The sequence below is a fragment of the Stigmatopora nigra genome, chromosome 20 (assembly GCF_051989575.1).
Source record: "Stigmatopora nigra isolate UIUO_SnigA chromosome 20, RoL_Snig_1.1, whole genome shotgun sequence".
NCBI lineage: Eukaryota > Metazoa > Chordata > Actinopteri > Syngnathiformes > Syngnathidae > Stigmatopora > Stigmatopora nigra.
The window spans coordinates 8,005,720-8,209,907 of NC_135527.1; the positions used below are offsets into that span (position 1 = coordinate 8,005,720).

Below are 204,188 nucleotides of genomic sequence, written 5' to 3' on the forward strand. Positions count from 1 at the left end.
CGACAATGGGAGAGGAATCATCTTCCATTGGTCTGTCACTACATGGGGACCACCCAGCACAGATTGGCATCATTGTGCCATGGAGGCCATTTTAATTTGTTTGGGGGTCACTATATAGAGATAGCATTGCATTTGTCTGGGAAAGAAAACAGGCAATTCAAGTTAAGTCAACCAATCGGTTCAACTGCAGCAGAACAACATGATTCAAGTGCATATTTAGTAAAATACACCAATCCTGTGTGTTGGACTTCAGTTTTGTGCTGTTTTGAAGTACTTCTGTTTTTTTACTGGTCTTATTCCAACCACCAGTTGACTCTAGATCAAACGTGAGTAAACTACGGCCTGCGGGCCGCATCAGGCCCGTTAGGCTCTTTAATCCGGCCATCTGATGTTATACCCAAGATGGCGCCGTCAAGCCGAAGCCAGTGGCAGTAGCTGTGTCCACTTTTATTTGTTTTTATGTGTTTTAAAGCCCCTCTATCTTGACATTTTAATATTTCTTAATACATTCCATTACTTACTTGACTTTGTACTTTATACTTTTGACTTTAATGATGAGTATGTTAATACTTTAGTCCTTTTTTTCATATGTACTGTAAACGGATGCACTTTTTTATATGTATCGTATACATTTTAATATTTCTTAATACATTCCTTTACTTACTTTACTTTGTACTTTATACTTTTGACTTTAATGATGAGTAATGAGTATGTTAATACTTTAGTCCCTTTTTTTCTGTTTATGTTTCATATGTACTCAGAGCAGACTTCCCCAAAGTTGATCCTTCACGTTTCCGTTTTTGAAAAGCCACTCACGGCAGCATTTTCAAGGTGGCCGCCTAATGCCGACTCAAGGCCGTAAGTCACAACACCGTGCATTTATTCCTCGCCGCTTCGTTGAAGCCATCCCTCACCACTCGTGCTTCCTGTCATACATTCTTTATGATGCTCTGATAACCTGGCACGGGATTGGCCGGGAAAATTGGGCTTGGGGGGGGGGGGGGGGAGACAGACGTCGTCGATACATCACAAGTTGGCGGGGATAGATTTGACAACGGCGGTTTGAGTGAAACGGCGTTAAAGGGCGGCATTGCCTCAACCGCCAGATGAAATCTGTTCATTTTCTGACTCCTCCTTCGTTCTATAGTTGTAAAACTCTTCAGGGACACTAACCCTTAGTGAGAGTGACCCATGTTCACCTGTAAAAAATGTAAAACTGCAGTTTTTCCAGTGAGAGAAGAGGCCATGCTCAATATTCTGCAGTTGGCTGACCCTCAAATTGGGGCGCCACTGGCAAGGGTTTTGTTTTAGAGAATCCGCAACGGGGTCTTTGGGTGATAGCTCTCTGTGGATGGCTGCTACGTAGCAGCTATATGCTAATGTACCACCCTAAGGGTCAAGAAATGGCATCCAGGGTTGTGACCCTCTGCCGCAGCCATTTTAAATGCTTTTTAATATTACATTTTATCAAATATGTCCAATATTTATGTCTAAAATGTCTACTGTGTCTGTATTCTCACCCTCTTGCTACCCTAACAACCAAATTACCCGAATGCAAGACAAATAAAGTTATCCAATCCAATAATATTGTGGTACTCTGTGTTTTTTTATCCTATTTTGTTATGCATTTTATGGCTAGTTGACAAATATGTCCGTTTTTCTGGTAGGAGAAAGTTTGTCCACGTGTAGGGTAAAAAAACTTGGTCAGAACATCTCCCACGCGGAGATCTCGACCTGTTATGATATTCAAATGAGAACAGCTGCCGAACGTCACTTTGGGAAAGTCGCCGGCGGATCAGCCGCCGCTACGAGATTTTTCCGAGCGGTAATTAAGACGGAGAATTAGTCGCGTTTTTTCAGACCTTGACTCGCTATGGTGTGTCAATCATAAAGTCCCAAAGATGTAGATGACGTTGAGCTCGTTATTTTTTGACGGATTTATGCAAATTTTGAACAAATGCTGAGTCTTTAGAAGTCTGGCTTTTGTTTTTGCAGATTTTCTGTTTCATATGTACTGTTAACGGAGGCACTTTTCTATATGTATCATATACATTTTAATATTTCTTAATACATTCCTTTACTTACTTTACTTTGTACTTTATACTTTTGACTTTAATGATGAGTATGTTAACACTTATGTGCTTTTTTCTGTTTATATTTCATATGTACTGTTAACGGATGTACTTTTTTATATGTATTATATACATTTTAATATTTCTTAATATATTCCTTTACTTACTTGACTTTGTACTTTATACTTTTGACTTTAATGATGAGTAATGAGTATATTAATACTATAATCCTTATTTTCAGTTGATGTTTCATATGTACTGTCAACGGATGCACTTTTTTATATGTATCCTACCTTGTGCTGACCCCGCCCACCCTGCCAAATCGAATTTAGGAGTTCTAATGGTTATTTTCTGATATTAAACAATCTCTAATATTTTTCCAATGACAATTTCTGTCTAACAAAGATACTTTTTTCTTATTTTAGCTGGACTTTGGATGACCCCACCCTTAGGACACGCCTCCATTCCCCTCCAAGGTACTTTTGTCTTTCATACTTACAAGTTAAGGCCAAAATTGAGATATGAATCTCATATTTTTATCATCCTTGTATGTTGTCTAGCCGTGGTTTTAGCTTGACAGGTTGCACACATTAATCAGTCATGAAGGAGCTAAATATAAACAGTTTGAATTTGGAATGTTTGCCGGGGCGCCGTTCCCAATCATGCAATGCTTACATCTCCTTACGTAACAGAGACGTTCTACTTAATAAAGAAGTAGAAGAAGACTTTATTGATCTGCCTCGGGTAGATTCGCATTCACTTGTCATCCAAAAACACCAAAAAACTCAAAAGAAAACACATTTTTTGCTTCACTCGTCCGTAAAATCCGAATTGGCTTCGCTACGGGGCGGCACTTTTCAAAACGGAGCTCTAAATTAATAAAATGCTTGCAATTAAATCCTCTCCGTGCAAGTAGCCCGCAGTCTTTAGCACGCCGCGTGCTATCATCTTTACAATTAGTCATATCTAACCACGATCTGTGTACGTTTTGATGGAAACGGCGTTATTAGAGCGCGTTTTTTAATTTTAATGCCGGTTCTGTTCTGTAGCGTTGAACAGACATGACGGGCAGATTAAGAGTAATACTCCAAAGTATTCCCGTCCTCGGGCAAACAAGTGCACTCTGTCTGTCCCCGAAAAACAACAAGGGCGGCCATGCAACTTTTACAAGGTTTTGCTAATGTGTTTTCTGGCTAAAAAAGGCAGGGAAAGAAGATCTCTGATTGGTTCAACAATAAGTATTCCCAAATTCACTTTTTAATAACAAAGGCATCTGAAATTATATCTTTTTATCTTTTGCTAATATATTCATGAGATTTAAACAATATGTATTAGAGAAGTGAAGAGTATAGAATGTATATTAGATTTCCTGATTTTCACCCTTTTAAATCAATAATTGGAATGTTTTAATCAATTTTTTCTGTGTTTTTAGTTCATAAATCATTTGGTAAAATCTAAAAATATGTTAAAGAAAACCTAAAATAAATATTGATTTAGATCTATAAAAAACTGAATATTCAGGGAATTTAATCCAGTTCTTTTAATCCATTTATTAAAAATAATGCATATATTATATCTAAAATGGCTTTTAAATCAATAATTGTCATTTTTTAATCATTTTTTTTCTATTTTTAGTTCAAAAATCATTTTGTAAAACTAAAAATATATATATAAAAAAAGCTAAAATAAGCATTGTTTTAGATCTATAAAAATAACTGAATATTCAGGGCTTTTAATCCAGTTCTTTTAATCCATTTATAATAAAAAAAAATCAAATATTATATCTAAAACGGCTTTTAAATCAATAATTGTCATTTTTTAATCAATTTTTCCATTGTTTTCAGTTCAAAAAACATTATGTAAAATCCAAAATATATTAAACATTGTTTTCGATCAATAAAAAAACTGAATATTCAGGTCTTTTAATCCAGTTCTTTTAATCCATTTATTAAACAAAAAATCTTTATATTATATCTAAAATGGTCCAGCCCACAAGAAATCAAGTAGACCTTAAAGTGGTTAAACGTTAAACCAACCCGAGTCTAACACCTTTGCTGTAAATAATCATCCCCCCAATCCATTTGTAATGATGTCATAAATTGGTTAACATCTCCTTCTGCGTTGTAGCACTTTTCTAAAAGTAGGAGGCACTAGTGTGCGTGCTTTCAGTCCTTGTCTATTTTTACCGTCCCGTTCCCGGATCCGCTGCAGTGTAGAGCAAAATCACCGTTCTTTAAATGCGTAATTTAACGTTTTACGCGTAGGTCTGTGATAAATAGCGTGGCGGCTCCTGGGTCAGCATCCAAGCTGTCTTGCTGCATTTAGCTGTGGAATAGGATTAAGTTTATTGTGCTTGATTTTACTGCCTCCGCCCGACCTTAAGGACCCCACGCTTTGCTTTATGAATGCGCAAGGCGTCGCATTAGCATTTTATCCGGCGCGGGGAGATTATTATATGCCGGCCATGTGTTGTTTGCCTGTCGGAGAGAGTGTTTTACAAAGTACTTTCACGTCTGAGATGAAATAATTACCTCTGCTCGTCGGTGATACCTATGCAAAGTGACGGGATGGATTCGGTTCCGCCTGTTTGGGATCAGTCAAGAACCAATGAGAAGAGGGATTGTCAATTTTTTCGGTGATTACATTTGAGGACAGCGTGGCAGGACGTTTGGTCGCCCGTCTTTTGGTCGCTGTTCAAATATACTTGGATATTAAATGGTACTTGGATATTAAACAGTACTTAGATATTAAACAGTACTTATATATTAACCAGTACTTGGATATTAAACAGTACTTAGATATTAAAGATTATTTAGATATTAAACAGTACTTACATATTAAACAGTACTTACATATTAAACAGTACTTGGATATTAAACAGTACTTGGATATTAAGTAGTACTTGGATATTAAGCATTACTTAGATATTAAACATTACTTAGATATTAAACAGTACTTAGATATTAAACACTACTTGGATATTAAACAGTACTTAGATATTAAACAGTACTTAGATATTAAACAGTACTTGGATAATAAACGGTACTTGGATATTAAACAGTACTTAGATATTAAACAGTACTTAGATATTAAACAGTACTTACATATTAAACAGTACTTGGATATTAAACAGTACTTGGATATTAAACAGTACTTGGATATTAAACAGTACTTGGATATTAAACAGTACTTGGATATTAAACAGTACTTGGATATTTAACAGTAATTAGATATTTTTAACAAAATTAGGATATGAAACCGTACTTAGATATTTAACAGTAATTAGATATTTTTAACAGTACTTAGATATTAAACACTACTTAGATATTAAACACTAATTGGATATTTAACAGTACTTAGATATTAACCTGACCGTTCCAACTGAAATTTGCAGGGTGATAAAAACTGTCTGGGGGGTCAAACTACGTTCTCTCTATCCAATCAGATTTGGGACAAGATCTTTCAAAGTGATTCATTTGCACAATACACACAAAAGTTGCAAGATATGATGGTGCCTATAAATAAAGCTCAGGGCAATCTTCTACAAGCGGAGGATTTGTATGTCCTACATTGAAGCAAAAACACTTTCAAGTGAAGACATTTTTTGCTGCTGCAGTGACGTTGCGGTCTCATTAGCCAAAAACCACGTCAGTGAAATCCCATGTATTTTGCTTTTATCAGCAGAGCAAGACTTATTGGGAACTGCCTCACACTCGGGAAGGCATCATTATCAGTGTTTGTGTGCTCGTTTTATTTTATTTTTATTTTTTGGTCCCCCCTTCTTTCCTTGGGTCCACTGTCACATACCGAGATTTATTCGAATTTATTTTGCTACGTTTTCTTCCTTCCTGGAGGCTGGGTGCACTTATCTATTTGACAGTACGCTCGATGTAAACTTTTTCAATATGAGAATTCTGACTTAACTGATTGTGTTCCTACGTTTAACTTGTAAAATGGCTTCTTCGTCCCTTAGAAGGCTTTTAATTCGTGAAAGGTCTTTTGGTCCGGCCACATCCGGCCCGCTAGACCCTTTAATCTGGCCTGCCGACGTTGTCCAAATGTTTTTTTTTATTCCCCAAGATGGCGCCATCACAGGGAAGCCAGTGGCAGTAGCTCTGTCCACTCTTATTTGTTTTTTTGGTGTTTTACAACCCCTCTATTTTTTTAAATGACATTTATATATTTCTTAAGACATTCCTTTACTTACTTTACTTTATACTTATTACTTTAATGATGAGTGATGACTATGTTAATACACTTTAGTCCTTTTTTTACTGTTTATGTTTCATATATACTGTTAACGAATGCACTTTTTTTATATGTATCATATCTTGTGCTGACCCCGCCCATCTGTCACATTTGTAAAGTCAATGTAGCCCACCCCAGACCCAAAAAGTTTGCCCACCCCTGACTTAAATATCAAACAGTACTTAGATATTACACTCTCTCCCATGAATATAATTTTGAGAGCTGGTTTCAACAGTAAACTCTCTCTCACCATTTGACCGGCAACCAAACACTCGCGACCTAAAGACTGACAACCAAACGTCCGAGCCCCTTCTTAACTGCATCATAAACGACACTGACTCCCTCATCTAGCCATGTTTCCGATCTATAAGCCAATTCCATTCAGTAGTCTCTATCCACCATCCAATAGGTTACCCTAGCGAACCTGTCCACACTTTCCCATCCATTCCAAAATATCGGCGAAACCCTTTGAATACTAAAACCTAGATCTCCCTGTCCTGTGGTGGAACTACGCGACCGTGAGATCGCTGACAATTCCACTCTCTCCACGCCGGCATATTCCAACCTCCCCCTCCTCTCCCCCGACTTTCGTTTTTCCGCTCTCTTTGTTTTACTCCGCCCCCCCCCATACCACCCCTGTCTTTTCATTCTATCTCCAGGTCTGACTTTTCTCCCGCCTCGTTTCTTTTTCACACGACTGCGTGACATGGCCGCGGGATGTGTAAACACAAGGTTTGACAGATGCAGATGAGCGCATCACCCACCCGCCGTACCCATTTGTCAGGCCCTCAGAGTTCGGCTTCCTTTGACGCCGTCTCGCCCCAAAAAAACCTGTTTGGAGTTTATTTGCGGAGCCGCCAAGTCCTATACACCACAATTGTCCCCAAATAAAACAAAAAATGAAGGACTTCCCTCCATCCCCAGATAGACTTCACTCACAATTAGCCTTTGCTAGCATACCCACATCTTCTACCCTCTCCTAATTGGTTGAAATCCCTTTAAACCTCACTATAGTGCAACACTTCTTTGTACCAATCACATCAAATTACTCCCCCAACTCCAAAATAAGAAAAACCCAGTCGTAAACAAGGTCTCGCGTATGAGGTATTCATCCCGATAGAAGTATTCTTAAACAGACAGAAGCAAGGCATCAGAAGAACGTTGGCACCTCACAACCCCCCCACCTCTCGTCCTATGACAGGCGTCTCCATGGTACCCTTTTTAGATCAGGATTGCCACCCCCTTTTCTTCTTCTTCTTCTTCCCACGCGTTTCCATACATGAACATCCACGCTTTTCGCTAACAAACTTTGCCAACATCACTTCTCGCTTTCCTACGCGGCTCCCGGGCTAAAAAAGGACCCACCATACGGTCCGCACGGACCCCGAAAAGCTCCACTAAACTTTCAAGCGAGCATCTTAACCGGGTGTTGTCTTACCAACCATCAGACCTCCCAAAAGTCAAATTTTGACGGACATGGACATTAAATACTCTTGACCAGAAGGACTGGCATCGACTTGGACGTACGCCGACAACCTCCAGGGGGTTTCCGCTCAAACATGGAGTCAAAGGGTCGCCGATTTGACAAGTTTTAACCCAAAAAATAAAGCTTACATCATTCTAAGAGTTGCCATAGCAACAGCAGAACCACAATTCTCTTCATTGCGAGGATTGCGGACTTTCGTGACCTACATCAACTTCTACATTTCTTCTTGGCTGCTTTCCCAAGTATTCTCATCTTAAATCGGCCGTTTTCCAAAGACGTTTGCACGCCAAGCGTCTCATTTGCGAAAGGGCCTTCACTCGGCCAATCGCAGACCGACGTTTTTTCCCCCTCATAGTTCGCCGAGTAGCGTTCCCGAAGGGATCTATTAAGTCGCTGCAAGTCGGTGGGCCAGTGAGAAGAAAGAACTAGCTTCCGAATGGATTAGTCCGTCAATAAAACGCTGGGGAAGACATTCCTACATTCACTTAATCCCAAAGGGGTTTTTAATCATTATCCAGTAGCAGGTGGACTTGTGTTCCATTTATTTTTTGGGGCAATTTACACTTTTAAATCCCCCCCTTTTTAAAAATGACTAAGATTAGCTAACGGATCGGATGTCTATCGGGGAAAAGTTTCCATTCATTTGTTTTTCTGATGAGAAAAATGATTTAGTCCTCTGTTAGGTTTATTATTATTATTAATGAGCTTTAAATATAATCATTATGCTTGATATGAATAATTATTTGCCCTATTTTGGGTAATAAACATTACATATATGAATTTTTTTGCTTATTAGGAATGTTAGGTTCATCATTATTATAAATATGATAATAATACAAGGCGTTTTAATATATTTCTTGCAAAAGAAATGCTCTAAAGTTAACCAAAAGGTCAAGAGGACACTTGTCCTTGACACCTGGACTTCTGGAGACTATTTTTCACAGCAAGAGAACGATAAAATTGTTTTGGGAAGCATTGAAACTAGTGAAGATGGTTAAAAACAAGCTCTTGGCAACTGTGGATTTGTTTTGGGGAGGCGTGGCTTCTCAAGATGGTTGACATTAGAAACTCTATTGGAAAGATTGGACAGAACTACAATAGTTTGGAGAACTGAGACATATTTGTATGAGACTCTAAATCAGGGGTAGGGAACCTATAGCTCATGAGCCACATGTGGCTCTTAAGATTGGCGCATATAGTGCAATAGGTTGGAGAACTGAGACATTGTTATAAGACTATAAATAATGTTGTTTAAATATTATGAAGATATTAGCAAAAGGGACACCAGGGTCTTCAGAATTTGATTATTTTCTTGTAAGAATGAAATTATGTGATCTCAGATGCCTCCATTTTCAGTTCCGAAGGATTAGGCCGCCATTTTCCGGAGGATGTTGATCAGACATCCATTGTAGTCAATTGTCCGGAACCACTTAAATGTTTCTCAGTGTAAAATTGCAAAGAATAGTTTGATTATTATATTCTATGTTATGATTAAAAGATGATACGAATGCCCGGTGAGCGAGAAAGCGAGCGAGCGAGCGAGCGAGCGAGCGGCAAGGCCAAAAAACAACGTTGAATGGCCGTGTCCTTCATTCCCTCCGGCGCCACTTCATTAAAATGGTAAATGGAGATGACTTATGGAGCTTTTATCTGCACCGTTACAGTGGCCAAAAGTGCCTTACGGGTGCTCGTATTCAAACATTAAAGCAGCAAAGTAGAAACATTTGCGCGACTATGACCGTTTTCAAATGGTTTTTTTGGAGCAAATCGTGGCCGTCCCCAGGGCCAAAGAGGAAAAGGATCATCCGGATTGTTATCGGACCAAATTTAAGGGAAGAAATAGCAGGAGCTTTGATGAAAAGTGGTTAAAAATTGGGCATATTGTAACTTAAAATGAACACTGTAAGCTAAGAGTAATGTTGGGGGCTGGGACGTTTGGTCCCTGGTCTTTTGGTCGTTTTTGGTCGCCGGTATTTTGGTTGCCGGGCAAATTGTGACAGATAGTTTGTTGTTGAAATCAGCTCTCAAAATTATATTCATGGGAGAGTTTAATATCTAAGAGAGATAATTTAATATCCAAGTACTGTTTAATATTTAAGTACATTTGACTGGCCACCAAAAGACCGGCCACCAAAAGGGACCAAAAGACTGGCGACCAAAAGACTGGCGACCAAAAGACTGGCGACCAAAAGGGACCAAAAGACTGGCGACCAAAAGGGACAAAAAGACTGGCGACCAAAAGACCAGCAACCAAAAGATTGGCCACCAAAATGGACCAAAAGACAGGCAACAAAAAGACCGGCAACCAAAAGACAGGCAACGAAAAGACCGGCAACCAAAAGACCGGCCACCAAAAGACCGACCACCAAAAGACCGACCACCAAAAGACCGGCCACCAAAAGGGACCAAAAGACTGGCGACCAAAAGACTGGCCACCAAAAGACTGGCCACCAAAAGACTGGCCACCAAAAGGGACCAAAAGACCGGCCACCAAAAGACCGGCCACCAAAAGGGACAAAAAGACTAGCGACCAAAAGACCAGCAACCAAAAGACTGGCCACCAAAATGGACCAAAAGACTGGCGACCAAAAGACCGGCCGCCAAAAGGCTGGTCACCAAAAGAGACCAAAAGACTTGCGACCAAAAGACTTGCGACCAAAAGACTGGCCACCAAAAGACTGGCGACCAAAAGACCGGCCACCAAAAGGGACAAAAAGACAGGCGACCAAAAGACCGGCCACCAATATGGACCAAAAGACTGGTGACCAAAAGACCGGCAACCAAAAGACCGGCAACCAAAAGACCGGCAACCAAAAGACCGGCAACCAAAAGACCGACCACCAAAAGGGACCAAAAGATCGGCCACCAAAAGACTGGCGACCAAAAGACCGGCCACCAAAAGGGACCAAAAGACCGGCAACCAAATGTCTGGTCACGCTAATATTTCTATGTTAGGGCTATTTTGGAGTCTCCAATTAAAAAAGATATAGGTATAGTATGAAGAAATAAAAGTGTGTTCTCAGAACTCTCCAACAAAAGCGGGACTTTGAAATCCCCCCATCTGTCAGGCGTACTTTTTTTTTTGCTCTCTGTGGTGTCGCGATGACGCACGCCAAAGCATAGCCACCACAAATATTTGTATGCTAATGCCGCTGTTCATCTGCCGCTTGAATGAAAGGTGGCCATCTGACAAGTGCTTGCTTCTCAAACCAGTCAAAGAAAGTCAGGAAAATACAACGCTTTTTCCAGTCTTGATTGCTAAAAAAATTGCCTGTTATTTTGGACTCAATAGCTCTTTGTATCGACTTTGAAAGCTGACAAAATAGATTGGTCGCTTCTCCAAGTTTAAATGAATTGTTGTCAATGACAAACAATGAGATTCCCAACTAAAATTTGTGTATTTCGGTTTTTATTATCATTTTCTTTATCTTTTTTTGCTCAAAAACAATTTAAATGTTCTTTTAATATTTTAAAATGCTCATTTTCTGGTTCTGGGTGTCATTTAGAATCTGTAAATTGACTAAAATCAAGTATATTATCATTTTTCATATCAATATTTCATCAAATCTATCTAAGTCTACACAAGAATTGGTGCCGAAACCCGGGACTTTTTTTTGTTGCTCAACAACAATTTAAATGTCTTTTAATATTTAAAAATGATCATTTTCTGGTTCTGGTTGTCATTTAAAATCTGTAAATTGACTACAATCAAGTATATTACCATTTTTCATATTATTTCTATCAAATCTATCCAAATACACACAAGAATTGGTGCCGAAACCCGGGACTTTTTCCCCCTTTAAAATAATAACAACGTCGTAGTGTTTCTATAAAATAACACAGCGGAGAACATATTTTTTTATCCAATTTGCAGTCCACTCCATTTGTCTTTTTTATCCACTTGGGATAAAATATCAATAGCCGTCTTGGTACTAGCATGAATCGGACATCTTAGACATTTATAATTTAGTATAAGGTTAGAATTATGGATGATATTTTTAGCTACACATAAAATACACACTCTCATTGGGAAATCTGTTGATATTTGCACCCTCGGGTTCGATCCCGTCGAGCCCAGCGAGAGCTAAATATTACTCGGATCAAACGTGTAACAGAAAACGAAGACTGTTGTCGACTTTAAAAAAAAAATTCATCTTGGCTGGCGCGTTAGATCAATTTCTGCCAAGGACATTTTTTTGTACGCTTTGGGGTGATTATGCAACAAAACACGCTCTGCTTTTCGGTTTATTTCAGTGCGGACGATTCATTAAAATGGAAATAGCGCTTGTTTTTTAATTTTTTTAGTGATTTCAGAGTTCTACTTTAGTGTAGATGTAAGGGTCAAGGTTTGCAAACAAAAGCGGCTCGCGAGGCGGACGCTATGTCCACATTGCCGCGATCGACACTGTAAATTAGCAGACTGTCTGCGCTTTTCTCTCGGGGGATCGCTAATGTCAACACGCTAGGCATTGTTGTTTTGGTTGTTCGTTTTTAGATCGATAAACCAGCTCGTGGATAACTTTCAAACTTGAACAGATATCATTTTCTACTTGGCTTTTTCTTGTACTTACATTTTCCTTCAAAAAGACATACCGTATTTTCACGACTATAAGGCGCACTTAAGTCTTAAATTGTCTCCAAAATAGACAGTGCGCCTTATAATCCAGTGCGGACCAAATACTAAAATACTTATCACGATAAAATTAAATAAATCAGTCAATAGGGTACACATTCCTCTACAGCTCTCACAAATACCACTCTACTACTTTCCCATAGAAAAAGTACTGCGCAAAGTGACTGCTGGGATATATACCGTATTTTCACGACTATAAGGCGCACTTAAAAGTCTTAAATTTTCTCCCAAATAGACAGTGCGCCTTATAATACAGTGCACCTTATATATGGACCAAAACAGAACACCAAAAACCAAAAACCACCACTGTGGAATATTAAAAAAACACAAACACCTGTACTGAAACAATACTGTTAAATATGCAGATGCCATCTTAGTTTACAACATCTCCCATCATATAGCTCCTCCCCCACTGCCCAAAAAATCCAAAACATCAACAATGGCTGGCTCTAGAGGTGACTGTAAAGTAGTGAGTGCTTCATACCAGGAAGTCAATAGCAATTACCGTATTTTCACCACTATAAGGCGCACTTACAAGTCTTAAATTTTCTCCAAAATAGACAGTGCGCCTTATATATGGAAAAAATGTCATTCATTGAGGGTGCGCCTTATAATGCGATGCACCTTATAATCGTAAAAATACGGTAATTAAAAACCTTGAGCTTTTTGTCCTTGGAGCATCTTGTTGTTATTTTTGGGACTATATTCTTCTTGACAACCTCTTACACAATCAGACCAATGAATTTAGAGCATCTATCAGTAAATATGTTATTAATCTATTCCCCCTACTCCAGGACAAATAAACAAATCAGCAGTTCTGCCATCTTTAAAAAAACATTCCCATTCAATTCTACTGACGTACTTAATGAAGTATTTTTCTATATATATGTAACCTAGTCCAACTTTTTCCACACTCTGACCCATTTGGGATTAATTAGTAGCTAATCAAAGTGAAAAGATCATATTAGTACACATTTCTACTCTCTAACATCCATCCGTGTCGAGTTTTTCTTTTAATGATCTGAGAGGTTTTCTTCAGATCCTCCATTTCATTTTAAAAATTCACCTTCTTTGGTCTCACAAGCGTTTTGGTCCCCGTTCTAGATTGTGTCTCTCAGGACGGGTGTCCTTTTAAAAGCTAACGTAATGGTTTTTGACAGACCACTTGTCCGGGACATCATATACTTTTAAGAAGAGATTTACCGCATGTTTTTTAGCCACGCAATCTCCTGGTTTCTCTTTCTGGTTTTTGGTTTTGGCTGCAGGCAAGGTCTACTTAAGGTTATCTAAAGATAGCTTACATCCTATCCCGGACCTCCTACTCGGCTCGTGCTAAAGCTAACGCCGTTTATCGTTTGAACGCCGTCCGACTCAGATGATGTAACGGCTCGGGAAGTGGGTCGCGATACTTTGAGAAAAAATATCTCTCGTACTGAAATGAAAAATGACTCATACACCTTTTAATAGTTGTTTATTTTAGTAAAAAGTGTTTTTTTTGCGAGTAGGCGAAACCTAGGGAATTGTGACCATACCCTATTCTATCTAAATCAGGGGTGGGCAAACTTTTGGGCCTGGGGGTGGGCCACGTTGACTTAAAAAATTTGACAGATGGGCCGGGTCAGCACAAGATTTGATACACATAAAAAAGTGCATCCGTTAACAGTACATATTAAACATAAATATAAAAATAGGACTAAAGTATTAACATACTCATCACTCATCATTAAAATAAGAAGTATAGAGTAAAGTAAGTAAAGGAATGTATTAAGAACTATTAAAATGTCATTTAAAAAAGATAGAGGGGCTGTAAAACACAAAAAAACAAATAAGAGTGGACAGAGCTACTACCAATGGCTTCCTCTTGACGGCGCCATCTTGGGGACTAAAAAACATTATTTGGACAACATTGGCGGGCCAGATTAAAAGACCTAGCGGCCTGGATGTGGCCCACGGGCCGTAGTTTACCCCATATCTAATCTAAATTCAAACAAATCACCCTTAAGGCTTTTTGCTGATTATCTTACACCCCCCATTGGGTTCCCCGACTACAATTGGGCTTATTTTATACCATTTTTTTGCAGATTTGGCTACCACAAATTGGGATTGTCCCCTATTCAGTGTACATTAAAAAAACACTCAACTCCTAAGGCTAGGTTTACTTGGTCCTATATGTTTTGGGTCGATATAGCTCACAAAGCTTTAAAAAGATTATTAAGAAGTATTAGCTTACATAAATCCACATTTAAGGGTTGTAAGGTCAACCTGAAATATACCAATGCTTAGAATTCAGCTCCTTAAAAGGTCACGTTAACCCTTTACCTTCCAAAACTGTTCAAAAATGCATATCGGTGACATGCGTGAGTTCCGTAATTCATGTTATCGTCAGCCTCGGAGGACTTGGCGGACAGCTGTCGGCCAGCTCAGGGTTTTCGCTCGCAAATGGAACATTTTGCAACATTTATAGATGCCCGAGTACTTGGCCGGTAGCGGAAGGAGGCGGTAGCGGTACATGTTGCGCAACAGACCCCCTCCCCCACCCGACTTGGCGGCAAGTCGGTCTTGGATGGGATGTAGAAAATGTGCTGGCCGTTTTCTAGCTTGTCACGCAAAAAAGCGGGTCTGGAAGCTCTCGATATGTTGATTTCCAATGGACCGAGATCGCTAACCCAATTTGGCAGGGATGCAAAATAGCTTAGGTTGCTTGTGTGGTGTCATTAGGACTGTCTCCCACGCGGAATAAAACGAAAAAATGGGAAAAAATGTGATGAGAGGGCGAAGAAAAATGTCATAAGTCCAAATTTGAACATTTTATACAAAGGAATTGTATTGGATAGCTTTATCTATCTTGTATTTGGGACATTTTGTTGTCGCAGTAGCAAGAGGGTGAGAATACAGACACAGAAAAAGACATTTTAGACATAAATAGATAGGTAATATGTTCATAAATAAATACATGAATAAATATATGAGTAAATATTGCATATTTGGTATGCAATATGCATATTATTGCTTCGATTAGTTTGATATTTTACTTCAATGAACCATAGAAACATATTTAAGGCAAAAACTAATGTTATACCAAGTCAAAAAGATACATCGCTGCCCTCTACAGGCTATTTTCCATCATAAAAACTTGAAATTCACAGAATACCTATCTCAAATCCCTGAAAATAAACCTTCCCAAAATTAAAATTTATTTTATTTACCTCCAAATACTTTGATTCTAAAACAAACAAATTGCTAAGCTAGAAAATTCCTATTCTTAACAATTGTCCAACCCGTTTTTCCTAGGAAGGTCGGCACACTTGAAACAAATTAGCCGTCAAGTACCGTCAATGGCATCTATTGAGCTTAGTGCATCACTCTAGTTTGCCCTCCTGTGGCCAAAAAACAATCTGCGCTTCCTCTCTTGACATACACACACACTTAGCTTTCTCTCTCTCTTTCTCACTCTCTCTCTATTTCTCTCTCTCTCTTTCTCTCCCAGCTCAGAAGCCGGCGTAAATCGGACAGCGTGCAGCGGCAGCGTTTCCTCGGGAAAAGCATCTTTTTGCTCTCGACGCCGTAATCCCGAAGACCGGCACCAAAAAGAGAGCAGGTACCCACCCGCATTGAATTCCCAATCCTGCTCATCCCAGATGTTGGACTTTTAATAATGGCTAATGGACTTCTTCTTTTACAGTTAAAAAGGACATTTTTTTTGGAATAAGAAAGGCATTGCTGTTTTCGGACTTGGATGAAAGGGACTCCTCTGGAATTTCCGTGGGAAGCAAACCTCCCAGCCCTGGTAAGTCCACGTTTTGGATTATATTTAGTTTAAGATATTCCTTACCTTGATTGTACTCCATTTTTTTCTTTTAAAGACAGTCGGCAGGTGCTCTACCGTTCAACCCTTCCAGCGTACATAGTAAGTCAATACTTTTTTGTGTATATTATGAAGTTGAGATGTAGAATTTTCTCTTATTATCGATGAACCGTTTCTGCCATGCACCGTTGAGCAACTGTAACATTTTAATGGGGTGTAGTGGGAAGTTTTGGGGTGTATTTGAAGCTTCAGAAAGGCTGCGGTTGGGGGTCTGAAGACGAAACTAAAAGGGGAAAGTTGCCGCCGAGGCTAAATGTTGTGACAGGGTGCCGGTGAAGCGTAAACGGAGTGAAATTTCGTGCCGTTTGCGGCTTGGCAGCATCTAAAATTTGCAGGGTAATGTGTTTTTCGCAACTGCTCTACATATTGTTGGAGTGGTTATATAATTTGTTGGAAAAAAAACAAAAATGTGTTGGAAAAAATGCAAAAAGATGATAATTATTGAAACTAGATGATTTTTTTAAAGGGAATCCAATCAGGTTAGGGAATCAATCTCGAACAAATGGTAGATTTGCTGTTTAATAGTTGGATTTTTACTCTTTTTGGGTGTGGCTAATATAGGGTCCATCCTGGCATGAGACTCCGCCCACATTACGCCGTCTACTGGTTTAGGTCTTGTAGTTATAGATAGTTATTGTGTATTGATATATTATTTTTAAGCTAAATACTTTGCATTTTTACTGGCATATATATTTTTATGTGTTGTTGGCATATGGGTCGGTTTTATGCGGGTTAATGTGTTGGATTGGCATTGGATTTTTATGGAAAAGCTATTTCGTTACAGTTTAAAAACTTAATTTCATCTAAAAGCTAATGACGACATTGGTAGATCTTCTCATTCTTCTTATATGTGCGTCACAGTTTGCTTCTAAAGGAAGTCTTTCAACCAGTACAACAATTTTAGAGTACCTTGTTGTTATAGGATGGGAAGAACTTCCGATGACCTAGCAGTTTTAAACTCGTCTATCCGTACCGGATGGCTTGGAATCATATTTTCCAAGCCAAAGTAGTTGAGTGGATCTTGTAAAACAGACACGCCCACTTGAGTCAAACAGACCTGCAACTTCACTTTGCTGACTCCCTTTTTAATAATGAGATGATTAAATAAGACAGTCCAAATTACCGAATGACTCCGCACCCCGAAATCTGCTCGGCAACACGCTTCTATGTAAAATATTTTGTCCAAATTAGCTTTAAGAATGCGGGACAACATCTAAATAACTCTCAGGAAAAACCGGACAGGCATAAAAGGACAGACAGAACTTTAGTCAAGACAGATCAGGTGATATTGATCACCAAAACGTGTCCGTAGAAGTACTAAAGAAGGGTAATAAAAGCCCACCTTGTCTCCTTATCACCCTTGGCGTTCAATTCCTTTCCCCAAGCCGCCTTGTGACAAGACACACATTCAATTACGCCGTTCTTTTCATCCTCCGGGTTGTGAATTCACAAATACAGCGGTCCCTAGTGGACGTCCAATCCTTTTGAAGTCGTAGGGTGGCATGGAGGACACTCCAAAAAGCGCCACACCTGAACCGTTTAAGTTATACGGCCCCCAGCTCGTAAATCAGACCCTTGTTAAGCCGTGACAACGTTTGCCTTCCGTGCTATAGACGCCAACGCCATTAAAGCTTGATCTATGCCATCTGTCCGGCTGCCGACCGCTCCCCAATTAAAGCCCCTGCTTTCGAGTATTCCCGGCCAGAACGCCGCCATGTATAAATTTCAACGCCGCCGCCGTGGTGACGGCTATGAAGTCGGCGAGGGGTGAGGCGGCGAGTGGTTCGATGCCTGGAACTGAACAAGAGAAATCAATTAGACGCTACTCAGCTGGCTTCCCAGGGAATTCTAGCTAGGGAAAAAATGTTGTAGCCAATTGGGAGGGTTCTCTACATTTTTTGGTGGCTTTTAGACAAAATACATCAGCAAAAATGGAGAAATTTTGCACATAAGTGCGTCTAGTTTCACGTAAAAATGTCAGTTATGCAGTTATGTTTACCAAATGACCCCCATACTCTGTAGCAGGGGTCGGAAACAATTCATATTTTCTAATATTTTTCCTTGAGAGCCATTCTCTGACTTTAAAAGTCAAAATATATATAAATGGGTCCCTGTTTTTACTAATTTTACCCTAAAAACTACTTTTCAGTTGCTAATAAATACAAATATGCATTCCAGAAGAGACTAATCTAAAGAAAATGAAGATTAAAGCAGTTTTAAATGTAATAACTCAGTTCTGTCATCAGCAGTTTCCATATTTTAGCTAATAGGTTAGCAAAGAGCCAGATCCACCTATCCAAAGAGCCACATGTGGCTCCTGAGCCACATGTTCCCTACCCTGTAGGCTTCTTTGCGTAGCAGCACAACCTAAAAGCATTTATTCACTCATAATCTGGCAACATTATTCTATTATCAAAGTCAAATATTGTTATAAAAACAACTCTGCTTCCAATTGCTTAATTACTGCTAAACAATAAATAAAACAAATGGCCGAATCAGTCAAAACAATCATTTTAAACGTCCCTACAGTCACCAAATTTGCCAGGAATAAGTCATAAAATACAACAGAAACACAACAATAATTTCCCCCACAACCCAACACAACCTGGACGGCCATATTGAATCCACCAAACTTTTTCCCTTGACGCAAACTAACGTAAAATGTAAAGATTGGTCGTTGAGAGAGATGGAATTCTGGTTTCTTTAAGGCTTAGAACATTGAAATCCTTGTGTAATCCTGTGTGTACAATGATCTGAAAAGGACAACGCGTGTAAACACCACGCTGTCGCTTCTTTACCCGGAGTTTCCACGCTCGGCATCTTGGGAGAATAACAATGAGGGATCAGTCTCACCCTCTGCGGGCTGGTTTTTATCTCCAGACCTTGGTTAGTTTGGACAGAAGTGAGGAAGAGGAGGAAGAGGAGGAGGTCCCTGGCATCTTTAAAAACCCTCCCCTCTGTTCTTTCTTACATGGTGGGTCTTCTTCATGTTCCGACGAGGGGCAGACCGAGATCCGTCGAGTCCTTTTGAGTACACGGCTGTCTGAAATTGCTTGGTTTTGTCATCTCGCCGTCACGCCGCCGACTAAAAGCGCTCTTGGCCAAATGCTACAGGCATCTTGAAAGCTTTTATCCTGGAGTATTACTCCCATTTTGCTTCACCTTTGAATGTAAAGATTGAGCAGGTTCGCTTCACCCCCCGTCCCCCCCAAAAAACTAGACTAATCCAGTTTTACTACGACATGGCAGGGACGTGATTGTGTGTAAAAAATGATATGAAATGTTCCCCTATGCTGGGGTTTGTCACAGGGCATGGAGTAGTTAGGGTTTATTTGGAGGGACAATATGTCTGGCAATTTAGGCTGCCATGATTAATTTGCTCCTGTTGGAGTAGTATACGTGTCTTTTGATTGTTATTGTGGACCGGAAAATTCTACAAATGTTGTTTTTTTGAGTTTTCATACATATCTATATTTAATATTTAGTCAAAGATCAGAAATATGGTGATGCTTTTAATTTGGCTTGGACCAAGAGTGACTGGACGTTTGGTCGCCGGTGTTTTGGTCACTGGTAAAATGTACTTAGATATTAAACAGTACTTGGATATTAAACAGTACTTATATATTAAACTCTCACTCTTAGATATTAAACTCTCTCTCTTAGATATTAAACTCTCTTAGATTTTAAACAGTACTTAGATATTAAACAGTACTTAGATATTTAACAGTACTTGCATATTAAACAGTAATTACATATTAAACATTACTTAGATATTAAACATTACTTAGATATTAAACTCTCTCTTAAATATTAAATAGTACTTAGATATTAAACAGTACTTAGATATTAAACTCTCTCTTGGATATTAAACAGTACTTAGATATTAAACAGTACTTAGATATTAAACAGTACTTAGATATTAAATAGTACTGAGATATTAAATTCTCTCTCTTAGATATTAAGCAGTACTTAGATATTAAACCCTCTCTCTCTCTTAGATATTAAACAGTACTTAGATATTAAATTCTCTTCTAGATATTAAACCCTCTCCCTTAGATATTAAACTATCTCCATTAGATATTAAACTCTCACTCATGAATATAATTCTGAGAGCTGTTTTCAACAGTAAACTCTCTGTCACCATTTGACAGGCGACCAAACGTCCGAGCACCGGACCAAGCACCCAAATAAACTGGCAAATAAAACAAGGCCTTGGACAGAAGACTTAGGCTCAGCAGCGTATCTGTAGAAATAACTCCAATCGATGTTTAAATTAAATTTGACCCAAAGAGCCTGTAGGCAAAGTGCAATTCACATCTTTTTGCTTTCCATTGGGCTTGACGCCAGATAGACGGGCGACCGATCTATTGGGAATAGAATTTGGGGTCTCCGGGGGATAGGGGAACACCTTCCTTTCCCTCCTAATACGCCTCCCCTTCTTTGATTGGCTAATACAGTTAGCGCCAGGCGTCCCTTATTGGATCATATCAAAGGTCAGAAGAGTCCCGCAGACGAATCAATCTCCTCCGTCTGAGGAAGCGTGGAATTGAAGGCCCTAGCATCCATCTCGCCGGAATGAAAGCGGGTGAGGAGTGTGTAGGGGGGGAGGGTGGGGGGGTTGTGTAGGGGGGAGGGCCACTGAGGTGGGCGAGGGAGGCGAGATTGAGCTGTTGACTTGGGGGATGTGATATCTTCCGAGTCTGTGCTGTTATTTCTTACCACTCTGGGGAAGATCCAGCTTATTAATGTGGCAGCAGGCGGACATTATTTGTTAATTCCCTCCGAATTGGAACCCAGCAAAAAAAACCATCAAACTTTTAAGGGTAAAAAGCTGGCCCAAGTATTTGCTGTGTTTCCAAGTCAACACATTGCGCTTAATTGCTTTTAAAGGTTGTCTGAGGTATGTTGTGCTACCCAAAGGCATTTCTTGCTATTCTATACATTTTTTGATTGTTTTTGAACCCTCTACATCTTAAAGGGAAATATATTTGCAAAGTAGAACAAATCTTGCATTGAAGATAAGTCTATTTTTGCATAAAAATGTCAGTTATATAGATATTTTTATCAAACTAACCCGATTCTCTGTGGCAGAAGTAGGGAACCTATGGCTCAGGAGCCATATATGACTCTTTCCATGGGTGCATATGGCTCGAGAGCTATATATGGCTCTTTTCATGGGTGCATATGGCTCTTCACTAAGATGGGAGGTAAAATATGCAAATCACTGCGAAAACTGAGTCCCGAATGCACCAATAGTAGTAACACTGGCGTTTGACCTAGCTCTAGCACCCCTTTAATCATAATTTAGTTTTTCATTACTCTATTCATTGATACTGATTGATTAGCAACAGCATAACAATGTTGTCAAAAGAATTCGGAGACTTTTTGGACTTTAAAAGTGGTAAAATGTCCAAAATAATCACAAATTTTCATATATTTTGACTTTTCAATTCTGAAATTTGTTTTAAAGAAATAACATTATAAAATATGAATTGTTTATGGCTCTCTCTTTGTCAAAAAGGTTCCCTATAGGCTTCTTTGCGTAGCGGCGCCCAATCAAAAAGCATTTATTCATTCACAATCCACCAAAACATTATTCTATTGTCAAAGTAAAATAATGTTATAAACAACTCTGGCTTAATTACGGTTAAAAACTACACAAAACAAATGCCTAACTCGGTATAAACAATCTTTTTAAACCTCCCCTACAGGCACCAAAAAGTCACGAAATCCCCCCCCCAAAAAACATCCCAACAGAGTCATTAAAGGGCCGAGTACCACACGGTGACTAAATCAGGCGGCGAGCCGTTAAATACGGTCCCTCCGAGCACGCAATTAGTTCAATTAACGGCGACCCCTCAGGTCAACACGCGTTTCGATAAAAGCTACCGGCATATTTACTCCATTAAGATTAGAAGTCACCGATTTAACAACTCACCGGTGGCTTTCAACCCCCCCCCCCCGCCCCACGCAAACGGAAAAGCTTTAGCGTGAGCTAATGTTTGCTTAGGCCATGAGATCCGAGAGAGAGAGAGCGCCTCCTTTTGCCGACCATGAGTTTGCACTCCAATTGAAGATGATCAAAAGGTTTTTTTTCGAATTTAACATCCACTCGCACGCTCTAGGCGGCCGCGCTAATTGCAGGCAGTCGCGGAAACTGATCTCAGAACTAGAAGTAGCGGCGTTGGGGGGTGTTGGAGGGAGGGGGGTGTTGGAGCAAAGCCTGCAGTGGGAGTCAAAGCCGCCTTAGGCCCGAGCCAAAGTGTTTTAAATGGATTACACTAGCGTGTCATTGCGATTACACACCGCTCGCAGGGACCACCAAGACGTGGATTCGGATTTACGTTTGTGTCTTTGTCGTCGCCCCCGTACTCCGAAGAAAACCTGTTGGGTGCAGGTGGTATTGTGGGAGGTTGTGAGACTTGTTTGTGGTAGATAATAATGTCCTAGGTTTATATGAGAGGATTAGTTTTGGCCAGAATGATGACAAAAGAGAGTAGATGTACTCCATGTTTTTTCACTGTAGAGTGCTTAGTTGGTTCTTGGATGATTGGTCGCCAGTCTTTTCGTTGCCGGTCTTTTGGTTGCCGGTCTTTTGGTTGCCGGTTTTTGGTCCCTTTTGGTCACTGGTCTTTTGGTCACTGGTCTTTTGGTCACTGGTCTTTTGGTCACTGGTCTTTTGGTCACTGGTCTTTTGGTCCCTGGTCTTTTGGTCCCTGGTCTTTTGGTCCCTGGTCTTTTGGTCCCTGGTCTTTTGGTCCCTGGTCTTTTGGTCCCTGGTCTTTTGGTCCCTGGTCTTTTGGTCCCTGGTCTTTTGGTCCCTGGTCTTTTGGTCCCTTTTGGTCGCCAGTCTCTTGGTCCCCAGTCTTTTGGTCCCTGGTCTTTTGGTCCCCGGTCTTTTGGTCCCTGGTCTTTTGGTCCCTGGTCTTTTGGTCCCTGCTCTCTTGGTCCTTGGTCTTTTGGTCCCTTTTGGTCGCCAGTCTTTTGGTCCCCAGTCTTTGGTCCCTAGTCTTTTGTTCCTTTTTGGTCCCCGGTCTTTTGGTAGCCAGAGTTTACTATTGAAGCCAGCTCTCAAAATTATATTCATGAGAGAGAGTTTAATATCTAAGAGAGAGAGTTTAATATCTAAGTACTGTTGAATATCTACGTACATTTGACTAAAAGACCAGCGACCAAACGTCCGGTCACGTATGATATTGTCATATTTAAGACCCTTCGAGGTCTTACCAAAAACCAGGGTCTCCATCAGTGGATGGCAGCCAACCATTAATTCCGTCAAACCTTCCACTTCACATTTCCCCATCCCCAATTACAAAGAAGTACCTTTTGGCTGGTAGTGACATGAGCAATGGGAATATGTCCATCAGATGAATGTAATCTCTCTCTACTGGAATTACATTCCGAGTCCAATTGAAACATGAGACAACGTCATCCATATCTGCGCCTTTTACCAATCCCCCCCGTGCATGAATTCATTTCTTTCGGTCTGCAAGATAAATAGCGACTCCAGCCGGGACGGGAGCACAAATACATTGTCCCCCGCCTTGCCCACCAGCTGAGGCTAATTGGCGCTCAGCGCTCGTGGCCATTGTGTCAAGATCATATTCTCGCCGGCACCGGCGCGGCGATTAGCGCGCCGTTGGCCGATATCCAGACTCTGGAGACGACGTTGGCGCTATATGGGCCTTAGCCACTCGTTCATCCTTTTCATGTGCCGGTATTGTGCTCGTCAAGATGTCTGACCCGCGGCACCTTGGCTGGGAATGAATACCCAAACAGCAGTTCATTGTCAAGAGAGGCTTGAGAATGTCAGTTCATTCGGTAAAAAAAAAGATTAGATCGCTTTCGGGGTGTCTCTGCTAGACAACGTCAATGTGAGGGGAAAAAGGCATTAGGATGACTTGAAAGCTGCTGTCCTCAATGGCGGACAACCCAGAGTTGCTCAAAAAAGTTTGACTAAGACATTCGTTTTTAAGAGGAACGCAATTGGACGTCATTTGTTAAATCGTCTGTATTGGATTTGGAACAAAATGCACAAAAAAGACCCGCTTTGTTGCAAAACTCGGCATGTAGGCTGATCACGTTACCGGACATTTGGTCACCGTTGTTTTGGTCCCTTTTGGTCGCTGGTCAAATGTACTTGGATATTAAACAGTACGTAGATATTAAACAGTACTTAGATATTAAACACCACTTAGATATTAAACAGTACTTAGATATTAAACACTACTTAGATATTAAACACTAATTAGATATTAAACAGTACTTAGATATTAAACACTACTTAGATATTAAACACTACTTAGATATTAAACACTACTTAGATATTAAACACTACTTAGATATTAAACACTACTTAGATATTAAACACTACTTAGATATTAAACACTACTTAGATATTAAACACTACTCAGATATTAAACACTATTTAGACATTCAACACTACTTAGATATTAAACACTATTTAGATATTAAACACTACTTAGATATTAAACACTACTTAGATATTAAACACTACTTACATATTAAACTTTCTCTCTCATAAATACAATTTTGAGAGCTGGTTTCAGTAAACCGTAAACTCTCTGCCACCATTTGACCGGCAACCAAAAGACCGGCGGACAAAAGGGACCAAAAGACCAGCGCCCAAACGTATCTTAAACATAACAATATCACATGTTATTCTCGTTGACCGGTCTGCCGCTCCCCCCACCATAGCAGAAGGGTGTGAATCTTTCGCTACGTACCGGCGCTCTCCAAAGCGCCTCATTTGGCTGCGGCGTGGCGCTCTGAAGGGGCGGCAAAGTAACATCCGGCGTTTGAGTGCGCCGTTCATCCCGCCGGGCAAATGAATTTTTCATCAACCGGCCCCGAGGGCTTCATAAACATAGAGCGAGAATCAGCCAGGCGACCGGACGAGAGAGAGAGCGGCTGTTTTTGCGCCGACGAGGGTGCCGGCGCACCTGGTCGGCGAGCTGCCGCCCCAGTCTCGTTGGCGGCTGACCTCGCCGTCCACTTAGCCGTAGTTTATGATTACCATAAAAGGCGGATCGTCTTCAAAACAATATCGAAGTACTACAGGCTCGGCTTCCATTAGTGGCAGGTTTTTACTAAAAGGGGGCCAAGTGGTTCCCCTGGGGGAGGGCCGGAATACTTTGCTTTTGTCATCTGTGCTGAATTTTAGTTCGAGTAGAGGGAGGACATGGTTTTGGTGATTTTGTGTTCGAGTACTAGCTGTTCTCAGTCAAACTTTAAACTCAAGTGTTAGTTCTCCACAATATATTTTAACAAATACATTTTGGGCACCTCTATAAAATGTAGATTTTTAGAAAAATGCGCCCCAGAAGCCGCTTAGTCATTTCTTTGTTCGACTCAACAGAACACTTGTCACTTTAGCAAATAGGAACCTGGGGATCCAGCTTTTACTTTCGGGTATTTTTCATCATTTGTTATTGTCAAGACAATTTGACCAAGCTCCATGATGTGAAACTTGTCAGGTGTCATCTGGGAGTTTTAAGTCTCGCCGAGGCAGGAAGCATCTTTTTCTAGGGCAAGGGTAAGTAATCTATGGCTCAGGAGCCATATATGGCTCTTTCCATGAGTTCATATGGCTCTTTACAAACCTGAGAGGTAAAATATGCAAATAACTGGCGTCTGACCTACCTCTAGCACCCCTTTAATCCTATTTTTGTTGTTCCTTACTCTTCCGTATGCATAATCTCAGCATAACAATGTTGTCAAAAAAATTCGGACACTTTTTGTACTTTAAAAGTGGTAAAATGACCCAAAAAAATCACATATTTTCATATATTTTGACTTTTCTATTCTGAGAATGGCTCTCAAAATATACTTTTATAAAGTATGAATTGTTCATGGTTCTCTCTCGGTCAAAAAAGGTTCCCGACCCCTCGTTCTATGAGATTGGAGATTAGTTTTGTTTGTAGTAAGCGTCTCATTCCGCCGTAAATGTACTGTAAGTAGGTCCGACAGAATAAATTGCCGGCGATTGGCAAGCATCCTGATTAGCTGCCTTCAAGTGAGATTAGAATGTAAAATCTACTCCCACAGGCACTCCCAATGAAGGGTTGCGGAGGGGTGTCATACTAATGTACGCTGGATAAATCTATTACAAGCATTACTATGAGCAATCAATGTTACTACTTGATTCTCAGTCACGCTCTGAAAGCAATACTTTCATTAGCATGAAATAAATTGAAAAGGGCTTCACATTTTAGTGGTCACTCAAAATAAATGGAGGAAACACAACTCTATAGGATTTGGCCTATTTTATCCATTACTACTTTGACATTCTGGCTATGTCATTGGTGGGAATGGTACTCGCAGGATTTGGCAATAATTGCACTGCAGGGCGACAATAAATGAGAGCTAGCATCTGCGCTAATAGCCGTTTCTTAAAAAAAAATACACACAAAAATAGCTCAAATTGTTTGAAGCTACTCTTTCCGATTGGTTAAAAAAAGCAACGGGACAATGTTGTTTCTTCGGGTTTTGGTTTAGACTTTCCAGGTCGATATCCGTCTGCCAATGGCGACGTCTTTGTTCATGCCTCAAGCTGACTGCCGCTGCATTTTCCCACCTTCAATTCCCGTAGCCTAATTAGAGGAATGCTGCGCCAATAATGACTGACATGTTACTAAGCGGCGTTCAGAAACAAAGCAAATCGATTGGATGGGGATCAACATTATTTGGAAAGGGATTGAGGGGAAGTTTGGGGGAAGTCTTTTTTTTGGTTTACGAGGTTGTAGGGCTGCGGAATTCGATGCTCGGACGTTTGGTCGCCGGTCCTTTGGTGGCCGGTCAAATGGTGACAAAGTTTACTGTTGAAACCAGCTCTCAAAATTATATTCATGAGAGAGTTTAATATCTAAGAGAGAGAGTTTAATATCCAAGTACTGTTTAATATCCAAGTACTGTTTAATATCCAAATAATGTTTAATATCCAAGTAGTGTTTAATATCCAAGTAGTGTTTAATATCCCAGTAGTGTTTAATATGCAAGTACTGTTTAATATCCAAGTACTGTTTAATATCCCAGTACTCTTTAATATCCAAGTACTGTTTAATATCCAAGTAGTGTTTAATAGCCAAGTAGTGTTTAATATTCAAGTACTGTTTAATATCCAAGTACTGTTTAATATCCAAGTACTGTTTAATATTCAAGTACATTTTACCGGCGACCAAAAGGGCAGCCAGTCCTTCCCCTTTAAATTAATTGGACATCAGTGGGAGGGGATGAGTTAAATACTATAAAAAACAAGTGTTATGGACTATAGTTCTAGTTTTATTTATGTACATTTTATAAATAAACTGAGTGATGCATACAATTAATGCCTTTAAAATTCATTTAGCTAAACATTTATGGTTTTCCCTTTTTAGGGCGTGGCTAATGGTTCCAAGTGTAACATTTTTAGCTGACATTTGTTATTTTCAAAAAATACAGCATTGCATTTTGGTCATTAGTAAACTGTATAGTATTACATTTTTATTATAGTACTAGTTAATTTCTTGTATTTACTTCTGCCTATCGGGTTAAAAGAAGGACCCAAAAATACACCAGGTATCTAGAAATGATAATTATGTATCCCTTACTATACAACCTTGTGGGAATGACCCAATAGGAACACACCAAGTACTTTTATTTTTTCATTGAGCGAGTTTTAATTTAGCTTTGAAACGCCACGCAGAGTCAAATGAGATTTTGACCAAGAACGCCTCGGCGCTGATCGCACGCCGTCAGTTGTCAGTCGGCCCAAATTAAGCAGAAAGAGCCATTAGTGCAAAAAAAAAAACGCTAGCAAAGAGGAAGGAATATATTTCAGCCGCTTATGAATTATTCAGTTCTCTCTCCCAAGACGAGTATGCAAACACATTATTGATGCTTTTGTGCTTCTACGGTCTAGACACTTTTTGTTTCTCTTACATTTGCTAGATTATGAACTCTTGTTTGTGTTTTATTTGATTTTGCTTCGTTTTTTTGATGACCCGGATCCCAATGGTAGTAGCAAAAGGACAGTATGCAACTTTAATGGTTTTACTTAGCATTTAAAATGTGAACTCTTCTACGGGGGATTGCCGAGAGCGCTAAACGTACCTGAAATCAGGTTTCACCTTGACTTTTGCAGGTTTTGGAAGGGTTAGATTTAGATTTGAATGGATAGCAAAGTTCGGAAGGGAAATACAAACAATAACACTAAGAAAAATAGCTAAAAATGTGATGTTTCGTCCTTTTCTGCCACAGAATATCAATTTTTCCCCGATTTCAGCCGTATTTGAGGTTATTGCACCAGGAGAAAAGCCGGCGGAGCTTTAACGCCGCATCTCCCTGTTGAGCCCTGTGGGGTCCCAATTTCATCAGAGATATATTACACCCCCCATTACCTTCGGAAAAATGGTTAGATGGTTTTCCTTATGAACTCTTTTGGCCTTGAGCGTGGTGAATCCAATGCGTTTGTCTTTTTTTTTGTATTTTGGATACTTGGTCACTCTTGGTTATTTTAGTATTAATGGCTTATTTTATAAGCATGAATTAATGATGCTGTTTCGATTGCTGACATTTATTTTAAGGAAGGGTGCTTTAAAATGCCTTTAAAAATGAGCGGTGTGCAGATAGTCGTATTGATATCGGTCACAAAAATGATGTCAGGCGTCCAATCGTCTGGCGTCCAATCCTCTTTCTGTGGGGAATTGAAATTGCAGATAGTTGTATTGATATCAGTCACAAAAATGACGTCAGGCGTCCAATCGTCTGGTGTCCAATCATCTTACTGCTGTCAATTGAAATTGCAGATAGTTGTGTTGATATTGGTCACAAAAATGACGTCAGGCGTCCAATCGTCTGGCGTCCAATCATGTTTTGAAGTAAGTTTATCAGTAGTAGTCGGCAGATCCAATTCAGAAGCATAAGATTGATTGAAGAACTATTTATTTATTTATTTATTTATTTATTTATCCCGTATTCTGGAAATTTTGTTGTCAAAGTAGCTTGAAAGTGAGAATATAGACACAGAAAAATACATTTTAGACATAGATAGATAGGTATTAAGAAAGTTAATACATAAATACATGAAGAAATATATATATATATAAATAAGCCTGTTAGATAAAAGTTAGAATAAGAGTAATTATGATCATTTAAATGAATATGCAGTATTCAGATTCAAAGATATAGTTCATCATACAAGCTCACATTCAGTAGAACATATTAGTTGGCTTTTTCCAAGACCCCCCACCCCCATTTCTCCTGAAAACGATGGTGCTCTGCGGGTAGCGAGGGTAAAAAAAAGTGCTGAATAGACCGCCAGCTAATCCTAGCGCACTCCAACACGAACCGTTCACAGCGCACTCGCTCACGTCTCCTTCCCAGCGAGCCGCCAGGCGATCCACGCAAGCGCTACGGCAAAATACCCCTGCCTGGCCTCATTATGCATGCGGATTCTTGACGATCACTGGCTGGGATTAAGCGCACGTGTGACAGCCAAAGTGTGAGCTGGAAAAATTTGCAAGGTCCATGTCTACATATCTTGCCTTTTCCCATCTGGCTAACATAATACATTATGTATTAAACTTTAAGTACGATCACAGCTTAGGCGTGTTGTCGTCAGCGATAAAACCTTCGGGATTACGGATGGAAAATATTTGCCTACCAAGATTTTTCGGTGAGGTGAACGTGTCAGTCAGGAGTTGGTTTGAAATGTTAAGGTTAATCCATTGGGCTAGTGGAGGGGTCGGGAAGGTTTTGGACACAGAGAGAGACATAAACAATACATATTTTATAATGTTTTTTCTTGAGAGCCATTTTTAGAATAGAAAAGTACAGATATATGAAAATATGTATTTTTTTGGGTCATTTTACCACTTTTAAAGTACAAAAAGTGTCCGAATTCTTTTGACAACATTGTTTTGCTGTTGCTAATCAATCAGTATCAATGAGATTATGCATGTGGAAGAGTAATGAAAAACTAAATTAGGATTAAAGGGGTGCTAGAGCTAGGTCAAAGCCAGTGTTGCTACTTTTGGTGCGTTCGGGACTCAGTTTTCTCAGTGATTTGCATATTTTACCTCTCAGGTTAGTGGAGAGCCATATGCACCCATGGAAAGAGCCATATATAGCTCTCGAGCCATATGCACCCATGGAAAGAGCCATATATGGCTCTCGAGCCATATGCACCCATGGAAAGAGCCATATATATGACTCCCGAGCCATAAGTTCCCTACCCCTGTACTGAGTGATATGTCACTGACATTGATTCAACTCTTATTTAAAACGACTCAGTTGAACAACCACCACCAAGGTTCGTTCGGCTCCCCCGATGGCAGTCGATGTGTTAAATCTGAACATTTTGCCGTCAAGGGGTTAAGAAATGAAGCCATTGAAGGTTGTGGGCGATGATGGCGTGAGGGTAGACTCGCATGACAGGGCGTGAAGGAGATTCTTTGTCAAAGCGGAAAGATCCATTTTCAATGGCTCGTTTTCCTTTTAGCGGGGAGGACAGAGCAGCTGCGCTCGGCCCGCTAACGCCTCCGCTACCCTCTCTCTCTCTCGCTCACCCGGCCGGAATCGTCAAAGGCGCTTTCGCCTCGACTCCATCGCCGTCCGGCCGCGTTTTCCCTTGCCTGGCGGCCATCGGCGGCGCCGCCGCTTTGATGCTCCCAAAGCGAGCGACAATAGCAAAAAGTCTCGCTTTAGCGGCCATGAGTGTGTCATCTCGGCGACCCCTTTGCAAATTCCCTGTGCTGTGATCCAGAGAGGGCGTCCAATCAAGTTCTCCTGGACGGAAAAGTTTTCTGTAACTTAACAAGCGTGACCCTCCTGTTAGGTGTTGAGTGAAATTGTTTGAAAACTTTGTCAAGTGGATGAAATAAGGGGAATGTAACTCCTTCTCCTGACATTGTTAACTCACTTTCTGCCATTGACAAGGACAAATGGACCCAATTTATGCTAAAAATCAGCTCGTTTTAGAAGAATCGTACAGTAACTTTGGCATATTCTGGATTAGCAACCTTGCTAGTATCGTAACTGCTTAAAAACTCTGTTTCCTGACATTTTTAATTTACTTTCTGCCATTGACAAGGACAAATGGACCCAACGTATGCTAAAAATTAGCTCCTTTAACAAGGACTATAGAGTAATTTAGGTATATTCTGGATTAGCAACATTGCTACAGTCCTAACTGCTTTAAAACTCCTTCTCCTTACATTTTTAACTCACTTTCTGCCACTGAAGGACCCAAATTATGCTAAAAATTAGCTCTTTTTACAAGGACCATACAATAACTTTGGCATATTCCAGATTAGCAACCTTGCTACTATCCTAACCGCTTAAAAACTCCTTCTCCTGACATTTTTAACTCATTTTCTGCCATTAACAAGGACAAACGAACCCAAGTTATGCTAAAAAATAGCTCATTTTATAAGAATCGTACAGTAACTTCGGCATATTCCAAATCAGCAACCTTTCTACAGTCCTAACCGCTTTAAACCAGTTCCTAAATGAATCCTTGTTAACCACTAACGGCCGTCCAATCTATTTGAACTGGATTATCCTCAAAAAAGCCTTTATTTCTCCTTATACTAATCAAAAACCCAAAATATCTTTCATCCCTTGTACTAAACCCTATAGAGACATTTCCCAAGCTTTCTACCAGTCTTTCCTGATGCTAAAAATGAAGCACAGGCTTTCTGTGTAGCTCAGAAAAACCTCATACCACGGAATCCACTTAATAACGTGACCCCTCCGCTACACAGCGCAGCACCGGCGCCTCCGCCGCTGCCGCCGATCGATTCTATTTTTGTTCGATAGCTTGCTTTTTCTAACCTTCCTCCGAACACTGTTGAGACACCACGGCGCTCTGTTTGTATCCAGGACGAGATTCTCTCCATCCGACGTCCCACGCGGGGCGTCATGCATAATGCATTAATTGTTCCTCGCGTTCACGTGTAGCCGGCCGACCGGGTTCACTATTTATTCCCGTAGTCGCCATGTTAGGTTCATTTTTAGTTTTCTTTAATATAATATAAAGCAATACAAGGAGACATCGGGGACATCTTTGCAAGGTAGAATCTATTTTGACTTGGTCCTCGTCACAAATGATTCTGGAAAGCGGCAATTTCTCTTGCCCATTTAAGGCCATAAATCAAAATAATTACAAGGTTATTGATTAATCCAATTGGGTAAGCAAAAACAACAGCTGTAACAATCATGGCATATCAGGAATTCAATAATAACGATTAAGATCGGAACTAAAAAACAACTCTATTGGAAATGAAACAACTTAAGCGTCCTTCTAGGTCTGCATTCTGGGGTAAAGGTCAGTCCTATCGTCCAGTAAACAGGAAATAAAACAAACAAGCCTCCATTTGGCAGAAAAATTCCATAATCAAGCAATAAGAGCATCAAGATTTACGAAAATATGCAAGTAATCACGAAGGTTGTTGGTTAGCCATCACTCTGCATCTGCAACTTCTTAAACGTCCTTCCAGGTCTGCATTCTGGGGTAAAGGTCAGTCCTATCTTCCACTAAACAGTCCTCAGTGACATGTTCCAATCCCAAGCTCAAATTGAAGAAGTTCTCGTACAAAAATGATTAAATACACACATATATATAATAATATTACATAATAAATCCAGAAATACCGATGCCAGCGACCCCCTAACAGGTCCAATTGAGCCCAAACGGAAAAATAAGATGCCAAATGGTACAATGTAAAAACAATATGCAAGTAATCACGAAGGTTGCTGGAATCAAAACAATACAATAGTCCTTCACAGATTTCCCTTTCCAAACCCAGACCGACAGTCCTCATAGCCCGGGACTAGGTGAGATATCAGATCAATAGTCCTTGGAATAGGGCTAAAAAAATTTAAAATCCTCCGAGCCAGCTGCAGGGGGCAGTGTCCTTCGTTAACAGTTATACTGAGCGTTTATCTCCATTGCAAGCACATATTAATATATACATATAATCCTCACATTTATAATAGTATCCCAGAATAACCCTAACACGCTTCACGCCGGACGCTGATATTCCAATAATGTCTCCGGGCCCCTCGTGGTGTTTTACAACCCCGGCGAGCTCGAGGCCATCAACGGCGTGCCGCTGACGGCTCGTTGACAGGCGGCAAGACGGGCCCAATCTTGAGTGGGATGGAACCACGATTGGAGTCAAATACGTGCTGGCATCCACTTTGTGGCCACGTTCGCCCCGGGATGGCTGACGGGCGGGTTTTTTGGCCACTCTGATTTCCGAAAGGGGTGCCATCTCCTCCCTCTACGTCTTGGAAAATATATCAGCGTCTTTCCATCGACGCCGTCTCCCGTGCGGACGTCTGGGGTGATATTACTCCCCCGCCTAAGGGAGACTTTCCCTGTAATAACCGGGCTTTCGGCAAATGGCGTTTTATCCGGAGTGTCGCGACAGGTGTCTGAAAATCATTTTCAAGTAACATGGAATTTTTCCCCATTCACAGTTTTTATTATTACTCCACAATCGTGTTCTTGTGATCCAATTAGGGCTCAATAAAATTGGAATAATAACATTTTTTTCACCATCTTGCTCAAACTATCAACATCATTAATTCTCTTCTAACTACGTTATCACTGTAGGCTATACTACGGCTCGTTTACATTTTTGTACTCTACTATTCGACTCTCGTACTCTTTCACTGGATTATACTCCTTTTGTCTAGTGTGTATGAATTCTGTGGTATTGGTGTGTTGTTATTGTTGACAGTAGTAGAAGTCCAATCTGTGGGAGGTCTAGCAGGAAAGGATTTAATGTTCATTTGCTGCCACTTGAAATGGGTGCTCGGACGTTTGGTCGCTAAGATTTACACCCTTCTCCTACAGTGGGGGGAGGTCAGACTGGTCAAAGAGTATAACATGTGATATTGTTATGTTTAAGGTATGTTTGGTCGCTGGTCTTTTGGTCGCCAGCCTTTTGTCCCTTTTGGTCGCTCGTCTCTTGGTTGCCAGTCTTTTAGTTGCCAGTCTTTTGGTCCCTTTTGGTCGCCGGTCAAATGGTAACAGAGAGTTTACTGTTGAAACCAGCTCTCAAAATTCTATTCATGAGAGAGAGTTTAATATCTAAGAGAGAGAATTTAATATCCAAGAAAGAGAGTTTAATACCTAAGAGAGAGAGTTTAATATCTGAAAGAGAGAGTTTAATATCTAAGAGAGAGACTTTAATATCTAAGTACTGTTTAATATCTAAGAGAGAGAGAGTATAATATGTAAGTACTGTTTGATATGTAATTACTGTTTAATATCTAAGTAGTGTTTAATATCCAAATACTGTTTAATATCTAAGTAGTGTTTAATATCCAAATACTGTTTAATATCTAAGTAGTGTTTAATATGTAAGTAATGTTTAATATCTAAGTACATTTGACCGGCGACCAAAAGACCGGCCACCAAACGTCCGGACACGCTTGAAATGTGCACTATTTGTAAATTCCCGAGTCTTAATTCTACACATGCTCCCCTCTGCCCCCTTATGGACCGCATGAATAGTCCGGCCTCAACTCCAGAATAACTTCTGAAGCTCAATGAGTTGTGATGTGACACGGTGCAGTTTGAGTGACACCAATGACGTATTTAGATCGGGGGCTGTCAGACGGCTCCGCCGCTTCGGAGTTTTGACACAATGAAAGATGTTATATTTTCTTGTCAGTGCGGGTATTAGAGACGGGATGTCGTGATAGTCAACCGTTAAGAACAAGATGTGCAAAAGATACTCACTTGCTGCCATTTGCAGTGTGATGAGATTGACTATTTTGGGATCGATAATAATCCAGAGAATCCTGCTCATTTGAGGCTTTGTAGTCGCAATTTTACCTTTTTGTTCTCTGGAAATAATATGCTAAGATCTTTATCTGTCAGAATAGTGCTAAGTTTAGCCCCGGTTGTGACCTCTATGACTGTAGATACCCCGGTTTTCCTTCTCTGAACAGACGAACCGGCAAACTAGTTCCTGTCAACCAGAGTGTAATTAATTCGAACTAGTTTGAAGGCGTACCTCCAGCTGCTTGTTCTTCTAACCCTTCCGACTACAGCGTTTACGGTTTACCGCCAGTGTCCCCAGAGGGCGACTGTTCTGTCAGTCCCTCGTAACAACGTAACGAGACTCGTCACGGCGTTTACCGGTTAAAGACTGGTCGCGCAATATGTGTGCTCAGAAAACGCGTTCCCTTAACACCCCCAACTGTTCTGGGAGAGAACTTGAAACTCCTCTGAAGCTTCATTAAATTTTAAACTGTGGACTTGAAGTCAAAGCCCCAGTAGAGCCCGGGAAATCTCCGTAGGTTTTTTTGGGGGATTTATAAGACTACGTTCAAAGGGAAACTGTCAAAATCAGGGCAGATCTCCCAGTTCTAAAGGATTGGACGTCTATTGTCGTTAATGGTGGTCGACTAAGCTTATATGAATGGATCTTGGCTAACATGACAACTTAATTTAGCTATTGTATGCTGGAATTGTATGCCGTTTCTCACAGTTTGCAAGGAACTAAAAGAAAATTGACTTCATAGGTGATTAGTTCCACTTTTCCTGGTCTGTCTTTTTGTGCCGGTGCCTAATTTGACACTTGACAAAGTGCAGTGTAGTCTACGGATGGATGACTGTATCTATCGGGTTTGCTAGCACTGGTTTTGTTGAATCCCAACACACATAAAAATGTTGTTTTTCGTCTTATATTTCCAGCCTTTCTCCTGAAATATGGTTGACTGAAATTGTACGAATTCTAAGAGAGAGAAATTAATATCAAAGTACTGTTTAAATATCCAAGTGCTGTTTAATATCTAAGTGCTGTTTAAGATGTAAGTGCTGTTTAATATCCAAGTACTGTTTATTATCCAAGTACTGTTTAATATCCAAGTACTGTTTAATATCCAAGTACAGTTTAATATCCAAGTACAATTTAATATCCAAGTGCTGTTTAATATGTAAGTGCTGTTTAATATCTAAGTAGTGTTTAATATCCAAGTAGTGTTTAATATCCAAGTAGTGTGTAATATTTAAGTAGTGTCTAATATCTAAGTACTGCTGAAAATAGCTCTCAAAATGATATTCATGAGAGAGAGTTTAATATCTCAGTACTGTTTATTATTTAATTACATTTGACTGTCGACCAAACGTCCGGCGACCAATCGTTCGGTCACTATTGCCATCGTGTATTTGTACAAAACCCAATTCTTCCAAGCAAGATGTGATTCTGGGCTGAAAACAAAGTTGCCATGGACCTAATGGTTTCCCCCCTCTGAGCATTGTGTATTCTAACCTGCTCATCTGGCAACTCTCGGTGCCACCTGTTGACGAATGAATCTGTGTGTGTTCACGGCTCATTTACCAGCGCATGATAATGCGGGGCTTCTTGTCGTCCATAATGTGACAAGTGTAAAGCGAATTCTACAAATACAGCTTGTAGCACTAACGGAGTTCATGACCTCTTGCCATCTGTCTTGATACTCCAGACTGCAAGAGTTAGCGGAGCGACCTTTTTATAGATCATCATCACCTAGACTGAAGGAAAGCACAAGTATTTTAGCTTAGAACAAAATTTACGACATAGGGAGCCTTATTTTATGGGTAGCAAACTACGGCCTGCGGGCCACATTTGTCCCACTGGGCCTTTTAATCCGGCCCGCCGACATTGTCCAAATAATGTATTTTTTTACCCCAAGATGGCGCCATCACGTGGAAGCCAGTGGCAGTAGCTCTGTCCACTCATTTATTTTTTGGTGTTTTAAAGCCCCTCTATCTTTTTAAATGACATTTTGATATTTCTTAATATATTCCTTTAGTTACTTCACTTGGTACTTTATATTTTTGACTTTAATGATGAGTATGTTAATACTTTAGTCCTATTTTTCAATTTGTTTCGTAATCACAGTTAACGGATGCACTTTTTTATATGTATCATATACATTTTAATATTTTTTAATACATTCCTTCACTTACTTCACTTGGTACTTTATACTTTAATGATAAGTGATGAGTAAGTGATTACTTTTTTCTGTTTATGTTTCATATGTACTGTTAACGGATGCATGTATCGTATCTTGTACTAACCCAGCCCATCTGTCAAATTTTTAAAGTCAATATAGCCCCCCCCTGGGCCCAAAAGTTAGCCCACCCCTGTGTTAGCCCTCCCTCTGAAGGCAACCCTAACTACAGCAACAAATTCAATGTGAGACCTTTTCTACGTAGACATTCATAAACCTCATCTGACAACAATCTGTCACAAATAAAACCCTGACAAGCTGCGGTCAGGTGACCCCCCCGCCCCCTCCCACCCATCCCCCCGCCCCTCCCCCTTGCTTGCAATAACCAGAGGTGTAAGTGTGTCAATTTTCTTCCTCTGCCTGAAAGAAAGCAATCAATAGAGCGTTGTTGGCACCCAAAAAGGTTGTTATTCCATAATGGCTGTCGTCCCGACAAGCCCTGGCGGGTAACGGGTCAGATATATACCGACGCCATGGCTTCATAAACGGGAGAGCTCCCATCCCAGCAGCAAGAAATTAAGATTTTAATAACTCCTTGGCTTTAATTCTACGGGAAATGCGCTGTGAGAGCTAGGCTGTCTGCGGAAATAACTCTCACATAAATCTTGCTCAGCCCACTTCAAGTGTCGGGAGTTATAAAGTGCCTCCTCAGCTCAACTGCTATGCCGAGAACTTGATCAAAAACGGCGTGGCATGGCGCATTGTCTTACCTGAGCTGTCGCTATTTTTGGGGTTGCATTTTTTTGCAGTGTGACACTTTACTTCAGGTTCTGCGGTAATATTGAAATATTGCTTTTGGAATGTATACTGACAAGAGTATGGTGGTCAATGGCTTCCAGTCAAGTGACCAAGTCCAAGTGGCATATTGTCAAAGCGGTATATGGAGACGATGCAATTTCAGGGTGTTTCACTCTTGCTAATAAGGGGTGCCGTCTTCTTCATGTGTGAGGGATCTGTGATCGCCATTCTCCGTCTGCATCCTCTACGGGGGGAGATGGATGTGTCAGTCAACGCCATCTTGTCTCATCTTGGAGCAAAGTAGCTAAAATGTTTACTGTTGTGGAAGTGAGATTTAGCCTCGAGGTTTGTAGACCAACTTAGATTTAGGCAAAGTTTCCAGTTATATCATTCTGTAGAGGATAGTGTACCCTAACAACTGATTTACTTTATTTTATTGTGATGAGTATGTTAGTATTTGGTCCATATATAAGGCGCACTGGATTATTAAATGCCCTGTCTATTTTGGAGAACATTTAAGACTTTTATGTGCGCCTTATAGTCGTAAAAATACGGTATATATACCAGCAGTCACTTTGCGCAGTACTTTTTCTATGAGAAAGTAGTAGAGTTGTATTTGTGAGAGCTGGTAGAGGATAGTGTACCCTATTTACTGATTTATTTTACTTTATTGTGATACGTATTTTAGTATTTGGTCCATATATAAGGCACACTGGATTATAAGTCTATTTTGGAGAAAATTTAAGACTTATATGTGCGCATTATAGTCCCGAAAATACGGTAATTGTCGTCCTGTGAGGGAAACAAATGGAAACACTTTGCCTTTTACACACTGATCACATGAAATCACAGGTGGTGGTACTACCTCTTAACATTCATAGTAGCTATTCCCTAATGAATTGACCTTCCATTTTGTGGTATCATCGCACGACCAGTCTCAATGGAATGGTAGATTTATGATTGTCAATTCTAGTTGCAAAGTTTTTGGGTACTTTTGCAGAAAAACGTCATTCTTTGAATTCAGGTCAGAACGCTCGCGCAATCACAGGCAGAACGATGAAGTGATCCCACTTAATACAGCCTCGCCTAGAGTGGCCTACGGATCTACTAAGGAGTTAGCGAGCTGAACGCCGTATGGTCTGGCGGCTAAACCAAGCCTACGCGTTCCTAAAGAGCGCCTCACAATAAGAAGACAAAGACGACCCATCTGCTCATCTCATTTTTCCACTCACATTTGGGTTGCCATAATCAAGCCGTTCCACTGCCTTTGTACTTCATTTAATTGGCCGGGCCTTCATCACACGGCATAATTCAGGACTTTGTGTTCAAAGTAGGCCGGTTTTTAACTTTGTACGACTGTCAATCTACAGTCGACGTCAACCAAAGTGAAATCAGGTGTCTCGAACTGTCCCCTAGGTCATGTCTTTGTGTATATAGTGCCTGGAAAGAGATTTTGGCTTGATTCCAATCGATTCATAGCACCCCCTTCGGAAGATTGAGGGTAAAAACAAATGCATTTGTCATCATCCTTCACACCCACACCTGCCCGACTTGTTTTTAGTCTCCTCCTCCTCCTGCCTGGCTATATATAGACAGCATTTGATTAAACGCCGAGGCTGTTGCCGGCTGAGAGGCGAGCAAAAAAAATAACAGTTAAACGTCGCATCAAACACCTTGAACACATGCTCGCTGGATGGAAAGGGGGGAGGGGGAGGGTTGGGTTGAGGTGGCGGGGAAGTGAGATGCTACGCGGCGTGGCGGTTGCGAAGCAGATGTTTGGGTACGGGGGCACCTGGCAGGTACAGATCACCCGGGACTTGATTGCGGTACTGTCACTTGGTTGGCCTCATTTATTTCTCTCCTCCTACTTTTTCTAGTCCAGACATGGCTTTGTGTAATTCGTCAATCTGGACTCAAACTGGTTTTGAAAATGATGACTTTTAATCTTTTCTTGATGGGGATATTCATTGGGAATGTTAAGGATGTGTGGCTACCGAGCGAATACGTTGTTGGATGATGGAATGTAAAATTAGGGCGTGTGATTAAGTTAGAAATTGAAAAAAATAGGAATAATTTGAGAGTTGAAGTTTTTAAAAAGGTAGGGTAAACGAAAAATTGAAGTTTGGGTAGAAACGTTTATTTAAAGGGAATGAGAGGATTCTTCCATTGATACTGAATGAAGTAGAATAGGTAAAAATACTTCGAGAAACCACCCCTAAGCGTTCATTTAAAGGGAATGAGAGAACTCTGCCATTGATACCAAATGAAGTACTATAGGTAAAAATACTTTTCTAAAAAAACCACCCCGAAATGATCATTTAAAGGGAATGAGAGAACTCTTCTATTGATACCGAATGAAGTAGCCTAGGTAAAAATACTTCTCTACAAAACCACCCCTAAACATTCATTTAAAGGGAATAAGAGGACTCTGCCATTGATACCGAATAAAGTAGGTAAAAATACCTTTCTAGAAACCACCCCTATTCTGATTACTTATTTATTACCACAAGTTAAAGGGCCAAAGTCCCTAATACCGCCGCTTCTCACTCGACAATTAGCAGAGTGGTGGCAGATGTTTGGCATCGCCTTGGGAGAATGGAGAAGCTCAACGGCATGTTGGCGGATCACAGGCGGCTTCAGATACAGCCCCCCCAAACAATCTGGCCCGTTCCTATTACCCCCATACACACGGTGGCAGACGCTCCGATGACGAGCGCTTAGTCGAACCCTCCCACGCGCTACGGGCTCGAATCCAGATCAACGTTGTCGGATATACTCGACCAGTGACTTTTTCGCCTGAAAATCTAGACGCAAGAACGTGTTTTTTCAGCTCCGGCCAATCAAAACTCCCCCCTTTTGTCTGTAAGGAAACGCAAAGTAGTGAAAATCCACTATATTTTTAAAAATAAACTCCCTGAAAGGCGACTGATTTGATTTATTATTGTAATGTGAGTCACAGAGCAATGACTTAACAACTGTAATTACTCAGTCGTCGCCTGCGTTTAATTACAGGCGTATTCTACAAAAAAATAATCCTTCACTCGCACGGAATGAGGATTTGGTGAGTGGAGATGTGATTACCCCCTGTAAATCTATAGCAGTAAAATTGGGGTGGGGTAGGGGTGCAATTATGTCGCAAATGGCTTGTTGAACAAACCTCCAATTGCATGCATAATTTTACACTTCATTACTGAAGCTCATTAGAGTACTAGAGGTGCTTTTAGGAATCAACGCTGATTGTATCGGGTCCTTTTTTGTCTCTTTCCCCGCCTACAAAACAATCCAAACGACATATCCGGCGATGTCAAACCAGGCCACGCTAATTGAGGGAGAGTCGTTTTGCTGACGTTGACGTCTTAAGCAAAGATAATGCAGTCATTCCCCCGCAATACCGTATTTTCCCCGACTATTAAGGGCATCGTATTTTTAGCCGCAATGTCAATAACTAGTGCGATTTCTATAGGCATGGCATATAAATATCTTTGAATGCTTTGTTGATGCCAAGATCTAGAGCAGGGGTAGGGAAACTATGGCTCTGGAGCCACATGTGGCTCTTTTGATGAGTGTATCTGGTAAAATATGGAAATTGCTGGTGACATAACTGAGATATTATATCTAGAACTGCTTTAATCTTCATTTTTTTTGCAGTATACTCTTCTGGAACAAATTTTTGCATTGATTAGCAACAGCATATAAGAATATTTTTAAAGATATTCATGTTTTTCCACTTTGAAAGTGCTGAAATTACAAAAAAAATTATAGGGAATAGTAGAGTCGTAGTTGTGAGAGCTGGAGAGGTTAGTGTACCCTATCCACTGATTTATTTTATTTTATCATGCTAAGTATTTCAGTATTTGGGCCATATATAAGGCGCACTGGATTATAAGACATCCTGTCTATTTTGGAGACAATTTAAGAGTTTTATATGCGCCTTATAGTCACAAAAATACGGTTATCATCGTCCCACAAATGGAAACGCTGATCCTGTGACATCACAAGTGGCGTTGCTACCTCGATGTGGCTAACGCCAGCGGCTTGTGACCCAAACACCGACCTTGTAATACACCCGCCTCGTAGGTCGTGATGGCCGAGCAATGGCCGTAACTTGTCCGACAGAGTCGACATATACCAAGACAAAACACCTCAGGCAAAATAAGAGTTAGACGGTCAAGCGAGAGAATTTCAGATACAACAACAAACTCGCCTCCAAGTTTTTCTGTCTGACAGCTACTGCCATGAAAAATTGATACAACACTTACTTAAAACACTGCCTAGCCGTTCTTTTACACATTATTTAGAAATACAACAATGTTTAGCAATAAAAATACTATTTCTGGAGGAGTTTTGGCCTTTAGTGACTTTCTGTTGATTTTTTTAGAGCATTTCTGGCTTCTAAATCATTTTTATGACCCTCACATGCCCTATAAAGCCGACTTAAACTATTCTAACAACATGTTTTGATTTCTCAAACCTGTTTTTTCATGTATACTCCGATAGACTGTGATGCCAATTGAGTATAACTAGCTTCTACAGGAATATGAAGATATCATACAGCTTTAAGAAGTATGCATACACATTAAATAGCCATTTTGGAAGTGAGAGCTCTAAAAAATAGGCTGAAATGAGAAGCTCGCGTCATGAATCCACATTGCAGTCCACCGCCGGTCATTTGTCTTCCATCAAACTTGCCGTTGATGCCGGCTTTCCTGTTCTTATCGCACTTGGCAGGCCGTCTGATGTTTATATGCCGTTTTTTTTACTTAGTTTTACTGCAAAGCGCCCCCAAGGAGGGCGGCAAACATTCCAGCTGCCCTTTTTTTCACTCGTACATTGAAGGGAGAACTTGGCGTTGAAGCATCTTTATGATAATGAGGCGTTACTTGGCTGTAGTTGCCGCGGCGACCTTGGACTATGTCGCTGTCTTGTAGTATAGTGCCATTTTGGATTGGCTTTCCAAATGATAAACTCATTTCAGTTTTGAGGCGTCCATCCGTACTGATTGGTTATTGGACACTCGTTTAAGAACTCATTCAGTTTCTCCTGAAATAGCATTGTCTAGTTAATTTAATGCTATTAAAATAATGATAAATGATATAGTTGTAATGAAATCGGGTTAAGTTATTTTTGTTAGGCACTTGTCTTGTAAAGCTTGGAGAAACAATTCAACTAAATTAATGGAAATTTAACGTTTTGGTATGTTATTTTTATTTAAAAAAAAACAAAAATTGGTGAGGGTGAGAATACAGACACAGTAAAAGACATTTTAGAGATAAATAGATAGGTAATAAGTAAGTTAATAGATAAATACATGAATTAATATATAAAAAAATAAGCGTGTTGCTGAAATGTACATATATATATACACACATATTCCTACAAATACATATATACATACACATACACATATACACATACATATTTGAACCATTACTGCAGTTTTCTTTTGAAATAACTCAATTGACGTCATGTGGCGCCTCCTACTGTGAATTTAGCAATTGTCATTGGAACTGAGAGCCCGGCAGCCAATCAACACAAGACAGAAAACTAGCAGTTGATATTACAGTAGGTAAGGAAGGGAAAAACTTGTTTTAATATATAGGTCAGAGAAGATAGTGGTAAGAAATGCATTGACTAAAGACTCCCGGTTACCTACGCTCAATTATTCATAACAAGACGACTACCCGCGGCGAATTCAAGGGGTAGGAGTGCACATTACGTGTCTTCCGAGCCATTTCCTGTTCTTAAAAGGAAACCCTCCCGGCCCCGGACGCATTCCATGGAATCGATGCTCTCTGGCTGTGCTCCTCTCGCCTGATCTGCCGGTGATTGGCAATTAAGAGCCAGTAGTCGTTTTGCGGAAGTCAAAGAGGTGTAAGGATCTTTGAGCAAGAGTGCTCAACGCTAGTTCGTCTCCTAAATGGAGTCCGGGCGGAGAAAATCGAACAATCGGTTATGTTACAGGTGGGCGTGGGTGTTTATTTTGAATCTGTTCGACGTCGGTGGCAGCCAATGACTTCATTTGCGATTATATATATATATAAATATATACATGTTTTGCTAGTACAACAAATAGGCTTTTGCAAAATATCAATACTCAAACATTGTATAGGATTTAAACTATTTTATTCCGGACCTACCTTATATATGCATGTACATCTATGTGTATGTATATGTGCTTATATATGTATTGGTATGTATATATGTGCTTATATATGTTTGTGTATGTATATATGTGCTTATATATGTATGTCTACGTATATATGTGCTTATATATGTATGTATATGTATAGGTATAGGTATAGGTATAGGGTTAGGAATAGGTATAGGTATAGGTATATGTATATGTACATGTATTTCAGCAACACACTTTAGATATTTATTTATGTATTTATCTATTAACTTACTTATTAACTATCTATTTATGTCTAGAATGTATTTTTCTGTGTCTATATTCTCACCTGTATGTTATCTATGTGTGTCACCCATAGAGTGAATATTATATATCCGTATTTTCCAATGTATGCCTGTTTTTATACGTAAAACTGCATCATTCGTAGTTGAGATTATTTCAAATGTAATCTACATTCCATTATTGCAACATGCAGGCTTTGGGCGTACTTTGCCAAAACAACAACAACAGCTACAGCAACAAAAAGCTAATAACAAAGATGCTATCATAACCCCCCCCCCCCTACACCCGTCTTTTTGCTAGGCAGGTTAGTCGAGGGTTAAAGACTAGCACGCCAGTGAGGATTTACTGTCGCTTACAAAGCAACCGCGGAAGGCAAATAATTGTCTCAAGGTGGATAACAATAGGATGTGATACTGTCAATGTGACTTTAATCCCAGCCAAATCAGTTTCTTTATTTTACCCGCATACCCGCATTTCATTTACAAGATCCTTTCCTCTGTCAAGCCTGGCTTTATATTCATAGAAAATACGTGTTTTTTGCGACGTTGGCGAGGAAATGAAATGGCTTACGGGACTACTAAGATCATGACGACTGTAGACGTTTAACATTTTATGGTAGGAAATCCTTCTGGATCTCTGGTTTCATATAAATAGGGTGTAACGATATAACTACTGTATCTGTGCGCTCGTCTGAGTGTGTGCTTGGGGGGGGGTTTAATTCATTCTTATACTAATATTGTTTTACAAATAGCAGAAACTATTCTTATTTTCATTACATTGACTATTTTTGTTCCTTGTTCATGACTTCTCGACTCTGAAACTATCATTTTTTGATGTAGCGTATTTTCACGATTTTGTTGTTGGGTGCCGGGTTTCGGCACCAAAAGTATGAGAGTCCCGGGTTTCGGCACCAAAAGTATGATAGAGATGAAATAGAACTTTTAGGAGAAGGGTAAGAAAGAGTGAGATTTATTTGCCGTATTTTCACGACTATAAGGAGCACCGCATTTTAAGGCGCACCCTCAATGAATGACATTTTTCCATATGTAAGGCGCACTGGATTATAAGGCGCACTGTCTATTTTGGAGAAAAATTTAAGACTTATAAGTGCGCCTTATAGTGGTGAAAATACGGTAATCGGTATTGACTTCCAGGCATGAAGCACTCACTACTTTACAGTCACCTCTAGAGCCAGCCATTGTTGATGTTTTGGATTTTTTTGTATGTGGGGGAGGAGCTATATAATGGAAGATGTTGTAAACTAAGATGGCTGATCTGCATATTTAACAGTATTGTTTCAGTTCAGGCATTTGTGTTTTTTAAATATTCTACAGTGGTGGTTTTTAATTTTATTTTTCTGTTTTTTCCATATATAAGGCGCACCGTCTATTTTGGAGAAAATTTAAGACTTTTAAGTGCGCCTTATAGTCATGAAAATACAGTAGTTGTTCACTTTTTGTGAAATTGGCTAAATTAGACTTTACACCAAAGTCCAATGTTCTCAATCAATAAAGTTAGATTTAATCCTAGATTATTTTCTCTGCTATTTTGCCCAATTGCTAATGATCTTGTATTTCCTCAAGTGAGCGCTAATTACAGCACGTAGCCATTCTTTTGGGAAAAGGATTAAGCCAAGCATACTAAAGGTAAAAAAAAAAAAAAATCAAACTAGATTAAACCTCTCATTACAAGACAATCCCACATTGACTTTCCGCCCTCTGCTCCAGTTTTACCGCCGTAAAAAACAGTCAATTGAAGAAAATTGCAATTTAAATATGCATAAATCTGATTGTCTTGCACCATAGCGCTCCTATTCCATAGTGGATTTTTTTGGCTATAATTGTAAGCCATTCACGTTTTCAGTCACGCCTGTCGCCCTATCCTAGACGCCCTTGCCACCTTAACGTAATTAGGAGGTCGCCAGGGTATATCAACAGATGGGAACGCAGTACTAGACGGAAACGTTACGGTATTCTTGAAGTAGAGCGTGCAATGCTAGGAGATGATTACATTGTGTAATTGGATGTCGGCCTTGGGCCAAATGAGCTTTTCTCTTGTATTTTTTTTTAAATATTATGAATATTTTCTAAAATTTAACCCTTAAAAGCCACTAGGTGATTAGAATCTCTCTTTACTAGCTAAAAAATGCATTTGAACCTTCCCTTATTTGTATTCTTGCTTCATTTGCATCCACAGCTGACTTGGGTTGCCAGTTAGGGACCACAAAGACCCTCTCAGTACCTCAGAGTCGTATTTCCTGTCAGGGTAGCAGTGAATGTAGTGAATCTGGACCTCAAGTCCTTCACAAACGCAGTATTACCATCTCCATGAAGTCGTTATATCCTGTAAAATGCGTTTAAATCGTTTTTTTACTGTGAAAAAATCAGTTCTGGAAAATATTCCTGCAGAGAGAGATGAGAATCCCTGGAGTTTTTTCACCTTGGCTTGGCCGCGTTGATTATTTTTTATTTTTTTTTGCATTGTCGGGGTGTTTCATTTCAAAGACGTGTTCCAGTTCGGTCCTCCAAAACTTGCCTGACCTTTTTCGCTAAAACCCAGGCGCCAAATTGATATTGTAGAGCCAAGAAAAAGCTTATTATTGCCCTCTCCGACTCTATGACTTGACACATGTGTCTGTTCCTTTTTTTTAGTTTTTAAAAGCCAGTTGGTGCACTTACACAAAATGGATTGTCTCCCCAATCTAAAAAATGCGACGCTCTATTTATCTTAGCGGCAATAAGTGCTGAGTCGGGAGTCCGCCGAGCATTTCCAGTCAATTATTTTGAACAATAACGGGAGGGGCGGCAAGTAGAAGAAAAAATAACAAATAGAATCCCGTGGATTCGGCCAAATTGTCTACTTCAAAGACTTTTTTGCTCGCCATTGTTCCTCCAAGTACGATTGGAGTAATTAAGTGTAATCCTACGAGGGGGGGGTGCAGGTAGCATGGCCGGTGTTTGATTAAACATTGAACAAAAGCGTGAGGGAGATATGGAAGTGGCTAGGTGGTTTTGAAAAGCTAGCAAGAGGGCTTTCAGTCTGGCAGATCATCCGCAGTCTTCCAGAACAGTGCTGACGGTAATTAGAAATTAAGCCCTATCGGGGTCGCTTCTCGGACATTAAATTGGACTACGGGGATCTCACGTTCGATTCTGATGGCCTGGATGGGTGTTTGCCAAATTTTAAGGCAAATTTGAGGGCTGTTTTTGTAGATTTGAGACGCAAGTTGACTGTATTTGGGAGTATTGGAGTGTAGAAGTCCTCATGTAGCAATTTTACCAGGGTGATTGAGCCAGGTTGATTATGGTGCTTGGCGGCTTGCGCTAACCCCTTCGCCACCGCGACCTGACAATGTCTTCATGAGTTGAGTGGAACGCTGGCCATCAAGGCTTTCCAGCTCATCAAATGCTCAAATCTAGACTAAAGAAACTCCGATTAGAAAGAAATTGAAGAGCTGGCCAGGCTAAGGCAAGATTTGTTGTGGTGGAGAGAGTAGGGAAAAATACTCATGCCCATGAGTTAAAAGGATTATAAAAAGCATATTTAATTTTCGTTGGTTTATTGGATTGGATTGGATAACTTTATTCATCCCGGGAAATTTTGTTGTCACAGTAGCAAGAGGGTGAGAATACAGACACAGTAAAATACATTTCAGACATTAATAGATAGGTAATAAGTAAGGAAATAAATAAATACATGAATAATATATAAATAAATAAGCGTGTTATGTATATACATGTATATATATACATATGTTTACATATATATACAAATATATACATATATATACATATAACTTGCATATATACACTTATATATACACATAACTTACATATATATACAAATATATACATATATATACATATAACTTACATATATATACTTATATATACACATAACTTACATATATATACATATAACTTACATATATATACTTATATATACTTATAACATGCATATATATACTTATATATACATATAACTTACATATATACTTATATATACATATAACTTACATATATATATTTATATATACATATAACTTACATATATACTTAGATATACATATAACTTACATATATATACTTATATATACATATAACTTACACATATATACTTATATATACACATAACTTACATATATATACATATAACTTACATATATATACTTATATATACATATAACATGCATATATATACTTATATATACATATAACTTACATATATACTTATATATACATATAACTTACATATATATATTTATATATACATATAACTTACATATATACTTATATATACATATAACTTACATATATATACTTATATATACATATAACTTACACATATATACTTATATATACATATAACTTGCATATATATATATATATATTATATATATATCTATACATATAACTTACATATATATATATATACTTATATGTACATATAACTTACAACTTTATAACAGCAACATTAAGTTATGATAATACCGAATGTTTTCATTTGAAATCCAAAAGGGGAATAAAAAAATATATATATTTTCTCGTTAGACCGCCAACTAACCTAGACTCCCCCTAGCAAACACCATGCATTACCCATAAGCCCCTTGCCTCATCAGCAAGCCCGCATTTTCTAATCACACTCTAATGTGACAATTTGGGACGAATGGCGTCGCTATCGGGCGTACCTCTCCCCCACCTACTTTTGTCGGTGCAAACATGCGACTAAATAGGCCGAGTGACTGATGCGATCTTATCACGGCCGGGGACTCGCAGCGTCTGTTTGGGAAGGGCTTGGCAGTAATGGCGCTCTCCTCTATTAGATAGCATGATGTAATCCATCTTGTGGCTAATTAGCAACAGGGGAATAGAATAGAATACAATAGAATAGCCTGTACTAGTACTGGAGTACTTTTTTGCTGCGGGGGTTTTACACCAGGATGCCGTTCTTTGTCTAAAAACTAAAAGAACACATTTCCTACCAGTTTTCTTGTTTAGGATAGCCCACATGGAAAATAACAGCAATCATTCCGATACATTCACAGTACAGCCAAAAGAAAGCCTATCTGTATTTTACCCATATTTATCCCGTGCGCCATTTATTCCGTGAGCCTTTTGTCCAAAGCGGTCGGAAATATTTATACAAAGAAGATAACTAGTAACTTGTACGTTTTTGACTCTGTTTTGGTGGCAAGAGTTTGGGTAAAAAGGGTGACGTATTGTGAAAGTAATCGGAAACGAGGACAAGTTGATTTTCTCGGCAAAGTACTGAAAAAAAATGCTATTTTTTGAATCCTGCTTCAAAGGCGAACCAAGATCTTTTAATGTTAGCGGCGGTGACAACAATGAGCTCCCGACTGTTTTTAATGACGTGAAGCCGCTACGTTTTTGTTGCTCTCGACTGAACGCGAACAGCCGTGAAAAAGTATTATTTGATATACAAAAGGAAACAATGTCTCATTTTTTTTGAATTTCGTTTCACCAGTAACATAAAATAACGCCAGATGTGCCCCCAGGCTGTATTTTTTATAAAGTACTCTTGATATGACTATAATATTTAGTCATAGGTATAAAAATGTATCTGTTGACCAGTTTAAAAACAGCTCCAAAAGCGCTGTGGAATTCTAAACGTATGGTAGACCAAGTCGTCTTTCAAAGTGATGTGATCATTAAGAAAACGCCAGCCGCATCCCAATTGTTGAGGCGTCTCCGGAAAAGCGGCAACGTCGGCGGCGTCTGCCCAAGCGCCGCCGTCGTGTTTGTCAGTCACTGTGGGAGCGACTCATCCATCTCCCGACACCTGAGCAGACGGCGCAATCCGTCAGAGAGCTGACGAGACTGTGGAATCTTCAGCGCTTCGTAAGTCGCATGCCAGATGGCCCCCGTGTACAGTATGCTAATAGCACAAAGTCTCGGCAAAGAGATTTAATAGAGCGCCTCCTTAAATCTGCCTTACATTAAATGTTAACGCCGTCAAACTGAGACCTAGTCCGTATCCTCTTTTTATTTTCAGAATGTTGGAAAAATATACAGTTTTTGACCCGTGACCGGACGTTTGGTGGCCGGTCTTCAGTCCCTTTTGGTCGCCGGTCAAATGTAATTGGATACTAAACAGTACTTAGATATTAAACAGTACTTAGATATTAAACAGTGCTTAGATATTAAACACTACTTAGATATTAAACACTACTTACATATTAAACACTACTTACATATTAAACACTACTTAGATATTCAACACTACTTAGCTATTCAACACTACTTACATATTAAACACTACTTACATAATAAACACTACTTACATATTAAACACTACTTACATATTAAACAGTACTTGAATATTAAACAGTACTTAGATATTAAAGACTACTTGGATATTAAACACTACTTGGATATTAAACACTACTTGGGTATTAAACACTACTTACATATTAAACACTACTTACATATTAAACACTACTTAGATATTAAACACTACTTAGATATTAAAGACTACTTAGATATTAAAGACTACTTAGATATTAAACACTACTTACATATTAAACACTACTTACATATTAAACACTACTTACATATTAAACACTCCTTACATATTAAACACTACTTAGATATTAAACACTACTTGGATATTAAACAGTATACTTACATATTAAACAGTACTTAGATATTAAACACTACTTAGATATTAAACACTACTTAGATATTAAACACTCTCTCATGCATATAATTTTCAGAACTGTTTTCAACAGTAAACTCTCTGTCACCATTTTATCGGCGATCAAAATGGGGCCAAAAGACCGGCAACTAAAATACCAGTGACCAAACGTCCGAGCACCCCTTGAACAATTCTACAATTATTAGTCTCGCAACCTTAGTTTTGCCATCACGATTGTCCCGACTTTGTAATCGACTCCGTCTCTCCTCCGCCAGAAAAACAGGGGACGTCCTTGCCAATGAATTTTCATGATAGCTTCATCATTTGATAGCGCCCCGCCACAATCCTCTTGACCTTTGCCTGCCAGATTTCAGCGTCTGTGATCACACTTGCTATAAAATCCCAAAGCTGCGCCGGCTGACCGCAAGGCCATCGGCGTCCTCGGAGACGGACGACTAATTCCTTCACCTTCTGCCGTGCCTCCCGATTACAGACGGAGCGCGCCATTCCAAAAATCTGAAAATAACCAACGCTAACCTCTGAAAATATCACAAGAACTCTCGTTTTTTGGTAGAGATCTTAAACTCTACCAGTTTAAAAATAATACAGTCAACTAAATGAGGTCTAAATACGCAAAATCCTTTAGATTGAATCTGTAACTACCTTTGAGTGGAATTACATAGTTGTACACATACTATAGATATATTTATATAGATATATCTACACAGAGACAAATAGAAGAGATAGATATATCTATAGCTAGAACCATGAGGTTAATTAGGTGCCAAACGTTAAACTGGCCTTCTGATTATTTGCTGCTATTTGCTAATTAGCCAGCATAGGCGGGGGTCCTTAGCCAGGGGAAATGTCTGTTGGTTATGTGAGCTTTTGTAACCAATCAATGGCTATAATTAAGACACTAGGGTTATATAGACACCCTGCTTGTTTACCCGGACATTGAATTCAATGACATTTTCTAGAGCGGTTTAAACTACAACTATTATTTGCCTGAAAACTCAGATTTTTACTGTTTTATATCTAAGTACTGTCTAATATCTAAGTACTGTCTAATATCTAAGTACTGTTTAATATCCAAGCACTGTTTAACATCTAAATAATGGTTAATATCTAAGTACTGTTTAATATCTAAGTAGTGTTTAATATCTAAGTAGTGTTTAATATCTAAGTACTGTTTAATATCTAAGTACTGTTTAATATCCAAGTACTGTTTAATATCAAAGTAGTGTTAAATATCTAAGTAGTGTCTAATATCTAAGTACTGTTTAATATCTAAGTACTGTCTAATATCTAAGTACTGTCTAATATCTAAGTAGTGTTCAATATCTAAGTACTTTTTAATATCCAAGTGCTGCTTAATATCCAAGTGCTGTTTAATATCCAAGCACTGTTTAACATCTAAATAATGGTTAATATCTAAGTACTGTTAAATATAAAAGTACATTTGACTGGCGACCAAAAGGCCGGCGACCAAAAGACCAGCGACCAAACATCCGTCCTCGCCCGTGACAAAATCCAGCCGCCATTGCCAAAATTGTTTCTCCCACTACTACCCTTTGACCCCAGCCATTTCTCAATAGATAAATGAAGCATTTTATTCCCGCGCTGGCCCCACGCCGTGCGTCATTTTCAGCTTCCTGCCGCTGATGTGATTAGCCGTCATTAGCCAGGCTCAGCTCTCGAAGCTCACCCGTGAATCAGCAGGGGGGGAGAAGATCGCCATATCGATTGGCTCTCTTTCCAAGACCTCACCCACCAAATTTCCCACCATGTTTCACCCCTACAAAACCACCATGGCGCCAGTTAAACAGACTATGAATGATACGCTACACCCTTGTTTTCTCTGTTGGACTCTAAAGTTCACTTAAAAATAGTGAAGTAAATAAAATGCCTAATATTAATGTCATATTTATAATCACGATGACCCTAACATTTCTAATAAGTAAAGCATTCATATATATAAAGAATAATACCCGAAATAATGCAGTTTTCTTCATTGTACGCACATATATATGATTATATCTCAAGCTAATTTATAATAATGATAAACCTAACATTCCCCCCTGTTTTTACATATTTGTACGCAATCCCATAATCATTTTTACATGAGTTGCTACAGGCTAAAGGAAGATGTGGGTATTCTATGCAGGACCTTTACAAACATGGCTATGTTTATACGCGTTATTACTTTTCATTAAAAATAGCTTTATGCGGGGCTGTTTTTTGTATGAGTTTTATTATCATCCGGCTCCACTGACAGGTAAAAAAAACAAAAAACAAATATAAAATAATGCACGCTGTAATTGGGGAAGGTATTGACGTAATTTTTAAAACTTTATGTGAATACTTTAGCGCGATTTTCCCTGTTATTCCTGACTTACTCTGTTTTAAATCGTATTCTCCTCAATTTGTGTCCTGGGACTGTCCAATAAATGTCCGTTTTGGTAATAGATGATGTGAATCCTTTGTAGATGGTAGGATTAAAATGTACTGGCTGATGGTATTCGGGTTAATTTGACGGATGTGCTTTTACAGCAAGCCATTTTGGAAGATACCGTCAGAGAGTCGTCAACAATACCCAAAGAGCTTCGTTGTACTATTTGGTTTGGCCCGGCCACTTTATCCAATGGCCTGTAGTATAAAAAAAATAAATAAAAAACAGCAGTTGGCGGTTGCAAGCACCCCCAGGGCAGCGCTTTGACGCTGAGCAGCAGCTTAACGGGCTTATAGTGGAGTCAATCACTTGCCATTGAGTGGCCGTCATGGGAGACTCTCGCTCTGCTTTCCATTGACGGTGATAGACGTTGAATACGATAGAGATGCCTTGCTGAACCTTGGGTAGTTCGCCATGTTTTCAAAGTATTGGATTTGAAAGGTGCAGGGACGTTTGGTCGCTGGTCTTTTGGTGGCCGGTCAAATGGTGACAGAGAGTTTAATGTTGAAGCCAGTTCTCAAAATGATATTAATGAGAGAGAGTTTCATATCTAAGAGAGAGAGTTTAATATCTAAGAGAGAGAGTTTAATATCTAAGAGAGTTTAATATCTAAGTACTGTTTAATATCAAAGTACCTTTGAAACCATCTCTCAAAATTATATTCATGAGATTAAGTTTAATATCTAAGATAGAGTATAATATCTAAGTAGTGTTGAATATCTAAGTAGTGTTTAATATCTAAGTAGTGTTCAATATCTAAGTAGTGTTCAATATCTAAGTAGTGTTGAATATCTAAGTAGGGTTGAATATCTAAGTAGGGTTGAATATCTAAGTAGGGTTGAATATCTAAGTAGCATTTAATATCTAAGTAGTGTTGAATATCCAAGTAGCATTTAATATCTAGGTAGTGTTTAATATCTAAGTACTATTGAATCCAGCTCTGAAAATTATATTCATGAGAGAGAGAGAGTTTAATATTTAAGAGAGAAAGTTTAATATCCAAGTACTGTCTAATATCTAAGTACATTTGACCGGCGACCTAAAGGGACCAAAAGACCGGTGTCCAAACATCCGGTCACTGAATTCGACTAGTATAGTGATAAACTTGTGGCTGGAGTTTGAAAAGAGTTAGTTGTAAATTGCGATATTTTCTGCCACTAATATATTTTCCTGCCTTGTGCTTAAATCCCCAGCACATCTGGTGTTGCTCAATGTGTGTTTTTGCCAAAACAGCTAAGAACATTCTTGCCCTGGAGGTTTTGACATCCTGTTTTGACAAGTCTGCATTCGGGAGGGTCAACAAGCCAGAGACGATTGGATGGACAATGTCATGAACTTTTAAAGACAAGAACTGATTTTGTCCAAAAAAAATTGGCTATTAGAAGACACGTACAAGTTTACAGTATAGTCAAGTGTTTTTTTTAGGGGTGTGAGCGTTACCTTAGGGAGATTAGCGCTAATGCATAATACATGGCGTCGTATTTCCGACTCTTAACGTGCTGAGTTGATGAAGAGGAGATCAGGTGGCGGCGAAAAGTGATTACGGGGCATAAACATGGCGGCTGCTATTGCTTTATTGTCAGCGGGAGAAAAAATGGCAGCTCCGTGACAGTCGCCGCAGACGAGTGTCGGCATCAATGTTAATCGGGGACGCTGATTGTCGGCGCCGGTGACCGCAAATCAAAACGCGCGCCGATTAATTCAGCTCACCTCTCGGAAATGATGATTCCGCGCAAAAAACGTTAAGAGGCGGTTCGTTTTTTTAATGGAAAACCTCACACTTGGTGTCGGTTGTAATGAGATTAGCATATAGCAGTGGAACGTGTTTGTTTTGACCTTTACTTTTTATTAGAACCAAACAAAAAAATGAAGATCTAGTACCATATTTTCACCACTAAAGGCGCACTTAAATTTTTCTCCAAAATAGACAGTGCGCCTTATAATCCAGTGCGCCTTATATATGGAAAAAACAGGAAAAACACCACTGTGGGATATTAAAAAAAACACAAACACCTGAACTGAAACAATACTGTTAAATATGCAGATCAGCCATCTTAGTTTCCAACATTTCCCATCATATAGCTCCTCCCCCACATACAAAAAACTCCAAAATATCAACAATGGCTGGCTCTAGAGGTGACTGTAAAGTTGTGAGTGCTTCATACCTGGAAGTCAATAGCAATTACCGTATTTTCACCACTATAAGGCGCACTTAAGTCTTAAATTTTCTCCCAAATAGACAGACAGTGCGCCTTATAATACACTGCGTCTTATATATGGAAGAAATGTCATTCATTGAGGGTGCTTGCGCCTCATAGTCGTGAAAATACGGTAGATACATACATTGAATAGTCCAGTAGGAGGAGCAGATTGAAGACTTCTGAAGAAGCGATTGGCCGAGAAAACATGAGAGGAAGTCTTTGACTTCAACTTTGATGCTGACATATTTTGTTGGCAAGCGCTGTTTTGCCACGAAACTCCCACTTCAATAAGCCCGGCTTCACAAGATCGCGTCTTCCGCGTTGGAATTATTAATGTGTCAGATTTCACCAGCGTTAGATTCCAGCACTCTTCAGTTCTTGTCAAGTGTTTGCTATTCCGCTGGTAATTGCGTTGCAGCTCCACACCATAAAAAAAATGTTTATTGCATTTTAATTAGACCTCTAAGGGGTTTTTTGCTTTTTTTCGCGGTTCGGTTAAAGTCGACCTCACACTTTGGATTTGTCTGACAAATTTGAAGTAAAGTCCAATCTCGGTTTGTAGGTCGTCTTATTTGGAGTCTTTTCACCATATGTCTTCACCGTGACCGGACGTTTGGTCACTGGTCTTTTGGTCGCTGGTCAAATGTACTTAGATATTAAACAGTACTTAGTTATTAAACAGTACTTAGATATTCAACACTACTTAGATATTAAACACTACTTAGATATTCAACACTACTTAGATATTCAACACTACTTAGATATTAAAATCTACTTAGATATTCAACACTACTTAGATATTAAAATCTACTTAGATATTAAACACTACTTAGATATTCAACACTACTTAGATATTCAACACTACTTACATATTAAACACTACTTACATATTAAACACTACTTACATATTAAACACTACTTAGATATTCAACACTACTTACATATTAAACACTACTTAGATATTCAACACTACTTAGATATTCAAAACTACTTACATATAAAACACTACTTAGATATTCAACACTACTTAGATATTAAACACTATTTAGATATTCAACACTACTTACATATTAAACACTACTTACATATTAAACACTACTTACATATTAAACACTACTTAGATATTCAACACTACTTACATATTAAACACTACTTAGATATTAAACACTACTTGGATATTAAACACTACTTGGATATTAAACGCTACTTAGATATTAAACACTACTTACATATTAAACACTACTTAGATATTAAATACTACTTACATATTCAACACTACTTGGATATTAAACCCTACTTAGATATTAAACACTACTTAGTTATTAAACACGACTTAGATATTAAACTCTCTCTCTTAGAAATTAAACTCTCTCTTATATACTAAACTCTCTCTCTTATATATTAAACTCTTTCTCATGAATATAATTTGGAGAGATAGTTTCAACAGTACTTAGATATTAAACAGTCTCTTAATTTGTCGTCCGAGTCGATGTTAAACAAGTCCGTTCACTCACATTTCCTGGTTTGTCTGAGGAACCTGCATTGATTTTCCCGCGAGCTCACGTACAAGCACCCCTCGCGCCATTCCGCCTGCCCTACGGCGACGGCCGCACCCGGCCGAGTCCCCGTCGTTTGGCTATCTTCTGCGCTGTTTACCCATCACGGCGCAACAACTACTTGAGTATTCAAACCAGTCGTCAAAAGACAGCCCTCGATTTTCTGTAGCGAATATTTAAAAAGGTAAATTGCATGCATCGGGTGTCAATGTCACCATTGCCGTAAAAGCCCGGAGCGACAACTCTTATCGTGCTCCACCTCTTTATATTTTTCTCATGGTCGTCCTCAGGCCTTTCACAGATTGGTCTCCCAATTTTCACCATCTTATTTAATTCCTCTCAAGGCCAGCCAGGCTTGACGAAACCGAACCCCCCCGCTCGAAACTGCCGTTTGATCTTCTTGCTTGTGATCACTAGTCTGGAGGAGTGAGTACCCAAAGATGGCCGTTTGTGCAAAAAGCCACTCTCCACTCGTTATCGCGGGGGTAGGGAAGCTATGGCTCAGGAGCCACATATGGCTCTTTGGATAAGTTCATCTGGCTCTTTGCTAACCTGTGAGCTAAAATATGGAAATCCCTAGTGACAGAACTGAGATATTACTTCTAGAACTGCTTTAATATTCATTTTTTCGTAGTAGACTCTTCTGGAATGCATCTTCATTGATTATCAACAGCATAAGAATCTTTTAATATTAAAATATTCATTTTTTTCACTTTAAAAGTGGTGAAATTACAAAAAAATAATGATAAGGCACTGGTTTACATGTATGTATTTTGACTTTTAAATCCATAGTATGGCTCACAAGGAATAACATTGGAAAATATGAATTGTTTGTGGCTCTCTTTGTCAAAACCTATGGCTCCTGAGCCACATGTGGGTCTTTCAATGAGTCTTTGCTAACCTTTGAGCTAAAATATGGAAACCACTAATGACAGAACTAAGATATTACATCTAGAACCTAGCAAATACAAAGGAACGATACCTTTGACCCTATCCAGGTTTATTTTGCACAACATGGCTCACCCTCAGTGAGTAAGTCATAAAATCCACCGCTCCCTAAAGTTTGCCGACCGATCTGTCTCATCCGACTGGTGTAAACTTGCGGTAGCGCGGCAGGCTGTGCCATCCCGTGCCATCTGTAGCCTCTGTCAGAGCTTCCTCTAATTCCTCACAGCTCAGATGGAGGAACGAGAGCTCTACACAACTCCTTCCCTTCTCCATTTTCAACATCCTGGACATTCCCATTGCCTACCACCATCCCCATTTCACCGCCCAACTTCAACAAACCCAAATTGACCCACAGTTACCCCTTCTTTCTTACCATCGCGTTAGTAATAACTGATTTCTCTGGTTCTGTGCTTCCATCTTGGAAATAAACAGAAACATGTGCAAACCCAGATGGTCTGGAAATCAATAGCAATTACCGTATTTTCACCACTATAAGGCGCACTTACAAGTCTTAAATCTTCTCCCAAATAGACAGTGCGCCTTATAATACAGTGCGCCTTAAATATGGAAAAAATGTCATTCATTGAGGGTGCGCCTTATAATGCCGTGCCCCTTATAGTCGTGAAAATACACTACACAGTTTTGCAGTTTTTTCCGGTTTTCCATCCTAGCATGGTTAGCGCTCGCGGTACAAACCCAGGTATTTTCAGCACCTCTTGAAGTGGGATACGAGTCCCCGCCGCCGCCGACCTCCCCCGGGTCCAATTTTCCCCGGCACTGAGCTTGGAAGACCCCCGAGCTGAGCTTCGTGTTTAGTTACATGACAGCAGCGGGTGTGTGTGTCCAAGCTGAATGGTAATGAGTGAAGACTGAAGCCCTTGCTGTGCTGAAAATAGATTTGTTTGGATCTAGTCGCGGTGTACAGATATTGTAATCACCCCCCCCCCCCCACACACACACACCCTATTCCAGATCGGGGGGCCTCGGGGGGATTTCACGGGTAGATGGCAGAAATGCAAATGAACGGCGTGCGGCGATGTTGCGTACGCGGCGAAGAAGACGGCGGCGAGCCACTTTTCCCTTTGCAAAACTCCTGTGGGATATTTTTAGAACGGGTTGCAAAAGATTTAACGCTTTTGCTCATTTAACTAACTGCCGGCTATATGATTATGTGATGGATTTAGTCTGTTTTATTCTTTAAAAATTGTAAATAGAGTCATTATTAAGCATGGAAAGACAATAGATGGGATTTACATGCTCTGAAAACTCACTAAAATAGTGTAGTGGTCTACAAAACTAACTTAATTCCATAAAAAAAAGAATATTTAATAGTTTTGATTTAAATTGAAAAGCATGTAAAGACAATAGATGGGCTTTACATGCTTTTCAATTTAAATTGAAACTATTAAATGTTCTTTTTTATGGAATTATGTTATGTTTGTGGACCAGTTTGCTATTTTAGTAACATAATTCCACAAAAAAGAACATTAAATAGTTCTAATTTCAATTGAAAAGCATGTAAAGACCATTTATTGTCTTTCCATGCTTTTCAATTGAAATTGAAACTATTAAATGTTCTTTTTTATGGAATTATGTGAGTTTTGTAGACCAGTATGGTATTTTAGTAACATAATTCCACAAAAAACAAACATTTAATAGTTCCAATTTCAATTGAAAAGCATGTAAAGTCCATTTATTGTCTTTACATGCTTTTCAATTGAAATTGGAACTATTAAATGTTATTTTTTGTAGAATTATGTTAGTTTTGTAGATCAATATGGTATTTTTGTAACATAATTCCACAAAAAACAAACATTTAATAGTTCCAATTTCAATTGAAAAGCACGGAAAGACAATAAATGGTCTTTACATGCTTTTCAATTTAAATTGGAACTATTAAATGTTCTTTTTTATGGAAGTATGTGAGTTTTGTGGACCAGTATGCTATTTTCGTAACATAATTCCACAAAAAACGAACATTAAATAATTCTAATTTAAATTGAAAAGCATGTAAAGTCCATTTATTGTCTTTCCATGCTTTTCAATTCAAATTAAAACTATTAATTGTTCTTTTTTTGTGGAATTTTGCTAGTTTGGTACACCACTACGCTATTTTAATGAGTTTTCTGTATTACGTTGTTTTTACCATGTGATGATACGTAAGACCAGGACTAAAGTATCTTCCCCCTGCAAATACCTTGACAAATATTAATGCAAGTTGTGCAAACTTTGTGTCCCCGGAGGACGCCGAAGAAGACATTTCTTGTCCTCCTTATTAATAAAAAATGATACAGCGCCAGTGGTTGAATTGGGCTATTTTTAACTAGCGCTGTACGCCATAGTGGGACACTGTCATTTATCTCGTGGAACTTTTTGCAGGCGTGCAACTTTGCTGACATTTCTTTTTCTCTCTTTGTCTTGCAGATGTGAGCGAGCATTCTGCGCCAGGTAAGAGGCATTTCGGTTTTTTATTGGTCTCTAGAGTTCATGTGTGTAAAGGGTGGAATGTAGGGGTAGGGAAGCTGTGGTTCGGGAGACATTTGGGGGTATTTTGATGGGTTTATATGGGTCTATGCCTTTTTAAATCATATTTTTTTCTTCATTAGACTCTTTTGAATGCATTCTCTCATTGATACTCATTGATTAGCAACAGTGGGAGCCATATGTGGCTATTTTGAGGGGTGTATATGGCTCTACGCTTTTTAAATTATATTTTATCATCATTAGACTCTTTTGAATGCCTTTTCTCATTGATACTCATTGATTAGCAACAGTGAATTAATGTTCTCAAAAGAATTCAGAGACTTTTAGTACTTTAAAAGTGATAAAATGACAAAGAAATACACATTTTCATATATTTTGACGTATTAATTCCGGAATATGGCTCTCAAGGAACAATATTTGAAAAAATGAATTGTTTATGGCTCTTTTTGTCAAAAACGATCCCGCCTCCTTATCTATGTGTATGTATTTATGTGCTTATATATTATTATATAGCCCCGCCCCCTGGTGTAAAGGCTCCGTGTGCTTTTGCGTCTTGTTTGAGTTGTGCTTGTCAAATGTAGTTTAAAGGGTCTTAATTAAAGAAATAAGGGATAGCAGGGGATACGATGGGATAGATTGGAGTGTTGGGGAAATCTTGGGGGCGGAGCCATTGGCAACTACACCCGGGAAAGGTCGTGGCTAGGCTAGCGGGCTCTGAACGAGGGCGGTCAAGCGGTCATTTTATCCCCCCGTGTCAACAAACTAGTCCGTAGGCGTTATTCTTTGCGCCGCCCTTAAATAAATCTTTTCGGGTAGCTCAAAGACTGCGGGGTAATTGAAAAACAGGCGGCCATTGGGGCTCCACCGCTCGGTAAAAGAAGAGAAGAAGAACCCGGAATAATAATAAGTGCCCATGGGAATCCGCCAGATGGACGTTGACTGCGAGCCGAGTGGGGGGGGGGGGGCTGTCAAGTGCGTAACCCGTTGACGGACGTCCAATCACGGAGATCTTTTCGGACGATTGGATTGAATTGGTCACCTGTAAACGGCGGATGCAAACGTATTGGACGGATGTCGCCTTTTAGAGCCGCTTTCATTCGTTAACAAGATGCCGAGACCAAACGGCGACCAATCGCTCAGGAAATAGTGGTCTAAAGTTAGATGCTGTGTTTTTTTAATGCTAGCAAGTGAAAACCGGAGATTTTTTTCGTTAAATCTAGTTATATATTCTTAAATAATCGAGGTTTTCTGTCAGAGAATACAGAAAATCGTCATTATGAAAATATGGCTTTGTTTTTTCGCACTTCCATTGAGTCAAGACCATTAGCTTAGCTCAAGGGTAGGGAACCTATGGCTCGTGAGCCATATGTGGCTGTTTTGATGAGTGCATATGGCTGTTTGCTAACCTGTGAGCTAAAATATGGAAATTGCTGGTGATAGAACTGAGATATTACATATAAAACTGCTTTAATTGTCATTTTTTTGCAGTAGAATGCATTCTCTCATTGATTAGCAACATTATATGAGAATATTTTTAATAATATTCATGTTTTTCCACTTTAAAAGTGGTGAAATTACAGAAAATTTAAGGAATAAGGCACTGGTTTACATGTATGTATTTTGACTTTGAAATTCGTAGTATGGCTCACAAGGAATAATATTTAAAAATATGAATTGTTTACGGCTCGTTAATGTGACGCACAAAATTGTGAGTCACGTTGTTTGGCAAATATTTTTGAGGTGCATGAAAAGAAAATTGGATTTAGCGTCCACTCGGAGGAACACAAGTACTTCACCCCCCAGGGAGCGTGGCATATGGCGGAGGCACATTGAGGTGTCCTTACTGCGTCTGACCGTCGCGAAGCCAAGCGTCAGATGCTCACTTCACAGGACCACCACGCGCTTTGAGGTGCGGCGAACGTCCGCCAGAGACACTCGGCTTCCAACACGCTTCCTCCACCCCCCCCCCCCACCACGCTCGCTATTATTAGCCCCGCGTTTCCGCTTTTGTGATAGCTTGCCGATCTGGCCCGAGATGCCAGCTGAGGTGTTGGCGTTGAAGCCCGAGGGGCGGTAGCCGGGAATCCGTGACTGGACGTTTGGTCGCCGGTCTTTTAGTACTGTTGAAACCAGCTCTCAAAATTATATTTATGAGAGAGATTTTAATATATAAGAGAGAGAGTTTAATATCTAAGTACTGTTTAATATCGAAGTACTGTTGAAAACAGTGGATATTTAGATATTGAACTCTCTTGAATATAAATTTGAGAGCTGATTTCAACAGTTCTTAGATATTAAAAAGTACTTAGATATTAAACAGTACTTAGATATTCAACAGAACTTGGATATTCAACAATACTTAGATATTCAACAGTACTAGGATATTAAACAGTACTTGCATATTAAACAGTACTTGCATATTCAACAGTACTTGCATATTAAACAGTACTTGCATATTAAACAGTACTTGCATATTAAACAGTACTTGCATATTAAACAGTACTTGCATATTAAACAGTACTTGCATATTAAACAGTACTTGCATATTAAACAGTACTTGCATATTAAACAGTACTTGCATATTAAACAGCACTTGCATATTAAACAGTACTTGCATATTAAACAGTACTTGCATATTAAACAGTACTTAGATATTAAATTCTCTCTCATGAACATAATTTTGAGAGCTGGTTTCAATGGTACTTAGATATCAAACAGTACTTAAATATTCAACAGTACTTAGATTTTAAACAGTACTTCAATATTAAGCTCTCTCATGAATCAACAGTAGATATTTCGATATTAAACTCTCTCATGAATATATTTTTGAGAGCTGTTTTCAACAGTAAACTCTCTCTCACCATTTGACCAAAAGACCCGGCAACCAAACGTCCGGCGACCAATTGTCCGAGTACCTTAGGACTTGGACTTGGTTTGCTAGGGACCAACTCATCTATCATTTGCGATGACTACTGGTCCATTGTTTGAATGTCTCTAAAAATGAGTACGGCGACGCCATATTTCTTGTTCTAATTGACAGCTCCTTTGCCTCTTCAAGCACCGTCATCCCTTTCAAGTACAGCCGTTCGCCCCCCCCTCCCCGCCGAATCCCTCAAGGCGCTTCTTTCCCTTTTTTTGTTTCCCCGTCAACGCATTTCAAATGAGCGCCACTAATTAGTCAAAACATCAGCATTTCCCATTTTTTTACCGTCAGACAACCAAAGTGACGCGATTGGCCGAGCCAATTGACACTAATTACAGTAGGAATTTGTCCAAATGTCCTGATAAGTGGACAAAACGGGATATTTCCGAGTGTAGCGAAGGTGCCATTTTTTTCCCGGTAATGACCCCTGTCAGAAAAAAAACCCAGAGTGGCGCCATTTTCCTTAGAGATGACATCTGGCCTAAAATGTCCTGCCCGAGGAGAGCTCGATGGCGATGATGAAGAACGGCGAAATGGGCGGTCCCGTTTCTAGGAAGGTCGGAGTTTGCCGGACCATCTGCCATGTTGGCACTCGACTTAGCCAGGGCGCTAATGGCGATTTGTCTTTCAATGTTCCCTCTAACTTCTTAGCGCAATTGCACAGTACTTCGTCTTCTCTGCGCAGTAAATAAAATCCAAATACATATATATATTTTTTTTTTTTACCTCTTTCCCTATAATGGCAACTTTAAAGCATCCCGACATGGGCAAACTATGGTCTTTTAATTTGGCTTGCCGACATTGTCAAAACAATGTTTTATTTGTTTTCCCCAAGATGGCGCCATCTTGTGGAAGCCAGTGGCAGTAGCTGTGTCCACTCTTATTTGTTTTTCGTGTTTTACAGCCCTTCTATCTTTTTTTAAATGACATTTTTATATTTTTTAAGACATTCCTTTACTTACTTTACATTATACTTTATACTTTAATGATGAGTATGTTAATACTTTAGTCCTTATTTCAGTTTATGATTCATATGTACTGTTAACGGATGCACTTTTTTATATGTATCATATATATTTTAATATTTCTTAATACATTCCTTTACTTACTTTACTCTATACTTCTTATTTTAGTGAGGAGTATGTATACTTTAGTCCTCTTTATGTGTCATATGTACTGTTAACGGATGCACTTTTTTATATGTATCCTATAGCGCTGTCAACTCTTCCTAGTTTTTCATGTTTTACAGCATGTTTTACATGAAAAATTAGCAGGAACATTAACATGCACCTGCTTATGGCAGGTGTTATACTAGTGTACCCATAGCGACCAATCATGTCACTCACACTGGTACTGAGTGCGCTCAGGGAGGTTGTCTTTCTGCCCAGACCAACCAAAAATTAGAGGGAATATTAGCCAAAAGTAGCTCGAAACCAGAGTTGTCAGGGAAAATGTCATATTTTTTTCGTTATTGACTCCATTTTCAACTCTTACCCTGCTGTTTAATCATTGGCTTGACCGGACAGTTCATTTGCATACAGTTTTATCTCTTGTTTATTTTTTCGCGCCTGCCAAATTCATTCTCGGGGGCCGTAAAAACACATTCTTTGGAAAGTGCTCGCTATTATAACTCAAAACAAGAGTGGGAAGAATTGCCTTGTTGTTTTTTTTCGACAGTTAAAAGCTCAGAAAACATTTTAAATGACAATTCTTGAATGCGGAATGTTTAAAGTCCTTTAAATCTATTGATAAAATAACCAGGTATGTTTTTTTGTTAAAAAAGCTTGACCTTGTGAAGAAATTTGTTAATATAATGGTAGAATAATGAAAATAGAATGTATTTTTTGAGCTTTTTTAGACTTTTAAATCCTTTAAATACTGTTTAGATGCATTATAATGATTCGTGCCACCTGTTTGGCTTTTGACAAGATTTTGATGGTGTCAAAAATCACAATTTGGTGGTCTATAAGCCTGGGAAAAAAACATAAAAATACTTTAGTGGATGCAATGTGTAAAAGAGAGAAGAGACACTCGCTTTCCTCGAACCGAAAGGTTGTTAATTGGCGTTCGTGGCACTTTGCAACGGCGTCATTCACCCCTCTAAATTTAAATATTTCGCGGAAGGTGTTAAAGAAGTCGGCGAGGAAAAGTTCGGTTCTATCTGACACCTTTTTTTTAACGTTGCAGTTGCCATACACGGTGAGAAAGATGCAATAGGTGCCGGGGGAGGGGGGGGTGGCTGGCGTTACTTATTTGGGAAAAGATATGCAAAAATACGCCGCTTGAAAAATGGAAAGTGGCTGATTCACCGACTCTCGCGGCGCCGGTAAATTCCGCCGACAGAGTTATTGCTTTGGGCTTCGTTTGCTTGTCAGTGGACTGAGTTGGTTAATCGTCGACTCTTGTGATTTAAAAGTGGGGATTTTGTCATTTTTGGGGGGGTTTTAAGCGTTTATTTTGGAGTTGGGGTTAAGAAAATGATGGCTGAATTGAGGGGATGGCTTATATGAGCAGAAATTAGATTTGACGTGCATGAAATGGCAAGATAAAATGACATAAGACAAGAGAATGGGGTTATTTGTTTTAATATAGAGGAAAGATAAATAGGTAGAATGGTTAAGGACGTTTATTTTGATGTCTATGACGGGAATTCAAGAAAAAAATGAACCCTAACTTGCATAAAACATGAAAAAATGCACTTGTACCTTCTCTTGCTCGCTGAGGGTGCCGTCATCTTACCTAGGGATGACAAACAATAATTTTTCGATTCATAAAGTATCTCAGAAATATCATATGCGATTAATTTTCTCAAGATTTGCCCTTCAAAGTAACACTTGTGTACTTTCTATTTATGTTTCATATGTACTGTTAACGGATGCACTTTTTTATATGTATCTTCTACATTTTATTATTTCTTAAGACATTCCTTTACCTACTTTACTTTGTACTTTATACTTGAATGATGAGTAACGAGTATGTTAATAATTTAGTCCTATTTTTCAGTTTATGTGTCATATGTACTGTTAACGGATGCACTTTTCTATATGTATCCTATCTTGTGGCTGAACCCGCCCATCTGTCCCATTTTTAAAGTCAATATGGCCTCTGCCCGGGCCCAAAAGTTTGCCCACCCCTTAGTTAACATCTACCATCGTGCTTATCGAAAAAAATAGGACTTATTTGAGTTTCATCACCAAGAATTGTGCATTTTGGTGCGATATTAGCCACAGTCTTGCATAAGTGGGCTTAGCCTGTGCTGTGTTTTGGCCTCAGGCTGCAGATGCGCTTCCCTACAGGGTCTCGGGAGAACTTCAACCCGGACCACGGCGTATCACAAACGTGGACGTACGGAAAAGGTCGTTCTGCGAAACTACGAAAACTCCCGTGGCTGGGATAGCTTTTTTTTGTTGCAGGCACGTTTGTTTCAACGAATGGCAAAACATAAGCATCAATTATCCCGGTAAACAAGTTTGGCCGTGTAGAACATTCAATTAGGAATTAAACATTAATAGCTGGGGCGTAATTCGCCCATCCATTAGATCGCGTTAAACACGGACACTCAATCTTCTTAATAGAGCGTGAGTGACTTGGGACCATTTTTTTTTCTTGTTCGTTTTTTTCCTAAGCATGAATTTAATCAGAGAATAATAATGGCGTGATCGGGTGACAGTTTGTTCCGCAGAGGCTTTGAATCACGATACTAATGGCCAGTAAATGGAATCGAGCAAAGAAAGGCGACCGATTAAAATCAAAGTATGACGATGAATGGCGTATAGTTGGTGTTCAACTGGCGGCATGGGGCCAGAACTCGGCCCTGGTCTGTCATTTTAAGTATAAAAAGATGGCACTGTCATACATAGATCGAATACAGACTCAATTATAAACTAATATCTAAGAGAGTTTAATATCTAAGAGAGAGAGAGTATAATATCCAAGTACTGTCTAATATCTAAGTACTGTCTAATATTTAAGTACTGTCTAATATCTAAGTACTGTCTAATATTTAAGTACTGTCTAATATCTAAGTACTGTCTAATTTCTAAGTACTGTCTAATATCTAAGTACTGTCTAATATCTAAGAGAGAGATAAATATGTAAGTACTGTTTAATTTGTCAGTACTGTTTAATATGTAAGTACTGTTTAATATGTAAGTAGTTTAATATGTAAGCACAGTTTAATATGTAAGTACTGTTTAATATCTAAGTAGTGTCTAATATCTAAGTAGTGTTTAATATCGAAGTAGTGTTTAATATCTAAGTAGTGTTTAATATCTAAGTAGTGTTTAATATCTAAGTAGTGTTTAATATCTAAGTAGACAAATCTAAGTACTATTTAATATCCAAGTGCTGTTTAATATGTAAGTGCTGTTTAATATCTAAGTGCTGTTTAATATCCAAGTACATTTGACTGGCGACTAAAAGACCGGCGACCAAAAGACCGACAATCAAAAGACCGGTCACGCAAATCAACAGAACTCTACTATGAGACACAATGGCAGCCTATGGGTTAAATTTAAAGAAAAGACAAACAAAGTGTAAAAGGATTGGACATCCGGGCGACCAAATAACTTGAACGGGTCGAACCTGACGGGTGTTTTTTTTTTACTCCCGCCCAGCAGGACACAATTACGGCGCAAACAGGCGAGGCCCGAGCGAATGAATTCCCAGCATTATTATCTCAGCCTCGGCAAAGCCCCCGCGGGGTGTCGGGGTCGAGCTCGCGCAAGCGGCGTCGACTCGCGCTTTCGCCAGCCTCCGGAAATAACAACAACAAAGGGGGGGAGTGCTTGAATTAATTGGAGATTACTGTTTATTCGTAGCCTTATTGTTAAAGAGACGCATTATTAACGAGAAGCATAATTAAGCCTTTACAAACGTATTACAGAAAATGAGGTTTTGCACGGCAGCCATTTTTATCCGGCTTCTCAAATGAATGCCAAACCATTTTTTTGTTTAGGACGGGAAAAACATCCGACAATGAAGTTTACCGCTAACGACGAATCCCAGGGGCCAATCGAAACAGGGCGTCGATTGTTATGTAAGAAATGCGAGAAATATGTTGTGAAGGCTCATTATTTTTTCCTTTGCATTTGTTTACAACATCGAAGTAAGAGACATTGATCAAATTTGGACGCAAAAGTGTATTAGCTTGGATGTTAGCCACCTCTGGGGTGGGCAAACTTTTGGGCCTGGGGGCCAAATTGACTTTAAAAATGTGACAGATGGGCGGGGTCAGCACAAGATAGGATACATATAGAAAAGTGCATCCGTTAACAGTACATATGAAACATAAAGAGAAATATCGGACTAAAGTATTAACGTATTAATCATTAAAGTAAAAAGTATAAAGTACAATGTAAAGTAAGTAAAGGTATGTATTAAGAAATATTAAAATATATAAGATACATATAAAAAAGTGCATCCGTTAACAGTACATATGAAACAAAATGAAAAATAGGAGTAAAATATTAACATACTCATCAATAAAGTCAAAAGTATAAAGTACAAAGTAAAGTAAGTAAAGGAATGTATCCAGAAACATTAAAATATATAAGATACATATAGAAAAGTACATCCGTTATCAGTACATATGAAACAAACAGGAAAAATGGACTAAAGTATTAACATACTCAACATTAAAGTATAAAGTATTAAGTACAAAGTAAAGTAAGTAAAGGTATGTATTAAGAAATATTAAAATATATAAGATACATATAAAAAAGTGCATCCGTTAACAGTACATATTAAACAAACTGGAAAATAGGAGTAAAGTATTAACATACTCATCAATAAAGTCAAAAGTATAAAGTACAAAGTAAAGTAAGTAAAGGAATGTATCCAGAAACATTAAAATATATAAGATACATATAAAAAAGTGCATCCGTTAACAGTACATATTAAACAAACTGGAAAATAGGAGTAAAGTATTAACATACTCATCAATAAAGTCAAAAGTATAAAGTACAAAGTAAAGTAAGTAAAGGAATGTATCCAGAAACATTAAAATATATAAGATACATATAAAAAAGTGCATCCGTTAACAGTACATATGAAACAAACTGAAAAATATCAACATACTCATCAATAAAGTCAAAAGTATAAAGTACAAAGTAAAGTAAGTAAAGGAATGTATTCAGAAACATTGAAATGTATACGATACAATTTCCCGCATATAAATAAAAGCTAACCTAAAACAAATTCTCAAAAGAAAACTTAATCGTACCTATTTTACAACCCTAAACAATTTCTTGTTGTTTTTCATTGTTAATCCATTTTAAACGTAGCAAAAAAATCAATACCCATTCTATTTTTATTCCTATTTCTATAAAAAAGACTGCTATATTCCTCTAATTTATCATTGGATCATAGCTGCTATCGTCGCTAATGTTAGCCTAGTGCTTTAACGCATTGGACGACAACTAAGCATTTTTTTGGGGGGCGTTCCTAATGACCCGGTTTTTGAGTCGCTCTCATGCTATGCTACACATTCGCTAATTGATTTATATAATCTAGCGCTTCCCCCGGTCCTGGCCATTGAGCAAGGCCTTCTTCCCAGGTGGTTCGCATTTAGTTTGAACTTCCTGGCGGCTTGAAGCTGATGAATAGCTTTTATTGAACGGGAATACATTTAAGGATGAGGTCAGTCAGCACTTTCTGTCTCTCTCTCTCTCTTTCTGGACATCCCGATTCGCCGGAGGCTGTGCTCAGCATCTTAAAAAAAAAAGAAAAAAATCAAAGGAAACAAAGATGATAGCGCTGTCAACTAAATTTGCTGCTTTCCGCGTCTATTAATGAAGGGATTTTGATCCTTGTTCAGCAATGGAGACTTGTTTGAAATGGGAATATGTTGCGGTCATGGGGTAGTGGGACATGGTGGTCTTTTCTGACCTCCTGTCATGTCTTGTCTTGGACGGAAGTTTGTGTTTTGGACTTGTGAATGGACAATTTGGTCGCCGGTCTTATGGTCTCTTTTGGTCGCTGGTCTTTTGGTCGCTGGTCTTTTGGTCCCTGGTCTTTTGGTCCCTGGTCTTTTGGTCCCTTTTGGTCACCGGTCTTTTGGTCACCGGTCTTTTGGTCACCGGTCTTTTTGTCCATGGTCTTTTGGTCCCTAGTATTTTGGTCCCTTTTGGTCCCTGGTCTTTTGGTCCCTGTTCTTTTGGTCCCTGTTCTTTTGGTCCCTGGTCTTTTGGTCCCTGGTCTTTTGGTCCCTGGTCTTTTGGTCCCTGGTCTTTTGGTCCCTGGTCTTTTGGTCCTTGGTCTTTTGGTCCCTGGTCTTTTGGTCCCTGGTCTTTTGGTCCTTGGTCTTTTGGTCCCTGGTCTTTTGGTCCCTGGTCTTTTGGTTCCTGGTCTTTTGGTCCCTTTTGGTCACCGGTCTTTTGGTCACCGGTCTTTTTGTCCATGGTCTTTTGGTCCCTAGTATTTTGGTCCCTTTTGGTCCCTGGTCTTTTGGTCCCTGTTCTTTTGGTCCCTGTTCTTTTGGTCCCTGGTCTTTTGGTCCCTGGTCTTTTGGTCCCTGGTCTTTTGGTCCCTGGTCTTTTGGTCCCTGGTCTTTTGGTCCTTGGTCTTTTGGTCCTTGGTCTTTTGGTCCCTGGTCTTTTGGTCCCTGGTCTTTTGGTCCCTGGTCTTTTGGTCCCTTTTGGTCGCCGGTCTTTTGGTCCCTGGTGTGTTGGTCCCTGGTCTTTTGGTTCCTGGTCTTTTGGTTCCTGGTCTTTTGGTTCCTGGTCTTTTGGTTCCTGGTCTTTTGGTTCCTGGTCTTTTGGTCCCCGGTCTTTTGGTCACTTTGGTCTTTTGGGCCTTTTTGTGACCTTTTTAGAACAAAAATCTGGTAAAGTTCTACCTTGTTCTGGTATAAACCCATCCTGAATCGCCAAACTTTGAATGGTCATCATGTGTGGGCGGAATCCGTCTCTAACTTGCGTAGCGGCCAATCACTGAGAGCTCACGTTGAAGGCATACGTCTGCCTGATCAGGACCTTATTTTTTTCAGTTGATGTACGGCAGTAGACTTTAGGTGAAGGTTGGCGTTTGCGGTGGGCCATCTAAGAAGCTCTGGCTAAATAAAGCTTCAGTAGGGAAGGAGGCGCACGGGGACTGCCAGCTTGTCCAGCTTTTCTTTTGAAGGCCAGCTCGTATCCTCTTCCTCACGCCGCGCACACAATGCCGCCAATTAGTTAATGGGGAGGGGGAGGGACGGCAGCGAGGCGAGCCGTCTCCTTGCGCGAGTTTGCCGCAACTCGGAGCTTCAAAGAGAAGCGCTTAACAAGCCCGCCGCACATACTGGACGCCGCCGTTTGATGGCCGAGGGAGTGGAGGTGGACGACGGTAACGCCGGAACTTTAAAGTCAGTCGAGCGCTTGATTGACGGGAACAGAGAGACGAATCGTTTTTGCATCGATGCGCTTGACAAGGAGGAAAATGCCTTGTTATTAGACTTTTTTGTCTTTGCCATTCCAAACTGCCATTCCACTACAAATGTCAAATACAACACCGCTCACTGATTGGCTGCCAATCCAAAATGGATTGGTCCAAATGGATTGCTGTAGTAAATAAAAAACTTTAATATTTCAGCTCTCTTACTAGCAGTTTCCATATTTTAGCTCACAGGTTAGCATAGAGCCAGATGCGCCCATCAAAAGAGCCATATATGGCTCCTGAGCCATAGCTTCCCTTGCTCTAGTCCTTAACATTTAAAAATAGCAACAACTATGAATTTACATGCCACCATTTGTATTTGACAGACATTTTAGTTCAACTCACATTGTGAAAATAGAAGTTTTATCCATTTTAGAGAGTCTTTTACATTTGAGACCCCTCAGAAAGCTTCTATTAGTATATTTAACCTGCACAAGCTTAACTTTTTGGGCCTCAAGCCCCCCCACATAATGAACACAAGACCACATTTGCGGTCCAAAATCGATAACACCCTCCCTCCCTCCTTTCCACTTGCTGTCTTATAGCAGCCAAGAATACATTAAAGCCGCTAACTACCATAGAGTGGGAGGAATACGAATGTAGCGCATACTAGCCGCCAGCTTGCCCGCCTGTTATTTATCGCCCTTATCAGCCACCAGTCTTTCAAAATGTTTTTTTTAGGGGTGATCAATAAACCCAGACCGGATTTAGAAGTCAAAATTGAAATGTTACAAGGATTTCATGCAATTTAGTTGCTGGTTCGTATAATAATCGGAGATAGTTATCATCATTGACTCAATAAACAACAACAAAAGCTTAATTGTCATCATACCCAGAAACTGTGTATGACAAAATTGGTAGTACTTCTCCATAAAATGCGTTTTCTCGGAAATAGACTCAAATAAGTGAGCATTTCAGACTCGTAATTCGTCATTTTGCCGTTATGGATAGATCACATCACCCCCGAGTGGATCTCTTATTTCTCACTGTCTTTTATTTACCTTTAGTCAGCCACTAGGAGGCGTATCACCGCCAAATGTCTTTACATATTACCTCACCCCAAAGTTATTACACAGAAGGGACCATGTGTCATGCTACCGAAAGTTTAGAGTCCTGATAAATGTAGGAAAAACTGTCCTAAAGTCTATTTGTCCGTACTTTGTGGGTTTATCTACGATGTCCACGTACTAGCGATGTACTGTGAATATCCAAAAGTAAATTGCAATAACCCTGACAGAAATGATTTCAAATCTCGAACCCTGTTAGTCTAGCGTCGTGGGAAGATAATTTGTTGGACACGGCCAAATAAAATTCCACCGTAAATCAAATGCAGATGGAATCGGCGCCATTCTCCCGCTAAGACGAGAATCCAATCTGCTGTCATGTTTCTTTATGCGTTGCCCGTTTTTTTTGATGCATATTCATGAGGATGTATTATCTTATGGCGGGCTACCGTAATTAAAGGGTGGGGGGGGGGGGTTTCAATGATGAGTTGGTGGTACGCAGATGGGGCTTTCCGAAAAAGACGGAATCGATACTTCATTACAACCCGCCGTCCATGTTTTGTCACTGTTTGGTTCATCAATAAGTATACTTTAATATAATTACATAACAATACAGGGGGTTATCTGATTCAATTATATATATTTTATTAAATTAGCATGTTTGATGATATTTTTGCAAGTGAGAATCCATAAAAAAGCGGGAGTTTAAGCCCATTTAGGGCCATAAATCCAAAGAATTACAAGGTTATGGATTAATCTAATTGCATAAGCAGAAACAACAGCTGTAACAATCATGGCATATCAGGGATTGAATAATAACGATTAAGATCGGGACTCAAAAACAACTCCATTGGAAATAAAACTACTAAAGCGTCCTTCTAGGTCTGCATTTTGGGGTAAAGGTCAGTCCTATCTTCCAGTAAACATGTTACGATCCCAAGCTCAAATTGAAGGACCTCTCATACAAAAAAAACACTAAATCCACTCATATATTTATAATAATATCACAGAATAAGTCCAACAATCACTTTTGGCATTTTTGAATGGTACCCTATGCCTTGCCGACCACGCCTCGCTCTTCCCCGGCATATTTTTAGATAGACGGAAGAGTTGGAATCGTGGCTCCGCCTAGAGATAACGTGGGGTGAGCCTCGGGCGTCGAGGGCTGCCATTCCTCCTGTCACTTTCGATAAGAGGATGGAAATGGGAACGTTTGTCGAGGGAGCGGTTAAGTGCTCGCCGCTGTCCCTTTTTTTGCGCCACCTGTCTCCGTTTCATCGCTTCGGTTCCAAATTGAGGTTCAGGTGCCGGGTCGGTGGAGTACGCCGTGTGCTCGGCAAATATCACGGGATATTCCTGTGGCAGCCCAAGCGTGTTATTTCACAAACACCTACTATACAAACCGCCAGGGGGCGTTCCCAAATGGCCTCCCGGTGGTTCTGTTTGGAAATGTCGGCGACCCCATCAGAGATTGAATTGACGATCGTGTTTTAGGTTCGAACGGCATCGGTGTCCAATCGTGAGCTGATGTTTGGTCGCCGGTCTTTTGGTCACCGGTCTTTTGGTCGCCGGTCTTTTGGTCGCCGATCAAATGTACTCAGTACTTAGATATTAACAGTACTTGGATATCAAACAGTACTTAGATATTAAACAGTACTTGGATATTAAACCCTACTTAGATATTAAACACTACTTAGATATTAAACTGTACTTGGATATTAAAGAGTACTAGGATATTAAAGAGGTCTTGGATATTAAACAGTACTTAGTTATTAAACAGTACTTAGATATTAAACAATACTTAGATATTAAACAGTATTTAGATATTAAACAGTACTTTGATATGAAACACTACTTAGATATTAAACACTACTTTTCAACAGTAAACTCTCTGTCACCATTTGACCGGTGACCAAAAGACCGGCGACCAAACGTCCAAGCACCGCGTCCAATCAGTCTGTCGCTAGAAAACGAAGGAACGTTTAGCATTCGCTTCTGTTTCAGCACCGCTCTTTCCATCATTTCTTTTTAACAGGAGTTATGCCGGCTGCTCCATAAATATTTTCACCTACGTTTAGCCGATTGGGGTTGCCGTGGCAACCACCGAGCCACATAGTTGATCTTATCTCGATTATTTATGTATTTTTTGTCGGAACGTGCCGGATTTAGACTCGGGATGGTCCGAAGGGGATTTTTGATAGGGCGCCTGGAATACAAAAATAAGGGAAAAGAACGATTTGAGGTACGAAATAATGATTAATGTCCGCTGCAGTGAGTGAAATATTCAAGATGATTAAAAAGTGTATGTCGTTGAAGTCCAAACCTGCTGTAAAATCCAAAGCAATAATGTTTCTCGTCGTCGCCATGTTTGATCCTCAACTCGAGGACATTTGTCACGGCGTTGCGCCTTTTCCGTGGCCCCATGACGGCGGGATATTTGTTCTTATTTGCCGCTGACAGCTCAATGCGGACGCCGATGTGGAACAGAGTCGTAAAAAAGATACGCGCAAATTTATTTGGCCCCGGCTGTCAGGTTTTCTTGGTGTAAAACCTTCCGACCAAATCGGGACGAGCCGTGGGATGGCACTTTTGTACATCCGTCTTCTCTCTTCCCTCGCCACTGGCGTCCAATAGCGTGGCTCTGTGAACACTAGACATCCAGTCAACAAACGATTGACCAGAAATTTGAACCCGAGCTTTTCCAAATTTAGGAATAAACTACAGACTCCAGACACTTTCATTCAAGAAAAGATATAGTTTGTATTTAATATCTAATTACTGTTGAATATCTAAGTACTGTTGAATATCTAAGTACCGTTGAATATCTAAGTACTGTTGAATATCTAAGTAGTGTTTAATATCTAAGTAGTGTTTAATATCTAAGTAGTGTTTAATATCTAAGTACTGTCTAATATCTAAGTACTGCTAATATCTAAGTACTGTCTAATATCTAAGTACTGTTTAATATCTAAGTACTGTTGAATATCTAAGTACTGTTTAATATCTAAGTATACTGTTTAATATCTAAGTACTGTTGAATATCTAAGTAGTGTTTAATATCTGAGTACTGTTGAATATCTAAGTACTGTTTAATATCTAAGTAGTGTTTAATATCTAAGTAGTGTTTAATATCTAAGTACTGTTTAATATCCAAGTACTGTTTAATATGTAAGTACTGTTGAATATCTAAGTAGTGTTTAATATCTAAGTAGTGTTGAATATCTAAGTAGTGTTTAATATCTAAGTAGTGTTAAATATCTAAGTACTGTTGAAAACAGTAGATATTTGTATATTAAACTCTCTCTTGAATATAATTTAGAGAGCTGGTTTCAACAGTACTTAGATATTAAACAGTACTTGGATATTAAACAGTACCAGGGACCAAAAGTCCAGGGACCAAAAGACCAGGGACCAAAAGACACCAAAAGACTGGTGACCAAAAGACCAGTGACCAAAAGACCAGTGACCAAAAGACCAGGGACCAAAAGACACAAAAAGACCGGTGACCAAAAGACCAGCGACCAAATGACCAGCAACCAAAAGGGACCAAAAGACCGGCGACCAAACGTCCGAGCACCGAGCGAACTTATCAAATCCCCAAAATTGCCGAGGGCAACTCCTTCTCCCGATTACCTTTCCGGCCGTTCTTTAATTAAATCCACTCCGTCTCCCAATATTAAGGCGGACTCCTCCGAGACGGCTCGGGCCCGCGAAGTGAAAATGAAACGGGCGAGATGGATGGCGGCGCGCTCCTCCCGAGACGCCCTCCTCTCTGCTCGCCTTGCCTTCAAAGTGCTTCCTGTTGGCTTTTTCGGCGTCGGGCTTCCTCTCGCTGCCCACTCAGCAAACAAACGGGGCAGCGGGATGACCCATTGGCTCCCCAACTCCTTCGAAACGTTCCTTTCTAATTAACAATGCGGGCCGACACCGGTGAGGAGGGGAAAGTGGGTCAGCTGGTACTCGGGGATTGTTTGGATGTGGCGGAGCAATAGCACCAACTAGTGGGGAATATGAAGAAGTGCACCCCTTTCTGGAGATGGGTTTAAACTTTCAATTTTTAAATGTTTTTATTTCACGACTCAAACCCAGTTGGTAGTACGATTCTAAAAGAAGGAAATGGTTCTAGTCCAGGCATGGGCAAACTACGGCCCGTGGGCCATATGTGGACCAGTAGGCTTCCTCATCCGGCCCGCCGACATTAGCGTTGTCCACTCTTATTTGTTTTTTTTTGTTTTACAGCCCCTCCCTCTTTTTTAAATGACATTTTAATATTTCTTAATACATTCTTTTACTTACTTTACTTTGTACTTTATACTTTTTACTTGAGTGATAAGTATGTTAATACTTTAGTCCCTTTTTTTTCTCTTTATGTTTCATATGTACTGTTAACGGATGCACTTTTTTATATGTATCGAATACATTTTAATATTTCTTAATACATTCCTTTTTACTTGACTTTGTAATTTATACTTTTGACTTTAATGATGAGTGAAGAGTATGTTAATACTTTAGTCCTTTATTTCTCTTTATATTTCATATGTACTGTTAACGGATGCACTTTTTTATATGTATCCTATCTTATGTCCCGACCCGTCCCATCTGTCACATTTTTAAAGTCAATATGGCCCCCACCCAGTCCCAAAAGTTTGCCCACCCCTCATCTAATCCCTCTAGATAAAATATTTAATTTCGATTACTCGTCACGGGAAAAAAACGAGGTGTGAGAGCGCCCTTTTCTCCATTCATCCGATCTGCGAAGTCCGTCAGAAATCGATCCCACAAAAGCTTTTAAGGCCGTTTATTGTAGCGAGCGCTTGTATATTTAAGATGATATTTTCCAGTGGGTGTGGGAGCCGATGGGGGACGGAGTATGGGGGCTTCAGGTTTCCACAAAGTGGCGCTGGTCTCCCTAATGTGTTTTCCCTTCTCCACTTCCACCCTCCATCAGCCTATTATCCTCTAACGTCTCTGGGTATGAAAGAGAAGCTACGGCACCCTTTTTAGACACCCAACAGTCATATACATCACAATCTAGACATTTGACAAGCGTTCCAATTTTATAGCCCACTGTCAAAAGTTAATTTCTAATGTAAAGCCCTTAGAAAGTGTTTATTTTCAGAAGTTTTCCTCTAAATGAGTCCTCCAGGTAGCCAGAGGGCGCTAGTGTTAACTAAGTCTTGAGAATACACCTGTAGTCAGTTAATTTAAACTATTTAAGCATTCTATTTGACTTATTTCTTCCAAAAAACGTCAAAATGGAAGCAGTAACTAAACTTTTTTACGCCAACTTTGTCTCCATTCATAAAATGGCTACTTGAACCTAAAATGGCTGCCTTCCTTAGTCTTCTGGGCCACAGTTTCCTTGTCTTTTTTTCTGTGTCGAGCAAATCCCATGTAAACAGGCCCTTGAAATGTATCCTTTCAATTTGCCTAAGTCGACTTTCAGCAAATGAATATTCTAGCGGCGGTGGGAACAAGGGAAGGAAAGAGCGGGAACACGAGCGCCGCCGCCATCGCCGCTACCGCCGCGTTTGTGTTCATTTTTAGCTGCTTCGTTTGAGCCTGACGTGCCGAGTGCAGACTTTTTCGACACAATGGTGTCAAACTCCAAAGAGTACTGCCATATCGGAGCAGCTGGCTTGCACAAAAAAGCCGCCACCGCACCTGCCGGATGCGCCCTGCCGCAATCCGGCAGGGGACTGACTCGCTGATGGTTCAAATCTGCCCTGTTTTCTACAAAAAAATGACATGTATGTAATGGGAAAATACATGTTAAACTAAATAAAATGTGTTTTTTGTCTTCGCAGGGAAGTTCAGAGGAGTTTTGTTGTCCTTCATTCTCGTCCGAAGCAGCAATAGCGACTCTTATTCCAAATAGGTAAGACCTCCACTCATAATTGTTTATTTTCATGCACAACCAACGGTATTTTGTGTCAAGTAGAGCTTTAGCGACCTCTAGTGGACCTCAATGTTTAATGCTTATCTAACTTTGCTTGTTTGTCTCTGTTAGTGATTAAATTTGGATTGGATAACTTTGTGTATCCCATATTTGGTAAATTTTGTTGTTACAGTAGCAAAAGAGTGAGAATACAGACACAGTAAAAGACATTTTAGACATAAATAGATAGGTAATAAGTAAGTTAATACATAAATACATGAATATATATATATATAAACAAACAAGCTAGTTGCTGAAATATACATATATACATATACATACAAATACACATATATAAGCACATATATCAGACTTTTAATTGTATAGTAGTTGGGGAAGAGTACGAGTCAATGAGAGTCAAATATGAATAATAAAGAAATATGTATTGTCTTCCAGGTGGGCTGGCGGGTGGGGTAGCGTTTTATTGGTTCTCCACCCGCGGCATTTGGACAGCATGTTGGCACCTGTGTGACCACAGCCTTGATTTTCGGTAAGTCAGCTCATTTTATATTAAATATACTGTCCTTATACTTATATTTGACATATTTATTGGATTGGCAATTTGCATTTATCCTATAAGAGGTTATCACATGACAAAAAATGCTGGAAAAGGTCTCAAATGAAGCCTGTGGTGCAGTAAGTCATATTAACCATTAGGTGGCGCTCTTTGCTCATGAAATAATAGCAGACAGTACACAAAATGGGTATTTGTTGGGTTTGGGAAAACAAAAGCACTTTAAAACTGAATAATTTGATCACTAGTCATTTATTATGAACTCAAGTTATTTTTGTACTATAATTCATTTTAAATTAGAAAAATAGTTCATTAAATTCGAATGTCTTGCATTCTGACAGTCCCCACTAGATGGCACTCTCCTAAAAACAACAAATCTTTCCCTCGGCCACTGGAATTGTCTTTAACGAAGTATTTCTTGTCTTTGGTTTTAGGCCTTAACGCATCTGCAGCGTTTCTTTGCCATCTGTTTGCGCCGTGGCCCGTATCTCTTAGTTGGCAGCGTTTGCAATCCCGAGCGTCTGCACCCGCGTTCCCCGCTGTGCTTTTGTCACCCTTCTTTTTTACGGCAGCTTCGAGTGTTCACTCGGGGGCAGCCAAACTTCCTTTCCCCTCTGAAAGCTGCTTGAATACAAAAAAAAAACATTATGCAAACAAGTTCAGAGCTAAAATATAATCCAAAATACAAAATAGATATATTTATACTTCCCAAAAAGCTCAGAAGGTGCTCGGACGTTTGGTCTCCGGTCTGTTGGTACGGTTTAATATCCAAGCACTTTTTAATATCCAAGTACTGTTTAATATCCAAGTGCCATTTAATATCCAAGTACTGTTTAATATCCAAGTCCTGTTCAATATCCAAGTACTGTTTAATATCCAAGTCCTGTTTAATATCCAAGTACTGTTTAATATCCAAGTCCTATTTAATATCCAAGTACTATTTAACCGGCGACCAAAAGGGACCAAAAAACCTGGCGACCAAATGTCCAGTCACACATTTAAAGGGTCTAAAATACCCTTTGTCTTCCCAGATTTCGGATTGGTCTCTGGGTCCTTCGCTATATTGACTCCCAAGCTAAAAAGACCAATAAATACAAAATATAATTAAGTACAGTAGACAGGACTTCTTTCTTGGAAGACCCTGGCTCATTAACACATGATGCTATCTAACAGCTACCAGCTAATTCCACAAAATGTCTTCTCTAGCCTAACAGGTCCTCAATATTCCATAATAATGGGAATATATGGGTACCATAACCATTTTACCATTAAAGAACCACGTCAACAACCTCTTGAAATGCCATAAAGTAACTCATTGGGTGCCAGAAACGGGGATAAAGGTCCAATCCATTTGGAATGGGAGGTCTGACCAATCATTCCAGGCCCCAAATCAACAAAAAGACCCCAGAATTGTCCCCAAATCAACAAAAACTACGACTTTAGCAACCAGTTTTGCAGAGGATACTTCTGTAAAAAAGGCCTTTTCTAACATACGCTACGTTATTAATTTATAGGTTTCATATAGTTACGTTCCCGTGGCTGAGCGACAAGTGTATTTATTTACCCAGAGTTTTTTTTCTTTTTGCTTTAAAGTGAGACATTTGCGCTGTACTTTTCTCCTAACTGCTTTCAAAGGCACATGTCAAAGAATGTGAAAGGGAACAAACGCAAAGAGTAACGCTCTCTTATTATTATTATGATTAATACAGTGGGCTTGAAGCCTCCTGCTGATGGCTGCCATTTCTTATCACGCCGCCTCAAGGAAGCACTTTTAGAGGCGGCGAAAATGGAAGGCGTCGCTGTTCAAATGACTTAAGCTGCCGACCGAGGAAAAAATAGCAAAGTGCGGAAAAGTTCATCTCCCTTCCAAATGCGTACTTGGTCGAGTATAACCTCTCTGCCCCATTTTGATAGGCCAGTAGCAAATTCTGAAAAAAATATCATTGAGTTGAATGAGGCTTGCATAGGATGCTTCAACTCAGCCTACTTGGCAATGCCCAGCTTTACCATTAGAGGGAGCTTGTTGTTCAAACGGTGTCTCTACGGGTGAAAATTGACAATATGTACGATTTTGGTAAATTTTTAATGCATTTTCTTTGTTCTTCTGAGCCGCGACTGGTCTTTTGGTCGCCAGTCAAATGTATTTAGATATTAAACAGTACTTAGATATTAAACAGTACTTGGATATTAAACAGTACTTAGATTTTAAACTCTCTCACTTGGATATTAAACAGTACTTAGATATTAAACAATACTTAGATATTAAACAGTACTTAGATATTAAACGGTACTTAAATATTAAACACTACTTAGATATTAAACACTACTTAGATATTAAACAGTACTTGGATACTAAACAGTACTTAGATATTACACAGTACTTGGATATTAAACAGTACTTAGATATTAAACACTACTTAGATATTAAACTGTACTTAGATATTAAACTGTACTTAGATATTAAACTGTACTTAGATATTAAACTGTACTTAGAAAATAAACACTACTTACATATTAAACACTACTTACATATTAAACACTACTTAGATATTAAACACTACTTAGATATTAAACTGTACTTAGATATTAAACTGTACTTAGATATTAAACTGTACTTAGAAAATAAACACTACTTACATATTAAACACTACTTACATATTAAACACTACTTAGATATTAAACCCTCTCTCTTAGATATTAAACACTACTTACATATTAAACAGTACTTACATACTAGTGTATTAGGGGTTTGGAAGTATAAATCATCAACCAGTTCAAACTCTGGGGGGTCGGTTATTTCCTGTTTTTAACCTGTAAAGCGCCATTTTTAAAAAGAATTCCACTGCCGCCTTCCCCTTCTGCGCACCGGCGCAATCATTCACCAACCATTGATTGTCGGTAGCGATAATATAATTGTGCGCCATAGCCCGACAAGGCTGGGCAAGCCGATAGATCAGCGTTTCCGACAGCGGCGCTCTCCGCAGGTCATAAAGCCTCACCTTCCCAACGTGACCTCGCATCAATTTGCTCCTCCCCCTCCCCCTCATCCCCGCCACCAATGCAAATAACCCCGCATTTTTTTGGGCCGACACGTTTACGGTTATCTGCGCATCTGCGGCCGTGCCGAGGGGCTAATGGCGGTGGGCTGGTGGCGCCTCCTCGCCCTCCGTCCCAGTCACTTGTGTATGCATTGAACTGATAAGTACCGCGCTTCATTTTCCCCATGGCGAGGCACAGTAAAAAAATGGGGAGTAATAATTGCTTCGGGGGGGAGGGCCGCCAATACGCGGGTGAGAGAGGACGGCGGCTAAATATGCTTGATTGCCGCCTAAGCTTCAACGCCATGTCATGAAATATGGCTGCCGTAGACCCGGGGACATCAGTACACTGCTTAATCCTTGTGTATGTACGTATTAGCGCTTTGGCTATTTGTTTTTTTTCGTGTACTAGGGATCCCTGTGAGTATTTTATGATAAACTCCTGTAGAGTATTGATGAGTTCATCTTTGCTATCAGTCTCTGCTGGGTTTTGATTTTTTTTTTAACGTAAAGTACTTCTTTTATTCAGCGGTGGTCCGAGACCATCCATTTGGCTCCTGTGGAGAATCGCCTACTATCGTTTTGACTGATGTTTAGGGTTAATTTGGGTGTCAAAGTGGTGGTTGGGGGGCCAAATATGGGCAGAAGAATCATTTGTGTGGTCCAGGAATGTAAATTAGGACTGCTGACTTTCTGTTTTAGGATCAAATTAAAATCAAGAGTATAGATGTATGTTAAATTTCTAGATTTTCCCCCCTTTCAAATCAATAATTGTCATTTTTTAATCATTTTTTTCTGTGTTTTTAGTCCAAAAATCATTTTGTAAAATCTAGAAATATATTTTAAAAAGCTAAAATAATTAGATCTATAAAAATGTAATGTTTAGAGCTTTTAATCCAGTTCTTTTAATCCTTTTATTAAAAATAAATCTAAATAATATATCTAAAATGGTTCAGCTCACAAGAAATCGAGTTGAGTTCTGTTTTAGGGTCAAATTAAAATGAAGAGTATTCATATATATTAAATTTCATAATTTTCCCCTTTTAAAATCAATAATTGTCATTTTTTTAATCATTTTTTTCTGTATTTTTAGTCCAAAAATCATTTTGTAAAATCTAAAAATATATATAAAAAATCTCAAGTAAACATTGTTTTAAATCTATAAAAACTGAATATTCAGGGATTTTAATCCAGTTATTTTAATTAATTTATTAAAAAAAAAAATCAAAAATGGTCAATTAAATACAAAATATGAATATTTGGCATCTGTATCACTCCAAATATTCTTGAATTAAATGAAGAATTGCAAAAAATAATAGTTCTGAATGCTTTTATTGTAGTATAGATTAAAACCTCCACCACAAAGTGCGCATATAACAATAACACAAACAAACAGACAAAAATCAATAAACAAATGAAAGTAGTCCACAAAACATGGATTAACCTCCAAGTTATCGTCAATAAATTCTCCTACTTTTGATATTCCTTCTCAAACTAGTTTCCCGTTGATCCAAAAGTCCGAACTTGTAACGAAAAAACTTAATATTCAGCAAGCTAGCCTTTATTATTATAATTTTTCTTTCCCGGCTCACATTTTTTTCCATCAGCAGAGAACATTCACACGGCAAATTGACTGGGAATTAACACTTTGGCCCGGGAATACTCAAATCACCACGTTCCTAATCATCTCATTTGAATGTGCGGTTTAAAAATAAAAAAAACAACATTTCAGACAATGGAGGAGGCAAATTAAAGCTCGGCCCGTGTGGATTAAAAAGCAAACAACATATTTATACTGGCTTCAATCAATGATTTAGCGGCCGCAGCAATTCTTTTTTTTTGTCCGTGGCCGACTTTGCTAATCGTTGGCGACGAGATGAGGGAAAGAAAAACAATGTAATCACCCAAAGCGAGGCCATAAATTGTCAACTTATTCGCCTGCCGTTAATGGAGGAACTGGGGATGTTCCTATCGCCTGATTGGGTGGATTTAGCGAAACCCAGTCCTGATCCCATATCGTAGAAATGTATTAAATAGGGGAAATGTCTAATAAATACTGGTGTAAATATAATATATAGTAAAAAGACCAGTGTAAATATAATACATAGTAAAAATACTGGAGTAAATGTAATATATAATAAAAATACTGGAGTAAATGTAATATATAATAAAAATACTGGAGTAAATGTAATATATCATAAAAATACTGGAGTAAATGTAATACATAATAAAAATACTCGAGTAAATGTAATATATAGTTGAAATACTGGAGTTAATATAATATATAGTTGAAATACTGGAGTAAATATAATATATATTAAAGAAAAATACTGTAGTAAATATAATATATAATAAAAAATACTGTAGAAAATATAACATAATAAAATACTGTAGTAAATATAATATATAATAAAAATACTGGAGTAAATATAATATGTAATAAAAATACTGGAGTAAATATAATATATCATAGAAATACTGGAGTATATATAACATGTAATAAAAATACTGGAGTAAATATAATATGTAATAGAAATATTGGAGTAAATATAATATATAATAAAAATACTGGAGTAAATATAATATGTAATAGAAATACTGGAGTGAATATAATATGTAATAAAAATACTGGAGTAAATATAATATATAATAAAAATACTTGAGTAAATGTAGTATATCATAAAAATACTGGAGTAAATGTAATACATAATAAAAATACTCGAGTAAATGTAATATGTAGTTGAAATACTGGAGTAAATATAATATATAATAAAACGAATACTGTAGTAAATATAATATGTAATAAAAATACTGGAGTAAATATAATATGTAATAAAAATACTGGAGGAAATATAATATATCATAGAAATACTGGAGTAAATATAACATGTAATAACAATACTGGAGTAAATATAATATACAATAAAAATACTGGAGTAAATATAATATGTAATAAAAATACTGGAGTAAATATAATATACAATAAAAATACTGGAGTAAATTTGGGAAATAATATATAGTATAGTCCTGTATATGTATTATTTTTTGGAATATTATGGCAGAATATTTGCAGTTATGTAAGAAATAACGGAATATGTTCAATCTTGATCGTGATTTACTTGACTTGATTCATATTATAACTGTTTTGTTCTAACAAATGGTTCAAATACATCTGTAATATAGCATAAATTCATATATTTTCACTGTATTGCCATTTTAAGAAGATGCTAAAGATTGTACGGGTACTCCACACGGGTCCGTCTACGTCCTGATGAAGCGATTCACCTCCACGCTCTTCTTCTCTGTCTCTCTCGTTTACGCAGTTCTCTTTCCTGAGACGTCGGCGGCGGCGTCGGCGGCGGCGACGACACGAGGCCCCCGCGGCAGGTAAGGACGCCGTCGCTTCGATTTCACGCCACGTGGGACGAAGGGGCCACGGGAAAAATGTCCACTGATATCAAATCCAGCCCGTCTGGACTCAAATCGGAGTGGGAGAAGAGTTATTTAAAAATGTTTTTATACTAGACTACATCTGGCTAAGGGGACGGGAGACAGACAGACTGGCACTGATCAGACCAGAACGGGAGTAGGCGGGACTCTTATTGATAGAAGATGATGAGACTGTCCCCCAGATAGGACAGGTTACAAACGGTACATATTTAGATATTAAACTCTCTCTCTTGAATACAATTTTGAGAGCTGGTTTTAACAGAACTTATATATTAAACAGTTCTTAGATATTAAACAGTACTTGGATATTAAACAGTACTTGGATATTATACAGTACTTTGATATTAAAACCTACGTAGATATTAAACGCTACTTAGATATTAAACAGTATACTTGTATATTAATCAGTATACTTAGATATTAAACAGTACTTAGATATTAAACAGTATACTTGTATATTAAACAGTATACTTAGATATTAAACCCTACTTAGATATTAAACAGTAAACTTGGATATTAAACAGTATACTTAGATATTAAACCCTACTTAGATATTAAACAGTACTTAGAAATTAAACCCTACTTAGATATTAAACAGTATACTTGGATATTAAACAGTACTTGGATATTAAACAGTACTTAGATATTAAACCCTTTTTAGATATTAAACCCTACTTAGATATTAGGGGGTATACTTGGATATTAAACAGCATACTTAGATATTAAACCCTACTTAGATATTAAACAGTATACTTGGATATTAAACGGTATACTTAGATATTAAACCCTACTTAGATATTAAACAGTACTTAGCCATGTGACACGGATGACACTACAAACTTTTTTAGCATATCAGGACCTTGGAGATTCCAATCGTGGCTAATTCCGTAAACGATAAATGGTTCTATGTCCGCCATAGGTCGTCTAGCGCTGGCGAATTTTGACATTTTCCCGTGCTCGTCCTTGCCCAATGACCAAAGGACTCAACCAGGTGAAATGGGCAATTTCCATTCAGGGACGGAAAATGCGGCGTGCCAAATGGCTGCTCGCTTTTGGCGCTCGGATGATCTTTTCCCCTCAGTGCCTACGCGCTTCGCATTTGCCACGCCCGATGACGGCGAGACAAAACAGCCGCACGTTTTGCAAGATAGGAAGTAGTCGCTCCAGAAAATGGAAGCTCATCCTGGCCTGCCATTATTAGAGTTTCAAACAAGTATACTCCGGTTCCCGACAGCCATCTTTTATAGACTTAGCACAGTACTTCTGTCCTGTATCGTCATCCTTTTGACCCAAAACACATTATATGATATCTTTCTTGGCTGTATTGACTGAAATACGATGGTTCAACGCCCGCCATTCTTCTTACCTTCACCTCATTCCTTCTGTTCGACGCGATCATCTTGGCGCTCAGTCCAACATTGCGGCCGTCCCTCCCCTCGGCGCCCAATCGGCGGCACAGCCATCCATCCAGACTCGCCGACCATGAAATTAGGTTAAGACGTGAGGCTGTGAATGACACAGGTGCGGATACAAATGAGAACATCCCAATGAAAAAGCGCCACTGCGAGACAGCCCAGTTCGCCGCCCCTTCCGGGGCTCCCAGAATAGTATTTTACAGCGTTTGGTCGTATTGTCAAAACCGTTTCCTCGCCATCGTTGATTCGGCATCCAGGAGAACCAATTCAGGTCTTCCCACTACTCGTTTGTCCCGTCTTGGACTCAAATTGGTCCTCAAAATGGACTAGACTAGGGGTCAGGAACCTTTTTTGACGAAAAGAGCCACAAAAAAGTCATTTTTTCCAATGTTATTCCTTGTGAGCCATACTACGAATTTCAAAGTCAAAATACATACATGTAAACTAGTGCCTTATCCTTAATTTTTTGTAATTTCATCTCTTTTAAAGTGGAAAAACATCAACATCTTTAAAAATATTCTTAAATGCTGTTGCTAATTAATGAGAAAATGCGTTCCAGAAGAATCTACTACAAAAAAATGACAATTAAAGCAGTTGTAGATGTAATATCTCAGTTCTATCACCAGCAATTTCCATATTTTAGCTCACAGGTTAGCAAAAAGCCAAATGCATCCATCAAAAGAGCCACAAGTGGCTCCCGAGCCATAGGTTCCCTACCCTTAGACTAGACCAAGGGCTGGTGGCCATGTCCCAGTCCTCCAGAGCCCCTACCCAGTCTGTTTTCCATATCTCCCTCCTCTACCACACCTGAATTAAATGATCAACTCATCACCAATCTGTCCAGAAGCTTCAAATCAATCCAGATTATTTGATTCAGGTGTATTTATGGAAAGAAACATGCAAAACAGACTAGATTGAGGCTCTCGAGTACATCAGTTGGCCATCCATGGACTAGACATAATATAAGTATACATAACTAGATACGTGAATAGATTATGGGTCAAGCAGCCAATCAGTGACGCCCATCTGGGCTCTGGCGACACTCGGATTGATTTAAAAAACACTCCAGTTCTCGATTTGGTTTTACGATCACGTCTTTGTTGCAGTGAGATGGACGTGGCTATTATTTGGGCAGGTGACACCACGGTAGTCCTTGTTTTGCTCCCCGCACTTCACCCGCGTTTAACAGCTGTTATTACGCGTCTACCGAGACAGCATCGACTTTCTCCGGGCGAGCGTTTCAAATTTTTCCTCCACTTGACGTCCAAGCGCTCTCACTCTCGGCCACTTATTCCGATTGTAATGCTTGAAAGGGAGAAAAAGACGCCAACGCTTGTCTTTTACAGTCGCTAACGCTTTGTCCTCGCTCGGGGGAAAATGGACACTGGGTTTTTGGAATGTTTACATGGTGTCACTTGGTGTTTTTTTGACAAAATGGCTGTCATTTGAGGCTACACAAAAATCCCAACATGAATCTGTGGACTATTCCTGATTATTTTAATGGAATATGTCTTAATTGGGGTTTCCTGCTGTAAAAGTGCTAGCTAGCTAGCTAGCCTGATTCTCAAAGTTTTCCCCTCGCTATTGACAGGCGGCAGATGTTTGAGGCATTATGGGGCATGTGGAGAATTAATCAAAGTGATGATTGAATCATTTTCTCAAGCGCAATTCATTAAACATGCCAATGAACTCATCTTGAGCAGCTGTCTCGGTTCTCGCCGCTTAATCGCCGCCGAGAACCGGACGGATGCCGAGCACGTGCCGTAATCTCGCCTATGCAATGGCGTTGTTTACAAACAGTAATTAATAACGAGAAGAAGTGCCTGGAGTGCATTCGCCAAAGTGCCGGGAAAGACTCGGGTCGCTCGCCACGGCTTGTTAACGACCGAGACGGAGTGCCCAACGTTAAAATAGGACCGTCGTTTAGGATAATATTCGTTATGTTATTTAAACTATTCGACCAGACTGCCCCAATCTGTGACCGGATGTTTGGTCTCCGGTCTTTTGGTGGCCGGTCAAATAGTGACAGAGAGTTTACTGTTGAAACCAGTACTGTTTAATATCTAAGTAGTGTCTAATATCTAAGTACTGTTTACTATCTAAGTAGTGTTTAATATCTAAGTATACTGTTTAATATCTAAGTAGTGTTGAATATGTAAGTAGTGTTGAATATGTAAGTAGCGTTGAATATGTAAGTAGTGTTGAATATGTAAGTAGTGTTGACTATGTAAGTAGTGTTGAATATGTAAGTAGTGTTGAATATCTAAGTAGTGTTGAATATCTAAGTAGTGTTGAATATCTAAGTAGTGCTTAATATCTAAGTAGTGTTGAATATCCAAGTAGTGTTGAATATCTAAGTAGTGTTTAATATCTAAGTAATGTTTAATATCCAAGTACTGTTTAATATCCAAGTACTGTTTAATATCCAAGTACTGTTTAATATCCAAGTGCTGTTTAATATCCAAGTACTGTTTAATATCCAAGTACATTTGACTGGCGACCAAAAGACAGGAGACCAAAAGGGACCAAAAGACCAGCGACCAAACGTCCAGCCATGAAAATAATGCAACAAGCGGACGGCCATGCTTCATTAAGACCACCATATGGTATGCCATTGACCAAAAAGGACCAAAAACTGCTACTAGCTACTATTCTTTACTTTGAAAACCTTCACAAATTTAAGTATCTTTTCTTATCAAGTGAAAGCCAACATTCTCTGTCAGTCCTCCCCATCATAACCAATTGGACAAAGTGAAAAGTAAACAAAAAAATCCCAAGTCCGCCGACACAGGGACAAGATCTAGCCGCGTTTTGGAGTATTAGAAATGTCGTCAGGAGTGCCTTAGCGCTGACATGTTGAGTTGAGCGATCCCGCCCCCCCTCCAACTCCGTCTCCGACGCCCCCTCAGAGTACGCGACGGCAAGTGGCAAACATCTAACGCAAGCCAAGTCGAGGCGAAATCATTTGTGAGAGATCTTGTCAAACAGATTAATCCCCCACCCTGAGCCTCGGGGGTTTCTGGACGTTTTTTTTTCTGTCATGCTGCTTTGCCAGGCTCTCTCTTGATAATACCCCAAAGATAAAATTAATTGTGCAGGGAGATGTGGAAAAGGGATGGGGAGTATCCAAAAGGACCTTGAGCAACAACGCCAAGAAACCAACTACCGTATTTTCACAACTATAAGGCGCACCGCATTATAAGGCAAACCCTCAATGAATGACATTTTTTCCATATATAAGGCACACTGTATTATAAGGCGCACTGTCTATTTTGGAGGAAATTTAGGACTTGTAAGTGCGCCTTATAGTGGTGAAAATAGGGTAATTGCTATTGACTTCCAGGTATGAAGCACTCACTACTTTATAGTCACTTCTAGAGCCAGCCATTGTTGATGTTTGGGATTTTTTGGTATAAAATCTTACAGTGGGGGAGGAGCTATATGATAGAAGATGTTGTAAACTGCATTTTTAACAGTATTGTTTCAGTTCAGGTGTTTGTTTGTTTTTTAATATCCGACAGTGGTGGTTTTTCGTTTTTGGTTTTCTGTTTTGGTCCATATATAAGGCGCACTGGATTATAAGGCGCACTGTCTATTTTGAACACAAATTAAGACTTTTAAGTGCGCCTTATAGTTGTGAAAATACATTAAAAACGTCACTACGCCGGGATTAAGCACCCTCCCCTTTTGGTTATTTAAGTCCATTCAAAAATGGACGACCCTGGGGGTGTGTACTAGACCACCCTTTGTCAAATCTACGGTCCGGGGGCGGAGTCTGAGCCACTAAAGTGGACAATGTTAAGGTCAAATGGCGTATTGCCAATTTGTAGTGGATTGAAAATCAAAGCAAGCCGGACCAGAGCCTGTCTTTCCGTCCCCCAACCAAAAAAAAAAAATGGATGCCAAGGCGCCAGTGTGTCACCAAGCCAGCCAGCCAGCCAGCTAGCAGGCCGTTGCAATCAGCCAGACACAGCTGGCTACCTGCATCACTGTAGATTAGTTCCTGCATTGCCTTTTTCAATTAACTCCAGCCAACATTATCAGAACGCCGCATCGTGATTGTGAATAACTTCCACGGGGGGAAAATCGCCCCTTTTTTTGTAAATAAAGTGACACTACTCATTAATGTGATGAATGGCCCTCACTCGGAGCCTCCCTCCCGCGGGCTCCTTCTCGGGGAAAAGAAAAGGGCGAGCGTTTCAAAGTGCTGACGCTAGCGAGGCCGCCAGCCAAAACGCCGCCGCCGCTTTTCAACTGGTGACGCTCCCAAGGACCCGTCACGCACTTAACATCAAATCATTAACTTCGCCCCGGCAGCGGCGGACGTTCGCCAATGGGGAGGGGAATGCTAGCTAGCGTACCGGTAAAAAAAAAAGGTCATAGGCAGTCACGGAGGCTAAATAAGCGGGATTATGGGAGCGGGCGTGGGACTGGCAACCAAATGTCAAAGCTGGCTAACTTTGCTGCTTTTACGGACTCTCCCGACACTCTGCTGTGGACCAAATAGATTGGACGCCTATTGTATAAAGGGGTGTTTTGGATTGGATCACTTTATTCATCCCGTATTCGGGAAATTTCACAGTACTACATACACATACATAGATGTATACTACATACACATACATACATATATACTACATACACATACATATATATATTCTACATACATATACATATATATATATATACTACATACACATACATATATATATACTACATACACATACATATATATACTGCATACACATACATATATATACTCCATACACATACATATATATACACATACATGTACATATATATATATACTACATACACATACATATATATATACTACATATACAGACATATATATACACTACATACACATACATGTATATATACTACATACAAATACATATATATACATACAACATACACATACATATATATACATACAACATACACATACATATATACTACATACACATACATAAATATATATACACCTAGACATACATATATACACTACATACACAAACATATATATACTACATACACATACATATATATACTACATACACACATATATATACTACATACATAAATATAAGCACATAGATGTACATGCATACAGTAGGTCTTAACACTCAGCCATTTGTTTTGTTAAAGAGAAATTGTTGACTTTTTACTCTTTTACCACTACAGTACTCACTATACGACTCAGTTTTAGCCCTCTACTGTCATTAATGATTATTTTCAAACTACTGCCTTACTAACTTGACTTATTTGCTAATTCCTAAAGCACCTACCCAAAGACTTACCGTAACGGCACAACTCAAAGTTAGCGAAACAAACAACTATGGGATGCATTTAGCACCAAATCTGATTTATTTAAGCTTTTAAAAACAAAATAACTCAGAGCGCCAGAACAACAAAGTCGACCAAGGATTCCAGATCTGATTTAAAGCTCGATAGACTGACGAATGGCACAACAGGGCCAGTCACTATTTATTTAGCCGGCCTAATTGGAAATGTCCGTCACGGGGCAGCAAAGCGCGTCTTCTCTCTCGCCTTTGTCCCGCCGCCGCCGCCTCCATCCCTTGCAGGTATTTCACCCTGACTGATACACAACCAGTCCAGGACAGCTTTTAAAAACCCGTCCCGAGAAACTCCAAAACCGCCAAGTACCTTACGTTAATCAGTTTTTATTTTCGTACTCACTAAAACCACTATAGTTCCAACGTCCATGTTTGACACGGTCCTAACGGCACCCCCGGAACTTCTACCTGGTCTTCATACCTCAATTCCAAAGCCGTCTTGAGAAATAGAGAAAAAAAAACAAAGATACAGGTTTTGAGTAGTTCTATTTGCGCCTATGTAAGAACAAGTGTAGTTGCCATGACGACTAATGGCGGCGCTACACAGAAAGTCATTTGCAAATGTCGGACTGCTAAAACCTGATCTCACGCAGGGGTGTCAATCCCTTCTATGACTGTACACGTAGAAATCCTGAAAAACGGATTGGACGTCCAGTCTTGTTAATATTACAAGATTTTTTTGGGGTGTTTTTGGAGTTTTATCCAATATTTTGAGTGCAAATATTCAATTTTATAAGTAAAAAATCAACTAGCAATGCTTATTTAATCAAAACAAACAAACTAAAGCAGTTTTTCAAGCAATTTATTTGACTATTTTATTTATTTTTTATCAACCTCGAAGTATTATCAGGAAAACCATTTGTTTTAATAGAGTGAAACATTTTTTCCTCCATTTTTAATTGCATTTATCGTCAAATTATATATTAAAAAATGATTACCTGTGATTGGCATTGACTGTGATAACTAAATGCTAAAAAACAATTGGCAAAATGACTCCTAATACTTTCCACTTGTAGCTTTGTAGCGGATTTGAAAACTGGTCTCGGTTGTTAGTAACTCGGACAAACTGGGATTTACCGTGCCCCCCCTGCCAATTTACTGAAGGGGTCCCTAGAGTCCTTGTCTTGATTACGGGAGTTCCTCATTGATCAATCACTGTCAAAGAAGGCTGCTCTGTAATTGCTTCGTTTTCGTAATCAGGAGTGACACCCTTTCTCCCTTTTCTGCTTTAGGTCTCAGGAGAGAGAATGTTCCTTGACTTTCACACCATCCACCTCAAGGTAGGCCTTTTTTTTTTTAAATTACCTACCGCATTTCCGTGCTAGATCCGGCCCCCGGGCCACGACTTTGACACCAGTGTATTAGGGAAATCAACATATCTAAGAAAATAGCGTCAGCGTTAATCCGGCGGCGTTGAATAAAACAATCGTGTCGAGGCGACCTTCCTCTTCGTTGCCCTGTGGGAGGAGTAAGGGAAAAACATTGTGGCTGTCGAGGGGGTGACGTGGGTCTTATAATTATGATGGGATGGACATTGCGTTGGTCAAGATTGGGCGAGTTAAGGATGGGAAAATAGCACTGTTGCAATTAGCTTTAAGATATGCTCATTTGTAGGTCACTAATTTATTCGTTGGACCTTTCGGGTCAAATCAGTGCTCCGATGATTGGTCGCCGGCCTTTTAGTCACGGGTCGAATGGTGACAGATAGTTTACTGTTGAAGCCAGCTCTCAAAATTAAATTCATGAGAGTTTAATATCTAAGTACTGTTAAATATCTAAGTGCTGTTTAATATCCAAGTGCTGTTTAATATCCAAGTGCTGTTTAATATCCAAGTGCTGTTTAATATCCAAGTGCTGTTTAATATCCAAGTAGTGTTTAATATCCAAGTAGTGTTTACTATCCAAGTACTCTTTAATATCCAAGTACTCTTTAATATCCAAGTACTCTTTAATATCCAAGTGCTGTTTAATATCCAAGTACTGTTTAATATCTAATTACTGTTTAATATCCAAGTACTGTTTAATATCCAAGTACTGTTTAATATCCAAGTACTGTTTAATATCCAAGTACTGTTTAATATCTAAGTACATTTGACCGGCAACCAAAAAAACGGCGACCAAAAGACCAGCGACCAAACGTCCAAGCCCCCCTCGACCACCACCGGCCGTCACACTCTCCGGACATTGACGTTTTCCAAAGTGCGGGGACTCCATGGACACTACGACTCCATTAGGCGTCCTCCGCTCCGATGGCTCCCAATGTTGACTAATCATTTGAATCATTAAGCCTGTGAGTCGATTGCCTGGCCTGCACTGTCAGCAGTGCTTATCGAAAAAGACAATTACCTTGAATACGAGCAGGACGGACCATCAAGTACGCTTCCTATTCATGCTCGCCGGTGAATAGAGTCAAAAGTTCATTTGCGCTGGTCCACCACCTGAAAATTTTCGCCCGCTTCATAAAACATGGCGTCTCCGCCCAAATGACGATTTTTTTTCCCAAATTGTGCCGATGTTAATCAAAGTGGAGGCTTAATCTGGGGGACCGATAAGACGCTCCCTCTTTTAACGGGGCCGTTTAAGCACTGGGGGGAGGGGGGGGGGTGAAGCGGCGAGATCAGGTGAAATGAAGAGGAACTGATTGCTTATGGTGATTAGACTGATTACATTTTAAATTTAAAAACTTTGCCCCCCACCTCCCACCTCGCAGAACATAATCCTTTCTAGTTACACCAAAAATGACTTTGGGGCAGGACTGTCAAGATCGTCAAGTTTATCACGCTTTATCTCGGAAATGAACAACTCGCTCAGATACGATTTGACCTGTGACCGGACATTTGGTCGCCGGTCTTTTGGTCGCCAGTCTTTTGGTCGCCAGTCTTTTGGTCGCCAGTCAAATGTACTTAGATATTAAACAGTACTTAGATATTAAACAAGTATACTTAGATATTAACAGTCCTTAGATATTAAACAGTATACTTAGATATTAAACAGTCCTTAGATATTAAACAGTACTGACATATTAAACAGTACTTAGAAATTAAACTCTCTCCCTTAGATATTAAACTCTCTCTGATGAATATAATTTTGAGAGCTGCTTTCAACAGTAAACTCCCTGTCACCATTTGACCGGCCACCAAAAGACCGGAGACCAAAAGACCGGCGACCAAACGTCCGGGTCAGGTAGTGGAGGGGCTTTTTTTGCTTTTCGGAAGTGCTTGAAGTAGCGCTGGAACCAAAGTAGGGCTAAGTTGAATAAGTTGATGGGCATAAAGGGGATTTAGGAGCGTGCCGGCTCAAATTGAAATCGATGGGACGCATTGCTGGATGGAGACGGTGTTTGTGGCCACTTGTTTAAAGGCAGCACTTTGCCTATTGACGTTGTCGCTCAATCAGCAAGCCCGGAGCTCATTCTTCTCGTGCCCGACTCATTGATCAGCAAATGGCGTGCTTACTTTGTGCTTTCGCACCGCCAGCCTCGCATTCATTACACCGCCGGCGTTTGCCAAAAGACATTAAGCCGCAGAAAACTACAACGCTTCATGTGATGGCAAGAGGCCAGGAATGAGAAAATACTGGACTTTTAATTCCTTCACTGCTACTGAATATAAAAGTCCATTTGAATTTGGACAGCTGGCATTGAATCACGTTTCACCACCACTGCAATAGAGGTCCGATCCGTTAGAACTGGCAGGGCCGGCCGGCAGTGATCCGTCTACCTGGCCGGCTGGAACCGCCTACCAATACTGGCGGAAGTCATTAAAAATGAAGATTTAAGGCAGTTTTCACCTGGTTAAACTGATGCATTGGCTAGAATCTTTAGGTATTGCTGGTGCTCGGACGTTTGGTCGCCGGTCTTTTGGTCCCTGGTCTTTTGGTCCCTTTTGGTCGCTAGTCTTAGGGTCGCCAGTCTTTTGGTCCCCAGTCTTTTGGTCCCCAGTCTTTTGGTCCCCAGTCTTTTGGTCCTCAGTCTTTAGGTCCCCAGTCTTTTGGTCTCTTTTGGTCGCCAGTCCTATGGTTGCCAGTCTTTTGGTCCCTTTTTGTCGCCGGTCTTTTGGTGGCCGGTCTTTTGGTGACAGAAAGTTTACTGTTGAAACCAGCTCTCAAAATTATATCTATGAGAGAGAGATTAATATCTAAGAGAGAAAGTTTAATATCTAAGAGAGAGAGTTTAATATCTAAGAGAGAAAGTTTAATATCTAAGAGAGAGAGTTTAATATCTAAGTACTGTTTATGATCTAAGTACTGTTTATGATCTAAGTACTGTTTATGATCTAAGTACTGTTTATGATCTAAGTACTGTTTAATATCTAAGAACAGTTTAATATCTAAGTACATTTCACCGGCGACCAAAAGACCGGCGACCAAACATCCGGTCACGGGTTTGAAATCCCCCTCCCCGCCCCTAAACTGTTTTCCCTCAAAGCCAGAAAGCAAACATTGCAATCCACCCTCCGCCGAACAGAAGCGTGTCGGACTAATCTGCCCACCATTGGTTTTGAACCAAAGACCTTTTTTCGAAAGCGCCCCAGCTCCGACAGGCGCGCAAACTCCCGAAATGACAAGCGATTATCAAAGCGCCCTCCGGCTTGAGACGGCGTAATCCCCACATGTCTTTCGTCCACGCAAGTCCGAATGAGAACCCCCCCCCCCCCCCCGAACAATGTCGGCTTGTCTACGCTAGTTAAACCCCGAGCATTTTATTCTGAAAATGAAGTTGACCCTGTCACAAAGCTTAAGGACGTAGCACAAAGCCCTTCAGTCCATCTTCTCGGTGTAATGAGTTCCTATTCGCGACAAAACCGCGGGGGCTAATAAGGCTTTTATCTACTTTGGATATTAGATATTAACACCTCATCAACATTAAGCCACTCGTCTGTCTGTCTTATTTGCATTAGCCCAACAATGTCTGCCATAGAAATCTTCAAATTAAAGCCTCGACCAATCGCCGGAAGGATACGGCTACCCGTCAATCAACTCTGTAGCTTTTGCAAATCAGTGTGATCTTTTTTTGCTAAAATGGATCATGGCAATCTTAGCTTTTTTGAAGCGCCGCTATGATAAACTACGTCGCTAACGCCGGAGGCTAACACAGTGGGTCTGACTGACATAATCAGGATTTAGCTGGTTGGGGAATCTATATATAGGAACTTTAGTCAGGACATTTTCTTGATCTTCTACGTGGAGGGTTGCGTTTTTGTGCAAAATGTAATGTTTTATTGTTGTTAGCATTGCTAACGAGTGTTTATTTTTGTTTTTTGAAATGGAGAGAAAAAGCTAAAAGGTTTCAGACTTCTTATCGTACCTTGTGGCATCTTTTTGTCAGGTGCTATGAGAAGAAGGAGAAAAAAAAGGAAATATTAACTGGGAAATATAGCTGGGAGAAATAGAAAATAAATGGCTTTGCTGTGGCAAAAAGAGGAGAAGGAAGACGGTGAGATTTATCAAGGCCAGATGGAAATGTCTGCCGAGTCTCTGTTGAAAAATTAAAGGGAGTTTTTTCGGACTTGTGACCTGGAAGTCTTAGCACGGTCAATATTTGATTTTACGGAAAAGGGAGAATTTCAATTAGAGTTTTCGGTGTATGGAAATTGTATAAAAAAGAAACAGACTTTGTTAGGTTTCTTTAAAAAAAGCTACCCCTAGCAAAACAGTAGTCTCGTCACTCGTATGACATGTTACAATCCCGAGCTCTAAAACCCTGATTTGGTTATTTTCAGACTCTGAAACATGTCCATAATTCAACAATGCAAATAGAAGATTCCTACTTGTCCCATAAAATACATAATTTTAATAGCCTCATTACATTTTCACTGCACAGTTTCATTGCCGCTCTGATTTACGCCGCTGCCATTTTTTAGCGCCGGGTACCGTTCGGCAAATATCAAGGGGTCAAGCTCTTCTACGCCACCTTTAACTCTGGCCGTGAATTGCATCAAGGTGAGCAAAAAAAACCCTTTACCTCCATCGTTAATTTAGCCTAGTGAAAGCTAGGTCGCTGACCCATTAAATGAGCAAAGATAATACTGACCTTAACATGGTCTTGTGCTCACGGCGGTAATTACCCAAACTCTGGGATCAATCAATATTGACTCTTTTGTTTTGTTTAATTTCAACGAGATTCTCTCATACGTAGCCGTCCACTTCAACGCGTAAAAACGACTTCGGAAAGTCTAAAACTTCTATAGCATGGAGGTGAGGGATCCTATGGCTCAGGGGGAGCCACATGTGGCTCTTTTGATGGGTGTATCTGGCTCTTTGCTAACCTGTGAGCTAAAATATGGAAACCGCTAATAACAGAACTGAGATATTACATTTATAACTGCTTTAATCTTCAATTTTTTTGAAGTAGACTTTTCTGGAATGCATCTTCTCGTTGATTAGCAACAGCAAATAAGAATATTTAACAAAAAGTCCATTTTTCCACTTTAAGAGTAGTGAAATTACAAAAATTTAAGGATAAGGCACTGGTTTACATGTATTTTGACTTTTAAATTCGTAGTATGGCTCACAAGGACTAACATTAGAAAATATGGATTGTTTGTGACCCCTGTGCTAGACGCTAGCGCTAACTTGTAGCAAGGCACTAACTTGTAGCAAAGCGCTAGCTTCTTTGCCCTTGTTTCCTTCCCCATTAGCGCTAGTGACAGTTCAAGTTTGTCCACTGAGCGTCCCACAGTTAGTCTTATCGCCTCACCTCACCTGCCGGGATGTGACACCGTCCCGTAGTCGTCTGAGGGATGTCTAACCCCGCCAGCCCGCCCGCCAAAGCCCGGGTGACCCCGTAAGCAAGACTGACAACACAATAATACTCCGGGTGCCCTAATCTTTCATTGGCGGATTATCAGATTAGAAGCCTGGCTTGTTTATGGGCTGCTCGGAGACTATCGAAAAAGTTGATCTGTCAAGTTTATCGTACACTTGTCACATTAAGACGGTTTCTGGGCCGCACAGTTGGCTGCGGGTGGTAGATAAGAACAGGCCAGATGCGCTTGAATAGAACTCGCGGAAGACTAGAAACAAAATCAGTCGCTTGTTTGATTCCCGCAACCTTTGCGGAGGAAAGTTAGCTCCGGAGAGGATGTAATCCATCCTTTAAGTACTGTTTAATATCTAAGTACTGTTTAATATCTAAGTACTGTTTAATATCTCAGTACTGTTTAATATTTAAGTACTGTTTAATATCCAAGTAGTGTTTAACATCCAAGTGTTGTTTAATATCCAAGTAGCATTTAATATCTAAGTACTGTTTAATATCTAAGTACTGTTTAATATCTAAGTACTGTTTAATATCTAAGTACTGTTTAATATCTAAGTACTCTTTATATTTATACAACTTTTGTATATACTACAAATACTACAATACTACAAATTTTAAAGAAAAATTATATTTTTTTATACAATGCAGCTTTCTTCCCCGGGCCGTACCAAACCACCAGACGGGCCAGATCCGGCCCGCGGGCCCTATGTTTGACACCCCTGCTTTATAGCTTAATATTTCCTCTCCACCCGTTGTTTTGACAAAACTGGACTCTACCTGTGCGCTAGTTCGGCTTCTGGGTAGCCATTTTGAAGGTCATGGCCCCCTACAGAGGGTATCTGGGAATTACACAAGCCGATATTATCGTTATCCTTATAAATCAAGTCTTATCGTGTAGGTGAGGCGGGCTTGTTTTGAGGTAGGAATTTAAATGTTGCAATTACTCCAGCGCCTCAGCAAAAATGATTGACTTTCCGCTTGTACCGTTATAAAGACATCCACCTAGTCTTGTTTACGATACCCATAACGTCATGATGGTCCCATTGCTCACATGCCGGGAGCTTTATTCTCGCAAATGTAGCCATGGAATGTTTCGAGTTTTTTTTTGGTTCCGAGGGATCTGGCAATTTCCCCAAATGCTTTTCCTCCCGTTTTGTCTTCCGATGCCGAGCGTCAGACAAATGTGTCGGAATCGTAAAAGTGACACGCGAGGCCTCGTCGCTGGTACGAGCGGCCGACTGTACGGCGTAATCATGCAGATGAAATCCTCGGAGTGGAAATTAAAACCCCGTTAAGGTCACGTCTGGCCGCCGCGTGCGACTGTGAACCGCCGTCCTTGAAGGATTGTTGTGTTTTACATGGTTTGATTTGCATAAGGTCAAAGAAAATGTTAGGCAGCGCAGTCTGCTGTGAAACTATCTATTGGAACTCTGCTTAAGAACACAGTATTTAATGAAGGTCGGTCTCGTTCCAGTGAAAAAACATACTTGTTAGCCGTGAACTGTACTTTTAACATCCAATCAGACTGAAGTTGCTTGACTTTTCGATGGCTACCCTTGAACGGAAATTTAGATGGGTATTATGTAAGGACACAATCTGTACTTTGTCCTACATTTTGTCTCTTCTGAATTATTTGCTGTTTAGAGGCCACTGGTGTTTTTGCGTTTTTGGTCGCGGGTCTTTTGGTCACCAGTCAAAAGTACTCAGATACCAAACAGTACTCGGATACCAAACAGTACTCAAATATTAAACAGTACTTAGATATATAACAGTACTTGGATATCAAACAGTACTTAGAAATATAACAGTACTTAGATATTAATCAGTACTTAGATATTAAATAGTACTTAGATGTCAAACAGTACTTAGATACCAAACAGTACTTAGATACCAAACAGTACTTAGAAATATAACAGTACTTAGATATATAACAGTACTTAGATATCCAACAGTACTTAGATATCCAACAGTACTTAGATATCCAACAGTACTTAGATACCAAACAGTACTTAGATACCAAACAGTACTTAGATACCAAACAGTACTTGTATACCAAACAGTACTTAGATACCAAACAGTACTTAGATACCAAACAGTACTTATATACCAAACAGTACTTAGATACCAAACAGTACTTAGATACCAAACAGTACTTAGATATCAAACTCTCTCTCTTAGATATTAAACTCTCTCTCATGAATATAGTTTTGAGAGCTAGTTTCAACAGTAAACTATATGTCACCAAAAGACAGGCGACCAAACGTCTAAGCACCGTGTTTGTAGAATGAATTTTGGCATACCAGCTGCCATACGTTGAGAGAGCTAGCTGGACAGTCGTAGTACCGAAAACATTTGCTCAGTCGTCAATGGCATCCGACGAGAAAGGGTTAACGAGCTCTAAGTGATTGTTTTGTTGTCTCGTTAGTGATGGGGGGTTCAACACGTCAATTGTGGATCCTCTTTGGGTTGCGGTAAATCTTTTCGTGGCCACTTTGGCAGACTTTTTAACATTCCATCTCTTAGCCACAACGAACCAGAGCCACCGAGGTCTAAAAATGTCCAACGATGAGCCGGATCTGTCGTCAGGGAGCCACTCGACACCCACGAACAGATTGAGCAGGCCCACTAGATGAATCTGTCGACACTCTATTCTGCATATCTCTATTTAATGATATTATATGTCATTTCCCCTGCAAAGAAAACACCATTAGCCAAAGCGGTGAGTCGTAGCGAAGCATTCTGCGACGGCTCCCGAGCCTCCTCGCTGCTGCTATAATTGAAATAATCCAAGTATCATTGTATTCTTTTTAATAGGATTCTTCTGCTTCAGGTCGGCTTGAAAAATTTGATTGCCCCGCTAACTAGCTAACCCACAAAAGAACTACATTGTCAAAGAGTTATGATTTTTAAGGGGTAAAGGACAACCAGGTCAGCTAAAGTGGAGTAAGTGCTCCTCCGGCGACCAGTCTAACACAGAAGAGAGCAGAGGAAATTGATTTCCGCTTTATACCCACTCAAAACAATGACTGTGCTAGCGGGTGGGTGACCTAATGATGGACCTGACCGATACTTTAAATCATTTGGGGGGTACCGACTGTGACAAAAGGGTAGTTTTCGTTATTTCCGCTTGTTGGTTGACTCCCATAAAAGGATTTTTGTTTATACGCTATTTATTAGCATAAGGACAACAGTGGAGGTTAGCATTTGTACCGTGAGTCCGCACTGCGGACCTTTTGGGGGGTTGCTGCGGGCTGCCAAAACTGCAGTCGCCCACAGAGTACTACAGAGTACTTTGTGCCATGTTCTGGACCATATGGAGTGCCAGGGTCACGCAGATTCTCCAGCTTAACGCATGCTTACAAAATGAGCCAAATGTTCTGGTTACTGTCTGCTAGCCTTGGCAGGCAGGCGAGTTCTCTCTCTCTATGCCAGCCAAGAACACTTTTATTAGCTCTAGCGGCTAAATCGTAGAGGCTTTCAAAGGAATGGACGCGTGTGATGGCATTATTGGTGTGTGAAGGAATTTGGGGGGAACAGGTAGTGTGGTTTTGGGAATGGAAATAGTAGAATGGGGTTTTTGGATCATGAGAAGGATTGCTGGACAGGGGAATTATGCTAATGATGGATAGGGTGCTTGGACGTTTGGTCGCTGGTCTTTTGGTGGACCGGTCTTTTGGTCGCCATTCTTTTGGTCGCCGGTCAAATGGTGAGTTTACTGTTTAGGCCAGCTCTCAAAATTATATGCATGAGATAGAGTTTAATATCTGAGAGAGAGAGTATAATATCTAAGAGAGAGTATAATTTCTAAGAGAGTATAATATCTAAGGGGGAGTATAATATCTAAGTAGTATTTAATATCTAAGTAGTGTTTATTATCTAAGTAGGGTTTGATATCCAAGTAGTGTTGAATATGTAAGTAGTATTTAATATGTAAGTAGTGTTTAATATGTAAGTAGTGTTTAATATCTAAGTAGTGTTTAATATGTAAGTAGTGTTTAATATCCGAGTAGTGTTTAATATCCAAGTAGTGTTTAATATCTAAATACTGTTTAATATCTAAATACTGTTTAATATCCAAGTAGTGTTTAATATCCAAGTAGTGTTTAATATCCAAGTGCTGTTTAATATCCAAGTAGTGTTTAATATGCAAGCACTGTTTAATATGCAAGCCCTGTTTAATATGCAAGTACTGTTTAATATGCAAGTACTCTTTAATATCTAAGTACATTTGACCAGCAACCAAAAGACCGGCGACCAAACGTCCGGTCACGAATGGATAGCACATTGGAATGTTGTGAGATTGAAGCCACTTGCAGTCCACCCTGGTTCGAACCCGTCTTGGTGTCATCATAACTTGTCCTTATTTAATCACCATATTAAGCTAGCCATCACGCCGCCCTAATGACACCGCCGCCGGACGATTTATCTCCCGATTTGATTTAGGGTTCCATTTGTCATAAGCGACGTTTTCACGATGCAATCAATACGTCCCTTTCAGCGCGTCGGACACCGAAGACCTTAAGAGTTACGCAGTCATGTAGCGAAAGCTTGTTGTGATAAAGTAAACGCTTGGCCAGGCCAAAGAGGCGACGCATCGATCAAGAGGCGTCTCGCAAATCCCCTCGGGTTCTGTCCCGAGACGACGGTTACTCATAGTCCGTGGCGTGGCGGGCTACCTATTCAAAAAAAAAACCTTCTTCAAGTCTGCTTGGAAACTTGATGAATTACAAGGCCATTATCCGGCTTTTTCTTTGCTTGCCAAGTGGCACGAAGCGGTTATGCCAGCACACCTCCACGATATACCCGTGACGCTCCGTTGAGCAGATGTGGGGTGGGGTGTGGGGGGCTTCTTTTCTTCGCTTCGGGGGAAAAGGAAACAGCTGTGCAGCAGACAGCTGCTGGCAGAGAGGATAAGGGAACAACGGGTCTGTTTCGAGCTCAGGAAAAAGAGGAGGTGGATGCTAGCTTTGCTGCCTGTCAGTCAAATGAGCAAGTTTCTCCAAGAACCGGGATGCAATTATTACATTTTCTTTGTTAGCGTCTCCAAACTATTTTAGAGCCATTGCCCAAGGACTTGGTGACAAATTCTGAACTTTTCAAGGTGGGACTTTTTTCAATGACTGCCCCAAAGAGCTTTAAATCCTATAGAATTGGTGCTTGGACGTTTGTCTTGGACGTCTTCTGGTTGCCGGTCTTTTGGTCGCCGGTCTAAAGGTGACAGAGAGTTTTCTGTTGGAACCAGCTCTCAAAATTAGATTCATGAGAGAGAGTTTAATATCTAAGTACTGTTTAATATCTAAGTAGTGTTTAATATCTAAGTAGTGTTTAATATGTAAGTACTGTTTAATATGTAAGTACTGTTTAATATGTAAATACTGGTTAATATCTAAGAGAGAGTTTAATATCTAAGTACTGTTTAATATCTAAGTACTGTTTACTATGTAAGAACTGTTTAATATGTAAGTAGTGTTTAATATCCAAGTACTGTTTAATATCTAAGTACTGTTTAATATCCAAGTACTGTTTAATATCTAAGTACTGTTTAATATCCAAGTACTGTTTAATATGTAAGTACTGTTTAATATCTAAGCACTGTTTAATATCTAAGTAGTGCTTAATATCTAAGTAGTGTTTAATATGTAAGTAGTGTTTAATATCTAAGTAGTGTTTAATATCTAAGTAGTGTTTAATATCTAAGTAGTGTTTAATATCTAAGTAGTGTTGAATATCTAAGTAGTGTTGAATATCTAAGTAGTGTTGAATATCCAAGTAGTGTTTAATATCTAAGTACTATTTAATATCTACGTACTGTTTAATATCTAAGTACATTTGACCGGCGACCAAAAGACTAGCGACCAAACATCCGGTCACGTTGCCAGATAAGACCGGCCATTGACAAATTTCAGTTCTAAAACCAGAAGCCCTTTTTGAAAGTGCTTTGGTTATTGTTAAAGCCATTCTTATATTTTGGTTTCAAATAAACACAGCAGCGAATCAAGTTCAAATTTATTTATATATATTTTTTAGCATTTGTTGCCCTGTCCAATCATTTTTAGGGTGCCATTTAACAAACTTTATTCCAACGTCAGCATCTCTTCATTCTAGTTTATGTGGAATACATCCCTTTGTTGCAGATCCTCCCAAGAACTTGAGCGCAAAATAGCGGCGAGTGATTTTAAGAAGCAGTCATGATTGCAGAGGCAATAATCCTTCACACAAATGAGCATAATCACAGCATAAGCAATTTTAATTGCACCTCCATTTCATTCCCAGAAAAAAAACAACGATTGGCAGGAGGTTTCCGGCAAGAAAAAGACTGAGTGGGAGTGCCCGTAATTACTAGTTGTCGTTACTCCTAAATAGCTGAAAATAAAGCAGGATTTACCGTATTTTCACGACTATGAGGCGCACCCTCAGTGAATGACATTTTTTTCCATATATAAGGCGCACTGTATTATAAGGCGCACTGTCTATTTTGGAGAAAATTCAAGACTTTTAAGTGCGCCTTATAGTGGTGAAAATATGCTACTAATTGCTATTGACTTCCAGGTATGAAGCACTCACTACTTTATAGTCACCTCTAGAGCCAGCCATTTTGGATATTTTGGATGTTTTGGTATAAAATCTTGCAGTAGGGGAGGAGCTATATGATGGAAGATGTTGTAAACTAAGATGGCTGATCTGCATATTTAACAGTATAGTTTCAGTTCAGGCGTTTGTGTTTTTTAATATCCGACAGTGGTGGTTTTTCCTTTTTGGTTGTCTGTTTTGGTCCATATATAAGGCGCACTGTATTATAAGGCGCACTGTCTATTTTGGAGAACATTTAAGACTTAAGTGCGCCTTATAGTCGTTAAAATACGGTAATTGCTATTGACTTCCAGGTTATGAAGCTCTCACTACTTTACAGTCACCTCTAGAGCCAGCCATTTTGGATATTTTGTATAAAATCTTGCAGTGGGGGAGGAGCTATATGATGGAAGATGTTGTAAACTAAAATGGCTGATCTGCATATTTAACAGTATTGTTTCAGTTCAGGCGTTTGTGTTTTTTTAACATCAGACAGTGGTGCTTTTTCCTTTTTGGTTGTCTGTTTTGGTCCATATATAAGGCGCACTGTATTATAAGGCGCACTGTCTATTTTGGAGAACATTTAAGACTTAAGTGCGCCTTATAGTCGTTAAAATACGGTAATTGCTATTGACTTCCAGGTTATGAAGCTCTCACTACTTTACAGTCACCTCTAGAGCCAGCCATTTTGGATATTTTGTATAAAATCTTGCAGTGGGGGAGGAGCTATATGATGGAAGATGTTGTAAACTAAAATGGCTGATCTGCATATTTAACAGTATTGTTTCAGTTCAGGCGTTTGTGTTTTTTTAACATCAGACAGTGGTGCTTTTTCCTTTTTGGTTGTCTGTTTTGGTCCATATATAAGGCGCACTGTATTATAAGGCGCACTGTCTATTTTGGAGAACATTTAAGACTTTTAAGTGCGCCTTATAGTCGTGAAAATACGGTACATGGATCGTGGAGGGCAAATTTTGGAGAGCAAAGTTACAAATATGATTGGTAGGAAGGCCTTTGTCGTCCATCTTCAAGTCAAATTAAAATGGTATTGGCTCTAAAAATAGAGGAGCATTTTTCTTTTTCGTTCTCCCCCTCCTGCGGGGAGGCAAGACGGAGCTTTGTCGCAAACACCCGAGGAACATATGCCGCCGCCTCTCCTTTGCCGAAGCAGATTGTGGCGGCCTCAGATGTTTCTTAACAGTTCATTTCCTCAAATCTTCCTTCGTTTTTTTGCCCTTTTGCGTTAATTGTTCTTTTTTGGCACGTTACGCTCAAGTGATTCCTTTTATTTTCCCTTTCAGAGTAATGGAAGCCCCCTAAGGAGCTTTCTTTTAAAATATATATTTTTATACCTTTATAGTACTTCTTAGGAGATCTGGTGATGTTTTAACTTGTGTTAGAAGTTATAAATCGTCAATTACAGTTGATGGATCTTTTCGAGGGATTGGGATTTGTTCAGAAGTTTGTCTTTTGGGATTATAAACATTTATTGGGATTGAAAAACGGGACATATTCTCTAGTTTAGACATACATTTTGTTTTAGCAACATTTTTCACGAATAGAGCCGCAAAAAATAGATATTTTCCAATGTTAGTCCTTGTGAGCCATACTACGAATCTAAAAGTCAAAATACATACATGTTTTTTGTAATTTCACTACTTTTAAAGTGGAAAAAACATGAATATTTCTTTTAAATATTCTTATGCTGTTGCTAATCAATGAGAGAATGCATTCTACTGCAAAAAATGAAGATTAAAGTACTTCTAGATGTAATATCTCAGTTCTATCACTAAAGATTTCCATATTTTAGCTCACAGGTTAGCAAAGAGCCAGATGCACCCTTCAAAAGAGCCATATGTGGCTCCCGAGCCATAGATTCCCTACCCCTGTTCTAGACAATAGACTTCCCCAGGCCAGAATCTTCCCCTGGGTCTTCAATTTTGAACCCCATGTTCTAACACAGCCCAATTAAAGCTGACCATTCCAACTCAAGTTGCAGAACAAGTGAGATCATCTTGAAGTACTTCTCTCTAAAAAAAAATACATAAAAGCACATTTTTCCACATGCCAAAATGTGTCTTTCTTCCCCCAACGCCAAGGTCAGTCGGCCTCAAAACCACCAATTCCAGTTGCAATTAGCGCCAGGAGGTTGTGCATCATCCCGCCCGGGTTGAGTCATAAGTTACCCGCCGGTTCTGCGCATCCGTCTCAGTTACAATTTTTATTTGGATGGCTAGTCGACGGCCCAAGGCGGAGTCATTAAGCTTCTATGTAAATACAAGGGCTGGCCGTAGAGTTCACCTTGCCGTGGCGCTTTTGGACCAACCAAAGGGTCTTGTTATTGCCCTGTTTGGATGAGAGAACCCATGGATACTCTATTCGGGATTTCAAAAGGATTGGATCTATGTGAAAATGTCAAAAAAAACCTTTTGGTCCGTTTTGGTCAGTTTTGGTCGCCGGTCAATTGTACTTAGATATTAAACTGTACTTGGATATTAAACAGTACTTGCATATTAAACAGTACTTGCATATTAAACAGTACTTGGATATTAAACAGTACTTAGATATTAAACACTACTTAGATGTTAAACAGTACTTAGATATTGAACTTTCTCTTAGATATAAAACTATTAAATAATAAACTATCTCTTAGATATTAAACACTACTTAGATATTAAACAGTACTTAGATATTAAACAGTACTTAGATATTAAACTCTCTCTTAGATATAAAACTATCTCTTAAATAATAAACTATCTCTTAAATAATGAACTATCTCTTAGATATTAAACTCTTAGATATTAAATTCTCTCTTTTAGATATTAAACTCTGTCTCTTAGATATTAAACTCTTAGATATTAAATTATCTTTCTTAGATATTAAACACTCTCACTCATGAATATAATTTTGAGAGGTGGTTTCAACAGTAAACTCTGTCACCAAAAGACCGGTGACCAAAAGACCAGCGACCAAACGTCCAAGCACAATCTGGCAACCCCGGACATCAGACATTTTACACCGGCATTGAATAAAAAAATCAATGAGTCTCTTTGCGCTACACGTGTCCCCCCTCGGGGCTGACTTCCATTACTCCGTGATTTAAATGTCGGATTCTACGGCCCAATTTGACGTTACTACGACCAACTGGAGTTAATGGATAAGACAAGCGGCTTGCATTATTAATTAAGGAGATTGATTTCCGTCTTTGAAGCCTTTCCTCACGCACGCCGCCGGAAGGGCTTGAGCAAGGCGCTAAATCGGAACAATCCCGAGAAATCGGCCTGAAATTCCCTTGTTTTTTTAGCTCGGATCAACAGTTAGATGGCCGAGTCCTGGCGGTTATTATGCCAAGGTCAAATGTCCCTTGAGCCATTTGTTTTCATGGCGGTAGGGTCTTGGAAACGTGGACCACGTCTGCACTTTTCTTGGCACAGTGTGACGCCCAGTGAGACGCTAAAGTGTGCGGCGGCGTGGCTTGTCACGCCGCATTTTCCGCCCTTACCTTTCCTCGCTCTCGGGCGCCAGGCCGTGAAAATCTGCCCATGTCTCTTCACTTTGCGCAAGGAGCTGTAGCCAAATGTTTCACTCGCCCGTTTTGATTGGCTCTCCTGTTGACGTTCGATCTCTTTGAATTGAGAGGCTCGGGAGTGAATGACCGCATTTTTGGTGCTTGGACGTTTGGTCGCCGGTCTTTTTGATCGCCAGTCAAATGATGACAGAGAGTTTACTGTTGAAACCAGCTCTTAAATTTCTATTCATGAGAGAGAGTTTAATATCTAAGAAAGAGAGTTTAATATCTAAGAGAGAGAGTTTAATATCCAAGTACTGTTTAATATCTAAGTATACTGTTTAATATCTAAGAGAGAGAGTTTAATATTGAAGTACTGTTTAATATCTAAGAGAGAGAGTTTAATATTGAAGTACTGTTTAATATCTAAGAGAGAGAGTTTAATATTGAAGTACTGTTTAATATCTAAGAGAGAGAGTTTAATATTGAAGTACTGTTTAATATCTAAGTATACTGTTTAATATCTAAGTATACTGTTTAATATCTAAGTATTCTGTTTAATATCCAAGTGCTGTTTAATATCCAAGTCCTGTTTAATATCTAAGAGAGAGAGTTTAATATCTAAGTAGCGTTTAATATCCAAGTAGCGTTTCATATCCAAGTACTGTTTAACATCCAAGTAGTGTTTAATATCTAAGTGCTGTTTAATATCTAATTACATTTGACAAGGGACCAAAAGACCGGCGACCAAATGTCCGGTCACGGTAGGATACAAAGGAGCATATTTTGTGGGGTTTACCAAGGAAAAACGCCACGGTTTCCGATCCGAACGCATGCACAATTTTCCAAATTGTTTACAATGTGAGCAAATATTTTTGGCCTCTCTGAATGATCATCTTTCGATACGAGTCCAATCTGTTTGGGTTCGATCGCTGGCAAGCCTCCAGATAAGATGCCTATAGTTGTCAAGACTTTAATTAAAATAATCTAAGACCAGGGATAAACCTAATAGAACATTTGATCTATTAGCTCTATCAAGGTGATAAAATGGGCAAAGTACTGACTATGTGAATTTCTTGGAATTGCCCGAGTTTATAAGCCTTAAATTGATCAAGATCAGACAGATGTCTATTGGGGGGTCAGCGTCCATTCACTAGTATTTCTTATGGCTTTCGAAATCCCCCCCCCCCCCCCCCCCCCGACAACTGGCCGTCAAGCCGTAGGCAATTTAAAAAGCCTGCCAGTCTACGGGGCCGCCTATTAGCCTAGCTGCCATAGCGCCACTGAGCTCTGAACGTCAGCTAGACCGCGTAAAAATTCCGAGTTAGGCAAATGACAGAACGCGTTGGTGTCAGCGTGGCGTTTTTTTCTTCCTTTACGCCCGAAGGGCGCACGTGTTCTTCTCGACAACCCAGCAAAAAGCCCCCAGTCGTCCCCGCCGTATGTCTGTCAGAAATATTCATTGGATGCCAGTTTGGGAAAAGAGAATCAGTCCCCAGTTGGCAAGATTCTTTGCAGATTGACATGGAACGGAACAACTGACCTACCGTTGCATGGAAAGATGGCCCATCTGGTGTCTAATCGTCATTTAGCAAGGACAAGAATAGCTGTCTACTTTTTTCTACTCTCTCAATGGTAAATATGTTCTTTGGTTATCTTTTGGTCGCCAGTCAAATGTACTTCGATATTAAACAGTACTTAGATATTGAACAGTACTTAGATATTAAACATTACTTACATATTAAACAGTAATTGGATATTAAAATGTACTTGGATATTAAACAGTACTTGGATATTAAACGCTACTTGGCTATTAAACGCTACTTGGATATTAAACGCTACTTGGATATTAAACAGTATACTTCGATATTAAACAGTACTTAGATATTGAACAGTACTTAGATATTAAACATTACTTACATATTAAACAGTAATTGGATATTAAAATGTACTTGGATATTAAACAGTACTTGGATATTAAACGCTACTTGGCTATTAAACGCTACTTGGATATTAAACGCTACTTGGATATTAAACAGTATACTTAGATATTAAACAGTATACTCAGATATTAAGCAGTATACTTAGATATTAAACAGTACTTAGATACTAAACTCTTTCTTTTAGATATTAAACTCTCTCTCACGAATATAATTTTCAACAATGTTTTTAACAGTAAACTCTCTGTCACCATTTTACCGGCGACCAAAAGACAGGAGACCAAAAGACCAACTACCAAAAGACCAGCAACCAAACGTCCAAGCACCTTATATTATGGACCAAAAGAACTAGTTAAGACAGGATGATAACTGAAGCCTTTGAGCTCTAGTTACAGTTTCAATGGCCGCCAAAGATGGTCCTTTCCCCTAATTAATCACAAGAAGATGTCCAATCCCTTTAGAAGTGATGGACATCATTCCCTTCTCTAAAAACTCACCAGATCAGAGGCCAAATTCCATGAAAGGCAACCTACGAGTTAACATAAACAATTAAAAAAAACGCAACTCAGTCCAGCCGTTAGTTGAACTTATTTATCAGCCTGACGCGCTCCAGCAAATTGCCGTATTTTCACCAAGCGCTTGCGGACAGACGCTAGCTTCTTGTTCAGGTCGACAAAGCCTTTAGTTTACGGTCGAGTCGCAACAGCGGCGCTGGCGGCTCTTTTACCGGCAGCCGCCAGAGCAAATGGAACAAAAGCCACAGTTGGCTGGGTCACGCTATGATTTACCTGAAGGCTGTTTTTTGCATGGACCCACCGCCGAACACTCATTTTGCTCTCCATTAGCATGTAAGGGAAAGAACGCCGTGCCCCCCACATGGAGGGAACAACATTGCCCGAGGTGGTCCGACATTATGGGGACGCATCTCGTCCCCGATCCCATTCAGGCCGGAATGCTAATGGAGTCAAAGTGGGTCGTCTGGAGTTAAAATGAAGACGCCAAATGGAAAAAGCTTTGAAGTAACCACCATTAAGCTATTGCTGTAGTACTATACGCAAAGTCCAAAGTGTGCCATCGCACAGGAACGGTGACTTCAACGGGTATAAGTCAACCGTAAACATCAGACGGCGACAAAAACTAAAGACAAGCCAGTTAAAAATGCCATACGAGATTTCTTAGGTTGTCCTTAATGGTCCTATCGTCCTTCCTCTGTCCTTTACCTTGCTGCAAAATGTCATTAACAAAAGGGTTAAAAGACGGCCCGGTCGGCCATACGTTTCTGTAATTACGGATGGCGGCAGAACACTTTGCGCTAAAACGTGGCGGCGTTTCAATTACGTTGCCTCTTGTTTTTATCCGCCCGGCGAACATTGGTGACAAAAGGTGCAGATGTTATCGTGGCGAGGGCGCTAGCAAGGGGGGCGCCGTATCACATAGGAGAGGCGTCCCCAGTATTCCATGCTCTGAATTACGTGTGTTGGTTTTGAGGCGTAAAAAGAACTTGTGGGAGGACTTGATGGTGCTGTGACTGGACGTTTGGTCGCTGGTCTTTTGGTCCCTTTTGGTTGCCGGTCAAATGTACTTAGATATTAAACACTACTTGGATATTAAACAGTACTTAGATATTAAACAGTACTTAGATATTCAACACTACTTAGATGTTAAACACTACTTAGATATTAAACACTACTTAGATATTAAACACTACTTACATATTAAACACTACTTACATATTAAACACTACTTACATATTAAACACTACTTACATATTAAACACTACTTACATATTAAACAATACTTAGATATTAAACACTACTTACATATTAAACAGTACTTACATATTAAACACTACTTACATATTAAACACTACTTAGATATTCAACACTATTTAGATATTCAACACTACTTACATATTCAACACTACTTACATATTCAACACTACTTACATATTCAACACTACTTAGATATTCAACACTACTTACATATTAAACACTACTTAGATATTAAGCATTACTTAGATATTAAACACTACATAGATATTCTCTATATACTCTCTCTCATGAATATAATTTTGAGAGCTGTTTTCAACAGTAAATGCCATTTGACCGGCGACCAAACGTCCGAGCACCGTATATCCTACTATCTGATCCTGTGTGGACTCGCACGTAGCCAAGTGGCTTTCCTACAAGCCATTTATGAGCCATAAATCTATGTAAGGCAGCATAAAGGCAGACAGGTGGCTACCTCATGACCCGCAGATAAGTCTTAAGAATACGGGTTAATCATTTGCACCACTCCTCAGACGCACTTGTTTTGAATCGGAGCAATTAACTTCCGCTCGGCCATAAAATCTCACCCAAAGAACGTCACGTTGCGCAGATAAGCCGACCCGTCGACACATTTCCAGTCGCCGATAATTACATGGAGATGATTTTGAAATTGTAAAGGATTTGTCACGTCCGAGCAACAGTCGTCTCAGCAATTCCACGATATGCCTAGCGTATGGACTCGGAATAAATCCAGCAACCACCCCTCCCTTCAGATTTTTTTTTGACGGGAGCTATTCACACGCTTAGCGCTCCGGCACCGCCTGCCAGAATCAATTGCGGCGGCCGCCGACTATTGCCATGCGTGAATTTTTATCTCACAGCGGGAAAACAAGGGTTGGGGGCACGGTTGCCGAGACATGCCGGCCATCAATCACATGATTAATTCTCCCTCGTCGCTTTTTGAAAGTCTCGGCTTGAAATTCATCTACAAGACCTCGAATGGTGACATGCTAACCCCCCCTCGACTCTCTAGCTTAACCTTTTCACCGGCGTTGTACCTAAATGGAAACTACGTGGAGTTATTAGTACACGCTAGAGAGTGTTTCGGTGTCTAACCTTGTCAAATATAATCAGTTTATAAAGAATTTTTGGACTTAGATGGTCTTTAATGATGTCTTTTGTTGTTTTTTTGCAGCTCTCAAAGTCTTGGCAAGTCTGCTTGAGTACTAAAAGGTATGTTTGATTGTTTTTAGTCATTGAAATCACCTGAAAAATACAGAAAAGTAGGATTTACTGTCACAAACTTGTATGGGATGGTTTCAACTGTTTTGGACAAATCAGTGAAGCGCTGTTTTCCGCCCGGTAACACAAAAACAAGGACTTGTTTCCCTCTGGTTCGTTGCAATTAGATCCGCATTTGTACGCTGTCTGGGCAGTGTGAATCATTTTCTGGGTTCTCGTTTGGAGAAATATTCATTTAGATGGCTAGGGAAGTAAATCAGCACACCGAGGGTGACGTGGTATAATTAGCGCCTGGCCCGGATGTGAATTGAAGTGAAGTTTGGAGAAATTTATTGGTTTTCTACAGGGTTCGGGAAGCTTTTTTACGAAAAGAGACAAAAAACAAACCCCGCCCCCTCCTGCGTTCACCTGCATCCTCATTTGAGGCCGGCCGTGGCTAACGGTGGCGACTGTCTGCTCGCGTCAAGATGATGGTTTGCGCTCGCCACAGAGGGGCTCAGGTGTGCGCCCCGAGCTGTTCTTCGGGCCGTCTTGCGCCGTAGCACATGGCACCTCGGCTGGCGTGCTTCTGCTCTGACATGGCGGCGTGTCTAGCGTGTGGAAAAGGAAGGATTTTAAACTTGAAATGTCAGATTACGGCCAATCTTGTGGCTCTTTTTGTAGCCGTCCTAGCTATTTCTTTTTCTGGATTGGATTGGATAACTTTGGGAAATTTTGCTGTCACGGTAGCTAGAGAGTGAGAATATAGACACGGTAAAATACATTTTAGACATAGATAGGTAATAAGTACGTTTATAAGTAGGTACAGGAATAAATATATGAATAAATAAGGGTGTAAGCTGAAATGTATATACATATACATACACATAAGCACATACTTCCATACACATACATATATGAGCACATATATTCATATTCATACATATATAAGCACATATATTCATACTCATACATATATAAGCACATATATACATACACATATATACATATACATACTTATACAAATATATAAGCACATATACATATACATACATATATAAGCACATATATACATATACATACATATATAAGCACATATATACATATACATACATATATAAGCACATATATACATATACATACATATATAAGCACCTATATACATACACATATACATATATAAGCACATATATACATACACATACATATATAAGCACATATATACATACACACATATATAAGCACATATATACATACACATAGATGTACATGCATGCATACAGTAGGTCCACAGCCATTTTTTTATTAAAGAGCCTGACAGCTGATGGGAGGAAGGATGCAGCAGTCTATTGCTGAAAGAGCTTTGGAGGGCCTCCACAGACTCATGCAGGGAGTGTGAGGTGCTGTCCATGATGGACATCATCCTGGTTAGCATCTTCTGCCCTCCTACTCCCTCCACAGAGTCCAAAGGACAGCCCAGAACAGACCTGGTCCTCCTGACCAGTTTATTCCGCCTGTTCCTGTCCCTCTATGTGCATTTCGTTTTGGGAACGGGGGTTGACGTCCAGTCCAAATGGATTGGACGTCTTATTCCTCAGAACTGGAATAAGGTCACGTCTTTCCGTGGAAGGTTAGCGTTGCGTTTCTAGGTTTTTTTGCTCCGGTAGGAATTTTGACAAGACTATTATTTCACAAGTGCAAAAGTGGCAATTTCACTGACGTGTTTTACTTACCTATTGAACAACGCAGCATTTTTCTCCGAGTAGACGGAGAAAGAAGTATTGAATCTGGTTGTGGCGGCTAATTGTGCAGCTCAATGAGTTTGTGGAGGGTTTGTTCTTTGCGCTGAATAAATAGATATATTTTTCCAATCGTGAAAGCATGTTTGCTGGTGAAGATAAAACGGATTCTTAGGAAAAGTGGTCTTGTCAGCCAATATGCAATTTGGGCATCAGTAAAAATGGTGTTTGGGGGATTTTGAGGCAAGTTAGCTTTGAAGAAAAGACATTTTTATGTTTATTTAGATCATTTTTTCAGATTTTTTTATTACTGGTTTAGAAAGTTGCAAGATAAAGATTGAAAAGAATACTTTATTGAATTTTTAACCCATACCGAATCGCTATTGACAGTAATTGACATTAAATCCATTGGTTCTGGAGGTCTTTGGTCCAGTACAGTCAATCTAAAGGGACTGGACTTCCAACTAGCTAGAAATATGAAGATGTCATAATTAATTTGGTTAGAAAAAATGGTTATCTTTCATAAATACATTGTAAAAAAAAGCAGTACTGTATTTTCACCACTATAAGGTGCACTTAAAAGTCTTAAATTTTCTCCAAAATAGACAGTGCGCCTTATAATCCAGTGCGCCTTATATATGGAATAAAAAACAGAAAACGAAAAACCACCACTGTCTGATATTAAAAAAAAAAAAACACAAACACCTGAACTGAAACAATACTGATAAATATGCAGATCAGCCATCTTTGTTTATAACAGCTTCCATCATATAGCTCCTCCCCCACTGCAAGATTTTATACAAAAACATCAACAATGGCTGGCTCTAGAGGTCACTGTGTAGTCAGTGAGTACTTCATACCTGGAAGTCAATAGCAATTACCGTATTTTCACCACTATAAGGCGCACTTACAAGTCTTACATTCCCTCCAAAATAGACAGGGCGCCTTGTAATACAGTGTGCCTTATATAAGGAAACATGTCATTCATTGAGGGTGCGCCTTATAGTCGTGAAAATACGGTATATAAAAGAATATTACGCGTTCTTATTCCCTGACAAACAAATCCCGCATTTTATCCGCTTTAGGGCGCAAAATAAAAGTGTAGGTCCTTTTCTCCGATTGTCATCTTCATCCAGCCGGGCGGCAACATGCTTTTCTTGATGAAAAAAATGACAATCTTATCCCTTTCCCTATCGTAGCTTAATCTCCTTGGAAAGCATTCAGCTAGTCTTCTCTTCCCTTCGGTTATCCCCTTTTCAAAAGGCCCAGTAATTAAAAATGTTCTTCAAGTTGACTTGCCGTAACTTGGCCCAAAAGCCTCGGCCGGGGTTATCGGCGTCAGGGGTTAAAGCAATCTCACGTCGCCCCCTTTTTTCCCACTAGGTCGGTTAAAAACCCGCCACAATCCCGCGAATCTCAGGCTGAGGCCAAAGCTCACCCTGCTGGACAAAAGACCTCTGCCTAGGCGCCGCCATATTGCAATATGGTGGTCCATTTGTCCATGTTTGCTAGCTGGCTACTACAAATAACGGAAAAATAAAGGATTTGGAGGGAAAAAAGCTACGTTATGGCTAGTTTTTATGTAAAACATAGCTTGTAAACAAAGGTTTTACCTCTTTTCATGGGTCAAATTAACCTAAATAACATTATTACGACTTTGGGTGTAACATAATTTAAACTAAGTCCTATTAATTGCAATATAGTGGTCCATTTGTCCACGTTTGCTAGCTAGCTACTGCAAATAACAGAAAAATAAAGGATTTGGAGGGAAAAAAGCTACGTTATGGCTAGCTTTTATGTAAAAAATAGCTTGAAAACAAAGGTTTTACGTCTTTTCATGGGTCAAATTGACCGAAATAACATTATTACGGCTTTGGGTGTAACAAAATGTATACTAAGTCCAATTAATTGCGATATAGTGGTCCATTTGTCCACGTTTGCTAGCTAGCTACTACAAATAATGAAAAAATAATGCATTTAGGGGGAAAAATGTTATGCTATGGCTAGTTTTGATGTAAAAAATGGCTTATAAATGAAAGTTTTACGTCTTTTAACAGGTCAAATTGACCTAAATAACATTATTACGGCTTTAGGAATAACAGAATTTATACTAAGTCCAATTAATTTAAGGTTTATACAAATAAAATAGCGTTGCCCAGATTTTTTACATCCCAGTTAGTACTTGATGAGCTTATTGGCTACTGTAGAAGGTGATAATGTCCAATTTATTCAGAGTAGGAAGGCTATAAAAGTGTCCTCCCTATCCACACTTGGTATTATTTGGCGGATGTAAATAGAGTATTGTAGTAGCCAAGTACATGTTGAGGTAGTTATGTTAGGAAAGTAAAGTTTGGAGTAGTTCTTGTTAGCTTGTAGGCTTTCTTAATACTGCATCAGAGGACTAAGATGAGTACTTTGAAGTGTACACAGGAACAGACGGATACACCTGATATTCCAATTTCAAACTTTTTCCAGTTTTAGGATCAATAGAATATTTGTTGTTAAGTTTGTCGCTGCGGCGCGGGAACAAAACTCCCAGGTGACTACTAACTACTAAAGTTAACGAAATTGAAGTACTTTTTCCACTTTTTAGCCAAGTTTTCGTCTTTGCTTTGGTTAGGCGACAGCTTAACTCCACCATTTATTTATTTTCTTTTTTTAATTGGCGATCTAAAGCAGGCTTGGGCAAACTACGGCCCACGGGCCACATCCGGCTCGCGGACATTGTCCAAATAATGTCCCCCCCCCCTAGATGGCGCCAGTGGCAGTAGCTCTGTCCACTCTTATTTGTTTTTTTGTGTTTTACAGCCCCTCCCTCTTTTTTAAATGACATTTTAATATTTCTTAATACATTCCTTTACTTACTTTACTCTATACTTTATACTTTAATGATGAGTGATAAGTAAGTTAATACTTTAGTCATTTTTTTTCTCTTTATGTTTCATATGTACTGTTAACGGATGCACTTTTTTATATGTATCTTCTACATTTTAATATTTCTTAATATATTCCTTTACTTACTTTACTTTGTACTTTATACTTTAATGATGAGTGATGAGTATGTTAATACTTTAGTCCTTTTCTTCCCTTTACGTTTCATATGTACTGTTAACGGATGCACTTTTTTATATGTATCCTATCTTGTCCTGACCCTGCCCATCTGTCAAATTTTTAAAGTCAAAGTAGCCCACCCCAGGCCCAAAACTTTGCCCACCCCTGATCTAAACCTCACTACAAGACACTTCAGTTCGGTAGTATGTAGTGTAGTCATATTCAGGGATATATCACAGAAGGCGCCACTCACCAAAATCAAGACATACCGTTTTTACGCTCCGGTTCAGTCCCGCCATCTCCAAAAAATCCAGCTGCGGGTCAGCGATTTAATTGAAATCAGCGCCAAGAATTCCCCAGTCTTCGCCGGAGGACGCCATTTTTTGACGGCGTTCGGACGGCGGGGTTTTATGTTGACGATAATCACCCCGTCCGCCCCTGCCACGGAACCACTTTGCAACATGTAATGCGGCGTAATTGCCTTCTCGAGTCGCCCGGTGGGGCCTTCGTTTCGTAGACGGTCTTTTTTTTTCAGCGCGGGAGCCGAGCGGAGGGTGTCGAGTTAACCGCGGCTAAATGGAAACGCTGATATCCATTCAGACTGAGAATTGTGTTTAAAAGAGCCTCGCAGAGGGGAAGAATAATTGGGAACTGTGTGATTATTCTTGGAGACGTTTGACATACGTATTTGCTAGCGAAAATAACTTTAGCGCTGTGTTTTATTTTGGAGATAGACGGCCAAGAAATATACAAATACCCACAGGATAGTTTTGTCCGTGAGCGCAAACCGGGACGAAAATGGATTCTTGAAATCCGATTGGTCGACAGCTAACAACAACAAGATCTTCCATCGGAGCCGTGGCAAGTCGAGGGACCATTTAGGATAAGCCAGAGGGTGGACGAGAGCAAACTAATTTGCGTTTGCGTTTTTTTACGAGCATTTAATTTGATACAATTAAGATATTACGGCGCCACATATTCACAACAGGAGAATGACGGCCGGGAGGCATCCCATAAACTTGGGAGCTGGTGAACGAGGTACCTTTGCGAAAATACCACCATTCCAACCATGCAAATTTGACTCTTGCTTACCTCCAGTCAGCCAGTAGGAGGCAGATCACTGCCCAACATCTTTTCATATTACATCACCCCAAAGTTATTGGATTGGATTGAATTGGATAACTTTATTCATCCCCAATTTGGGAAATTACATTGAATTATTTTATTATTATTATTTTATATTCACTCTCACTCTCTCACTCTCTCACTCTCACTCTCTCACACTCTCCCTCTCACACTCTCACTCTCTCACTCTCTCACTCTCTCACTCTCTCACTCTCTCACTCTCTCACTCTCTCACTCTCACATACTTTCTCACTCTCACACTCTCACCCCATCTCCCTCTCCCTCTCCCTCTCACTCCCTCTCACTCCCTCTCACTCCCTCACACTCTCACTCTCTCACTCTCTCACACTCTTTCTCACTCTCTCACTCTCACCCACTCTCTCACTCTCACACTCTCACTCCCTCTCCCTCTCACTCTCACTCCCTCTCACTCCCTCTCACTCCCTCTCACTCCCTCTCACTCCCTCTCACTCCCTCTCACTCCCTCTCACTCCCTCTCACTCCCTCTCACTCCCTCTCACTCTCTCTCACTCCCTCTCACTCCCTCTCACTTCCTCTCACTTCCTCTCACTCTCTCTCTCTCACTCTCTCTCTCACTCTCTCTCACTCACTCTCTTACTCTCTCTCACTCCCTCTCCCCCTCTCACTCTCTCCCACTATCACTCCCTCTCACTCTCTCCCACTCTCTCTCACTCTCTCTCACTCTCTCCCACTCTCTCTCACTCTCTCTCACTCTCTCTCACTCTCTCTCACTCTCTCTCACTCTCTCTCACTCTCTCTCACTCTCTCTCACTCTCTCCCACTCTCTCCCACTCTCTCCCACTCACTCTCTCTCTCACTCTCTCACTCTCTCTCTATCTATCAAAGCTAGCTAGCAAAGAGCTTCTTGTCATGAACAGCCACCCCAGAAAGTACAACAGGACTGTATCAGTTCCGGAATAGCGCAGAACTTGTAACTGGCTAAAGCTTTGTGACTTTTTCCCCCGCTCTTAAAGTGCAGTGATCTCATTTATTTGTTTACGATGAGCAAATTCTCCTAATCTTCCTGTTTTAACTGCCCGCAGAACCTTCAACCCGCCCGCCATATTAAATAAGTTGACGACCACATTTGTTGTTCATTAATTTTCCGACAACCGCTGGCATAATTAGCGTGATTTAAGTGCGCGTAACGCTCGTTTAATCGCGGGAGACGCCAGGAAAGCCATGCTGACTTTTCGTATGAACGCTCATGTCAAAATACTGTCATCCTCGACGCTACGATTGGTTAGAATGGTCGCTAGACTTGGAGTGAATTAGCCACGTCATTGGACGCCAACAAACCTTAGAATTTAGAGTATAAATCAATCAAAAAACCTTCTCAATTGAAATCATTGTCTTCCGAACTTGTTTTTCGTCAAAAAATCTGAATACGTTTGTCAAATTTAGACGTCCAATCAATTTGAAATGGCCTTGGAGTGAATAAGCTACGTCATTGGACGCCAACAAACCATGGAATTTGGAAAATACTCTCAATTGAAGTCTTCCGAACTTGTTTTTCGTCAAAAAATATGAATATATTCGTCAATTATGGACGTCCAATCAATTTAAAATGACTGTCTTTTTACAGCCACCAATTTGAAATGATCCTTCACCCCCAGGGAGCGTATTTTTGGTCTTCTGTGTGATTTACGATCTGACATAAAGCCAAGTGGCATGTGGCCAAGCCATAAAGCACATCTTCCCTATCACCTACATAATAACACTAATCCATCTTTACAATAATTTTCATCATAAAAACGGCGCATTCTCTTCAACGCCGCAAACTCCCGAGACCTCAAATTATGGCGGAGCGTTAATTGCTCCAGAAAGCCAGCGACCGCTCGTCTATCACCCTTGACAGATTCCCAGATGAGAACGTCTCGGCCAAGGACCGCCGCGGACTTGCGCGTCTTTTATGACGGCCCAAAAAACAACATCACCTTGGTGCCGGAGACCCCTTCCTCGCCCGCTCTTGACTCGCCGGAGCTCGCCGCCGTAAACAAGTCATTCTCCCGAAACGGCGGGGTTAGATTTATCCGCTCGGGAACGTTGGTTATCGCGGGGGAGGCTCGGCGAGGGAATTAATTTGACGATAGCTCGTTTATTCGAAACGGTTAGGGTGATGTTCCAATCCGATCTCGGCCAGTTTAATCCGACGAGGCGGCTCTCTGAATTTTACAATTACCCCCGATTGGAATTTTGGACTTTTGGTCGCCGGTCTTTTGGTCCCCGGTCAAATGTACTTAGATATTAAACAGTACTTGGATATTAAACAGTATTTGGATATTAAACAGTACTTAGATATTAAACAGTATTTGGATATTAAACAGAACTTGGATATGAAACAGTACTTAGATATTTAACAGTACTTAGATATTAAACAGTACTTAGATATTAAACAGTACTTAGATATTAAACAGTACTTGAATATTAAACAGTACTTGGATATTAAAGTGTACTTGGATATTAAACAGTACTTGGATATTAAACAGTACTTGGATATTAAAGTGTACTTGGATATTAAACAGTACTTGGATATTAAACAGTACTTGGATATTAAACAGTACTTGGATATTCAACAATACTTAGATATTCAACAGTAATTAGATATTAAACAGTACTTAGATATTAAACAGTACTTAAATATTAAACAGTACTTAGATATTAAACTCTCTTAGATATTAAACAGTACTTAGATATTAAACCCTCTCTTAGATATTAAACCCTCTCTTAGATATTAAACCCTCTCTTAGATATTAAACCCTCTCTTAGATATTAAACAGTACTTAGATATTAAACCCTCTCTTAGATATTAAACCCTCTCTTAGATATTACACAGTACTTAGATATTAAACCCTCTTAGATATTACACAGTACTTAGATATTATACCCTCTTAGATATTACACAGTACTTAGATATCAAACTCTGTCTCTTAGATATTAAACTCTGTCTTTTAGATATAAAACTCTCTCTTATATATTAAGCCGTTTGGCGTCCAATCCATTTATACTGGGAATGAGCCAACATCCCAGTCAAAATGGATTGTATACCTCACTTTAAACACAATATTTCCAATTAGATGTACTTTTCCATACGCCATTTCCAATAATTTCTTACTAATGAAAACAAATGCAATGGCAAACCAATAGAAAAAAGGGCATTCCTTTAGGGATTCCATTTTTACACACATGGACAAACACTTCCATGTCGCTCCCTACAGTGAGAGAGAGAGGGTGAGCGAGGCAAGAGAGAGAGAGAGAAATAGAGAGAGAGCGAAGCTGAGACGTGAGCAGCGCTTCTCGCAAGCCACAGTCTCGCCACCCCTTCACGCCAATGGAGAGCGGAACATAGACGGAACCCACAAAACCAGAGCTTGTTCCCACTGTAAATACCGCCTTAGTACCGAGAAGGATTCTTGCTTTTCTTTCCACGTCACCCCCCCCTTCTCTCACCTTAATTTCGTCCCCCTCTGCCGGACTGCCGTTGCTGGATTAAAAACAAAAACCAAAAAAATAGAAAAAGCTAGAAATAGCCATTGCTTTTTGCTCCAAAGACGGGTTCGAAAGTGATCGCAACAATGCTCTTAAGGTAAGAGTCCGAGGACGGGTGTTGTGGTGGTAGTGGTGGTGGGGGGGTACCGGCAAGGGGCTGCCGCAGTGATTTCAGGTGTGCTTGGCTGTCAAACGCCAAAAAACACCCCCCGCGGGAGGGCTCAGGGTACCCGGCCTGGGTTTGTTGTTTTTTCGTAATTCACATCCAAGGTCTTCTACACAATTATGACGGTTCAGAAATGAATCATTGACAACCCGTGGTAAAGTATTTGAACTTTAAACAGCCACGGGTTGTACTTTAAATGATAAAAAGTGATCAAATAGACCGAGAACTTTGTTTAAAATGTTTTTTTTGGCAAGGAAGGGTCAAATGTCGACTCGGTGTAACTATTTTTGACAAGTTGACAGTTCTCCAGAGATGTTTGTGTTATTCTTAGTGTAGCGGCTCGGCTATTTTCAACTCTTTTATTGCCTGTGATGATGACGGATGGGAATCGAAACTAGTTTCGTTGGAGGAGACGTCTAATTTTGTCCAAATTGGACATCTATGGATGTTAAAGGAGTTAAAATGCTTCTAATCTCGGGTTAAGAAGGGGAAATGGGATTTTTCGTCACCACCAGGGGGCGATTCTGTGACGCTGTGGTATGGTATGACGTAAAAAAAACCAAGAAACACGTTTATGAAGAACTGGTGAGCTCACGTGGTGTCTGGAGAGAGTGATAGAGGAATGTTGGACGCCGTTTTTATGTCTTTCAGATGTCTTTTTTAGTTTATTATTATTTTTGTTTAATCCGCCATGACACATGTGGTTTAAATGTTGAGATGGCAGAAGACACACGGCGGTTTCGGCGGCGTGGAGAGATCACACTCCAATTTTCTGTCACGTATGCCATCGTTTGATTTAGAACGGACGCCGTTATGAAAATTTAGTGCACGGAAAAATTCATGATTCATTCTTGAATGGGTGGAATATCTTTGGGTGTGACTGGAAACCAGTTTGGGCTGGTAGAACTGATCTGACCTCTAAAATTGGACGTTAAAAATATAGTTTTAGGGATCATTTGTGCTTATTTTGTGCTTAAATTCCATTTGTTTATACTTTAAATTTGGGAAATAGAATTGGAAAGGCTGTATTTTTGAAGTATTAATAGAAAATGCTCATTTTTTGCCATCAGCGGGTTTGTTTTTTGTGTAGGATTGAATTTGGTTGATTAGTTAAGGTTAGACAATAAGAGGGAGGAGCTTAAATTGGGCGTCTACCATTTGTTTTGGTGTTTTTTGGTAAGGTTGTTTTGTAGTTAATGTAAAGACATTTTTTAAAGATAATTCTGGTAGCAGTTTTTATTAGGAGTGTATTTTTTACTTGCTTATGAATTCTCAAATTTTATTTCCCCTAATAATTGGAGGGAGGAGCTTAGATTGGGCGTCTACTATTTGTTTTGGTGTTGTTTTTGGCAAGGTTATTTTGTAGTTAATGTAAAGACATTTTTTAAAAGATAATTCTGGCCGCAATTTTAGTACATAGTGTATTTTTGCAGGCTTATTATTTCTCTAATTTCATTATTCTTGACACTAATCACTTGTTTTTGCGTCTTATTTTTCTTTTTTTGTTAAAAAAATGTCTCCAATACGGTCAAAAAATATAAGAAGTTTTCCGTACTACATCAGAAATTGCGGGTACTACAAAACAGGACTCTTGTAGGCATTCCACAAATGTAGCGTCCCCGAGAAAAGCCCCGATGTTACGTCCACGTCTCCCACGGGGTCTCGCAGCTGTCCCCCACGCTCGGGTTTCACTGCGTTTGATGGCGAGCTCGTAGACGGTCGTACGTCGAGACAAAATAAATTCAACGGAGACCGTCCATCATTTACGTCGTCCCTCCCGTTTGATCTGTAATAATAGCAAGCTTTGAAGAAGCCAAAGCGGAACTAAAATTGTCTTTTTGTGTCCGGTAGATGCGAGAATGTAGCGGTAGAAGGGGGACAGGGCAGGGGGGGACAGTTGAAAAGATCAGGTCACCTCCAAATGTATTGGGACGCCTCTGGGAGCCGCAAAAAATAAACAATGAATATGGATTTCGGACTGCAAGGTTAGAAGGATTAAATGGAAGAACTGGAATAGACTAAATATGCAGTTGTTCCCTTTATGAACACGAAAGCTTAGTGAGACTATATTTGTGTTTTTTTTATATATCTGAGCCCAGACTTGGGCAAACTACGGCCCGCGGGCCACATACGGCCCACTATGCCTTTTAATTCGGAAGCCAGTGGCAGTAGCTTTGTCCACTCTTATTATTATTTGGTGTTTTACAGCCCTTCTATCTTTTTTAAATGACATTTTAATATTTCTTAATACATTCCCTTTACTTACTTTACTTTGTACTTTATACTTTAATGATGAGCGATGAGTATGTTAATACTTTAGTCCGTTTTTTACTGTTTATGTTTCATATGTACTGTTAACGGATGCACTTTTTTATATGCATCGTATACATTTTAATATTTCTTAATACATTCCTTTACTTACTTTACCTTGTACTTTATACTTTTGACTTTAATGATGAGTATGTTAATACTTTACTCCTTTTTTCTATTTATGTTTCATATGTACTGTTAACGGATGCACTTTTTATATGTATTGTATACATTTTAATACTTCCTAATACATTCCTTTACTTACTTTACTTTGTACTTTATACTTTTGACTTTAATGATGAGTATATTAATACTTTAGTCCTTTTTTCCTATTTATGTTTCATATGTACTGTTAACGAATGCACTTTTTTATATGTATCCTATCTTATGCTGACCCCGCCCATCTGTCCCATTTTTAAAGCCAATATCGCCCACGCCAGGCCCAAAAGTTTGCCCACCCCTGTTCTAACCCTTCACTTACCTTCTTAAGGTCACATGTTACCCTTCTCTGAACCCTAACTTTGAATTCCACCCCATTTTTCCCCACAACAACGTCCTCCATGTAGTCTCTCAAGGCCATCAATGCTCATCAATTATTTGGGCCAACCGGGCGGGGGTCCAATCCCAGGAATTTCGCTCATTTATTTGGCAAGGGCTGTGCATTTGCCCCCCCCAACCCCCCAGGAGACGCTCCCCAAAGCTCTGTTTATGAAAGAAATGAGCGACTAATAGACGTTAATTCGACTAGCCCTGTTTGAGCTTCCCTAGAATTGGACTACAGCCCTGTTTTGGAACGGAGTCATTACCAGTTGAAATGGGGGTGTCGGAGTATGCTTTTTAGCAGAAATGTTCGCCTTAAAATGCCACTATGATGTTTTCTCCCTTCGTTTATATTTTAGGAGGCATTTCGTCAGGTTGCATCACGTCCAGACGACACCATTTTAAATTTAGTCCTCCATTCGTTGTATTTATAGGATGGCGGAGTGTCATTTTAGCTTTCCGAAGGACAGTCTTGTTGAATTATTTGGCCTTTTGCGAGGAACTATATTAAGGGACTACTCCAGGATGACAACGGTTAAAGATAGAGCCGAGTTTTTTCCACTTACGCTTGGGTTACTTATCGGTAAAGCTTCGGGTTATCTTCTGAGGTCATGTGATATAAAGAGGAGGTTTTGAGGTGGTGCCGATCTTGTTCTGGCGAGTTTGGATGGCGGAAGATTCCGTGCGTGCCGTGGAAATCGGACACCGGAATGGCAGGCTGCCCGATTGACGCTAAGGCCCTTTCAAAATAAGGTCGAGGACCCCAACTAGAAAGACTTAAATGTTAGCTTGCAATTTTACTACTAACACGGTTTTGCATAGCAATATTTGGCTACTATTTAAGCATTAATATTGGACAAGACAACTTTGGAATGGACTGGTTGTCCCTCAGAGTTAAATGACTTGTCAAAGCGGCGGTTTGGGGGCCAAATCTGGCCCTGTGCATCATTTTGTGTGGCCCGGGTTTTAGGATCAAATTCAAATGAAGAGTATAGATGTATATTATATTTCCAGATTTTCCCCCTTTTTAAATCAATAATTGTAGTTTTTAATCCATTATTTTCTGTGTTTTTACTTCAAAAACTATTTTGTAAAATCTAAAAATATATTTAAAAAAATCTAAAATATTTTTTGTTTTAAATCTATAAAAAAACAGAATATTCAGGGCTTTTAATCCAGTTCTTTTAATCCATTTATAAAAAAAATAAATCTAAATATTATATCTAAAATGGTCCACAAAGTCTGACACCCTTGAGTTAAAGCACCCCCACTCCCCATTGGCTTTGTAACATCACCAAGTCAAAACAAGAGTTTTTTTACATGGAAATTCACACTCGCATTCACGTCTGATGCCTTGCCTCGGGGCAGAAAGATGGAAATTGCCTGGGTTTATTTTAAAATATGAACTCCTGTTGTTAAGTGTTATAGATCACGCAAAAAAAAACGCGCCTCCACCTTTGTCATTGCCGCTTTACTTTTCCGCGTGAGACCGTTTTTTTAGTGCAAAAACATTCCGTTTAAAAAGCAATGTTTCATCCCGTTTTATAAAGCCGCCGCAGTCATTTGGAAAAATGTCTAACGGGACGGGCCAAGTTGTTCTTTTTCTTCTCTTCCTGTTCCTTTTTTTGGGGGTGTTATTGTAGCCGCCATCTGTAGCAACCGCATGATACCGTAGCTACTGTGTCGTCATCACTGTTGGGGTTGGATATCGCTTTTTAAAATGATATTATGTCAGACTCGGGTTGGTTTACGGGCCGCTTTAATGTCATGTGGGCCGGACCATTTTAGATATAATATTTAGATTTTTTAATTTAATAAATGGATTAAAAGAACTGGATTAAAAGCCCTGAATATTCCGTTTTTTAGAGATTTAAAACAAAAAATATTTTAGATTTTTTTAAAGATATTTTTAGATTTTACAAAATGATTTTTCAACTAAAAACCCAGAAAATAATGGATTAAAAAATGACAATTATTGATTTAAAAAGGGGGAATATCAGGAAATTTAATATACATCTATACTTGTCGGCTGGACTATTTTAGATGTAATATTTCGATTTTTTTAATGAATTAAAATCCCTGAATATTCATTTTTTATAGATCTAATAAGTGTTTTTTAAGCTTTTTTCTTTGTAAGGGAACATATTTTTTAATCATTGTTCCATCCTAAAATTTAAAACAAAATATTTTTATATATTTTTAGATTTAAAAACTATATTTTTGAACTAACTCCGCCCCAAAAAAATTGATTAAAAAAATACAATTATTGATTTAAAAAGGGAGAAAATCAGGAAATTTAATATGCATCTATACTCTTCATTTTAATTTGATCCTAAATCATATTATCTAATCTCCATTAATTAGTTCTATCAGTCCAAATTTCTATCAAAATAAAAATAATTGAACTAATATCTAGGATATCTTCCTCCCACCTATCAATTTTAGTGTAGCGACCCCTCAAATTGTTTCCCCCAATTGTCCTAATTACGATTTTACAGCCATAATTCTCCCGCTTTTCTCCCTCCGCCTAAAACAAACGCTAATTTCTCCCGTCGTTAAATTCCCTGAAAAGACGACGACATCCCAAAAAGTAACTCGGCGGGAAAAGACGATTATCTTCCCCCGAAATGAAGTCAGTCATTTAAAGCGGAGATGCAGATGCCGCCGTTCAATGCCAGCCTATTATTCCAAACGACTCTCATTAAGGCGTCGTGAAATAAAGCAAGCTGGGGGAAGCGGCGAAATAAAATCTTTAGAGCGGCTGTGCGGAACTCGCTAACGACGCCGTCTTCATTAACGCCGCCATTGACGTCAGGGAGCCACGCGTTCCCGAATCGGTGAAAGGGAAACTTGTGGAAAAGCTCTTGAAAAGGGGTGATGGAGTATTTGCTTTTCCCAACCGAGGACGCGAACAATACAGTCTGATCTTAATGATCGGGTCTATTAAAATACTTAAAATGGGAAAGGATGAGTCAGAGTGGCTGTGTCATTTCAATCCGTGAATCGAACTGTGCATAACGGAGTTAAATTGCTCTTGTCAATCTGTTTTTACTGATAGGGATGTTGACTTTAGCCCGGTTTTTATTGGTCTAACTGTGAGGAATTATTGCAGTTTTTTGATCGATAATTCGTAGTAGTAACACTCGAACGTATGAATGTTGGTATGAAATAATTATAATAATAAAATGTGACATAGGACATATAAAGTGAAATAGGACATAGGACATAGAACATATGGAGTGACATTAAAGGACATAGGACATATGAAGTGAGATAGGACATAGGACATGAGTGACATTAAAGGACATAGGACATATGAAGTGACATAGGACATAGGACATGAGTGACATTAAAGGACATAGGACAAATGAAGTGACATAGGACATATGAAGTGACATAGGACATATGAAGTGACATAGGACATAGGACAGTTGGAGTGACATTAAAGGAAATAGGACAAATGAAGTGACATAGGACATATGGGGTGACATTAATGGACATAGGACATATGAAGTGAGATCGGTCATAGGACATAGGAAATATCGAGTGACATTAAAGGACATAGGACATATGAAGTGAAATGTGAAGTGACATAGGACATATGGAGTGACATTAAAGGACATAGGACATATGGAGTGACATTAAAGGACTTAGGACATATGAAGTGACATGGGACATAGGGCATAGGACATTTGGGGTGACATTAAAGGACATAGGACATATGAAATGACATGTGAAGTGACATATTAAGTGACATATCATAATATAACACTTACCTTCAGTTAGCCAATAGGAGGCCCCAAAGTTATTACACAGAAGGGACCATATGTCTTGCTACCGAAAGTTTAGAGTCCCGACGGATGTAAATCATTGAAATACCTATTAAATATAGCGTATTTTACGGTGGTACTTTACTTATACTCATGTTGTGTAAAGTCAGCCAAAAAAACTGCTATATTCTCAAGTCAGTTTTGAATAGTTTCGTCCAGTAAATTCCATAAAAAACGTTTGGCAATCATTTACTAGGTCTCAAAGCAATGTTTTCTTAAAAAAAGAAAACAAGGTACAAATACACAGAAAGCCAAGTCAATGCAGCTTAAGAAAATGGGATTTACAACCAGAAAAAACACTACAGTACACTGAAAAAAAATAAACAATTGTGGACTGTGAACAACTGGCTCAAACGGGATTTGCATTGGCTCAATCCCTTAACGCTACTACGAAAAAAAATGGTCGCCACGCACGTCAGGATTGACATAATTCTGATTCCCACGACTCGATTTACTCGTAAACTCCCGATAAGCTAAAAAAAAATGAGCCAGTTACTGCAATATGTAGCGTTTTTCAAGTGTGGGCCATTTTATTAGCGCCATATGATAACCTCTCCACTTTCATATGCTGTTTGGCCACCGCCTGAAACATCTACTTGCCAGTGATGGAACGTCTACATTAAAATTCCATCTCCCGCATCAGTACATTCAGTACCAGCCTGGACGGCCCCGCTATAAATTGCCGGCCATTATTTTCGATTAACCAAGCGCTGACACGGGGGCGCCCATCACATTTCAGCCCATTTTTACCCACCCGCCATCCCTGAATGATAACACGGCCCGGTAAAAAATAGCAGGTGCGCCCCGGGGTCTTTTATGAATGCCGCCATGGTAGATGGCATTCGTATGCTGGTATCTGTGGGTTTTTTGGGGGGGAAATGGGGGTGTAGGTAAAGTTGGGGGGGGATTAGGGAGTATATCTAAGAGTGTAATGTGGGTAGGGAGGCCAATAAGGGTAGAGATGGGTTGTAGGGCGATAAAAATTGATACAAAATGTACGGATATGATGGGAAATTGATGTATATAGTTTGTTTTGGTAGGAAACGGTGTTTTTGGGGTGGAAAAGGGGGGTTTAGGTAAAGTTTGGGGGGCATTAGGGAGTATATCTAAGAGTCTAATGTGGGTAGGGAGGCCAATAAGGGTAGAGATGGGTTGTAGGGCGATAAAAATTGATACAAAATGTACGGATATGAGGGGAATTGATGTATATAGTTTGTTTTGGTAGGAAAGGGTGTTTTTTGGGTGAAAATGGGGGTGTAGGTAAAGTTTGGGGGGGATTAGGGAGTATATCTAAGAGTGTAATGTGGGTAGGGAGTTCAATAAGGGTAGAGACGTGTTGTAGGTAGATAAAAATTGATACAAAATGTACGGATATGATGGGAATTGATGTATATAGTTTGTTTTGGTAGGAAAGGGTGTTTTTTGGGTGGAAAAGGGGGGTTTAGGTAAAGTTTGGGGGGATTAGGGAGTATATCTAAGAGTCTAATGTGGGTAGGGAGTGCAATAAGGGTAGAGACGTGTTGTAGATAGATAAAAATTGATACAAAATGTACGGATATGAGGGGAATTGATGTATATAGTTTGTTTTGGTAGGAAAGGGTGTTTTTTTTGGGTGAAAAAGGGGGGTTTAGGTAAAGTTTGGGGGGATTTGGGGGTATATCTAAGAGTCTAATGTGGGTAGGGAGGCCAATAAGGGTAGAGACGTGTTGTAGGTAGATAAAAATTGATACAAAATGTACGGATATGATGGGAATAGATGTATATAGTTTGTTTTGGTAGGAAAGGGTGTTTTTTGGGTGGAAAATGGGGGTGTAGGTAAAGTTTGGGAGGGATTAGGGAGTATATCTAAGAGTCTAATGTGGGTAGGGAGGCCAATAAGGGTAGAGAAGTGTTGTAGGTAGATAAAAATTGATACAAAATGTACGGATATGAGGGGAATTGATGTATATAGTTTGTTTTGGTAGGAAAGGGTGTTTTTTTGGGTGGAAAAGGGGGGTTTAAGTAAAGTTTAGGGGGATTAGGGAGTATATCTAAGAGTCTGATGTGGGTATGGAGGCCAATAAGGGTAGAGACGTGTTGTAGGTAGATAAAAATTGATACAAAATGTACGGATATGAGGGGAATAGATGTATATAGTTTGTTTTGGGAGTATAGGGTGTTTTATAGAATGTTTTTTTAATGTTTTGGTGTTGGGGAGGATTTCAAGGCAGATTTTATTGAGGTTGCTAGTACAAGTTCAACTAGAAGTAATATAATATGGCTGATAAAAGTATTGTACAGGCTGGACCATTTTAGATATAATCTTTTGATTATTTTTTTAATAAATGGATTAAATGAACTGGGATAAAAAGCCATAAATATTCAGTTTTTTATGGATCTAAAACAATGTTTAATTTAGATTTTTTTTGCATATATTTTTAGATTTTTTGCACCAAAAATAACGAAAAAACAGAATAGAAAAGTGCAATTATTGATTTAAAACGGGAAAACAGGACTTTTAATATACATCTATACTTTTAATTTTAATTTGATCTAAAACAGAAAATCAGCACTCATGATTGACTTTCCCGGGCCACATAAAATGATGCAGTGGGCCAGATTTGGCCCCCAAACCGCCACTTTAACTCCTGTAGATTGTATTCCCTCAAAAATGCAAAATACCAGACTCCTAGATTTTGGTATGCAGAACTTTGTTGCCTCTCATAAGAGAATTTGGGATGCAAAGTCATCTTTCCACCATTGAGCCAATCAGCAGGGAGGGACTGAGCCGGATGCGACCATTCATTCAAGCTCACACCGAGGGTGCCGGACACTAGTCGTCTTTCCAATCCATTTGCCCGGAAACGGGATTCCAACTGCTTTTTGTTGTCATGTTCTACACAGTTTAGCTGTTTTGACACGGACTGAAAACGGCTAAAAAACTTGGGCTAGCTGCCAAAAACTAGTCAAGCGTGTCAGCTTACTAAAGCACACTGTATTGATTAGCTATTTGCTAAGTTAGCCATTATTTGTTTGGGACGTAGGGCGCGAGTTCTTTGGAAAATGATTTTGATTTTTTTGTGCCGTTCAGACCGCAAAATAAATGTCCTGACAGATCGTCAATTTTTTCTGAGTATGATGGTAAATGGTCCTAAATCGATCTTCCCTATTTTTTTCTGATCTGCTGAACAATTCTACTTAAAAAAAACAGAACCCGGCACCCCCACGTATTGAATTTATGTTTGTCCTTTTATCAGAATTGTGAAAATAAGTATTTATAGTTGAGCCAATCCACAAGACGAATGAAGACGAACTCAATTATATCCATCACGTGGCTTTATATCACCCCCGCGCTCCTTTTTAAAAAAAGGCAGTTTGTTTACCGCCTTCTTAATAAATGGCCGAGGACCCGCTGTCACTCACAGATGGCGTTTCCATCGAGGGGAGGGGTGAAAAAGCCGAGCCAGTGGCGCGTTATAACGCGTTGGCAAGTCGGCGGCCATTTTGCACGAGCTCCGGAGGCACTGATCGTCACAGAGAGGCGCGAGCTTCGTCTTGGCAGCTCGCGAACCCCCCGGCTCGGGCTAGTAAGCGATAGCCGAGTTGGAGCTCGTCACGCCAGATGCTTATCGCTGTTGACATCTGTCTACGCCGTCAAAACTCCGCCCTCCCCTCTCTCTCTCTTGTACGGACAAGTGTGACCTTTATTTTTTTTTGCTGGCTTTCAAGTCCGTCTTTCATTAGGAGTATTTTTGCGCCCAGTTTAAAGTCGTTCACCGTTCCGCACCCGGCAAAGGGTTGTCAAACTCTTACTTAGACGTACAGAGACGCTCCCCTACATACGAACTTTCAACTTACGAATAAACGGTATATACGAATGTCTGTAAACTGTGTTTTTGTCCAAAAATGTTGGTAAAATGTATTTTGTATTGCATATATCGACGCCTGGCGCTGTGAGAACTCATTTCACCCAGCATTTACCTTCCTCTACCCAGTTCGTTGAAGTAGGCATATGTAGTATATGTATGTAGGCATATGTAGTATATGTATGTAGCCCTATGTAGTATATGTATGTAGCCCTATGTAGTATATGTATGTAGGCATATGTAGTATATGTAGCCCTATGTAGTATATGTATGTAGCCCTATGTAGTATATGTATGTAGCCCTATGTAGTATATGTATGTAGCCCTATGTAGTATATGTATGTAGCCCTATGTAGTATATGTATGTAGCCCTATGTAGTATATGTATGTAGGCCTATGTAGAATATGTATGTAGGCCTATGTAGTATATGTATGTAGCCCTATGTAGTATATGTATGTAGGCCTATGTAGTATATGTATGTAGGCATATGTAGTATATGTATGTAGCCCTATGTAGTATATGTATGTAGCTATATGTAGTATATGTATGTAGGCCTATGTAGTATATGTATGTAGCCCTATGTAGTATATGTATGTAGCCCTATGTAGTATATGTATGTAGGCCTATGTAGTATATGTATGTAGGCTGATGAAGTATATGTATGTAGGCCTATGTAGTATATGTATGTAGCTATATGTAGTATATGTATGTAGGCCTATGTAGTATATGTATGTAGGCCTATGTAGTGTATGTATGTAGCCCTATGTAGAATATGTATGTAGGCCTATGTAGTATATGTATGTAGCCCTATGTAGTATATGTATGTAGGCCTATGTAGTATATGTATGTAGGCCTATGTAGTATATGTATGTAGGCATATGTAGTATATGTATGTAGCCCTATGTAGTATATGTATGTAGCCCTATGTAGTATATGTATGTAGGCCTATGTAGTATATGTATGTAGGCCTATGTAGTATATGTATGTAGGCTTATGTAGTATATGTATGTAGGCCTATGTAGTATATGTATGTAGGCCTATGTAGTATATGTATGTAGGCCTATGTAGTATATGTATGTAGGCCTATGTAGAATATGTATGTAGGCCTATGTAGAATATGTATGTAGCCCTATGTAGTATATGTATGTAGCCCTATTTAGTATATGTATGTAGGCTTATGTAGTATATGTATGTAGCCCAATGCTGGTTACTTATACAAGCCTTAAACATACAAATGCACTTATATAAACCTTCAATATACTTATATAGGCCTTAAACATATATTTAAATACAAAATATAGCACTGAATCAACTTCAATTTGAACTATTTCAACTTATGAACAAGCGCTTGGAACCTAACTTGTTCATAAGTCAGGTAGCGTCTGTAAATTGTCCGCCATCGACTGCTCCGATTCAGTGGAACGCTCCTCCCGTCAGGCCAGTTTGATTCCATAGCCGAGTTGAGGTGATCGAATAGTAAAAAAATGCCACGCTAACGACACAAAGAAGACGTTCCGGCGATTTCCCCGGCTCTAGCCACACAACTGAATCACTCCCACGTCGTCTTTTTGAATTCTGAGTCACCACTTGATTCTGAATCAACAATTTGGTTCCATTTAGCGCGCCAATTTACATAACGCCCACTTTCTCGGCCTCCTCCCGGCTATACTCCGAATCCTTCGTTTAGCTGTCGGCAAGAGGTCGGGGCAGAGGTTCCGTCTCTGGGAAAAACAGCAGCCTGGGGGGCGGGGGTGCCGTAGTTGTGTCTAATTAAGTGCGTTAGCCTCACTGGGGATTGGCCAGCTGGGAGCATCTGGGCTCATCTTTTACACACATACACTCACGTTTTGAAAATATATCTAGCGTTATGATAAAGGAGCGTAGGTCAGGCGTGACGGGGTCATACGTTGAGCTATTTTAGTCCCGCACATTCCCATAATTGCTCCCTACATTCCTCGGCATTTGAAGCTAACAGTTGCTACGTTTATGTTAATAAAATAACTAAGTTCCACTCATAACGTTGTCCAGATATTTGTCTTGAAGAAACCTTGTTATTTTGCTTCTATGCTAATTTGTAGTCCTTTTTAAACATCCTGAATATCTTAAATAGTGACCAATCGGTAGTCTTGATTTGTTTCCATCTTCCCAAATAGATTGGACGTCTACTAGCAAATGACTCAGACATTGTATCATCTTCTAACCACTTAAATAACTTTTTTTAGGGTTTTGGAACAGACCAGGGCCTTCCCCGACCATTTCCCACAAAATTAAAGCCATTGAAAATGACCAAAAGAATTTACCAGGACCTACGCCAAACCTGAGAAAAAATACAGACCTCAAAAATCCAGGCATTTTACATAAAACCCGTCATTTCAACAATATTTTTTAGTCAAAACAAATGAATAAAACACCAAGGGACTCTTGGTATCTATTTGCCGATTAAGCCTCCACACTTGTAACACTTTGTACCCCGCAAATTTACCCCAGTTCTCCCCCTACGCCATCTTTAGAGTCAGAAAACTTCCACGGAGAAGGATTACAGAGGCCCAGCTGTTGGCAGTCAAGAGCCACTGCTTTTATTAGCCGCCGGTGCGCCGACCCCACTGGGCCGAAGAAGGGAAGAAAGAGTGGGTGGCGTAAGGGGGAGTGCGAGGGCAGTACGGGGGCGCAGATTTCCCAGCTGTTAGTCTGCATGCTTTGGCCTCATGTCAACGAGGCGGTGAATCCCAGCGAGACTGGAGCGAGAAAATCAAGTACGCTGTTGTAGGGCGGATAAACCGCAAGTTAGCAAGTACGCGCTTCTGTAACATTCCTACAAATCCTCTTCTTTAGCTTCCTTTTTATTTTCCCAAATGCCCCACACGGCTTCTGAGCCGGTGGCGAATTATTTTACAAGAGAAATGAGATTTTAAACAGTAAGACCATGTTTTCTTATTTGTTTTTTTTTAGCTTTAATCACCACTAGGGCTAATTTGATAGGTTGTTTCCTTATAAATACCGTATTTTCACGACTGTAAGGCGCACTTAAAAGTCTTAAATTTTCTCCAAAATAGACAGTGCGCCTTATGATCCAGTGCGCCTTATATATGGACCAAAACTGAAAACCAAAAACGAAAAACCACCACTGTCTGATATTAAAAAAACGCAAACGCCTGAACTGAAACAATACTGTTAGCCATCTTAGTTTACAAAATATTCCATCATATAGCTCCTCCCCCACTGCAAGATTTTATACAAAAAAATCCAAAACATCAACAATGGCTGGCCCTAGAGGTGACTGTGTAGTAGTGAGTGCTTCATACCTGGAAGTCAATAGCAATTACCGTATTTTCACGACTATAAGTCGCACTTAAGGCTTACATTTTCTCCAAAATAGACAGTGTGCCTTAGAATACAGTGCGCCTTATATATGGAAAAAATGTCATTCATTGAGGGTGCGCCTTATAATCCGGTGCACCTTATAGTCGTGAAAATACGGTAGTCTTAAAATTGGGATAAAGTCAAAATTCTGGCGGATATTCACGTTAGGTTTAATAAACAAGGTGCCAGTATGGACTTTATTACGAAGTACTCGAGACTGGTGTAGCTCAGAAGGCCCAGACAAGTAATTAAAGTTCACACCCAAGCCCGACTTTAAAATATAGTCATTATCCTGGCAAGAAAAAAAGAAAAAAACAACCTTTCCAGGTCACTTCATTCTGTTTGCAGCTGTAAAACAAGTTTATTCCTGTCCCGGGCCATCAATATAGTAGCCTGGATCCACTCGCCGGCATTTTATGGAGCGCAGAGCAATCGGGGGCGACTGAGAGATTCCATAAAATTGTGCTATCACAATTGGCTCGACACAAGATAACTTGTGTGAGCGTGACAATTTGGCCTTGGAATCTCTGCTTGATTATACCTTCTATCATTTGAAATTCCCAGGCATGTACGGCGTCTTTTTTTTACAAGCCAAACAATGGCATCCCGTTTTTTGCGGGCCCCGTTAGAGCTAATCAGGAACGGTGCAGAGTTTATATCAAGGAAAACCTAAAGTTTCGAGTTCTAGGGGCGGGATAGGGTGGTTGAGAGCCGGCAGAGTCCATCTAGGTGATCCGGATGGACAAAAATAGCCCGTTTTGGACAGAAAACGTTCAATCATGAGGACAGAGTGAGTTTCTTCGGTTTTGAAAGCGATCATAGACGTCAATAACTCTTTTAGCGCTGTTTGCCGCCCTTCTCCCTTAGTAGGGGGAGGAACGGACTAAAATAGCTTCAGTTTTGGATGGCAGAAGTTCAATTATGAGGACATTTTTGAGGACATAGTGAGCTTCCTCGGTTTTGAAGGCGATCATAGATGTCAATAACTATTTTAGCGCTGTTGACAAATAATTTGGATGGAAATCGACATAACACTTGTTTGTCACCCTTCTTCCATAGTAGGGGGAGGAACAGACTAAAATAGCCTCTGTCTTTGATAGCAGAAGTTCAATTATGAGGACATTTTTGAGGATATAGTGAGCTACCTCGGTTTTGAAGGCGATCATAGACGTCAATAACTGCGACACAACACTTGTTTGCCGCCCTTCTCCCTTAGTAGGGGGAGTAACGGACATAAATAGCCCGTTTTTGATGGCAAATGTTCAATTATGAGGGACGTTTTTGAGGACATAGTGAGTTTTTGAGTTCCCTCGGTTTTGAAGGCGATTCTAGATGTCAATAACTCTTTTGACAAAGAATTTGGAAGGAAAATGAGCCGCCGACACAACTCTTGTTTGCTGCCCTTCTCCCTTAGTAGGGGGAGCAATGAGTAAGGGGGCGTACAAGATTAATGACGGAGCTAACCGGGTATTTATCATCGGGTTTGAGAGTTATGCGACACTTTTCTAATCTGAATATATTTCATTGGGCTGTTATGGCACTCGGGTCTCATATGGGTTTTGTGTGCGTCGCCGTGTGAATGTTAATCATCGCTTGGGTGTGTGCGAGCCGGAGGATGCTCGTAAAGTGGATGACGACCAGGCCGCAATAAACACCCGGCCATCCGGCTTGGCGTAACGGCCCCTGAGATAATTACACAAAGATGAAGTTCTTCTATGTGGCAGGCAGAGGCCACTCCCCTTTATCTCGTCTCCATCCCTCTTCTGTTGTCCTTTTGTTTTTTGGTCATGGTTCCACCAAGAACTTGAAACAAATTAGCCGTTGGTTCGAGGCTAAACTGGTTGGTTGATTAGTTGCTGCTTGCGACCTTGAGAGTAGCCATTTTTTTCTGATCCTAAATGGTTTGGTGTCATGTGATATCTGGTGTCATTGTAGCCTTTAGCAATTTGCGCGTTCCAGGGCGGAGTGTTAGGATGATTTCACCCCAAGGGCTGTAGAGTTTATCTGGGGCAGATAGCAGCTGGTGTCTGGCCAACAGCTGCCCCCTGGAGAAAGGGAGGCCACTTTGCGCACTGGTATTTTAGAGAAATATGGCCGATATCCCTGACCATCCTCTGTATGGGTTAGGTTTAAGGTTAGGGTTAGGGTTAAGGTTATGGTTAGGGTAAGGGTTAGGGTTAGGGTTAGGGTCAGGGTCAGGGTAAGGGTAGGGGTTAGAGTAAGGGTTAGGGTAAGGGTAAAGGCTAGGGTTAGGGATAGGGGGTTAGGGTCAGGGTAGGGGTTAAGGTTAAGGTTAGGGTTAGGGTAAGTGTTAGGCTTTTGGTTAGTTTATGTGTGATATGTTCATGTGTGTTAGGGTTTGGGGGGTTACCCCTAACTTGTGGGCGGGATTTGGGACACGTTTGCTCATCGGGAAGCTATCTAGAGTCATCATTCTGCTCTAGTTGTCGTCTCCATTCAAAAATTCAGTGACAAAAGACCACCCGGGCCCCTAGTGTCACATGGAGTCCACTTTTATGTCTCTGTTAGTCGCAGACTTCACCTGTTGTGGCTTACAAGCTGTTGGGTGAATCTTTCCGATTTGTTTGCTTTTCTAATCCTCAAGCGGCTACCAAAAGCCTCCACGTTGAACCTCCCGCGGTGCGGCACCGTTCGTAGCTGCTTGTCCGTGTTTTTAGACAGATGGGAGGCCATACTGTCAAACGGCTGCCGTCGAGGTATAAAAGCTGCTTAAAAATCCAGATCGGTGGGCAAACTGTCTCACCTGACGATCATGTCGCAGATTCATAAGCTCCATAGGACGAAAATTGCCAATTCCAAAGCATTTGATTTGAATTTAACCAACAGCCAATCAGTTCGTCATCCCTTTAGGTGCTTTGTAACTACAACTCCGCCCCCAAAACGTACCTGATAATGTTTCCCAAGCTCCACTACGTATATACTCTTCCTCCAAATAGCCTAAATGCCCATTTAGGAGCTTTTTAGCTAATTATGAAGTAGCTCCTCCCCTTATTTAGACCTTAACCACTGTCAACACCCTTGTGGTGGATTTTGGGCGCCATAGGAGGTAGTCGGTTCCACTCTGTGTCACCGATAAACACGCTAAAATCTGACAAATCATCTTTGCTGTAATTTATGGCATTTATCTGCGAGTAGGAAAATCAAATCTCCTTAAAATGTCAAACAGGGCGCGTTAAATGCTTTTCATTTGCTGTTCTGACATCTGTTTGGGCGATGGCATTTGAAATTTCACTCACTAACCTAGACAAGATCCTTCTTGGCGTGGCTGTAGCTTCCGGGAATTTGCCTGCAGGGTTGGCGCTTTAAAATCACTGGCTACACACGACGGGTTATCTACTCCCGGAGTTGATTTAGCCCTGACAAGTGTTAAAACGTTTTCAAGGGCAGCCCAAATATCTTTTAATCAGCAATTCGGGCGGCTGCAAAAAGAATTCTTTAGCACTTAATATTTAAAGGACTTTAAAAGCTACCGTCTAACCCACCAAGGTGTCCTCTAACGTTCTTATCGTGATGGAAAGAAGGACAACAACAAGAACAACAACAACAAAAATGTACCCACATCTGTGTAGTCAGCAAATAAGCATCTCATATCTGTTATCATATTTTCATCCCGTCGCCCTGGCTGATTTATTCCCATGCAAAAAAAGCCTTGTGTTCTTATCACTCTACAAAAAAACACGGAACACTCCACTGGGAAGCCATTTTTGATGGATTTGGACCCATCCAAGCAGGGACCAAGTCCTCCTATATTAAACCATCTTGGCAGCAGATGTACTACAACAACAGCGGCTATGTACTACTACATTTTGACACTGTTGTCCAACAGTACATCACTTTGGACACATTGTACCGCTTTGTGTGATTTAAGGGAACTCCAAGTACGCCTTAATGTGGCATAACTTTCAGCCAAGCAAATTAGCATTTAGATAATAGGAGACACTTGGCATTTTGATGATTTTGCTGCCCTCTGAATGTAGCATTCAGGCCCCCCCCGAGTCACCTCCGCGCCTCTTTTGGCGTCCTCCACTGTAGCGCATTTACATAGCAAACGGCTTGGCGGCGCTTCAAGAAGAACTCAAATGTCAACAGCCTCGCGTTCTATTGTTTACCCCCAAAAAATGTTTTTAATCCTAATCATTTAGTTGTTCTAAACGCTGCAGCACCCTCCGAGTCTCATCTTTCATCTCAGCACAGAGCCTCTGTGTTTGGGGTGGGGGTGGAACCTGTGTATGCTGTTAATTCTGGGCTCGGGAGCCATATATGGCTCTTTCCATGGGTAAATATGGCTCTTTACGGACCTGAGAGGTAAAATATGCAGATTACTGGTGAGAGAATGGAGTCAGGGGTAGGGAACCTATGGCTTGGGAGCAAAATATGGCTCTTTCCATGAGTGCATATGGCTCAGGAGCCATATATGGCTCTTTCCATGGGTGCCTATGGCTCTCCATTAACCTGAGAGTTAAAATATGCAAATTATTGGTGAGAAGTGAGTCCCAAATGCACGAATAGTGCAAAACTGGCTTTGACCTAGCTCTAGCACCCCTTTAATCCTAATTTTGTTTTTCATTACACTTCCACGTGCATAATCTCATTAATATTAATTTATTAGCAACAGCATAACAATGTTTTCAAAAGAATTCAGCGACTTATTGTACTTTAAAAGTGGTAAAATGACCAAAAAAATCACTCATTTTCATATATTTTTACTTTTCTATTCTAAAAAAGGCTCTAAAAATATAACATATATAAAACATGTATTGTTTATGACTCTCTCTGTCAAAAAGGGTCCCTTCCCCTGTACAGTTAACCCATTGTCTCCCATTGACAATACATAACGGACCTTCAAAAATAATATAGCCATCAGTAAAATAAGCATGAATGTTTCTTTCCCTTTATGAGTTGCTTCCCTTCCCTAGCTTGTTCCACTTAGCCATTTAATCCGCGCCGCTTCCCTCTAACGCGACGGAACCGGAACCGCCACCGAATTCCCGCAGCGTAAATTTAATCGGAGCCTTCGCGGGTCGACCGCCGCCACGCCTCGCATTTCTCTCACCCGTGCCCAATCCCGACACACAATAGACTCTTCTGGCAGCTGCCCTGTTTGCATGATAACACTATTTTCTTTAGCCAGCGCTAATGCTAACACGCAAGGTCGAGCGTGACCCTATACGACGCCATAACATAACCGACAATCATTCACCACGGCCGTTGAAAAGACGTTAACCGCCACCATTACAAAGCCAAACAAGGTCGGCGCGTGTAGACAAAGATGAAATACTCCGACAAATGGCGTCAACCGAGGCTCGCCGTAACCTTGCGCGAGACATCATCAGTCAATCCGCCGTAGGTCGGGGTCTTGCACTTTTGGTGACCGTCCATCTGAAGCCGACAGCTGTTGGGGAACCGAAATAAAGTCTGGGGAGGGGGGAGGAGTCAAGGATAGGTTGGAGAAATAAACAAAAACAAACAAACCGAGGCTACTTTGTGAAAAAACGGTAGAACGGCGCCGTTTCTGCCTGGAAATTAGCTTTAATTAGCTTATCATGTTAGCCTTTTAAAACAAAACTTATTTTTGTTATCATCACCTGCTCTAAAGGGAGAAGGAATCATACAAAAATAAAAAAATAAATAATAACGAGTTGATATGTTGCTGCATTCCTGCACTCGCAATACCAGCAGGTGCCTCCGGAGCAATTATCAAACGAGCAAAGGTCATTAGACCCAATTAGCTTCTTGTGTTGGATCCCACGGGAGGAATGATAAGGGATGAGTTGTTGACAATATCAGTTTATCATAAAAGAAGCCTTCTTTGCGAGTGTGTGGAGGCCCCCTTGGAAGCAAATAAGCCCCGTAAATCAACTCCCTGTCCCGCACCTGTCAGCAGCATCTCCACTTTTGACGGCCGTAGCTTACTAGAACGCTGAGAAAAATTGTCCTGGAGAGATATTTAATGGAGGGAAAATGTTCTTGTCGTTTGTGATGATGGCAAAAGCCAAATGCTGATATGTTCCCCCTTTTTATTGTCTTCTTCTATTCGTAACCGGTCGTTTGGTCGCCGGTCTTTTGGTCGCCGGTCAAATGTACTTAGATATTAAACAGTACTTAGATATTAAACAGTACTTAGATATTGACCAGTACTTAGATATTGAACAGTACTTAGATATTAAACAGCACTTAGAGATTAAACAGTATACTTAGATATTAAACAGTATACTTAGATATTAAACAGTACCTAGATATTAAACAGTATACTTGGATATTAAACAGTACTTAGATATTAAACACTACTTAGATATTAAACACTACTTAGATATTAAACAATACTTAGATATGAAACCCTACTTAGATATTAAACAGTACTTAGATATTAAACACTACTTAGATATTAAACTGTACTTAGATATTAAACACTACTTAGATATTAAACACTACTTGGATATTAAACACTACTTAGATATTAAACACTACTTGGATATTAAACACTACTTGGATATTAAACACTACTTAGATATTAAACACTAATTACATATTAAACACTACTTGGATATTAAACACTACTTAGATATTAAACACTAATTACATATTAAACACTACTTGGATATTAAACACTACTTAGATATTAAACTCTCTCTCTCTTAGATATTAAACCTCCTCTATTAAGTCAACTGGGAATCTGGTCTTGGCCAAGATCTACTAGTCTCAAATATGTTTCTCGCTAGTACACCAAGGGATAAGACAGTTAGAACCAACTGGGGTACATGGCAAACGCGGGGCGGTCTTTAAAAAGTGAGCTTTGCACGGAACATTGATGACAATACAGAGAAAGATGGAGAAAAACAAGGCGTCCACACAATGCCGTCTTTCTTCCCCTCCGTGTTGTTATTGTGTTTCTATTCATTGCTGCCTCTATTCAAAAAGGATGATAGCCATCGTGCGTTATTAAACAAAGCCAGACAACATGCGCGCCGTTAATTAGAAAAGGGTGGAGTGCGTGCCAGACTGATACTTATCGCCCAAAAGACGAGAGAGGGGAGGATTGCTGATGTTTTCCAAAAGGCCTCGCGTCACATTTTCGCCCGCCAACCGACCGACTGCTGATGAGCTGGCTTGGCCAATGGCGTGCTTGCGGTCCGCCATTTTGGACCCAAACCTCCGCTTAGTTGTTGAGAATAAACGAGAAACAGAGAGGGCGTGGCCAAAGGAAAGAATTGAGAATGTTCCTTCACCGTTTGAGGAATGCCTTGTGAGCTAAAGTATTCCAAAATGGTGGGATCGAACCCGTTTTTAATGGGTAATCTTGTCAGAGTCCATGTAATCAGAGCTACTGTTTTTACCTGTTGTTCCTGTAATTCTTATAGTTCTTTGTATATTTGTTTTCTAAAAGGATGAGCTTTATTTTCATTGACTTCTTCTTCTATGTTTTTTTTTTTGGTGTAGGCTGTGACTACGTTTGTTGCATCTGAGAAATCAGAACGGACTGACTCACGGGGCTCTGTGAGCCAGCGCCACCAAGGCTGCCAAAGCATGCCGGTGCCAAGCTGCTGTCCCGCCGTGGGCCGAGCCAGGCCAGCGCTCTTGCTTCTCAGCCTGGGTCTGCTTCTCCACCTCGCTGACGCTCAAAGTAAGTTTTTTTTCATGGAATGTACTGCTTGTGAGAAGTCGGGAAGGTTTTATTGGCATGATAGATTAGTACATGGGACGGGGAACACTGAGGGGGCTTAGACTACCAAAGTGTTTGGACTGGGATTAGGGAAATCCACCTAGTTGTGCTAGCCTAGTGGCCGTTGTTGGTTAGCCAAGTAATGCTAACCCTTGGTTGGAGTGCGGTTCAAAATGTGGGTGTAATTTAACTCATTTTGAAAGCTACTAAAGTTTGTCAATTGGATTGGATTGGATAACTTTATGCATCCTGTATTTGGGAAATTTCAATGTCACAGTAGGGTGAGAATACAGACACAGTAAAAGACATTTTAGATATAAACAGATAGGTAATAAGTAAGTTAATAAATAAATACATGAATAAATATATAAAAAATAGGTGTGTTGCTGAAATTTGAATATATATACATATACATACACACTATTATAAGCACATATACATACATATACATCTATATAAGCACATATATACATACACATACATATATAAGCACATATATACATACACATACATATATAAGCACATATATACATACACATACACATATATAAGCACATATATACATACACATACATAAAAGCAGATATCTACATATACATACATATAGTTATGCACCTATATACATACACATACATATAGTTATGCACCTATATACATACACATACATATAGTTATGCACCTATTTACATACACATACATAGATAAGCACATATATACATACATACATACATATAGATGTACATGCAATGAGTCACAATACAGAGTACCACCACTTGGCGGCTGGACCCAAACACTAGCATTGTCCTGTCCTGGCATAAATGAAATAGCTTCATTTCCTCAATGGATGGCCGTAAGGGAGCTCCCTCTAGTCTCCAGTAGTCTCCATTTCCCCCCCTCGACGCGTGGCCTAAACGAAACGATCAGGTGAAGCACAGAAGTGCCGAGCCTGGGCCGGTCGGCCAGCCGGGGAATGTCATGATGAGAAGTGTCGGGAATGGAACTGGGCGACATCAGGCACCTGCCCGTCGATGTGTGACAAGAGCTTTCAGAGCTCATTGAGCTCTGGCCCTGTGACGCAACCCCCCCACCCCCCCGGCGGGCCGCATCCATGAATCATTAGCTTCGGGAGGCACAGCGGGATGAATAAAAGTTTTATCGCTCCCTCTACACCCGCTGAAATCCCGCCTCAGTGTGAATATCAGTGAATTGGAGGAGCCCCATTCAGCCAAGGTCACCAAACGCCAAGCCAAATCATTTTTCTAACCTCCTGTCATGCCACAAAAAATATTCACTGTTTACTGAACTAACAGGGAGTTAAACTCTCCGGAAACGTGAAAAAAAAACCACAACCAGTCTTCCCAGTTGACGTCTACTGGAAATATCAACAATAGAATCTTGGCAGGAGTTTATTTTTAACCTTATTATTACTTACTGGAACATTTTAGTCTTATAAAATAAAAGGAAATGTTCAAGATGAACAGTTTATCAAGTCCAAGCTTTTCCGTTTTGCTTTGGATGAAAAATAAAAGTGCCAAGCCATTTCTGTGCAAGCCAAAAAATGACTAAACGGTCTGTTTCTCCGACTAAAAAAGCCATTTTTCCTGTTGATCTAATATTTACATAAGAAAAGACATTTTTGATTGGCTTAATTCGCCCTTCACGGGTTGCAAATTTGCTTCCCGATCTTCCTGGTCCATTCACAGGATTGGACGAGTGACAAACGAGTTTAAATTCACAGTAAAAGGCTGTGATTGGACGTCTATCTTTGTCCAAAAGCTACGTTCTTGATAGTGGAGTAGCAGCAGTCATTTTTTGTCCAAGGGCTAATTATTGAGAAGCTAAAAGCCGCCTGTTTGAAATTACCCCCCTCGTGACAAGCTATTGTAGCCCTCAAGGTATAATTATCTACCTTTTCTGTCACGTGGACTCAAATTCGCCCGCCTTGATGGAGCGCTTCGTGTATTTTAGTGTGTATTTGTGGGTTAGTGGGAGTATTGCCCTCTGTCGGTACTTTGGTTCTTTCGGTTCTGTCGTGGATGAGGCACGTGGGAGCACAAAATGGCTGAGTCGGGTCCGTTCAACAGATGGCGCCGCTCGGTGGATGCCGCGGTACCCGATCTACAATCGCTGCAAAGGGTAATGGGAAATTTCATGAGCAAAATGGGAAGCGTGGCATGGAATGTAGTGTTTCTCTTATCGTTTTTGGGCTTGAAAGAGTATTTTTTGGAAGGTTTTTGTTGGCAAAACATTGAGGAATGACGGTGGGGGAGAATGGGATTTTTGCTAGAGGAGAGGGGTCAAAGTGAAGGCCCGGGGGCTAGGTCTGGGTCGTTGCTTCATTTTGTGTGGCCCGGGAAAGTCGATCATTTCTGTTTTAGGATCAAATTAAAATGAAGTGTATAGATGTTTTAGATCATTAATTGTCATTTTTAAGCATTTTTTTCGTTATTAGTGCAAAAATCATTTTGTGAAATCTAAAAATATATATAGAATAAAAACTAAAATAAACATTGTTTTAAATCTATAAAAAATGAATATTCAGGGGTTTTTAATCCATGTGTCATAGTGGTGGGCTGGGGGCCAAATCTGGCCCGTTGCTTCTTTTTGTGTGGCCCGAAAAAGTAAATCATGAGTGCCAAATTTCTGTTTTAGGATCAAATTAAAATAGAGTATAGATTTATAATAATTTTCTGGATTTTCCCCCCTTTTAAATCAATATTTGTCATTTTTAATCAATTTTTTCGTTGTTTTCGGTGCAAAAATCATTTCATAAAATCTAAAAATATATAAAAATATTTTCTGTTTTCCATTTTAATACGGAAAATAATTATTAAAAGATTTTCCCTTACTGAAAATATTGATCTATATTAAATTCCCTGTTTTTCCCCTTTTTAAAACAATAATTGTAATTTTTTAATCCATTTTTTCTGTATTTTTAGTTCAAAAATCATTTTGTAAAATCTAAAAATATATACAAAAAAATCTAAATTAAACATTGTTTTAAATCTATGAAAAACTAAATATTCAGAGCTTTAAATCCATTTCTTTCAATCCATTTATTTAAAAAAAAATCTAAATATTCTATCTAAAATGGTCTATCCCACATGAACCCAAGTTGACATTAACGTGGCTCGCTTACCAACCCGAGTTTGACACCCTTGCGCTACCACAAACGTCCCGAAAAATGACAAAGTATCTCAACGGAGTGGCGGGATTTACCCTGACGCGTAGTTGACCCGCCATCTCATCCTCTCTTCGGGGCTTAATGTCATTAAGTCGGCAAGTATCAAAACGCGTGTTTCGTGTATGCACACTACTCTTAAGACAGTCTTAACGTTGGGTTGGAAAAGGCAATACACTCAAATCAAATTAGCATGCGGGCAAATTAAGCAGAGGGATTTAATTTGAGCTGTTGTAAAAATGCTAATTTTGCTATAGCCCTGGAGCTCATATGCAAATACAACACTACTTTACAATAATTCAAATTAGGCTATGCATGCATAAAACACACACATTACACACCGACATCATCTGGGGGATAGAGGATCGTTAGCCCTCGGACTTAGCCGGCAGGTTAGCCTGCCGTGCTAATATATCACCTTTGCTATTAGCCTTAAATTGAACACAAAAGTTGATAAAATTCCTCCAAAGTATCGGAAACATGGCCGAGTTAAGAGAAATTTGGCGTTTTTGAAAGTAGAAGATAAGTACTGGTAGCAGCTCCCTTGGTAACGGACGAAAAATTTAGCGCTAAACGCCCCGCGGAGGCTACGCGGAAACCCATCGATGGCAATTGACGGCTCGGAGAGAAGCGAGCGGCCGTGGGAATCAATTAAAACACTTTTCAGGCGGCGTTCTGACAGCCGAACACAGCGTGTAGCCACATCACTTCTTGTAATTGTACGTCCTTCCAAAGGGGACGGTGTAAAAATGTCTGGCCTTAAAAGCTTGGAGTGGGTTTCATGTGGGAAACGACCGTTACTTCAAATTTTGAGCTAGCTTGACTTCATGGAAGTTTTACAGAGTCAAGGAACAAAAAACACTTTGGCGATAATATCTAAGAACTTTTAATATCTAAGTACTGTTTAATATTTAAGTAGTGTTTAATATCCAAGTAGTGTTTAATATCCAAGTAGTGTTTAATATCCAAGTACTGTTTAATATCTAAGTACAGTTTAATATCTAAGTACTGTTTAACATCTAAGTACTGTTTGATATCCAGGTACTGTTTAACATCCAAGAGAGAGTTTAATATCCAAGTACTGTTTAATATCCAAGTACTGTTTAATATCCAAGTACTAATTAATATCCAAGTAGCGTTTAAAATCTAAGTAGTGTTTAATATCCAAGTAGCGTTTAATATCTAAGTAGCGTTTAATATCTAAGTAGCGTTTAATATCTAAGTACTGTTTAATATCTAAGTAGCATTTAATATCTAAGTACTCTTTAATATCTAAGTACTGTTTAATATACAAGTACTGTTTAATATACAAGTACTGTTTAATATCTATCTGCTGTTTAATATCCAAGTACTCTTTAATTTCTAAGTACATTTGACCGGTGACCAAAAGACCGGCGACCAAACGTCCAGTCACGGAATTCTCCGGCTCCAGATGAATTAGCCTCCATTTTGCGGTCATCTTTGGCTTTTTTTTCCCCCCATCTCCCTGGCCGGTCCTCCCGGGGACCCCGGCGTGATTTATCACGTCACCATCTCGACAGCCTCGGTTCCGACTCCTCCGGCCGCCGGGCCATTAGCCTATCTCTCCGTTGCGCCTGTGCGCAACATTCATCATCTTTTGTTCCAACTTTTTATCTCGCCCCGTGCCCTGTTGGGAGTCCCGAGCGCGGCCGGGCGCCGTAATGAAGCGCCGGGAGGTTAGTCGCAACAAAATAAGCTAATTAAAGCTAGCAAACAAAAGGAAATGAAAGGGGTGCGGGGGGGCTTTGTGAAAATGCCAGAGAAGGAGAGCTCACAGATGGCGGCGAGGAAGCCGAAGCGGTGATGTGGCAAAACGCCCTAGCAGAAGACTTCTCCTTTTCGTATTTTTAGGCAAAATAGGATAGGGACCATTTGGAGATTGCTATATCATCTCAAAATATTTCATTGACTATTGAAATAGCTGTCAATTGCTTTTTGGGTGCTCGGACGTTTGGTCGCCAGTCTTTTGGTCGCCAGCTCTCAAAATTATATTAATGAGAGATTTTAATATCTGAGAGAGAGAGAGTTTAATATCTAAGTAGTGTTTAATATCTAAGTATTGTTTAATATCTAAGTAGTGTTTAATATCTAAGTGGTAATTAATATCTAAGTAGTGTTTAATATCTAAGTAGCTTTTAATATGTAAGTAGTGTTTAATATGTAAGTAGTGTTTAATATCTAAGTAGTGTTGAATATCCAAGTAGTGTTTAATATCTAAGTAGTGTTTAATATCTAAGTAGTGTTTAATATCTAAGTAGTGTTTAATATCTAAGTAGTGTTGCATATCTAAGTAGTGTTGCATATCTAAGTAGGGTTGAATATCTAATTAGGGTTGAATATCTAAGTAGTGTTTAATATCTAAGTAGTGTTTAATATCCAAGTACTGTTTAATATCTAAGTACTTTTTATTATTGAAGTACTGTTGAAACTAGCTCTCAAAATTATATTCATGGAGAGAGAGTTTAATATCTAAATATCGACTGTTTTCAACAGTACAAAGATATTAAACAGTACTTGGATATTAAACACTCTCTCTCTTAGATATTAAACTCTCTCTCATGAACGTAATTTTCAGAGCTGGTTTCAACAGTAAACTCTCTGTCACCAAAAGACTGGCGACCAAACGTCCGGTCCCGTTTTTCGGCTCAAAGATTAGCTGTCGATGAATAGTCGCGTCCTTACCTTGGACAGCACTATCCGTCTTATCGCCACTTCGCCATATCGAGTGGATGCGGCAAAATGTCAGAGCAGCAGCGCATTAGCCGGCCGATTATTAATCCATATTTAGCCGAGTAGACAATTTAATTATAGCCTAATCGATAATTCTCCATCTTCGCCATGCAGAGTGGTCACTTGCCATGTTTGGCTGAAATTTACTCTTACAAGTACCACGTCATGGTACCATTACCTAATTATTATTTTATTTTATACGAGGTAAAGTAGCACGCCGTGGCGTGGGCACAAATCCAGGCGGCGTCGCCTGGCGACACCCGGCAAGGAGAGAAGGGGGGGGGGGGATTAAAACGGCGCTGCGTGGACGGATCGTCAAACACGGGAGGAAAAGTTTGTGATTAAATATGTCAGACGGCTTGTTTGCTATCATAAGAGATTAACGATTCAAAGGGGTTCCAAATCCGTCAGAGGACACCGTGCAAAATAGGGGATGCCAGTTAGACTAAGTGGGTGGGGCTAGAATTTGATTCGGTGTTCTTTCGGCGCCATTGACGGTGATTTACGTCCAATCGTGTGGCGTCCAGGAGTCTTTTATTGGTAAATATAAGTTATTTTAAGGTAAATAATGTCTATATAATATGAAATGATCTTTATAGTTGTTATTTTTGCTGATTTATGGCAATAGGCGCAGTTAAAAGACAGAATGTGTTGAATAGTTGTCATGTAAAGTGACAGTAAGGTGCACTTGTCGTCCTCCAGCCCAGCAGGGGGCAGATAAACCTAAATCAGTCAAAATTTTCTGTTACACTTCCTGTAAAAGGCCAACAAATGTGAATTTGTTTGAAACAATCAAAACTGTACACCAGAAAGGTGGAAATCACCAATTGACGAGAAAAACTACTAAAAAACCCTAAAAGGTAGGAAATGAACTTGGATACTACTTGGATACTACTTGGTTAATGCGTAGTTTGTTTCATTTAAGCTACAAGAAGTATTTTTTTGTGTTTTTCTGCACTTTAGAAGGACTTATCAATCTTAGGTTCATAGAAGCAAACTTTTGTTATTCAATTAGTGAAGTATTTCAACCACTAACCACTAATAAAGTACAAAAAACTGTAAAAAACGAGGAATATCTTGAGATTTTCATGCATTTGAAAGACCAATATGTTAAATTTTACCTTAATTTGACCAATAAGGTTACTAAATTAGAACCGATTGTCAATAATACCATTTGATTAGAAAGTGCGAATAAAAATTGTGTTTTTTTCTGCTAGATACTTTATGTCACTGGCGATAAAAGTCACCATGTTTGTAGATGTCTATTTCTTCTTTTTAGAGCCTGACGAGCACTTAGAAAATCTGGCAGGGATTCAAATGAAAACATCGGTGGCGTGAGAGCTTTTTCACCTCTCGCTTGAAGGCTTTCAACTAAGCAATAAACCATAATAAATACGCCTAGACCTCCCAAAAAAACGTCAACGCCGAGTGAAGAGAGAGAAAAAGCTCTTAACGAAAGATGGCGGCTAGTGATGAAGTCAGATAAAACACATTGATGAACATAAGGCTCTTTCCCAAAGACGATTTTTCAAAGATTCCCAATGGCGGCCACTTCTCGCTAAACCCCCGTAGGGGCGGCGCCACTTCCTCGGCAAGTCCCCAGGCGGCATACGTGGAAAATAATGGCTTACACCATTAACTCCACCCCCACGGTAGCGCCGAGATCGCTGCAATCTCCGGACACCCAGAGTGAAAGCAAAGCGGTAGCCTCGGGCCAAGCGACACCACCACGGCACCCTTCTTTCACAAGGCGCCATTTTGGCTCACTGTATATTCCCAGAGTTGTTGGATTGAAATTTTGCGTCATGTTGTTACACCATAGGTGGTTTTGAAGAATATTTGTGGGTAAAATGGCCATCGGCGTCAATTTTTTGGGGGTAAATGGGGAGTGGGTTGACATCTGTTCTCCTCAGGGGGGCGCCATTCTTGTTGGATCGATTGATTTGGTGGGATGATGGTGTGAGAAGGTTGTGGGGGTTTATTTATTTGTTTTTTAACAGATATGCTAGCTAACAATGTAGCATATGAGAGCATAGAAACGTTATGGGGTCTTTTTAAGGCTAGCTTCCTGCCTGTAGTTGAATTGGATTGGCTCCAGCACCCCTTTGTTCGCGGGTCTACTCCGTTTTTGTGTGGGCCAGACCTTTTTAGACGTAATATTTAGATTTTTTTTATATAAATGGATTAAAAGAACTCTATTAAAAGCCCTGAATATTCAGTTTTTGATATATCTAAAACAATGTTTATTTTAGATTTTTTTAAATATATTTTTAGATTTGACAAAATGATTTTTTAACTTAAAAACACAGAAAAATGGATTAAATAATTATAATTATTGATTTAAAAGGAGGAAAATCATTAAATTTAATATGCATCTATACTCTTCATTTTAATTTGATCCTAAAACAGAAAGTTAGCCCTCATAATTGACTTTCCCAGGCCAGATTTGGCCCCCGGGCCACCACTTTGACACCTGTGGACTATAGTAAGAATAGACAGAACTATAATGTGTCATGTTTACCGAAAACAAACTGACAAACACAACTCGCAACATGCCTTAAGCTAACCTTATCCCTACCCTCAACCACACCCCCTACTCTCACCTTAACCACGCCCCCATTGTAGAAACAACCCCCACATTTTGTCTTCCAGGCTACAGACAGAAGCGCAAAACTGGCACTATACTAAAATCCACTTTCCTCAGAGCCATTCAAATCCTTTTGACTGACATGTTTAATTTCATTTTTCATGAAAGAGGACCCATTTCCTCTCTGAATATTTAACGGGCAGGGTGAGGTAGGGGGGGGTGGCGCCTGGACGATAATTAATCCCGCCACACGGCGCACAATAACCGCCACACACCCCCAAGTCGAAGAAAAGAACGTTTAGGCGATGCCATTAACCTCCGTTGACACCCTTTAGCCACTTTAGCGTATCGGGTGGGCTATTTTGATGAAGTTTCAGCAAACGGCTAAAAAGCTACACTATGACCTCGCCGTTACAAATACGAGAAAACAAACAGCGGCGGAATAAATCGGGAAGAACAAACGTTTTCTTGAGGGCTCCCCTCCGCCGCCGCCGCTCGCTATCTGCGCCATTGTGATAAAAAATGTCTTTTGTGACGCCGGGTGAAACAAACTCGGCATTGTGAGGGAATACAAAGGCGGGTTTAGAGGCGCAAGAAAAGGAGAAGAACGCCGGATTAATTAGAATCGTTGGTTGACTGGCGTGGCATGTTAGGCGGCGATCCTCACCGGAAATACGAATGCTAATTCCAATTAGCTACGACTTGAAAAGGAACCCTTTACCCGCCTTGACGATTGTTCATTAGCGAGCCTCTGTCATTTACCTGCTTCGAAATCATCATGTGACATGTGGAATTCAAAGGGTTTTTAGTTCAAAACCAGGGTGTTATTATTCGGAATAATAGAATGGCTTTTGAAGATTTGGGGTGGAAATCTTGGTATAGTTGGACAAGTTTGATGGGTTTTAATGTGTTTGTTAGGGTTGTGTTAGGAAGAGTTTGGGGGGGTTTGTTGGTTTGTTTGGTTGTTTTGCCTCTTGTGAACCTCCTGGTTCCTTACCTATTGTGACTAGCTGCTTGGGCTGAGTAATTAACCCTTGTCTGTCTATTTAAAGACCTGGGTTTGTTAGTTTATCTGCTTTGTTTTGGTGGTGGTCGGATGTTTGGTCGATGGTCTTTTGGTCGATGGTCTTTTGGTCGATGGTCTTTTGGTCGCTGGTCTTTTGGTCGCTGGTCTTTTGGTGCCAGTTGGTTGCCAGTCTTTTGGTGTCTTTTGGTCACCGGTCTTTTGGTCACCGGTCTTTTGGTCATCGGTCTTTTGGTCCCCAGTCTTTTGGTCCCTTCTGGTCACCGGTCTTTTGGTCACTGGTCTTTTGGTTGCCGGTCTTTTGGTTGTCGGTCTTTTGGTCGCCAGTCTTTTGGTCCCTTTTGTTTGCCAGTCTTTTGGTCGCCGGTCTTTTGGTCGCCGGTCTTTTGGTCGCCGGTCAAATGGTCACAGAGAGTTTACTGTTGAAGCCAGCTCTCAAAATTATATTCATGAGAGATAGTTTAATATCTAAGTACCTTTGACCGGGACCAAATGTCCGAGCACCCTAAGTTATCAACCCTTGTCTGTCTATTTAAACCCCGTGTTTGTAAGTCACTGTCAGATCACCTGCTTTGTTTTGCTTCATGTCACATTGCCATGTTCCATTTCATTTTGTAATTTAGTCCTTGTTATTTCTTAAAGATTCCTACCTTAAATAATTACATTTTTTCCGACTACTCAACCGCACTCGTCCCCAAAGACATAACAGTTTGTCATATTGACCCATTGACATTTGCCAGTTTTTTTCAGTTCTTAGCTTAAGGAGTCCTGTGAAGAACTAGTTCTTAACTGGTTCAAAAAGAACCACACATTCCAGGATGAGAGAAAAAGCTGTCTTTCCATGCCGGCAAAAAGTGTCAGCGCCCTCCCCCGTCTTCATCACAAACTCCCGCGGGGCACATTAGCGCGCTAGTGGGATCCAGTTTGTCACTTAATAAAATGGCCCACTCAAACAGATGGCTTTAAAAGCTTGCTAGGAGACGTGAAAAAAGAGGACTCGTCTTCCTCCCGTGACGGCGGAACATAAATATTGAACGGCGTCACAGTTTGGCGCCGGACCAGATCGAGCGTTCCCGAACACGGACGCCAAACGTAGACCCGTATTTTGCCGGGAAAAGCTCGGAGGAAAATAAGAGGAGTCGGTAGAGGCCACTTGGTAGTCAGCACAGCGAAAAACGGAAAGAAAAAGTTAATTATCTGATAGGATAGGCAGAGGCAGCTCGGAACACGGCTAAGTCATTTGTGTTCATTTTGTTATCCAATGTTAGGCAATGGAACGATTCATTAAATGGCGCTCGCGCTTCAGCAGAAACGCCATCGTGCCACAGCTGCATACGCTTGGTTAGAAGTGTGTACTGTATATATATAAATATATATATATCGGTTTTTGCAGTCAACGCTTTACACGTAGGTATTTTTGGAAAACAAGGTTTTACATTTTTATGATAAGCTGACAATTACTCAAGTGGAAAATAGTGAATTAATGTGTTCATTATTTTGCAAGTGGAGTAGAATTTGTGTTTTTTATTTGTAGAAAAACCTTAGTCACAAACTTCAAAGGCAAAATAAAACAATGTATGAGTACAGTGGTATGAAATTTTCTGATTTACTGATACTAGTATTTCTGTTGATTTTAGTAGTAGTTTTAAATAGTCTGTGTAGACCTGTGTCATTTTTAATGGGAAGTGACTTGTTTATATATTATTTATATATCTATATATGTATGTGTATGTGTGTACATGGGTGTACATGGGTGTACATGGGTGTACATGGGTGTACATGGGTGTACATGTGTGTACCCGTGTGTACCCGTGTGTACCCGTATGTACCCGTGTGTACCCGTGTGTACCCGTGTGTACATGTGTGTACATGTGTGTACGTGGGTGTACGTGGGTGTAAGTGGGTGTACATGGGTGTACATGGGTGTACATGGGTGTACATGGGTGTACATGCGTGTACATGGGTGTACATGGGTGTACATGGGTGTACATGGGTGTACATGGGTGTACATGGGTGTACATGGGTGTACATGGGTGTACATGGGTGTACTTGGGTGTACATGGGTGTACATGGGTGTACATGGGTGTACATGGGTGTACATGGGTGTACATGGGTGTACATGTGTGTACATGTGTGTACATGTGTGTACATGTGTGTACATGTGTGTACATGTGTGTACATGTGTGTACATGGGTGTACATGTGTGTACATGTGTGTACATGTGTGATTATGTGTGTATATGTGTATATATGTGTATATGTGTGTATATATTTCAGCAACACTAATGTATTTAAATATTTATTGTATTTATTAATTAACTTACTTATTACCAATCTATTTCCGTCTAAATTATCTTTTACTGTGTCTGTATTCTCTTGCTACTGTAACAACGAAATTTCCCGAATACAGGATTAATAAAGTTACCCAATCCAATTCAATAATTTAACGAACAAAACCGCATAAAGACAATATATACATATTTATGGACATAATGATGAATGCAGAAATTTGAATCCCCTTTGATTGGCAGGAACGAAAGAGCATTGAATTGGACATTTAGCGACGTACCCTGTCACGATGAAAACAGGGGCGGAGTGTGTTGGGGGGGGGGGGTCATGATTTGCCCTGTTGGAAATGGGCCCTCCTCGCGCCCCCTCGTCAACAACATACTGCGCAATTATGTCTAAATGCCGAGCGTGGCCTGTTATTAACTCGCTGAATGCCGACCTCTTTGCCAAGTGTATTATTTAAGGCCATTTGGCGTGGCGTATAGATCGCTGTGGCTCCCGCCAAAGAATGGCACAAAAGGTGGGCAATTTGGCCGCCCACTTTAAAGCAAGCCAATCATCAGCAATAATACTGACCTGTTGTGCAAAAAGCCGATGTAATTAAAGTGTGCTGCAAATAACTCTTCATTTTCAGGGCGCACTTAAAACTGCGTCAATTCCGCTATCGTGTGGCGTTGATGGGTATTAGTAGGGTTGTCGTTTTCTGACTTTTGGTGTACCTAATGATAGACATGTAGTACTTTAGAGGCTCTAGGATTGGATTTATGTAGTTTAGCTTGTTAGCGTCAAGGTTAGTGTTTAGTTCGTTTTTAGTTATGTTTAATATATTATAAAACAATACAAGGAGACATATTTTAATTTGTACATCAATTAATTTCACTTCTAGGGTTGTTAATTGCATTTAAGAATCCATTTTGACATGGTAATCGTCACAAATGATTCTGGAAAGCGGGAATTTAAGCCCATTTTAGGCCAAAAATCCAAATAATAACAAGTTTTTTGATTAATCTGATTGCGTAAGCATAAACAACAGCTGTAAAAATCATGGCATATCAGGTATTTAATAATAACAATTAAGGTGGGAACTTAAAAACAACTCCATTGGAAATAAAACTACTAAAGCGTCCTTCTAGGTCTGCATTCTGGGGTAAAGGTCAGTCCTATCTTCCACTAAACAGCCCTCAGTGACATGTTACTCAAATTGAAGAAGCTCTCATACAAAAATGATTAAATACACACATATATACACATAATAGTATCACAAAATAACTCCAACTTTCCCGGGAAAGCAACTTTATGTACAGAAAATGCATTTTATCATTTGTACAAATGGTAATGAAGGCATTTGTTTCTTTTGTGTATTTCTCGCAGCGCCACCCAAGTTCTTACGAACGCCCAATGACCAAACGGGCGTCCAAGGGGGCGTGGCCTCTTTCATCTGCCAGGCCACGGGCGACCCTCGCCCCAAGATCGTTTGGAACAAGAAAGGGAAGAAAGTGAGCAACCAGCGATTCGAGGTATTAGGTCTATTGTTCTGATGTAAAATGCTCGCTGACCATCACTTGCACGGCTTGGCGGCTGCCGCACTCGTTAGCATCCATCGCGGAAAAGCTGCCGCTGGGCCAGAGACGGAAAAATAAACACAAAAGCATCTTTTTCAGCTTCAAATATTTCAATCGATTGAAATCATTCATGCTAAGACCCAAAAAAAGCAAACAATTTGCTCCTTGGAATAAGCATTTGAAAAAATATGGACTTATCAAACTGACAATTTTGCTTTGTGGCAGCTTACTGCAAAAGTACATTACATGGACATACTTTACCAAAATGGAGTCCCTTCCATTTATGCTACTATTGATAAAAATGTCCATCTAGCGTACTTTATACCTGCGCCCCCTTATTTTAGATGAAACTTGAATGCATCCCTTACCCCATACCCCATGAAGTACATACTAGTTTCTCGCATCAGCAGAACTTTTAACATTCATATGCTTGTTATACCGCATGCAGACGTCCATTTTTAAGCACTAACGCTTCCCTTCGCCCTCCGCCACCTGGCAAGCATGGCCCAAGAATTGTATTCAATGATTATTATATCCAATGAGACTGTCCGTTTTTGACGTGTGGGTGTGTGCGGGTGTGGGGTGCTGGGACGTTTGGTCGCCGGTCTTTTGGTCGCTGGTCATATGGTGACAGATAGTTTACTCTAGAAAACAGCTCTCAAAATTATATTCATCAGAGAGAATTTAATATGTAAATACTGTTTAATATGTAAGTGCTGTTTAATATCTAAGTACTGTTTAATATCTAAGTACTGTTTAATATCTAAGTACTGTTTAATATGTAAGTAGTGTTTAATATGTAAGTAGTGTTTAATATGTAAGTAGTGTTTAATATGTAAGTAGTGTTTAATATGTAAGTAGTGTTTAATATGTAAGTAGTGTTTAATATGCAAGTAGTGTTTAATATGCAAGTAGTGTTTAATATGCAAGTAGTGTTTAATATGCAAGTAGTGTTTAATATGCAAGTAGTGTTTAATATGCAAGTAGTGTTTAATATCCAAGTACTGTTTAATATCCAAGTACATTTGACCGGCGACCAAAAGACCGGTCATGGGGTGTGGACGCCACTCTCAAAAAGTTTTTCAGTTTTTTGTGACTTGACATCACTATTACCCTTTTACTTGAATTATACTCTATATTCCTTCCAATAGATGACATCTTATTTTTTAATCCTGTCCAATCTATTGTTGACTACTGCAACGTGTTACTTGAATTCAGAGGACGATTGGACTTTGTCAGTTTTCATGTCAAAGCTTTTTGGGAGTTGTGTAGGTATGAATGCGTCTCCGCAGAAGTTTTGTCTTGTTCAAACCCAAGTTTTGAATTGTAAAACAGGGATTTCTAGAACTCAGTGAGTACCCAACGCGGAGCATGACTGCGCTCTACTCAACACCGTCTCGTTTGACTTTTGTTCTCTTTGTTGTGCACATTTTCTATGTATTCTAATCGATTGGTCAGTGTTGGTTTGTCAACCAAACTGTTGTTTAGGCCACTGTTGACTGTCTGTGCTTTGTTTTGTGTACGTCAACCAGTTTGAGAGCCACAGGGAAAAGGCCATATCAGTCTCAGGACGTTTTTTGGCAAATTCTTAAAATTCTAAGACGTTTGTAGTATTGGAGAAGTAATTTTTCGGAGATAAGGATTTATATCTTAATATTATCTTATTTAGTTTGTTTAATCATCAGTTTTTGGGTTAAAATATCACTGTCTCTTTAAATATTCCTGATCCGTATTAACTTTTTGATTAAAATAAGATTTAAAAAGAGAATTGTCAGTATTTTATAACCAGAAATGGCACAAATCCAAGAATATTAACTTCCAGATGCCAAATTATTATAAAAAAATGACTTTTCTTGCAAATTTCCACTTTTTTTAATGTCTTTTCAATGTGGCTCTTCCTCTTTTGTCCCATTGACGCACTCCTCCAGTCTGATGCATCGTTTCAGGGTCGATCCACTTTAAGCTTTAAGAGTGTGGGATATCTTGTCTTTCAACCTTCATACTACATATTAAAAAGTACCCATTCTTAAAGTTATACCCACAATAAACTCATTGGCTTCCATTGACGTTAGAACGATTGGTCTTTCATCATCAATGGCGCCAAATAAGTTCATCTGATTTACTTTTATTCAGTTTTTATTGTTTAAATATCTTTTTAGTCCAGTTCTCGACTTAATGGAAACACTTCTAGACTGTCGCCATCATTGTCCAAACTGTGTTCCATATGTGGGCGGCGGTTTCGCATTTGTTATGCCCCACCCCCCAGAAATATTCTCCTTTAACACACCGCGTCTCTCGCACCTGCAGGTGATCGAGTTCGATGACGGATCCGGCTCGGTTCTGCGTATTCAACCACTACGTACGCCAAGAGACGAAGCCATCTATGAGTGTGTGGCATCCAATAATGTTGGAGAGATCAGCGCCACCACCAGGCTCACCGTTTTACGAGGTATGTCCCGAAAAAACTCACATGGAAAAGATTCCTTCACTGAGGAATGAATGCATATTTGTTTTTAAAGCGTTTACTATGCAAAATTGCATTTGAGATTATTTTTCGTAGCTTGACATAAACTGGTAAAATGTACCGTATTTTCATGACTATAAGGCGCACCGCATTATAAGGCGCACCCTCAATGAAGGACATTTTTCCATATATAAGGTGCACTGTATTTTAAGGCGCACTGTCTATTTTGGAGAAAATTTAAGACTTAATTGCGCCTTATAGTGGTGAAAATACGGTAATTGCTATTGACTTCCAGGTTATGAAGTACTCACTAATTTACAGTCACCTCTAGAGCCAGCCATTTTGGATATTTTGTATAAAATCTTGCAATGGGGGAGGAGCTATATGATAGAAGATGTTGTAAACTAAGATGGCTGATCTGCATATTTAACAGTATTGTTTCAGTTCAGGTGTTTGTGTTTTTTAATATCTGACAGTGGTGGTTTTCCGTTTTTGGTTTTCTGTTTTTTCCTCATATATAAGGCGCACTGGATTATAAGGCGCACTGTCTATTTTGAAGAAAATGTAAGACTTTTAAGTGCGCCTTATAGTCTTGAAAATACGCTAAGCGCTATTGTTGGTATAGCACATTTGCAAACATCTGTTTCACGCATTACTCAAAGATGATGAATAAATTAGTCAAATTTATTCCCGACGCATTATTGGTTCACCAGCGCAAAATCCGAATCCAATTCGTCTGGCCCGAAATGTACATAATGAAGTGGCAAGTCCATTAGCCTGTTTAGCCAACTAAGTTTTATTCTAAATTTCAAATCATTGGCATACAGCTGAACATCAGAATGAAGATGCCAGTTACATTATGCAAATATTCGTCTGTTCTTTAGCCGTCGGCGCTTTTCAACGCTTTCAAATGAGCTTTTCCGTGACTTGACCGAGCCAAAAGTAGCGCTTTTATGTGTTGAAATGATAAAAATCCCAGCAGCTAGTTTTTTATCGTTCCTTGGATGTCCAATCCTTCTCATCCGGCCGGCCGGCAGCGAATGAACATGGCTGCCGTCTCTCCCCTTGCTCGAATGGATTGACCTTACGTTACCGTTGATAAATTTATCAGCGGGAGGCGGAACGAGGAAAATGTGTTCACGTCAGCCATTTTGTTTAAATTGGAAAGACGAGTGGAGTGGAGGGAGAGAACCCTAGTGAAGTGCTGCTCCATTTTGTGCCGTGATTATGCACGGACTCAAATGAGCGACCATTGAGAGGACGCTATATTCTCGCTGTCGCCGTCTTATCGCCGCGGCGAGGCGACAAAAGACCAAGCAAGGGAGAGAAAGGTTGTCCTATAGTGTGCACTCTGTCAAACAAAGTATTATCAGGCATTGTAGCTTCTCTGTTTCCTGCTAGCATTAGCATTTGTTGCTTCCTAAATTTTCCTATTGCCTAAAATACAAGAAATAATCACAATAGTGATTAGTTGTTGTCCTCAATCCAACTATTACTGTAATTAGCACACAAAAAACATAGTATACAATTACACCCATATTTATATATACATATATATGGGTGTAATTGTATACAATGTATTTTGTGTTGTTATTAATAACAATTTAGAACCCAAAATATAATGTACAATTACACTCATTCCATAAACGGTTATAACTTGTGTTACTTACTGTTTTTACAACTTCAAGTGCTAGTATTAGCATGTTTTGTCCCCTACATTTTTATATTGCATAAAACACAAGCAGAAATAATAATAACAGTGATTACCGTATTTTCACGACTATAAGTCTTAAAAGTCTTATATTTTCCCCAAAATAGATAGTGCGCCTTATAATACAGTGAGCCTTATAATACAGTGCGCCTTATAATACAGTGCATCTTATAATACAGTGCATCTTATAATACAGTGCATCTTATAATACAGTGCGCCTTATATATGGAAAAAAAATGTCATTCAATGAGGGTGCGCCTTATAATATGGTGCGCCCTATAGTCGGGAAAATACGGTAGTTGTTTTCCTCAATCCAACTTTTACTTTAATCATCACACAAATAACACGATACAATTTCACCCCTACATATATATACACATATATATTAACAACACTTTAGAATCCAAAATATAACATACAATTACACTCTTTCCTTAAACAGTCATAACTTGTATTACATTCTTATTGCCATCATCCAAAGTATCAATAAATTTAAAACCCCAACAAGCGTTTCTTTCAGTAAATGTTGGACTTTATGATTCCAGCATGATAAAGTATTTCTATTGTATCTTTGTACCCCCATTATGCTGTCAACAGCACCCCCCTTTACACACAAAAAGCAACAAACTTGCGCTATTGTGTACAAATCGACAACAAGAGCAGAAAATGAGAACTTGCTCTCCTGTGACGGAAAAACAGAAATCATCAAATCCATTTTACCGGTAAAGGGTGAGGTTAGGGGGGAGGGGGCTTTAGCATGGACTGTCAACTCCCCCCCTAGAGAAAAGATACGTTTGTTACCAGGAAATGTGAACTTTTGTGGAAAAATAGAACAAAAACATGCTTTCCCATAGCTATACGCATCTGGAGTCGTTTGTCACCAAAAGGGACGAGTTAGTCATTACCGTAATTAAAAAGATGGAGGTCTGCTGTCACTGTGGGAATTGATCTCCTCACTGGCGGAAAACTGGAAGGTGGGGGGAGGTTAGAGGGGGGGGGTCCTGAATACCTCTTTGAATATTACATGGTAAATCAAAGGAGACCAATCAGAATCTGTAAACTGCATTGAGTGAATTAAGACTAAGCGACTTTGATGCTAAAATTTTCAGTTTCTGGTCAAAAAGATACAAAAATATCCACCAGAGGCCTTTGGGCAAGGCATCAGATCACAATTTGACGAGATTTAGTTATACAGATAGCAATATTTTTGTTTCAAATGCTAAATCGGGAACAAATTCATCCCAGTTGTCAAGTAAAGAATGGGAAAGCCGTCAGTAAATAACGCCGCGAGGTACGAACATAAGCCAGTGCCGTTTGGTTACACATGTTGTCCAGCCGAGAATCAGATTAAAGCGCTTCTGCACCCCCGAATGGGACCCCTGGGGGACCGACTCTGGGAAGAAGCCGCTTAAGTAATCGAATAAGAGGGAACAAAATGCTCAGCGCTGCGTTTTAATAAAGAACAGGCGACCGTGTCGACTATTCAACCTTGGACTGTGTTAAAGGGGGCGGGGATTTTGCGAGCTGTTTTTCCATTGGTAGGCGCTGTGAGTCAACAGGTGTAAAAGTTCCTAATGAGAATTGCTGGGCTCAGCCAGCTAATTCCAATTTGCCATAATCGAGTGTTAGCAGGGTTTGCTCTCAGCCTAAGTGCTATTATGCTATAGGGAGCTTAGCGCATGCTAAAAGCTACTTTGGCTAGTTCCCTAACAGGTATGTTATTTTTTGGAGGGTGGGATAACCAGGGTATTGTATTTTAACGGCTATAAGGTGCACCGCATTATAAGGTGCACCCTCAATGAATGGCCTTTTTTTTGCATATATAAGGCGTACTGTATTATAAGGCGCACTGTCTATTTGGGAGAAAATGTAAGACTTTTAAGTGCGCCTTATGGTGGTGAAAATAGGGTAATTGCTATTGACTTCCAGGTATGAACTACACAGTCACCTCTAGAGCCAGCCATTGTTGATGTTTTGGATTTTTTTGTATGTGGGGGAGGAGCTATATGATGGGAAATTTTGTAAACTAAGATGGCTGATCTGCATATTTAACAGTATTGTTTCAGTTCAGGTGTTTGTGTTTTTTTTAATATGCGACAGTGGTGGTTTTTCGTTTTTGGTTTTCTGTTTTTACCATATATAAGGCGCACTGGATTATAAGGCGCACTGTCTATTTTGGAGAAAATTCAAGACTTTTAAGTGCACCTTATAGTCGTGAAAATACGGTATATATCCCAGCAGTCACTTTGCGCAGTACTTTATCTATGGGAAAGTAGTAGAGTGGTATTTGCGAGAGCTGTAGAGGATAGTGTACCCTATTGACTGATTTTATTTTATTTTATTGTGATAAGTATTATAGTATTTGTCCATATATAAGGTGCTCTGGATTATAAGGCGCACTGTCTATTTTGGAGAAAATTTCAGACTTTTAAGTGCGCCTTATAGTCGTGAAAATACGGTACTTGGACTAAGAAGTGATGTCATCCTCTGGAACCGTTAGTTCAACTCTGTAGCTGGCGTATGAGCCATTTGTCGATATAATCTTCTAATGGCTTGAAGTTTATGTCCGGTGGCCTTCTGTCATCAGCGGAATCTGCTCGCTAAGGTACTTTCGGCGCCAACGTCCCTTTCACACTTGGCGCCGTGTACTCGTTCGGCCCCCATCGCAATGTCGCTAGCTAATGTGTGCAAATTGTCATTGGGGGTCTTTTTTTTGTTCCTAGCGAGTACCAACGCTCAGCACTTTTCTAGAAGGTGACTTCAGCATTTCTTTACCTTCCATCTCATTTGGTACAAGGGGGGACCCATTGTTGAATATACAGTATATGGACAGATGTGTAAAGTAGTACTTGTCCTTGTCTTAGACTCTACTGTCCTTGAAAATGTAATACTCAGCGACAAGAAGGCGGGAGTCCTTTCACGGTTAATTTCCCATTCGCCTAACGATTTTCTGTTCCACGGCCATTCTGCGCATGAATTTTAGAGCCACGGGCTTACGGCTCGGAGTCCAAAACGGGGAAAAAAATGATGCCATTGGATTCAATTTTAGCAACTCGGGGGAAACTGTGACGTTCTCGGCTAATCACGACGTTTAATTTCCCGTCCGGTGTTCGTAGTCGCCATGGTAATTCACTTTGTGGAAGGATTGCGGACTGCATTGCGTGAGTTTCTATCGTTCCTGAGCCTGATGTCACCGTTTTTGTGGCTTTAAATGAGGTTCTCGGAGACAAGGCTATCACCATTTGTGGCAGATCATTGGGTAGTGTGGAGGGAGGTCTATCAACGTTGCGCTTAGGGGGAAAAATCGGGAAAAATGGAGGTAATGAACAAGCTCTGGTGAGATTGTTGTTTAATCACAGGCGGCCTCCACTGGGAGGTTGTGGGAGTGTCTTGAAATGCACTACCGGTCGCCCCTGTTCCAATTGATTGGACGTCTAGGGGTAATAAACAAAGTGGGGTAAGGAAAGCTCATAGTGGAAGAAAACAAATTTTTTTGGGGTTCACTCTGAAGTCACTTGAACGCATTTTTACTTCAGATTTATCTGTAGCGCTGTTTCGCTATGCCAAGTACCCGAAAGCATTGTTGGAGGGCGGCCATGATTGTCATTTGGCGGCGTGCAAGCACTGGGATGGCATCTCTGTGAAAAAAGCTTTCCAAATGGACAAAAAAACCTGTAAAATGGTGCCAAATAAGGAGCGTGGAACTGAAATTCGTGGGATGCATAGAACATTTGACAAGTTAACTCATGTAACGATTGAAGTGAATTGGAAAAACATTGTTTTTTGTTGTCGTTTGTCTCATTTTACAAGGTTTGTTCTTTAATTTCTTTGTCCTCTGTCCTCCTTTTTAGAGGACCAGTTACCTCCTGGTTTCCCCACCATAGACATGGGCCCTCAGCTCAAAGTAGTGGAGCGGACTCGAACCGCCACCATGCTGTGCGCCGCCAGTGGTAACCCCGACCCGGATATCTCATGGTTTAAAGACTTCCTCCCTGTCAATACCACCAACAACAATGGCCGCATCAAACAACTCCGATCAGGTTTGTCCCTACAATCTTCTCCAAGTTTTCTTTGACCCTATTCTTTATAGGTAGCCATTTTCAGCTAAAGTATCCCCCAACGTGTCCCCCCTGTTTGTCTTTTTGGGATTTGTCAACCCCCTTGTGTCCCCCAGGACCGGTTTTCTGTTTCCCAATGGCTTTTTGTGACTCCTTTGACTTTCCGTTGATAACCATGGCTAAATCGTTTTTTGGGATTGATAGGATTATTTATTATTATTTTTTTTGTCTTTGGTATATGGACCTTTATTGGGAATCGGATGTTTTGAAAGAATAACGGTCTATATAGCAGCTGTGTGTTGTTATTTTATTTGAATTTCGCATCTATGACACTCTCAGAAAAAGCTTCTTTAGGGGTACGGCAACTTGTTGCCTTCACCTGGCATTTTTGGGGGTGTTTGAACCCTTTTTGACCTGTGAAATTGACACCAAATGAGTAAGTAAAAACGAATAGTTTTGTAGCCCCAAAATACTTCAATATCCTGGAGGGTTATACTCCAAACTACCAGATTTTCGGGTACTTCAAACCTTTATAGGGCACTTTTAGGGAGTTTAATCCTACTAGAAATTCTTCTAAACCAGCAAATGACGCCGAAAATGTTCTAAAAACATTAATAACATAAATATGGAGTCCCCAAGACTAACTAGGTGTCCAAGATCAGCAAAAAGTGACCTCTAATAGACAAGAAGAGACCCAAAATGTACCTACAGTAACAATAAACCCAAAAATCACCCAAAATCAGCAACGTGTCACCCAATTAGACCAAAAATCACAACGTGTCACCCAAATCGACCAAAAATCAGCAACATGTCACCCAAATAAACCCAAAATTGCAACCTATACCCCAAATAAACCCCAAATTTCACCCAAATAAACCAAAAATCAGCAACATGTTACCCAAATAAACCAAAAATCAGCAGTGTCACCCAAATAAACCAAAAATCAGCATCCAGTCACCCAAATAAACCAAAAATCAGCAACATGTCACCCAAATAACCCAAAAATCCCTCAAAAACAAGAAAAATACCCCTTAATTTCCCCACAAATCTCAAATTTCTACTAAATTCCATTTCTGTTCTCTATAATCTACAAAAAACCTCTTTAGTGCCCTATAAAGGTTCAATGAAGTTCCTTAGCAACCTTTCTTTTGGTTATACTAAACAACCCCAACTTACAACCCAATGAACATTTAAACAGCAAGTCATAACCTCCCTGTAGTACCCCTATTTCTGACAGTGTACACCCCTTTTAACTTATGTCCCTGCAGCTTCTCCGTCTTTGACCACCTTGTCCTTTTCGTTCCGAGACAACTCACTAATCCCTCGCCATGACGATGAAAAAGCATTTAACTCTTTCAGTGCCATTGGCGACGATAGACATCCAAAAACTTGGCGTCCGCTCCCTCCAAATCGGGAATCCCGGAGTTTGCGATACGCGAACAAACCGGCACTCCCGTTTTTCGAAGGAAGGACACGAGACGTCTATCGCCACCAATGTCCGACGGACTCAAGAATTTCTGATATTCTTACGCATATGTCTTTCTTCTCTCTATATGTTTTTGTTTTATTTTAATCTACAGAATCCTTTGGTAAGTGATTAGCTCCAAAGCGTACATCACCTTCCCACTAATTACCACATTTCCAACAACTGTTAAAATGCATGGCATGCATTTTACTAACAGAAATAGGCTCACTACTGCTATTACTACTACTACTACTACCACTACTACTTCTATTATTGCTACTTGACTATTTTTAGAGACACTTTCTCACACAAAAATATGTTGACGTCACATACAGGGTTAGCAAAAAGTTTTCTCCTTGACTAGATGGTCTTCTGAAGCTCCTCCATTTTGAAAGTTCCTGTGATATGGCTGACTCCTGCTCCGATCTTCTTCATCCTCGTTCTCTCTCTCTCTATCTTTCTCTCTCTGGCTTTTCCTGTCTCTTTCCTCCCAAATATCTTCAATTTACTGTATAAAATTTTCTCTCGCCCCCCTACCGACCCTCCCACTCCCTTCCCCCTTTTTTTAGCCTCTACCTACACGTACTAATGCTTCTTCTTTCTAATCTTATTTGCATTCATATTATCCACCCAGGTGGTACGCCAATAAGAGGTAAGCGTGCTGAACTGACGCCCGCAGAATGACAAACAATCAAAAGTTCATTCTTGATGCCATTCATTTCCCATGTTTGTCCTGTTTGGCCTTTTTCTGAGTTGTCCTGTTTCAGTTAACCTGATTCCATCCATTAGCTCCTCCCCCTTTCCCCATCCATTGACTCCTCCCACCACAACCACCACCAACCACTACCACCAAATCCAAGCTCACTTATGATATGCTTACCCGGACAATTTTAAACCCAAAAGCATATCCAATGACAATATTTTTTTGTCAAAAAATCACTTTTATTTATCATATAGCAAATCATGCGTCCCACTTTTTTATCCAACTAAAACAACCAAGCATTTTTCCCCCCTTAGCTGTTCTCGATGTGGAGTCAACGCCCCCCCTACCCAACCCCCAACACTCCCTTAAAAAACCCACCAAAAAACCTATTTTTTCCCCATTTCTTCTACTTACTCTCCTCTCCTGTACTTCTACAAAAAAGCCCAAACAACCACTTTTTTGATAAAGTTTCTACGGTGCTTTTTTACTTCTTTCACAACTATTTTTCTCACTTTTCTTGCCTCTTTGGAGCTTTTGACTTTTTTTGTATTTTTTTGTCTTCAGGCTTTGGGAAAAACTGTAGAGTCGGACGGAGGGAAGCGGATTCATTGGCTCAATTTTTGACCCCACCCCCCTGCGGGGGTGACGCAGCAGTTTGTTTTTGTCTGGTCAAATGTGACACCATACTGCTAATCCCATAGTGGATTTTTTATGGGTGTCTTTTGAAGCCTTAAAACTTAAAACCAAAAAAACAACAACAAAAAAAGCAATGCTTGTTTCTTGTTGACTCTGAGGCCCCGCCCTCATTTTGAATTTTCTCCTCTAATACACTTGTATTTTATTTTTCAGCTAAGGGTTGTCGCAAGGTTGTAAGTTGCGCTGACATGCAATTTCTTGCCAAGATTTGCATGTCAACAAAAAAAACTACAAGTTTCGTTCTTAGATGGTTATGTGTTGGATTTTCTCTGAAATTGCTCTTTTTTGCAGCAATTGTACTTTTTTCTTTTTTTTTTGGACAATGCTGCTTATTTGGGATACGATTTATGATTGAATATGCTAAAAAAAACCAAACGTCTTTCTTCCAATTGTCTTTTCTTGTTCTGCTGCTTTGTTCGACTGTAAACCTCTTTTGTTTGATCCATGTCTCCCTAAAGCAGTACCACTCATTCCCCCATATTGACCCGTCAATGTTGTACACTGGAAAAAAACATATTTATATGCGTTAGCATTAGGACCAGTGTTATCTTTTAGCCATGTTTTGCCGATGTTGTATTTTTGCTTGTAGCTAACCTCCAAAGTCAAAAACCTCAACTCTTTCAGGGACAAAGTTTTTAACCAAAAAGTTGGACAGCAATTCAAAATTTAACACTTTAGATCAAGGGTTTGCGAGCCGCTTTAATGTTAACTTGATTTCATGTGGGCAGGACCATTTTAGATGTAATATTTAGATTTATTTTTTTATAAATGGATTAAAATAACTGGTTTAAAAGTCCTGAATATTTAGTTTTTTATAGATTTAAATCAATGTTTATTTTAGAATTTTTTGTATATATTTTTAGATTTTACAACATGATTTTTGACTTAAAAACATAGAAAAAATGGATGAAATAATTTTAATTATTGATTTAAAAGGGGAAAAAGCAGGAAATTTAATATACATCTATACTCTTCATTTTAATTTGATCCTAAAACAGAAATTCAGCACTCGAATTACTTTAGTGGGCCGCACAAAATGATGTGTTGGGCCAGATTTGGCCCCCGGGCCGCCTTTTTGACACCAATGCTTTAGACTTTGATAGGGCGTGGCACATTTTGCAAATAAAATAATAATAATAGCAAATACTTCAATGTGAAGGCAATACAAAATAGATTTTTTTAGTAGTATTTATTCAATAGACACCAGAAATAAACTGTCTATGAATGCCCATATTTGGGTGTTCCTTCCCACCTCCTTATCAAAGTAGATTAGACACCTGGTATTGTCAGTGTCAGCCAATGAGTTTAGAGAACCAAAATAGTCCTTCCTCTGGCCAAAATGGAGTAAGTATGCAGACATTTAGATTAAATAGAGTGAATGAGGGTAAAAAATAGTACTGTATTGGGTACAGTGGGTAATACTAATAGTAAATCTGAAGTTTTAGAGCAATTGTTTTCAGCTGGGTAGATATTAAAAGATAGTGTTGGACCTTGGAGGTTTTGCTGCCGGTGGATCAAACAAATGATTCAATCTGATTGGTCTTTAGTCATTTTGGAGCCTTGATGAAAATGTCTTCCAAGAGTTCTGCTTTTAATTCTTTTTTGCTGTACTTTCTGTCCTTGCCAAATAGGAGCACTCCAGATTGAGCAAAGCGAGGAATCGGACCAAGGAAAGTACGAGTGTGTTGCCACCAACAATGACGGGACGCGCTATTCGGCGCCAGCCAATCTTTACGTTCGAGGTACGATTCGTGGTTTTTCCTGCTATTTAATTCGTAACTCTTAAATGGATTTTTGTCTCGATCTTTTGGAATTTGACCCGCAACTATGTATTAACCCATAGAAGAAGGGTGTCCAAACTAGGGCCCAGTTTTGAAAGGCTAGTAGTACATTTGGATGATATCATTCAATATGGCCCACGCAATAAGCTGTTATTAGGACTGTACTTTTCGGTTTTAACACTAGATGGAGATAGTTACTTTACCGATGCATGGGTTCAAGGTGCTCGGACGTTTGGTCGCCGGTCAAATGGTGACAGAGAGTTTACTGTTGAAACCAGCTCTCAAAATTATATTAATAAGAGAGAGTTTAATATCAAAGAGACAGTTTAATATCCAAGTACTGCTTAATATCCAAGTACTGTATAATATCCAAGTACTGTTTAATATCCAAATACTGTTTAATATCCAAGTACTGTTTAATATCCAAGTACTGTTTAATATCCAAGTACTGTTTAATATCCAAGTACTGTATAATATCCAAGTACTGTATAATATCCAAGTACTGTATAATATCCAAGTGCTATTTAATATCCAAGTGCTATTTAATATCCAAGTGCTGTTTAATATCCAAGTGCTGTTTAATATCCGAGTAGTGTTTAATATCCGAGTAGTGTTTAATATCCGAGTAGTGTTTAATATCCGAGTAGTGTTTAATATCCGAGTAGTGTTTAATATCCGAGTAGTGTTTAATATCCGAGTAGTGTTTAATATCCGAGTACTGTTTAATATCCAAGTACATTTGACCAAACGTCCGGTCACGGGGCTTAAGGGTCAAAACTTCTCGAACATTTCTAAATGTGGGCCCTCAGATAAAAAAGTTTGGACACCCTCTGTGTAGAGTATCCTCCGCACTGCCCTTTTCCGGCCTTCCTTGTCCCTAGCCTGCTTGGCAAGGCTTCATTTTTGTTCTTCTTGCCCGTTCAGTAAAATTGGGAAGGACATGAACAAGATTGGTAGTTTAATTCAAATTTATAAATGCCGAAGTTATTGTTATGTATTTTTCATACTTAAAGTCTGAGTATAAGTCGCCCTAAGCAAAGAATATACTAAAGAGACTTAAAAACTGGAAATAACTGTGATTATATACATTTTTTAGTTCAGTAAAAAGCCAAATCAGGAAAATATCTGCTAAAAAAACAGTTTTCATTCTAAGAGAGCCTTTTTTTCGATTAAGAAACGGATTGTCTCAATATTTTTGTCTCATATTCAGTGCAAAGGAAAAAGTGCCTGTCAACACTTTGGAATGCAGTTTTTCATTTGTGGACCGATTGGTCGTCTGGCCAACGGTCTGCGTTTCATCGAGACCCCCAAAAAATAAACCAAAAGAGTCTGTAACAGTTTAAAAGACGACCAATGGGAGCTTTTTTTCCAAAGGGTTCATGCACTTTTCCCTTCCTACTGTAATGTGTTTTTTTTCTGATGCTATTGACGTACGTCATGCTAGCTAACCACTGAAACCACAAAGTCCTTCGACTTGTTTAATCTGGACACCTGTTTACTCTCCCTCCTGTTTTTTCTCCTATTTTTTGGGTTCATTTTTGTTGTACAAACCCCTCCCCCTTTTCCCCCATCAGAGCTCCGAGAAGGTTGGTGTGTTTTCTCATTTTTTTCAACGAAAATACCCACGAAAAAACACTATTTTTCGTCATATAATTCCATTTTTTTACTGGATCCACATAGACAATATTTGCATCTCATTTGCATGTTTTTTAATGTTCCTACTTAGTTTTTCTATCGCCAAATCTACGTCCAATCATTGGAGAAACGTATATTGGCTGCCATCTTTCCTATTTCTGAGGGATTGGTCGTCTGTTAGTGATAAATTTGTTTGAATCCGTGGGTAGAATATTATGAGAATAATTATAATGCTAATTTAGCCCCTCGAGTGGTTTTGGAAGAAGGTTGCTGGAAAGAATACGGGCTTATTATAACCAGCCTTCGTAAATATAGAAATGAGAGGGATAGTATTACGTCCGCAGGGACCAATTGGATATTAATTACTTCTGGAGTATTTAATCATGAGCTGGAATTTGTGATTGAACGTGGGAAGAAGATTAAATGCAGGATGAGTAGTAACACTTTATTTAATGTAAAGTAGAGAAATGTTTTTTTTTTGTGGGTAAACTGCTATTGAAATTTCGGCCATTTTTTTAAGCAACTGTGGGGAAAATGTCCTGATTTTTTCCCCTTTTTAAATCCATAATTGTCATTTTTTAATCCATTTTTTCGGTGTTTTTAGTTCTAAAATAATTTTGTAAAATTTTAAAACATATATATAAAAAAAGCTAAAATAAATATTGTTTTAGATCTATAAAAAACGGAATATTTCGGGTTTTTAATCCATTTATTAAAAAGAAAATTTAAATATTTAATCTAAAATGGTCCTGGGTAATTGAATGGTTTTTACATGAATAATAAATATTGTTTTAAAAAAAATACATTATTTCAATCAGTTTTAATAACTAAAAATGGACCAAACATCTGGCAGCCAATGATAGGGTTCGGAAAATATCATTATTGCATGATTAATTATTTCGTGAATGTATTTTAAGTAAGTTTAAACATATACACATGTTTAAATATTGATTATTTTCATTTCACGATTACCGATGATGCGCTCAAGTCGTATTTTATCGGTTTTTATGGTCCAAAATCTTTTTGTAATTGTTTTTTGTTGATGTAAGTGTCATCATCACCTCAGGTTCGTGTACGTACTTTGCCGTACTTTGTATACTTTGTGTACCGTTCCACATGCATGTCACCATCTTGCGTCAATCGGGGGGTTCGTCGAGGGTCCGTTGAGCGATCTAATTGTTTTTTCTGATCCCGTGGCAGTGCGAAGGGTGCCGCCACGCTTCTCCATCCCGCCCACCGACAACGAGATCATGCCGGGTGGCAGCGTCAACATCACATGCGTGGCGGTGGGTTCGCCCATGCCGTACGTCAAGTGGATGCTGGGCGCCGAGGACCTGACGCCCGAAGACGACATGCCCATTGGGCGCAATGTGCTGGAGCTGACCGATGTACGCCAGTCGGCTAATTACACATGCGTGGCTATGTCCACGCTGGGTGTCATTGAGGCTGTGGCGCAGATTACAGTTAAAGGTAATGGTTTTTGTTAAGTTTGTGGTGGCAGGTGCTGGGACGATTGGTCGCCGGTCTTTTGGTTGTTGGTCACATGGTGACAGAGAGTTTACTGTTGAAACCAGCTCTGAAAATTATATTCATGAGAGAGAGTTTAATATCTAAGAGACAGAGTTGAATATCTAAGTACTGTCTAATATCCAAGTACTGTCTAATATCCAAGTACTGTCTAATATCCAAGTACTGTCTAATATCCAAGTACTTTCTAATATCTAAGTCTGTACTGTCTAATATCTAATTCTGTACTGTCTAATATCTAAGTACTGTCAAATATGCAAGTACTGTCTAATATCAAGGTACTGTCTAATATCCAAGTACTTTCTAATATCTAAGTCTGTACTGTCAAATATCTAAGTCTGTACTGTCTAATATCTAATTCTGTACTGTCTAATATCTAAGTACTGTCTAATATCCAAGTACTGTCTAATATCCAAGTACTGTCTAATATCCAAGTACTGTCTAATATCCAAGTACTGTCTAATATCCAAGTACTGTCTAATATCCAAGTACTGTCTAATATCCAAGTACTGTCTAATATCCAAGTACTGTCTAATATCCAAGTACTGTTCAATATCTAAGTCCGTACTGTCTAATATCTAAGTACTGTCTAATATCTAAGTACTGTCTGATATCTGTCTAATATTTAAGTACTGTGGAAAACATTATATATTTAGATATTAAACTCATAGTTATATAATTATGATATTAATATAATTTTGATAGCTGGTTTCAACAGTACTTAGATATTAAACTTCTCTCTTAGATATTAAACTTCGCTCTTAGATATTAATCTTCTTTTATAATATAATTTTGAGAGCTGGTTTCAACAGTAAACTCTCTGTCACCAAAGTAACCAAGTATTTGTGATTTTTCATCAGCCCCCTGTGTATTCAAACCCCGTGTTTTTCTAATGTCTATTGTTCCCTTTCTACAGGACTAATTTTTGCGTCTTTGTCCATGTACGTCTCCCCTGTTTAGTTTTTATAGAATAGAGTTAGGGTCTTATCTTACATTGAAGCCTTTTGGTGTCCCCCTCGGGCCCACCTGCCGCTTTTTATCTGTGAGCAAGGGCGAAGGCGAGACGGCGTACGGGCGTCGCCGCACGCGCGGGACTAGCTTTTCTTATTCCAGAGACATAACAGCGATATTAGTCACAATATAACAGCCTGACAGAGGGGGGCCCCCATAGCGTACTTCACATTCGCGTGTAAAGACAATCTATTGCTATTCGCTTCTACAACGTACGGAATTAAAGTCATAAATTCTACCGCTAAATTATTCAAGTGATAAGCAGCCCCGGAGATGGGAAAACACCGTTTTGGTGGCCGCGGTTGTTGATTTAAACGGTTGTACCGCGTTGCGATTGTCAGGTTAAAATAACACGTTGTCAAATGTCAAGAAAGTGTCTTGTGTTGACATGCTGAAAACGAGTAGTGCTTTCGATCGGGTGTGAGCGGTAATGTGGAATGTTTACTACACTCAAAGGGCAATTACAGCTGAGAAAGTACTATAAACTAGGGAGTGTGTCATACTGGAGAAATGATGGTACTCGTATGTGGCTTTATCTCCGACTTTGCAGTTTATTTCGCCATAAAAACAGTCTCCGATCTTTTCACAGCTTTGCCGAGGACACCCGGCCTCCCGGTGGTCACTGAACGCACCGCCACTAGCATCACCCTAACCTGGGACTCGGGTAATCCCGAACCGGTGACCTACTACGTCATCCAGCACAAGTCCAAGTACTCTGAGGACTCGTATAAGGAGATTGACGGTGTGGCTACAACGCGCTACAGCGTAGGCGGACTCAGCCCTTACTCGGACTACGAATTCCGCGTTCTGGCTGTTAACAACATCGGCCGGGGTCCGCCCAGTGACGCCGTGGAGGCCAAGACGGCCGAGCAGGCGCCCAGTACCTCGCCACGTCGCGTTCGAGGACAAATGCTGAGTGGTACTACGGCTGTTATCAACTGGGAGGAACCGGAGGAAGCCAATGGGCAGATTATGGGCTATAGAGTCTACTTTACCGTGGATTCTACGCTACATGTCAACCTATGGGAGAAGCAAATTGTCCGGGGGGTGAATTTCATCACTATACAGGGACTCGTACCCAATAAGACGTACTACATCAAGGTACTGGCTTTTACCTCGGTTGGAGATGGACCTCTTTCTCCGGATCTGCAGATTATTACAAAGACGGGAGGTGAGTGAACCACCATTGCGGAAAGTTGTTGTTTCCGGTGCTTATCTGTACACTGGCTTAACCATGTAACAATGTTTAACAATGTTTCCTTCTTTTTCGCAGTTCCATCCCAGCCTACCGACTTTAAGGGCGAGGCCAAGTCCGAAACTAGTATTCTGTTGTCTTGGGTGGCGCCGGTCCAGACAGGACAGGAAAACCTAATCACGGGTTATGATCTGTTGTACAAGAAAAATGATGATAAAGACGAGGTAAAATCTTAATTACTCCTCCTAATGGTGCTCGGATGTTTGGTCGACGGTCTTTTAGTCGCCGGTCAAATTGTGAGAGAGAGAGTTACATATCTAAGTGAGAGAGCTAAATATCTAAGAGAGGGATAGTTAAATATCTAAAAGAGGGAGAGAGTTCATTATCTAAGAGAGAGATAGTTAAATATCTAAGAGAGAGATAGTTAAATATCTAAGAGAGAGATAGTTAAATATCTAAGAGAGAGATAGTTAAATATCTAAGAGAAAGAGTTCAATATCTAAGAGAGAGAGTTCTATATCTAAGAGAGAGAGAGAGAGTTCAATATCTAAGAGAGAGACTTTAATATCTAAGAGAGAGACTTTAATATCTAAGAGAGAGACTAATATCTAAGAGAGAGAGAGTTTAATATCTAAGAGAGTTAATTGTCTAAGAGAGTTCAATATCTCTAAGAGAGTTAATTGTCTAAGAGAGAGTTCAATATCTAAGAGAGTTTAATATCAAAGTACTGTTTAATATCTAAGTACATTTGACCAGGGACCAAAAGACTGGCGACCAAACGTCCAATCACCCTCCGAACAAACCCTCAGACTTGACACCTCTCCTTTTGCAGAGGCGAATCAGCTTTGAGCCCACTTCCACGTACCTCATGAAGGACTTGAAGCCCTTCACCACCTACACTTTCCGCCTGGCGGCTCGCAGCAGGCACGGCGTGGGCGCCTACACCAGCGAGATCTCCGCCGAGACTCCGCAAACACGTAGGTCTTCCCCCGCATCCGTGGCGCCGTCAAAATCTACAACACTGGGCAAATTAGATGAGACCGTCGGCTAATAGGCGTCCAATCATAGCACTCAGTTTATCTGGATGATACATCCATCCATTTGAACCAGTATAAAAACCAGTAAAACCATTAAGCAGGCGAATGTCAATGTTCCCTCTAATTTTTTATGTAAAACATGCTGTAAAACACTAAAAACTTAAGAGTGGGCGGAGCTACTGCCACTGGCTGTAACGTAAATGGTACCATTATAAGAAAAAGGGTAAAAAATGTTTTTAAACAGTTTGGATTTTGTTTACTGCACGCTAAATAATTGCTACTACGCAAAGAAGACCAGATTAGCTTAGAGGGAACATTGCTTTTGACAATGCATGCCAAAAAACTACACCCTACTCTTTGTATGGAGCCATTTTTGTAGTTTCCGATGGTTTTTCTAAGCTCGATTTCAACAAGTCTATCTAGTTTGAGCCAAAACGGTGTCACGAAAAGCCCGGTTTTAACAGTTTGCGACCAGTTAGCGGCTAGCGGCTATCAGGTAGGTATCCAAGATGTTATTATGTACTCCCATGTACTAGTACCTACTAAACAAAGTCATGTCTCCCTTGGGAAGCTTCTCTGTCGTACAATCAGGCTTTTACCACAAACCAACAGGCTTCGGAAAGGTTGGTGACAAATGCAGTTTTCTCCTTTACAAACCCATTGAACGCATCAACCTTTATGTTTTTGGATTGCTGGTAACTGCTTGGCAAATTGGAATTAACCAAGAAATAATACTTAAGGGATGAATTAAATGTATATTCCGTTAGCTGGCAGTCAGCTGTCCTCTTTCCAACCAACACCCTTCCATTCATCACCATTTTTTTTCTTTCACGTTGTGTTTATTTACTTTATTTCCATTTTTTCATTGTGCTATGTCCTCATTATATTTTTCTTTACTCCTCCCCCTCATTATATATTTCTACAATCATCACCACAATCGAAACCAAACCCCAAAAAACAAATAAACGAAAAATACAACGAATCAACGGACTACCCAAACAACAACAACAACTGGAACTAAACAGAACCTTCAGGCCCGCCCACTGAAGTCAGGTGTTCTAGTCCTACATCCACCAGTATCCTCGTCACTTGGCGGGCACCCAGTACGGAATCCCAGAACGGGGTTTTAACCCGATACAGTATCCAGTACAACCCTACGGAAGGAGAGGACACTACAGAGCGATTGATCGCCGACATACCGCCGGAAAGCTCACGCTATCTTTTGGAACACTTGGAAAAATGGACCTTGTACCATGTGACGGTCACCGCACACACGGACGCCGGACCTGGACCGGAAAGTACACCGCAACTGATCCGCACAGATGAGGATGGTATGTTCTAATTCCAAAGGCTAAATTAATCTTCTAACAAGACCATTTTTTGGATTTTTGAAGGACTTTTTAACCCTATTTTTAACTCAATTTCAACACATGGTAAGGCCTCCTAACTCTGTCATTTTTGAAGCTTTGGACGGAGCTGTTTTTCTTCTTTTTTTAACCAAAAAAAGGCCTATTTTTTAATTTTTTTGGTCAAAATGTGATGTAGTAGTATCATTTTGATTCTCATATTTTTTTGCTTGCTTCATAGCCAAAAAGTCTTGCTAGGCTTCAAGCTTCCATTGACTTGAAGCCAACTTTTTTTGGCTCCACATGTTTTTCCCACTACCCATTTTTAATGTTTTCCAAGATCAGATCGGTTGCCAGACCGAATTTTTTGTCCTATCCCCCTCCCCCTTTCTCCCCTTACACCCTCTTTTACCATTGTTGAAATATCTTAGCTGAAATTTTGTGATTTTTCACATTTTTTTGCGGGGAAAAGGGCACTAACGGAAGAAGATTGGCAAAACGTGAGCTCTGGGGTTGACTTTTGTTAAGTTTTTTCTTCATGGTGTCCCTCCCTTCAGTTCCTAGTGGACCACCTCGTAAAGTTGAGGTGGAAGCTGTCAACTCGTCATCAATTAAGGTCATCTGGCGTTCACCCATGCCCACCAAACAGCACGGGCAGATCCGGGGGTACCAGGTACACTATGTACGGATGCAAAATGGAGAACCAATGGGACAACCGGTCATCAAGGACATCCTGATCGATGATGCCCAGGTACAACCATACTAAGCCTCTCTAGTTTCTATTCTTTTATATTTTAGAGCTTTAACATATAGCCAAAAAGTTTTAAACCAACTTAACTCAGATAAATGCTTATTAGCTCTGTCTGTTGTCTTTTTTTTAAACCTAATCAGTGGGAATTTGATGATACAACCGATCATGTGAGTAGTTCAACCGGTATTCAATTTTGCAATGCTTTCCTATGCATGAATGGCATGTTTTTGTCTGTTAATGAAGTCATCGACTGCCAGGTGGCGCTGATAAACGTTCAAATCCATTTGAAGTACCGTATTTTCACGACTATAAGGCGCACCCTCAATGAATGAATTTTTTTCTATATATAAGGCGCACTGGATTATAAGGCGCACCCTCAATGAATGGCACATTTTATTTTTTTACATATATAAGGCGCACTGGATTATAAGGCGCACTGTCTATTTTGGAGAAAAATCTAAGATTTAAGTGCGCCTTATAGTCGTGAAAATACAGTATGGTTTTTATTTTTTAGGATTTTTTTGTTTTTATTCTGTGTGGAGGCCACTATTGGTTGAAGTACTATTGTTTATTCAATATATTTTTTTGCATTTGTCAGTGTCAGTACAGATTTTGTTGTTTTCTAGACTTATTCTGTTTCAAACTGGACTGTAGAAGCTAAATACCGTATTTTCCATATATAAGGCGCACCATATTATAAAGCACACCCTCAATGAATGGCACATTTTATTTTTTTACCCATATATAAGGCGCACTGGATTATAAAACTCCAGTTGTAGACTTGGATTTCTAGTTTTTTGTTATATGTACACATTTTTAACCTCCATTAACTCATTGACCCTCTACTAGTGCTGACATTGTAGTACAACGCTACACTATGAACGTCTATCCCCGCCAATGGCCCTTAAAGAGTCAATCAGCTTTCCCTATCCTCCAAAAAATGCCCCTATTCTACCTGTACACCTCAATAAAAACCACAAATACTCATTAAAGTCCTCCATCTTGACAGGAAATGATCATCCCAGAGCTGTTGGCTGAAACCACGTATTCCGTCACCGTGGGCGCCTACACTACCAAGGGCGATGGTGCACGTAGCAAGCCCAAACTGGTCACTACCACTGGCGCAGGTACAATGGGAAAAATCGCCAAAAATGACATTTTTCTTGTATTTTAATTACTTAAATTATGCTCTAAACTTATTCTCTTCTGTCTTAGTTCCCGAAAAACCTCGTCTAATGGTCAGTACCACCAACATGGGCACAGCTCTCCTCCAATGGCACCCCCCAGCGGTCACCCACGGTCCCCTCCAAGGTTACCGCCTCCGTTTCGGCCGTAAAGATCTTGAACCGTTGACCGTCATCGAATTCCCCGAACGCGACAACCACTACACTACCAGAGAAATCCACAAGGGCGCTTCGTACACCTTCCGACTCTCTGCACGTAACAAGGTGGGCTTCGGAGAAGAGACGGTCAAGGAGGTGACCACCAATGAGGACGTCCCAAGCGGTTACCCTCGTAGAATCGCGGCCGAGGCCGCTACCGCTAGCACCATTCAGGTCAGCTGGCAAGAGCTGCTCCTCGCCGAGCGTAACGGCGCCATCGTCAAGTACGCCCTGCAATATAAGGACATCAACAGCCCTCGAAGTCCATCGGAACTCTTCATCACCGCCCCCGAGTCCTCGGTGGCTTTGGACGGCCTTAAGGCGGACACTACTTACGATATTAAAATGTGTGCCTTCACCAGCAAGGGTTCTGGTCCCTATAGCCCGAGTGTCCAAATCAGGACACAGCCTTTGGATCAAGGTATGACTAGCCGCAAGTGTCGAAACCCAAGGCCCAGGGGCCGGTCTTGGACCCTTACGTCCTCTCAGTGGGTCGTCCATCGACTTTAAGTGGTTTTACGCCAAAATCTAATTATTTTAGCCCAAATCTAAACATTAGAGTACTACAGAAATTAGTATATATACACAGTAAACCACTTTTTAACTTATTAACAGTCTTAAACATCAAATTTATCGTCATTTCGTTTAAAAACAACAAGCTACAGTACATCCCTTAAAAAATCTGAATTTAAAACCCTCCCTTAGTCAAGCCCCTCCCATTTTTTGTTTGTTTTTTTCAATTTTTTCTTTTCACAATTCAGTCAATACATGTCAAACTCGGTGTTAAGGTAAGAGGACGTAAAGTAGTCTGCTTATTTGAGGGTGTTTTTCAAGGTAAGTCTTAACATGGGCAGAAAGGAATAATTAACGTGTCTAAATCGGCTCCTCCCCCTTTCTTTTAGCAGTGTTTGCAAAAAATTTCCACGTGAGAGCTGCCACCAAGACGTCGGTGTTGCTGACGTGGGAGATTCCCGACGCCTACAACGCCGCTCAGCCTTTCACGGTGAATAATGACTTCCTCTCGGGCGACAGTTCATAGCCGCTTATTTTATTTTGTTTGTCTTTTTTGTTCAGATCTTGTACGACAGTGGACAAAGCGTGGAAGTGGACGGCAAGTTGACACAGAAGCTGATTACTGGACTCCGACCAGAGACACAATACTCCTTCCTATTGACCAACCGCGGGAACAGCGCCGGCGGTCTGCAGCATCGAGTCGCCGCTGCCACGGCGCCGGATATCCTACGCACCAAGCCCTACTTGATTGGCAAAACTAACTCGGACGGCATGATGACGGTGGAGTTGCCTTTGGTCCAGACACCGGAAAAAGTGAGGTGAGTCGACTCCGGTTTTCTGAGGGACGCCATTCCATCCCACAGCTGTTTTGGCGAATCTATGGTTGAAATTCTTCTGGTGACTCAGTCGGAATGTGTTGTCTTATTCCCTTTAACTTTTGGAAGTTCGTTTTTCTGTAGGAATTGCAGTCTTTGCTGCTCTCTGGGTTTATCAATGATTATACTTTAGTATAATTATTAAACAATACAGGGGGACAGCTGATTTAATTATATATATTTAATTAAATAGGCATCTCTGATGATATTCTTGCAAGGAGAATTATATTCTGGCAATTTGTCCTGCCCATTTAAGGCCAAAAATCCAAATAATAACAAGCTTATTGATTAATCCAATTGCGTAAGCAAAAACAACAGCTGTAACATTGGAAATTAATTGGAAATTAAACAAAAAAGTCTCCATTTGGCAGAACAATTCCATAATCAAGCCAAAAGAGCATCAAAATTTACAAAAATCTGCGAGTAATCACAAAGGTTGTTAGATAGCATCACGCTGCATCAGCAATTTCTTAAGCGTCCTTCCAGGTCTGCATTCTGGGGTAAAGGTCACTCCTATCTTCCAGTAAACAGCCCTCGGTGACATGTTACTCAAATTGAAGAAGCTCTCATACAAAAATGATTAAATACACATATATAATAGTATTTCAGAACTAATCCAACATTCTGTCCTTTTTTCAGAGCTTATTACATCGTAGTTGTCCCGTTAAAGAAGCAGCGAAGCGGCAAGTTCGTCAAATCATGGGACAACCCTGACGAGATGAACTTAGAAGAGGTGGGTAGTTTTTATTTCCATTCAAATGCGTCCTATTACCAAATGTTAGCTTCTATATTTAGCCTCTATTTGGACAACCTGCCCAGCATACATATATATATCGGTGTTGGCTTTTTTACTGCCCCGGCCTCGGGGCCCCCCTCGGCGTCTGAAACCTTGACCGATTGCCCAAAAAAAAGTGGCGTCGCTTGTCAGAATTTATTTGTTTGTCAATACTGGCACTCACCTTTTCACAACTTCTCCCAAGGGCAACTAGATTCGCTAGCTGTCGACAGCGGAGATGATTGAAGACATTATCGCATGGCGGCAACAGCCCCGCGGCCAAAAACAGCGAAAAACACAGTCTAATGTGAATGACAGGCGCACAGATCGTGCACACATACACGTGCACGGCGATGATCCGCAGATGTGACGCCGCAAGGCGACGGACGGGCGCGATTAGCATAATTGTCCTCACGCCGAGTTAATGGACTTGAGCGCAAGGGCAAACTTCAGGCAGAAATTAAGTCCAAATGTTGGGAAAAAAACGCTGACAGCTTTTTTTTGGGTGTTGTTAGTGTTTGGTATTTGGGAAAGTGGGCGGAGCTAATGGAAATTAGGGCATAGTCCAAACCAATTGGACGTTTTATGCTGTCAATGTCAAAGATTTGTCAGATTAACCGAATTTGTAAGAATTGGAATTTGTCTAATTATTGTTTTGAGGTAAATTAATGATTTGGAAAATTATTGGTGCCTGTGTTGCCTATTTTAGCACAGGTTGTGTGTCAAAATAACTGAATTTTTAAGAATTGAATTCTTCTGCTTTTCGTTTTAAGGCAAATTAATGATTTCCAAAATTATTGTTGTCTATATTAGCATAAAATGTGCATAGCCTTTAGCTTGTAATATGCCATAACACAATTATCCTATTTATATCAGTGCAGAATACTAAAAAAAACATAAAAAACCCAAATAACGATTTACTAAACCCAATTAGAAAACTGCGCAAAAAACCCAAATAACAATCTACTAAACCCAATTAGAAATCAGTGCGCAATCTTTTACTTCACTCTTTCACCAAAATTCATATCATAATAGATGCAAACTTCAATCAAAATGAAAAATGGAGGCTCAACAATCACCCCAATTTACAAAACTCCCAACTACAATTTGAATTTTGTCACAGTCGATATTGCCATGCTATTTCATATGCTTATATGTCTCATTTTTTTTAACCAAAAGAAAAGCGATAAGACCGTTCTTACAATCCTCTGCTTTCCACTATCGGTGTTTTCAGCTTGTGCACAAGAAAGGGTGTGTGTGTGTATATGTGTGTGTGTCAGTGTGTGGTGAAATCTTGACAGGCAGATACGGTTTGTTGTGGTTTTCACGTGTTTGCCGCTCCGGCATCTTATCGTACGCCTCTTTTTTGCTCCCACGCTGTAGCTGCTGAAGGAGATAAACCGCACCAGCCGAGGCCTCCGGCTTCGGAGACAGGCGGAGCCTTCGGCCTACATCGCCGCCTACTTCCCGGACTTACCCAGAGAATTCACGCTGGGTGATGGCAAGTTCTACGGCGACTTCTTAAACAAGCAACTGCAGAATGGACAGGAGTATGTCTTCTTTGTGCTCGCCGCTCTGGAGACGCCTGATAATGTGAGGTTAACTTCTTATTTTTGGGTGCTTGGATGTTTGGTCGCAGGTCTTTTGGTCACCTGGTCTTTTGGTCACCTGGTCTTTTGGTCACTGGGTCTTTTGGTCCCCAGTCTTTTAATCCATTTAGGTCCTGGTCAAATGGTGACAGAGAGTTTACTGTTGAAACCAGCTCTCAAAATTATATTCATGAGAGAGAGTTTCATATTTAAGTACTGTTTAATATCTAAGTCAGGGTTCCGGAAACTTTTTGACGAAAATAGCCACAAACAATTGATTTTTTCCAATGTTATTCCTTGTGAGCCATACTACGAATTTAATAGGCAAAATACGTACATGTAAACCAGTACCTTATCCATTTTTTCTAATTTCAGCACTTTTAAAGTGAAAAAAAATGAATATTTTGTTAAATATTCTTAAATGCTGTTGCTAATCAATGCAAAAATGCGTTCCAGAAGAGTCTACTGCAAAAAAAATGACGATTAAAGCAGTTCTAGATGTAAAATCTCAGTTCTGTCACCAGCCATTTCCATATTTTAGCTCACAGGTTAGCAAAGAGCCAGATCCACCTACCAAAATAGCCACATGTGGCTCCAAAGCCATACGTTCCCTTCCCCTGATCTAAGTACTGTTTAATATCTAAGTGCATTTGACCAGCGACCAAAAAAGACCAAAAGACCAGCCACTCTTACTTCTGGTGTGAATTTCAAGGACTTTAACACAGGTGGGCGCCAATCCAGATAAGAGATCCATCAAAAAATAATTGTAAAATTGTATACTGTACATATTGGGTCTAAGAGAATCCAGGTTTTCTTTACTCTGGATCAGACATGTTCATTGGAGCCCCCCTCTAAGATTTGCAAAAGCAGAGAATCCCCCTCAAGACCAAAGCTGATTACAAGACCCCGTCGATAACAGGGCGTCTCTTTAATTACGCCCCGTGCGCCTTATCTTCTCCGCCGCAGCATCCAACGCTAGCGTCTGCGGGTAAATGAAAAGCGGCGTGATTAAGTAGGTAAAAGGTATATATTTGCTGCCTCTTTATTCACTCACCTTAAATGCGGGTGAAATCCCAAAAAACTACAGGCTAAAGAACCCATTCGCCATTTGACCAATGAACAATGGCTGCCAAATAGTGATCCCCTCGAAATTCATATCAGAAGGATGAAAATACCTTAAAATAGAAGTATGATAAATAACCCATGTTTTTGCAGTTAATGTACGCCACCAGCCCGTATTCCGACCCGGTGGTGTCGGCCGACATCGACCCTCAGCCAATCATCGACGAGGAGGAGGGTCTTATCTGGGTGGTGGGTCCGGTCCTCGCTGTTGTCTTCATCATATGCATCGTCATTGCCATTTTGCTGTACAAGAGGTGAGTGCGAAACTTTGATTCATCCTTAGTGATTTTAGTTGGGGTGGTTTTTTGGAGGGTACTGCAGTTTTTTCATGGGTTGGGCCAGTAAAAATGGTGACCGGACGTTTGGTTGCCGGTCTTTTGGTCGCCGGTTAGATGTACTGAGATATTAAACAGTACTTGGATATTAAACAGTACTTGGATAATAAACAGCACTTGGATATTAAACAGTACTTGGATATTAAACAGTACTTGGATATTAAACAGTACTTGGATATTAAACAGTACTTAGATATTAAGCACAACTTAGATATTAAACACTACTTAGATATATTAAACAGTACTTAGATATTAAACACTACTTGCATATTAAACACTACTTGCGTATTAAACACTACTTGCATATTAAACAGTAGTTGGATATTAAACAGTACTTGGATATTAAACAGTACTTGGATATTAAAGAGTACTTGCATATTAAAGAGTACTTGCATATTAAAGAGTACTTGCATATTAAAGAGTACTTGCATATTAAAGAGTACTTGCATATTAAAGAGTACTTGCATATTAAAGAGTACTTGGATATTAAACAGTACTTGGATATTAAAGAGTACTTGGATATTAAAGAGTACTTGGATATTAAACAGTACTTGGATATTAAACAGTACTTGGATATTAAACAGTACTTGGATATTAAACAGTACTTGGATATTAAATAGTACTTAGATATTAAACTCTCTCTCTTAGATATTAAACTCTCTCTTATGAATATAATTTTGAGAGCTGGTTTCACCAAAAGACCGGTGACCAAACGTCCGAGCACCAAAAACTACAGACCCCAAGCCGTAAAACAGCTTACAGGGCTTGAATTTGATGTAAAAGATCAAAACCCCACAACAAAACAAAAGATACTTCTGATATAATGTAGTCTATGTTGTCTGCAGGTGATTTAATGTTGATGAAAATCAAAGACTCCCATTGGATTCCAAAGAAAAGGCCTAAGGGTCCTATTTCGACCCACTTACGTATATAGAAGCGCGTCGGCTCGATTCCCTCGCGCATCTTCGGGGCTAAGATGGATCAATAGTATATTTTAAATAACTTAAGACTTGGTTTAGCTTCCCTAAAGTTAAGTTGTGTAATTACGATGGCATATACAGCGATCCGGTGTTGTGTTGTAAAGACAAAAAGGCCAATTAGAAGCTTGTTATGACTTTTATGCTTGAACAAGAAGCAATCAACTCGAATATTTCAATCCGGTTGCACCTGGCGCTCTCTGTAGAGGGTTCAAAAACCCTGTAAAGGCTGTAAAAACCAAGCACGATCTCTGAAACGAGCCATAACTGACAAAAATACTTCTATTAAAGCAAAACTCTTGCTGGCTAATGTTTGTTTTTTGTGGATATTTCTCTTTCTCGCTGGCCAATGGAAAAAAACAGCAAACCGGACAGGTAAGACGGCCAAAAACTTGAATAAAAATGTGCTTTTGTTAGTTGAGAAATGAAGCTAAGAGTCCAATCAAAGTAATCTTTGAGTAGGGCGACCTAAAGACAACTTTGTTGGTTTTGTTTGAATAAAAATGGACAATTTTGGCTACAGGAAACGGGCTGAATCAGAGGCCAGGAAAGGAAGTCTACCCAACAGCAAGGAGATGCCCTTGCATCACCCTACCGACCCTGTTGAGCTTCGGCGCCTCAATTTCCAGACGCCTGGTAAGTCCTCGTCCGATTAAAAAATCTCCTGATCCATTTTGAAACAAAAAAACGTTAAATAATACGTACAAAATGATGACAAAATTAGATTAACTGCGTATAGAATCAACGATTCCGCCAAGACACGAGTCCGAGTCCATTTGCTAGTGTAGGTATGGGCAAACTACGGCCCGTGGGCCATATCCTGGTCGTTAGGCTTTTTAATTCGGCCCACCAAGATGGCGCCGTCATGCGGAAGCCAGTGGCAGTAGCTCTGTCCACTTTTATTTGTTTTTATGTGTTTTAAAGCCCCTCTATCTCTTTTTAAATGACATTTTAATAATTCTTGATAGATTCCTTTACTTACTTTACTTTGTACTTTATACTTTATTGGTGAGTGATTAGTATGTTAATACTTTAGTCCTTTTTTCTGTTTCTGTTTCATATGTACTGTTAACGGAGGCCCTTTTTTATATGTATCATATACATTTTAATTTTCCTTAATACATTCCTTTACTTACTTTACTTTGTACTTTATACTTTTTACTCTAATGATGAGGGATGAGTCTGTTAATCCTTTTGTCTTTTTTTTCTGTTTATGTTTCATATGTACTGTTAACGAATGCACTTTTTTACATGTATAATAACTTGTGCCGCGGCCTATCTGTAAAATTTTTAAAGTCAATATGTCCCCCACCGGGCCCGAAATTTTGCCCACCCCTTTGCTAGCATCTGATCATAATTTGAATCCAAACTCCCTGTTTTCCCTATAAACTATCCTCTGAAGTTTCTGACAAGTTACCAAACTTTGACAAGCTAATCGTCGACTACAGCGTCCTACATTCCTAGCACGATCCCTACTGGAAAAGTGCACTTGAACGTCTTGGCCAATGTTGTGTGACACGATCCCCCTCCTCGACTTCATTCGAGTCGCCGGTACAAGTGGGCATTAGCTAATGGAACCAGTGCCTCATTTTCCCATCCACTCTCCCATCTCTCTCTCTGAAAGGGTGTTTCCATCACAGCTTGCTACTTAAAATCCATTTCCAGCAAGGGGGTAAAAACACGCCATTTCTAGCCCGCTATTCCAAGATGAGAACGTCCAATGAGGGGTGTCGGCAAGAAGGAAAGAGTCCGCCATAGAAATATACCCTATACTATTTCGAAAATGTCCAGAAGGAGACTTGAACAGAATTGGACAAAAAATGTAATGGTCTGAAAAGAGCTTTCATAAATATGTATCATCTTTTATTTCCAAAATGGGCCTGTGGGGATAATCCATCACGCTTTCATACAAGCTGACCTGGAAGATGGCACTTTGATAAAGCTACATTATTGGCCATGGCCCACGTGTCCCTGAGCAAGAGAAAGACTTCTCGTTTGATAAATGGACGCCGCGTCCGAGCCAAAACACCTGGCGCCGCCAGAGATCTCGGCATCAAATTTGCATTGGACGTAATTTGGCTCAATTTCCTAAATTTCCCAGACCACCACCACCAATACACCACCGCCCCAGGCAGGTGCAGGGGGGAGGAGCCTATCACCAAAGCCACAGAACAACCTGTCAAGTTTCTACCTCACCAAGTCCAAAACTGCGATAACACCGTTCTTTCTAACAAACATGGAGACAAAAGAAGCCCCTCCCATCCCAAATCCTTCAAGCGTCCACTCCAAGCTACCACGCCCCGGCGACCACTCCCCCTCCAGTCATTTGTATCCCCAAACTTATTGCGTAGCATGAAAAATATTAGGAAATTATCAACGTTTTTCAGTTTTTCGCTCCTTTCGAATCCACACAGTTTACCTTAAACATTTTATCAATGCTCCTCATGCTAACCTAGCCTAGCATGATGTCACTAATAATAATTAACCCATTGAGAAGTTGCCATTCATTCCACGCTATCACCCGCCTTTCCGCCAAACGGCTACATGTAAACAAAGCCGTTTTGGTCGGCCATTTTTAATGACCGTTTCCTCCACAGGTGCGCGCTCATCCGGTCAAGCGAGTAGTCTCCGTTTGTCAAGTTAGTTGGCCTCAATTACACATTTACCACGAATGATATTTCCCTTTTCCCGCCTAGCGTCCTATCCCCATCTAATCCGCTTTGGTGTGAACGCCGTGTCATGGCGGGGGAGGCGGGGGAACATCAGTCATCCTTCTGAAGTCGAATTTTCTCTTAACATCTTTCCCTTCTTTATGCTAACTCGCTTTTTCCATGTTCTGGGAATAACAAACCCTTTGTGTATGGGTACGCCTTTCAAGCATGGCGGACTTGCACAAACTTGCCTTAACTCCATCCAATCTTCCATCTTCATGCTTTTCTAATCAATCAGCTTGTGCTTGGATCCGCCATTTTGAGTCTGTTCTCTTTGTGAAATCCCCTTTTTGAGGAATGGCGTCTCCCCAAAAAGTGACCTTGCGATTTTTTCTGACCCTCAGGTATGGCTAACCACCCGCCCATCCCAGTCATGGACTTGGCCGAGCATTTGGAGCAGTTGAAAGCCAATGACAACCTCAAGTTTTCACAGGAGTACGAGGTGAGTATCCGATATGGCGTGGGATTTTACTGTTTCTTAACTAATGTCCTCGTCCTTCTCCCACAAGTCCATCGATCCTGGACAGCAGTTCACCTGGGAACACTCCAACTTGGAGGTCAACAAACCAAAGAACAGATATGCCAATGTGATCGCCTACGACCACTCACGGGTCTTGCTTTCCGCCATTGATGGTATAGTTCAACTTTCCTCCACACTACACTGTTTGTTGCTGGGACGTTTGGTCGCCGGTCTTTTGGTCGCTGGTCAAATGGTGACAGAGAGTTTACTGTTGAAACCAGCTCCCAAAATTATATTCATGAGAGAGAGATTAATATCTAAGTACTGTTTGATATATAAGTACTGTTTAATATCAAAGTACTGTTTAATATCTAAGAGAGAGACTTTAATATCTAAGTACTGTTTAATATCGAAGTACTGTATCTAAGTAGTGTTTAATATCTAAGTACTGTTTAATATCCAAGTACTGTTTAATATCTAAGTAGTCTTTAATATCTAAGTAGTCTTGAATATCTAAGTAGTCTTTAATATCTAAGTAGTCTTGAATATCTAAGTAGTCTTGAATATCTAAGTAGTCTTGAATATCTAAGTACTGCTTAATATCTAAGTACCGCTTAATATCGAAATACTGCTTAATATCTAAGTACTGCTTAATATCGAAGTAGTCTTTAATATCTAAGTACTGTTTTATATCTAATTACTGTTAAAACCAGCTCTCAAAATTCTATTCATGAGAGAGAGTTTAGTATATAAGTACTGTGGATTATCTAAGTACATTTGACCGGCGACCAAACGTCCGGTCACGCACTGTTTGGGCTTTGTTTGTTTTCCGCGTCTCCCCTCCTTCACGCTGACACGTCATTTGCTTTCATGCCGTGAGTGCCGGCAGGGAAATAGATGGCTTTTTTTGAAATAGGCAATTTTCCCACCGCCTCGCCGAGCTCACCACTCGAGTCCAATTGAACAATCGGCCACGACGCTAGCGAGTCGTATGCCTCTGCCGTGCCGCGCCCTGATTATTTTCCATTCGCGCTTAGTTTTTCGCGTTAAGGTGCGCTGAATGTGGACTAAAGAGGCGGAATAGTTGCCAGCTGGAACTGGGGTGGAAAGATTTGGGAACAAAGTACCAAAACCTGCTTTAAAACAAACATTTTACTTACTAACTTACTTATTACCTATCTACTTATGTCTAAAATGTCTCTTACTATGTCTGTATTCTCACCCAATTGCTACTATGACAACAACATATCCCAAAAACGGGATAAATAAAGTTATCCAATCCAATAAAGTTAAAATATCAATAACAAAATATATTTTTGGGGTAGAAACTAACAAGAAATGCTCTATAAATAAGCTAAAAACAACAAAAAGTGTCCAATCATTTCTCAAACTCTTTGAGGGTGATTAACATCCGATCCATTTGAACTGGGAGTCTATTAAACACAGTTTAATGGTTGCCATTCCTCCCAGTTTGAATAAATTAAAGGTCTATAAATAGGAAACTAATGTATGGAGTTTTTCAGCAAAAGCAAGGATTAAAAACAATCAACACCAAGTACTTTTGATAAACAATAGCCTAAAGTTGTACCCGACTTGTCCCCCCTCCCCCACCCAAGCCCGTCCAACCGTTCTTTAATTTTCAGCTTGTAATGGAGTTTCAATCAGCCTCCATGTTGTTGTTTTTCCCCGAGCTCATAAGCAAATGACATAATTAATGCAAATCCTGACTGGCATGCCGCATCAAATGCAAAAATAAATAAAAATAAGCATCCATTCACTGCCATTAAGCAAAAAATAATGTCTTTTTTCCCCCAATTGGAATTTACAACGGGCTTAATTGTGTCTTTATCCCTTGTCCGTTACTCAACGTTGTATATGCCGCTTTGAGGGAGGGGGTGGGGCTAAGTAAACACAGTGGGGGGTTTTGTTGGATTTTTTTTAGTTGCTAAAAGTTACCTGGGAGGAAAGAAAGCCTTGAATGGAGACGGGAGGGTAGAGGACTGTCGGAGAAATGGCGTCCATGCAGATGAGACTTATCTTGGTGTAGCATGTGTGCGCCGAGCCCCGAAACTGCCAGTCCTGAAGCATTGACTGGCTGTCAGCTCTGTCGCTTTTCTGTGGATTAGAAACAGAAAAAAAATGAAACTATGCCCTTCATTTAAAATAAGCAAAGGGGAAGCGTAAGGGAGGTTTGTTTTCTTGCAATTTGCTGCTTTTTTGTAACCCGTTTTTGCCTAATTCAAATTGTAGATTCACTGTAGGCAGCATTAGCATTTTTTATGGTACTTGTCCTATATTTAAATGTATAGTCATGCTGTTTTTAAGGGTTATTTTTTCATCTGGTTGTAAGACAATTAAAAAACATTAAAAACCAGGCCTGAGTTCGGGGTTCCCTTTACTTACTTTACGCAATTCTCTGGCTATAAAACCATTAAAAATCAGGGCTTAGTTTTGAGTTAGGACCTCCCTTATTTAACATATCAGGTAAAAAAGTGTTTTTAAGCTTTATATTTTCATCTAGCTTTAAGACCATTAAAAACCAGGCCTGAGTTTGGAGTTCCCTTTACTTACTTTACACAATTATCTGGCTGTAAAACCATTAAAAACCAATCCCGAGTTAGGACTTCCCTTACTTACCATATGCAATTATCTGGCTGTAAATCATTTGTAGAACATCCATGTACAACCTAACCTTAACCTTAATCTGGATCCAGGCATTCCAGGAAGTGACTACATCAACGCCAACTATGTGGACGGCTATAGGAAGCAAAATGCGTACATCGCCACGCAGGGATCGCTGCCCGAGACTTTTGGGGAGTTCTGGCGAATGGTCTGGGAACAGAGGAGTGCTGTTGTTGTTATGATGACCAAGTTGGAAGAGCGATCCAGGGTAAGACTATGTTGCTCTTTGTTCCGGTATTTTGGTGGCCGGTCTTTTGGTCGCCGGTTAAATGGTGACAGAGAGTTTACTGTTGTAGCCAGCTCTCAAAATTAGATTTATGAGAGAGAGTTTAATATCTAAGAGAGAGAGTTTAATATCTAAGAGAGAGAGAGTTTAATATTTAGGAGAGAGAGTCTAATATTTAAGAGAAAGAGTTTTTAGGAGAGAGAGTTTAATATCTAAGAGAGAGAGAGTTTAATATTTAAGAGACAGAGTTTAATATTTAAGAGAGAGAGTTTAATATTTAAGAGATAGTTTAATATGAAAGAGAGAGTTTAATATCTAAGAGAAAGAGTTTAATATTTAAAACAAAGCGTTTTTAGGAGAGAGTTTAATATTAAGGAGACAGAGTTTAATATTTAGAAGAGAGAGAGTTTACTATCTAAGAGAGAGTTTATTATCTCAGCGAGACAGTACTTAATATTCAAGTACTGTTTAATATTTAAGAGAGAGAGTTTAATATCTAACAGAGAGAGTTTACTATTTAAGAGAGACAGTTTAATGTCGAAGTACATTTGACCGGCAACCAAAAGACCGGCGACCAAGAGACTAGCGACCAAACGTCCATTCACTCTTCTCACGGCAGGTCAAGTGTGACCAATACTGGCCCACCCGAGCCACAGAGACATACGGCCTCATTCAAGTGACTCTGCTAGACACAGTAGAGTTGGCCACCTACTGCGTCAGGACATTTGCGCTTTTCAAAGTAAGACCACCTCACACAAAGGGGCTTCTTGACATAACTGCCCCCTCCCCCTCCTCCCCATTAGAACGGCTCCAGCGAAAAGCGGGAGGTCCGGCAGTTCCAGTTCACGGCCTGGCCTGACCACGGGGTGCCGGAACACCCCACGCCGTTCCTGGCCTTCCTCCGAAGGGTGAAGGCTTGCAACCCTCCGGATGCCGGTCCGATGGTGGTGCACTGCAGGTAGGCAACTCTATGGAAATGACAAAGATAACCTCAAGCATGAAATTGATTTTCCTCCCTTCTCAGTTTGCCGGAATGAATCTATGAATACGTATGACAATGTAACAGGGTTTTTAATCATGTTAATGGGGGAAGTCATTAGCAAATAAAAGCTCCAAAAACGATTTTATGCTAGGTGGATGAACCCAAAAGTCTCATTTTCCGTTAAGTGGGGTGCGCATACTCATTTTTAAACATCTACGTCTATGTATAACCTGATTAGCCTATCAGATTCCATGTGGATGAGTCACCTGGCCAATGGCAGCCAAGGAGTTAATTTATGCGAGAATTTCAAGCTGTTTTAATCATAGAAATTGTGAGTCTTTCAAAGCAACTTTTATGCTTTTATATCCAGTAAAGATTGTTGTTTTTATGAGTAAAATTGGACCAAAAATATTCCGTTTAATTATCATACATGCAAGGGAAGGTTAATAAGTTCCATTTTTGCTTTTTCATCTTTTTCTGAGCTATCAAACGGAACCCTGACTTTGATGTTTACATTAGTTTTCTTTGGGTTTGACTTCTCAAATCGTGTTTTGATGGAAAATAAGCATGCAATTAGCTCGTTAACTGACCACAATATGCATCCGTTGTCCTCATGTCGTATGTTCTGTGATCTCAGTTACACTTGTCATTATTATTAAAGTGTTTGTGTTCTGGAACTTTCAGCAATACTGCCCACTGCTGGAGGCTATAGCAATGTTATCTACAGGTTGGAATTTAAGTTCACGTACCGCAAAGTACTTCTTAGGCATTCAGTAATACTTTAAGGTACAGAAACTCCCCTACTTTAGAGTTAGGTTCCGAGTGCCTGTTCATATGTTGAAATTGTTCAAATTGAAGTTGATTCAGTGCTATATTTTGTATTATAATTCATGTTTAAGGCCTATATAAGTATATTGAAGGTTTATTTAAGTGCGTTTGTATGTTTAAGGCTTGTATAAGTAACCAGCATTGGGCTAATTACATATACTACATAGGTCTACATACATATACTACATAGTCCTAAATACAAATACTACATTGACCTACATAAATATACTGCATAGGCCCACATATATACTACATAGACCTACATACATATACTACATAGGCCTACATACATATACTACATAGGCCTACATACATATACTACATAGGCCTACATACATATACTACATAGGCCTACATACATATACTACATAGGCCTACATACATATACTACATAGGCCTACATACATATACTACATAGGCCTACATACATATACTACATAGGGCTACATACATATACTACATAGGCCTACATACATATACTAAATAGGCCTACATACATATACTACTAAGTTGAAATTGTCCATAAGTTGAAATTGTTCATAAGTTGAAATTGTCCAAATTGAAATGGATTCAGTGCTATAGTTTGTATTATAATTGATATTTAAGGTCTATATAAGTATATTGAAGGTTTTTATAAGTGTATTTGTATGTATAAGGCTTGTATAAGTAACCAGCATTGGTTTGTACTGAAAAAAACATTTAGTAAAATGGAGAGAATACATACAGTACTGTATGCATACATTAGAGATGGAGAGATTTACTAGAAACTGGCTGAAAGAATCAAAAAAAAATATCCTAATATCCTTGGACTGTGGACTAAGAACCAATTGGTTTCTGTCAGATCCGTCGGACTGTTTTCCCCACAGAAAAAATAGTTGGCACCAATAGAAATACTTGTCAGAACGTGACAAAAAAGCCAACCAGGCTTAGCACAGATTTGGAAATAACACATTCTGTAGTTAATGAGAACCACTTGCTTCTTATTGAATGTTAACTTTCTACATTGGAGCAGAATACCCGACTTAAGGCTTTTAATTCTGCTAACTCGCTATCAGATCGCCCAGAAATAGTCCCCGTCCATCCTTCCTTGAAGTTTTTAAAAGAAGTATTTTTCATATCAACGCTAGCCATTGTGTGGCTGTCAGTCGTCTTGACATAAAGAAGGATTTTTACTTTTCTTTAGCTTGTAAAACAAGGCTTTGCTACATAAATGGAAGCCTGATGCTAATGCTACATGGACTTGTATACATAATTAAGCTAAAAACTTTATTTGACAGTGATTGATAGCCAAAATATGATTAAAAATGCGTTTCTAAATCGTTCTGTGAACGGATTAGCATCCTTTGCCTTAGAACGCAAATTCAAAGCGACATTTCTGACCTCTTTAACCTTTCATTTTGTTATTTTAAAACCCCGTTTCCATATCACGCTAACGTTCCGCTTCAGTAATTACCTTCAACGCAAGAAGACATAACCTTTTGATTCCGATACCATCAAAACTAGCCAAAAAAATGTATCCCATACCCTAACGTTTACGTTTTATGACACTCTATTTGATTGGACAATTTCTTTTTGGGGAGGGAAGGCCAAAACGAGCCTCTGGAACAGATTGCGGGTTTTTTTTTTCTTTTTTCCGACGGTTAACCGCATCAATTCAGCTCAGCGCGTCGCTCTGTTTGGCACGTTAGCTGACAGCGAGAGATTTGCTAACAATACATATGTAATTGCTTTGGCTGCTCTGCACGCTTTATCTTGTGGTAGCTGGGCGCAGCTGTATTTTCCAGCGACATCCGCTACTCTCTCAACTTCTGGAAAGCACGTTAGCCTGACGGCTAATGTGTGTAAACGTCTAAGGCGGAGGAAAAACTCGTGCCAGGTCATTAGCGCCAGACGCCGCTGTATTTTTTGTACCTTTTAACATCTAGAACAGGGGCTATGGCTATGACTCAGAAGCCACATGTGGCTCTTATGATGGGGGCATATGGCTCTTAGGTAAAATATGGAAACCAGTGTTGAGAGTCCCGAACCAGCTCTCTCAAAATCATATTCATGAGAGAGTTTAATATCTAAGAGAGAGAGTTTAATATCTAAGTACTTTTCAATATCTAGGTACTGTTGAAACCAGCTCTCATAATTATATTCATGAGTAAGTTTAATATCTAAATATCTACTGTTTTCAACAGTACTTAGATATAAAACAGTAATTATATAATAAACAGTACTTAGATATTAACCAGTACTAGGATATTAAACAGGACTTGGATATTAAACAGTACTTACATATTAAACAGTAATTAGATATTAACCAGTACTTGGATATTAAACAGTACTTGGATACTAAACAGTACTTAGATATTAAACAGTACTTGGATATTAAACAGTACTTAGACATTAAACAGTAATTAGATAATAAACAGTACTTACATCTTAAACAGTGCTTACATATTAAACAGTACTTACATATTAAACACTACTTACATATTAAACACTACTTACATATTAAACAGTACTTACATATTAAACACTACTTACATATTAAACAGTACTTGGATATTGCATTTCCAGTATATAATAATGTATAAACTTAAAGAAAGCAAAACACATATATAATAAACAACGCATTTGCTACAGATATATCGATAACTGAGGCCTGGTTCTTCCCTCTAGGCAACGCTAACATATCCCCCCACCCCCCCCTCTCTTGACAGCGCCGGCGTGGGTCGTACCGGTTGCTTCATCGTAATCGACGCCATGCTGGAAAGGATCAAGCACGAGAAGACGGCGGACATCTACGGGCACGTGACGCTGATGCGAGCCCAACGCAATTACATGGTGCAGACGGAAGACCAGTACGTCTTCATCCACGACGCCTTGCTGGAGGCCGTCAACTGCGGCACCACCGAAGTGCCGGCCAGGAATCTCTACGCGTACATCCAGAAACTGACGCAAATCGAGGCTGGGGAGAACGTCACTGGCATGGAACTCGAGTTTAAGGTTAGTTCTGAGAAAAATGAAGGTCTACTAATGTAGTACAGGTGGATTACTGAATCAAATTCTGAAGACCCTGGTGTCCCTTTTGCTAATATATTCAAAAGTTTTTAAACAACATGCATAACAGAAATCTAAACATCATTTAGAGTCTCATAACAATTTGTCTCAGGGTTTGATTGATTGATGCGGACCATCTTGAGAAGCCACGCCTCCCAAAACAAATCCACAGTTCCCAAAAGCTTGTTGTTACCCATTTTCAGAGTTCCATATCCAAAATAAGGCAAAGCATTCTACATTGCAAGCACATATATAATATTTATTATATTTCAAGCTACTTTAGAATAATGATAATCCTAAGAGTTAGCTTGTAATTTATCCGGGAGTCGGAATTTAGACGATTTATATCCGGGAACATTGGTTTCTAGTTTCCGCCATTCAGTTCTTGGTCAGTAAAACACAACCAAGAGGTTTTCTTCCCCTTCTATCAATCTAAAATGTCTTTTTCTTCCTGTCCATCCCTTTCCAACTTAGCGTTTGGCTAACACCAAAGCCCATACGTCGCGATTCATCAGCGCTAACCTCCCCTGCAACAAGTTCAAGAACCGCCTGGTGAATATCATGCCCTACGAGTCCACACGGGTTTGTCTACAACCCATTCGAGGCGTGGAGGGATCCGACTACATTAACGCGAGTTTCATTGACGGCTACAGGTAAAAAAAACCACAAAAAACGTACGCCTTGGTCCTAAAAGACTTCATTTCTTATGTTTTTTTAATCCCGGCAGACAACAGAAGGCTTACATTGCCACACAGGGACCACTAGCAGAAACCACAGAGGATTTCTGGAGAATGCTCTGGGAACACAACTCCACCATCGTCGTTATGCTCACAAAACTCAGAGAAATGGGCCGGGTAGGTTTTTTTAGGGTAAAAAATGATCAAATCTCCATAGACGGACACTTTAAGACTATTTTGTTTTGATTTCCTAGGAAAAATGTCACCAATACTGGCCCGCAGAACGGTCTGCTAGGTACCAGTACTTTGTGGTGGACCCTATGGCGGAGTATAATATGCCGCAGTACATCCTACGGGAGTTTAAAGTGACGGACGCCAGGGTAAGCGGACTTTGTCGTGGCGTGGAGATGCTGTTTATCCCATGCTAAGAGTCTTTTAAGTGTAAATATTGTGAGCGGCTCACGTTGTAATTCCATCACAGGCTTACAGCCGTTGTAGGCTGTCTTCCTAGGCGTCCAATCCATTTAAAGTGCGCTCTTTCCCTCTTCGTAGGACGGCCAATCGCGAACGGTGAGGCAGTTCCAGTTCACAGATTGGCCCGAGCAAGGAGTGCCAAAATCTGGTGAAGGTTTCATCGATTTTATTGGACAAGTTCATAAAACGAAAGAGCAATTTGGACAAGATGGGCCGATCTCGGTCCATTGTAGGTAAGTTAACAATGGTGGATTTTGAAATCTGGGTTTCCTACGCCATTTTGACACGTTTTTCTGTTTTGTGCAGCGCTGGCGTCGGTCGGACCGGCGTCTTCATCACCCTCAGCATTGCCTTGGAGCGAATGAGATACGAGGGCGTCGTGGACGTCTTTCAGACCGTGAAAATGTTGCGGACGCAGAGACCGGCTATGGTGCAGACTGAGGTATATCCCAGTATTGTTTAGAAACAGATCGGATTGATTAAGATTCTTCGAGTAGGACCTTCCTTGCTCGTGACTGGACGTTTGGTCCCCGGTCAAATGGTGACAGAGAGTTTACTGTTGAAACTAGCTCTCAAAATTCTATTCATGAGGTAGAGTTTAATATCTAAATATCTACCGTTTTCAACAGTACTTAGATATTAAACAGTAATTAGATAATAAACAGTACTTAAATATTAAACAGTACTTAGATATTAAACTACTTAGATATTAAACTACTTAGATATTAATCAGTACTTAAATATTAAACGGTACTTAAATATCAAACAGTACTTAGATATTAAACAGTACTTAGATATCAAACAATACTTAGATATTTAACTCTCTTAGATATTAAACTACTTGGATATTAAACTACTTAGATATTAAACTACTTAGATATTAAACTACTTGGATATTAAACTACTTAGATATTAAACTACTTGGATAATAAACTACTTGGATATTAAACTACTTGGATATTAAACTACTTGGATATTAAACTACCTAGATATTAAACAGTACTTAGATATTAAACTACTTAGATATTAAACTACTTAGATATTAAACTACTTAGATATTAAACTACTTAGATATTAAACTACTTAGATATTAAACTACTTAAATATTAAACTACTTAAATATTAAACAGTACTTAGATATTAAAGTCTCTCTATTAGATATTAAACTCATGAATATATTTTTGAGAGCTGGCTTCAACAGTAAACTCTGTCACCAAAAGACAGGCGACCAATCGTCCGAGCACCCCCTTGCTTGCCCTCAAATGCTCAAATCAGGAACAGCTACAAATCATTAGCTGAATAATCAATTTCTCTACCCAAAAATCAGGCTAACAAAGAACTATTGGCCACTTTAGTCCAAGTAAAACTATTTTTATTTTCCTACCAAGGTGAGGCAGATTGTCAAATGTCTTCTCCGGTTTCTTTTGTGTGTTTCCAGGATCAATACCAGTTCTGCTACCGAGCCGGATTAGAGTACCTGGGAAGCTTTGATCACTATGCAACGTAAAAAAAACTTTGGTGTCGGAGGAAAACGCGGAAAAAGGCAAGAAAAAAAATCAAGTCGCTCCTCTTTTCTGAGCCATAATTTACTGCTCGAGAACGTCCAAACTCTTTGCGGAAAAAAAACTTATTAAATGTTGGATGTGCGACATGAACCCGTTCCAAAAACCTGAAAACAAGCCCCTGCTGGACCAAGTATTTGCCCAAAATCCAAGTAAATACTGGCCAGGTTACTACAGGGTGGAATCCGGACCAGTGAAGCACATTTTTTTCGTTCTTTTTTCAGTTTTTTGGGGTTTTTTGTGTTTTTCGCTTCGAGGATTTTACCATACGAACTTGACATGGGTGAACACGTTTTGGAAGTCGACGCACATTGTAAAAAAACAACCAAAACACACTCAGACGAAGCTTGGACGGACATTGAAACGTTACCGTAACTCCTCCCACTGTTCTCAATATTCATCATAACAAGTCTGCGAAAGGATTTCCGCAAAAAAATATGAAATAATTTTAGTTTTTTAGTACTTGACGATTTTTCTTTCCAGAAAAAAAGTGTACATTTATTTTTATTTTTACACAAAGAAGCGTATTGACATGTTTTCCTTGGCCTGGAAATATTTGCGGGGAAAATTTCAGTTTGTAGCACGTGAATTGACTTAAAAAAGGGGAGGGGATTAAGGCTTAAGGTCCGTTTTTTTGCCTGAAATTGTTTTTCCGATAAACTGGGGCTTTGTGGAATCAACAGGGATGAGCAAAGTATGAAGTTGCTGCTATCTATTACCTTAGTTCTTCCATGTCGGGATGATGACAGAGATGAATTGGCTCTATCTAGCTGAAAATATATCTAAAAAAGAAGGTCAGATATGGCTAAAAATAACAATAAGCCGATCCCGAACGCTAAGGGGAAAGTGCCGTTTCACTGGAATGCACATCAGTAGCACGCCATTCTGATTCAGTGCATCTTTTCTCGTGCAATAAATGTGTTATAAGGTCACGGCGCCACGCCTCGATAAGCCCCGCCCCCACCCCTGCAAGCGTCACATGGGAATGTCCGTCAACTGACCGTCACCGAGGTTTTGTATAACATTTCAAGCCATTCTACACTCATTTTTTTGGTTTGTTTTTTGCATTTAGAGTGCCTTATATTTATGCCTGTTTTTATACCATTTCAGTGTATCTTTTTTGGAGGATTTGTGGGTAGAGATGTCCATTTATGGTAGGAAATACTAAGTCACATGATTATATATGCAAAGAACATTTTTTGAAGATTTTTTTGTCATTTTTAGTGGCCTTACCGTGGCAGGGTGGGTGCACGACTTTAAAAAAATGATAGAGGTTCAAAAAAAGGGGAATTAATGATTAAAAATGCGTTTTAGAATATTCATAGTACCCTGAAAACGTAAAAAAAATCATTTACTAGCTCTTTGCTAACATGGTGGTTAATAAAAATGGTATATGAGCAAGTTAAAACTTTTTAAATGGTGCTTAGATATGTTTTTTTGGGAGATAAATGACTATTTTTGGTTGAAAATGTTGACCCAACTCAATTTGGCACACTTAAATTCGGATATTTATTTTCAGAGGATGTGCATTCCAGGTTTTTCTTTCCCATTGAAACAAAAGCAATTAATTATGTTCTATTATAATATTTTTAACGGTTTTCTTCTTCTTTTTTTAATGTTAATTTTTAATGCATTAAATAAAATATTGCAGGATGGCCCGGTAAGGAAGATTTGCACTTTCTCTGTCTTTGTACTATGCACTGCCCTATTGATTCTAAACCCAATAATATATTACTTGAACCCATTTAAGGAAAAAAATATTTCATTTTGCGTGTATGTAAATAACAGATAAAATATCAACTCTAAAAGAAATTGTAATTAAAAAAGATATTCATTCCGTTTGCTCTGGTAAAATTCTGTGTGGCTCCGCCCACCACAGATCACTTGTTCAACTTGGAGTGTCATTAACAAAAATAAAAACATTGTGTTCCTCTCGTCCGGATGCATAAACTGAAAAATGTACAAATTGTACAAAAAAATTAAAGAAAAAAATCAGCTTGTTAAAAAAAAAAAATTCATACGATACCTCGGATTAGTTGTACGTGTAAATTGTTTTTTTTTCTCTCTGGATGAAAGGAGTACTTTTTATTTTCTTACTTAGGTCACATTGGTGCGGAAAAAAAACGTCTGTATGAGAAAATCAAAGTCACATTTGTTATAAATGAATTCTATTAAAAAAATGTCTGTGTTATACGTTGCCCTTTTACTGAAAAAAAAACTTAACTAAACCCATTTCTTTTTTTATACTTCACTAGCCCTACAAAAGTTGTCTTTAAATGAAAAATTCCTTAAGCAAACAGACTTAATCTGGGGGTGTCGGACTCACTTGCCCGGGGCTTTTGCGGCGTCACTTCGGTGAAGGCGGCTGTACCGCGGAGACACCCGCGGCCGGCTGTTGACGAGTGTAACAATGACCCGTATGGGTATCCTCAATGGAGCGAGAGGCTTGATTTT

At 39.7% G+C, this 204,188-nt stretch overlaps 1 protein-coding gene and 1 long non-coding RNA gene across 50 annotated transcripts; both read left to right on the forward strand.

The window, feature by feature from the left end:
- The first annotated feature begins 16,102 nt into the window (after positions 1-16,102).
- LOC144213879 (uncharacterized) lies at positions 16,103-60,770 on the forward strand. Its single transcript, XR_013330151.1, has 3 exons — positions 16,103-16,226; positions 16,303-16,346; positions 60,705-60,770. It is a non-coding gene; the product is annotated as an uncharacterized LOC144213879 (long non-coding RNA).
- Positions 60,771-78,907: 18,137 nt separating this feature from the next.
- On the forward strand, positions 78,908-203,925 carry ptprda (protein tyrosine phosphatase receptor type Da). 49 transcript variants are annotated; one of them, XM_077742371.1, is made up of 42 exons: positions 78,908-78,981; positions 79,438-79,531; positions 85,917-85,980; positions 94,051-94,098; positions 114,561-114,598; positions 145,521-145,704; positions 158,946-159,094; positions 161,444-161,585; positions 167,163-167,351; positions 168,950-168,958; positions 169,469-169,486; positions 171,865-171,975; positions 173,589-173,600; positions 174,850-175,119; positions 176,777-177,358; positions 177,461-177,606; positions 178,215-178,359; positions 179,445-179,750; positions 180,323-180,516; positions 180,657-180,683; positions 181,526-181,643; positions 181,732-182,319; positions 182,801-182,901; positions 182,973-183,229; positions 183,926-184,019; positions 185,445-185,654; positions 186,866-187,026; positions 188,448-188,459; positions 188,608-188,720; positions 190,682-190,723; positions 191,140-191,237; positions 191,305-191,428; positions 193,970-194,145; positions 194,783-194,902; positions 194,967-195,121; positions 198,682-198,967; positions 199,496-199,674; positions 199,749-199,875; positions 199,953-200,078; positions 200,251-200,405; positions 200,479-200,614; positions 201,611-203,925. In XM_077742371.1, the coding sequence occupies exons 6-42, from the start codon at positions 145,608-145,610 to the stop codon at positions 201,677-201,679; spliced, it is 5,844 nt and encodes a 1,947-aa protein (XP_077598497.1). In that variant the 5' UTR covers positions 78,908-78,981; positions 79,438-79,531; positions 85,917-85,980; positions 94,051-94,098; positions 114,561-114,598; positions 145,521-145,607; the 3' UTR covers positions 201,680-203,925. The 49 variants fall into 49 exon arrangements, with proteins under 49 accessions (XP_077598497.1, XP_077598501.1, XP_077598499.1 ...); XM_077742375.1 differs by having other exon boundaries at positions 182,804-182,901; XM_077742373.1 differs by having other exon boundaries at positions 158,946-159,091.
- The last annotated feature ends 263 nt before the right edge of the window (positions 203,926-204,188 follow it).

What these genes read in the sequence shown, in the direction of transcription:
- ptprda (XM_077742371.1), top strand. Translation starts at nt 145,608, where the DNA reads ATGCCGGTGCCAAGCTGCTGTCCCGCCGTGGGCCGAGCCAGGCCAGCG. An exon ending in GATTATTACAAAGACGGGAG is followed by an intron (nt 177,359 to 177,460) that starts GTGAGTGAACCA and finishes TCTTTTTCGCAG; the next exon opens with TTCCATCCCAGCCTACCGAC. An exon ending in CGGCTATGGTGCAGACTGAG is followed by an intron (nt 200,615 to 201,610) that starts GTATATCCCAGT and finishes GTGTGTTTCCAG; the next exon opens with GATCAATACCAGTTCTGCTA.